Source organism: Scomber scombrus, chromosome 15 (assembly GCF_963691925.1).
Source record: "Scomber scombrus chromosome 15, fScoSco1.1, whole genome shotgun sequence".
Lineage (NCBI taxonomy): Eukaryota > Metazoa > Chordata > Actinopteri > Scombriformes > Scombridae > Scomber > Scomber scombrus.
Genome location: NC_084984.1, coordinates 21,973,289 through 22,251,831, shown reverse-complemented (window position 1 = coordinate 22,251,831; position 278,543 = coordinate 21,973,289). Strand labels below are relative to the sequence as shown.

The 278,543-nt window shown below is 38.7% G+C and overlaps 6 protein-coding genes across 9 annotated transcripts; 4 read left to right on the top strand and 2 right to left on the bottom strand.

Annotated features, from left to right (window-relative positions):
- Positions 1–53,154: 53,154 nt before the first annotated feature.
- On the top strand, positions 53,155–138,434 carry mmp17a (matrix metallopeptidase 17a). The gene is made up of 10 exons (XM_062434797.1): positions 53,155–53,202; positions 97,297–97,429; positions 99,157–99,292; positions 116,225–116,511; positions 124,748–124,924; positions 125,467–125,569; positions 127,078–127,160; positions 129,732–129,884; positions 130,118–130,375; positions 138,109–138,434. The coding sequence occupies exons 1-10, from the start codon at positions 53,194–53,196 to the stop codon at positions 138,432–138,434; spliced, it is 1,665 nt and encodes a 554-aa protein (XP_062290781.1). The 5' UTR covers positions 53,155–53,193.
- A 9,353-nt stretch (positions 138,435–147,787) lies between these two features.
- ulk1b (unc-51 like autophagy activating kinase 1) lies at positions 147,788–174,379 on the top strand. 3 transcript variants are annotated; one of them, XM_062434490.1, is made up of 28 exons: positions 147,788–148,407; positions 149,525–149,617; positions 150,048–150,089; positions 152,989–153,021; positions 154,866–154,902; positions 156,772–156,945; positions 159,026–159,099; positions 160,731–160,832; positions 162,170–162,228; positions 162,831–162,913; positions 163,175–163,225; positions 163,664–163,755; positions 163,956–164,121; positions 164,238–164,292; positions 164,502–164,588; positions 165,097–165,240; positions 165,346–165,494; positions 166,624–166,886; positions 167,061–167,266; positions 167,689–167,810; positions 168,102–168,227; positions 168,785–168,969; positions 169,249–169,433; positions 169,951–170,069; positions 170,190–170,347; positions 170,935–171,070; positions 171,315–171,405; positions 171,493–171,503. In XM_062434490.1, the coding sequence occupies exons 1-27, from the start codon at positions 148,318–148,320 to the stop codon at positions 171,368–171,370; spliced, it is 3,087 nt and encodes a 1,028-aa protein (XP_062290474.1). In that variant the 5' UTR covers positions 147,788–148,317; the 3' UTR covers positions 171,371–171,405; positions 171,493–171,503. The 3 variants fall into 3 exon arrangements, with proteins under 3 accessions (XP_062290474.1, XP_062290475.1, XP_062290473.1); XM_062434491.1 differs by having other exon boundaries at positions 164,241–164,292; positions 171,315–174,379; XM_062434489.1 differs by having other exon boundaries at positions 171,315–174,379.
- A 1,259-nt stretch (positions 174,380–175,638) lies between these two features.
- si:ch211-222n4.2 (uncharacterized protein LOC101885505 homolog) lies at positions 175,639–178,645 on the top strand. The gene is made up of 7 exons (XM_062434188.1): positions 175,639–175,930; positions 176,678–176,725; positions 177,097–177,214; positions 177,710–177,905; positions 178,024–178,124; positions 178,231–178,290; positions 178,499–178,645. The coding sequence occupies exons 1-7, from the start codon at positions 175,639–175,641 to the stop codon at positions 178,623–178,625; spliced, it is 942 nt and encodes a 313-aa protein (XP_062290172.1). The 3' UTR covers positions 178,626–178,645.
- Positions 178,646–182,995: 4,350 nt separating this feature from the next.
- Positions 182,996–195,267, top strand: crkl (v-crk avian sarcoma virus CT10 oncogene homolog-like). Of its 2 annotated transcripts, XM_062434724.1 has the most exons (4): positions 182,996–183,688; positions 183,928–184,240; positions 185,018–185,492; positions 192,873–195,267. In XM_062434724.1, exons 2-4 carry the CDS (start codon positions 183,930–183,932, stop codon positions 193,005–193,007), a joined length of 921 nt encoding a protein of 306 aa, XP_062290708.1. In that variant the 5' UTR covers positions 182,996–183,688; positions 183,928–183,929; the 3' UTR covers positions 193,008–195,267. The 2 variants fall into 2 exon arrangements, with proteins under 2 accessions (XP_062290708.1, XP_062290707.1); XM_062434723.1 differs by having other exon boundaries at positions 182,996–184,240.
- Positions 195,268–199,366: 4,099 nt separating this feature from the next.
- On the bottom strand, positions 199,367–202,385 carry LOC133994943 (T-box-containing protein TBX6L-like). The gene is made up of 9 exons (XM_062434187.1): positions 202,370–202,385; positions 201,918–202,065; positions 201,567–201,669; positions 200,851–201,015; positions 200,601–200,747; positions 200,378–200,454; positions 200,188–200,261; positions 199,780–199,993; positions 199,367–199,562 (listed from the first exon to the last, which is right to left on the bottom strand). Exons 1-9 carry the CDS (start codon positions 202,383–202,385, stop codon positions 199,367–199,369), a joined length of 1,140 nt encoding a protein of 379 aa, XP_062290171.1.
- A 10,955-nt stretch (positions 202,386–213,340) lies between these two features.
- Positions 213,341–277,211, bottom strand: LOC133995416 (matrix metalloproteinase-17-like). The gene is made up of 10 exons (XM_062434806.1): positions 277,077–277,211; positions 252,436–252,568; positions 252,152–252,287; positions 237,199–237,485; positions 225,881–226,057; positions 224,982–225,084; positions 222,939–223,021; positions 222,168–222,320; positions 221,462–221,719; positions 213,341–213,666 (listed from the first exon to the last, which is right to left on the bottom strand). The coding sequence occupies exons 1-10, from the start codon at positions 277,209–277,211 to the stop codon at positions 213,341–213,343; spliced, it is 1,791 nt and encodes a 596-aa protein (XP_062290790.1).
- Between the last annotated feature and the right edge of the window lie 1,332 nt (positions 277,212–278,543).

Below are 278,543 nucleotides of genomic sequence, written 5' to 3'. Positions count from 1 at the left end.
TTATCTGTCTGAACAGCTGCACTGGCTTTGATAAGGCAGGCGAGTGATGCCTTATGCAGCATTTTTCAAATGGGTAATTGTGCGCTACCACTGAGGAATAGATAAGTGTGAGTCAAACAGAGCCTAGTGAGGAAGATTTATATGCGGGATGAGCCCATATCCCTTTATTACCAAAGAGATACTCTAATACTCTCTCTAAGCATCTATGAAGTTTGTATAACATTCAGCACTTTTGGCCCATATTCCAGATGTCAAAAGGAAGCAAGAGAAAGGTCGTTAGTGCAGTGGATTGGTGTATGCCCCAGCATGTCATTACCTTACTCGTTTACTCATTTGACATCTTTAGCATCACTGTTGGCAAATAACACGGTACTGATTATTCTGTTGTAGCTGTCACTACAAATCAGGGGGTAATGGCCTACAAGGTTAAGGCATGCTTGAGTTAATTGCAGTATGCTGGCAAAAGACTGTAGAAACTGAAGAGAGTAGGCACAAACAAGGTCAGCCTGACCTGTTCTCCCTTTTAAGACATTTAATATCATTTTAGGTCTTTTTAGCACTTCTAATTCAAGCGTTCAACAGAGATGAAAGAATTTAATGCTTTGTTTCTGTCTAAAATGAGGTAGCTGAAGATGATTGTTTGGCTTTGTTGCTGCATGAGTTGAGCAGCATGCTGCAGGTAATGCAAAGTAGTGGTAAGACCAGGGGAACAGATGAACAATGGTGCTGGATGGAAAAGAGAGCAGGTCACAGCATCCCAGGTGAAGCTACCCATCATGCTAATTGGTCTGGAAGGGATGATGTAAAGTTGAATTTCTTCAGAGAATGATGTGGAAAGCTTTCTGATATAATAGCTCTTTGTAAGACAAGTGGAACTTGATAGGCGAGGATGACGGCCGGATGAGCGAGCCTCGGCTTTCAGATAAAACTGCCTATCAAGACAGTGGGGCCATGCAAAGTACTTTAGACTAAGCAGATACAGTGTAGACATTAGCTTGGGTCAAATATTGATTATCTGCTCTTTGCTTGAACAAGAGCGGGATTCAAAGGCAGTAAGCAGTTGCTCATGCTCTAAAACCCCACTAAATGTGACATGACCAGCACCAAATGGCAGAAAGACAAATTCCGTTACTAGCTGGCGAACATATGAAGCATTTAGCCACTAAAGAGTCAGTCATGTCCCTCATGAGGATGCAGCCACCAAAATAGAGCTATAAGGTGATTGAATATTGGACTTACATTCATCAGGTAGCCAAAAAAATAACTCCTGATGAATGCTTAAGTTGCCTGTTGGATGTGTAATAAGAAATAAGAAATATAATAAGAAATAATTTTTAATCTTTATAATATATAAAGATCTTTAAAGATTTCAGACTCACAATAGTGTAAATACTATACACTTATTACCCTGACACATTATGGCAGTAATCCATCAAACAAACAGATAAGTCACATGAATAGGTAACCCGTCTTGCCTGTTCATTCCCCCCATGAGTGGTGACTATAACCACAAGGCCCCAGCTGAACATTAAATCAAAATTGTATATGTAATCAAATCAAGCTCATCACATCTGCACTGATTGATTCTAGACTAAATTGCTGCCTGGCATTTGCAATTTCATTAACTCATACTGGCAGAGAGAGATTGTGTGTGCGTGTGAGTAAGACAGTGAAAGCATAACGGAAGAGCGGGCAGCGCACGGGAAAGTGACTCAGGAAAGTAGTTAGAGAGAAGCACGGGGGCAAGGGGGGTGATTTGTTTGTTTTACGGGACCTGAATGCATCATAATTCAGTGCGACAGCAGAGGAGATGGCAGTGGGAATAAAAGAAGTTCACAGTGAAGAAGAAAAGGTCCCATTGCAAAGTGCATTCACTGTTTATTAAATATATTAATACTCTATATTTATGACTTCATAGCCAAACATTATGATGATTCAAACCTCAGTCTAATCTTTTTCTGGGCAACTACTGAGCTTATACTGCTGATTTAATTTAAATGACACAACCATGATAGGATCCGACATGACGCTGATCTACCATATGATTTCCACTGCATGGCTATTTGATGTTTCATTTCAAAGACATATTGCTGTACCGTAGTGTAATCATGGTTCACGGCTCCAACATATTTCAAGGGTTGCTGAAGTGGCTTTAACAGATGTGGTCTGACCGCCAACCGGAGCAGCTACCGCACATGGAGTGAGGACTCAGGGCACCTTGGCCACAGACCCAGACAGAGACACAGTGGTCTAATTAAGACATATGGCAAGAAGAAAGAGAGGAGACTGGCAAAAGTCCCAGTAGTAAACTGGGTCTAGGGTGATTCTATCTATCTATCTATCTATCTATCTATCTATCTATCTATCTATCTATCTATCTATCTATCTATCTATCTATCTATCTATCTATCTATCTATCTATCTATCTATCTATCTATCTATCTATCTATCTATCTATCTATCTATCTATCTATCTATCTATCTATCTATCTATCTATCTATCTAGCTATCTATCTAGCTATCTATCTCATAAACACTGCTCTGCGTGATCCTACGCTCTGTTTACTACAGTCTTGCCCATGCAACTTCTTTTAGATTCCCCTCTGCCTTATTGCCAGTGGTCTTAATTAAACTACTATCTCTTTGCCTGGGACAAAGGTTCCCCTCAGTCTTCACTTCATGTTGCTGCTATAGTTGGTAGCTGCTTAGTCTGTCCAACTCACTCTGAAAGGAGGAGACGATCTGCTTCATGGCCCCCGTCAGACCCAGTTAATGTGATTACTGCCCTTAATGCTTTCCCTGCATTCATCACTGCGCCCTGGATATTCTTCTGCATGATAGGTTGAGCTGAAAGGGCCGCTTTATTTTAATATGCATTGACCTGCTGCATGGTGTCAATGTTCTGTCATCATAAAGGTTTATTAAAACTCCACCCGACCTTTGCTGAAATCACATTGGCCATTTGAAAAAAAATAGTGTAAAGAAGTCAGAGGTGTCTGGTACTCTTCAGAGAGTCTGAATTTTGATAAATGTTTTCATAATTTGTCTTTTGATACCAAGAAGAATTTATTTTTGTCTGTTTTTTTTAATGTTTTTTGCTTGCACAAGGTAATAGAAGCACGGAACATACTGGTCTTCTCTCTCTCTCACTCTTTATTTCCTTATTATCCTTTTTTGTTTTTTTAGCTTTGCAGTCTCCAACCTACATGGTTTAAGATTGATAGGGTGGCACAGCTGACAGCATGTCAAAGCACACCCGGTGAGGCAGAGCAATTTTGGCATCTGTTTTGGCAAGAAATTTCATGTTTCACACCATATTCTTTATGCTTGCAGAGCACGTCTTGCTTCACTTTGGCATCAGTGTCACCAATGATATTTGTCACTCTTTGCTAGAGGTTTGGTGGCTGGCATTCCTCAGCCCGCCACTTTCTTTCCGTTTAGGTTCAGCTTTTGTTTGTTTGCTCACCTTTTTATTCTTTCTAGCTCTCTATTTTTCTTCTCTTCATTTTTCAACCTGTTAGCAGTGCCAAAACAAGCACGTTTTTTAACAAGCGTGTGGACCTGAAAATAAACTGCATCTACCCAAGTATTTCAGTCATTCCTGTCTACTGCTTGTTACCTGTCTGAATTTTTTTTTTCAGTGTTGATTTTGATGCCTAGCTTACCTGCTGATACTCTGAGTTTGAAAAAGATTCTACGTTTAAATCTCAATTCGAAACATGTCCCGCAAGGCGTCAGCTCATCATTCAATATTACACCTTCACAACAGGTGACTGCTACCAGGACTACACCTCTGTGGGAGCTATTGAAAGAGAAGGGCTCAAGAGTAAATGGTGTATTGTTGTGATGGATAGGGTGTGCATTTTGCTTTCCCCAGTCAGATTTTCTGGCCCACTGCTACTACTAGAGTTTAGCTTTGCTTTGGGACTTAAAAGAAAATAGGCCTATCTTCGGTCTGAACCGTAGATTGTGGCACTTGTGGGCTATTTCTGTTTCTGTGAAAGTTATTGGACAAAAAAAATATTTATAAATGTAAATATTGTTGTCTGATAATCATATATGCAGGAAATGTGTCAAATACACTTTAAATTTGGATGATCAAGCTAACATGCAAAACTCTGCATTGACCACTTTGTACTGTATTTGTCGGAAATACTGTATTTTAAACTGAAATATTTTAAACATTTGTTAGAAATCAAAGATGTGTGCAGACACTGACCTTTGTGCAGATTATGTATTTCACACATTGGCATAGTGACAGACAGTTGAACACACCCACCTACACACACACACACCTGTTGTTATTCCATGTATATTTAGTCACATCACATCCCTGTCTCCCGGGATAATAGCCTATGGGATCTGAAAGTCAACAGATCTTTTCCTTTCCCTTTTTTCAGTTGGAAGAGCCTGAAAAATATAGAGGAAACCACAATGTAGAAAAAAAGAGTGTGTGCCAAGAATCTCAGTCAAAACTATTCTTATCTTTGAATAGGGGATTTGGAGGACTGTCATCACTGACATACTTGATTGTGCATGGTAATTACTTTAACTTGAGTCGTGTCGTGAATCCTGTGATCTAATCTTGGCTCCATTGATGCTGTACAGTTAGCAGCTATTGTCAGCTGTGACAACTGTTATCATTACAACTCACTTGTCTGTTTTGTCAATGGACTGAATGCAAACTGGAGCTGTACCCAAAAACAAGTCATCAACCAGTTTTATGCTGGTAGCTCAAATGATTATTTACTGGTTTTATTTCATCTGTGTCAAGGTAAATAGGTGACTAGTATTATGATAGATGTTACAGATAGATACTGTATACACAATGTAAATGAAGATAAATACTGTTCATCCTCTATTTTCTTTATTTGTCTAATTTATTTGCCTGATGATATTCTAAATGAAAACTGCAAGCAGCAATGAATGGGTTTCAGGCTTCACAAATGTTAGCAACGTCACTTCAGCTAGTTTAATTCTGTTTAAAGAATGAGTGACACCAATCACACACCTGTTTCATCATAATGAAGCCTGCAACATTTCAATAATTGTGCACTCAACGTTTAGCTGTTTACAAATTGTTTTGGTTGACCTACTCCCAAACAAGGACTAAAGATATGTACCAAGATTTATTCTAATTGGACAAATGGTTAATGAGTTAAATAGTAAATGGACTGTACTTATATGGCGCTTTTCTAGTCTTTTTGACCACTCAAAGCATTTTTACACTAGATGTCACACACACACACATTCATACACTGATGACAGGATCTACAACACAGGGTGCCAACCTGCTCATCAGATGGAAGCTAACCATTCAAACACATTCATTCACCATTGGCGCAGCCGTCGGAAGCAATTTGGCTGTCCTTGGGCAAGTATCCTTATCAAGGACACATAAATATGTGGACTGGAGGAGCCGGGAATGGAACCGCCAATCTTCCAATTAGCGGATGACCGCTCTACCTCCCGAGCCAAAGCCGCCCCTATGGCCAATATTCCCTAAACCCCCTTTGCAAAGATATTTTGGTTGATAGCGGCCATGTTTTTCGGTGGATCTTGCTCATTAATAGTAGAATTGTGTATCTCCAGTGCCCGGAGGCTGTATACCAAACTTGATGTTGATCGAGTCAAAATCCAAAAAGGAGATCTCACATTACTGTTTTCACATTATGCAAATTATGGTCAAAGAGACTTTTTTGTTGAGCACAATGACCTGGACTTGTGCCTGAAATTGCAAGTCATTCAGGCTTAGGGGTGTGAGGGGTGTGGCCTTTCCAAAACTGAATATTTAGGCCTTAATTACAATACCACAATCTGGCCGATTGGGCTTTTATTTCTTCGGAAGCAAATGCACATGATTCCCAATTAATAGGCCAAGTTTCAGGCGCGCAGGTGGTCGAGTGGTTAGAGCACATGCCATATTCGCAGCCGACCCCGGTTCGAATCCCGGCCAGAGGTCCTTTGCTGCATGTCACACCCCCCCCCCTCTCTTTCCTGTTTTATTGTCTGTCTGCTGTTAAATAAAGGCGTCTGTGCTGAGAAAAGTTTAGCTCATTACAGCTAAAGGCAATTTGAGCCATGGTAAAATAAAACAAATAATATTCACTTCAAACTTTTATTAGGGTTAAAACCCTAAAGGAAAGCATTCAAATCAAAAGCCAGTTTAGTCAGTTTATGTTCAAAGAAAATATTTCCAGCTGCTCACAGATTAAAAACATTTTTTTTGCATACATTTATCATATAGTGACATATTTCTTTTTATATCAGTGTTCTGATATTAATTGAATTCATTTCAACATTCATCCCGTGTTTGACCTATTCACACCAGACTGCTGTAACAGGCTGATTAACAGAGGTCAACATTAAAGGAACAACTTGACATTTCAAGACATTGATTGTTTTGTCTCATACTGTGTCCAAGGTCAAAAATGAACTTTAAATCTGTCTCTGAAAAATGAAAACTGAAACATGTCTGACAACTGTAAAGAAACTCAATTTGCTGAGGAAGATTGTGTGCTACAAATGATATTGCCAGAACAGTTTCTATTGAGTTTTTAGTTACCCAAAATCCCCAGTCATAATCTGCAGTTATAAGAGAAACATCTGTTGTACATTTCATACCAAAGTAGAGTAGATCTGTATAAAATCACAGCTGGTAGGAGCATGAAAAGAACTGTGGTCTGGGTCATTCTGTGAGTCTTAATGACAGAAGAGAGTAATGAAAAATGTGACTTTTAGTCAACTGAATTTTCGAAATGACCTAGACTGACCGTCTTTTGTTTTCAGGGCCAAATTTACATCTCAATGGGTTTGGCAGAGGTCCTAGTTTCAGAAAGGTGAGACAGTGTTCAGAGTTGATGAGCAGAAGGCACACTGGAGATTAGCCTTTTCTTGTTTTCGCCTACATTTTATTGACAGTGAGCAAGAAACCAATTGCAGGATTCATTTTGTTACCACTGTTTGACCTTTTTGTGATTTGATTGAAGTTGGCAAAGATGTATCATCGTCAGATACAATTCCCTGTCTAGGTCTCTATATGTGAGACAATTCAAATATACAAAGCAAACAGTTCCTCTCTACTGACTGACACTCACGCCCCACCTGCCACAGAAAAATCTTTTAAAAAAATACCATGCAACTGGAAGAGAGAACTTCAGTCCCACTTATTGCTGAAAGACGCTGGCATAGAAGTCAAAGAGAATAGTACTGTAGTGTTTACCATGGAGAATATTTGATGTTTGTAATGTTGCTTGTAGCAAGAAGATGAAGGGAACTCTTGTCTATCCTTCATTGCTGAGAGCTGCTGTTGTTTAAAGCTGTCAATGAATATATAGTAGCCTCCTATTTGGAAGCTGAGGATAGCACAATAAAGGAACGTTTGAAGTTGGCCGGTTTCTTATTTTCTAGCTGTTACTTTCTGGAATTACTATATAGATTTTTGTCATGAAATACCATCATTTTTTGTCAGTGCTTTCTTTGAAAGTCAGTGCAAGTATTGACAATAAGATTACCATCAAATAGACTCACATTCTTCCATTCCTTTTGAACTGTCCTCTGATTTAGGTCAAGACAACACTCTAATGTGGATAGAGTTCAAAACACCATTGTCAAAGGTTTTCCAGCCCCACCAGATATTTCAGACTGTTTCTACTCTGTCTACATGTAAAAGCCCAAACTAATACCACCCAGCACCATCTGCTATGGAGTTGATTGACAGACCCTTTTGAAAACAATGCTGATTACTGTATGTACTTGGTCTGTGTATGACAGCATTTTCAAAAAAGGTTCATTTTCCACATCAGTGTTGCATGGAGTTTGCACACTTGAGGCTCAGTTTTCTACTGTATTGTGATATCAAAAATATGTAGGAATAATGCTATAAATATTCTGTAATATTTATAATTTATTTACATTGTGTACATGTTTTTTCTTACTTACAGATTTCACACAACAGTACGCTGATATTACACAGTATGTCTGGTAGCACATATTTTGTGTATTAAGGTCATAATATTGTATGTTGGAGGGTTATTTTGAACTGTTGTTTACTTATATATACGTATATAAGATTAATTAGTAGTCTGAAATGTGCATGTGTGACCAACACCACATAAAGCAAACATATGTGCTGCATGTTCACATATAACATGTACAACATACATGTTTGTTTTTTGCAATTTCTTCAAATGAACTGAACGATAATGTTGCTATTCCAACAGATAGACACAGTGGACACAAGTCAATTCCACTAAACAAACACAGTCACTTAATACAGGCTTGTGTGTCTACAAAGTTTCTCAGTAACCCAGGTCTTCTCAGTAAACATTATTCCTAAGGTAGAAATATCTAATATAATCTGTACATCCCATCTTTCTCAGTCCCTCATGCAGACACATATGCACATTCTGATGCATACTATGTGCAGACAACAATCATTTTAAACAAGATTGAGTAGGCAATTGAGTAAGCAGCATCCCAGTGCCAATTTTAGCCCTGATTTCAGAAAGGTCCACTGAGAATGCATAGCATTGTGTTTTGGCCTTGATTTTCCTCATCAGCAAAGACAGAGAAAAAGAATAGAAATAATAGGAGAAAGTACAGAAGTAATAAGGGAGGGGGCATAAAGACAATATATATCTCATCAATGCTACATTAAGCTTATACGCATTAGTCAGAATCATCGTAATGCCCAGCAGGTATAATACGAATAGGAGTTTTTCATTTTGATGTCACCAGTGCCGTTATACCAACCATAATGCCAGTGCTGCAATAGGCTGTCAGGGAGAAAAATCAGGGCCATATAGTATATAGCCTACAGAAATAACATGAACACCTTATAATATAATGTGATCCAAAAAAGCAACATTACAAATTACAGCCTCAAAAATGACCAGAATAAACTTCTCTCTGACAAGTAAATACTGTGAGTTTCAGTTTTTATTGCATTACATGGACATATAATCTACTACTACCTACAGTAGTACTTACATACATATTTAAAGTCCAATTGAAACCACATTCAATCATCCCATTTGCAGTAACAAATTATGTCAACATGCTTTAAAAATGTATTGTTAACAGTTTTATATTATAGAATGAAGAAAAACGTGATGTGCTTGTCCAATGAGGATTCTCATGATGTCATGATAACATGATGTCACAAATCAGCTACCTTGCAAGATAAGACAGTGATAGATAGTGATAGACAGATGGTTCATCCAATCACCTACCTGGTATTTTTTTTAAAGTGCCTGCCTTTTTCAAAAAGTTTCCCAGTATGACTTCTGAGATGGTTCTGTTTAACCAACCATCTGGCTTGCTGGGTTAAAGCTTACCAGCTGTTGGCTCATGTACAGCATACAGATATGACAGTGGTGTTGATCTACCTACCCAATGCTTGACAAGCAAATTAGCACATTTTCCAATAAGACATATTATTACTTAAAGAAATTACCAATGTTTACCTTTTCTTTACAAGTCACTTAGGCAGCTGTGAATATACTGACTGTCCTTTCTAGCTGTAAAGTTGTAAAGGAGGAAGTAGCTTCATGTTGTTATACTGCTTAAACCCCCTTTTGGGCAGTAACAGCTGGGCTTACAAAGTGTGACTTACAGAAGTGTGAAACACAATAGATTACAATTGTGTTCTGTTTTCTATGTATAGCCCATATGGGTATCTTTTAACCATGAAGGTAATCTTTTCCTGTCATTACACAAATCATGTAATTTACATGCTCTTTCCAATGAGTCATTTTTGGAAAGGTCACCTGTTTTGTTTTTGTTTTTTTTTGTTTTTTTTCAGAAGGCAACAACAGAGAAGTATTTTGTTGGTTGGTTGTTAGTACATTTCGGATATATCCTTGTTCAAACTGTCTCTGGCAGTTTTAAACTAAGGAGATGTGTACAGCTGCCAGGACATCTGCATCTCCTGCTTTTCTCTTTGACTACACTTTTGCCAAGGCTTGACATCTTTACCTGCCCCCCATCTGAAACACCTTGGCTCACTTCCCACTCTTGGACACTTTGCCAAATATTTACCACTGAGAAATCCCAGCTAACATATTGACGTCAGAAAAGTGTTGACACAGCTGCCAGCAGAAAAAAATAGACTTCTGTGTAATTATACTATTAAAATCAGTTTTAAATCAGTTTAGAGTTTTGTGTCTACTCTAAATATTTATCCCAATATGTTTTAATATTACTTTTAAAAACTGTGTAATCATGTTTTGAAATATTGTTCAGGCCTTGTCTGGCTTTTGGCTGATTCCTGCTGTTCACTGCGTATCAAATCTTTGTGGGTAAAATGCACTGCAAACACTCATACACTGAGATGCTGTCATCAAATGTACTAAACATAGATACACACACTCACTCTGCTGCACATCTGGACCCTGATACACGTATTCATGTAAGCACAGCTAGTGCTGAGCTTTATTGTCTTTTTTGTTTTTTACTTTGCCTTTCTATTTCTTCAGTATCATTTTTACAGCCAGCCTGAACATGTCTGAGTGCCTTTAAGTGTATGCTTCAATTGTTTGATTCCTCTTAGTGGTGCAACACAGCAGAGAGATGTCTTTGCTGGTGCTTTTAAAACCTCTTACCAACTCGTGCACTCTACACATGAGTATAGAACTTTGATAGCCATTAGTTTTAGTCAGTATTTAGTTCATATAGCTCTCATTATGAATGAACGTCTCTGTCTTATCATCTTTTGTTTTCTTTTATTGGTTTCTTTTTGTCTGTCTCATTATTTGTTCCTCTGTGGCACTTTTACTTCCTTATTTTCTCTTGTCAGTCACTCTATGTGTCTGTCTGTCTCTCTTTACTCCTTTTGTATTCCAAAGGAAGATGCAGCCCAATCCATCTATGTGATTCTCTTTAGCTGCAGTGTTTGTTTGTTTGCTGACAGCAGTCTCAGCTAGATGTTATCCTGCTATGTATCCCCTTTTTGGAGGACTGTTTTTCCCCATCTCTTTTTTTTTTTTCCATGGTGCATATGAGACGGCCAATCAGACTATGGGAGATCACAAGGGGAACACTTTGGCTTTTGCCTGAGTGACAGAACAACAGCAGCAGCAGCAACAACAGCGGCGGTGATGTTCCTGTTTTTAGCCCACTTCTATCCTCTCCTAGTGTCTGTTGCTGTCTCTTGGCCCGTTCTCACAGACAAAAAGCCCTGCTTCTCTGGACCCCACTCAGTGTAGGACAGCCATTGTTACTATAAAAACATAAACTCCTTCATATCCATTCTCTCAGGCACCAAACTCTGGAACATGGGCAGAGTTTTTTAAACAATGGCCCCTGAACAACCGTGACGCTGGAAATGCAGACAGCTCGACTGTAATTGGAAAAGACCTCTAATGAGTGAGGCTGAATGCTTGACTGTGGGCCACCAAGCCTGAAGCCTGGGAGTTTGCATTGTCTTTGGGTGGGACCATCTGCAGGCAAGCAGACCATGCCTGCTTGCATGTGAGGATTTTCTGTGAGAATATTAATTTGGGAGAGCAGGTCATTCCCACACTGCACATCCTATCCTTTGGTCTTGCCTGATTTGCATTCACACTAAAGGCTATACTCCTATTCAATGATCTGATCACTGGTTTCTATGTGAATCCTAACTTCCTTGCTAATCCTTAAAAAAAAAAAAACATTTTATCAAAGACTTTTTATTTTCCCCGTTCGCGAATAGATGTGGTTAAGGACAGCTTGCTGAGGTAATGCTGTTTTTTTGATAATGAGCTTCCAGTCAGCAGAACAGCCCAGTCACATCTAATATCTCCTCATGAAAGGTGAGTGGTTGGTTCCCTCTGCAGCGAGTGCTATTCAGCTCAAACTTGTTGCAGTGGTGGGAGAGGAATGCCTGTTAATTAGGGGCATTATTGCTCCAGGGGGAACACTAATTAGCCTACGGGGTAATGTCCATGTTTCCTGTTGACCTCTGACCCTTAATATTGTATTATCCCATAGATTTTTGATTGGCTGCCAAAGGATTACGGTGAGACACCAATCTGTTCTCCTCCTTGAAACAGAATTTCATCGTCTAACTTTGTCCAAGCTTCTTTCTTTCACAGCGGAGTAGCAGTGGTGTCCTGCTTGCGTCGATATTACACGCCAGCCTCTTCACATTCAACAAAGAGTGAGGTCACAACCTTTCAGAGCCTCATTCTGACTGGCAGGCGTGATGGCCCCACTGGGCTTCGTCTTAATAGTAGTAGCGTGCATTTAATCTGGCTTTTGACCAACCAGCCATGTGTGTATCTATAACAACATAACCCCTACCACCTACATAGCAGCAAAGCAATAACAGAGCTGTGACATTGAACCCCTTGGTGTTTTCTGCAGAGAGTAAGTATTTTGTGTTTTTCTTGTCAATGTGATGACAGCAGTATATTGACCTGTTCTTTCACTGCTCTACCCTTATATTATTATTGTATAAATATCTCATGTTGTCCACTGTAAAAGATTGTAATAGCTTGTTTTGTTACAAATCCTCAGCAAGTGAAATTAACTAAAATCAGAGCAAGAGAAATCTTTCTGCGACCAGCTGTGGTCTCCGGCAGGCAGGGCCACTGAGAGTTAAACAGCCGTGTCAGTGCTTAATTAGAGAGCCAGACCAAAGGAAACAGCTCATGTTCCTTGTTAAACATGCTGGAGGCCATAAGCTCAGTGCTCAGACTGTCTGGGGGTCAGTGGGTCAGACTGGGATGATGAAGTTTCCTGTACGTTTTTCCTGAGTTCGACTGAGGTAAGAGTCTGTAGAATGTGTTATTATTCACTGAGTGAGATTACTGTATGTCTGCATAAAATGTGTTGAGGATCAGTGAGAAAAAATCATCATGACCACTTGAGTTGTACCTTTGGCGGTTCAGTCGACCACTTTGGTCCAGGCTGGAATAATTACAATACAATAGAATTATTCTTTGGTTTGAAATGAAATGTACTGACATTACCGGTTTCAGTTATCGCTGGACTTTTCCTGTAGGGCCATCAGCATATCCTGAGATTTATTGTAACATCTCTCAGATAGATTGATACAAAACTGGTACAGATATTCATGCCCCCCTCAGGATGAACTGTGATCACTGTAGTTATCCTGTTTTGCCTAAAACACATTTGTATGGATGGATGGATATATGAATAATTACAGAAAATTCATATAAATAAGTGCAAGTCATTAAAATTAAAACCAATCATTATTGTTATTGCCTACTTTTCCCCACATTTTTGGGCTTTTGGCAAGGTGCTTGATATTTAAATATTATTATTCTTGAGGTAAAAGTACAAAATATACTCATGGTTTCAATTTAACTTTGTATACAATTTGGAATACATGGAAATACTTACAGCATACTTATTTATACGTTTGTTTGTTTGTTTGTTTTTTACCTTCATATACGCTTAATATAAGTGCTCACACTCAATGATATATTTTTAACTTCAAATCAATATATCAGACAGGTTTTAATGTATACTTTTTATGTGTATCTAATGTTAGCTTAAAGGTTTTTGAACTATATATGCCAATTTTATCTGCATAAAGCATTTGTAAGTTTGGTTGAAGTTTCATTATTTATTCAAAGCCACAGGATTAAGTTTAGCAAGACATCAGGGTTATAAATAATACAAGTGTCTGTATTGAATATGTAGTGACTATAAGACTGTCATGGTTAGTGTCAAAGGCAAAGTGCTTGTATCCAGTGTGCCGACTTCTATGCACTTACTTTTCACTGTTTTATATGAACATCAAACTACTTTTTATGGTGCCACAAAACAAGGATAAACTAGCTCACAATGTGTGTTTACAAAGGCCATTTATGCACGAGAAACATTCATATTTCAGTTTCAACTGCATTTAGTTAGCAGCACAGTTTGAACCAAGAGTACAGTTCATGCAGAGTTCATTAAGTTTGGGCAATGACAAAGAAACATGTGCCAACAGGCGATTATAATGCACATATTTTGCTAAAAAAGTAACCACGCTTCACACACTGCCACGAACTCATTTACCTTTTCAATAACACTCCCCCATTGAAGCTCCATGGCCCACGAGACAATTGTTGTGTGTAATGACCCGCTGTTCTGTTACTCTTGGCTGATCCCTTTTTACCATCCCTGGGGTGTTTTATTTTGCCAGCCTGATCAAGCCTGTGCAGTCACTTGGATCCACCAGACAAACCCAGACAAAGAATCATAAAACTTGGATGAATTGTCATCTTGATTATTTCCCAAAACCATTTTTCAAGTTGGTGTGGATAAATTATATTCAATTCTTAAACAAAGAAAGGTTTTGAAATTATGTCACATCTATCTATCTATCTATCTATCTATCTATCTATCTATCTATCTATCTATCTATCTATCTATCTATCTATCTATCTATCTATCTATCTATCTATCTATCTATCTATCTATCTATCTATCTATCTATCTATCTATCTATCTATCTATCTATCTATCTATCTATCTATCTATCTAGATTGTCTTTTAGTATAATCAGTGTCAGTTCTGCCCTAAAATTTGATGTTCCTAATTTGTTTCGAACTCACAAGGGACATTTTATCTGCTAAAAATTCCCTTAATTACTTAATTCCCAAATGACAAATTACCTAAATCACATTCCTCATAGGATTTAGCGCAAATACTCTCCAAACAATAATGATGGATGGCTCTTAGCTGTTTTAATTCATTTTGGGTTCTTGATGGACAGGTGGGCATTTCAAAATGTAATTGCTGTGCAGCTGTGCTGCAGACTACACATGCACTACATACTCGTAAAGTATACATTTGCATATCTTTAGCATCCAGGAAATTCTATTTGCTAAAGCAAATTTAAATGACTGAAACAATAGAATAGGCTAAAACTGATAGAATACCAGTTTCAGTTCACAATCATAGAATGATCATCTTCAGTGTAAATCAATTATAGAGCAAAGTTGATGGAAGTTTTACAGCAATTAGATTTAAATTGATTCTGTAGCTAAAGAGGTATGCATTGACTCTAATGAAAAATGTTTTCAGTTTATAAAAAAACATGAGGAATGTATGTGTTGTGAATAGAGTGAAAAGGTCACTTTTCTAGTGGTGAGTCAGGAGGGAGAACAACCACGGTCAACTGATCAGTTCATCGCAGGGAAAGAACAGTCAAGAGACTGAAAACAGCACAGTGTTGCTTTTTGAAGACTCTGCAGTAGCTTGGAGTTTTGGGAATGAACTTGACACATAGGCAGACAGTGGGGAGGGGGTGTAGTCGTAATACATATGGGAGGGTACAAGAGGCTGACACGCTGCTGTGTTCGTGAGGAATGGAAGGGGCTGATAGGAGTTCAAGAAGTCAGCTAGGAGAGGGTTTTCAGTACAAATGGGAGATTACTCAATGAGGCATCACCCCCCCTGAGTAAGGATGTTATTTAATCTGTGGCACAGAGTGCAAATGCACAGTAATGGATCAGATTGTAGCTGAAATATGGGGCTGACGTTATGCTTCAACTTCTGGAATCATACTGAGAGGATATTTAGGGGGTTTTGAGATTGAATATGGGATCTTTACTTTTGTTATTGTCAACAAATCCCATGAATGTACCAAAACCAACAATGCATTAGTCCATCTTTTAAAACTGCCATTCCCTGTCTATGGCACTCGGCCCTAAGCCCATTTGTTCCACTGAAATCTGTAAATCTTTAAAATGGGTTGCAAACTTATAACTCCAACTAAAACAGCTTATCACCAGCACATAATATCACCAGCCTTATCTTGTACAGCAATATACCACTGACATAATGAAAGCACAAAGTTTAGATGAGAATGGTTAGTGTAGTTCCCTAACTCAAGGTGTACATACAGCAGTAAAGAAAAGGCTTGACATACGCACACATTTACATGAAAGCACAGGTATCTACTGTATAGCACTGCACTGTATTGTATAAATGAGTAATACTGGTCTAGAAATTGGTCAAAAATTTGGGGAAATCTGCTCGATTGGCGTCGCAACACCTACGGCAGATTTAAAATAGAAAGATGTAGAACCTCAAATAAATCTGAGTAACTGAACTGAATGTATATCATAATTTTTATATTTTGAACAGGTTTTCTTACATGATTTTCTCATAACTTTATTCCAGTGCCGAGTTCAGGGTGAGGTAAAACCAGGTAATAGACATTTGAGAGATGATACATCTTTATAGTAAGCTGAATGTTGGATTTACAAAACTGCCACACAATAAATGGTTCTTTTTTGTGTGGTTTGTGAGGTAGAGGGGAGAGTGCAGCGTGGAGGAGTTGTGTCTTAAAATAATAATTTTTCATCAAGTCAAGTGAGTCAAGTTTGTTATAGAACATGATTCCTGATATTAATGGTACAAAGATGCCTGAATCAAAATGTTATATCCATACAACTGTACTACTGCTCACCATAACTTTACTCAACCTGTGTGAAAGGGATAAAGAAAAACATCATTTATCGTAAGTGTATTAGAAATACATAAATACATTTGAGACATCATGTAAAGTTATTGTATTTTTATCATGGTCTGACAGGATGAAGAAGATTGTCATTATCAGTTGGTTGCAACCTGCAACCTCACCACTAGGCTGCCACTAAATCTTATATACTGGTCCTTTAAAAACTTGTCAACGATTTCAAGCATTAATTTTTAAAATTTCACTTCATAAAATGTGGGGTTAATCCTTTTACATATCAGCCATACATACTTACATATCAAATCTCCCATTTTCCACTCTTTATTATGTTTCTATCCTAAAACTAAATTGTCTTCTTTTCATGCCCCTTTTCTTTTATCCTTCCCCGCCTCCCCACTCTTGTTCTCCTTGTGCAGGAGCCTAAGGTGACCCTGATGGAATTTTAAGACTCATAAGATGGTGTTCCCCTTGGGATCCTTGATCCTTTTTATAACGGTTCAAGCCACTGACTTCCATACTCCACAGCCATCTCAGTAAATGACTGAGCAAGCATTTCCTATCTGAATAGTGGTCTTTGTAAATCAACAGATCTAAGATTTTCCAGCCAAGCTAGTGGCTTTGTACTGCTGTATTAGCTGTGCTTTGAGCTAAATGCTAATGTTAGCATGACATTGTTTTGGCATTGTCATAATGTTTATCATGTTATCTTATTATAGCATGTTAGCATGCTAATATTTGTTAGTACTTATGATTAATCTTGGAGATATTTGGTCTATATTTGGTCTAAACCAAAGTTTTAAACAAATTATGATGATGACGCCAATTAAGTGAGTGGCCAATATTACTAATTCTAAATCTATAAAGTCAAGGGCTCACCAAAGTAATAAGACACATACATCGTCAGTGAAACGTGAATATCTCCACAAAATTTGGTGCCAATCCATTTGGTATATGTAGAGATATTTCACTTGATATGTGAAAATGTTAGATGAAAAGTAAAGGGATCAAAGTAATCAGGATTCATCCTCTGTGGATCAGGAATGGCTTTACAAAATGGCATCAATCCAAGGGTTGTTGAGATATTTCAGTTTTTACACTTATGGAAATACTTATGTTTGTCCCACTTAACCATCCTGTAACTAAACATGTACTGTCTATCTCATTTGATGTCCTCATTCAAACAAAAAGAACAAAACGTTTGGTACAGAAACTGAAAGTGCATTACCAGTATCCAAGGAACAGTCTGCATTATGTTGCTTGGCTTGAGGGAACTACCCCAGATCTGGCTTTTGTTGTGGCTGCTGGCAGGCAAGAGGGTATAATCATTTTTAACTCTAAATGGAAATGTAATCAAAAGATAATGAAAGCATCACAAGTCTTTGTATGAATCAATCTGCATTTCTATCCTGCATTCATGGTGCAGTGGTTTAACAGCACACTGAGAATAAAAAAAATGTTGTTTTTGTAATTCAACTTGACTTATAAACAGGTTTTTATGAGAACAGGAAGCTTTTGCCCTAAGAACTGTGCCTCAATTAAAGCATTCTGAGTCTCTTAAATAGTTGTTTCAGAATGTTAAGTGCAAAGCCTAGGGCAGAGATGAATACCTTGGTTTTAATGCTGACAGATAAGTGCATCTTTACACAGGGTAGCCCTTGAAATGTCCTTGCAGATGCATGAGACCAAGGACTAGCCTTTACCACAATGGCTCTTATCTGCTATGTGAAACAGGGCTGCATGCAGAAGTTGGCTGCTTCAAGAACATCCCAAATGAACGGAGGGAAGGGAGAAGAGCCGTCAAATCCTCTCCTCTGATCCCATTGATGTCTGAGCTTAACTCTAATTGAAGAGGTGCTCACTTGACAGAGCATGAGTCCCTCCTAAATTACTCACTTAAGCAGCTCTCCTTGAGCTGGAAAAGATGTCCTTTACTCCCTGGTGTCTCGCAGTTAACTTTTAAAAGATCAATTGTAATTTGGGCTGAATAACCTCAATGATTTCTGATGGATTGCTCACATGGGCTCATGGGGATCAAGGAATCAATACATTTTACAAAATGAAATAGGTGAATGAGTGTTCTATGTTTATTGGGCTACTATCAGAGTGAAACACATACTCTATTTAGCTAGATCCCTACTGAGGCTGGCTTTCAGTTACAGACGAATGAGTTCACTAATAACATGTTGGTGTAGCAGCACGACTGTCTGATGTGGGGCAGTGGGAGTTTGTGGTGCTATTTTTTTGATTTGGAGGAGCTGTTTGTTGACATTCATGTTGATTTGGTTTAGTCGGTAGCAGAGCAGTAGAGTGTGTGGAGACTGACAAGAGTTTTGTTGCTGTTTTGAGTTTTCTAATGCTTGTATGTTTAAATTTATGATGGATTGATGCCTAGCTGAATAGAGCAAGAAAGATGTTTTTCCATGTAAAAGGCTTGTGAGACTGGACAAAATGATTGGTTAAACAGATGGGCTGACTCATAGCAAAAGATTCAAGACTGTGTACGTGAAGGTTCTATTAATAATTCTCCATTGGCCTATACCATGAGTTATACATATCACAAACAACAACCAACACTGGTTTTGTTTGACAATGACCATTGACAGTTGTAAACACAACAATGACAATATCACCAATGGTAAAGGCATACTATGCAGGATTTGTCAGTTGGTGTTTCTACACAACAGCACACAGCATTCAAAGTTGCCCCCTCCTCCCCAGCTCAATGAGATAAAGAAAGAGACCAGCAGTAGTTGAGCGAGTGAATGAAGGGAGCAGCGCTGGCAAGAACAAAGCCAATCAGAGAAATAAGGTTATTTTGTTATTGTTTCATGGTGGTTATGCTCTAAAGCACAAATGAACATGCCCACACCTCTGCAAAATCCTGCAGGAAGGCTCTGCCATATTCTGTGTGAATGTAATCGAAGCGCAGCTTCATCCTGTAAGCTGTGGTGTCTCTGCTCTGCGAGTGTGTGTGTGTGTGTGTGTGTGTGTGTGTGTGTGTGTGTGTGTGTGTGTGTGTGTGTGTGTGAGTGTGTGTGTGTGTGTGTGTGTGTGTGTGTGTGTGTGTGTGGCTCAACCCCACTCTCGGCCAAGCAGACACACAGACTTGCAGGTCTTTATGACAGTGATGTAACCTGGTCACTACACCTCCTGACCTACGAGTTCTGACCTCACAACCTGTGTGCTGCTGTTGACTCGGGGCTATAGAACCACTGCCCACCGCTCAGAAACATCCTAAACCAGCAAACTAATAAGAGAGTAAGAAAATACAGGCAGAGTCTGGTTTGGCTGGTATGACATGGGTTGAGAGACCCTTTTCAGTGTAGCCAGGTTCCTCCTGATATGAAGAGAGATAGACAGAGAGAGACAGAGGGGGAGAGTAGGAGAGAATAAATATATTTAACACCTTTAATTAAGAATGCATCATATATTGTTTCTCTTTTGTAAAGCCAGACCATGGTAGCTAAATAATATTAATTTATTTATAAATTATAATAGTTAATTTGTCTTTAAGTTTTAATAAAATCTTTACCACTATGACTACAATATTAGTAGAGCAGTCACATTTATTAAGTAGGTTAGAATACATTCCACCATTATGATTTAAATGGTGGACAGTAAAACTTCTGTTCTAGCTTCAGCAAACATTCTGGCATAAGTTTTACTGTTTCTACTCTGTGGACAAAAACAGCAGGGTTTAAAATCTGGGTTCAAGGGTTGATGATGTGTAGAGGTTGTTCTTTTTTTACTGCACAGAAGAGAATATATCTTTTTAAGATTTGGACTGATGCTGTGTCTGATGTCTCTGAGCAGCACTGTATCACCAGTGTTGTTTTCTGTGTTGTGCGACAGCTGTGCGAGCAGCGGTGCTATGAGTGAAAGAGTGGTATTCTTTTCCTCAGACATCACAATGGTTGCCACCATAGACTGTAAAAAAAAAAGAAGAAAAAAAAAGATGATACTGCCTATTGCTTTGTGGACTCCCATTTTGAAGGCTCAAGTTTGCATTTTGACTGTCGCCATCTTGGATCTTTGGAGCCAGAAGTGTATTTGGTATTTGGATGATAGTCACTAGTACTTTGTAACATTGCTTTGAACAGTGTTATATTACGGAAGCATATTGCTGCCACGTCACAAAAAGAAAAAAGAAATTAGCATCAGTTATAATATGAAAAATGTCACATTATAAAAACAGGCTTAAAACCATGAAAACAAAATATAATTACAGGAAAAACTGAAGATAGAAGGTATTTCAGTACAACCAAATGCTGAAAAAGACCTTTTTAGGACACTGAAATGTTACAATTAACTTTGATGAACTGAAAACAAACTGAAAAAGCGACAGCTATGGCTATGTCTATACTGAATCTGGAGTTGCGCCATGGTTGGACAACATGGACAACAGCGCTGCAAAAATGGCAGGCTGTTGTTCAAGGAACTGCTGGGGTATTTGTTAAGCACTGTTCCATCTCGTGCTGGTATTAGTCTCGAGCTGTAACCTTTTTCTGTTTCTTCTCACACATTTTCACACTATCCCCATGAGCCTGGCTACTGCTGGCAGATTTAGCCCCCGTTGTGAGGCCGGATTTAACGTGTGAGCAAAACACTTCACACACAGGTAGCTCGCTAACTGATAGTTTGTGGTTATATGGGTCATTAAGGAATGAGGACCTGTTCCCACATACATATTTTATTTAGAGACCCATTCTGGTTCAAATAATATTACAAAGCCAGGCCCAGTCAAAATTATCTGAACTTGTAATTATTTCTTGTCATTTCATTACCTTTATACTACTCAACATGACACCAAATGCCTGGCAAATAGATACAACCAAAATAAAAAGAATAAAAATTGTCTAGACAAATCAGTGTGTCAGCTCTAAACAGGAGAACATTTCAACAACTTTTTCACGCATACTTTGAAAAATGACACATTGACAAAACAACCGACAGTTGGAGCATCCCTCTGTTCACTCATTTGAACGTGAATGTGTGCAACACAAGAACACTTAATTCGCCCCACATGAGCCAGTTATTACAAAGAAATGTATTTTGCTCAACAGGTACATAATAGAGCGAGCTTCATTTAACAACTTCTTACCGGTAAGGGATTTTCATTGTTGCCTTCAGCTGGAGAAAGAACTCTTGTACACAGTGTACAAAAAGACACTTAATCACGGGGACTAGATTAGTGGATATGGAGTGACTGTGTGTGCTGCCAGTAGAGCCAGCAATGGGAAAATGGGATAAAGGATGATGTATTCCTCTTACACCCTGTGAGCAAGTGATCTTTCCACGAAGAAAGTACAGATGCAATCATGAGTTTGCTTATTTCCAGATAAAGTCACAGTTATAGGCTACACATGCACTCAAACACAACATGACACATGCTACAAATGAATGAGCTTGTACAGTGAACCAGACTACAACTCATCTCAGGATTAAGGGATTAAGGGATCAAAAGTTGTGTGTGCACATGTGAGATAGCATGATCTCTGTACGTCTCTACACACTATGTCTATGTGGCAGCGTCACACTTCTCAAACCTGACTTAATATTTCACCACCACAGAATAAGAGCAAATAAGAGCAGACTCTTCCTCTCCAGTTTAACTCTCTGAACATGCACCATATAGTTATTATTGTATATCTGATCTATTCAATCCATGGCCACTGATGCTAGACTAGTGGTGGAGCCACCAGCCCATCACATCTATTATTCAAAAAACCATGTGTTAGCAGCTGTTTCCAGCCTCATTAGACAGAGATCATACCGAGACTGATGATACAATTTTAGTTGTGATCTGACTTTTGCTTTCTGTCAGGCTGTAAGGATTTCACAGAGCTCATCAATGACACCATAAAACAGGGACTGAGAGGGAAGGATATAAACAGATGTAGCCATTTGCAGACATTGTCACATGCCAGAATAATCATATTCAATTGTGAGAGGGATTGTTCATGAAACCCCTTTGTTGTTTTTTCATCAAGGAAACATTTTAATTTAAAATCATCTCATGAATGAAGGATGATCAGCATCTGCAGTATTTGCACAATGAAAGTTTTATTTGTTGCATTCTGGCTTACGATTCAATTCAGAGGTGAGGTAGCACTACAGGAGTATAAGACTTTTGTTGCAAGTTATTTTGTGAATTTGGAGTGCAGTGCCTGAGAGCCGCTACTATAATTTCACACCATCATTAATATCAATGGGCTTCTAATGATTTTCACTCACACACTGTGTAAGCACAATAACATCTGAGTCAAAGGTACTGTTACAAGAGTAGCCCTGCTCCGTTAAGGAACTAGGCAGTGCATAATGTGTGTACGTAGCAAGTGTTTGGTTAAGCAAGCATGAAAGGGTGAAAGACTGAAATGTGATCAGCACAGAGGAAAAGGTAGGCAGTAAATGATTAATCTAGCAGTAAATGTACATTACAGACTACAGTGTGTCAATTAATAAATGCTGCAACCTCTCAAGATCAAGAAAAGTCTTGTTTCATGTTTCCCCACTGCAGTGGGTTATGATATATAAGATTATCCTTTGTTTTTCTTTGTAGTTTTATAATAAAACCATGGCATGCATGATCTCACATGAGGATGTTAGAGGATATTCAGATTTAAATCTACCACAAATATTTATTATTGTCATGTAAGCATATACAGTAAATGTTTTCAGGCCTTAGTTTGCTTAGCTGCCATTTTATTAATGCTTACCTAAACTTAAACTCTCCTGGCTGGATGAAGCTGTATAAAGTTAAAGGGGAAGTATCCTGCACATTTCCAGGTCTATGTTTATATTCGGGGGCGGTACAGGAATATCTTTGCGTGATCTACAGTTCTCAATATTAAAAGCTCAATATTTGTCTTATACTGCCTCTTTATGTCAGCCTCTGTCTGAAACTGGCCGTTTTATCATCCATCTCCTTAAAGGATAAGTTCACAGTTTTTCAATTCTGTCTTCTAACAAAAGTCCCATGCTCATATTAACACCTTTTCATACTGGCTATTAAAAGATCCCCTTCAAATGCACTTTCAATGTGAGGGTGGTGGGGGGTAAATTTACACACCATTCATTTTGTGCAAAAATGCATTCAAAAGTTTATCTGCAGCCCATATGAGGCTCCAGCAGTCTGAGTTAGTTGAGTTGAAATCTGCCCCATTTACAGCATCAAATGTTGTCTTTGTCTTTCCTCGGACAGTGTTTCCCTTTGGAGCTGCAGTGGAAGGATTGTTACACAAATAGGGACTCTGGCACTAAAAAGACTGTAATGTCATATTAATTTAAACTTTTAAAAACTTTTCAATAACTTTGTGCACAGAAAGAAGTTTGTGGATTTCAACCCCCATCACTTAGAGTGTAAGTGCTTTATGAAGGGATCTTCTAACAGTCAGCATGAACAGGAGGAAAAAGGAATAAAAAAACAATAGTTGTAGGATTTTTAGACGGACATGTCGGGGCGCAAATCAAATCCAAGACATGCAAGCGTACAACATGAACACTCCATGAAACCACTCTAACAACAAAGGAAAATGTGGACATTTTCTTTGAATATTTAAAGCTGGATCCATCACACAGAGAAGCAATGATTTATGTTTCCAGACAAAGACTGAGACATTCATCTGAAAAAATCTGCCCTGCTGGTGTTACTGAGTCAGAATTCCTGTGCAATGTCTCCAGAATATTGTTGAATTGAAGCCTCACAGAAGGTAAAATAGGGTCTTATCATGGATATCTCTGACTGCTCAACCAGTGAGATATTTATCTACCTTGTGATGCATTATGTGCCACAAACTAATTCAATTATCACAAAATATAAATAAAAACTAACAAAAATATTTTTTTGTTGTCAACCAAAAAATTGGTTGACATCCTGGGTGAGGATCCCCTTGGGGTACTCTGAAAGCCTCAAAATCAAGTTTGAGGATTTAAATTCTATAAAGGTATAGCGTGGCATGGTGCTAATTTTTTCATGTTTGTTTTACTTTCTGTGACTGTGGGCAGGGTTATGAAGAGGCTTCCCACACATCACACTCAGGTTCTTTTATTGATTTGAATAACAAACAACATCCAGATGTCAAAGTTGAAGCCTCTGGATGTTTGGCTGTGAATATTCAAGACATCTAGGTTGCATATTTAATGTTGTTTCAACAGAATTCCACTAAAATGATGAAGCTAATAATATACTGTATGAAACCTTGCCCATATCTTGTATGAAGTTGTTATTTTATGCATAAATATTTTACTGAAAAACCTACTGCTCATAAAATTTAATGCATTGAATAGATAGAACACTCACAGACTATGTTCTTGTACAAAGTCCTTTTACTTTTCATATTGAATAATACTTAACTAATAATACTTGTGTACTTGTACTTAGAATAACATTTTGAATTCAGAATTTTTGTAATTTATTTCAAAAAGTGTTTTTTCTACTTTCACTCACCCACTTCTAGTTAAATAAGGCAAAATGTGGCCTTCTTCCATATGTCGAAATTACATGTGTAAGCTAGACTTTCACTCTTCTGCCAAATATAGTTTTAACGAAAATCAATAAGAGAATGCTTTCATGTTAGAAAACCCATGCTCACTGTGTGTTGAGCTTTTCTGGGGCATCCTGCAGTATTTTCAATCCAGCATTCTGGCAGACACAGCGTCTTCCCTGGAGGGAAGGGCCTCTGCTAACTGTGGGTGGTTGGACAGTGGGGAAGACTCAGTCCCAACCCAAAACTAGAAGGTCGATGGTGCTGCTGTGTGGAGGTAAGCCAGTGTGACATTCCTCTGGAGCTTTAGTAGCTGCTGATGGCTGAGTGTGATGTTGACAAGCCAGTCTCTGTGCCTCTAGGAAGCAAACTCACCTGCTCCACTTCACCTCTGCATATTTGAAAAGCTTTATTTGTGTTTTTAAGTCCAATAATCATAAATGAGTCCATATGCAAAATGAAAAGTCTTAAATAAAATCCTAAGATGGGTCTTATAGTTTTAAATAATTAATGATGGTAGTTAATTATGTGCTTAAAGTAAGCATGATTTTGTAGAGGTCTGAGTGTATGCTTTTACTGGAGTTCTAAGCAGAAGGAAACACAAGTGACCATAACCTATGGAAAACATGGAGGCTGCTTCTGCCTCTGCAACCTGTGCTGAAGGGTCAGTATTGTTTGGTCATTTATTTCCCCAGCCATTATTCACACCTGCACTCCTTGATTACAGGTCAGGTCAGGTATTACACATTATTACTGTAATGGGTCAAATCAGGTTCATACTAGAGTTCTTGACGTGTATGGAACAGACTGAGGTTAGAAAACTGGACCTGTGCAGAGATCTGGTCAGATGAAAAAAACACATGCTTGAACTCTGAAAGTGTTATATGACATATATGATGGATAATAGTGTGTTAGATTCTTGAAGTGTATGGCTGATGCAAGTATATATAGTCTGAAAGTACCACACAGGAAACATCATGCCATCAAGTGATTTTCCTTCTATCTATCTATTGGCAGGGTTGGGAAGGTTACTTTGAAAATGTAACAGGTTACAGATTACTAGTTACCCTATTTAAAATCGTATATGTAATGTAACTATTCCAATTGCTTAATCAGAGTACTGTGACTTATTACATTTGATTACTTTTTGATTACTTTTCTAAATTTCTAATTGAGTTCAGCTGTTTTTTTATGGGTACTGACATGATGTACAAGGGAGATCATTTCTTATAAAGCAAGATTTTTCTCTCATTTGAAAATGTATTCATTAGTTCATTTAGATTTTTGGAATATAAAATAAAGATATTTTATGAAAAAAAGTCTGGCATGAGCTTAATTGGCATGAGCTTAATTGGTACTGTGACATCATTTAAGCCCATGTGTACTTCAAATAAGCCCACGTCATGATTTATTTATAAAATATTTTTAAAAATATTGATTTCAAAGAATTAATAACAGAAATATATGTATTCAGTAACATGTTAAATTTTAAAAAATTAGGAAAAAACCCTCCTGAGCAAAATCTTAAAGGTCTGACTTCAGATGTAACCCTCTTTGTAATCAACTAAATTTGCATAAGTAACTGTAATTTAATGACACATTTCTTCCTCAGTTACTGTAACGGATTACAGTTACATTTATTTTGTAATTAAATTACGTAATGCCTTTACATGTAACTAGTTACTCCCCAACTATGTCTATTGGTAGGGAGGGGGGGTCTCTTCCCTACTTTTTTTTCTCTCAGTCACGCTCTGAGCAGTCCTGTAGGACCTTGGTTTTTTCCTCATTTACCCAAAAATGATTGCTGTAGGCACATTCATTGCAAGTTTGTAGTGGCTCACATTGAATGAAAAACAGGAGAAATAAAATGAAAGACTCAAATAGGCTTAGGCACATTATAAAATAAATTCTTTTCATTTTGAACTGTGTTAAGGCACAGAAGCATCTGTTACACAGCTGAGAGATACAAAAGCTGCAGAAAAGATACAAATGATGAATAAATCCTTTGGTTGCTTGCTTGCTTGCTTGGGTTGTGTGGGTTATGGACTTTATTACACATGCTCTTTGATGCACCTCCTGTCTCCTCAGACGCCAGAGTTTGTGGGATAATTAAGGGAAAAGCCCTAACCCCCCCACTAGTCCTGGTACGCTCCGCCCTGCCACTTACTTGTATCCAACTACTAATTAATGAAGTGTTATGAAAGGGTTACCCAATCAAATCAGTAGACAAATAAATCAAGGACTTTTTCTTCTCCAGCAGTATCATCAGAGCTACTATTTAGTGAAGAGATAAATAATGTTGAATGTGTACTCGTGTGTTTGAATGTTTCTGGAAGTGTGCATTCATACAAGAATATTTTGATTTGCTGAGCATGCATGTATATGGTAGTGCAAAGGTGTAGGTTTGTGCATGTTTTTGTTTGCAAGGCGGTACATACACATCTTCGTGGCAATTGCTCTGCTCTGTTGCACAAAGTCTGGGTCCATTAACCAGATTAATTTGAGAAATTGGATGAATGTGAAAGGATGGATGAAGGGAGAGGGGACAGAAACAATGACAGCAAAGAGGGAGAGGGAGAGGGAGGATGAGACAGGAAAGAGAGAATGATAGACAGCTGTGTGGGACAGCAAAGAGGCCCAAGAGGAAGTGACAATCAGAAAAAGAGAAAAATAAAGAGAGATGGAGAGGAACGGCAAGAGAAGAGGGCACGTTTGATGGGAGAAGGAGACAGGAAAGAGAGAGCAAAATCGAGAAGGTGGCAGAGTGAGATTAAAAAGTGAGACAAATGGAAGGAAGCGGATATGGATGTGGGATCTTCTTGTGGAGGATAATGGCTCCCCTCTCCTCTCTCCTCTATTGCTCACTGAAGGGCACATAAGTGTCTGTGGGCAAATGTGTATCAGAGTCTGGGTAGCTTAGGCAATTTCATGGAGCTAAAGAAGATGATGATAATCCAGTTAAATTGAAAAATGAGAATGTCTATGGATCCTCGTTCATCCTGTAATTAATCCTTTCTTACATTCATACACCCTGATAGTTTATATGATTAGGATTGACTGGAGATAATACCTCCCTTAGTGCTGCCCTGCTCAAATACTCCTCACTGCCCTGTGATGTACAAGTGGACATTTATTTCAAGCTGGTCATTTAACAATATAAGCCTGTATTTGTATAGCAGGGTTTTAAGCGTGCTTCAGTGATGCTATGTCCATAAATAAATCACTACATTTTGTAGACCCTCTAGTGTTTAATGGAATAGTTAAATGGAGTGTCACTGGGTCTGACAGGAGAGTACTGATGTTTCACCTTTGTGTGTGTGTGTGTGTGTGTGTGTGTGTGTGTGTGTGTGTGTGTGTGTGTGTGTGTGTGTGTGTGTGTGTGTGTGTGTGTGTGTGTGTGTGTGTGTGTGTGTGTGTGTGTGTGTGTGTGTGTATTTTGTCTGTTCTGGGTCATATTTAGGAACCAATGTTGCACCCTAAACCAGTTGACAGGGGGAAGTATAATTAGGGAGTAAAACCATTTTGCTTCCACTTACTTGTATTCAGCATACAGTCAGCTAAAATGCTTTGTGTCTTCACTGAGGTAAAGATAAGGTAAAGAGAAATGCAAAAGTAGCCAAAGTAAAAGTGCTTGTAGTTAATATGCTGTCATCCGAGCTTAACGGGGTAAACAAATGTCCCACGCTTCATTTGTAACCTTGTGGGAATTGATTATTAGCAATTTTACCTTTTTGCTTGTTGACTTCTCCCTTTGTCTCACACACACATACACTAACATTATCATTGCGCTCTCTTCTAGTCAACCATTCTTTTTCTTTTGAAATGCCTGTGATAATAACAAATAAAGTACTACTACTATATAATTATATACAGACCTTCAACCCCGTCAAATAAGGAAGTCGATTTAAAGAAACATTTTGAGAAATATGCTTAAAAGCCTCCCTAAATTTCCAGCACTTAACACTTTCACGATTCCTGTTGTTTGCAGTTTTTACCCTGTAAAGCACCTTGTAAACCATGTTTTGGAAAGGTATTTATAACTATTTCAATCAGGAGAGACAAGCAAATGGAGCAAAAACTAAGGAAAAAGTTTAATATACAGATGATATTGATGATTAAGTGTTGTCACATGTGTTTGGCGCGTAGACTCCACAGGGAGATTTTGTAATTGAAGGATATCAGTCCTGAGCACCAGCATGATAAATCCCCCCATGGAGTCTAGACACTGGTGGTGGTGGCTGATGACTTCTGCTGAGGGTGATGAGGCTGATGTGGTTGATGAAGTGATGCACTGATGAATCTGCAAAGACCGGGTAGTAATGGGGAGGTGGTGGGGCGCGCAAAATGGCACCATGAAAGGCAGAGAGGGAGAAAACATATTTAACAGTAGTGAACAGCTGATGTCTTAATTGATGCCCAGGGGAATGACAGCGAGGAAAATATGAGTGGGCATGCGTGAAGGATGGGAACGACAGATGGTTTGAGAAATAAAACTACAAACCTGAGCATGCAAAAGATGGTCTTCCTGACTGCACTTTCACTAAAGCGTCTTTCATTTATTATTATTTTACAAGACAGCGATTTGAAAAGTCTATTCTCATGTGCCTTTGAGATGAGTTTTCTAATTTAAGCATTCAGGTTTGTGGTTTATTCGATTTGGTTTGCTAGCTTCTGTTGTAAGCTTGCGTTCAGGATGAATGTGTAGCAAAGTTTAGGGGTGGTGGTGCTAGCAAAAGGAAAACTTTGGATCTCAAAAGCTGCTAGTTTATAAAGCAGCGGGAGGTTGAGGCAAGACATGTTTTAAACAAAAATTTGGGCCAATCCCAAACCTGTAGGAATCAAATTTATTAAAACCCACACAAAAGAGAATAACAGAGCACATCTGGAGGAAATAATTCCGGATGGGAGTGTTTACAGAGATACGTCTGTCAGTATTATGATAACTAGGGCTTAACTACATATTAGCTGTAATTAGCTAGGGCCAGGGTCTTTGGCTTTTCGTGGCGTATAAACATGAACCATGAAAGCTCTCCAAGGTTCAAATTCCCACCGATAAATTCTACTTTTAATGTGAATGTAAATTCAAGAATAAATGTAATATGCATGTTTTCAACTTTATTAATGTACAGATCTTCTTTCTTGGCAATGCTGGCATAGAGACCTGACAGCATAATGGATTTCCCAAATAAACAAACACAAAAAAGGCTGATAAGCATTATATAAAGTCTTATGGGTTATCTTCATGAATGGGCTGATTCATCATCTCAAGAGGAAAAATACTATTTAATGTTCTTTAAAAGCCCAGACCCTGTAAATGATGTATTCACCATTAAGGCAGCTCCCTTTCAGTGGTGTTTCAGCAAAAGTACCTGAAGGTGATGAGCTAAACAGAAACTTTTGCCTTAGTCTGGCTACACTCATTTGTGCCTCAAAGAAAGGACAGAGGACATTTTCTAGATTTATGAGGGACAACGACTTCTTAGAGAAACAGCTTAAAGTTTGCCAGTGGGTTATGCTTTACTAAATCTAACTGACATTTTGAAGGTCTGACCCTTTTGAAGTGTACATTTATCTTTACAAGAACATCAGATGCTATTGTGGGGTCACTCTGCCTTCAAACAATAATAATTGGAGTCCCTTGAAATTTTATGTGTTTCAGACCCAAAAAAAAAGGCCATTCAATTTGAGTGATTTATAATTTATACTGTATATAGCGACCCCAGATACCACCCAGAATTTACAAACAGTAAAAGTTCTCAGGAGCAAAGCAGACTTGATTATTGTAATTGTATTAATCATGGAACAAGTGTGAAACCAACACTTTGCCAGAGCTGGCTGTGTGGCTCCAACAAGAAGAGTGCTGGTCAGAGAAGAACTCAGCAGTCTAACAGGGCATCAGGGTCCGTCGGAAACACTGCAACAATCAAGAAATTGTGCTACAGTGGCAAGGCTTTGACTTTAAATGGCAACTGAGAGCACAACTGGGATTTGTAAGGCACTTCAGGATTTGAAGCATGAGCAAAATGATTTCTGGCTTGAATGCAAGGTTCTACGTGTGGGGAATGTCACGGACCATGCATCATTGAATTTTACAATCCCTATGGTGGATGTACTGTAACATCATGTAGCAGAAGTGGGCGGTTACATGTTATGGATGATCCAGAGTCTGCTGGTTTGACTTCATTTGAGCAAAATCAACAGAAATGAGTACCTTCACAGTCAATCAGCACGTGGAGTGCCTTTTATTGCTACAACAACAGCACTGGAGTGGCTATGATAGTCGTTGAGTGAGACTGTTAAAGTCTGGACTCTATAGCCCCTCTGAGAAAGGCTAAGCGGAGCCAAAAAGAATGGGAAACTACCATATAGTTACAAAGTTGTTTGAGGCAGACTGGTGGAGTGTTTCAGTTGCTGTAACATTGTTGCTGATTGTACTTACTGAATTAGCAGATAAAATATTATAAAAACAACATTTCATTATTGAAGGTTTTTTTTAAATGCACAAAAAGCACAAAATCACTATTTTAGTTTATTTCCTGTTTTCCAAGAACATTGTGTTGTTTGAAGGATTTTAAAAACATCTGTGTAAACACAACACGATACAGAAAAAGGTAAAAGGATCGGAATGTTTTCAGAAGCTGCTGTGGATGTGCTTGATGCACAAAGCAGTTTTTTCTAGGCTCCAGGATAATTTCTCTCTTGCGACAATTGACTGAAACAGCTAAAATATTACTTTTTTACTCTTCATTTATTCCCCTGAGCAGCCTGAAACAAATACCTGCATCTATTGAACATGCATACAAACACATAAACAAGCAGAATTTATAAGCTGGACTGGAGAGAGACGAGGATGGGGCGAGGAATAACATTATTTATTTATCAAGCCGAATGGAAATTCAAAATGAGGAGCTGAGTGGATGACTGGTCAGTACTCCCTATGTCGAAAAATCAAATGAAATCATAAACTCACATCAAATAAAGTTAGTTCTTTTGCTTAAAAACACCCTGGACAGTAAGATGATGGATAAACAGCAGAAATAATGGGAACAGAGCCATGTTCACTTGAGCATCACAGAAACGCTGCACTCTGTTTATTTGCACTCTGATGATTCCATTAATGTTAATTTAAAGGAGGAATCAAAAGAGGAAATGGAATATTTAAGAAAGCCCAGTGCTGGGCACATTTATCTGAACTGTGTTCATATGAATACATAATCAGGGAAAAGGTTACGACAGGTTATTATTGTGTGCATGGGATGAATGTCTAACAACAGAATGACATAGTTTGAAACTATCATATCAATGACAGGAACCACTGTTGTTGGGAGAGTGTCTTGGATGTCCAATGAGAACGCCTTTTTATAAATATGTGTAACTTTACTTTTTCTTATAAATAAGCAAGAAGGAACAAGGTTAAAACAAGATTTTAATTCATTCATGGGCTGCCTCTCAAACTCCAGTTTGACATACTGAATAATGATCATTGTGCAGATTCTGACAACCTATCTAAATCCCATTGCTGACAGACAAATCTATAAAAGATGTTATTGTGCAGAATAATGTTCAACTTATTTTCTATGAACAAGTAATTATTAATACAATTGTTAAATAATAAAGTAAATATATTATTTAAGGTGGCATTAAGTACAGCTACCAGTGAGCAAGGAACTACACAATTTTCTGACTCAAATGAGCTTCTAAATCAAAAGCAGGGTGTAATTACGTGCATAATGAATTCATTTTCTGAAGTTCGAATGTTTCTTCTCACGCCTGCATGGGTTCTCTCCGGGGGCTCTGGCTTCCTCTTACAGATCAACAACATGCGTATGATTGTGAATGGTTGTCTGTCTCTATGTGTCAGCCCTGTGAATGACTGGTAACCGGTCAAGAGTCCACCTCTCACCCAATGTCAACGGAGATTGGCTCCAGCTCTCCCAGTGATTCTAAACTGGGACGGTAGATCCCCCCCAGTGGGTGTTCAGGGAACATCGGGGGGAAGTGGAAGTCTGGCAGTAGTGGGGGGGGGGGGGATGCTAATGGTGGATGCTGGCAAGCGTAGGTGTTTTTTTTAAGCTGTTTCATTCCTGTGAATGCCCACTTACTGTGCCTAAAAAAATAATGGCACAGTTGAAGAAAAAGTGATGCCAGTACAATGTGGATTATCTTCGATTCGCTAATCTGAAGTTAACATCCCTCTGTCCATCCATAAAGAAATTAGCAGCAAATCACCAGGCACATGGCTCCCAGTAATGTGCCTACACACTGAACACTCTCCTCTGGATAATATTAATCCTGGCAGGCATTGATTTGCCCTTTTTTAAGTATTCATTTTGAGTGTTATATTTGTCCAAAATGCTGATTTTCATTGTATGTATGTATGTTTTTTTCTGAAAGAATGTTACTTATTTATATTACTTGTTAATTGATGTTTAAGGTTGAAAAAATATATTTCAAAGCTACTCTTCACAGTTGTCTATGTGATTTTTACAGTGCAGGTTTTTGATGTAATAACATGTACATTATTTGGCAATGATTGCTCCTCATAACAAATGGTAATCGGATTAAATGACGGCCTTAGTGGCAGAAAACATATAGCTTGTGTGAGTGGAAGTGGGGGAGGAGATGGCAAGAGGGGGCTTTCACCAAAAATAGGCTGAGAACCACTGCTATACAGGATAAGAGGTATAGTAAATAGATGGATGGATTCATTCATTTTCTTATTTTCAAAATGGGAGATTTAACCTAGCTAACTAAAACAGTGTCCAAATAGAATATTGTGTAGATAATATATCACATTGTTGCCGACCAGTGGCTCCAGCATTTCAGACCATGCTTTATTACGGGGGTTTTTTGCGCCACATTGTCTAGAAGTTAAGGGAGAATGTTGTGCAAAAAAACCAAACTATACAATGAGAAATACTGTAGATGCACTAATTTTCATTTACATACCGTTAATTAACACTAATTTTGTTTCCTGCCTGGATTATGGTCATTGAAAATTTTGTAGAAAGCGTTACATTTTTGTAGCACTTGCAAAGTCGGGGTGGAGGATGGACATAAAAAGCTCAGGACTTTAAAACCAGAGACTGGGGTTTGAATCCTGAATCCTGCTTTTGGTTAAGATTAGGTAACAAAACCACTTTGGTTATGATTTGGAATTAATTGTGGTTTTAGTTAAATGTTAGTAAAGTAACATTCAGCATCAACATTTTTTCAGTTTGCCAGATACATCCATTAAGAATGTTTAATGAATTTATTGACGCTGATAAAAAAAAAGGTGATATATCAATTTTCAATAATTATATGAATCACAATCATATTGTGTATTCCAGTTAATATCAATTAAACTGAAGTTGGGTTGTTTGATTAAGTAAAATTACCTATGCAACTTACAAAATTAGACTATTGAATTTTTCGTAACTGTAAAGTTTCATTGGCAAAAGCAGATATTTAGTTTAACTCAGTCCTCAGTGTAACTCAGTTATCAATTTCAGCCTCACTCAGACTGTCAGCATGGTCTTTACCTTGAATGATTCATCATCAACCTACTCTTGACATCAACACAGTTATGTAACTGACCTTAGGAGACTTGGCTAAATGCCCAAAAGAGCACCCAGGTGAGCATGTCTCCTCTCTGTTTAACTTGCCTCAGATAAGGACCTTTAGGTAAAATGTGTATGTTTGGGACTCCACTATCAACAATCTGCCACTGTGTCGCAGGTGCCTTGTTTCCCTGAGGATCGTTTTGTTCCCCTTTCTAAATTCCATTATTGTTAATAACAATTCATTAGTGAGCCTTTAGCAGTTTTCACTGCTTGTGTTAACCTCTTCTTTTCATTTCAGGCAGCTTAATTTGTTGCAGCTTGCAGCTTTGGGTAAGTGCTGTTTGTCTTATACTGATTGTTGCATGCAGTTTTTCCCTCATAAGTAAATGAAGAAAAAGTTTGGGCATAATCACAAAGTAATCTCTTAATATATTAGTTGGAGCTAGGTTCACTTATTCTCACCATTTATTTGCTATTTTCGGGGGATTTTTTTGGGTTATCCTAACCTGCATTCAGACACAGTAAGTGGGGAATGTGCGTTTTGATAAACTGTTCTTTTATATTTGATTCCCTCTTCCAAATTTCCCTTATTACCTCTGTGAACAGCAGGTGGGATTGTTTACTTTCTTCTCCCTGTACATAAAACACATTGGGATGTAAATTGGTTATTATTATTTTTGTTGCCCCTGTACACAGTAGGTGGGCTTATGATTGCTTCCCTCTATACCATTACATGCATAGAGTGGATGATTTTAGAATTACATTTATTTCACCTTTTATTTTATTGTAAGTGATTGTGGCCAGCTGTGTAAGTGGGCTGATTATTGGTTCCCCTTTTCAGCTATCCATAGCTGTTTGGCACTGCTATTTATTTTCAGTTCACATAAAAATGTTTTTGTAAAAATTACAAACACAAAAAAGGCCTCACAGTGGTGTAATTTTGATGGGGTGTCTTGTACCTCCATAATAGCCACAGTGTACACCCTTCTTGTTTGGGCATGGCACATTTATTAGAGGATACTGAGAACCCATGTGGTGCAGCAGTTGAACTGCCTGTGACCAAGCACATTTGAAGACCCAGGTGGGTGGAGCAGTCTATTTGTGCTGGGGCAGTGCAGCCTCCAGCCAACCAGCTAAGCAAAGGGGGACACATTTCTAAGAAACATTCACAAAAATCTAGACTTGAATACACTCCTGATCATAGGCAGGGGTGGGGACCAGGAAAAAAAAAATATGCGCCTCAATCTTGACATAGACTGGCTGGTGGTCTGGGAGACCAGGGTCAGCAAGATGAATCTCAATTACAAATCCTAACTGCCATACGTGGTCTTTCAGAGAGATTTGGTAGAGTTGAGGCCTAGTGTCCTGCTACAAGAACCAGGTCAGATCCTAAAATACTTGGAGGTATCCTCCTCTGACAGGTTACCCTCTTATCAGGAAGGGACTATTGATCAAACAGATGTTCTCTATCCTGTGATGGACTGCGATTATACAAAGGCCCTATCATTTACAACAGACAGGTCCTATTTTCAAACCCAACACCAACACCACCCAAATGGTAACATAAAAACCTTGAGATACTACCATAAAGACCGACTAGCATACAGAAACTCACAACACAGAACACACACTCAAATGACATACACCGCTATAATCACTGCACTCGTTGAAGTATGCCAACAACGATTTAACACAACCTGAGAGCAGCAGAGTGCTAGGTGCCACAACATGACGCTCCACTAAAGGCACATTCAGCACAAATGTATAGTAGGTGTGGCATTTAGGCACTGTACATAAAAATACAAAAGTTCCACCAAAACATCAAAAGAGCAATAAAAAGCCACACAATGTAATAATAAATAATTGTGTCTCACTTTCATGTAGTTAATGAAGGACTTTGCTTTTGTCTACAACCATATCAATCATATTGTCAGATTCCAGCTTCATTAGGATTCATTTCTCATTTGCCGTAATCATGAGGGCCTCCAACGTGTCCTGTGACATTTTTCTCCTGAGGCGATGCTTTGTAAAATTGAATGTGGAGAAACTTCTTTCACATGCCACTTGTGTGCAGGAGAGAGTAAACAAGAATTTGTTGGGCAAGCCTATTATGTGATACGCATGAGTTAACAAGTTCAGCTGCTACAGGAGCAAATAGCAGCACAGTGCAGTTTGTGCACATTGCACATCTTTTGCTCACCAGATCAATTTCTTCTTGATCTATCTCCATCTGACTTTCCTCATCATCCATTTCTGAGGCAACAAGCTGTGACAACCCGACTGTGTTGTATTCAATCAGTAGATACTTTTTCAGAGGGTCCTGCTGTGTGGTGAAGTTTGACAACTCGGACTGTAATTTCTGAAGTGTGGGTGAAACTTTTCACAAACAATTCCAGTGCATTGGAATGTGGGCCCCTGAAAAAATTGTATTGAGCATCCCTTGAAGCCATGCTTGGACCTGCTACTCCACATCTCCCTCCCCCTATTTGGTTGTTTGGTAAATTTCATACCCGCTCAAATTCCAGTTTCTGCTCTCACATGACATTTGCATTTGCTACATTGAGAGGGTCCAAAATTATTAATAATTATTGTTGTTTTTTTATTAATATTAGTTTATCAATGACCAATTCTGAGTGGCCTTAGTGACCGATAGTTCGCCCTTCTGGCACTTACCCAATTCCCAGATGGCCAACTCGTCACTGTCTCTCTCTCTCTCTATGTAAAAATTCCCCTCTTGGAAAAGATTAGCAATCTGATGGCGCTGCTGGGTCAGAACAGCTCAAATCCTTGCAATTTCAATGGGCGCCCAACCTTAGCCACACAGGTGACAGTGAGCCTTCACCCATGGACATCATGTCAAATGTTATAAGTGCAGCAAAATTGTGGGGCTCAATGTTCCAATTGAGGCTCCTGTCCCAGCGGATGGAATTTGCGCAGGCATCTCTCAGTGCGAGCAATCAAGTTCTGTTCCTGTGGCTGGAGATTATTTGCTGATGCTCAAGAAGGTGTGGAATGTCACTACAGGGATGCCTCAATTCAATGAAGGCTGCTGGAGACTGACTGAGGTCCAGTATGCTGCTGTTACTTGAGTGACGAATATGCCTCCAGTTGAGCGGGAGATGGCAACCTTAACATCTCGGGGTTCAGAGCATGCGACGGTTAATCTCTGCTGTCCTCTGAAAGTGCGATAAAATGGGCTGACTGGTATGTCGGACTCACAATTCTGCCACATGAGCAGCCTGGTCAGGCAATGCACTTGCCATTTTATTGGCAGCTCTCAGAAGAATGGCCAATCCAGAGGACCAGGACGCCATGACCGTAATAGAGCCCTTGTCAAGATACAGCTATGTCATCTGCCATGATGTCACGAAGGCTGATTTGGTAAACTGAGACATCTTTGCCCAAAAATATTAGGAAAGAGCTTAACCACATGCTGATTGTGCCAGCACAAGTGTTTCTCTCTGACTCCAAGGGTGTGTTGGATAAGGCTGAACAGTCTCAGCATAGAAGAGATTCTGTTCAGTACACATTCAGCAGGGCCACGGTTGCTGGGTATACCTTCTCTGGACCTTATCTCCCAAGCAGAGGGTCAGATATGGCACCCCAAACCGGCCGTTCTGCAGCTCTAGGCTTGGCCCCTATCTCAGTCCGTCTCTCAAGGGTTAGATGAGGCTGTGGTGAATATCGTAAGCAATGCCAGGGCTCCCTCCACTCGTGCTTAGTAAGATCACAAGGGGAGGGTGATCTCTGCAAGGTGTCACAATAGGCAAGAAGATCCAGTCACTTGCCCCATCCAGCTGGAGCTTCGCTTTCTTTAGTCACTCTTGGACTCAGACTCAGGTGACTACCACTTAGGTGTACACTCCCTCTATATCTTTATTCCCCTATGAGTGGGGTTTGTTACAGCAGAAAGACATCTCTTTGTGTCTCAGTTCATTAAAGGAGCATACCAGGCAGGGCTCTCAGAGGTTGTGGGATCTTTCTCCACTGTGGGTGCTAAGATCCCTGACTCAAGCTCCTTATGAACCTACACAAGACTCCAATCTTGTGTTTCTGTCTCACAGCACAGTTTTCCCTGAGGCTGTTGGTTCTACTAAGAGAGTGAGTGAGTTACATGCTCTGTCTGTAAGTGAGGAATGTTAAAGATGAAATGCTGATAACACAGGCATGTGTCTTTGGATGAATCCCTCATTTTTCCCTAAAGTGGTAAATCCTCAAAAAGTAAACTAAGTGGTTAAGATCAATGCATTTCAACCCAATCCAGCTCTTTCACAGGGGGAATTAGGCATGCATACTTTGTGGTCAGTGAGGACACTGAGGGCTTATATTGAATACACTCTGTCTCTGAGATGTTCACACTCTCATCTACTTGTTTCAATGGTGAAACTATTTTAGAGGCCTATTCTGGGCAGAACCTCCCAGTCCTCCAGAAGTGTGGCCACTTCCTATTGCAGTTTTTAGTATATCACCATATTCAGTGTTTAACAGTTTAGTGTTTCACAATTGTATTACTCCAGTGTTTAACATATCAGTACTTTCTGGATTCATTATAACTCAGTTTTTCTTCACTTCTTTTTATGCCCTGAAGATAACATCACACGCTACAGTTTCATCCAAATTATCCATATTAAAGATGACTCTGAGCCCATGTTAAACTGAAATGTACTTTCAAACAGCCCATCTATGGCTGAAAATAGTTGATGCCACATTGCATCACCTGGCCTGAATACTGTGTGATGATTTGCTTAATGGATTTATCAGGATCTGTTCAAGAAGAGCACTGTATTTAACATTCTCTGCTCTAAAACCTGAACTTGCAATGCATTAACAATGGACAATATTGTTGTTTTCTTGACAAACATATTGAGGGTTCAGTGTGTGCTATTTGTCAAGAATAATTCACAACAGTTCGTTAATTTTTTTTAAAGGATGGCATTTGTCCATTTTTGTCAATTAACTTTTCATTCACAGTTGCAAATGACGTCAAGCTCTAGGAGACAAGGTTGATGCGCAACAGTGGTGAGTATAAAGTCATATCTGAATGCATAACTCAATGAAATTTGAGGTGGATATGCTGCATCAGGAAGAAAAACTACACCCCACTCTTGGCAGCTAAAAACCTTGTCTAAAAATGTCACATTTTTTAGGTTTAGAATATGGTATGAACAACATGAATCCATCTAGCTTTGTGATGGTGTGGCAGGGTTTCTTGGAATAAGGGAGTCTTTAACACCTGGTGAGGATCATTTGAATGCCACAGCTTACCTCAGCATTGTAGACCAGGTTTATCCCTCCGTGGTCACAGTGTTTCTTTTGAATGCTTCTAGCTGAGTGATGCACCATGTCGCATTCATCATTTCAAGGTGTTGCACATTTCATCTCAGCCCAGTATGTATGCCAGTTTGTAAACATTACTTCATAGAATGTCTCGAGCTTTTCTCCGATATTTTGTGATTAAAGCCAAGAAATCTTATCATGCAAATGTTTAATTGTGATGACCATATTGTGAATCAATGGCTGTCTTTCAGTTAATAATTAGCTGATATTCAGGTAGGGGCACGTAACAGCACATGTAATATTCATTAGCTTTGTTTAAGATTTCACTGTACTCCAAATAACGTCAAATGACCTTAAAACTTAGAAGAGATACATAAATGTGTATTCTCAGTGAATGCTTTTAATCTTTATTCAGTTAAATTATATAACATAACTGTAAACTAATTGGAGGGGTGTGGGCTGATTAATTGTTTCCCTGTTTAATAAATACTCAGGGGTCCTGCCTGTGATTTAATTAATTAACACAAGGTGTCATGGGTGTTTTATACACTTATGATTTTTGTGGTTGATCTCTCTGTGTTTATATGCCTAAAATAATAAGCTAGCCAGGGTAATACCATGGGTTGGTTGTGGCTCAGGAGGTAGGTTAGGTAGGAGCAGGTTGTCCACTAATCAGAGAGCTGTTGGTTTGATGTCTGGTTCCTCCCATTCACATGTGAAAGTGCCCTTGGGCAAGATACCGAACCCTAAATTGCTCCTGAAGGCTGACCCATCGGTGTGTGTGTGTGAATGGTTGAATGAGCATTAGAAACATTGTAAAGCGCTTTGGATTTTTTTTTAAAACATGCTATTTTGCTCCTGATGAGCAGGTTGGGACCTTTAATGGCAACCTCTTCCATCAATGTATGAATGTGTGTGTGTGTGTGTGTGTGTGTGTGTGTGTGTGAATGAGTGAATGTTGGAACATGTTGTAAAGGTAAGACTAGAAAAGAGCTATATAAATGCAGATGCAGTCCAACTGTGTATCCAAATGCAGTCCATGAAATCAAGAGGTAATGACTGCAACACAAAATACCCTTTCTTGAGACTTTTTTAAATATTCATTTTATCATTCTTCAAGGATGTCACTTCCAGATTTGGATGAAGACACATACAATAGCAAAGCACCTGCAATGTGTTGAAGTCAGAACTTCTTGCTGTCTTTTCCCTTGTCAGCATTTGCAAAGCTGCCAAAGGACATATCAAGCCTTTAATGCAGCTTGCAAAATTGTCAAATCCAAACATTTGGCATTGTAAACTCCTTCAAGTAAATAATGGGAAATGCCTTATGGGCACTCTTTAAAACTTTCCCTCTCCATTTAGTATTTCACTCCCTTTTCCTATTGTGTCCAATTGTCTCCCTTCTATTCTCCATAACTAAAAGGTAGTTATTAAACTGTTTTGAGAGGATATTTTTAAATATTAAATCAAATGTATCTCCTGCACTCTTTGCCAAGAGATAATATTTAATAGAATGGAAGGTCTTTCAGCTCACTACAGTGCAAACTTGGGCTCTGTAGGACTCATGCAGGAGGCTGCAGGCTGGTAATTAAGCTGGATAACTAAATAGCTATTAACCCCACTGTTTTTACTGTTACATGCTAATATTAGAGCCTTTAATTGGACTCCTAAGGGTGTTTCCATGCCCTAATTCCGTCTGTTCCATAGAAAGTGAGAGGGCACTTTATTGTAGGGAGCCATGTACCAAGCTAACATAATAAATTATAAGCAAGCTTTTTAGGGGACCATATATTTAGTTCTCTGCTTATCATCATAATAATAATAATCTCATTAAAACTGTGTTTTATATTCCTTTTGATATATTTTTTCTGTGGCTTAGAGATTCTTTTAAGTGGTTACTCCTGTACCAATGTCACCTAGAGAAATACCCAATAATTATTTTTGTTTCTTATTCCTGTACTTTTCAGGGCAGCAGAACTTCTATGGTTATAGAATAGCATGTAACCTTGTAGCACTTAGGCACTGCCTCACATACAAAGGCTATGCAAATGAGTTAGGATTGATCTTTTCTTTGAACTGCTCTACTCGCTAAATACTAGTTGCTGATGTTTTTTTATTGTCTGGCAGGCGAGACGCAGCGGTCCCTCAAAGGCAAGCTGCTCACACAGACAAATACAAATTATGGGAATGACATGGGCGATGGAAGAGCGGGATGTGTGAGGCGCAGATGAAAGGGGAATATAGAGAAGAGGAAGGAGGGCAGGGTGACTAGACCGTTGCCTCCATGATGCATTGCTTTGGCGCATCCCCTATGGTGAGGCTGTTTGTTATCTGTCAGAGTCGCAGCACTGCCGAACTGAGGGAGCACAAGCAATGCTAACTAGCCCTCCATGTGTTGACACTTATTAACACTAAAGAAAAGAAACTAAATAGACCACCTAACACATCAATATATTCACAGGGAGACAATCGATATTAACTGCTACAGTATATAGGCCTTAAACATAGTTTCCTACAATTTGGGAGGGGGTCCTGGAAAACATTAAAAGCTGCTTGTGAAATAAATTTGAAACACTAAGAAAAACCTAGTGCCAAAGCCTCATAAGTCTTTAAAAGTTATGGAAACTCTCCAGCCTCAAGTTGCTTCCTGTAATGGAAAACCAAACAAGAATCTCCTGAGTGGTCCAAACATATTGATTTGTAGCCAAATACTAACTAGAATCAATTTGTCCACTATGGTGGTGTGTCAACTTGAAAATAACTATCACAGAGCCTCTGGGCATGAGTACCCATTGGGACTATACTTGAGTCTGATTAACATGGAAAGATAAGTGATGAATATCTACAGCTTGCAGGTCTACAACCTCTGGTAGATGGAAATGGTAGACGTGAAACGATGGATATTCCTCTTTTCTTTTTTACAACGCCAGTGTCTGCATGCAGGCCTCTGTCAGCCAGAATGTCCCATTCCATTAGGCTGTGACTGGGCTTTAGCCACAGATTTAATCAAGCTTGTAATCATACTATTGCCACTAATGACAAATGGAATTACGTTCTGAGATCAATATGCATGTCATGAAAGCAAAAATAATGTAGGCACATTGTCACACTGGTTTTTATGATCACCTTCTAACCAGCCCTCATAAGGCTTGGCCACTCACCTCTTTATCTCTGCACTGTGAACAAATCTCTCTTAGCAAGTTGAACAGCATAGGACCTAAATAGAGGGGTCCAGAGAGGTCCAGATGTTCAGAGAACTAGAGTTTCACTATATGACTTGTGTGCTTTTTAGGCTTGGAGGGGAAACACTGGTACCTGTTTCCTCTGCAGCTAAACTAGATCCCATCGTTTAATCGCAACACTACTGTATGTGACCTGAGCTGCCACATCCCAGTTATCCTTGCTGTCACACAAAATGTGGTGGAGCTCACTTAGAGTCTGTGTACATTAGATCTATCTCAAATCCTATCTTTAAGCGGAAATAGGAAAGCAGATAATTAAAAAGGTATTGTTCTTTAAAAACATTGTGCTTTCCAGAGCAATGCAGATATAGTACATGTGCATCACACACCCTAGGAAAGCTGGAAATATATTCACAGATTCAAACTTCCTGGGTCAATAACGAATAACTGAAATGATGCCTCTTTCATACTGTAGACAATGAGCTGCAACCTAATTTTCACCCAAACAAGCCATCCTCCAAGATGGACTAATAAAATTGGTCTCTATGTACTGTGAGACCAGTGCACAGGGACTTGTTTTCCTGTTGTATAGCTCAGTAGTTTGATATATAGGCGGCTGTCTTTGTAGAGTTCATAAACTTTTATGACTTTTCTCCTGTTATATGTGACTAATTGTACAGTTTAGCTTTTCTTATTTGTATTTATTTATTTATTTTAACAATAATGGCAACATTGGTAATGAAAATATAATTCTGCAGTTAACTTATTAACTTATTAACTTATTACTCATAATTATTCTTTATTCATTTTATTGTTATTATTATTAGTTGGGTTTTTTTTTTTGCCGATTCTACAGTAAGTTCTATAATATATACTTTGATTTTATAGTTCTGGTTTTCTTATTTGTTACAATGATAATGAAAATAAAAGAAGACTTCCAAATATTTCTAGTCTCTGGTGCTGAGCACACACCACAAAGCAATTACACTCTTAGGGCACCCAATTGGCCAGCAGCGACTCTGCTCTTGGAAACATCCCAAACATTTCCATGGTTTATAGCGAAAGCACTTCTTGCTGTCTTCAGCACTTCTCTCTCTCTTTTCATGAAATACAAACAGGAACAGGACATGTTTCTATGAAGATCTTGGGTCATGGAAGAGGATGAATGTTGACATTTAATGAAGCTAGCATACTCCCACTCCTTCATAACTGGTCTGCATTTAAAATATATTACAGTTTTTATAAAATGTCAACTATTAAATAGACAAAAAATTGCCCATAGGTGCCAAATAGTATGTGGAATCTGACAAGAATCTAACCAGTCCTCATTATCAAAAGAAAATTCCTTTTAATTATCAGCTCATTAAATCCAATTCTCTCACCACAATAGTTTGTCAAGCAGAGAGTATGATTTATACAATGATGTTACACATTGTTAGGGAAGCACAGAAAGTGTGAAGGACTGTTGCCTGGAGTGCCACTGTATGGAAAAAAAGGAGGCGAACTGATCGTGTTTCAGTGATGAATAATTGTGCCAGCACACCTGCGGATCCTGCTGAGGAGCAAGGAGAGTGCTGTTGATCTAAATCATTGATGGCTCTCGGTGATGGCTCACGCTGAGGTCCTACCGATGAGACGAACAAGTTCTTAACACAGAGCACGTTTTCTATTAGAGCAGTCACTGTAGCAAGGTGGGAGCAGGTGCAGGGCTCTTTTTGTTGCTTCGCCTGGCTGTAACACTGACAGTTACAGACACCATCTTTAGAGGACAAGCAGAGAAACATATTCCGGGGACACAAGAGTTGTTTCTCACACCTCCCATATTTCCTCTTCCATGGCTAAACATCATGCTTGCACACCAAATTATTATTTATTTATTTTGTACTGTAATCATGTGTGGCATGCCTTGAAGTTCTCCCTTTGCAGTGAAGCGTAATTGTCAGTATGTCTGGATTCTAATGGAAGTATAAACTGGTAAGCTGTAAACACAACGGCATTCACCTATATCACCTTTTCTGTTGATATGGTGAACTTGTTGGCAAACATCTGTAAGATACTGTATGAAGCAACACTAACATTCATTTGTTTTTATGTTTTTGGCCACCTGATTATTGTAAGTCCACTAGTCACTCTCATTTTAGCTTTAATTTAGCTTTCCACTAACCCCTGAGGAAAATATCTGCCTATTTAGCTTTTAAATACTCCACAATATTCACCAGCTAGTCGTTAACTTTATTAGTGTGCTGTTTGGTTCCGGGCTCAGAAATTAGCTCCCTGCTGCGACCAAAAATTACGCTGATGAAAGCCGTGAGAGTGAGCCAAAACAGAAAGTTGTGTGCCAGAAAAGCAAAATAATGAGTTGAGAGATGTCATAAAGCACTTTAGAGATGAACTGCACAGCCCGTAAGTTCAGTGTGATTCATTCTTGATATAAAAATATTGGTAACAGCCGCTTTAAACAAAGAGTTTGATGTTTTAGGAAACGTATTTGCATTCTTGTTGAGAGATAGATGACAGGATCGATACTGCTATTAGGTCTTTACATTAAATTATCAAACTACTGCCAGCAGCCAGTTAGCTTAACTTACCATTAAGAGTGGAAACAGGGGGAAACAGCTAAAGGTGACAAGATCCCAGCATGTCACAAATACCTCTTTCAGACAGCAGATGCACATATGATGGAGGACTCATCGACAGTGTACCTCCATACAATCCATTGATAAACAACAAACCTACACTGAATTACTGTACATCGAATAATTGCCAGATAACATTTACATTTCAGTTTCACCTCTGTGCACATCTGCACATTCTCTCTGTCTGATTGCCCACTGAGATATGCATTTTCTATTTCCTTCTCTCTGGGTCGTTAAGATTATGTTTAAACGTCGGCATTATTGAATTAATTTCCATTTCTGAAAGCAGCATTAGTTCATCAAAGCTGGGCAGCATCCAACCCGTGTCCAACCCTGTTCAGAAGCAGGCCAGCTAACTGCCTCCTGTCTGTAGCACAGACATGACAGTGGTATTGAATCTTCTTGTCTAACTCTCTGCAAGTGAGTGAGTGTATTTCCTTTAATGACAAATTATTCCTTGAATTTAACTAAGCTCCAACATGTTTATTTGATAAAGGGAATCTGTAGAAAAGCAAAGCAGAGTCTGACATTGACTCTGACTTCAGTTTGGTCTTTTCTTTGTCTTAGGAAAAGCAGCAGGTATTAATGAAAGCATCTTTGTTTTACTATCGTTTTTCCTCCTTTTAATGTAAAGTTTATTGATCCCACAAGGGACTATTTTGAAAATGATCCTCATGTAGGCCTTAAATGGATCTTAGTATTTGCAGGGCACAATAATATAGATGTAGAGATAACTATTTGTCTTTTATATAAATGCCATTTATATTGGCGCGGAATAAGGATGAAGTTTCATCATTGTGGTAATGGTTCTACAGCAGCTACAGAAGTTAAATGTAGCTTGAATGTTATTGTTGGAAACTACACAAACACACTCTCTCTGTGTAAAACAATATTGTGGTGGAGCACTAGAGCGGCTATTAAAATGAGGCCCCAGTGGTAAGAGCAGTACAGTACTCCACATACTGAAGAGGCACTTCTCGAGCCCTGCATAATTTCAGCTTTTCTGTCTCAAAAGGGTCGCAGGGTTTTTTTCTTTTTTTCCCTGAATACCAACAACAAGCACTGACCTTTGAAGTTGTACAATCAAAGATTCTTTTAGCCACTAGATGCTGATTTCCTGTCTGGTTTTGTACCATGTAACATTTATCACTTATCTATTGCTACCATTGATTCTGAAGCACTTTAGACTGAGGGTAAAAAGTAAAATCCAACATTTCTTACAGAATGCATTTGCAGAATGGCAGACTTCGAAAAATTCTTTCACATTCAAACTTCCCCCAGGGTAATAGATGTTGGATTTGCATTTATCAAAACTGAATTCCTCTTGACCCACAATAGACTGGTGACCTCTCAGTAGTGTTCACTTGAATTCTGCCAAATACATGCTGGGAAGAATAGATGGAATTATTTTTTTTCGAATGCCCCGTGCTCTCTCTGTAGAGGACAGAAGAAAAAATGTATTTTTTCAAGACTCTTTTGTATAAGGACAACCTGTATAATTCTTTGCTGCTGCTGCTGCACCTAAATGACTGACAATGGAGCAGTAGAGTCAGTGTGGAAGAAGCATTTTAACATATTCAAATCTGGTTGATTGTGGATTGCCATGGGAATTTCCTGAATCACATTTTTCACAACATACCTTACCAGTATGTGTACATACACATTGTGTTGAATTGTAGTGTATTGCTCTGTATTCTTTCTTCATACAAGATCTTTATTTACAGTTGGATGATCATGGCCTTGAATCAGTTGTATGTTTATTTGAAAAAATATTTCTACAGCAAGTTGAGGTGTGTCTGTGCTACTGTAGAATGAACTACTGTACAATCACCCATACATAGATATTCAAAGCTCGAGACACTCACTGAGACACACAATGCATGTTCTTCAAAAGCCAATACACTCTTTCAGGAAAACTTGTTTTAGGTATTCAAAGATGAGGCCTTATAAACGTCAGCTAGCTGTGCTTATAGCAAACTGAAAACCTTGTACCAACAAAAGACCAAAGAAAATGTCTGGTGTTTTTTTTGATTGTTTTAATTACCACCTTTAACAATGGTACTGTTATCATTTTACATCTGCCAATAATACAGTGTAGTTAGAGCCCATAATCCTTGGAACAGTCTGCATTTCTTACAGCTAAATCTAAGATATCAGAACCAAATCAGCTTTTACTCATAAATCCCATTTAGAAACCATCCTTTGGGAGCACAGGTGGCACAGGGGTAAAGTTCTCATCCATCACCACAGAGACTTTGGGTATAAATCCTGGTACCTTCAACTGTGGCTGTGCAAAAACAAGTTCTTATAGACATAAATATCCTTCCACCTTTTTACTGCTTACTGAATTATTTTGTGTATATTCTTTTGTTTTATCGTAATTAAAACTATCAGGATTATTAATATTAGAAACTCACCTAACACGCCAGATGGTTTGTTACACAGAACCATCTGAGACGTCGTTTGGAAACTGTTTGGAAGACACTGTTTGCAGGCACCTTTAAAATATACTTGGCAGGTGATTGGATGAACCATCTGCCCGTCACCGTCTATTGCCGTCTTACTTTGCGAGACAGCTGGAACATCTGACGAGATGGATTCCTGTGTGATCTCGTGATATTGAGGTAAATTTGAAAAACCACAGACACAACTTACAGATGCTATTTGATGAAAAGAAACATGATTTGCATATTTCAAGGGATTGTTTCATCATTCAAATTATTGATTATGTTGATCAGACATGTTTTTTCATCATCAAAGTCATTATATTGGATGTTTTGCCATCTAGAGTGAACATCATCTCACCATTAACCTCTACCTCTAATAAAACGAGGCAAGTTATGGATTTCAACTTCGATAATTCCATTTTTGAAAAATATGAAATCTAAAACCAAAAAGAAACCACCCACCCACACACACACGAACACACACACACACACACACACACACACACACACACACACACACACACACACACACACACACACACACACACACACACACACACACACACACACACACACACACACACACACACACACAGAGATAAGACAAAGAGATTAATGAATGCCATAGTGTTTTTAACATTATAATGTTAACTGATGCGAAAGCCCATTAAGTAAAGCTGACAGTGTGAATGCAGAATAAATTAGGTATGAATTATGTTATTAACAGATACGATCAAACACTCTCTCCACAATCAAACACATCACTCATCTTTGACAGTACATGACACGATGTGACAGATATATCTGATATTGATTCATTCTAAACATTTTAATCTCAGCAGCACGAGAGGTCTGAAACCACACTTGGTGCAACGAGCTACAACAAATATTAAATATATGTATTACAGAAGCAATCATCAAACTCAATTTAGTAAACGTCCACACTGGGTGATGGCTTTTCCCATAATTATACATTCTGACCAAAGACAATAAGCTACAATTGTCTGCTGAATAGTCTGAAGATGGTGAAAAAGTTGTTGAAGTTGAAGTTGAAATGTGCACAGCAGACTGAGAAGAGAAATGGGTGTGTTAACTTTCTGTTAATATGAATCTGAACGACTTAAGCTTTTTCATGCCTGCAGATATGCTGTGAGACACAATATTCAGATGCTTCAATTATCATAGTGTTGTGGTGACAACATGTCTGACTGGGACTGGTAGCTGTGAAGTTAGGAAGTTTTAAGCCTTCAGCACTAAGACAGCAGAGCCTCATTCTACTTCAGTCTGGAGGAAAAAACATATTTTATTATATTAATGCCTTTTTCATCTGGACCAGTGGGGAGCGACTGCTGTAATGGACCTGAAAAAGAAATAGGACACACAGAGACAGTATGCATGTATGTATGGCCTTTTTGTAGAATGACTGTGTAAATGGTTCATTGTTTGTCAAATGTTCCAGGATCAGCTGGTGACTGTTGGTAATTATTAACATAGAATATATAAATAAGTACATTTGTCTCTTGTCAGAGGAAGCAAAGGGAGGGCTTATGGAGTTTGTTTTAACTGCCAGTGTGTGCATTGCAGTGTTTTCAAGTAGATTATCTTTGCAGTTCAGCAAATGTTGTGCATTCGTGTGATGTTTTCTCAGAAATGGTGAAAATGGTAAGTGTAATGAGGGGTACAAAATAATTTCAGAGGTATACTGTAAGCACTTTCTTCACGTGAAGAAGCAAGCTTCTGTTGATATGTGTATTTAATTGGGTGTCAATTCATCCCTAAGTGTTTCCCAGTACATTTTGGGACTCCTGGACTTTAATGACACAAACAGCCACATCATGTAGTGCCAGTTGTCAAGACCTGCTGGTGGGGAAATAATGATAAAAATATTAGATATCAGATAGACACGTATTTAAAATGTAAATGTAATAGTCACAAAAGTATATCAACTGGATAACCCTAATTTGTGTATGTGGGGGCTCGTGTCCATGCACTCATTACACATTACTTTGCAGTCGAGTCATGAGGCTGTGGTACAATAAAGAAGAGCTGTGAATCATTAGTGACAGTGCAGTGAGGTTAAGGAGACTGTCTATCAAAGTAGACGTAGAATAACTAAGATGCCTGTATGTGTGTGCCTGCATGTGGGTGGGCACAGAGGTGTGTGCGTGCATCTGCATTATGATTCAAGCTTTAAATGGATAATTCACCTTGATGTTGTGGAGGCGGTAAACGGTGATTCTCGACGTCACGAACAATGTTTCACAGTTTAAAATTCCTACTGGAAAATGTTCTTTTTTACGTGCACCCTCCAGACAGAAAGGTCTGAGAGCAGTGGTGCAAGGTCATCTTCAGGTCGGCACAGCTAGAATTAATAAGGATTCAGAGTCTGGCTCGGGGACATTTGAGGAGGGTGGATAATTGCCATATTGGGGGCTTGAACTTGGTTCCTCCAGTTGAAGGAGCATGCTTGTCATTAAGCTACCATGGTGTCCTAAATTTCAAAGAGAATGAATTGTAATTGCTTGTTGTTCAAGTACTTCCAGCTATAGACGTTTAATTGGCATCAGGCTTGCTTTGACTTTATTTATTTTAAATGAGGATTTTATGATGTTAACCTTGGGCGTGGCAATCATCTTTGTCATTGAGTCATAACCATGGAACAAAACTCCACTAAAACTACTTTGCCAAACTATGTGGCTCTGGAGAAAGTGGTAATAGTAGTAATTAATATAATACGCCTAACAACCTATTATTATTCAGCACTGTCATCTATTTTCTAGCATCATCTTACATTAAATGATTAGTGTAACAACATGACCATCTTACTTACTTTAGGACATTAACTGTTTCATCTTTTTGATGAATCATGATTAAAGGCCAAAGAGATTCAATGAAAGGCATCTCAAGCCTAATTCAAATTCTCTCACAGCTGTTTAAATAAAGTCAACAAAAAAAACCTCAATACCTTACCGGACGTTGTAAAACTACACTTCAAAATAAGAGCACAAGCTAAAATATGCAGTTGGACTGGAGTGTGATGTAAATATTTTGTGTGACAATATGAAAATGTGGCTGGCTGTCACTTTTTTTCTCTGTTTCTTTTACATCATGTAGTAGAACATGATCAAAACAATGTGGTCTGTATAAATGTATGTGTGGGCCATATATAAAACAGCAGCCTTAAAGGACCAACATTTAGAATTTAGTGGCATCCAGCAGAACAGATGTTACATAATTGGAATACAATATTCATAAGTATGTTTTAATTAGTGTATTATCACCTGAAAATAAGAATTGTGTTTTGGTTACCTCAGAATGAGCCCTTTAACACTACATAGGGAGCGTGTCTTCTTCCATGGAGCCTACCATGTTGCACCGCCTTGTTTCTACAGTAGCCCAGAATGGACACACCGAACACTCACTCAAGAGAGTTTCTTGGCTACTGTAGGCTTTCCCACATGCTTGGAAGTAGAGGATGAGAGGAAGGTTATTCAGCTGGTTTCAATCTGCAATCTCACTGCTAAATGCCACTAAATCATACACACTAATCCTTTAAAGTCCAATTGCAACAACTTATTACTTTCATTATCTCATTAATATATCTATTTTTTAAATTAAATGTATCTTTTAAACAATTCAAATTATTTGATATAATTTAACTGATTGATTACAGTGATCACATAACAGCAGTATTGGCCTCTCTCCACTGGCTTCTTGTTCGTTTCAAGATTGATTTTATGATTTTATTGCTGCTTTTTTATAAGGTTTTAAATGGGCTGGCCGCCACCTTATCTAGCAGAGCCCCTGCATCATCATACTCTAGTTAAAGCATTGAGGTCGACAAACTAGATGCCAACTAGATCTTGGATGTTCCAAGATCCAGGCACAACAATGGAGTCGTCTGAGCCTTTGTGGTGGCTGCCCCCAAATCTCTGGAACAGTTTACCTATTCATATAAGAACTGTTCAGACCTGAGAAATGTTTAAGTCACTGCTGAAGACCCAGCCCTTCTAATTGAGATTAAATCAGAGTTGAGCTTGACACCTTGACTTCATATTCTATTGTGCCACAATTCTAATTTTATAGTTTTTTTTGTGTTTGTGTTTTGTGTCTTTTATTTGTTAATTACTTTTATAATTATTTATTGTGGTATTTGTCTGTCCAGCACTTTGGTCAAAATGTGCCATATAAATAAATGTTGACTTGATTAATGTAATCAATAGGTCTATCAAATGTCAAAAGCTGCCTTAGGCCTATGTCCTTTGAAGTTATTATAAATTGTGATCCAATTGATCATACTGTGACTCATGAAAACCTGCAGTAGGCCTATTTAGCTTACAGTGATATGACATGAAGAAAGCCATAAAGCCACCATTGTAGTCTACCTACTGTAATCTAAATATTTTGCTATAAATATGATTTTCATAGATTCAACAGGTTATTTTTCATCAGTCATTTCAGTGCTGTTACTTTCAGTAATATTACTATGGTTAAAACATGTCATAGTCGGAGCATCCCACGCCATATAATCATACTTGGAAGCTTTATCCATATATTTTTGGACGTAGGAATTTAAGCTCTAAAAGGTGAAATGCAATTACAGACATTCAGTGTCATTGTTAAGTCCAACAATTTACTTTGAGGATTTTGTCCGGAAGTGAAATAGGTGATTGCGTCTGGCTTGAAGCTGATCTCTGCTCCTCGCGACACAGCCGCACGCAGCTGGTTTCATCTTCCAGTGCTCGAGACGCAACGACCGAGAAGGGAGCTCGCGCCTCTTGCTCTAGGGATATTACCTCTGACGGACTTGATACAACATTAGAATATGCAGTTTATCTCTTACTATGAGCACTTGGGTGTTAGTTGCAAGTGCAGTTTTGTTGGAAACAAACTGCTCTGATGCTCTTAAATCTTTTCAGCAGCGTCGGTTTTAATGTGTTTTATGTGTTTGCGCTCAACAGTGAGGTAGACTTATCTGGGTACATTTTACAGTAGGGTCGGTGTGTGAATTACCCCGTGGATGCGGCTGTCGGGGTCGGTGTCTGAGCCCTGCAGGATCAGCCTGGCATAGGGCATCATGCTTTTCCCGGTTCTTCACAAGTGGATGAGGACTATTTCTCCGGTGATGCTGCTGCTGGTGCCGGTATTGTGGTTTTTACCTCTGACAGGAGCGGCTCCTTCCCTGACTACCGAGCAGCTGGATATGGGGGTGGTAAGTTTTTCTACCTTTTCTACCTACTTAGGGTCGAGGGGTGGTCGTAAGTTTTTCCACCTGCTGGCACCAGTGGGTTTTTTGTTTGTTTGTGGCATGCCCTACCACACTGTGGGACACTGTTATGGCATGCTGCCTATCCTCTCCCACTTGGGCTACTCTTGAACGTCCAGGGAAGAGCAAGTGCTGTCTTCTTCTACTTGATCTGAATTTTAACAGAGCTCTGCAGTCCAATGGTCGGGTCAGAGTGGCTGCACAGGCTGTGTGATAATGACAAATAAAAACGTGTATATGGAGCTTATTCTCCAAAGCAGGAGTCACCTCATTCAAAGGGAGAGGGAAAAAGGATTTTCCTCAAGTTCTAAAAGAAATATATCTGAAGGGTGCATTGGGTTAATATCAACCTCTTCTACAGTAGCCTATGTATGCTGACATTGTACATATCCTGTGCTAACAAGAAGACTGGAACTCACTAAACCCATGAGGCATTATACAGTAGGTTGTTTTATCAAGGCTTTACCTCTGAAAGACCCAATGAGAAGTCAGACAATTGCTTTTTCCAACTAGAGGACAGGGAACTTCACCATTTGAAGGATATAAACGAATCGATTTGAACTGTGACAGCTTATGACAAGAAATATCTTTTCTTTTCTTATGTGGCAAGTCTAATCCATTACTGATAGCCTTGGGATTTAAAAAAAATTAGATTTTAGGAGGTTTTCAGCTTATTAATTGCCACTGTCACCACAAAACATTTCACAAACAGCTTGCTTAGATATATTTCCTCACTTCTGCTGTGCACATGAGTGATGAAGGAAGCCTTTTTAAACCTGCACAGACTGTAAAGTAGGCAGTGTCTGTACATCATCATCACAGACCTCACAGCATTTGTGGCATACAGTACAGTCAAGACTGGGGTTAAAGGAGCAAAACACCTGCAAAAAGCCAAGAGCTGTCGTGCGTAAGCATGTCCTGTGTGTGTGTTCATAATGTATCCATTTGTCCAGATAAATGGATAATACACTTTACTGTACGTATTGAGTATGAGCTTATTATAGCTTTTGTATTTTCATCTCTATTAAAGCTGCATTTTTCCTACAATTTCACTGCTCAGGGCAACATTAGTTCATGTTGCAGCTCTGTCTTTTTTCTTTCAACACTCAAAGTCCTCTTTCTTAAACCTACTCTTGGGGATTATGTTCTCAATTAAGAGCAGAACAAAAGCTCTAAAATAGATCAGTTTGTGTTTGTTTACTAATTTTTTGATTTAAGTTATTCTTCTACCTTTTTGTGTCATTCTTTTTTGCCTCGCTATGTTCTGGCACGTCTACCACTTTGTATGTGAGGTCGCATTGACCATCATTTTTAATTTTTCCAAGGCAGCATGTGTGCAAGACAAAGAGGGTTTAATAAAAGTAAGTAGACTACCTAAATTTCAATTGAAGTTCTAAGAAATTGTTCTAAAGAGATGGTAGCACACACATAGTGCCCAGTAATCATACGTTATCCACATTTTTCATCTGTGTGAATCAGTGCTGAGGTAGATACCAACAGCCCTGACATCAAGACACGGTCTGGTGGACCTCAGCTTCGCATCAATGTTTTTCTGGTTTTCCAAAAGGTCAGTTCAGCCACATCTGACAGGGTGTTCATCAGGTCCTGTAGAGGCTTATTCTGGGCTGTGTAGCTCTGGCCAAAAACAACCAAAGCATTGAAACAGGCTATTACATTAGTAGAACAGCCCTGCTAACCTCAGACTTCAACTTCTAGTCTTGTTTCATTTTCTGAGTTACGACATAAAAAGCTGCTGTTTCTTCTAAGCATTAGCCCTGTTTTCCAGGTTCATCTGACCATTTGGGAATGGATAAGAGAGAAATATTGATTTTCAGCCCATGGAAATACTTTTTCATCTTTGGTATACTATCTCTCACTTCTTTTTCTTTCTTTCTTTCTTTCTTTTTCATAGCTTACACATGAATTTAAAACAGTCAGTGAGATGTTCAGTGGAAAAATAGCAAAACAGAAGTGATGGTGCTCCAGTTGCAAGGCAGATGGGAAACACTCAGGAATCTCATTATGTGAAAATGAGAAAATCTGTCTGTTTTTCTTTTACTCTGCACAGTCAGACTTGTGACTGACAATCAGTGTCTCAGTGCCTTACCCTTCCTAAACATTTATATATTTCTCATTAATTGACAAATTGTTGTTACTGCACTTTTACTGACTTACTGTTTACACATAATGATAGATATTTTACTGATTGAAGTTATAGTTACTTGGACTACACATAGGACTTTTTCCACAAAGAATGGACTGCATCCGCTATTAGTACTGAGAATTGCGCAGCATTTACGCCCGCAATGTGCCCTGTTCTAAGGGCCTATTGACAAAAGCTTGTGTGCTAATGATATGCTGGCACAAACACGCCCATAAGGTTTTGCAACTGAGTGCAATTTGGCTGTTTTGCATCTGATTAAGTGGAACCGTCTCCAGTATTTCAACACTGGAAAAGGTTTGCTGTAAATGTTACAGTAACTTACTTGCAGCTAGATACCAGTAAGTTATTATTATATTACACTGTATTTTCATTTACAGTATTGTTACTGCCTTTTCTTTTACAGTATGTTTACTGTACTTTCATTTACTCTATTAGTGCTGCTTTTCAATTTTAAAATTACAATAACTTTTTTTTTCAACTAAGGTTTAGTTTCATTTACTTTCAACAAAATTCCCAATTTTACCTGTAAAATACAATCCAATTGCACTACAGCCCTCTAAACAATAATTTGTGTGCATTTTTGGCAACATACTATCTAGTAAAAGTGAATGAGTCATCTTTACTTTACAGAATATAAAGTAGCAAAAAAAAATAGTAAGTGACAGAATTGCTGCAGTAAACGCTTTACTGTATTAGCAACATGAAGTTGATGCCACAGTTCAATGAAAAATGTATGTATGTACAGCCTTTGGTTCCAAATGTGTAAAAATAAATAAACAATTACAGTAAAAAAAAAAACACACAAACATGCACAGTCCCGTTCCAATGTATGCAGTCTTCAGCATATGCCCACATGTTCTCATCCAGATCACATCTTATGTCATCTCCGGCTCCGGCTATGCACTTTGAATAGAAACACTTGGCATGCATACCCCTGGCAGTCTTCAGCTGAGACATCTCTGCAGCCAGCTCCATTGCATCCAGGAGGGACATTTGGTCATGTAGCTGATCATCATACTCTTTCCACCTCCAGGCAGAAAAAAAAAAACCTCACCCATATCCAGATATTATTTCTCTCTCTTTGTCCCTCTGTGTTGTTCTGTATCCACACTGAACAAAACCAATTGAAAAAACAAAAACCTTTTTTTTTTCTCTAAATTTTGTTTGTCCATGTAATTGACAAAACTTCAACACCTAGTCATGTCTGACTGAGATTGGAATGAGCTCTTGATGGTCTGTTTTACACAATTTAAATCAGCAGTTTGTCGATGTTTCAATAATCTGTTCATTCAAAAATGCAGTTTATATTGAGCTGCTGTAGTTGCAGAAGTAGAGGCTTATACTATATTTAAGGATAGAACATTAGATTTTCATTGTTGGCATGCTGTGTGCAAGCATTTGTACATTTTGGTTTTGGGTAAGCTTGTATGTAAAGAAGGTATTAGCATTTTTTAGAAACATGTTAATTGACTGCATATTCTGTGAACACAACATGAATTGTGTTAAAGGTATGGCCCACAGATGGATGTTCTGCTAATTGTGTTTATAGTTTTGAAAATATGACCACAGATTGGACAAAAGGATGTTAGCAATTGTAAAAAAACAACAACCCAAAAAACCCCCAAAATGAAACAAACAAACAAACAAACAAAAAACAGGTGTGCGGACACTAGAGCTCTCCACTACCATCATCAAACCAATTTTCATGTATTTGCACTTCTCCAATTATTTACATCTATAACAAAATCTATTGAAATTTACATCAAAATACAGCTATTAACATGACTCAGGCCGGTCTGAGAAATGGTTCACACACATATACACATGCTCAGATGAACCACTCTGATCCAACACTAAAATTCACACACAACAGGCCAAGCCTATTCACACGTAAACATACAAAGGCAAACAACAAACATCCACTCCACGACCAAAACACATTTTAGTCAAAATCAACATTGTAAATTATAATCACAGCGAGTCAGCACTCAGGAGATAAATACCTCCAACACACACTTGAGACAAGTGCAGTGAAACACAATAGCTATACCATTGAAAATGACTATGACAGTAATATTTTGTTTATATATATATATATATATATATATATATATATATATATATATAAAAATGTTTTGTGTTCTGCTACACACTTACAGGTCAGCTGTTTTCAGGTTTATATGGTGGAATTGTTTGTAATAAAGCAGCCCCCCTTTACTGTATGGATGAACCCTGAGCTCAATCAGCGCTGCTATTTTCATTTTTAAATCTGAGATAAGCCCACAACCCCACTTGACCCCCCCCCCCCCATGTCTGATTGTAGATTTGGCCCTTAATATCATTCAGGAACAATTCAATATTATTCAAGCCTCACAAGCTTTAAGATTTGAAGAGAGAGAGAGAGAGTGAGTGTGCGCGCAGTTAACACCAGCTATCTGAAGAAACTAATGACTCCACCCTAATTGTGTGTGGCAATTAGCGCTGCTCTTTGTGAATTGGACTGTTTTTTTTGCATGGAGGCTCATTTGCATGGACACATAAATGCAAATAGCACAGGCGCACCATGGCGCTATTTGCTTGGCAGCACAGTTTGCGGTGCCTTTTTACCCTTTGTGATTCACACGCTGTTTTTTTGTCTTATTTGTACAGGTTTAGCGTTCATAAAAGCTCCCCAATCCTTTTGTGTATTTGGCCCTCTTTTTTTCCTTTCTTTCTTTTTCTTTTCATTAGGTGAACCATGACACTACAAACAATGTGATGTCACCAGATAAAAAGCTGTGGTAATAGCAGTGATTTTCCTTCATTTGCCGTGGTAAAGAAAATACTACTCAGAATAGAAGCTTTCTGCATTTCTAGATAGAGCTGTGTGATACGCTCAGCCAGAGGCAGTACAGCATTGTAGCCTCTGTACACCCTGTATCTGAGGGGCCATTACTCTTTTTTTGATACCTGAGATACCTTGCCCCACTTCATTTGCCAGTAAATGCAAAAATTCTGCCATTTGTTCCGTGGACTTGCATTTAACATTCTTCTTGGTGGAGGTAAAGACAGTTACTGCAATGAAAGTTACCATTGCCTCAATTTTTACTCTTTTTCTTGCTTATTTTTGATGAGAAACCATTCCAAGTGATAGTTTCACTCCACCTACAAGTCTAAGAATGACTTGCTTGAAGCATCGATGTAAATTATTTTAGAAACTGTGCCAATGAACAAAAAATATTGAATCTTTAGTACATCTATATTTACAAGTGTTTTTTCCAGTTTCAATAGTCTAAAAGTCTTTTAAATACTCCAATCAGATTCCATAATCTTGAAGTAATACCAAAACCAAAATCTATCTTTTGAGTATAAAGCACTCACACTCTATAGGCTGACATGGTGGTTGTATTCTCTTTGTAGTTTCCTTCCTCTAGAAGAAAAGCAGCTGCAATGACACATTTTCACTATATAAAAAAATGATAAAAGGATCCATAGAAATGTTTCAAACCTCCCTCATAGCATATTCCATTTCTCTGCTGTCCCTTGGTATATTGAGTAAGATACATTCCTTGTTTCATGGAAATGTGGCTTAATACACTGCTTCTGACAGAGTTTATAGGACAAAAATTACATGCATTCCCACCACAGCGTATATATATATATATATATATCAGTTTGTCTACACACTTTGAAAACGGATTAACTGAAAAGAAACTTGCTGTACTCTTAAGGTCCACCCTAAAAGGCAAAATGTAGGATCTTCCTGTGCCAAGAAACCACAAAGACATGAAAGTGCCTTTCAAGTTTATCGGTTTGAACCAGTCACACAGCTTGACCAGTTCTTATGAGTAAGCATGTGGATGGATCTTTGGACAGTGCCTGCAGGACAGGATAGTTCTCATGCTTTCATTTTTTTTGTGGGGGTCAGATACACATTCTTTTCTCTGTCGCCTAAAGAAGGCACAGAAATATATTTGTTTTGTTGAAGTTATTGAACTTCCAAGGGCCTGCTTCAGAAGCAATGTGCAACTCTCACAGCAAGTTGCAAAAAGTAAGTTCATAGTTTGAACTATTTCACTACAGTAAGTCAGCATACCACTGCAAGAAATATCCTTGAGGCATTTTGACCAGAAGACGATTGGTAACCCTGTATCATTGATGTGTTGATTTTGAAGAGGATACACCTTATTAAGTTGAGAAAAAGTTAACTTAAAAGTATACTATTCTCATTTTTGTGCTTGTAAAAACAGAGATTCTCATGTTTGAATTTGGAGACAATATCTACACAACCTAATCTAACACAGAGAGAGCAATGCTGAGCAGTTGGCCAATGACTGCTTGTTACTGAGGGACAGCAGGGAGCCAGAGTACACACAGAGACCATCATTCTAAGACTGTAAAGAACAGATATGATCAGATGACTGTAAACAATATTATTTTACACAGTATGTGTGTGTATGTGTGGGTGGTGTGTTTGTCAACATGAGTCAAATCATAACTGCTATTCACTAAGGATTTTGAACACCAAGACTGCCATTTAACTACAAAACAATCCTCTGATCTGTATTATTGATCCCATCCCATCCCATTCTATCTTATCCCATACAGTACTATCATATTTTATCCTATCCTATCCTATCCTATCCCATCTTATCCTATCCTATCCTATCCCATCTTATCCTATCCTATCCTATCCTATCCTATCCCATCCCATCCCATCCCATCCCATCCCATCCTATCCTATCCTATCTTATCCTATTCCATCTTATCCTATCCTATCTTATCCTATCCTATCCTATCTTATCCTATCCTATCCTATCCCATCTTATCCTATCCAATCCTATCCTATCCTATCCTATCCTATCCTATCCCATCTTATCCTATCCAATCCTATCCTATCCTATCCTATCCTATCCTATCCTATCCCATCCTATCCCATCTTATCCCATCTTATCCCATCTTATCCCATCTTATCCCATCTTATCCCATCTTATCCCATCCTATCCTATCCTATCCTATCCTATCCTATCCTATCCTATCCTATCGGTCCCATTACACTTCACCGCTGTGATGCTCGATCACTTGGCATTTAGTTGAGGTAGTGAATCTTACATATGGCGTTTGTCCTCATAACAACCACACACTAAGTCCTTAAGTAACCGGACCGTACACTCAAGCACAGATCAGAGGTATTCATTTTATAGCCATGCCGCTATCGTGCTTGATATATCACTGCACAGCACCGATTTGCAATTTCAGCACTTGAGGGAACTGAGTCATAACAACTGAGATGTAATACGCTCCATGTTTTCTACTCATCATATAATGTTCCTCGTGAGGGGTATTTTCTCCACTGAAACAAATCTGCCAGGCTTCCCGAAGGAGTCGTTTACCTGAGCACACAGGGCTTTCCCTTTTGATCAGCAAGAGTGAGCTGACCAGATTAGCAGTTGATAAATTAGATAAATGACTGTATATTCAGCCACCTGTTGAGTTTTAATCATTAAAGGAACACAGACATTACATATTTGAGTTATGAATCTAAAATCCTACGACTACGTAAGTAAGTGTGCCTGGGAGAAAAAAAAAACCATACACCCCGCCAGCCCATTTCTCACTCTCATTTTTGCTGTTTAATTTCTTCAGTGAGATCACGATCTGACCTCAATTCTTCTGGAGCGGTTCGGGCCCCCATCTGCTCCTAAACCTCCACCACTCCCCCCCACTGCCCCCTCCCAGCTAGTAATCACAATGATGAATTCTTATCAGGTCTTAAAAAGGAGCAACAACAAAAACAGTTTTTGTCTGTAATATTAAGTCCCACCAGGACCTTTTTTTGTGATTATGACAACCTAACATTCCTTGACTTGTGGCTTTTACTGATAAATTCAGAAGCACTTTGCAATCCTTTTGGGTTATTTTGCAATGAATTGTATTCATAGGTGATCATTTCCATTTTACTTGTGAAAAAAATAGGCTTCACTAATACTTGTAAAAGTAAGTAATCAGGTGAAAAATGTAACCAGCAAATGTTCCTAAGAGAATCATAATGATTTGAAAGAAAGTCTCAGAAAAACAAATATGCAAATAACAATGGTTTAATTTTTAAACTCAAAGAGCTTTCAGCACCAAATTTAAAGCTGAGCTTCAAACTTTGAATCCTAACTAATTTTCCTCAAGCACCATTAGTCTAACAATGGTTGAATAGTTAAGTAACTTTTAGTATTGAGCTGGAGGGCAAGATGGAAAATGTTCATTTTAATGATTCGGTTTTTGTTCAGAGGGGAATAATAGGGAAATCATTTCATTCCCGAGCTTTGTTTCTCATACAGCCAGCTTGGCTGTACCACCGCCCTCATTAGAAGCTTTTTTCCCTGGAATTTGTGTACATTTCACCAGCATCATATACAGCATTATAGTCCCGTCACTCTCTCAGTCTCTCTCCCTCCATTATCGTCCTGCTCCTCACGTAGGTGGCTTTCTTCTACCAGCACATCAAGGTTTTTCTGATTACACCCAGAGGCCTATAGGAAGAGAGGGGACTCAAAAAGAAAACTGGGTAAGGTGACAGTCAAAGGGGTGGGGCTGCACTGAAATACAAAGGTTTGAGAGAAGAAGGTATATGCCAAAAAAAGAGGAAATTCTGCCAAGAAATGGCAAATGTGAAATAAGAAATATTTCTGATTAGATAGATATTCTACATATGAGATATTTATTGATTAGTTGATTGCATGGATGATGAGGTTTGTAGGAATATTAAACCAAACAAGAAAAGCTCTGGATGCTAGTTCCATGTGAATTTGTTATAACACTCTCAACCTGGATCATTAGGATACTTTTAGCACCGCTGTCCCACTTCCATCAAACTGTGTGACCTTCTGTCTGTAGAAATACACCATGGGACTCATATTCAGGGCGAGGAGATTATTTCAGGAACAATGTCATGTGGGAGAGAACTCAAATATTGGAGAGAGTATATTTCTCCATAAAGATTGAATGTCTAGCATGTAATTTATAGCACATTCTCAGCTTCTCAGGAAGAGGGAAACCAGTCCTTCAATCTGCTCCCTATCCAACCTCTACCTCAGCCAGATGTAGTCAGTGCATATCCGCACATAAAATAGTATTAACCGAAGAAGAGCATGGCGTCAGAATTTGTGGAGGCATACTTCAGGTCATGGGTATGCACAGTTGCAAAATATTTTGAAAGGCAGTGTCTAATATTCAAAGTAATTCTCTGAGGCTGTCCATTAGTCAGTTTCACTGACTGTTTAGGCCTATGAGTATTCATCTAGTCATTTGACCTATACTAGTTAAAGGCAAATTATAACATTTATTCTTAGGGATGTGGTACACTCACATCATTACCTTTTCAATGTTGGGTGACCTTGACGACAGTTGATGATGTTGATAATGATACAGTATTTCCAGCAGTGATGACATGACATGGCATGGTCAGGAGAATTTATGGCTCTATAGGTGCCAGTGATGTACTGGCATAGTGCACATGGGCCCAGTTTCACCATGAGTGAGATTTATAAAACAGAACAATGCATACACACATTTTAATGTGCATATACAGTTATCTTCTGCACAGATTTTTAGTTTAACCAAATGCACGATCAGGTGAGTATTTAGTAGTTATGGATACAACTGTGTAAGCAGGAATAACTTTGTTCTGCTGCAAATGATCCTCCTAGCCTCCCATTGACTCATACTTGTTTCATGACTTACTGTATATGTGGGTTGGAAGCAAACTGCTTCACTGTCAGGCTCCCCACGCAGCAAACCCCAAATCAACTCCATGTGGTTGTCCTATTTTAACCAAGGCATCCCATCCCTTCCAGTCATATACCAGGTCAAGGCTTTTGGTTGCCAATGCTACTCAAAGGATTGACTTCATCTTGTAATTATGGTGGTTTCTGGAGTTATGTCGCTTGCATGTTAATGTTTAAATAAACCAAAGACTCACCAACTGAACTGGAGGAAACCCCAAAGTATCGACTAAGCTCCTCTGAAGTTTTCCCTTTGAAACTGGCAGGATCGTAATAAATACAGTATGTATGCATGTTTGCGTGTGTGCAAGGATAAGGAAAAAGGCTGTTGCTCTACGGAGCAAGATGCATACTGATTTTCATCTCTGACATTGGCACAGTATTGATGGGCAGTTCTGGCTTCTAGTTTATGTCTTGCCAAATTGAAGGATAGTCGCCTCCCCACCACCCCCCCCACACACACACACACACACACACACACACACACACACACACACACACACACCCTTGCCAAAAAAAGGGGGTAAGGGAAGGAAACCATTTCTGAGGGAGCGTTTGATGCTTGTTTTGTACTTAACTTTCAGTGTATGCTCTCAAAATGAGGGCACATTTGTACTATCTTAAGTGAAATGAAGAAAGAGAGAGACAGACAGACTGAGACAGATTGCACATTTGGGATACACTGAATGTTTGCCTATTAGTTCAGCAATTATTCACTGGCGAATTAGGTATTTGCAGTCCTTTTTTTTCTCTCTTCAGCCCATGGCAGACAAACAAAAAGAGTTATTTCTCAGTCGGCCTTTCCCTAAGTGACAATTAAACTAATTACATTTCCTCCACAAAAGAAGCAAGTAATTTAATGATCAGACTTTTTTTCCTAATACTGTAGACTCTACTTGAATTACATAGAAATGATATCAAAGTTCAGAATCATGACTGAAGAACAGAAGTTGCCTGGTGCAGGTAGCCAGTATTTACACAACTTGCATATAAAGATACACTGAGTATAAGAGATTGCTTTTGACCTTGATCAGTTTTTAATACATTGATTATTGCATTTGAATAAAGAAGGCAAAAGTGGAAGGGATCTAACAGTCTTCTTATGAGATCAAGCCTTGACGAGAGATCTTCAGGGGTCCTGGATTTTTGACCCACGTCTGAATCTGATAGGTAGCAATGTGATACTCCACCAATTAAGCAACACCAGTGGTTGAAAAGAAAAGTAGTGCAGGTCATCTTCCCTTCTATTTACAGTTAACACTCCATCTCACATCAAAAAACTAACTTTATCTCCGTTGCTGATTATTACACACCATATGATCAGAGCTGATAGTATCCATTCAGGTATTGTATGAGACCCCACTCCAATATAACACTGTACACAATCCAATTAGATTCACTTGGATAATTTGGATCCGGCCAACCTTGGGGTCTAGGTTGGGTCTCGGACACTGGGAACGCACCAGCACTGCTCAAAGTTGCATATTTTTAGTGGCAAAAAAAAAAATGGATTCCTGAATCATTGTGATTCTATCTTGATCGATTGGTGCATCGATGCAGAAAACTCTTCAATCTGAATTCAAAGAGCTCCCCAAGCACTTCCTGTCGGCTAAACGGCCAACCACTCACCTCAACCTGTTTTTTCATCGTAATACACCATGATAAAGTCATGTTTTGAGGGAGGAGAAGAGATTCTAATAAGGTAACTGATTAACTGATGGTGATGAATATAATATTAATAAGCGACAGCCATTCTGCTTCTTGATCTTGCTTAACCAGGTTTAATTAAGTCATCCCGATAAGCACCTCTTGTTCAAAAGGCTTTTCCCTCACTGGAAAAAACGTCGCCCATTACACAAAAGGAAGTGAATACCTATTATTGTGGTCTGATTCAGCTAGCGGTATTAACTATCTAGATAATTTAACACTTAATTGTTCATTCTTTTGCTGTCATTTTGACAAAACCTATTGAGTCTCACAAAGACTGTCGCTGCAGCTCCTTTTTTTCCCTTTTTTCTTACACTGATGACATTTGAATGAATGAATGTTTTTTAAATGAAAGCCAACTCTGGAAAAGAGTCAGCTGTTACTTTCTGGCTGAGACTGATCTGTCCTTTTGGATTTTTCATCAGTTCAAATGGGCACATTTCAGATTTTTATAAATTGGAGGGAGAAAGAGAGCTGGATAAGAGCCATACTGTAGGGAAACTGGGTCATGGAAGGATCAAATATTTCAGCAATACAACTAACATTGACATTACACATTTCCACCTGGAGTTGGAGGAGTTGTCGATGCCAAGCAGAGAGGTCTTGAGCAACTGTCAAAGAAGCACACATGTTTTTTTCTTAAATACGTACATTGTCAATGGATATGCTGACTTTCTCACACATGTAACCTTATCCACAAAATACAAGCAGGCATATTGCATGCAGAAATAAACACTGTTGTTCACAGTCTGAACATTTAACACACACTGTGACTGTGTATTGATTTTATTTCAGATGCTGGCATTTATTTAACTTAGAGGTGCAAAACAAATCCTCAGTTCTGACAGCGTGCCTTCAAATCCACGGTGGCTTTGAGGCTCATGTTTAATAATGTGGGCGCAGAATTGAAGCTACGCTCGGTGAATAAACGGCACGCAAATGTTCAGGTCTGTGTCATGCCTCAGCAGTGATGTAGGCATATATGTAGGAGCATTGTTTCCTGGGAAGGCAATCACCATTAAGGCCTAACGTACACATACACACACACACACACACATTCTTTTTGAGTGAAGCCTGACAGAAACTACAGTATTTGTGATTTTACAGATTTTTACATTTTTTCATATTCATCAGCCAAAAAAATACGTGTGTTGATTTTGATTGGTAGACTTTGCAGGCAGCTCTGCAAGATCATGAAGGTATGCTAAGCAGGAGCTGTTTGATCACACTGACTGACCAGATCTAACTCAGTTAAAGCCAACTAGGGCTGCAAACTAATGATTGTCTCATTCATCAATTAAATCTATTAATTTTTCATCTATCTTAAATGATTAATTATTCATTCTATGATTTGTCAAGGACAAGGACAAATCGTCATTGTGGGTTCCTGAAGCCTGAGGTGTTTTACTTCTTTTGTTTGAACAAAATTTTAAAAACTCTAAGTTTTTTTTTTTTTCTAAGATAAAGAAAATATGGAAATACTTTAATTGGAGAGACTGGAATCTATACAAGTTGAGGATTTTTTATAATAATCTACTAAAGTGATTGATTATTAAAACAGTTCATTTTGCTTCAGTCGACTAATTGCTTAATCAGCCAATGATTTTAACATGAAAGGCACCATTATGCATCTTGTGTTTCTGTGCATGCTGGAAGCTCTTGTCTGTATCAAAGAGATTTTTGGAGTGCCTTGTGAGTTTTAATGCATTTGTATCGAATATGAAATGAAGGTGCATTTTTACATCACTTTGCAGAACTAACTGTGTACTCATTATAACTGTGCTCACTTAAAGCTGCTCCATTGTTTGAAGTACTGCTGAGGTACATGAAAACACAGGAGCTGTACATACTAAGCTATACTTCTTAGACTTCTGCGTTTCTCCAAACTCTTATCTAGAGGTCTTATCAGATTTTTTCAGCATGATACAAAACATATTCATTATTTTCCAGGACTGTAGGGCTTTCTCTATCCTTTATCTGGCTTTCTCTATTTATATTCCTTGAACACAAGCTTAAATCTTCTACTTTTTTTTCTCCCCTGAGCAGATGTCAAGCAGATTTGGATAGATAAGGAGTTTCTGCCTGAGGTGACAACAGCAAACTCTTCTGTAGTTTCTATGCATACAGTACATGTTTATGTACTTGCTTAAACATTCATTTACATACAATGTGTGCTCTCTTGTGATTGTTGATTGGTTGTTTAGTCGTTTTTGTTGTCACTCATTTGCTTTGGTTAATTTGGCGTTTGTGGATTTATTGTAGTGTGGCAGCCTTTTAATATGGCAACCGGTTTTATTGTGCCATCTTTAGCATCCTCCATTATCCTGTCAATTAGTGGCCTTCCCACAACTCACAAGAATCAGCAGGGATCCTACAAGTTAATGGATTATTAATGTGCCAATATTAATATGTATTATCGTATGAATAAGTAATACAGTTATATATATTATTGCAGTACTATATTAGGATTGTCTTTTGGGATTTCTGATTATGATACTGGACTCAATCAATACAGACTATAAGTAGATGTTTTGTATCTAGTTTTGTATTTGTGTTTGTATCTTTTAAAGTTTGTGTATATTGTGCTTATAGGTAAAGTTTTCATAGTTTCATATTTAATTGGTGCCTGGAAGGGAGCATAATGTAAGAATATCATTGTACAGTGCAACTGACTGTTCTCTGTGTATATGGTGGTAAAGATTTGATTTGATTGATTTGATGTTGAATACATGGAACAGAGTAGCACTTGCATGTTGGTTACTGATGTAGTGATTTTGCAGTGACTGTGAAATATGAAATAGTGGCAGAACTTTGATTTAACCAGGACAGGTGCTGCATAAAGTTAGATCTACGTTGTTGTATCGTCTCCTCTATTATTATTTTCTGTTTGCTTCCTGTGCACCACCCGGGTAAACAACATTATAAAAACAGAATAGATGTTTCCCCCCCCCCATCTCTATTTCCTACTATACTCTGGCTGTCACGAGTGTAACATGAGCTCCACTTGGATCTTACTCTGACTCCTGACTAAAATTCTCTGGGTATACAGTTTCACTCTTAGCTATGCAGCCGGGCTGTGCAATGTTAGACAAGCATCCTATTACCATATAGCATCACAGCTTTATCCACAGGAGGTGAGCTGAAAACACACACACACACACCACTCCCATGACATTCAGCAATGGAGAGAGCAATGCACCGGAATGAAGATGTAAAAGGGTATCAGATAGGCCACAATATAAACTGGTTCATACTCATGCCTGCGCACGCACACATGGACAAGCTGCTTGTGTCAGTCTAGAGGTGTGACTATGTGAGACTCACAACACCCTGTTTCAGTCCCAGACCAGATGTACTGCTGAAGTTTGAACTTTGACCCTATTTCCCAGACTACAGCAGTGTCAGATAGCAAAGCAAGAACACTCCCTCTGCACCTCATTTTGTCCAATTCAACTGTCCACTCTTCAGCCTTAGTTAGACTTTCTTGTTGTATGAACTCACTGCAGCAAGTTTCTGTGTCTGGTTGTGAAAGAATCAGCTGATTCACGGCAGAGCTGTTGTTTGTGGTTTTATAGCTGAAGGTCCAGTACAGCTCCTCTCAGCTTCTCTTACTAATGAAACAGCACATATCCAGACAGCTCGTGTCTTACTGCAGGTGCAGCATTCACACACACACAAACACACACACACACACACATACACACTAGCATCCCACCTGTTCTTCCCTTCTGGTACGGCTCCTCTTTTCTCAGATAACCCCTCAGTGGTGTCACAATAATTGCTCATCACCTAGTGCTTTGTGTTGTACTTTTCACAGCTGAGAGCTGTGGGGGTTTCTAAATAAAACCTTGACTTCTTTTCTTTGTTTGATGGCATTTTTGGGAACACTATAGCAGGTGATGAAGTTTTTGTGTGCTGGAGGGTGAAACAGTTTGTGTGTGAAAATGAACTAACTAAAGTTTGAAGCCTTGAAGGAATGGGAAGCTTGTCTGACAGGTAAGGAGGGGTTTTGCTTTTGTTGTCAGACTAGTACGCATGAGGTATCACACATGCACATAGACAGGCAGCACACACACACATGTAGCCTGTAAGGCTGCATTCAGAGTGACATTAAAAAAATAAAATCATCTGGTTAAAATGTAACTTTTGTCTGTTCACCATTACTGGGCAGCATGCGGTATTTGCAATTCAAATACATGCAAGAGCACATTTCAGGTTTACTTAATGGCATGTACCAGGATTGTGCTAATTCTATTGTTTGCAAGGCAAGCTTTGGGACGGATCAGCAAATTATTGCTGCCATTGTAACTTTCCAGAATGGCAAAATCTTGCCTTATGGGAATCTATCCCTGCATTCACACCAAAGGAAAAAGTGTGATATTGCACAACACAAGGTCGACAGTTTCGATGAAAAGGGGGGCTACGCTCTCCTGAGCTGCTGTGTGAACATACTGTAGATGCGTACTCATCTAGTTTCGACTCGGCTTTGTGGTCAAAGTTGAACCAAACAGAGCAAAGTTCAACAAAATTTCATAGATTTATGGTGCAGAAGTTAGTTATGTAAGTGTTTGATCCTACCAGCACTTCAGAGTAGAGCTGCAACGACTAATAATTAGTTGATTAATCAATTGGCTAACTATTTTTATAACTGCTTCAATTGTTTTGAGTCATTGAAGAAAGGACTTAATTTTCTGATTCCAGCTTCTCAAATGTGAGTATTTTGTGGTTTATTTTGTCCATAGTAAACTAAATATCTTTGTGTTATGGACAAAACAAGATTTTCGAGGACATCACCTTGAACAGTGATCATCATTTTTTGTAATTTCCATACATTTTATAGAGAACATCTTGATTATTAGGGAAAATAAAGTAACAAATGAATAGAAAAGAATCTTAAGTTGTTGTTTTGCAGAACTGAAGTTATTCTAAGAACTACCTCACAAGATTGCAAGATTTACTTTCAGTAATTTGGTGCCTGTCACATTTGGTCTGAACACTTTATGGTAATGTAAATCCAGCATCAGAAGAGGTGTGCGTCTGTGTGTCTAAGACCAGTTGCCATCAGTTTTCAGTGTGTGTTGTCATTCACTGGCTGCATGGCTAAACCCCCCTGGCCTATAAATTACATACAAGATCCATAAATACACCCATATTCTTAAAACTTGTTTGAACTTGAGGCAGACAGACATAGCGTCTCTCATAACTTCACACGAACACAAAACGAGCCAATATAATTCTAAACTAGATAGAAAAAAAACACATCTGTCTTAATTCAAAGGATCTATTTTGGCTGATGTATCAAACTTTGTGCATACCAAAATCAGAAATTCACTCTGTCTGACACACATAAGAGTTAAGGATTATATCTGAGAGAGGATTGCATATGGGACCGCCGAGTAGATCTGTCACGCAATCAAGAGCATGTGTGCAAGTATGCATGCGTACGTCCATTTGCATGCATATCTGTAGGTGTGCGTGTGTGTGACTTTGCATATTTCTTCTTTATTGTGGCATATGGGATGAATACCACAGCAGGGACACTGGGAAGGCGTTATTCACTCCTTGTGTTTGTGGGCTTTGGCTGGATGCCATGCCACATTACCGCCCACAGAGAGAGGAACTTCAAAGACGGTTTGGGGGCTTTTTCCCCCTAAGTGGAGCCACTGAATCTTCTGCCTGTTAAAATAAACTCCAGTTACAGGGACATGTCCTAATTGGCTCCAATAGCCATCAGTTTGTTTATCTTTAAACCTAGGCTGACTTATTTTTACTGTGTGCAATCTCTGTGAATCCCCTCTGGAGCTAACATAAAAAATGCCATTTGGTGGATCATTTTGTCCAATATTCCTCAGAAGTCCACACTCTGACAGCTGTTGAAAAACACCTTTGTAGTGTTCGCGCAGGTCTCTACACTTTGACAAGAACAATTCATGAACCCACATATAGCTGAGACACATAAAACAATGAATTTAAGTTTGCTAGTTTGTAGGTTGCATTAAAGTGATATACATTTACGTTTAATTTTGCAAGTAGTAAAGAAATATATTCTTTTCATTATGGTAACTGCACATTTTATTTTTAAATGACTTCACAGTAACATTGACCACCTCTAAAAAGCAAGTGACGTCACAGAGGGAAAAGAGCGACTTCCTATTTTGCCACATGAACAAACAGAATTCATGGAAATGCGGTTTTGAATGTTAGAAATAGAAATCTACATTTTAGGGTTTGTTTTACTGAATGTTCATTGTTAAAGTGGCATCAGTCCAGACCTCAAGTTTCCCAATAAAATCAGACTTTAAACTACTGCCTCGTGGAAACATGTGGCTGCGGTCTTGGCCTGCAGCGGGAAGCGCTTTATGGCAGTTTACAGAACAGTTACAGTACACATTTGGTACCATTTACAACTGGCATCAACACATTAATTGTAATGCAATGGTGCTTTTTATAACCTAGATCGCATTTATGATTGATTATGTTAATGGCGCTGCCACATGACACTGCCTAGCCAAGCTTCTCTTTCTCTTTGTTGCATATCATCACTGGATTTTAGCTCTTTTCATATATGTATCATGTTTTTCACAACTCAGAAAGACTAATGCTTTAAGTTTAGCTGGAGTAACAACCTTAGACACAGAGGGGTCAACCGCTCTCACCCTTCTGTTCACATCAGAAACACCAGTGAAGGGTGGATATAAACTCCATAAAGCTGGTGACAGGGGTGGCTGTAGGCAGCTGTTGCTCAGGTGGAAGGTCAGAATGTCCTTGAGCAAAACGCTGAGTGCCAGATTGCAGAACGGGTTAGCGCCTTGCAAGGCAGCTCCGCCACCATTAGTGTATGTGTGAGAGTGTGTGTAAAAGGTGCTGAGAAGCGGCTTATCCTGCTCACCTTGAACAAAAGCTATTTCTGTACAGACCATTTACATGAGTATGATTACCATTATGGAAGTAGGTCTTAAAACCAGTAAAATGTGCAACAGAACCAATATGCGTCAATGGATATATGCAGCATTGTGCACCTCTTTTAGTCACAGGAGCTTGTCTGTAGCCACTAGGTCACTCTGCCCTGCCTGCAGAGCTTGCGAGTCATTACATGTATTACATTACATCGGTGTCTCTCTCAGTTACGTCCAGCACTGCAGCCTTTCAGATCAATTTCCTCCATTACCAACTCCCCCTCAATCCCTCCATCCTTCCCTCTTCCACTGCTCCATATTTAACAGGATTGAACAAATGGCAGCCTCCATTAACCGAATGTGTCTAGGTCACTTAGCGTTGAGGATCAAGGAGAACAGAGGTACCTTTTCTTTTAAAAAAAAAAATGTCTTCCTCCTTCTCCTTCACTCTCTGTCTCTCTCCTCTCTCTTGTTCTCTCCTCCACTGCTTCAGTCAACAGACAGGAGTTGCATCTCAGCTCTGTGTAGAACCAGCTGTCTCTAAGCCAGGGATTAAATGATTCACTTACCAGCCGCATTTTAATCCTTGCTGTCACACTCTTGCTCTCACACAGACATACACACACACACTTTGTTGCTTCACGTGGGTCCACTAAATTGAATTATATTTAAATTATATTCGAGAGTTAGATATATGTAATTAAACATTGACATTCGGCTCCGAGTGGAAACTGGGTGTTAAAACAAGCACATCCAGCAGAATGTATCCTTACAACAAATCAGCCATGTGTTCCATTATAAGCACATTAGATGGAAGTAGTTGTCTAATGAGGTGATTGAGTGCTTCGGCAGGCTGGGGTGTGTGCCATCTGCTTGCAGCATAGTGGCTTTCAATCCAGTAGATGACTATTATTGTACATCACTCCTTGTCTGTCTTTATCACTTCAGTCCATGGCCTGCACAAAAGTGAAGTGCAAAACTGATTTTATATATTTGGGAGAAGTTTGAAGAGTCTGGGAAAGTGTGACATTGTACAGACCAAATGCTAATCTGATTTATCTAATAATTGATAGATCACTTATTAAATGAGACATACTATCCTTATTCCCAGGTCTACATTTAAATCAGGAGCTCTACTAGAATATCTTTACATGATTTACGACTCAAAACTTTCTCATTTGTTTTTATACTATCCCTATATGCAGCCCCTCAGTTCAGTCTCTGTCTGAAACAGGCCATTTTAGCACCTGTGTCTTTGAGTCCTTCATCTGGATGAGCCTGCTCTGTTCTGATTGGTCACCTTTCCTGAAGCTGTCCCCCGGCACACAGCCATATAAAGGCATGTGCAACTATCTAACAGCTTGTCAGAAAGGAGATACAAATTTGACAAGATTTGTAGGGAGTATTTCCATATATGTTGACATCAAATGGAACTTTCACAATATTTAACATCACATATAAACAGTATATACTGTAAATAACAGAAAACCAGAAAAAGCATACTGTCCTCTTAAAATAATTGTTAGTTGCATCCTTAAAGCCAAACAGTAAAATAATAGGAATGCAGTATAGAGTTTTCACTTGGCTTCTCTGAAAAAAAAAAATATTCTTGGTATAGAGGAAGATAAACCTTCAATCATTGATGCACAGTGATTCTGGTGCCAGCCTTGGCTCCCAGTGTTTTGGGGCTCCTGCTTATTCATCGTTTCCTTCTATGTGTGTTTTAACTCTCTGCCATGTGCTTTATGCTCATTCAATATGAGCTTCTGAATGTGCCAGCTTGCATGGCTCTTGATTCTCTCTATTCTATCCCAAGGATATTATATGACTAAACCCATCATTTGGTGAGGTGGAATATAAGGCAGGAAAAAAGAGAAGAAAGAATGCTCTTCACCGCTGGAGGAAAGACAGATTTCATGTGGTCTTTTATGTGGCATCAGAACAAGATGCCACATAAAGCAGCAGCCAGCCCTGCTACACCACAGGGTACTCTACTGATTGTACTGTACATCAAGTCTGGTACAGTTTGTAAGATGACACGACCCTATTGGCCCTCCAGATGTGGGTTTGCCCACTTGGTGATGCAGTGCTCTTAAAAAAAACAGTACAGCTCAGCGTACTTATAACACTTGAGCTGAGGATTGACTTATGTAAAAACCTCTCACCTCTTCCCCTGTTAATCAACATCACAGCTGTGAATGTGGTGGATTCATTCTTATCCCTGGATACCAACATTTCCAGCTAACATCCACAGGAGGAAACCAAGCTGTCATTGTAAGAAAAACCACTCAGGACACACTGCAACATGTACTGATACATGAGATAAAGAGGCTAACCGGCCACCAGTTTCTCTCCACTGAGAATCTGCATGAGAACCTAGCCAAGAAATAAGCAAGAAAACACTTGCCTGATCCTTCCTACCCAGGAAACCATCTGTTTTTAAGCCCCCCTTAGGAACATGATAGTAATATCAATATCTACCACATCAACAGCTCCTTGTCCAATTTAGTCTCTTAGCTGAGAAAGCCAAGCAAGATGAAATGAAATCATATCAACTGAAATGCAGTCATGTTAACTATTATAGCCTATTAGATGCAACACTTCAAATAAAACAGAGCACTTGAAACTGCAACAGTATTACTATGAGCTGTTTAATCCTGCATGAATTGCATATTTGTAACATTATGTACATTTGTGTCCAGCTTACTTCAATATACTCAGTTTAGGATAAGTGAAAGAACCATAGTTACCAAAATTGTAGATGATGTAGTTTCATATCACATTATCAATAATTAATATACAGTATAAGTTATATAAAATCTCTTTTTCAGTGGGTTAGTAGATGGTCTTCTCATGACGCTGTAGCACCACACACACACACACACACACACACACACACACACACACACACACACACACACACACACACACACACACACACACACACACACACACACAGATGATTGCATCCCTCCTCCATTCTCCATATTGTTCACTGGAATGCACAGGAGGTGCAGTTTCCTGCAGTGCTGTCACTGATTATTTGCTCTCTGGTGTCCACTTGTAAAGGGGGACATAAGAGCTTATATGTATCATCTCTGATGCCTACATTTTATTAGATAATGATGGCAATATATCACATTTGGACTGTGAGAGCACTATGGCCAGTGAAAGCACATACTGTAAAGTGTGTGTGTGTGTGTGTGTGTGTGTGCTTACAATGAGCACATTCACCCCAATGGACTGGTTGCTTCATGTGGGTAAGTGCACTTATAATAAAAAGTTTAAAGTGCACAATATCCTCTCTACATGCATTGCTTTTACGCATTGCGTTCCAGCAAACACATCACTGGTATAGCTATGAATTCAGAAAATAATATGCTGAAAGGGTTGTAGTACACCTAGACAGGAGGGTTTGTTTGTTTATTTGTTTGTTTTTTTCACAATGATGGACATTTTACTGATATGAACAGTATCAAAATGGCAGAAAAACAGACTTGGTCCTCATGCATTCACATGACACCAAAAGGAAAAATGGAAAAATTACAAGACACCAAAACATGTGCAAGTCCCCCTCAAGGACCAAAACTCTGTACTTCATCTGCAATTCATCATCATCTGAAAGTGTGCTGAACAATTTGCAATTAGCCCCAGTAATCACACTGGTAAACCCAAATAATAGCAGCAGATGTTAGTGTCATTGTGAACAGCAACAAACCTGAGGAGCAAGAGAGAGACAAAAAGCAGACCACTGTTTCTGCAACAGGGTGTCCCCTTAGTAAAATGAATAAGTAAAAACATTGCTTCACTAGAGACGGTGATTAAATCATTGCAAGGGTCACAGTGGTATTAAAGCTGCAGATAAGCACAAACCATGGAAAGACATCCCCTCGCAGTTAATGCTGCATCAGCTGGAAACTACACAAAGAAATGAACTGATGAATAAAGAAACGGTTTGATTTACAATTTTATATGTCTCATAACCAAGAGGACAGGATAAGGTCAACATAGTGGGAATTCGTACAATGCGTATTCAGAGCGGTTGCATTGATGGGTGTGCACTCCAGTTGCCCTCTTGAATTTATCGCATCGCACAATAAATAGACTGCGCAATGTTGAAAAAATGATGAAGGCACTTGAAGTGATAGCAAGACGCAGCCCAAACTTTGAAGCCTAAGAGTAGAATTTGGCTCATTTGCCCACTTGTTTTACACTTTACATGCCCTCTTTCATATGAGTTTATTATATCATACTGGGAGAAGATGAGCATTGTTGATAAAGTTCAGGGAGTCAAACTTCTGGCTCCAATTTGGCATCTATATTAAAAACGGTCTTGTTCTTTTGTAATGTAAAAAAGGGTTTAAAAAAACAACTTCGCTTACAAATACCATGGCATGGATTGAGTTATGCTAATTGAAAGCAGTGTACTTTTCTTCTTTAAATGTAGTTCTTACCTATGAACAAATGAAAAAAGATAATGATGATAAATGTTATTTGTTCTCTTACTACACAGCATGAATATAATCCAAACTGATTCAAATATCTCATTCTTGGGAAGATTGTTGAGCTCTGCATGGTGCTGATACTGTCTCCTTTATGAACCATTTTTCTTACCACATCTCCACCCGATTTCATCTCCAAATAAAAACTCAAAAATGTGTGAAGTCTCTATTGTATTCAAGAATGTTGGTCTCTAAGGACGATTATTATCACACATTATAAATGGATTTAAAGTTTATGTGAAATGAAGATGGTATTGAAATCAGGCAAGATTTAAATCCATTTCTGAATGAGTGCCTGACACTGCAGTCAGTTACTCATAAATCCTCCATTGTGTTTGTCCCTTTTAGAAGCAGAAGTGCCTGGCCTTCCCTCAATCTGTGTCCCACAGACTGTGTCACTTCTTTGTATTCCTTTTCTTTCCTTGTACACCATATAAAACTATTTCTTATTTTTTTTTATCTACTTGCATATATTGGTTTTGCCAATACTGCATTTCCTGTATTTCAAATGACTCTCCGTGCCTTTCTTTTCTTTTTTTTTTGTAGCAAATAATAGACTCAAGAAGTAACTTTGGTTATTTGTAATACTACATCAGATGTTAAAGTCAGCACGACTTTTCAAGAGCTTCCTTTACTCTGGTGACACTGTTCTTGGAAATAAAAGTAAGACGAATTTGAGAAACAGTTTGGTCCATCAGAATCAGTGTGTGTAATCATGTCAAATGCAAATCCATCAGAGGTGCATGTGGGCTTTGCATCTGTCTGTTCTTACTGACAGAAATCGTGAAGTGAAAGAGCTTTAACAAAACGTCTTGCAAAAGAAATGCTTTTAGGTTCTAATGTTTCCCATTATACTGTAGGTCTGTAAGTGTGTGAGCTGTAAAATGTTACCTTTGACGGCAACTTGATAACACCCTGTATGATAGAATGGCTTTGTGATAAAAAATACAATCAAGTGCTCAACGATTGGCGAGGACAAAATGCATCACTATAATTCCTGTGATGATAGTAACTTGGGAGATGGATGGATGGATGGATGGATGGCAGGCTGGATGGATGGATGTCAGACTACTCCCTTGTCATCAGTAACTATCAGTGCTTTGTTAAAAGTGTTCCTTATTCTATTTTAATCTAGCACATCAGTCACACCTTCTTCAAATGGATCTGTGAGACATCAAGGGAGAGAAACTCAAATCATCCGACACAGGAATGATGGAAAGGTGCAAAAAAGACAGATTGTGTCTAGACGGGCATTAACACTTTTTGTTGCCTGTTCCAATTCTATGTGGAGTTTGAACGTGTAACCAAGGCAACAATCACATGACCTTTTTAGGCATCAGAAATCAACAATTCCCCAGTACTATTCCAATAAGATCAATGTGTCGATGGGTGACATGGATTGACAGAGTGAAGCGCACAGAAATAATGCGTCATACTCTTTGAAAAAAAGTTAAGAATGCAATACCTTTACCAGTTGGATTTATGCTATCAAAACATTTCAGCACCACAATTTAAAGTACATGGCCACAACACCTCAAATGCTTTAAGCTAAGGTTTCAATAATATGTCAATCTGCCTGTTTACATGGCATATTAGAAGTGTACTCACCTCACATAACATATGTGTAAAGTGTATGTGTACTTTGCTAACCTGTGAGTAGCAGCATGTGAGTCTTATGTATTATATTAAACCGGCTGTGGCTCAGGAGGTAGAGCGACCGTCCTCCAATTGGAAGATTGGTGGTTCGATTCCTGGCTCCTCCAGTCCACATGTCGATGTGTCCTTGGGCAAGACACTTAACCCCAAATTAATCCCGTTGCTGCGCCAACGGTCTTCATTCTCCCTTGTAAGTCGCTTTGCATAAAAGCGTCTGCTAAATGGATACAGCAGCCAAAATACACGAGGTTTTAGTTTGAAAAGTTGAATTGTAAGCTACAGCGATACAATTGTGTGACATGCATTATAGGAGATGTGTTTTTCAAGGCATACGACCATATTTCCTCCAGCTACTTTAAACCTGCAGGTCAGACATTTTGTCTCCCTCTTCTGGCAGTGTAAATAAATGGTAGTTACCAGTCCAGGCATTGATTGACCAGGCATTAGGTTTTATGGGCAGGCCCAATCCCCCTACAGTCCACCCGTATAAACCTGCACACCAAACATCTTAATTTGCATATAAAGAATCAACAATCACTCATGACGGCAGTTTATTTTGTAACTGCCGCAGCACCAAATAATGTATAAGCCCATAGGGAAGCAAACATTATACAGAAATTGTGTCACCAAACTACCAAAGTCCGTTCCTACCTTTAAAAAGCCTTCCTCCTGGTTTACTTCTGGAAAAGTCCAGGGCTCTAACAATGTCACTTTTTAATACCGTCAACGTTAAGTCAAACAAAATATTTTAATTTAATTGTTTTGATCATTAACAGGTTTCGGTTTAACAAGTGACCGTATTAGCTGGCAGCTTTCACCAACTGGCAACTTAAAAACTCTAGTATACTGTGAAATACAGAGAGATTTACCTGGCAGTGAAAGGCTTAATCAGCATTGTGTGAACCTGTTTGTCAAGGCCTTGAATGTAACAGACTTTCATTTATATATAGTCCCACACGCGCCAATACCTGGCTTCAGTCAATATATTATCTCTGTAACTGTATTGATTTTTGCTACAGTAAATTAAATGAGGGCTAATGTTATTTTTTACCGTGAGACAAAATGTTAGAAGATCAACTGACAATCAAAATAAAGTAAAAGTGGCAAGTTATTTTTATTGTATACAATGAGCAATATAAAAGTAAACAATTAGCGGTATTATATACAGTCTATCTTTGCTACCACACTCTGTGAAGAAAATGTTCAAATAAAAGAAATAAATTGGATAGTTTAACTTTTATCTGAGAGAGAGAAAGTGTTCATATAACTACATGTCATCACTTTTGGTTTTCAGACTGTTTGTAGACTTGGAAACCTTTGATCTTGGCCAGAGAGAAGAAGTAGCTTGTTCGGTCTGTGACCTACAGAAACTAGGTGGATTTTTTTTTTTAAAAGAGGATGAAACAGAATGCTAAGGATAAAACTGGGGTATTTTATTCATAGCTCTCTATTCTTCTGCCTTCTAACACCTGTTGAAAATTGCCATTTCAGGAGTGGAGTCTGTTATATCCACTTGGAGTCTTTTTTTCTGAAGCAAATAAAACCATATAGCCAATATTCCCATCGTGTCCTGATCAAAGCAGAGAGCCCATCCATCTTGCTTCAGTGTTTGTCCCTATGTATAATCCCCAAGACAATAGATGGAGGGTAAGGTTTAAATCATCTGTCGCTCCTTCTTACCTTCACGTGTCCTACTCCATCTCACTGTTCACTCATTTTGAGCCCTGAGACAGAGGGGAAGTGGAGGGTGGGGGGGTTGCAGTGTGAGGACAACAGGTAGAAAGATAGCAAAATAAGTGTAGTGGAAGTATTAAACATAAATAGAAATGCTGAATGTACACAATGGTTCAAGTTGTAGTAATTGATTTTTTTGATATTTTTTTTTTTGGCAGAAGAAACTAACCCTCCACAAAGATCTGGAAAACACACAGCCCTAACATATTAGCAAATAGAACAAACAGTTGCCTGTTTACACATCCAGCAGACACAGAGCTACATTTTAGCATTCATTTGAAGTTGTGATATCTAGCCACCTGATAAATGTTAATCACATATTCAGTCCATTTGCTCAGTATTCTTCCACTAAGTCCTGAGAGTTGTTGTGTTAGTTCACTAGGTGCTTCACATTGATTATTAGCTCGTTGCAAACATTATTTAAGGGCCTTGTGAGTTTCATGTTGAGGAAAACCCAAACAGAATTGAGATATGGTAATAAAAATTGACTGTATTAACAGTAAAATGTGGAATATGGCAGAATTTGCCAAAATGTGGACGCAATTTATAAAATGCCACAGATTACATAGGTCCCTGCATCATTCTTATATTGTTGAGTGTCAGACATAAATCTATTTTTTTTATTTTCTGGAAACAGTTCACTGCTGCTACCAGAAACATGGCTGATGAACAGTGAGTTTGAGGACTGTAAAATGTGAACAATACTGTAAAAGATGCTGAAACACTGTGTAGAGCTTGGGGGGGAACTGCAGAGTTGGATGAAAGGATGTTCATGTCCAGTGTTGATGTAGAAATGAATGAATCAAAATAATAGTTGATGTGGGAAAAATACAGGGGAATAGTTATTTGTATTAGAAATTAATACAAGAGCCCCAGTATTACACATGCAGAAGTTCAAAGATATGAGCCGCAGCTACAATCTATGCAATGCAGTCCCTGCAACCATCCTCACTTATTCTCTTTGTGCAAGACCCCTAACCTCTAAAGCACACATATCATTTGATTAGAAACGATACTACTCTCTCCAAGGTTCCATTCAAATATGTCCTTCTTACCCCTCTCTGACATCATACTTTCAAGTGTGAATGTTGCACACACACACAAACACACACACACAGGCGCACAGTGCAGGAACATCTCGGATTAAGCATGACCTAGGGGGTCAACATATGCTGTGAGTGTAGTGCACACATGGCACTACTGTTTCAGCTTCTCACTCAACACACTAACCAGCTACGCACAAGGCATCCAGGAGTCTTGTTTTTACTTTGATATTAAAGATGTTGACACTATAGATGGATCAGATGACTTTAAAGATATGTATTTTAATGGATAAAAACACAGTATGTACTTTTGCTCTACAGTTAAATACATAAAGGCCTTTGTGAGTTGTTGACCTTTACTTGCTCGAGACTTGGCCATAAGTAAAATGATTTCAATTTTAAACAAAGAAAGACGGGCCTTTAAGTTCAAGCACTTTATTACCATTTGTACTGCAAGTATTGCTATGATTTTCAACCCAGTTAAAACAACTTGATCCTCTCAAAGACAACATATATAATGCAACAAGAGTTTTGCACAGTTTCGAGACTATGCACAGCAATAGTAAATGGAGTCACTATATGCAGTAGGCCATAGACACCAGGTACACAAACATTCAGTCTATCTCATGTCTAAGTGCTGGAAGTAATACCATATATAAAGTGGTGGTTAAAAATAAACAACATATAGTAGATAAAAATAGTAATGTAGTAGACCACAGCAGACATAGAGGAGAGTCACAAGGTCACAAATATGAGTCACTACTAGAGTGACTCAAATCTGTGACCCTGTTGCTATCATCACATCCTACTGCCTATGAATGAGTGCTAAAAGCTCAAATGTGTGTATTTTGCCCTAAATGATCATTTTGGTAATGTAAATAAAGGATGGCCTATGTTAATGTGATTTCTACAACCTCTTGATGCAGCAGAAAACATATATACATGGAAGCTATCAAGTATTCTGAAAGTCAGGGCAATAGTTTTGGTGAGATACTTCATTCATTCATTATTTAAACATATGGATGAATAAAATGTGTTTTTCCAGGTTTTTATCCTGTGTTCTTGAGCTAATTACTCAGTTATCTCCTGGTATCTTGTCAAATATATCTACAAGACTATGAGTCAATAGCCACGCTAGTAGTTCTGAAGGTATACTTAGGCATGGGTTGCTTTGATGTAAAACAAAGCTCACAAAGTAACTGAATTAATTCTGAGCAGAACATGAATGTGTGTACCACATTTCATGGCAATTCATCATGGTGGCACTACAGGAGAAGTCAGGGCATCACAAAAGCCACTAGGCATCATCCTCTGGGAACCAGAAATGTCTTTACAAAGTTCCGTGGCAATCCATTAGCTATAGTACATGTTGAGCTATTTCTCAGGGTAGATGATAATGTGACATTGTGGTGGCACTACAAAAAAAGTCAGGGGATCACCCGAGTCATTAGGATTAATGTGGGTTCAATTAATATCTGTACAACATTTCATGGCAATAGTTCTTTAGATATTTCAGTCTGGATGAAAGTGGTGGAGTGACTGACAGACTGACATTGCCATCCTTAGAGCCATACAGCTAGTATGACTTCAAAAAACTCATGTTGGGGTGTTTATATATCAAAATTAGGGCTAAATCAAATATGTCAATATGTATGACTAAATGCTTTTATATTGATATTGCAATAATATTGTAGGGTTGACTATTGTGTTTCACATATTTACCCAATGAGATTTTAAATAAATAATCAACATTAATGTGGATATAATTATAAGGCAAATATTAGAACAGCTAGAACAGTCTAGAACTCCAGAAAATTACATCACTTTACTGTAATGCGACCTTTAAAACCAGGAAGTGACAGCATTTATGTCATATCATGATATTAAAATATAATATCAACATATTGCCTAGTCTTAATCAAAGTATTTCTCTCTCTAATTTTCCAGACTCATCCCGCATTTGGGTAGTCTGACATTGTCAGACCAATTCGCAAATTCAAATTAGTCTGGAACCTTTTCAGCATTTTCGATTTTCAAGGAGTGTTATCAACAGGCGGAGACCAAAATGCCTCTAGATGCAATAAGCTAGACCTACAACCAATCAGAGCAACAAAATGCGCGATGTAGCACTCAGTGATGGAGAAATGTAAATAGACTACATTGTGTAGAGATGAGCTGTGATGGTGTAGCATTGATATGTCTGTTAAGGAGTGTTGAATTTGATATTTGTTATGAGTTACTTCAACAGACTGTTCCACATCAGCAGCAGCCATCATGGTTGAAAATACCTCAACAGTCATTTTATCAAACCGGCCCTATGAAGGGGTGTGATTGGCCCAACCTGGACCAGGTCATCTGGAAATCTGCCTGAACAGGAAGTGGACCAGATGCATCTGCCTGAGCAAATCAAACATGAGCCCGCAGATTCATGTTGTTTCCTGGCTAGCACCTGGGGGGCATATACACATAAATCCATCCAAACAAAGATGATTTGAGGCGACCAGCTAACCCTTCCCATCATAGAAAACTGCACTTGACTTTGTTAGTTCCTGGTACACCCCTGTGCAAGACTGCTTTTGTAATCCCTCCCCACTGGACTTCTGACCATTATGGGATTAGCATCCTGCGGGACCCCAATCCCAATGCAGTCCTAGCTAGTAGAGCAGTATGGGTGGCTCTAACTGCTATTTCACTGTCCCTTTAAGATAATGAATGACATGTCATATCATTCCTTAATAAAATGATATGTTGAGCCTTTTCTTATATGCAGTTAAGTAAATAAAATGTAGGAGGTACTCTCAGCTGCACATAGAAAATTACTACAATTCAGGTGACCTTCTTGTACTGATCTTTAAGTTTTTCAGACATTGAGAAAGAGTTTATTTTAACACCACATAGATAAGTCCTTCACTCTGCCATGTAAGCATTCTCATCCATGTTGTAGATCAGACCAATCACCTGGAGGCTCTAAAGCTCTCTCAATCACTGGCTCTTAAATTGGCAGTCAGTATAGTTAATCTTTCTTCAACTAGGCAGTCTGGCTCCCCAGTCAGAAAAAAAGTCCTATTTGTTTGTGAGAAGTGAGGCAACAGGTGAGAGACATGCATCACAGAAAGAGGATAATATCAAGGCTCAGTTTAATTCTCACTTTTGCTGCCTGGCAATCTGGCAGCAATCTTTTGTTTTTGTGTGTGATCAAACATGTTTCTAAGGCTGTGCAACCATCCCTGCATGTCAACCACAATTTCTTCAATTTCTCTCTCCCGCTGTTTCTTATATCCCGTGTCTTTACCCACATGTTTGCACAGGTGAGACTAAATCCTTGATTTCTTCAGGAAATAGTATTCGCTTTAAAACCGTTGGTTTCGGTTTACGAGCACCTTACTCTAACACACAAGCTGTCATTGCTTACCTGTTATATCATCCCAGTGTAATGCTTTAAGTAAACGATTTTGCCGAATGAGCTGGTGATATGAAATGGAATGCTGCTCCAACTGCTTTGGAGAATGATAGCATCGCTGCTGCTATTGCATATATTCTCTGGGTGTTACGGAGAGAAACGGTTTAGAGAAATCTCCTTGGCTGAGAGCAGAGACTGCATCAAAGTCGATCTTTTATGGCTGAGACTCTATACATACGTTGTTTAGAGTCCACATTTTCAAACTGTCATAAGAAACTTTTAACGTAAGTAAGAGATATCTAAATATGATAAGAACAAAACGTATTTATCAGCACCAGAGTTGGTTTGTGTCCAAACAGGAAGTGGTTACATACACCTTCAGAGACATTATACAATGACTGGAATTATGGCATTCGTTACAATGAACAAAACAATCATCTGAACAGTGCAGTTTTACCGGTTGCAGCTGCTGCTTCCTCGTATGCTGTTAGCTCCAGATACTCTTTGAATAGGATGTTACACCTCTATCTTTCTCAAGGGCGGAAAAAGCAAGGATAAAGCTGGCTTTGATTTCATTTGCAATCTCTCTCCACACGTCCTTTTATTCTGCACTTGTCACCATGGCAGTACATTCTCATTATAATACATCTCCTCAATCGGCAGCAAACCTTTCCTCCAGTTCGTCCTCCATTTAGATTTTATGCTTGTTCTTTCTCAGGTATACTTATTGCATTGCACCCACAGATACAGTGAAGAAGATGAGGAAGAAGAATACAGAGCTTGTAGGTGTTATATGTTAGTATTAAAAAGGCCATTAAACAAACGTACAATGAATTCTGCAGCTGTCAAGCACAATTTAATATAAAGCAGTTTCTGTCAAGTGCTCCTCAACATGAACCCTTTTCTGTCTGCTTTATATTAGCGCCATACTGCTTCTAACCTTTTAACAGCCAGGATGTAAAGTGCTGGCCTTGTCCCTGAGGCATTAAAGAACAATGTCAACACCGAAGTGGCTACTGCTACTTCATTGAACTTTGAGAGACAGTGAGGTCGAAGGGGTTAAACATCTCCTGGTAACTCATTTCTTGTCAATAAGGCCGAGGGTGAAAGGACCCAGCAGCTGTTCATCAGGGAAAAACAGAGGGAGGTTTTGTTAGATGGAGGAGCTCACAAGCAGGAGGGACCAAACAGATTGAGCTTTATATAGAGGCTGAGGGAATGGCAGGGTGAACTTTGACCTGTAGGGGAACTGGGAGGAGAATTTTGTCCCGTCTGACAGGATGTGTTGTATGATGTTGGAATGACTTTAATCTGTAACAGGAGGACGAAGGAATGTAGCTGAGTTAAATACAGAATGGTCTGTTGAAGGGCTGTATATAAGCTGTGCTTAGTCTTTCTGTCTCACTATCCACACTCTTTCAAATTTTTTTTCTCATTTTTACAGGGTGTATCGCTCTTATTTCTCATCAGCACATGCCAGTATACATGAAGCATCGCTCAAACACGCAAGTATGGTGTGAGTCCATAGAGAGAAACAGAAGTGAAAATTAGATAACAGAGTCAGAGAAAGAAAGAGGAAGTAAAAGAAGAGAAGAGAAAGATCAAACAGAACAAGAAATATGTTTACATGCTGTATTCCTTACTGTTTAATAGGATTACAGTGACCAGGGTGTGGGATATCAGAGAAAACTATTTTTATACACAGATAATGTAGCACAAAATAGAGCAAACAAAATCTTTGGTTATTCAATACCTACACTAATACCCATTGACAATTTGTATGATTATTGTGAGAGAGGCTGAAAAACATAGAGAGTGTGGGTCTGTGTATTTGTTAACTATCCCATTATAACTGGACAAACCTGAGAAATACTGTATGGATGTATTTTCATTTCCTATTATAGAGAACTGTGCATAAACCTGGATTTGTTGTTTGCTGGAACGGAGAGTATTGGCACTGTATCAACGACTTCAGAATTGTTTGTTGGCCTTTTCTGGGGATGTTCAAATGGGTGAGACCTGGACTGATGATTAGATTTGTTTCAATAATGTTTTGAAGTGGATAGCTAAAGTGGTAATATCCTGTTGTTTGTTGTATGTTTCTCTGCCTTTTTGAATGTTCACACTAAAGCAACACTCTACTTACAGCCCTAAGTTCATACCTTTATGAATGGGTTAGGATTTCTTTTCTGTTGATAATCATCCTGTGACTGCTCAAATTTATTTTGCAAGCTTGAGAGAGAATTCCTGAATAGTCTAAATAGTTGAAGTAGTGAATATTGCAAAAAACATTTAAAACATTATGGATGAGACTTGCACGTTTTGCATAAAAGTTTTCGTCAAGGTGTTCAAGTGCAAACATTCCTTAAAGCAAATTTACACTTCTGCGTTGAGGGGATACACTATATTATCGCTGCAGCTAACAATCATTTTCATGATCAATTCAAGTCTTTTAAATGTCAGAAAAGGGTAAAAGAAAATGTCAATTACTGCTTCTAAAGCCCAAGATGAAACATAACATGTCTTGTTTTGTCTTGACCAATAGTCCATAATCCAAATATATTCCATTCATATCATAGAGGACTAAAGAAACCAACAAATATTAACATTTTAGAAGCTTTAACAAGAGAATTGTATTATTTTTTAAATAATGATTAAAACAATATATCAGTTAACTAAATAGTTGGTAATTAATAACAGTCAACTAATTGATTCATTTTTGCAGCTCTACACTGTATGTATGGCAGCTATTTGTAGCTCCAAGGTTTCCTTGATGTGATATCAGTTCCTTGAGTGTCAAGTATGTGAAGCTCACTGTTACTCTGTATCACAACACATTTACTGTTAGGAATATAATTAAAGTGCAATGCAATTTAATACAATACATGTATTTAGTGACATAGGTTGAAAGAAATCTATTGCTAGTAGCTAAGTATAAATCAAAACCTAAACATGTCACCATGCCAAAGGCACTCTTCTTCTCCACAGAGTCCCCTTAAACTTTTCAGTAAAATTAAAGTTTTGACAGATCAAACAGGTTTCTGGCGGACTGGTCCTTGGCTGGTATAGTCTTGTATATGTTTACAGGGGTAAGTGTTAGTGAGTGTAATTTCCTATTTGTGTGGAAGATGTTGCGCCCAAAAGACAGAAGTACTAAAAATGTAGTCAACCATCCTCTCAAAAACACATTTCTTCAGAGCGTGATAAATAAGCAATTACATGCTGTACAGCCATGACTTCAGTCGTCTGGGCTTTTGCATAATGTGCAGTATGTTTGCTCAGTGAGCCTGTGCTGTCTACAGTATAATGTATACAGTCTAACTCTCTGCTGCAGAACATCGCACAACACAGAGTGTACCTGTTTTAAAGCCACTCAGTGAAAAGCAACATATAATTAAAAGTATACCATCTTGGTGGTGCAGTGAACTGTTTACTTAGAGATGGGAAATATAATAATGTTACCTAATCACTATTATTATCAGTGGACACTTTGCTACTTGCAGTCAGGACCACTTTAGTCAAAAGAAAACTTTAATTGCCATTTGAAGCAGTTATATTTGGCAGCATGGCTCTGTTGTTGGAGCTCCATGCCCTTCCATGTGCTTACATGGAAAGCCTAAGGCAGGGAGAGCAGCTGCAAAGACCCCAGGTACAGAACAGAGCAGGCAACAATGACAATAGCGATGACATTGTTTAAGTCAGATACAGCATGACCAACTGAATATGTAGAAATGGATCAGCTGAGCCGACAGCCAATTTGGGCTTTGAGATCAGCTGATGAAGGCTGGGTTTGTGAGCTGAGTTTAACTTTGTGGCCTATCGGAATTAAGGGGTCTCCTCTTTTTCTTTTGTTGTTGTCACAAATCATGCTTGTATATGTGCACAGCTGTGACTGAGATTTAAAGTGAGCTTAGTTCAGCAGATATATATAAAAACATCAACTGCACATACATCATTCTGTACAGTGGAGCTCAAACATTCAAGTAAGAATAGGCAAAACACATTTTTGAGTTGAGGGGATGTGTGTGTGGGGGGGGGGGCTTTAAAGATGTGTTTAATACATTGATTCTGTGTGAATTTATGCTCTGCACATGCTTTCATTTTTACCCTGCTGTTGCATAAGTTGCTCAGTTCATTTCTAAATTAAAACAACAGTGGGAGATCAAAGTGTCTCGTTAAGAGGCAAATCCCACGAAAAGAAGAAATGTCAGACAACCACACATTCACACAATGCACAATGAATGCAGAGTGATTTGCACAACAGTTCCAAAGGTAAATATTAAGTGGCTGATTCTACAAATAAATAACATTTAAAATATTTTTTTAAATGATTACTTTGGTTGCAAACATCATTCAACCTATTTGCTGTTATTCTAATTCAGTCAACTTCCATATACTCTCACTGCAGGGAATGCTCCTCTCCAGTCCAATGTATATGATTGGTCCCTGTGTCTGCTATCTATACATCACGCCACACTCTTTGTCTGACAGTCATTCGCTGTCTTTGTTCATCTCTAAGATCTACTCTCCCTTATGTCCATCTGCCACCTTGACCTGGGCGCGATAAGAGGAACCAGCTGACAAGCTCAGCTTTGTGATTCCATCTCTCTCTATCACCGCTCTTGCTAACTTGCCACTCTAATCTATTTAATCTACCCTTTTTTACACCCTGTTTCATTTCTCTTTCCCCTGTGCCTCTGTTTTGTTGGAGAGCGATTCAAATCATGTTCACTAACTGACCTCATGGCAAGATGTGCTGGAGCAACACTGAGTCGGTGTTGGAGATAGAGAGATGGGATGTGAGAAGGAGCTGAGGTTGAAATACACTGATGGCTGAGGTAGAATTAGAGAGATGCGTTATCTCTGTAATTAATATTTGAGCAATATAGTACATTACGTTTTTCAGCCCAGTAATAATGAGCATAAAACTGGAAGAAAAGTAAAATAAATGCAGCAGAATCAAATTGTATGACTTAAAAATGACTAATGTATACAAGAGATAAAACTACCACATCCAAAATATAATCATACATTAATGAAATGTTTATTTTCCATATGCTTTTCTACTGTTGGAATCTGTTTAAAGTCACTTAATTTTATGTTTGCATAAAGCAATAATACATTTACAGTCCTGCACAGTCAGCAGTTTTTTATTTCTTAAATGGATTTGTTACTACTACTGCTGCTACTATTAGTACTACTAATAATCATAATAATAACTTCACTAGCATCTTTCATACAAATATGTTCAGCTCAAGGTCCTTTACAACAAAAGAAATTGCATGCACCAAGTGCTTCACATGAAAATAAAACATTAAAAAAATGCAAAAAACAAAAAATCATTAATGAAACATAAGATGAACCCATAAATAAAAGAGATTAAGAGATAAAACCCACTTGATAGCATAAATAGAAATAAGATTTTCTTTAAAAGGTGAGAGTGCAATATATAGAACTTGTCCTTCAGCGGTTGTAATTTGAGATTTAATAAGCCAAAAAGGATTTTGCCCTGTGTACACAATCCATAAATCGGTGCCTTTGTCTCTGAAGCCATAAGCAAACAGAACCTCCTGTTTCCCAACAGACACAGACTCCCCACCTGTCTTGATAAACCAAAATAAGCATCTTTTAGCTTACCTCAGGTCATCTCTCCATTGGTTTAACCTCACTGTAGGTTCTATCTTTGTCGGATGATCTCAACATAGGTATTACTTTCAGTTAAGTCCTCAGCCAGCAGGTGGGCTGTCATGCTTTCCTTTTGCATGACGACAATTTATATCTGCGTCATTCGTCAAGGTCTCCATCCATCACTCGAAATCCTGTTCAAATTATTTTGTCCCTTCATGCTACCCAAGACTCTTTTCCTCACATGTAAAGAGGTCAATGTTAATTGGCACACTCGCATTAAAAGGGACAGGTTAAAATTATTGATCAATACCCATTATTCTGCCAGCACCTCATTCAACTCTCTGAGATCAATCTTAAATACGTTTAGTGTTTATCAAACATCAGAATTAACTGGTAATAGATTTTTTTTACCAAATCACCTTATCATGAATCTAAATATTCCAGTTATTACTCCTTATTCCACATTGTTCTCATTAGATTTAAGATATAATAATCTATATTTTTAGTAAAATACTCATCTGTTGAAGTCATAAAAGTGGCTATTGTAAAGTTGGTGGTTTTGTCCTTCAGAGAGAACAGCAGTTGTGGTCAGCCTAAATTCATGTCAGTTAAACTGCACTCCAATGTTTTTACAATGGAAAAAAGTAATGAAATGCCCACAGAAACTTATATAACCAGACAGCTGCTAAACAGACTACCCACACCACTCCACATTTTTTAATTAAGCTAAAAAGGAAATGCGGCTGCTTGCCACATACTGACCTGCTGTCCATCCTTGTTCTGAAAGACCACACGTCCATCTTTAGGAGAGTAAGCTGCAGTAGAGCCTTTATGTGTGTTTACTGTATGTGTTTTTTTCCCCCTTTTTTTTGTGGTCGATGTTATTCATGCAGCTCGTGTGTGACTCACATTTACACACAGTCTCTCTTGTGGCGTGTGAAATCTTAGTCAGTGGTTTGGTTTGATGTTTACAAGGCTGTACAACAGAAGGCTCTCTTGAGAATGAGTAGATCTTAAGACTCAAGAAGTCCTTCTCATCAGAGGTCTCTCTCTGTCTCTCCCTTAGCCTTTCCTTGAACTACTTTGTTCCCCCTATTTTTCTCTCTCCTGTCTTCTCTCACCTTTCTCGTGTCTATCCTGAGTGAGGTGGTTCGTAGGGTTAAGTTCTGACTTTATTTTGCTTTCGCACACATTTACTCACAGTCACCTTCCCCAACAGTAGGCAGTCCTGACAGTTAGATAGATGACGGAGCGTGGGATTCTTGACAGCGCAGAACAACAACCTTGCTCTGTGGTCACAAACACACAACACAATGACTTTCTAATAAACAAACCCAGGGCCAGATAGAAAGTTGACATTGGAAGATTCTGAAAAAGTCCAGATTATGTTCAATGACAAAGTACTTTAACATTACGTGCCAACATGTTTTATTCCATTCACTTTCAACCTCCACACTCTTATTTCCTGGCCTTAAAGGTTACTATATTGGCACTTAACGCTGGCAATGGACTGAAAGACTGCACTATCTCAATAACTATTAGATGAATTGCCATGAAATTTTGTTCCCTAGAAGATGAAGCCTACTGACTTCGATGATCCCCAGACTTTTCCTCTAGCGCCACCATGAGGCTGACATTTGTAGTTTTGGGTGAAATGTCTTAGAAACTGTTGAGCTGCCCAACAGCCTCAGCAGTACTCTTTGGGCCTGATTTACTAAAGGTTTGCGTGTGTAGAAACGTGTGCAAACATCACCTGCAGAAAATGTGCAAGCTGATCTACTAACGCAGCGCACTGAGGTTTGCTTCTTTCAACTGTGCAAGATAGTGTGCAAAATACAGGGAGGAGAAAATGCAAATATGTTATTTAGCACACGCATTGTGATTTAACAAACCTGAAGGTATTATTTCTGACGCTAACTGCGTCTATAAATAATACCTTTGAAGGGCAGGTACTGTATTAACTGGCTGCTCACTGCGCACAGATGACTTGTCACTGTGGAGAGGAGGAGACGGAGGCATAATGACAGGATAAGCACAGGACGGAGTTTTTCCACCTGTGTTAATAATTTCGGAGTGGAATATTTTTGGTTTTACTAACAGCATTGACTTTGTCACTCTTGCATATGTCGGGTTTTCTGGTAACATTTGTTTTTGTTATAACTCAATATATTTGTTAACCTCTTCCACTAGAACCTGATCACATTTCATTTTGTTCTTGCAGCTTTCTGCTCGTCCAAACTCTCCATAAGGAGAAAAAACCCTCATTTAAATTCTGCTGTCTCCACCCCGTTGCACCTGTTTTCATTTACGCAATTATTCTTCGTAGATCACCCGCAAAAAGCACGCAAACGGCACGTGCAATCTATTGCACTGTGCACGCAATTTAGTACACACTATTTTGGATCTTAGTAAATCAGGCCCTTTGTATAGTGATAATTAACAAATGGCTAACATGCTAAACTAAGAGGATGATTACAGTAAACATGAACTTGCTACACATCAACATAACAACAGCATGTTAGCATGCTTACATTAACATTTGACTCAAAGGACTCCGAGAGGTGCTAGCATGGTTGTTGACTCTTAATCTTTCATTCATCTAATGAATCCATTGCAGGGCATCAGGGCCAAAGTAAGTTTATTAATCTTAACTTGGGATATAAAGATATAGAGATAATTTTATTCAAACATACTGAATGCACACCTGCTAGTCTGAAGGGCAGGAGGAGAAGATCAATAACCAAGTGAGGCATTACTTTTTTTAAATAATTGTATTGGCACTTCTGCCTTAATTTAACTGGAAATAGCGTAGAACATTAATACACTTTTTTCTTGCTTAATTTAGGAGAAAAGAAGAATAGGCAGTTTTTGAAAACTGTTTGTACCAAAGATAATTTCTCCAATAAATGTGACACAAAACCTCTAAGTTAGTGAGCGAGTTGTTGTTTACTTGTTCATCGACTCATTTCTTTTTTGGTTCTGCTCTACAACTCTTGGACAAGAAATGTAAAGAATCTACACATTTTTATGCCGACACAGCACAGCAAGTGAAACTCGACAGCGCACTACAAAAGGAGATTTGATTGTTCAGACAACGCGTTCAGTTGCAGCACAGTCTTTATGTGTGTGTACTGTATGCGTTTTTTTCCTCTTTTTTTTTCTTCTTTTTTCTCAATACACGCTGCTCTTTTTGAGGTACAAGAATATGGGAATAGTGGAGTGTTAGACATAATTTTGTGCCCTCATGTCTGTGTCTGTGTGTCTTAATAATGCATGATTAAAGAAGACTGGGAGTCGCAGCCATCTGCGTCAGCCTCCTCATGCTGCAGTTAATCACAGATTTAGAGAGAGTAAACTCATACAGGCGGCTCCACTTCTTTCATTATACACTGCCATTTCTGCAGGAGAGCGAGGCGTTTGCCATCTCTTCACACTACCTTTCTCTTTTATCCTTTTTCTTTTGGAATTTATGTAATCTAATGTGGCCTTCAGTGTCATTCATTTTACTGTTCAACATTTTTTCCAAGGCACTGTGAGCATCAGCTGTACCTGACAGTGCCTAACACTTAGTCTGTGACTTAACAGATTCAGTGGTTTACACAAGCTGCCAATTGTTGCAATATAGTTTCTTACATATATGTTGTACATACCTCTGCATTTTTTGGTGTGTGTCTACCAATACATATACGGTACAAGTTACTACTATATAACAAAAACTGCCTTTTATTAGTCTTTCATTTTGAATTTCTGTGCTTTTATTAGAAGTTTGCGATCATCTTTAGTTTAATAGCTGCTGCAGAATAACTGCATTGAGTTCCTTATCTTTTATTGTTTTCTGTTTCTATTTTATTTTATTTAATCTCTACTTACTTAAGCTGATTATGTTCCTCCCATGTCTGAAAATACTCTAATGCATGTATTGTATGTGATTTATGTAAAGCACTGAATTGACTCAGTGTTTAAAAGGTGCACAACATATTGCTTTGCCTTTTGCTGCTTTAAGCAGAAACATGATGGTGATCTCTCTTGGAGATTTCTGCAACAACTGGTGTGTAGAACTTGATCAGTTATAGTCTGAAGGACCAGCACATCGTCATATTAGCTCATGCAACATTCTTTTTTTTTGCTGGACCATATTCAGAAAAAATAACAATAATAATAATAATTTGTCTATAGCAGCAGCAGGGCGGTGAAGTGAAATCGTCCATCTACCAAAGGGACTCAGTTCAAGTGTTAGTAAACTGGTCCTTGAGCATGAATCTATAGCAACTGCAGATATGTTATTCTGTAGCTGACCCTGTGTTCTGACTTCCCTGTGGACAAGGAGAAACTGACATGGAAATTTTACAACAGGGATCAATATTGCTTTATGTCATTGTTTCTTTTCTGTATATCTTGCCAAAACGTTCAGTTTGCTGACATATCATTCAGTTACTGGAAAGTGGACCGGGTGACTTTTGAACCTTAAAGTGCTTAGCTAGCTCAGCAATACCAGCCCCAGGACTACTGTACATGCCAACTGTATAAGACACTGTTAGACATCTCTCAGTTTTCATCAGTTTCTTACAACTAACACATTTTCCACTATTTCCTAATTTGTCCATCATTGTTTTTATATTCCATATATTTCTTTATTTGGCTGTCCTGAAACCCTTTTTAAGCCAGGTTATGACCACCTGGCTTGGATATTGAAACTAAAAGCACATCACTGATAGATAGTTTTATTAGTAAATGAAAAGTGGCTTGTCTTCCTCACGTTTATTAGGATATTAAAATATAAGGCAGTGTGTATAAATATAGGGAGTCTGTCCTAATGCAATAATGATGTGTCATTATGTGCGTGGCTTGTATATCTATCGTTTCCCCAGAACGTTACTTAAATACATTCTTGGAGGCGCATGTACAGTTGTTTACTGAACTGGTTTATTACTCACATGTTACAGTGCGAATCACATAAGATGTATTCATTTACACTAACCCCATGTCAAGTGTTGTCAGCTCCACTGATGATGACATAACCATGTTCAGACATTTTGTCACAGCCCCTCTTCAGTCAAAGTTGAAACAGATTCTTAGAAAAAAATATTTATGTATAAAACAAGACAAACAACAAAATAATCCAGCTATCAAATCTGCAAAGAGCAAGAAAATCTCAAAGAAAAAATCACTTTGGGCAACCAGAATGTAGGGAACTTATCATTTAAATCTTCTCTTAAACACTTTGGGATTTAAACCCAGATTTAAACAAATCTGTCTATGTCTATGAGTGGAGCAAACATATTAACACAAAGCAAAAACTCATACGGATTACAGATGCAATGCTGTAACTTTAAAAATCTGTTTCATTACTCATGGAAACAGCTTGGCCGATTTTATACTTGGGTTTCATTTTTATACATAGTCTGCAGTCATAGTTTGTCTCCTGCTGTAAGACACAGGCTTCCAGTAGAAAGTCAAGACAAAAATAGGAAGAGAACACAAATGGGATTTTATTGATTTTATTGACTTTTCATCATATATTCAGCCATTCTTAATTATTAAAACAAATGTGCCATTTTATTACTGTTATTTATTATTTAGATTTTTCTTAAACTGAAAATTATAAACCTCATTCAGTGAAGTTGTTATTCTGACAGGTTGCCCTCTGTGTGTCATACCTACATTTTCAAACTCCATTAATTGTTGTTCTTTCTCATCATCCCAGATGACACTTGAGGTCATCTGTATTCTGTGAACTTTCCCTGTTTGTTAAGCAAAACCAATGACAAGGGGGCAAATATCAGTCAAGAGTCAACTCTGTTCGAGCTAAAGTCAATTATTTAGTTAATGGAATTTTCCCAGTGTTGTCAATAGAGAACGGTTGCCTTGCTATCGATCTGTGTCCGTCATCTCTGATGAGTGCTGATCAAAAACCCATTAAAAGTCAGTGTTGTCTGGATGGCTATCAGATTATGGAGGGGCATAGCAGAGATAGATTGAGGACAGAGGGCACAAATGACAGAAAAAGCAGCAAGAGAAAAAGAGAGATATAAAGGGAAACAGCTAGAATCAATTAGAGCAAAGAAGAGGGCATAGTTGGCTGTAATTAAAGCTGATGATAATTGGCTCAAAATAAAACACATTTCCAGGAAACTAATGGATTTCATTATCAAATTGACACCGCTTCTATGAATAAAATACCCCATACAGTTACTATCTTTAGTATTACTAACAGAATAAATGATAGTACACAAGTTCCAAAACCCTTTTTTTTTTTTTTTTTAAACAAAAACTACTGTTTATGTTTATATTGAACAACCATTCAAAATGCAAAAGCCTATTGATTGCAATTTAACCAAGACAAAGTATGCAAGTCAATCCAGCAGTAATTACAATATGGAGATGAAACAGATGAGTATGCCCCTTTGACAGAACACATTTTAAAATGTCACAGTAGGAAAAATACAAGTGTAAATAATAGAATGAATGATGGTTGAGTGGAGACATTGATGTAATTCATAACATCAGTGCTTTCCCTACTATGACAGGTCAAAATATCTGCTATAAAAAAGGCTTATGGAGAGACAATATTTTAGATTCCTGTGTGCAGTCACACAGACCATGGGCTCTTTTTTCTTGACAAAAGAATTCAAGCATTGACACAAATCGGGCACAGTTTGGTGTAACATGGAAGAGGGATTGAATACTTTATTAGTAGGATGAATACAGAATCAGCCGGGCTTCAGTAATGACCAATCACATGAGCTCTTCTGATGCCCTTTAAAAGCTGCTTCAGGTAGAAGAGAGAGAGAGAGAGAGAGAGAGAGAGAGAGAGAGAGAGAGAGAGAGAGAGAGAGAGAGAGAGAGAGAGAGAGAGAGAGAGAGAGAGAGAGAGAGAGAGAGAGAGAGAGAGAGAGAGAGAGAGAGAGAGAGAGAGAGAGAGAGAGAGAGAGGAGAGAGAGAGAGAGAGAGAGAGAGAGAGGGGCTCACCACTGAGAGGCACCTGACACACAGCACCCCAAATATTAATCAAAACTTGCTTGCTGTCAATGGTTGACTGAACAGGCAGCATGCAGATAATGTTTTGATACATACCTGCAGTAGATGGAAAAAAAAATGCAAATTGAAACAGGCAAAACTTAATATGTATGAAAGTTGATTTGTAGTTTTGCTTTGGTTTGAATTGGTTTAAGTTTGTTTGTGTGCACCTCTCTCAACGAAAACCACAAAATTACCCTGCGTTTGTGATAAGAGGTGGTCTGAGCAGGGTTTTAAGGCAAACCCAATTTCATGCCAAAATGAGCACCAAAATAGCACTGCACAGACTAATCTAATTGAGTTTTTTGTTGTGTGTACAGTAATAGTGCCAGTTTAGGAAGTATGTGTACAAACTGTTGCATATAAACACAAAGATTTCACAGAACCTAAATACACAAACTCTATGTGTTTAACTACACAGTATCCACAGACAGCAAACATGAAACAGGTGTCAGATCTTCTCAGCAGCGTTGGGATACTTGGAGTCTTGAAATGCCTGGGATGACTCTTGAACTCTGTGTCTACTCTCTCCCCTCCAGGACTGGCTGAGCAAATTCGGCTACCTCCCACCCCCTGACCCGGTGACTGGCCAGCTTCAGACCAAGGAGGCCCTGACCAAGGCCATCAAAGCCATGCAGAAGTTTGGAGGGCTGAAGGAAACCGGAGTGTTAGGTATGTGGCTGTGTGCAATTGTGTTGAAAGGAAGGTATTATATGTGAGAGTGCATGCTTTAAACTGATGGATGGATGAATGAATGTGTGTGTGTGTGTGCATAAGTACAGTACGTGAGAGAGGGAGCTGTATTTTAATGTATCTAATGATTGAAGTCTGTGAAAAAGTAATTTTTAAATTCAATGATTTAGAAAAATTGTGTACTATATACAATTAGGTTTCATAATTGTGAAAAAAAAAAAAAAACAGCATTCTCTGCTCTGAAACGCTGAGCGCATGTCTGCTGAAGGTACTGAAAACACAGCCCAACTGAACACCCTCTTAGATAACATCGCTTATACCAAACTCCAACCACAAATAAAAACATGGACTATATTTTAAAAATAAAGTTAGGAGCCACTGTTTAATTCTGCATATATTTTTCACGCAAATGTGGCCTTGTAAATGTAACTTAAATGACTAGTTAACAAGCAATCCATCACCGATCATGTTACGCAGACAGTGGTCGGTGTCAGCCAGTGTCGGCCGCTGTCAGCACCGCATCCGTTCACTCTCCTTCCAGCCAAACAGCTGGTGCTGAAGCCGAAGCCGCTGGCGGCTCCACCCGTCAACAGATGCTTCAGCTGGGTTTAAAATAACTCCTTGAGTTCTAATGTTGACTGAAAACAGACCCATTCACCAGTAATAGCAGATTATCCAAAGTGAATCCCAGTTGTTCCTGATGAAAGTTTCTAAAACTACCCAGTGTAAAAATAGTAAGTATGAGTACATGCACTCTAGTGTTTATATAGTGGGGAAGGGGTCATGCTAGTAACCCCTCTAACTCATCGAACCTCAACTCCTCAATTCAGTACAATGTAGTTCACAGTCTTACTACATGTTTTCAGCAATTCTTTTCTAACATGTATAATGCGTTCAAACAGACACAGATTTAAATGTATTTATTGAGTGGCCCTGAGGGACAAAAGGTTATTAAACCTTACAATATAATGCAACATTATGTAATCCAAAACAACAAACACACAAACTATGGCATTAGAATTTGTCATTTAGTGGAATGGAACATAATTCTGAGTCTCAAGTCCAACCATTGACCATTTGAAAGAGAGCACTTCTATTGTATTTAATTGCCTTCAATTGCACAGATTACACATATCTGTACACACCATGAGATGCTTTATGAGGATGAATCACTGCTCTAGCACTCCATATGTGAGTGACAATGGTGGCATGTGTATTGAATAGTATACATTCTACTTTCTCTCTCATATACAGTATAATGTCATTACACACACTCACTCACACATGCACTCTGCGATGCTCTTCTACAAATAATCTTATTTTTTTTCATACTCACCACTTTTCCATCTCACATGACTATAGAGGTTAGAAAGTGTGCTTCTATGATTGCTGATGATATCTTAGAGAGCATGTATGATTAATGGCCTGAATGCCCTCCCATAATCTGCTGTATGCATATATGAGTAGTACAGTATGACTTACCGACGCTACTATTTTCATACAAATGTTGAACCATGGTGATGTTGGATCAGCTGTCATATATACTTTATGCAGTTTGTTTTATTGTTGAACAAAATCATTATCAATTCATTGTTAACTTACTTTGTTTTCCAGGTGTCAAAAAAATAAAGCATTAAAGTCATAATAATGTTGTTTATTGTGAAAACTCCCTCTTCTCCTCTTCTCTCCTCTCCTTTCCTCTGCAGACCAAGCCACGCTGAGCCTAATGAAAACACCCAGATGTTCTCTGCCAGATGTGTCTGAGGCTGAGGTAACAATGGGCCGCAGAAAACGAGGCCTGACTCCTCCGAACAAATGGAATAAGAGGCATCTGTCCTGGAGGTAGGGGACTGTGTTGAAAATGAAATGATCATTAGTTCAGATATGATCGGGGTTCCTGCTACGGTGCTTGGCAATGTTTATTGACAATGTGAAAATTACACACTGAATTTTTGATCAGTCATCCATCACATCTATAATAATGCTGAATGCTGTGACACACAGATTATGGACAATGGACTCGGAATGCGTTCCGATCCTGATTACATTGGTGTGTTTTTGGCAGTGAGAGGCATCTTGCTGTTGTTTGGCAACCACATAATGAGCTATGATTGTATGTACTAGCAGCTGCTGTACAGGCAGCTGCAAACACTGACACAAATACACTCCAGCAGCACTTTTAGTATAAAGAACAACATTATTGTGAGACCAAACTACTGCTTGTGGCCTTCATCAAGGTCAGAAGCATACTGGCTTCACTTTGAAGTTGTTCTTTAATATACCTATATCTTTATATATACTTTAAGTGTTGCTGGAGTTTTGTCTTTGCTTAATATTGCTACAATTTTACCCCCATATTTTAACCCCCAACACTGAACAATCTGAGATCAATAAATTGATTCCCCAAGTCATCAAAAAGTAATCTTTCCTTTCCTTTAGACTTAACTTTTCTTGAAAGTATTTTCAAGCTTTGATTTTAACATTTTTCAACTTTTTTGTTGCCCAAAAACAATTAAAACTAGATCCTTATATGTCGATATATCAGGCAGCAGATATTATCCCCGAATACTGGCCTATCAGAGATATATCAGCTTCAGCATATAAATTGATAAAAAGATGTGTGTGTGTGTGTGTGTGTGTGTGTGTGTGTGTGTGTGTGTGTGTGTGTGTGTGTGTGTGTGTGTGTGTGTGTGTGTGTGTGTGTGTGTGTGTGTGTGTGTGTGTGTGTGTTTTTATATTTATAGCTATTTATAATTATTAAATTCCCAGTTAAGCTTACCATGTCAGTGCACTAATGTCATCTGCAACTGCAAAATATACTGCCTTCATTACATATTACATATCTTTATATATATATATAGTATGTATATATCTCAATATATCAATATATTGACACAAAAAATCTAGTATCAGTCAGGCTCTAATTAAAATCCATAAAATCCTTCCTACCACTATGCTACAAACCACTACAATTCATAATACAATAAAGGCCTAATTCAGTCCAATACAGCCTGACTCAGCTCAGTTCGACTCAGTACATTACATCAGTGCAATATAATAAGTAAGAAGTCATAAATAGTCACATTTTACAGTTTTTTTCCCCTCCATCTCTGCATTCTTTGATAGATTCAATTAGATGACTCTTCCTCAAAGTGGAAATCTTCTGGTTTCTAGATCAATTTTTTGCTCAGAGGAAGAGCATTTTTTAAAAGTGGCATGCTGATTAGAGTAACCTTCAATAAAAACAAGCACTTCCGTCCTCTCAAATGAAATGCTGTACAAAAAAACAGCACATTTGGTGACTGTTTATAAAAAGTGGTATAAATGAAAATACTTTGGGACATTCAGTTAGAGTAATGTATGGAAGACGGAGGATCGTCCACATGTAAAGATCACCAGGTCTATGTAATTCTACTCAGAGTTATTTGTATTATTCCTAAAGAGCAAACAGTAATTCTGCAGTTTATACATGATAAAATAATATGGTCGCATTAAGTGCAGCTGGTCCATCTGTCAAGGATACAGCTTAGTGTGAGACAGCAGAGGAGGAGGCAGTGAAACATATGGTTGGCCTTTGCTGATTCACACACGCTACCAGGGGTGATTCAACAAGGAGATGATCTAAGCTAGTGTGTCGGACAGAATGTGGATATGTGTGTGTAACCATGCGACAACAACCTACACATTATTAAAGTAGAAACACAGGCACGCACAAGCGCATGCAAACCCACAGAAAAAGACAGTGCATACAGTATGCACACATGCACACACAGTAACAGTGGTTTCCTGTCTCTGTTCTCTCTCTCTCTCTGCTGGTAAGAGGTGTTTGTAAAGGGTCAGTGCTTCTCAGTCAGCCAACTATCAGACACAAGTCATGACAGGCCTACCATAACTTTGATAAAACTTCTCTCTTTGATGGGCGGTGATCTCTCCCAAATTTCAGCCAGCAGTCCTGATGCTGATGAGAGGGTTTGAACTGCTCAATGGCGTGCCTGACCATTTATTGCATTATTCATCGTGGCTTGAATGGACCCCATGTCTTTTTAATTTTTGTCTGTTGCATTGTGGTGATGCAACTGACCAATCACAGCTTGACTTTAAACAAAACCTTGTGTTGCTATTAGCCAAACTAGTGGCTTGATATATGTTGACAACTATTAGATGGATATAATCAGTTCAATACAATTTTATACAGACAGTCACACAGACTCATCTTATTGACATCTGTGATCCCCTGACTTTTTCTCTTGTGCCACAGTCAGGTTGACATGCATAGTTCTTAGTGAAATGGCTTTTATTAAAATTCAGTGACAGTTAACTTGTGATTTTCAGTGCAGTTCAGTCACAAACATCTTCACAATCACCTGCTCCTTGATAATTTATTCCAACACCACGTGCAGCTCTATCAGCTTGTAGTGAGTGTTGATTGCTCTGCTGGTGTTACAGTGTTTCATATAAGTTCTGGAGTTTATTTACGCGTGAAAAAAAGCTGCTAAATATTGTTATAAAACATAACACGGCAAACAGCTACAGAATCATTTAAAATTAGGCATGCTAATGAGACATTTCGGCATATCGAAAAAGGCCATGAAAAGACAAGAAAAGACAGGGTGTTTACAGTTAACAGGTCAGCTCCGCATCTGAGTTTAGCAGGGTTTTGCTTTGCTATGGGCTGCAGTGTGTACCTGACAGCAGGAACATGCTGCAGTAGACAGGTAAGTTGTGAAAAGCTTGGCTATGCTCTCTGAATGTGTGACGCTGAGATGGTGTTTATAAAGAAAGTAAGCTTAGTTTGTGAAGCTTACACACAGCGCTTCTGCTGCTACTGTAAAGTAACAACATGACAAGCTGCTTTTGTGGGTAAGGTTTGCTTTTGTCTGGTTCTCTAAGATGAGTGACCAACTAGTTTGTTATATCCAGACACATGAACCTAATTAATAAAGCTACAGGACAGGATCAAAAGCTGTTGAGGTGGGTTTGCCATTTTGTTGCTAAAAGGTGTTGCCAACTTGCTTTAACGGACTCACACCCTCTTTTGACTGAAGGTGCCTTCTGTCACATTTATGGTAATGCGACATGACAGCAGGCCATTCAATAATACAGAATTTTGGAGATGAGAGCAAGATTCTTAGCCTTTCTTAGCAGCTGTCAGACAGAAAGCTGAAGAGAAGAAGTACTTTTCCGCCTCCTCTCCGCACAATTAGGGCAGGAAATGAACAATCTGAACCTGCTGCAGTTATTTAAAAAATCTAGAATATGCATAGTCAGAACCATCAGTAAGTTGCAGTATGTACTTTGAAGCATCTTAGAAAAATCAAAGGTGGCAGTTATCTGTTTAGCGGACGAGTGCTGATTAAACAACCTTAAGTCAGTCTTGGGTCTCAGTTGAGGACAGTTGTGCACACGGGCCAGATGGGAACAAGCAAGCAGAAGAATAATAAACCAAGCAGGCAAATAGATCTAAGATAGACCAGAGGGAGAGCAAAATGAAACAAGGTGTGATGGGAAAACAGGACATCAGGGCATTGGAGCATTGGAGAAACAGGTCGATAAGCAGGAACTCTCAGCTGATGTAAAGATCTGCAGGGGCTGTGGTAGTTAAAAGAAGAACAGAAAAGAAAAGAAAGCATGGACTGAGAGAAGATGGTAAAGATGGTGAAGCAGTGGGATGAAGGTGAGTAGTGTCATGTTGAGTTCAGTTCCTTTCGATCACACCACAGCGCTGAGTCTGCTCTTGTTAAGGTCCTCAGTGACATCCACTTAAACACAGACAGTGGCAGAATTTCAGTCTCAAAATTATTGATCTCAGTGCTGCATTCAACATATTACTAGACTGACTGGAAAACTGGATGGGACTTTCTGGCAGAGTAGTAAACTGGTTTGAATCCTACCTAAATAACTATTTTGTGTCTATAGGGAAGTACACATCTGAGTGGATAAAAATGACAATCGGAGTTCCCCAGGGCTCCATTCTAGGGTGTCTTCTCTTCTCTTCCTCTACATGCTCCCACTGGCGCAGATTATGGAAACAACAAAATATGTTACTATAATTATGCAGACAACACACACAAATTTATGTAATCATATCCCAAGGGGACCATGGTCCGGTACAAACACTGAGTAAGTGCATTGAACAAATCACTGATTGGATGTGCCAGAATTTTCCTCAAAAAAGAAAAGAAAAAACTAATTTAATTGTTTTTGGAGTCAAGGAAGAATGATTAAGGATCAGTACTCAGCTTCAATTGGTATTGTTAAAAACCACAAACCAAGCCAGAAATCTTGGTGTAGTCATAGACTCAGACATGAATTTCAACAGCCACATTAAGACGATCACAAAGTCAGCCTACTGTCACTTTAATAATATATCAAGAGTTAAAGGACTTCTTTATCTCAGCAGGATTTGGAAAAACTTGTCCATGTGTTTATTTTCAGTAGACTCAACTACTGTAACGGTGTCTTTACAGTTCTTCCTAGAAAATCAATCAGACAGCTACAGCTCAGAACTCTGCTGCTCGAGTCCTCACTAAGACCAAGAAAGTGATATTTACACTGGCTTCCTGTCTGTCAAAGAATTGATTTCACAATAGTACTACTGGTATATAAACCTGAATGATTTAGGGCCAAAATACATTTCTTATCTGCTGCTTAGTTGTGAACCAACCTCTCAGGTCATCTGGGATAGGTCTGCTTTCTGTTTCAAACTAAATATGGAGAAGCAGCATTCAGTTTTATGCACCAAATCCAGTTTGAAAAGCACAGTGCCTTATTATTTACACTCACTGGCCACTTTGTTAGGTACACCTGCACAATCTAATGCAATCCAATACAACAGCTTTGTCATAAATTCTGCTTTTATGAGGCTTATACATTTGCTGTTTTTTTTTTCTTTTTGATACGGTTAGTAAGTGATCATTTTTACTTTATATTATTGATGGTGGTAGTGAATATTGGTGTTGTACTGGACATATCTTCACCTTTTAAGTAGTGAACCTCCAGCAGGTATAAAGCAACATTTGCATTGATTTGGAGTCCTTTTTCTGGCCACTTGGAAAATGGAAGTCCATTATTCACTCTGTTTTGGCTCTGTTTTTCATTTCTTTCAACTCCTTAGGGAAATATCTGGCTCTTTACTGGCTTGATGCTCCACTGTGTTCATCAGCTAGTTGGTAACTGTGTCTGTTTTCCATTTGGTGCTGAGCAGGTACTGTACATCAGATTTGTAGAGCTTTTCTAATTAAGCTATGGTCCAAGGACAATGATGCAACCAGAATACTTGGTTATGCTTCAACATGTACAAAACATTTAAAGTTACCCTAACTTTCCACCTCACTGCATAAAAAGCACATTACTTCCTACATTGGCACTGAATGTTGCCACTATCCATTAGATGCAGCGTTTTTTTTTTTTTTTTAAATGAAATCATCTTTCAGGACTGTTCACACAGCCAGGATCAACTGTGGAGAGAACGCTTCTTCATCAAAGGGATTTGAGTTTTCTGCTCCACACTGGTTTGCGGCCACAAAAGTAACTGCTCAGACTGCAAGAAGGATGAATCACTTGTCACTGCGAGCAAAGTGGTTATGGCTTATTGATAACAAGTTACCTGGTGACTTTTGTCCCTGCAGTACAAACCCCCTCATCCCACCACTGGAGGTTTCCAGTGAGAAATACAGATGATTTCTTGGTGTTGGGGGGGGGGGGGGCTCTCTCAGCTAGAATTGCAGTGAGGTCTCAACTGACCTGGAAAACCAGGTGGCAGCAATCCAGCATCACACTGCACAGAAAGTGTTGTGCGGAATCAACATCTGCTTCAGGGAACCAGCATGTACACCTCTGTGAAAACCTGCTGTTTTATGACTCGAACATTTTGCTTTTTCTCATCACTCGCTCTCTCTTTCTCCCTCGTTCTCTCCATCCCACCACTGCCAACCTACTACTGCCAATCACATGCCTTACAGTGCCTTCAGCTTGGCCCCACTCGGCTCTGCATGTCTTTTCAGTCCAGTGGAGCTACCTCTCTACTCTCAGAATTCACATTTGTATAAGCAGCCAAGTTTTACTGGAAATTGAGATATACGGACCTCATGGGTTTTTTTGGGTTTGTTTTTTTTAGATTTGTTTTGCCTGGAGCTCATGTAAAGAAGCAGATGAGAAATTCATTGTACTTTTATTATATATACTTGTGGATGATTTGTTTATTTTAGATTCAGTTTCTATATGTGGTTTGTTAATAAAGCAATATAGGAAAGCATTAATATTCTATACATAACCACCTTCTCAAAAGTGTTTTTTATGCAAAAAAAAAAAAAACCCAAACAAACATCCATGTATGCTAGTTTGTGTGTTCATTTATTGACTTGCTAACTTGCTTCTTTATTACATTTAAATGTTTTGCTTAATTTATTTCTGATGTGCTCAAACACTCAGAAATGTACCCTGTACACACACACACACACACACACACACACACACACACACACACACACACACACACACACACACACACACAGCCTTACACCTTTGGCTTATTTCTATTGATTCCCGCAGTTATTCAGCTACAAGGTTCCCATATTGTTGATGCCAGGCAGAGAACATTTATATTCATTTACAGTAAATGAAGTGGAGAGCTACTGAATTGTGAATGTGTCTCAAATAATAAAATCTGTATGTTTTATGGAGGGCTGTTGAAGCAGCATCCCAATGTAAAAGAGAAATATATTAGAATTAAACTACTGTTTTGGCAAAATGGCATTCCTCATTACATATTTATAACTTTGTTTGGCTAAAGACATTGCAAGGAATTTTTTACACATGTTCACTGAAATATCTCTCAGGTGTAAAACTTCCTTGAAAGCATGGCCACTCTACAGCTGTGATAAAGATCCCAGATCCCTCCCACAGCCATTTTATTATCAGGATAACTAAAGGGTTTATTGCGTTAACTTCAAATAATAGAGTTATACTTGCTATGCTCCTGTCATTATATTCATTATCTTGACGGTGGGAAATCTGTCTCAATTTATGGTGTCTGTTACATTGCCATACAAATGCAGCTTACTGAATAGATATATTGTGTTATTATACATGTGTATTTCAGGCTGATTTGCCTGCTTCTCCATGAACTATTGCCTATGCATCATTACTTTTCTTGCTGGAGGGATAGGAGTTGTGTGTTGATTGGGTTAGGCTTAACCTGTCCATATAATACATTGCATATTAAGTACATTGTAAAACCACACTTCCTCTTATTGATTTGAAGGTAAAACGATTTGAGATGTCTCCGAATCCAAAATATTTCCTTACAACTGGGTGAATTAAAGATTTCTCTTTTAGGCAAGGGAAATTAAGAGAGACTCACTAATTCAAAAATCCAATTTCTCAGAAATAAGCATACACTGCTTTAAGACAAGTCTAGTAGTGTGTTACTTTCTCATTAAATGTGGGATTTTATCCACATTTTGCACCATTGGCATGTTAATTGTGCTAAAAAAAAGATTTTTAGTATCAGTCGAAAATTGGTTATTTTACGTGTATTAAGACATTTATGATTTATATTCGATTAACCCAACATTATTTTACTAATGTTTTTTCAATCACCTCTCTAGTATGTTAAAGTAGTGTGTAAAGTTGTAAACCTTTTTGGGTATAGAAACATGTATAGAATTAGCCTCACTCAAATGCAATAACTAGAATAGTTAATTGTTGCATTAATTAAAACAAATGACATATAATTACATTATTGCATTGCATTGCATGGCATGATTACAAATATTAATTTCAGTGGATTTTGACTATCATTGACATTGTTGGGTTTAAATTGACTGCGACAAATTTTAATGAATGTAGGAAGATGTGTAGAATCATCATGAATACTGTGACTTTTCATCTCTTTGCTTGTTTACTCACTCCCATCCCTCCCTCATTCCCATCAGCCTGTAAAAGTTGCCTCCCTCTCTTTCCTGCCTTTTTTTCTTCATGCCGTTTTCTCCTCTCCCATCCTCTGTTAAGCACCATAGCGAAAGATTCATATTCTGTCCAGGATTGCCTGCTCAGTAGTGTCGGGGTGTTCTTTGATGTAAGCAGTTCTTTATGTAGGTATTATATTTGATTGATGTGGAAAGGTCTGACAGTACACTCTGTTCTCAGATATTTATTCGTGAGTCAATGATGCACACTCAGGAGCTCTGTTGCTGCTAAACAGCCCTTCAGCCACTGAGCTGCTGATGATTCCTGCTTTATACTGCAGCTCAAAACACTTACATCTGCACTTTTTTTTGCTACAAACTCTGCTGGCTCATGCACTTATCACTTGCTAAGTGCTTGTCAGTCATGGTCATATTTTCAGAAAATAAACATTATTTTGTGATCATGCATCTTGATCACCCAGTAGGTTCACTGTTTTAGAGCTGAGCTTAAAAAAATATTTGACTATCAGGGTTTTTTTTTGTTTTCAATTTGCTAGCCAAAAAAGTTACTTGTGTAAAAATATTTAAGTATAGTTCAGTCAGCAAGTGGAATGCATTAATGTTTGACGTCTAGGTGTTGATCTTGTCACTCCCCAGTGGGAAAACGACAAGCTCAGCTAATCACTTCCCTCAGGAAGGCACACACTCTAAGCCTTCAGGTGGATGCCAGGGTGGAGGTGGAGCTTATGAAATAAACAGACAGCAAAAGCGTTGGCAGCACTAAATTCAGAATCAGATTTATTTCTAATTCTAATGTAAGTTTTCACACACAAGGAATTTGTGTTGGTGCAGTACTGCATAACTATTAAGAAAATAGAAGGTAAGAGAAAAAAACAAATATCTAAGTGAGAAAAAAAACAACAATCACAAAAAGCAGATAGTATGAATATATAAATACATTTTATGATAAAGAATAAGTTTAAAAAATAAGTTCCAAGTGAGGCGAGCTGCAACGTTTAAAAAATATAAAGTACAAGATGTTGAATGGCAATGTGCAATGTTCACAGTATAAACAACAATACAAAGATGTGTTAGATGTAATGAGTTCACAGATTTGCAATGTATGATTAGGGAGTTCACATTAATATGTCTTGTATTGATTATGAGTGAGATAGAGTCCTTGTCAGTCTGGCTCCGGGGCCTTGTTGATCAGGCTAGCTGAAGAAACTCCTTTTGTGGCATAAGGTTTTGGTCAAGATAGACCTCAGCTTCTTTCCAGATAGTATTTGAAAATGATATTTCATGCTCACCTCAGTGTCTTGGAGGCGTGCAGGTCCTGGAGGGACAGCAGATTGCAGCCAATCACCCTCTTTGCAGAGCAAATAATACACTGCACTCTGTCCTTGTCCTTGGCAGTGGCAGCAGTGTACCAGATGGTGATGAAGGGGGTGAGGATCGACTGAATGATGGTAGTCTAGAAGTGCACCATCACTGTCTTTGGAAGATTGAAATTCTTCAGCTGTTGCAGGAAGTACATCCTCTGCTGTGCCTTCTTGGTTAGGGAGCTGATGTTCTGCTACCTTTTAAGGTCCTAGGTGATGATGGTTCCCAGGAAGCAGAAGGATTCTACAGTGTTGACTGGGAAGTCACACAGTGACTGGTGCAGGTCAGGCTGGATTCTTTCTGAATTCCACAGCCATCTCCACTGTCTTCAGAGCATTGATGCCAAGTCCTTTTGGTCACTCAAGGATACCTGATGGATCAATCTTTCACCAGTAGGAGGACTTGTTCTTGTTGCACAGAGGACAACCAACGTACTGTCATGCATTTGATACTTATCAATTTGGTCCCGTTTTCTTTCCCAGCCTAAAAGGAACCACACCAGGGTTTACTTGGAATCAAACTGAGACCCACATTTTCAAGCTGACCAGGGTTCACTTGTTTGGTCTGCACCAGAGTTTGAATGAGCTTTCATACAATCCCAAGCGAACCAGACTGTCTGAGGAAAGGAACCAGGGCTTGTTTAAAGCAGACCAAATGGCTCTGATGTGAAAGGAAACCAAGGCATCATTATTTTCATTAAATTTGTTGAATTTCCATTTCTGTCTCAAACACATTTACACAAACAATGTTGTTGTGCACAATACGCTGCTGTTATGATAACTGGCAGAGGCCATGCAATCCGCACCTGCAGTGAAGTTGGCTCCTGCAATGGACTGGTACCTCATTAAAAAAAACTCCAACTGTTATCCAAGAAAGCAACACAAATCCTGGGATGTGACCAACACCAGCCAGTAAATAAGACAGCAAAGAAAATTGCTGCCTCTACAATGGAAAAATTGAAAATAGACTGGATTGATGTTGAAGTGCATAAGATGACACTCCTCTTCTCTTCTCTTTTTCTCTCTCTCCTCTTCGTAAAGCGTTAAACAGCATAAAATTAATCACAATTTTGTTAAAGGAAGCAAACAGGTTAAAAAGTATTCTGCTTGCTTATGATAAGTAACATTAACGCTAACACTAGACTTTAAATTTTGCTTAGTCTGGCGCATTAGCTTAGTGTTAGCAAGTTGTCTAGATCACATTAACATTTACATTAAAAACAGACAGAGGCCAATCTGTTTACTGATAATTGCTGTTTAAGCTTCTCAGAGTACAGTCACTTAACATCTCTCACCACCTTGGTAAATCTGTGTTTAGACTATTTTAACTAGTCCTTGTCATCACTCCTAAATCCTTCCTCCTTTTCCAACCTAATCTGAGTGAGTTTAGCTGTAATTCAGGGTTTGTCATTTTTGTAACCCTGGTGTTTGATAGGGCTGGGTTAAAAAAAAACAATAACGTTGTTACAATTCAAATTAGTCTTCATTTGAATGGTCCAATATCGATTTGTAAAATCCCAAAGGCTATCTCTTAAAGAACACCTTTTCCCATGGATGTGTGAAGCTTCAATCCTGTTAGCAACGAGATCTCGTTCCAAGATCTGTCCATGTGAGATCTCATTTAATCTCAGTTTGATTAGAAATCATGGTGGGAGGTGCTCCACTGAAAGCACTGCATAGCCTCAAAATATTTGCTGCATTTCAGATTTAAAAATTATGAAGACAGAGAAGAGCTGGACAAAAACAAAGCTATATTTACGCTATACAAAATGGAAGTGAAATATTGTGTCAATACGTACCGCATAGGCTGTACTAGCTATATACTAGATTGCACTATATTGTGTTGACTGTTGACATTAATATTTTAATAATGCACCAGATTAGATGGTTCCTTGTACAATTTACAGTATTATGTGTTTGAGAATCTCTTTAATATCCAAACAAAATTGGTATTGTGACTGAAATATAGTGTATCTATACATTTTATGACATTAATTCACTAACCAAATTAGTTAATGATTTAGTATATGTCAAGTGAAAAATACATAACACACTGGGATGTTGTAACAAACAACAGGTTTGTTGCAGAACAATTTTTTAAATTTAATTTTCAGAAGTGGAAAAATGAATTTTGATATTGTCATGGATGACAAGATTTCTTTATAGTCTTGTGGAGACATGAGGAACACTACAACATAAAAACTATACTTGCGTAGATTTAATGAGGACAAGCTGATTAAAAAATGCATCAAAGCTGACAGCGGTTGGGGGCTTGATTAAAAAATAATCAATATGGTTGTTAAAATTAAGGTGTAAGATTGACAAACTGACAAGATCCCTTCCATGGTAGGTAATGTTAATGAAATTTAAAGGAGGCACCACAGGGAAATAGCACCTGGTTCATTCTTCATGCATCTATAGTCTCCTTATGTAAATACAAGCAGGTCCCTGGGACTCCTCAGTTCATCTGGGATGCGGGGCAGGACTGCTCTGACCTTGGTGGACTTACCTACAATTATGTACACACACACACACACACACACACACACACACAAAAGCCAACACTCACAATTTGGATGCACATTTGTATTTACACACTGACAAAACTATGCACTCTGCCTCTCAATCTTTCTCTATCATCAACATTCTCTCTCTCTCTCTCTCTCTCTCTCTGTCTCTCTCCCTCTCTCTCTCAGTCCCCCTCTCTCTCTCTCTCTCTCTCTCTCTCTCTCTCTCTCTCTCTCTCTCTCTCTCTCTCTCTCTCTCTCTCTCTCTCTCTCTCTCTCTCTCTCTCTCTCTCTCTCTCTCTCTCTCTCTCTCACTCTCTCTCACTCACACACACACACACACACACACACACAATCACCCGCCCTCGTTTGTCTGAGTTAGGACTAATAAGCAGGTGAATTGTCTGTGGAGGTTGAGCCATTTGCAGTGACCTTGGCTAACTGTGATTAGCAGTCAGGGTCACACACTCAGGCAGAATGTGGACTGTGTAGACGCATGTTTGTGAGAAAATCAATGCAAGAAAATATTAGGCTTACTGTACAGCTACAGTATAGATGACCTGATTGCCTTGTGAAGTGAGTTGCTGCACACATTTGCATATTAATGAGGTAAAAACTCATTTTCAAACTACTACCTCCTTATTGCTTTAAATTAGATTTGCTAATACCACCCATGTGCTTTGTGACAACATGTTGATGTAGATTTGCTAATTATATACATTCATTACTTACACTAGTGAATGTATTCCCAGAGCTGGGTGTTTTAAAGACAATGTGATAACAGCAGAACAACAGACAGCTCAAGTCTAGAGCAGGAGAAAACAATATCAGCTATTGTAAGCCAAGCTTTAATAAATATTAACATTTATTAAACTTTATTGAAAAGACATGATGTGAGAGATGGTGGTTCAAACAATAATGCTCATCTCCAATACTGTTTTTAATAACTTTTTATATGTTGACCACTTTGGGGGAGCAGAAACAAGCTGTAAAAACAACACTGACATATAAGCAGCTTTTAAGTTGACACAGCAATCTTGTTAGCCAGCAGTTCCTTATCTCAATTCAGTCTCATGGCACTTTGTGAAATAGTCGCGAAATTTAAATTTAATCTATAGATACATGTACATGGACACAAATGTTCGAATTTTTTCATTACACTCAGCATGACTTTCAAACTAATGTGTTGCTACGTGTGACAGACGCAATCTATGATGTCTCTATAAGGTACAAATTTCCATGTTTGGAGATGGCGGGTTGGGTGGACGGCTAGATAGACAGGTGGACTGTTGTTTGCTTCCCATTACTAGCCACAAGTGTTATGTTTCAAACTAAAAGTCGAGAGATTTTTTTGTCATGGTGTTTATGTTGCCTTGACAATGAAGGTTGCATAACTTTAAGAAAGTAACGTTTATAACTTTATAATTTAAGTGATCATTTTAACCCAAACTATAACTCTAATTGAAATACATTAGTTTGAAAGTGTCATTTAAAAAAAGGATTTGTGTCCATGTATCTATAGAATACATTTTGTGACACCCATCAGTCCTGATTCAGCAGTGTTAATTTTCACCTTATTTTGATTTTGTTTTAGTTTTTTGATGAAAATGTACATTAGACTTAGTCAAGTTTTAATCATTTAATTGTATGTAATATGTAATATATTATAGTACATTTTTTGTGATGCTACAACTAACACTGTCTTTGCTGTGCACAGTTACCATGGTTACATGTGTTGTGTATAAGGACGTGTATAAGAAAATGCTTTGCAGAACAAATAAAACAAAAGAGTGAAAACAAATACAAAGAAGAATGGACACAAATATGCAGTTATGAATGAGAATATAACTGAAACTGAGATAAAAGAAATAAAATAAAAAAGACAAATCAGAACTTACACTTCACTACAAGTGTTCTTTGAGAAGTGATTTAACAGATTAAAGAGATCACGCCTGTGTGAGCCCCTCTGGCAGGTGTTCCGAAGTTTGACTTCTGAACACAGTAAAGGTCTGGTCACCCTCAATTACAGGCTGAGACGTCGGAGCAGCTGCTCCTCTGGCTCATGTGGGGATGAAAGGTCTTGTGAAATGTATTGTGGCGAAAGTTGTGGCTCAGAAGCTACCTTTTATATCCTGTGCTGTAGAAGACATCAGCAGGTCAACAGGATAACAAAGGCTGTAAGGATGGATGGATGAACGAGGACTAAAAAACAAGTTGAAACAAGGTTGGACAGGTTTAAAATACTTTCTTTTTCTTGTCAGTTGAGCTAAATTGTTTTTTTCTTCATTAATTTCAAGTGAAGTTAATTTCTGCTCAATGTAACTTCCGACCTGGAAATGTTTCATCAAAAGTAGGTAGGCTTGTCTGCTTAACAGGGCATGCAAACAAAACATGGTTTGTTGGTCAGGTTGGCAGCTATTAACTGTGATATGTTAGAGTGGAATGGCCCCCCTCGTCTGGGGGGGATGTGCAACACAAAAAAAATCTATCAGTCTGTAAAACTACTGAACTTGTGGGGGTCATGGTTTCATTATTGGATGCTACCTGTGGTGTGTCATCTGTAACCATCCATATCTACGAAGATCTGCAATAGCAATAGTTATTTAACCCAAAAGAAAATAAATACTGCGGTAAAATGCCAATATGCAAGTGGTATTCAAGAATCTCCATTGCTATGGCAACAAATGACATATAAAGCTTGCAGTGCTGTTTGTAATAAAGACACTGGAAATCCAGAGAGGTCCTTGAGTTTCTTCCTGACTCTGGCACAGATTATCCATGACATTAGGTATGTAATGTTCTCAGCTGTGTTTTCATTGTGTAATGTGTAATAATCAGTGGTGGGCAAGTTACTTTCAAAATGTAATATATTTCATATTACTAGTTACTCGCATTTGAAAGTAATGCGTGTCTTTACAATATTACCTTCTGTGTAGAGTAATACGTTACTTATTACTTTTCAGTTACTTTCACCAAAATAAACATTTAGGACAAGGCATTAAAAAAAATGAAGGCACGCAATATTTGTGTCTGTGCACTCTCTCCAGCCGTAGACAGTTCCCTCGGCCTCCCACCAGCACATAAAGTGCACCTTACTGTGAGGTTCTTATCCTTTTCTGTGACAAATTCAAAATAGTGCGAGTATAACCACTTAGAAAACGTTGAATTATCAGTTGTTGCCATCTCCAAACCAAACCACCTTCTTCTTATTCTGTTGATTTAAAACTGTCTTCTTCTTCTTCTTCTTCTGTTGATTTAAAACCTTCTTCTTCTTCTTGTTCTTCTTGTTCTTCTTCTTCTTCTTCTTCTTCTTCTTCTTCTTCTTCTTCTTCTTCTTCTTCTTCTTCTTCTTCTTCTTCTTCTTCTTCTTCTTCTTCTTCTTCTTCTTCTTCTTCTTCTTCTTCTTCTTCTTCTTCTTCTTCTTCTTCTTCTTCTTCTTCTTCTTCTTCTTCTTCTTCTTCTTCTTCTTCTTCTTCTTCTTCTTCTTCTTCTTCTTCTTCTTCTTCTTCTTCTTCTTCTTCTTCTTCTTCTTCTCCTCCTCCTCCTTCTTCTTCTTCTTCTTCTTCTTCTTCTCCTTGTTCTTCTGCTGTTGATTTAAAACCGTCTTCTTCTCCTCTTTATTTACGAATGACAATTTTTGTTTTTTCGAAACCTGGGTTGTTTTTTTTCGCCTGTGCGACAGCTCAGATTGTAACGCGTTACAGGACTCAGTAACTGTAATAATATTACCAAAATATAGTTAGTAACGTGTTATATTACTCCGTTACTGCCTAAACGTAATATATTACTGTAACGCGTTACCCCAACACTGGCAATAATAATAATAAATAAATAAAAAATAATAATAAAATGATAAGTCAGTAACAGATGAGTCTCTCCTGTTTTGTTCCCCTTTAGATGATAAAGCAAAGAGCAAAATAGCTGTAGGTGTTCAAGTGATTTTCATTTTCAGCTGAAAGAATTTCTTTGAAACACATACTCTAAGAACTGAAGGAAACTGAAACTTTTCTTCCCAAGCACCAAAGAAAAAGTTCAACTTGGAAGGTGCAATTTTTCTTCAATTAAAAGCTGCATCAGTGAGCCTGAGTCAGTGCTCTAGACTGTAATCACCTACATCAAATGCTGCACGTACATCAAGAAAAATCTTAAAGAGTCACCTTTATCAGTTATAATTCATGAAAGATATTTTTTGAATGTATTTTGGTGGCTTGGCTAATAATGGCAGTTCAAAGATCAAGTGGTAGGATTCTGATTGCTTTTATTCATTTATTACATTTTATTTTTCCCGGTAAAGTTTGAACAATGTCAGCTCGTCTTCACAAGAAAAAGAAGACAGTGCAGGTCTAAAATTCACTAAAAAAATGAACTAAAAAATGCTAGAGAAAATGCAATATAATCATCTCTCCTCACAGGTCTTAAATTGTGATGCATATATTTGGTACTATGTTGAAACTGTGACCTGATGTACAGTATAAGTGAAGCAAACCCTGTAGACATGGCACACTGCCCTCTTCATTTGCATACAATCTGAAGAAAAAGAGAGAGGTTACAAATACGGTGAAATGATTTGGTACATCTTATTTTCCTACTCATTGACTGGGGGGTTCATTTTTAACAAGACTTTTCACTTTTTCACCTTTTTACTGCCTGTTTTCTGCAGTATGGGTAAAGTCTCCAGGAGGATAAAAAATGTGTACAGCCTACTGATAGGATTTTCCATAATTTGACCACACAGGCATACAAATACATAGACACACACATACACAATTTTGTATTTTGTGCCCGTTGCGCCAAAAATAACTTTTAACTCAAATCCTTTATTTTTTACAATCACGTCAAAACACTCTAAGATAATAAGGGCAAAAGATGACAAAGGTAGCCTTTCTGCTGAGAAAAACACAACGCATCTGAGAATATTCACTACTACTTTTCTTTGTTTCTTCTATATATTCTCTTCCTACCTTTCTTTTCTCTCAGAGTGAGAACATTTCCGAAGGATTCAGCCTTACTGGGCAGGGACACTGTTCGAGCCCTGATGTACTACGCCTTGAAGGTCTGGAGTGACATTGCACCACTTAATTTCCATGAGGTGGCAGGAAGTGACGCAGACATTCAGATCGACTTCACTAAGGCTGACCACAATGATGGATATCCCTTTGATGGACCAGGGGGCACTGTGGCACATGCATTTTTCCCCGGCGAGAGGTTCACAGCTGGGGATACACACTTTGATGATGATGAGGCCTGGACCTTCAGGTCGCCAGGTGGGGAACCTTTCTTGTGTTAGTGCTGTACATTGGTGGTTTGTGTACACATGCACTTGAATATGAATGTATTTTTCATAGGTGTCCTACATTAACTACTGAAAGATAGTGTGTCTAAATCAAATGAAGAGTAGAAGATGGAAGGATGATGAGGGAGCATGGAGAGGGATTGATGTTCTAGGAAACTTTTCACCAATGCATTTCTTGGGGACTCCCAGAGTACTATAAAATGTAGACTGAAACAATCTGTGACAAGAAAACATAAAGAAAATGAAAAAGAGGCATATAACTGTCCTGAACTTGCATGCTTGTCAAAGCGTGTATATCCAAAACTGGAACACTGATTGTATTCTGGATCCAAGCTGTGCTTCTATTCTTTGTTCACGTTCCAGATTCTATAATTAATATTTAATTTGTTAGAAGTACGAATATAATATACAATGGGCTCAGATACAGGACTCCGTAGAAGATACTAAAGCAGTGGTGATTGTTATCACCAGCTTATTAAGAGATATAAAAAGCATCCTTTCATTTCCTCCAATTGTCATAAACACACAATCCACTGTTATACACCAATGAAATGTAATTAGTTATTTTTGAAATACTAAAAGTCATTTTATGTTTACTGTTGACTTATTGATCTCATTTGATTGTTAAATGAAGCCACAAAGTTTTCTCAATAACTGAGTCTTTTAGAGTTGTGAATAGATGAATGATTGAGAAAGGAAAAAAAGAGAGAAGCACTGTGTTTAGAATGATTACAGCAGCAAAATATTTTCTTCAAGCTAAAAGGATACCCCATATCAATCTCTACAATACCCCATATCAGCACTAGGATCTGTGATGTCAACTGACAGCTGCCCCAGTGACAATCGATAAAAGAGTGATTTGCTCACAATGACACAGTGATGAGATTTCCAGGGCTATGAACACTGTTTTGTGCAGAAATACCAGTCTGTCTTTGTAGTGAGGGACTGTGGTGGAAAGTTCATTTACTTCAAGGGGACCTGTAATGCTTTTCCTTATTTTCTGTCATATAGAATGTTACAATGTCAGATTTTCATAATAAATGTGGCCAAATGTTCAAGTAATGAGGTAAAAATATGTAGAAGTAATAATCCCTTAATACTTAAATTCTGCTACATTTTAAAAGGAAATATTGTAATTTTACTCTACTACTATTAATTACTTAAATATGATGCATTTTCAAATTTAACTACCCAACATCATCTGTAATAATTAAAACGGTTGCGACTTCAAGCAGATACAATGGTAAAATGCCAGTCATTAATATGTTAATAATAATAATGATATAATATAATGTCATACTTAATATAATACATTCTGTATAACAATACCTTTACTTCACAAGTAAATGTTGCTGGTAATACTTTTAACTTTACTTTAATTAAGTTAATGTTTAAATGCATGTATTCTTACTTGTGGAATAAGTTATGCATACGTACATAAATAATATTTCTTCCACCTCTAGTGATATGTTACTATGTAGTGGGTCAGATAACATACTTATTTATGTGGTCACCATATCAGTAAATATTGTGGTCATGTGCTAATACTGTAATAATCACTTGATTTTAGACAGATTAAGACACATATGCATGGCACCTAGTCAGGCTCACAGGCTCACTATGCCATCCTGCTCAGCTTGTTGTGTAGATGTAAATGAGGTTGACTGTCCCATCTGGTTAGTCCATTATGAATCCAGGACTTGTGTTCATCTCCATCTTTTGCTTTTTCCCTGTTAAAGCTGTGAACCATATGTTATAGGACAGCAGCTCAATGTGCTCCAATTAGACTTTGCAGCAGGCCAGGGCAGGCAGAGGATGCTGTAGTAGTTGACAGCATCATCTGCATGGACAAAGCTTTGGATTTAGGGAATAGGGCAATGAGGAAGGAAAGGGACAAAGGTGTGATTTTGTCTTTTATGACCAAAATCTGTTCCTTTCTTAAATTCAGAAATCAATTAGCAGCAGTAGTTATTTAACCCCAAGAGAAAAAAGGTAGATGCATTAGACCTATGTCTGTGTTAAATCGCCTATATGCAACTGATGAGGGAGTCTCTGTTGCTATGGCAACAAATATATGAAGCTTACAACACTTTTTGTCATAAAGAAACTAGGAGTTCAAAGTATTGAGTATCTGCCTTGACTCTGATGCAGATTATCTATCAATAGTAGGTCTGTAATGTTCTCAGCTTTGTTTGCATTGTATAATGTGAATAATAATTAGTCAGTATATAACAGATGAGACTCTGCTGTGAAAGTAAACAAATAAGATATATTACCTAGATCTTACTTTTTGAGGTGGAGGGAACATGTTGTCCCTGATAAATAAATGAATAAAGTAAATTTGTACCCCTTTAAATGAGAGTAAAATAACTATCATGCAATTTTAAACTGAATGAATTTCTTTCAAACATGTACTCTAAAAGCTGAAGGATTAAGAACTTTTTCTTCCTAACACAAAAGAGATTTCAGTTAAAAGTGTGTCAGTGAGCCTGAGTCAGTGTTTCAGGCAATGTGTTGTCATCACCTTCAACAAAAGCTGCACTTACATCAAGTCAAATCACTCTTAAAGACTCCTCTTTATCAGTTATAAATCATGAAAGATATTATTTAAAAGTATTGTGGTGGCTTGGCTGAAAATGGCAGTTTAAAGAGGGCCGGACTGGCAATGGATACTATAGTAGTTTACAGCATCATCTGCATAGACAAAAGCTTGGTTAATGGGAACAGGGCAGTGAGGAACGAAGGGGACAGAGATTTGATCTTGTCTCGACCCCAATCTGTTCCTCTCTTAAACTCAGAAATTAAACAAAAATGTCAAAGAATTGTTTCCAACCATAAATTAGTTGTTTGTGATGTTGACATAGCCTTCACTGTGAGATTGTGTGGAAAGATAAATTGTACTTGCTATGAATCATCTCACCTAGGTGTTCTTGCTTTCAAGGTTATTTTGTTCACCCCCAGCACAACACGAGACTTTTCTGTTTGTAAATCAGGCATCTTTTTCTTGCTTCTTCCCATGACTGTGAAAGCACTAAAGCCTGGCCAATCAATGCCAGTAAAAACAATCTGGTGCTGTTTACTGCTGCCTTGCATCATTCTTTTATCACAGAATTAAGGTTTGTGTGATTTTAGTTATAAACAGTATACTAGAGACAACATTATTTCTATGCTATAGAAAGATATTTATCTTGTCCCTAAAAGTTCTACCTCTGTCTTTGCACAGGCAAAATACCTTTGAATTTTGAGACTGTCTACTAAAATGCCTTTAGCAATTTGGGACTTACCTCAAAGCCAATATACTTGCTAATTATAGAATTTAAAATATTCCCTTTCTTTCAAATGCACTAATAGGATAAGGAGGATAAGGATAATAGCTACCCAATTAACTATGTATCTCTAAAGCAATGTGATATTCAAATGTTTCAGACTGACATTTAGGTGATTGCACAGTACTAAGAATGCACTTCTCTTAGTAAAAGTAATAAAAAACATTCTGAACACAGGACCTGAAATTCTGCCTCTTAGTTTTAGTTATATTCAGTTTAGTTGCAGCCTTTGGCACTGTCATAATATAATTCTATTTTGCATTTTTTTTTCTTAAAAGAGAAATATGTAACACTGACAGCAAAAATACAATGGATACTGAAATCTAAATTCAAAATATTGGAGAGAGTTCTGTCTCCTCATCTCCTCCCCCCCAGACTCAAAGCTCAGGGTTTTTTAGGTCAGGTGGAATCTGCCTCAGTTGATCCAGTTTGTTTGCTTGCTGTTTGTGTGCCAGTGTTTCATATCTGGCAACCTGGGGTGTCGAAATGGGCGTCAACCTGATCTCACAGAAATACGTGAAATGATGACAACCTCAATATTCCATTATGTTTTGGTGCCAGCATCATGATCAGGTTGAATGCGCTGTGGGCGGAATCCATAATAAAAAACAGTCACTTACACCAGAATGGAAATTTCAAGAAGAACATGCTTACTGTAGTATTGTAGTCGGAGAAGCCAATATTTCAACTTAGCATGTTTTTTTTTTTAATCTTTTATAACATATCATGGTCATTTTATGAGTTCATCCAGTAAATATATTACATATCGTTCATTTAAACCTGCATTAACTGACTTTTTGGCCATTTAGGGGCAGCACAGAAATAAAATGTAAGCACAATTCTATACATTCTACATATTCATATATCTTATAAAGTTGATGTAACAGATTCTTATTTACACATCCAGTAGAGACATTAATTATCATTTGCATTCATCTGGAGTTGTGTTCACTAGTCACTAACTTTTATATGCTTGACTTTTTACGCTGATCAGGTAGTGTACAGTGGATTTTTAGAGATTGTTTGCTGTAAGCAGCTGCCTGCTGCAACTGAAAATGATAATCATGAGTATCGTTACTCTCAGTGAGAGGGAACCAAAACAGTAAAGTTGCAGACAGAACATCCAAAACAATCAGCCCTTTAGAGCTAAGATGAACTGCAGATTGGGTGATACATTTCTGTTGGTTCGTCACTACGAGCAATCCCTTTAAAATAGAAACAGTCATGGGGCCCATTGTTAATATCAAAATATTGATTATAGTAGCTTTAAAGAGACAGTTTAACTTGTTATATATCTGGAATTTTTCAGTTTTGGGTATTTTAGTCATTTTTATTTTGTTTTAATATGAAACACAATTAATATTCAATTCTAAACAATGCTAGAAACAAAAGCAACATTTTTCATTAGCATTGTGCCTTCCTTTTATGTGTTGGCTGTAGCTTTGCTCTGAATCAGAATATACTTAACGTTACAAGCAGGTGTTCTGTTTGTCAGGAAAAGCAACACATTGCATCCTTTCTTTTTCCTCCATTACCACTGATGGCGCTGAGCCAGCTGCGCTTAAATGTTCTTTCTTGCTCACTGAAAATGTCTTGATTAAATTTGGACCACTGATGTGACAGTCCCACATCTCCTGATTTGAACAGCAGCCATCTAGTCTGTCTAGTAGCTCAAAGGATCATTTTTTTTAAAGCTGCCTAATTTAACTCGCTATATATTCACAAAAGGAGCCGATGCAGATTTCCATTCCTCTCAATTAATTTTTGACATGGCACAATAGCTTTTTGTATCCACTGTACCTAAAAATCACAGAGGGGAGTTGTCTCTAAATACATTCAAACTAGCTACACAAAAGGAAAAATTACATTTAATAACTTTAAATAACATCTATTGGAGTACAATTAGTTGGGCGATATTAGCAGCTAATTTAGTTTATTTAGTTTAAGGTATTGGTATCAGCATATATGCCTCTGGAAAAGACCTAAGAAATTGCAGAGCAGAAAGGCCAAAGACATTTTATTCATGAGAAGTGTTGCCCTTAAATTGTTTATCCACCAGAGAGCACTGACAAATGTCCCACTGAGTACATAAGGTCAAAAATCTTTGATTTCCACATTTGAGGTACCACTCCACTTGTGCATATGATGTGAGCTCATCTGATGAAGTTTCACTTCTTGGAGCCTAAATAGAGCTCAATAAACTCTGATAAATATTTCAAAGTACACAAGCCTTATTTTCATTTCTCTAGACACCCTTTTCATATATTCCTAAGGATTCAAGACTTTCTTTCCACAGGAACATTAATATCGTGATCAGCCTTCCCATTTGAGTTTTAGTGAGTAGGGGTTAGACTCTGAGCTGCACAGGAGCATGGAATAAAATCATGGCTTCACTGTACTTTCCAATAATGTAGTATATATGAGTAATGGCACCTTCACTCTGAGTTTAAAAATGAAGAAACCAGATATGTGGGTCAGCTGTGGCTGCAGATATGGCCATAGTGTATTTTTAGGGACCTCATTAAATTATTTCAGTCTCGCAAGAAAAAAGATCAACTCATACAGCAATTGTTCTACATGAATTTCCATAAAAATTGAGGCTCCTCAATGTTTATTCTTGTTCATTCCCACTACACTAAAGAATTAGTGTTTTCTTAGATTGAATTCATTATATTGACTGCCTGAGCTCCTGTTTGAGCTGCCACCTCATATCATTGCGAAATGGGAAGTGCACAATACTTGACTTCTCCATGATTGTGTTTGCAAACAGCTTTACTCATATTAGGCTTTGCTTCATCTCTTAAATTATGAAATCCAACATATTTCCAGACCTTTGATTTCAACTGAACGGGGGCTGCTGGAATTGCTGTGTCATCATCTTCTGTGTTTGCTTTTCATCTTCTAATTTCACCCACATGCTCACGAACAAAAGAAGTAAATGTGTTGTTTCATCCTAGCGCTTTTAACATGATTTTGCCTCCTTTAGACATCATAAAAAACAATGTTACACCTCAAATATCCTGATACAAATACAGATGCTAGAGTCATTGGCACAAGGTATTGCAAGGTGACAATGTTACAATGATTCACATCAAATAAAAAGGATAGCCCTCGGCTAGTTGGGCTCCTGCTTCTTTCTATCCAATATATGATGCACCAACCTTATTAAACTTTTAACCAAGCGCTGCAGGCTATCTTTTGTAGCATTCTGGATACGTAATGCTGCATCTAAGGTAGAAGCACCCCTTAATATATTGTATTTATTTTGCTTCAGAGTAATGAGGTTTTTTTAATATAGTATCTTTCGATACCCCGAAAACAGTTCCATTAGTTTGGCGTATGTTACTGATCCTGCCCTCTATGATGCAGTAATAGCATTCTGCTTGTCACTGTTTACTCAAAACCTTTCTTTCTTCCTTCCTCTCTCTCTTCTCTGCTCCATTTCTCTCTTCCGTGGGTTTCTTTCTCAATGACTCTTGTTCATCCATCCAAATCTCTCCACTCTGACTTTGTCCGCAGGTATAAGGTATTTTCTGTCAACCTCAGATGTACTGTAAATACGATGACATGGTACCTACTTTGTTCTGAATCCCTGTTCTCTCCTCCTCGATCCCTCCTTTTATCCACCTTTCCCTCTGCACCGTGTGCTGTTGTAGATTAGAGTTGGCATTTGGTTTCTGAGTATCCCAGGTGGTGTAAGCACAATTGCATGTCTCCAATTGTCCTTTGTCTTTTGACAGAGTGCAACACTGAGTTGTTCCCAAGTCGAGACCAATATAAGGTTCACAGAATGGGTCTATTCGAGCCACCAAGGAACTCTAAGCTAGCTTGGCTCGACGCGCTGGCACTCACATTTTTGCAAATCTAAATCTCTAAACCCCTGGTTTTGTCTTGCTTAGCAGAGCCAGACAAGGAGTTTTTGGAGGCTTTGCCTTTTCTTTTTAGTTGAACATCGAGGGAAATGTGCTTTAATAGCCTGCAGCCTCTTTAGGTGTCTTTCCGCACTCAGGTTTTGATTGGCAGCCCAGGGGCTCAGGCAGTATTACCATAGTTATCTCACTACACCACACGCCTAACAGCACTCACAGCCACCAGAGCTGCTTGTCACGCCTCTTAACTGACAACCTATAGAGTTCACTCATAAAAGGGTTAAACATGTAAACATGGGTTGTGTTGATTTTACAAAAGTGACACACTTTAAGCAGCAAGATGATCTCTGTGAAAACTGACGCAGAGATTGTAGAAGTAAATCTAAACATAATTCATGATTTATAAAGGATAATAATGCTTTATTATTATGTCTAATTATGGCTCCTTTAAAAGTATCTGCATCTCTTGCATCTCTGTCCATTGTGTCTGTTTTCTCTTACCGCCATTATAGGATGCAGGTTTGCTTCAAAATGTTGAGAGCAGGGAAGAGATTTTAAATGTGCAATTTCCCTGTCAAGTAATTTACTCCGATGCTGGACAGCAACGACTGTAGAGAAGATATATATGCTTTGTGCAGCATTCTGTAGCTGCTTGTTTGATTGGATTGACTGCTCTTCTAAATAACTGTGCAAATTTTGCAGTTTTTTTGCAGGGTATGTGCCGTCCTGTTTCACTCCAGTTTCAAGTCCAAGTTCAAATGAGCATTGTCACAAAATACATAACACAACATATTTTGATTAATGTTTATTTTAATAAAGATTATTACTAGCTGTCCCATTTACATTTACTCATAGATGAACAGGAAAACAAATACAAAACAGAAACCCGTGATACAATAAAGAAAATACAATAAATTCTAATTAAGGGCACACAATTACTAGTCAATAGAATATGAATAAAAACATGTTAAAAAGCATAATAATAAATTATTTCTCCTTCTGTCTTCTTCAGACTCTCATGGGATGGACCTGTTTGCGGTTGCAGTTCATGAGTTTGGTCACGCTATCGGCCTGGGCCATACCTCAGCCATGGAGTCCATCATGAGACCATACTACCAGGGTCCTGTAGGAGACCCTCTGAAATACGACTTACCCTATGAAGACAAGGTTCGCGTCTGGCAGCTTTACGGTGAGGAAACAACCACCCCCTGCTTTTTGTGTGGCTGTGTTTATGTGGAACAGAGAAGGAGAAAGCAATTGATGAGCTCTGTAGAGCAAGGTTATTGATTAATGAAAACATGGATAGAGTTAATTGGACCTCTTTATGGCATATGACCTTATCACACCATTTGCTGATATAAAGATTAGCAGTGCATGGGGGGAGAATAATGATCATGAAGGCGAAGATGAAGTGCAGGGAAGAATAGTGAAGGACAGGACACTTAGACAGCAGGTTTGCCAAGGAGGTTAAAAAAGGAAAAAAGAGAAATTGAGGTAACAATTCTAAAATGAGTTAACAATCAATTATTTTTTCTATTAATTAAATAAAAGTTTATAGAATGGCAAACAATTGTATTAAGTATCCAGTTGACCATTATATAATAAACTATATAAAACAAAAGCAGAAAACCTTCGTAGTTGAGAGGGAATCATCAATCACATCAACCAATTGATTCAGAACTTTAATATGTTCATTTGATTCACTGTGACTTAAACATATATGCTGTCCAGGTGTCAGAGACTCAGTGTCTCACACCATTCGACCAGGCAACCCCTCACAGACGGCTGAACCTCCTGTCCTGCTGGACCTTCCTGAAAACAGATCCACTGTCCTGTAAGTAGATGATCCAGCGTCCTTTTAGTACAGCACAAAGAACTCAACCCTTCTGGTTGTCAAACACATGAAATTATCCACCTCAACCCTTTCATCAATAATGCTTCTTCCTCTATTTTTCTTTCTTGGATTTTCTTGCTCTCTAAAACACACAACCTACTCCTGGCTTATTCTATTCCAAGTTCCCTCAGGCCCTTGTTGTCACTGTCTACTACCTTAGTAAAGATGTTGGAGCAGAGGCTGAGATAAATGCCCCCTGTAGATAAACACTGAAAGGCAAAGTTTAAAGTCTCACTAAATGCTGCAGCGTGGAGCCTCTTGGAGATCTAAAATGGAAAGTTTAGCTTAAGGGTGGTATACATAGCACTAGTTGAAGGGCTCTTCATCTTAAAAGCATGAATGTGGTCAGTGTCATGGCAATGTGCTACTGCTAAAGACCAGCACAGTAGATTTTATCCTCTGGCCATGTTGACTACAAATTTCATGCATTATGTGATCATTTGGCATTAAAGAGACATAATGCAATAGTCAATGAGCAGGGCAAAATAGAATAATCAAATCCCATCCAGCACAGTCCACTTTGATCATTTATGCACTAAACAACAACTCTTTTGTATTTTTGTTTACTTGCCATAGTTCTAAGAGTATAGATTTTGATATGTAAATTATTAACTAATATAAGCAGAGACTGTTGAATTAACTCTACTCTGATGTCTCTTGAATTAATGGGATCAATAGAGGGCATCTTACTTAGGGAGTAATCAAACTGTAGCTGTTCATTGCCAACAACACCCGATGCGTGCTAACCTCCATGAATACACACAAACATGAATATACCAAACACCCACTTTTCCTCACCACTATTCGCCTTTCACTGCTGTCATTACTCGTTTTTCACCTCCTCCATCAGGACATGATGCGTGCAAACACTGGATTATGCTTGACAAGGGTCACAAATGCTGACCACTATTCAGCAGTGCTGTGTTACTAGAGCTCTGAATGGAGATCTTTGTTGATAATACGAGGGCTGGTGGCCTCCCACTCACAGTGGCAGCCCTGTGGGGCTAATGGCTTCATCATTGACAGGCCAACCACGTCAGTGCTTTAAATCACTTATTAGCCCCTGGGATAAATGCACTGGGGGACCTCAGCATGGCAGCGTGATAGCATTTCACCTAATGTTTGGCCTATTTAATTGAAGGAACACATGCACTTGCGTGCACTCATTCAGACTCTCTCAGTGGGTGACTGCAATTATCAGAGTTGTTTTTGGGGTATGCAAATTGGATTTACTGGGTTGGACCAAATTTAGTTCAGTTGATATACCTTGCAATAAGTGATGCATTATTTTATGTCAGAACTTTTTACACCCTAACTTTTGTCCTGTTTTCTTGGGTTTTTGATGGAAGAAAACATTTTTTTTCTCCTGTCTACATTGTCCTGATCTTTTATAAAATCTTCTGTCCTCCTTCCTCCAACTTTCCCCTCGGCTCATCTATCTCTTTCAGGCTGGCGCGAGATGCTCCAGACAGATGCACCAGCCACTTTGATGCAGTGGCCCAAATACGAGGGGAAGCCTTCTTTTTCAAAGGTATTCAAGCCTAAAAGGAGAAAGTGAACAAGAGAGACAGACGGACAGACAGATGGATAGAGTGATAGTGAGAGAGAAGAGAGAAAAAGAGGTGAATGGAGAAGAGATAAATTGAAAGAGTAAGGGATAGGGTGGCTGGGCATGGGGAGGACAGGTGGCTCGGGCGATCAATAGAAAGCCAAGTCATGTGTGGCTCCCAGGGCTCTACTCCCAGGCTTACACACACATCACATCACATAATCTTCAGTCTAAATGAAATGTTCCTATAGGGCTCAGACTATCTTGCTGTTATCTGCTTAACTTGAAATAGATCTTTTTGGCTCATTAGTCATTTCTGACTTATACATTTCCAAAGTAAGATAACTTTGTTGTTTAATAAAGTCATATGGACAATTATTTTTTAAAACCTAATAATGTATCATATGTATTGACTTATTGATAAACATTTACATCTGTGCTCCAAACCACAAGTCAACTTGCCACTCATATGGTGTCTCATTAAACATTCCTGGTTCATAAATTCAGACATCTGTCGTCAAGTTCTTACAGAACACCCTACAGCAGGCCAGTTTCCATTTAACCAGTTGCAAGTGGTTTTTACATGGTCCTTCATGCTAGTGCCTACTGCAGTGCAAGATGTCAACCCCTGAGGAAACAGAAGCAGAACTCAACATGCGAGTCAAGAGGCAGACAGCACTCCCTGTGCACCTTCAGGATTACGACCTCAACTTGAGATCGTCACCACCAACAGCAGCATGTGTTACGGATGAGAAACAGGACAACTGTCATGGCCAGCACTGACTTCCCTCGCCTTGTCAGGAGGTGCAACTGCATCATAAAGTAGATAAGCTGCGACAGCAGAACAGGGACCTGATGCAAAAACACAATTTCCTCCTACAGGCTCACTACCCCCACCGTATCACCCTGGTGGAACCTGTGCGGCTTGGTGTGCCTGGTGGGCCTGGGTCCTACCCAAGAACTGAAGCATTGGTCCATTGCACCACAATGCTATTTCGCCTCCACATGGGCTCCTCCAGAAGAATTGTCATGCTGAATGGCTTTGGCAGATGAATGTCTTTTGGAGCAACGCAAAGGCCAGTACAAGGTCACATCAGGACAAGCAGGCAATAGACCTAACAGAGGCTAAGACAGTGAGACCAAGGGTGGGCAAAATATCATATCACAATTTTTTTCAGGCAGGATCATGATCCACAAACACCATAAAAACATACACCCATGAATGACACAAAGACATAGAATTACAAACTATTCCATAAATATATAGAGCATGTACGTAAAAGCTGTTCAAAAAAGTTGTGGCAGTCTATTTGGCTTTGTTTAAAATGGATATTGCTGTGGGAAACCAAACTAACAGTACAACCAAACTAATTCAACACTCGAAAAGTAAACCTTTGATGTCATGTGTTAGTGTGTCTTTTCGGATAATTAGCAGAATACACACCAAATAAAAAAACTGAGCCGACATCACGCTAACTTGTTATAAGTTGCTACCAGTTGGCATGCAAGCTAACCTGCTAAATGGTGGTGTATACCTGCAGCCCAGCTGACAGTTTAACATTATGTAGATCAGGTAAGCTCCCTAGTAAGACATTCAAACTGCTGTACATTTCACCAGCAGTTCAGCAGAGATATGGAAGGGCACTTGCCATCGTGTTGCCATTACACATTACCCTCTTGCTAGCAGACTGCGCTTTGTCATGGAGCTAAATTGATACTACGTAGCACAATACTAACAATCTCAAAGGCATATTGTGGATACATTTTAATCATAAACAATCTATTATTTTCATATTGCACATTTAACAGTGTTAACATCAAAGGAGTCAACCACTACACAAGCCTGCTGGTGTGGATCGCCACCACGCCCAGATCTGTGAACCCAAGGAGTCAGTACTTCCACAGCTGCAGAGCACTTCAAAAAGGCTAGCCAATTCATCGCAGGGGGCTGCTATACATAGCCAAGATGAAGAGACTTGAGACATCAGGTTATGTTGTCAAACTGGAACCCGGAGCAGAGTCCAGACCTACTAGTTACATACCGCACCAAACTCAACAGCAAGAACAGAGTTGTGTTCAACTGCTCTTTTCAATTTCAAGGCCATAACCTCAATGAGCAATGATTGTGCCTACTGTGGGGCCCTCCCGTCTTGCTATGATGGTGCACAGCCTGTGGCTTGAAACACCTGACCTATCAGTGCATTAGGCCCTCTCGCTTGTCACTTGTGCTAAGCTGAAAAGGTGAATGAATGAATGCACCTTTACTGTCTTTTACCGTCTTATTGCCTTGTTCTTGAAGTTATCTGTGTAACCCAATCAACCACATATAACTTCCTACTCAACTTCACACTGATCTGGTATCTAATTGAACATTCCTGGATTGTAAAGTCAGACATGTCTTGTTGAGTTTTTACCAGACACCCTGCAGCGCACCAGTTCCAGTTATAAGTACTTTTTTTACACACTAAAGAAGTAATCATGGTTGTTCTTGTAATAGACACCTAGAATATATTGTGAAAACTTCCACGTCAATCGTATTCCTCTTTTTCATAGGAAAGTACTTTTGGCGACTAACAAGAGAAAAGCACTTGGTGTCTCTGCGTCCGGCTGAGATCCATCGCTTCTGGAGGGGCCTTCCACCCAATCTGGACAGCGTGGATGCTGTGTATGAGAGGCCTGGGGACCACAAAATAGTCTTTTTCAAAGGTGAAGGGTGAAGTGTCTCAATGCGATTTCAAGATTCTGTAGCATCTACCTTTCATTTTTATATGTGGATTTAGTTGACTGTCTTTTGGTATGTATTAGCTGCCTTGCTTCTCCATATCAGACATAGTTGACATTAATATGGTTTATGTGTTTCTTTTATAACTGGATACATTCCAAACTATACAAGTTTATTTTTTCCTTTCAATTATTTCCTCTTTGTCCTCCTTCTTCAGGTCTAAAGTACTGGATATTTAAAGACAATAACGTGGAAGAAGGTTATCCACGTCCAATCACTGACTTTGGCCTCCCCTTGGATGGTGTGGATGCAGCCTTTGTTTGGCTACACAATGACAAAACCTACTTCTTCAAGGACAGTCACTACTGGCGCTACGATGACCACCTGAGACGTATGGATCTGGGTTACCCTAAAGACAGTACACTTTGGAAGGGGTTGCCAACACAACTGGATGATGCCATGAGGTGGTCTGATGGTGAGTAGTTACTTCAACTAACTATTAAAGACTGTGTAAAGTGAATTCTTCTAAACACATTAAATAGGTCATAAATGTATTTCTAAAAAAGGTGTAAAAAGCAATTCAACCATTTAGATTTTAATTGTGGAGCTAGGCTTCACAAACTGTGTTTCAAGATTTCTGTGTTCAGGATTTAGTGGGCGGGTCTGAAAATCACTGCCGCGTTACCCGCCCCTGCTGCAGTAGAGGTATAAATACATTCAGCGCACACTACTACTACAACAGTCTACAGTTAGCCAGTTAGCTGAGTTAGCCGCCGAGCTAGGAGCCGAGTTAGCCGCCGAGCTAGCTGCTGAGTTAGCCACCAAGCTAGCCGCCGAGTTAGCCGCCAAGCTAGCAGGTGAGTTAGCAGCAGAAAGCTCTTAGAGGTAGCGTCCATGTTTCTGGTAGAGGTGGTGACTTTGATTGACAGGTGACACTTGGTAGGGGGCGGGGTTTCAGCGAACTCGGCGGGCACTCCCACAGCGTTTGGGAGCAGAGAAAGAGGTTGATTTCTAACTTTGAAGCCTAATTTCATATATTTGGCGATTTTTTTAATCATTCAAATTTGGCAGGGTGGTTAACAACACACCTTTCTGTTGCATGTCAAACTCAGAACACATATGTAGTCTTACTTTACACAGACTTTAAATTGCTATGAACCTGATATCTCTGAATATCACAAAGAGATTAAAAAAACGTTTTAATCTTAATGCCCTTTAGCAACACAGAGACATTGGTAATAAAATAAATACCATAATCTAAACAGAGCCACAAACAGAAATTTACTCATCACTGGAAAAGTACTCAAAATATGATGTTCATGAAACTTTATGTGGCCCTAAAGGGAACTGTGAAAAGTCAGGGAAAATTGCTTTACTTGATAAACCTGACTTGAAATTGGAGGCCAAAAACTTGATATGAAAAACTGCAACCACAACATACTCACACACATAAATCCATACAGATGTGTAGGCCTTTTTGTAAATAATAACAAATAATCAGTGACCCATAAAAATTGAGGTGTGGTTATGTAAAATTAACTGTTTGCCTGGGGACCTTTTGCATGCAAGCCGCTCAAGTTTTACAGACAACAAACTTTTTAGATTACAGACACTGTCATTCTACAAAAAGTGGTTGTAAGACTGGCATCTTGGCTCGCCAACAACAGCCTTGACCTTTATACTGCAAACAAGGAGCTGTGTTGGGTGTTATAAATCCACAAGCTGGTCTCCCCTTATTAATCTACGCTGCCACTGTGAGCTCAGTGGAGTCAGTCAGGTTCATGGGGAGTACTGTTTGAAAAACACTAAAATGAAATGGCACCTAACCTAACATAATCAAGAAGGTCCAAAAGAGAATGTTCCTCATGCATTAATCTTAGCAGAATCAATGTCTCACAATCAGTCCTAGTCTGGTTCTACAGAGCCATCATATGATACGAGCTGATGTTTTTTTCATGTGAAAATGACACATTAGCATTTCTATGTTCTGTTTGTAGACCTTTGCCCAAACATCTAAATCTTTCTTTCTTCTTTTTCTCTTTGCTTCTTTTTCTGTTGGCAAACTGCATCATAACCAATATCTGGTAAAGAGTACAACAGTACTCTCCACTCAATCAATATTTTAAAATAATGATCACAGAGAAAGTTAGAGATGACATAAAGTCCTTTTTAACCTTAATGCCAAACAGTCCTTCACTGGGCAGCTTGTGTCATCGTTTTGCAAAACCTCAGTTTTCCCCTTACACACTGAAACACCAAGCTGGCGTTTCAGTGTGAGCTTTACAGACTCTGGAGACTGTTTTTGAAAAGCTTAGTTTTTGGGAGGGAAAACACAGTTTTAGTTTGGATAGAGGGTTAAAATGGAGAGAAAAACCGGCTTAGTGTGGATGTACTCTCGGTTTTATCTCAGCCTCCCACAGTAAGCTAGTTAAATTTGCTGAGTAACCGTCTGTGGCTTTAGCTGCCCAGTTACAGTCAACTGTGTAGAGGTAAAGTTATTTCCCCAAAATCTCTCATTTTCAATGTTGATATAGCAAATTACACATGTTTTGTGTCATTAACCTGTATTTATGTCATTTCTTTCAACCATATAATAATGATTTTGTCAGCTGGGCTGTGTGTTCTAACTACTTATCAGATGTTGGCTATGAAAGACTGAAAAAAACAAAGAAGACATTTAGCTTTTGCAATTTGGCCAGAGGTTTTTAGGAAAACAACCTGGAAACACTACAGAAAAGCTATTTTAAAATTTGGCCTAAAGTAAATTTAATCTGAAGTTTTATATTTGAACAATTGACCAGTCAGCCAGTTTACAATTGTCCTCCATAAAAGACCTGAATGACTCCAAAGCAAGAAAAAAGGCATTGAAAGCAACTGCTGAGTTTGTCTCTTTTGGGCAACCATGCATTTTACTGAATGCTTCAGTGCATCAGACCTCACAGTATCTGTCTCAGCATCAGTTTCATCCCTACAGCAATCAACTTCCTCAGCTAGCTCACAGTGGCTTTCTTTTATACATATAAACACACCAGTATACACACCATGGGCACCACAGTGCATTGACAGAACCTTGCAAAATGTATACTAATATGAGCTGTGCAGACTAGAGATGTCAGTTCTTTTTATGTCAGTCTTGGTTTTTATTATTAGTGTAGTTGTACTTTTAACATTTTGATTCACATCTCAATCTACTTTTAGGTCGAGTCTGGACTGTGTTTTTTCCAATTTTTCAATGTAAGATGTTCATATTAAAAGTTGCCCAAGTGTCAAATAATGAAGTTAACATATATGTAGAAGTAATCCCTGCTAGCAAAAAGCACTGAGCATCAGACCGCTCTGCTCTGGATGCTCAGTTTCCAACAGTTTTTCTACTTTCAGCCCGAGTTGACATCAACCCATGACAGATTTCTTTATATGGTCATCTTCTCCTTGTACAGGGTGTGAGTTCACTGCTCCGTTTAGCTAGCATTATGGTGTTTTTCAGTTGTTTTGGGGGTAGTCACGCCAAGCCATGACTCGAGTCAAGCTTGCATGTTGGCTCAGCACGGAAAGTAACATGAGTTGTTGATCTGTTACCAGCTCTTTATCAAACATCATCATCACTGTTGCTGTTTCTGAATGTACTAGTCCTCACCGCATTATTTCGAACTGATCCGCTCAAGAAACAGCTCCAAATATCTCCATATCTTACTCTGTCAACCGCATTTTATTTCCTGTAAATTCTTCACAATAAAAGTCCTCCCATTATTAGTCATTTAAAATATTTTAATTTGAAGCAGTAAAGAGGAAAATGCTGGGTTTGTATTGGCGGTAACTTAACCCGACTGTGATACGGCTGCCCCTCAGTAGGCTTCCAGAAAGCTGGCCAATCAGAGCAAAGTGGGCTCGCCGGGAGGGGGGCCTTAAAGAGATAGGAGCTAAAACTTTTTGTTAATAAACAGAGGCCAAAATGAGGGGCTGCATAAATGGCTAGTATAAGATCATTTCAACTGTGTATCATGCAAGTTACTCTAGTAGAGTCCCAGAATAAAAACTATGGAGCTGGAATTGAGAATAATACTTCCCTTTTAAGTATGGATCAAAAGTAAATATAATAATAATAATAATGATACATTTTATTTGTATAGTGCTTTTTTGAAACTCAAAGACGCTTTACAGAAGCACGGGTAAAATACAGTAATAATACAGCATCTTAAACTAAAGTTTCATAAAATCACTGTGTTCAACTCTTTTATCTTCACTGTGCTGCTCTCAGCTTGGCCACAGCAGCCATGTTGGGAATAACAGGTATTTTATTTCACCCAAGTTGTCTTTGCTCATCTTCGCTCATGACCTGACTCGTGTGTCATACTTCTATGTGAGAGTCCAGCCCACACACAGACAGCAGACGGCATTATTTCAGATGATTGTGGCCTTCGGTGACCACTGCCAAATGATTTTTTTGAGAGGGTCCTACTTAACTGTTGCCACTGAACAAGAAAAGTGTGTCTATATGACAGCATGGGCACAACCTTCGGTTCATATACCACTGAACTGGTTCTAAAATATAATTTGTGTGAAATTTCTGAACACGAGGGGGAGAAGTGTCAGAGATTTCACAAGTTGCGAGTATTGTTGCTGCACATTGGCTGATACTTTTTATGTTGTATGGTCAACATCCACTGTGTGACATACAATAAGCAATACAGTTACAGATCTAGATGGTTTTCCCATGCTGAAGATAACTGTCACACACAGACTAGTATGATATTTATATCAGGTCTACGGGCTATGACACATGCTTTACCTGCCCTTGTTGAAACTTTCTAATTAATAAGCTGATGTGGTTGGAAGGAAGCACATTAATCTAGTACTAGAAAAAATATGTACAATGATTGCCATAATGGTTACATTCACAACAGAAGATATTTGAAGTACTGAACACATTTTTTTATTAATTTTCTTTTTTTTTTTAAATGTACTTGACATTTAAAATTTGCGTTTGTAAATTCATCCATGTACAAATAATGCCATCAGGCATTTACTAGTGTCCAACTCACTAAATTAGTTTTAAAAATATAAACTGGACCAATCATTAATGAGAGCCTGAGGTGATATTCACATGTAATGATTTTAACCAGTAAGACATCAGTTTAAATCCATATTTAATTTATATTATTCAATTAGTGTGTGTGCTGATGCGTTTGTGCTCCTCTCTTCCTATCTTACACCGTCACGACCCTTTCAAATTTTTTCCTACTCCTCACTCTCTGAACTGCTCCGGGTTTATATTAGGAGTTGGGGTAATGCAATCATTATTGAAGCATGTCACGGCTGAATCTGCCATGTCGGTAATCTTTACGGACTACAGCATAGTGCCTGTAAAACATTATTGTCTTTTACCTTCTATAAAGTGTCTAGTGCCTCTTATAAAACCCACATAAGTAAGCATGAAACTGTATATGTGTAGATAATTCACACCTGGCCCAGTGTAATAATGTGTGGCATTAGAATTACATTAACTATTAAAAGAGTCATTATAAGTGTGTGTGGCGATAACACACAAAAAATCATAAAGCACCAGCAGCGTACTTGTTATGCCGTTTCTCTCACAGTTAGTACTTGCACAAAATAAATTGGTCATGTCAATTTGACGTGTTGGAGGCTGTGAGAATTGTGGCCAATCATATTGGGTCATTTCATCCCCGCTCTCCCCGACAGTTTGTGAATCCTGTTGAGAGTTTTCCTCACAGAAAACCTGAAAAGTTTTGAAGTGTAAAAAGTTTCAAATATGAATACAGTAGTTTAAATATGCTGCCAAGTGCAGATGATGTCTATTTTAAATTGAATTCACTTTTCTGGAGGTGCACTTATGAATAAAGATTGCAGTACAACTTTGGACTGAGGTTGCCACACCCTTAACTGCACCTCCCCTTCCCCTGTGGCACACAGCAAGTCACCAAGATACCGAACTGGCTGTGTTGAGGAAATAACCTTTGCACTGGCATGGAAATAAAGCCCAGAGGCTTCAGATGCTGAATCGGTGCTCTGAATTAGCTCCTCCTCTTGTACTTGTCCTGACGCATGGTCTATAGTCATGTTGCATGAACACCTGGCATGATTGCAACCAGTCAGGTCAACTGGCATGTCACTGACCTGCTGTGACACAGTTGGATCTGACAGGGGGTCAATGATACAAACGTGAACTGGTTTGATCAGGAGGAAAGTCATAAATTCTGACCTTTGACTCAGTTTAATTGGACATTGGGGTTTGACGTATGACCAATATTTGCCTAAGTGGCAGGTCTGTTGGCCTCAAACTTTGCAGCATTGCAGCTTTAAAGCAGTACTGAAAAATTAAACTAAAAAAAAACTGCAGCTTCAAAGCAGTGCTGCTTTTAGTCACGCCAGCCGGTAAGTCTTCCTCTTGACAGCAACTTGGATTGTGGTGCCACGACAGTTATGTTTAGTTTGATTAAACATAATACTAGATATAACCACCACCATGTGCCCATGACATGTGGCCCATACATTAACAATGTCCTACAAATACAAAATTTAGACAAAACAGTTAGATAACACGCAGAAACATTTAGTTGATCATTCTTACAAAAAATATTCCCTCTTCCTTGAAGGGAGTAATCTGCAATAAAATATGTTCGTATTTAACAATACATAAACATACATCCAATTAGTATATAAAATGTATTTTTTGCAAAAAATAAAATAACATTAAAATAAGTGTTTTGTTCATAAAATATTGACTAATAAAATATGTAGCATACAAAGATATCTAACAAAATTATGGTTATTTTTGACCCATGTTGTGCTTTTTGACAAATTTAGAGTTCTCATGAATGCATTTTGTAACAAAATATTTCTACCTAATCCACCATAAATTAATGTAATTATTCAGATCTTCATTTTCATATTGTCCCGGATATTCTGAGGAAGGAAGTGTTTGAAACTAATAAGAGACTTTGAGAGGTGCATGGAAATATGACAAAAGTAGGGTTTTTGGCCTGGGATTGAAGAGATTTAAAAGACATGATATAAATCTTAGTGTAAACATTTACATATCCTAAATTGTGATACTTTAAGAAAATCACACTGTAGAACTATTATATTTTGTGCCTGTTTTTGACATTTCCTTTGACTAGACAACAGCCTCAGATCTGGAGTTGGTCCCCCTGGTCCTGGACAAAGGTTGCCTGCTGTTCCCTAAATCAAACACTGAGGACATACTGTATCATAGGGATTAATAATGTTTATTTGAAATTACATTGTTTTGGTAGCCTTTGCCAAGCCAATGCCCTTTACGTCCCCTATTTATGAATGCTTCTCCAGTTGGCTGTCCGGATTAGGCTTTGATAAAGCACTTGTAGATGTTCAAAACTGGCACAGAAACAACTAATTAGCAGGAGGTACTCAGTCTTTATTTCAGGGCATTCTCATTGAGAGCAAGCAACATCACTTCTCTCCCCACCAGAAAGCCCCAGCTGAATGTATGGAAGCTCTTTCCCCAGATGTCAGGTGTTTAGAGGTCTGTGTTGTGTCTGAGCTTTGGCCAGCTTTGGAGGTCTTTCTCCAAGCTCTTTGATGTGTTTGTGTGGGAAAAGGCCAAGTGCAAAAGAGTGGAGGGATATTCCTAGAAAAAAACACCTAATTCCATCAAAAGACGCATAGAAATACATAAATTTATATAAACCAAAACACACATATACAGAGACCTTGGGGCCAGGGTACTGGAGGCACATCAAAGAATTTACTGCCTTTAGTCTACTTCCACAAGCCCAGGATGAAGAGAGAGCAGTGAGATAGAGAGATGAGAGAGAAAGGAAGAAAATGTGATGACCTCATATGATGAACAGTGAGTGAGAGAGGTGCAGAAATAAGACATGGAGAAATCACAGGTGTAAGAGATAAATAAAAAAGGAGATGAGAAAATAGGAACAGCGTGATGACAACTTGCTGGAAGAAAAAGCAAAAAAAAAACAATTATGAAGTAGCATACAGGCATTTTAGTAATACATTTGTCTTTCTCAGTAATCCTGCTTATATATTTGTCTTTGCTGTATTTTTGTATCCATGTTGTACAACGTCTGCATTAAGGGCAAATACATCTCCACCTGATTTTAAGTTTAGTTTAGTTTCTGTTTTAGTTTATCACTGTCTCTACCTAAAAAACATATTGAGACTGTACCCTCTTTTTTCCCTCTCCCTGTGAAGGCTCGTCCTATTTCTTCAAAGGGAAGGAATACTGGCGAGTGCCGGGCAGTGACATGGAGGTGGAGGCAGGATACCCCCGCCTCATTGCTAAAGACTGGCTGCTGTGCACTGAGATGCAGTCGGACTCTCCAGACACAGAGTCCAAAAGCACAGAGACGAGAGTCAACGTGCACCCTCACCCAGACCACGCAGAGAATGGATACGAGGTGTGCTCCTGCACCTCTGACACTGCCTCACCTTTAGGTGCCCGCCTCTCCCCATCTCCCATCTGGCTGCTGCCACCTGTCTGGACGCTCTCATTGGCCCTCCGCTCTGAACTGCTATGATGCCAAAGCATGGGACAAAGTTCTCAAGCTGGGTGCATGAAAGAGACTCACTGGTGGAGGGCCAGAGGACACTCAGTCAAAATACAAACTGGAAAATTTTGTTCATATAAATATCAATTGGTATGTTTTTGCTCTTATTTTTGTGTTATTTATTTCACATGCCATTTGATGGTCATTTAAAGAGCCTCGCGATGTGGGTAGAACATACAGTTATTCATCATATTATCATACTAGGGTATGCCTAGTAGGCATCAGTCTACTGGCCATGGCAATTCTAGTACTGTGCTCTACAAATTGAGTTACATAAAACCACAAGTCCTATTTCTTAGTTTCTTCTTGAGTGGCTAAACTGTCTCATCTCTGCAAGGAATTAATGAGTGGACTGCAGTATTCTATAACTGCTTATATTCATTACTTTTTCATATACAAGCTTACAGCAATAATGAAGGGCAGATAAACAGGTGAATGGCATCTTTCAATGTACATTTTCAACAGTTAGGTAGAGAGGTAAATAGGTATATGGGTATATTTTTTACCTTAAATGAATTGTTACACACCTTGAGAAATAAGCTTATAATGCTTTCTTGGCAAGAATTACATGAAATGATTGATGCTACTCATATAAGGCTACAGCTAGCAACTGGTTAGCTTAGTTTAGCATAAAGACGGAAAACAGGAGGAAACAACTAACTGTCTGTCTAAGGGTATTCAAATCCTCTGCCAGTATCTCTAAATCTAACTAAATAACATGTTATATCTTATTTGTTCTATCCGTACCAAAACTTAGTGTCAAAATGACTTGTGTTTTACAACATATTATTTCCCACTAGGCAGATTTTTTTTACTTTGTAGAGAACCAGGCTTGCTGCTCTCTCATGTTTCCAGTCTTTATTCAAAGCTAACCAACTCCTGGCTTCAGCTGTATATTTACCGGACAGATCTGAGAATGGTATCAATCTTCTCCTCCAACTATCAGCATGAAAGAAAAATTAATTTCCCAAAATATCAAACTGTTGTAGAACTTTCTGCCAGGTTGCTTAACTCCTTCCAGCGTCCTCCACCAATCAAACAATTAGGTTTATGTTGGTTACAGTTAAGGTTATGGTGATTGGGGTGGTTACTGTGGTTGGGGTCTTGGTCCCCCAATCCTAGAGAAAGAAACAGTTTTTTTCTGAACCTGACAGGAAAAGCTTCCTGAAAGACTCAACCAAGGCAAAGAATAAAACACTGATATATAGATGCCACAGTTAGACAAGTGACTGACACCCTATCATATATCTACGCCGACCAGTGAATGGTACCCTGGGATATACTGTAGATAGTCAGGTTTACAGATGAATGATCCCCAGGAATGTTGACAGGAAGACGCATGAATGACATGCTAGGATGTCGACAGGTGGATGAATGGCATCTTAGTCTATAGACAGGTGAATATCATCCAGTACAGCTAAAGAAAAGGTTGCCCTGGTATGAAGGAAGTGAGACAAATAAGTGACTTAATTTGCCATTTGGAAAGTTAAAATCCAAGATTATCTCAATGTTGCTTAATGCCATTATTCTCATTTAAACCTGCACATTTCTGCTCATGTATCTCCATGAATTCATCACTTTTACCATTGGTACAGAAGCATTCCCTGTCCTTATCAGAGGCAGTATTGGTTTTGTTGTATTTTTTTTAAATGAATATGGATAGGTTGTGACTCCATATTGCTTTGATCAGATTAGAGTCCACTGAGCCTTTTTCCTCACCGCCTGACAGTTTCCTTCATCAATCCAAGCTCTTTCTGATGATGTCCGTAGTCGACCTCACAAGATAGCATCTGGATTTATTCTTGCTCATATATTTACCTTTAAATATAGACACAGATATATTTGAGTTGAAATGTTGCAAGTGGACTGTATATTTCAAGGTGTGTTTTCTAATGTAAAATATTTTTGTAGAAAAATAAAAGAATCCGAATTACTTTATTGGCCAAGTGTGGTCACATGAATTTGTATTGAGATATTATATTTTGAGTCTTGCGGCTGTGGGGGCTGAGTGTGTAATTATTTAATGTCATTGAAAAGGAGCCCGAGCTTGAAGACAGATGAAGGTATCAACACAGCTTGCAGACAGTGACTGGGGAGCAGCTCTCCATCTCTTTGATGTTGTTTAAGCATGTTTTCTCTTGTGATGGTCACTGCTGTTCATCATGAACCACGCCAATCTCACCACACTGTCTTCATAAGCAAATTTGATGCTAGAAGAGTACCCACAATTCCATAGGAAAGTACAACGGAGGTAATGTCACCTGAAAATATTCAGATACCCATAAATCAGAGATTAAAGGGAACAGTTGGTGGCAAAGACAAGTGCCTGGGCACATTGCAGTACAATGTCTGTCACAGACTTCACCCTCGCTTCAAAATTATGTGAATTATATTAACTCAGAGGCTATAGATAACCTCCATCAAAATATGCACCAAACTTCATTCTTTTTTGAGGTAAAATAAGACTACTGCTTCATTATGAGCTCCCCATTTGCTCTGTGTATAATTGCATTTTTATTGTGCCCTGAGATTACATGCACAAACACAATTACGATATTGTTTTGTTGTAATACTTCTGTTGTGCTGTTCATTTTTCCCCCTAAATTCTTGTAATTTATTATCATGTTAGTTTAAAATGGTTTCATTGTTATTCTCCCTGCGTCTCCCCTTTGTCACGCCTTGTGGGCCAGGGTGTGACACCACTAAGAGCAGCAATTTTTCTTCCCTCCTCCTGACACACTTGAGTGGTGTTAATTAACTGGTGTGGCTCGGCGGCCACCAGGAGAGCGGACCTACTCTCAGGGGCAAATGCAGCACGATAGGGTCACTTTCCAGCAGTTTGTCCAACCAATCCTATTTGAGCAGTAATTTTAGTCAAACTTAATGTTAAAAGGAAAACTGTGATGGTATACTGTAGGTATTTTATCAAGGAAATGTAATAAGGGCACAGTATGTTCAAATAGTATGTTTTAACTGTAAAATTTAGATTTTAAGCTTTTTATCATCGGTTCCACATTCATTGTATTTAATTAATACATCTAAACCTGACTTGGTCTTGATTAGCACTTCACTCTAACAACTTTATGAAATATTTCCGATTAGCCAAAGTGCACCTACAGTGTGTGTTAAACACTGTGTATGTATGTGTGTGTGTACCACTGTTCCATTAGTCACAGCACTGCGGATAGTTGATGCTTTCGAGAGCCCATCCCTCAATTGATGCATGGCAGTAAGGTTGAAAGGAGGGTCTGCAGGAGGTGGTTCAAGCTTGAATCGTTTGGCAGACTTGGCAAACTGGACTCTGCTCTGGCAACCCTCTGCAGCCACATTCCACAAAAGGTCACTGAATTCAACTCTTGCCCACACAAGCCGAGGGAGACAACTAGGAGAGTGGAGGAAGGAAGGATGCAGCCCTACGTTTCAGTTCAAAGTTTGAGCAAAAGTATGGCCTACACTGTGAGGTCTAAGTCTGTTTTGACAAAGTGACAGTGTAGGACATGGGGAATTTCACATTGACAGTGTTGCAAAAAAAAAAAAAGGCATGGAGTACAGGGATGAAGCTGCAATGTCATGTGGGCACATGTAGAAATCTCAAAAAATTCATCATTATTCTGCCACAGTTACACCTAAGAGGAGAGCACAGAGGGTACTCAAGTTGATGGTATTATGACACATAAGCAGAGTGAGCATCAGAATTAAAAAAGCCCAGCACAGGGCAGTGAGTCAGAGAAGAGATACTCCTGATCTCTCTGGACCAACAGTTTGGCCTCTTCCTGGCAAACAAACTGACACATTTTATCAAGTGATGACTGTGAAATGCCCATCAGGCCCTCAATACAGAGCTAAAATGGCAGCACATTCCTTTTTGAGGGCTTATTATTTTCATTCATCATCCAACAGGTAACAAGTCAAAACAAACAGGGTGTGCTGCTTTGCATGAAAACATGAGGTGTGCAAGCATGTAGATACCATAACTACTACAAATGTGATGGAGATGATAAGCCCTTAAACTGAATTTCATGTTGTACCTCCAAGAAAGGACCTAGTTCCTGTCTTCCTCAAATAGCAGGATGTTGATAAAACATTTACATGAATGAAAAGAGTCACCTGTTTCTCTGAGATTAAGTGTGTTGGAGTATGATCAACAGCCATGAAAGTATTTATGAGGGTGTCTCTTCACGCAGCTAATGTAATATTTCGCTAATCTGTAATGTGACACTGCTCAAGTCTGTGCAGTTAATGACGGGTATTTCCATCAGCAGGACTTGGAGGTTTTGATAGTTTAGAAGAACTTCATATCCAGTCTAAGATATACCAAAGTCTCCCTTGAGTCCAGGGCTCCCTCAGTTGTAATAGAGTGTATTGAATTTCCCTCAGCTTCTCAGTTTAATTATCTGGCATGACCTACTGGCGGGGATCACACGCTTGAGCATAGCAATGCGGTATGCAGACAAAACTATTATGCTGATCAAGTCTTAAAAGTTCATCTCAGCACAGAGATAGGTTTGAAAAAGCAGTGACCTTCACGCCAAGATTTGCAGCTATCTATCCACATGAAAAAGTTGGCCACCATTCAGCTGTGCAACCTTTTCAGCAAGAGGGTAGTACAGTGTGTGAGGCTTGACACTAGAGTGTGGAGATGGACAAGGTGCCCTGCCTCACTGCCACACCCATTGATGGTAGCTAATATAAGTGAAGAGTGGCTGTAAATGGGGTGGCTACCCTCTAGCCCTCATTCAATGGGGTAAAGTCCTTCATAATAATAGTAATGAATAATAATAAGAAATAAGATTCATGATGTACGAGGTATGTAGCTCAAAGTGGTTCATAATGAAGACAAAACAAGTACTCGCAATCACCAAGCACTTTATTAGGAACACCTGTGCAATCTAATGCAATCCAATACAACAGCTAAAGTAGGTGATAATTCAACTTTATGTTAGTGGGTAGTGATTGCATGGGGATTGCATTATATTGAAACGTGTTGATGTATCATGTATGTTAATGGGGTGAAGAAAACATTAGAATCCATTTTCATCACCCACTACAACCTCAATAGCCACATAAACATATAGTAGAATTATCAACTTTTTGACAATGTGAACAACTGGAAATACATAAGCTTCATAAAAAAGAATAATTTATGGTAGAGCTGTTGTACTGGATTGAGTTAGATTGCACAAGTAATTCTAATAAAGTGCTCGTTGAATGTATATAAAAAAGAAATTATAAAACATATTAAAATAAACATATTTTTGTATTTGTTCAATTGTAAAAGCAAAAGCAAAATTCCATTAATTCATTTATGACAGCACTGACTACATGAAAATTCTAAACTTAACTTAAAAAGTCCTGAATTGTTACCTCACTATGTGGGGACCAGGTTTTGTCCCCAGACTGGAGGTGAGTCCCCACAAAGCATTTATACACGAACGAACACAAGAACCCTTCATTCATTTTATTCAATATAGAGTACAGTGATCAAGGGTCAAGGAATGCTGGACTTTTGTAAGTGAAAAAACAACAACAAACAAATATGTATAATAAATCAAATTTTATTACAATAATATAAGTCTGTGACTAAAGTTATGTGCTTTTTAACATAGCTGTCCTTGGGTGATCATTACCACTGCTAAAATGCATTACACAAAAGAGGCCAACATGTCCTTGCATGGATGTGATGAGTAGAAATACCTCTGTGTGTGTGTGTGTGTGTGTGTGTGTGTGTGTGTGTGTGTGTGTGTGTGTGTGTGTGTGTGTGTGTGTGTGTGTGTGTGTGTGTGTGTGTGTGTGTGTTTGTCGGTGTGTGAGAGAGAGGGGGAAAGAGAGTGAGGAGAGAGAGAGAGAGAGAGAGAGAGAGAGAGAGAGAGAGAGAGAGAGAGAGAGAGAGAGAGAGAAAGAGAGAGAGTAACAGTGTCAATGGAGCTCTGTTATATTCAGTTCAAAGAGAAACTTAGCAGATGAGTTCCATTAAGTTTGTATGTTGCGACAGTATATTGGATAACTGCAGGCTGTGGAGTCTGTTCTCTAACCAGAGTGAACACCTGAAGGCCGCTGCACCAACTGCCACCAGCCGAGACTTAATGTGGGCCACTAAGAACCAATCAATCATTCTGAGAGAACCACAGAACAGCTAAAATATTCAGAACCAGAACAAGCCCCTGCAGAGTGGACACCTGTAATGGTGACTGGCAAAATACACCAACTGTCCTGTATAGTCAAACTTTCCGACACAATGAAAAGAAGAAAAGTGAAAACTGACTTAACTTTTTTAAAAAAGATATATAAATGCATCACTGCATCATCCTAGATGTAGCCTGTTGTCAGCAGTGCATCATTATACAGACCTGCGCTGTACTGTGAATGTAGCCAGATTCTTGGCTCAGGAAAACCACCACCATGACTAATTCATGATAGCATATATCGGTGTTATTTGACTACACTGAGCCAGTGTCATACACTAGCCGGCGGCTATCTCCCTTCACATCAGCTAAGGTACATTAGGTCTTTGATATCAGATTGCCAGTTGGACTGAGAATAGCATGTTTCAAGGTAATCTCACAGGTCCTTCAACTGTGTGCCAAAACATCAGAAAAATGAATAAACAACACTGTCTTTCTTTAAATAATTGATATGTAGCAATAGTGTGATAATGTTTCCATCACTACTCAAATTTTCAACTTCTTGACATTTTTTATTTCATATTGTCACTAATTACATGTTATTTCATCAGTAAATGTCATAGATTATGTCATGTCTTATGAATAATTCTTATCATATTTTAGTATGAGATCAAATTAAAGCTTTTTGTAGTGTTTAGCTTTATCCTAAATTTTAACTGCGCTTAAAAACAGTGAACAATGTGACCATAAACTGTAATATCTTTTGCAGTCCTCCACTGCCCTCCTCTGGTACGGAATGTGCTAAATGCTTATCCATTAACTCACTGTTGAACTGCCTCAAATGAGAAGAATCTGTCAAGTCCACTAAGATAATTTATTTTATTTCATAGTCATGTTTTTATAAAATGTATAACATGACACAATGAGGTGTCCTTTCTGCAATGTATCTACTGTACAATCTACCACCCAGCTGAACTGTACAGTATGTGTCTATTAAATGCTGGTATTTTGTGTTATGAATTCAGATCACAGACTCTTTGCTGTGCTTGTAATGCTAATTATATGCACATTAATCATCTGCACCTGACTGTGAAAAGGCTTTCCTCTTAAGGACAAAAATCAATCTTATATGATAATTACTGTCTTTGACAGAAATGCATCAACTCATCCAACCAAACAAAAACAAAAAAAAACAACTTACTTTAGATTTAGCATCTTATTACATTTTGCACATTTAACACTTGAGTTTTGTGCTTGAGACTGGATTGAAGGATGGTGAGGTGGGTGGTCTCTGTGGTTTATAATGCATAATAAACATCAAGAGAGAAATGCATAATGCAGGCATGTTTATAAGTAATCGTGTCCCTCAAAATTCACCAGATATCGTAAATGTATGGGGGGGGGGTTGTACACATACACACATTCATCTTGGCTTAGTATATAAATGAATAAATAAATTACTGTTAGTCTATTTTTGTGCAATTTTCCTCAAATGCATCTGGCATGTTTTTAATAGCTACAGTAATCTTCATAATTAACCACACAATCTGTCTCTTCATAAAGACAGATTATAAAGATCCCATCATTAAGGTTCTTTAGACAGCCATCAATTCTCATGTGAGCCTGAAACCTGCACATCTCCTCATTGGCAACCCTCTTCTTCCATTTTTCTTTGGTTATTGAATGCTCACCCAGATGTCCTCCACCCTTACAAAGAGCCTTTGGAGTGTTGCCTCAGAAAAAAATTCAAAGTTAATCAAATACTCATTACACAGCTTACATAATGTTGGACCATGACACACACTAAAATTATTGGAAAAATGTGAATATATTTCACAAATAATGTAGTTTGTGGCTCCTATCCTTTCATAAAAGCCCTCTATATCTTGCTGTCATCATCTTCCTATAGTTTTTTTTGTCCATTTATTTGTTGTTCTTCCATCTGCAACTGATCCATATGTCTCTGTTTTTATTCCATGTTTTTCATCATCTCCCCCCTCTAGGCTCCAGTCTCAGCCTCTTTCCTCTACTTTTTCTCCATTTGAACATTAAACAGCCCTCCCTCTCCTCATTACCTTTCACTTTTCTCCCCATTTGCCCTCATTCTCCGTATTTTCTCTTACTATCCTATTTATTTTTCTCCACACATCTTTTTTTTTGTTGGATCTCTGTCTCTCTCTCATCAGAGGTGGGTTTCAAAGTGCAGTGCAGTTTTTATTCTACCCCCTATTCTCCTTTGTAGCTTGCTGGTGCTTTAATTCACAAGGAGCAAAACGGTTTGCAAATTTGACATTTTCATGAACAACAAATAAAACTGATTCTCACCTTTTCCATACAGACTACCCTCTACAGCCCAGGATAATGACACTGATAGAGATAATGATGGTGTGATGATGATGATGATGATGATGATGATGATGATGATGATGATGATCTTTCTCTCCACCTAGTGGTAATTTAATGGTGGTCACCAATGAAAAAATTAATAAGGGGGAATTTATTTCTATCCCACTCCAAAAGAAGTGATTAATTTAGTTATTTATATTATTATTTATATTTTTTATTTTATATGATAAAAAAAAAAAAAAATTCAATTAGCTTAGCATTTGACTGGATAACGTAAATTGCAACAAGAAATGTTAATACAAAGTTGAGTGGTCTACTATAGTGTATAATAATAATGGTTAAGAATAAATAATCACAGATTTCTACAGAGAGGACCCTAATATAGTTAATGAACCCTGAGGCAAATGCAATATTAATGACAAAACTATCCAAAGTACATTAAAGCTGGTAAAATACAACAATTTGAACCTGTAGCATAATTGTTTGTCCCATCTCTAACAGTGATGCTCACAAAATAGTTAAAGCTGCAAAATATTTTTTAGGAAAAAAAATGCAATCATTATTTATTTATTTTTAGGAGTGCTGATATCAAATTTAGGGGTGCTTGAGCTCCCACGTTAGTTCATTTCTCGACCTTACATCATTTAGCCTACATATAGGCACATTAAGCTCGCATTAACGTATAAAGCCCCCTGCTTTCCTAAGTTAGTTTAATCAAACCTTCTAACACTTTCGCTTTATGACAGGGGGCCACTGAGGACCATCTGACGTCAAACCTACAGCTGTAATTGCCCTGCGCATGCGCATGCGCTTTGTTGCTCAGACTACACCGTCTGCTTTGTTGGGACCATCGATGCTGCTGTGACTTTCAGCTAGTCAGCCTGTAATTGCAGGAGATTACGGGGAACATTCACGGCTTTTGCTAGTTTTTAGACATTTTAAACTTGATTTAAGTTGGCAACGACCGCTTGTTTCGCCGTGTGGACGCTTCAGACGACAGGAGTCAGATTGCCTTGTATATAAACAAAACGCAGCGAGCTGCTTTTTAAGGTGGCCCGTCGTCATCCAAGACAGCTGTAATAACAAGACACCCGTTTGACAAGTTAGCTAACTTGTGTTGGCTGTGCTGTCAAAGATGGAAATCTCCGCACAGTTTTGTTAGGAGTAAAACTCCAAAACTTATGCGCGCTAACATGAGAGAAGAGGACAGTTTGTTGTCAGGAAGGCAGCCCATGGCAAGTGAAAGAGGGGGTGAACATCCCTGCTGCTGCTGCTGCCCCTACTTGACAGAGGAGAAAGGAGCACTTGCTAACGAGAAGGGTGAGCTGAGCCCTCCTGGTTGTTTGTCCAGGTCAAAGTAGTATAAAACCAGACTTTGTCTCGATATGGAGACGGTGGGGAAATTTGAGTTCAGTCGAAAGGACTTGATAGGACATGGCGCATTTGCTGTTGTCTTCAAAGGCAGACATCGAGAGGTGAGTGTTGTCCTTGTCAACTCTTTATATTGCTTTTTAAAACAATACATAATGTGCCGGTGCAAAAAAATAACCGAAATGAAGCGTCATTTTTATAGTTTGGGTGTGAGTCGCCTTTCATCAGCCGTCCGGTGAATTTGTTTTCATTGTACGGCCTTAAGAGGCCTAGGAGCTCATACAGGATGTTGCTTGAAATAACAGCCAGCTAGTAGATAAAATAGTTACACCCCCCTTTTTTAAGACATGGTCAGTTATCTTGTTTTGGGTGATGATTTTGATGCATTTCCATAATTGTACCAAGTTTAAAGGCTCAACAGGAAATTCCTTTGTAAAGTTCAACACTGATGCCATTAATGGACATGTTAAAACATGCCTTATGCCTGGAGTGAAAGTGTATAAATTACGACATTATAATTGTTAACAGAATGGTAATACAGGATCTGCTGAGACAAACACCATAAGATGTTTGAAGAGGAAATGTAGGCCTGCAGAATCTGTGTTGATTTCTATGGCACACAGATAATTTTCATTGACTACAGAGGGAAATGGCATCCCATAATACAATACATATTTCAAATATGCTGAATCTGTGTCAGCCTCATCTGATTTTGTGTCTTATTGAACTGATAAGGGCACTGCATTGGATATTAGGACATATATTATCTAAATAAATATTCACAAATACTATCTCAGAGTAACCAAACCTCCTGACTGATTACAGTCACAGCTAGTGATACTGTAAGTAATCAGCACCAAATTCTCCTATTCAGTTGGTCAGCTGTGATTGTTTTAAATGTGCTGTACAAATACATTTTGACTTGACCTCTAACGAACAGCATGAAGAAGTGAAGCATATAAACCAACAGTAAACAGTAGTCAACAAATACTTGCTCTAGTGTGACACCTTAAATATCCAAATATGATACATGTGATAGAATCAGTCATTTCAACAAGCTGGCAATGCAGATACATGTTGTATTTACTTTGATTTACATTACTGACACAAATATTAATCTTCGTTTAAAAAGCAAAGACATTGTGTAATATACACTGTGCTTTGCATTTGTTTCATCCAACACCCCAAAATAATAATTTTTCATGTAATATGTCCTTCTAGAAACATGACTGGGAGGTGGCAGTAAAATGCATAAACAAGAAGAACCTGGCCAAATCCCAGACACTGTTGGGGAAAGAGATCAAAATACTAAAGGTAAGTCAGAACTTCTCAGAAAGTATCACATGTGTAATAAGGTATGTAAACAAATATTTGTTTTATTGAGACCAAATGGGAATGGTAACCAAGTGTAAAAACATCCCTTTCTGTCAACACCAGCAGTGGTAAACTTAAGAATGACTGCTGTTCCAAATTTGCCACCTTGATAATTCCGAGACCTTCAGACACATTTTGTTGTACTGGCTGCAGCTGCCTTTTAGCTGGAGACAAAAGGTTAGAGCAAAGCAACAATGATCATGAACATGGAGATGTCATAGTGAAAATAAATGTTCTCAAGTTTCCGACAGACTGCAGGGGGATAAAATGTATGGTGAAAGTCATGTTGGACATCTCTTTAAAGTTAAATATGTAGAAAATCCAGGTTATACTAAATACCAAATAATCATTAATGGTATCATCTCTGCAGGAACTGAAGCATGAAAACATTGTTGCATTACTGGACTTTCAGGTATGGAATGCCACACTCACAAACATACAGCTTGTTGATCATGTCAGGGTTACGCTGACTAAACAGTTCCAAGGCTTCTCTTTACATACATAATTATTGCACCTCTTATTGTCCCAGTTTCCCCGTCAGTCTGTGCACACAAAGTAGAGCAGATGTGTTGTTGAATGTCTGTTCCTGATGACCTACTTCTGCCTCATGCAGCTTGAACAGTTGTGTTTCCCTGCTTGTTAAATGAGGTTTTGCTACATTTATTTGCTCTAAAAAGTTTAATTCTGATCCTGTTCAGGCATGTTATTCTCGGCTCCTCCATGTACTGCAAAGCCATGTAAAGTTTCATTTAATACTTGGTGTGTTTGTGCCCTGCTGAATTCAGGAATTGCTTGTGTTTACAGTCTGTCTGCAGTCACGTGGCCTGTTCTTACTGCCTTCTTAATGATTGCTTTGAGGGAAATGTACTGCTTTAACTTTTTATTTACTTCAATATCTCTGCTCAGGATTTTGTGTGACCTTTTCTAGGTAGAAGTAGATTGCTGTTATGCTCACACATGAACTGTGCATGTGCAGGTATAAATACAAGGAGTAACATCTTACCTCAGCAGCACATTACAAAGGTGTTGCATTAGAGGGTGATTATGTATATGACACCACAGTCCCAGAGAAATTCTTGCTTGTATCCTAGTAACCAATCTGAAGCTCAGTGTAACAACATCTGCCAGATAGTTTAGACAGCAAGACCCTCCGCCCCCACACACATTTGTATCTTCACTCACCAGGTGTTTCTTTTGTCTCTTTGATTCATGACTAACACGTTTCCATCTGGGAAGAACAAAAAAGAAAAGAGAAAGCTTATGCTAACTGTGTAAACATGACAAGAGTCATATTTTGCAAAATGAGAGTAGATCAATACCAGATATGAGATGTTTTGCTTTTGCAAAAACTTGTATAATTCATAAGGATGAAGTGTCTTTGCTTAAGCTTTAAAATATTTAAATAATGGAAGTGTTGCAGGAATGTTTACACACTCTTATGCTGTATGACTACTGTGTCTTATCATTCTTTGAAATGTGTTGGGTCTCGTTTTTCTGTCCAGATGATTTTTTCAATTAAGCTGACCTTTCACCCTCTGCCTTTATCTTCTTTCGACAAAAAGCTTTATCATCATGCAAAGAAGGTTACAGAAAAGTCATGACCAATGACACTGAGCACTGCTATCTGCTGCCTGTTCAAACATCCCACTGCAGTCAATTTGTTTGTATCAGTGGCCACTGCAGCTTCACTTAAACAAATATAGATTTAACTGCTTTGCCCTAACGCTCTTCATCAGTACCCTGAGAAGAAGCATTTGTAAACGGTTCTACCCATGCAGAACTCAAAAATACTCCAATCGCTTATCTTTAATCTGACTCACAGTCTCACGGTCTCATTGAGGATAGTCTGAGCGGGGCTCTAAGATTACAGGTTTGTTGTTGCACTGCAGATAGTGTAGGTGTTCTTAGCAGGGGATCTTACCAGCCAGCTATCTAATTGGGTCAGGATGAAACTGAAACCAAACCAAACACTGGACACCAGAGGATTGCATTCACCTTGCATTTTACGTTTGATCAGATTTTCTTATCCAAAGAGAGTTAAAACTGGTTTGAGAGTTGAAAAATCTTACTAGCCTGTGATTGCAACAAACACTAGTTATCTAGTCTTATTATATATCTTAACAGGATGTGAGCAAGAGCAAATAGCATGTAGATACATTTCCCCAGAGAGATGATAATATGTAATGTTTTATTTAGAGGCACATTTTCACTCATAGGGAAACACATACATGTACAGGAGTCTCTACCCTTTGGACCAGGAAATAGTTGCCACTGCAAATGTGATCTGTTGTTCACTCTGTAACTTTGCAACGTTTTTTTCATGGGTAATTTGAATTTTTGTTGCACACCTGCCCACCTGCTCTGGGCTCAGTATTTTATATTATTGCAAGTCATTCTACTATTAATTTGTCAATCATATCTTTGTCACCCTTTATGTAACTGTGGTGCATCACTGCATTATTTTAAGATAAATACAACATAGAGAACTTGTTGGTGATTGGATGGTTGAGTCTCTAGTTGAAACTGACTGACTGGCCGGTTGGTTGCTGTCCATCTTCAACAAAGCCAAAAAACAACTACTTTCAGAGACCCCGAGTCAGCTGAACTATAGAAAACAGTCTGGCCTCTGACTGGTGGGTTCAACAAGATACTGAATGAGGTCACAGTGAGAGACCGCAGTCATCTGTTGCCATGTGATAAGAAACTTATTTTTCAAGTAGGCCTGCACTATGTTAGATGACATTAGAGGAAAGTAACAGATATGAAAAAAGTTGCTGCAATATCAAATCCTCCAAATGTGCAATATCAATATGTATTCAAGTTTTTAGTAAGTTAATAAGGATTTTTTTTATTGTTTGTTGGTGTTTGAATAAACTACTTCTCGCAGTCTCTCACAGCAATTCGCTCGTTGTTTTGATAATGGTGCTGACTGCAGAGCCAACTGATTCCCTAAATGTTTTTGCATGGTATTAATATAGCACAGTAGATTGTTTTCATTATTTCTGACTGACTAGTGCATGCAACACTAAAAGTTCTTTTAAAACCCCAGTGATGTAGGAGTCTGCAATGGATCAACTTGTACAAAATGTATATTTTTAATCACATGATCAACCACCACTAATGTGCAAAACCTGTTGCTTTTTTGAACTAAAATAGAATTTCTGTACCACTCTAGCATGTTGTATATTTCTCCAATCTGAATCACCAGTTTATCTTGAATGTGATTGGTGAGCACAAGTGCCACCTGTTCCTTTCTTTGTCTGTCACTGACTTGTGTTTGTTTACCCCCACTCTTACCCCCCTCTCTTTAGGAAACTGCCAGCTCAGTGTACCTGGTAATGGAGGTAAGCTTGCTGGGATGTTTGGCTTTGTTTGCTGTGTGCTGTATTGTCTCAGCTTTTGCATGCAGCTCTGACAGGACTCGGGCTATAATTAGCTGTGTGCTCTGGCATCAAGGGGGGTTGGGGGGGTAAATGGCTGCCAGTCAACATCCAAATGCTGCTAGGTTTTTGCAGTGGTTTCATACCATTTACTTGATGAAAAGCCAGGTGGATGTGTTTGAATCTTCAAACTACTTTTGTCTTTGACCTAAAATGTTTTTGTAACAGGAAACCAAAAACAATGTTAACAAGCATGCTATATTGTGCATCTGTCAGCCAAGCAGACACAACTTTATGATAAAAGTTAGCATGCTGAAATGGCTGACTATGGGATGACATGGAGGTGACTTGCAAGGTTATAATCAGTGAAGGCTGGAGACATCAGTTCCCTAAATGAACTGCAGGAAGTCTGAAAATGGATGGAATATGACTATAAACGCATAATTTCAGTTGCCCTTTAGCTTTCAGCAATTAAAAATCAGGCTATCAGTGGAATGGCAGTATCATGACATTTACTTGGTAAACACTGGGTGTGTTTGAAGGATATTTGCCTCTATAAATACATATAACATTCACTCTTCATATAATTTCCACAGTAACCATGACAAAATGTTCAAGCTGTTAATATTTTTCAGAAGACAGTCTGGAAGCAAATGAAAAATGCTGCTGCTTGTTGCTGTTTAAAAGCAACATCACAGTAGAATCAAAAACAGATGTTAAATATGGCCGCAAGTGCCAATTGGCAGGTTCATGCATTTTTGCGCTCAATGGAGGGAAGCAGCTCAATCAACCAAAATTAAAACTGCAAGGAACAATGATCAGGTTTCAGGCTTCGCAAAGGTGAGCAAAGTCACAAGCTTAATTCTGTTTAAGGAAGGAGTTAGACCAGTCAGACACTTGTTTCATCATCATAAAGCCTGCAGCTTTTCATTAATTGCACACTCAAAGTTGCGCCATTCATCCCCCTTTCATCAGATTTTAACAAAACTCTGTGTGAATGTTCAGGGGGTAGTATAAGATGTCTCCACTGAGTTTATCAGGATTACTCATAGGCATCTTGAGTTATGAGGCCATGCCCACTTGCACAGAACAATATGGGACTCCAGAATCCCAAAAGTAAATGTCGCATTACTGTTTAGGACATTATGCAAATTAGCAAAAAAATCCATCCCGGTGGACTTTTATGATCCAAGACCCCTTTTGTAGAGCATATTGAACAGTGTTAGGGAATAGGCCTTCCCAACATAGAGGTTTTGGGATTTGGGCTCATATTTCTTGGAAGCACATACACATCATTTCCAGTTATTGGGTTTCATGTTTTTCGCTCTTTCCTGCTCATGGCAATTTGAGCTGATGTAGCAGAAAACAAATAATAATAATAAAAAATATACTATCATAAACTGGCACAAACATAGATTCATTCATTAGCTTGAAAGGGGCAGCAGATACATTTCTCTCACCCGCCCCCTTCATTAATTCATGGTTATCTCTGTATCTAAGAAAAGGAAATGACTTGTGAGGCGGCCTTTCATAGCTCTACCTGTCATACAGACTCTGTCCTTTCATGGGTTCATTCATATTAATGCTGGGAACGAGAGCAAGGGTATAAATCTGTAACCACATCACTCTTAGCAAATCACTGCTCTGATCTCTTTTGCTCTCTAGTCGCTTCAGAGACCAAATTATGTCAGACACTTATTCACTATGGTTACACACAGCCATGTTATCTGTGTTTCCTAATGTTATTCCTTTTCATCTCTCCTTCTTCCCCTCCCTTTCCTGTCTCTCCTGTTTCCTGTCTTTCCCAGTACTGCAATGGTGGTGACCTTGCTGACTACTTACACTGTAAGTGGAACCTTTTAATTTTCTAAAAGCTCCAGGTGCTTCTCAGTAGAACAATCAATACAGTTGGAAGTGAAATGTCATCTTTGTTGCTTGATGACAAGAAAGTGATTGTCCTTGCTCTATGAAAGACTGTCCGTCATACTTTCAAGCAAAGAAGGTGAACATTAGACATTTTAAATAGGAGTCCATTTAGGCGACAAGATCCAAATTTCACAGTTAATTTTAAGCTTCAAGATGGCACGATAGTACTTTTTATAATGGTGTTTTGGCCTTTCAAATTCAGAAGTGCAGCATAGATTATAGCTTCTACATCTTTTTTGGGTTCATTTTCTTAAAGTAATATACAGTGAATCCACAATGTGTAAAGGTACATTTTCTAGATTTAAAATGCCAGAAGCAACCAACGAAAGGCATATAAGTCACAAAACCAACCCTCAAAAAATTGGCAAATCTTCCTTGGTTGCTAGAATAATGAATAATCTGTGTAAGGAAAATGATTGTTCAGACATTAAGTAGCAGAGGAGGAAGAAATATTTTTCTGTTATGTTAGATCTACCTAAAAGATTGTGAGTACGAAACAAATAAGAACTTTTCTTCACAATATATGTGTATACCTCAAGGCAGCCATTCAGGTCACAACTCTCCCTGTTTGACTGAAGAAAGCAGCCTTTCATTTGGGACAGATGACACAGAAACAGATTTAGTGCTTGAGTAACAGTGCAACAGTGCCGGGAACTTTGTAGGACCTAGGGCTTAAGATAGACTTTGACATACAGTGTAATAAAATCACAGAGAATCCTCCCTGCAATATTCCTCTGTCTTTATTCATCATGCATGCAGTATGTGAGACATGCATAACATCACCTCTTGCAAATATGATTCTAAGTCAACACTTGGCTAACAAGTTGGGAGAATATCTTATCCAGGTTTGCCACATCTCATAAATTGCAGGTTCTCTGAATAGCCAGTACAATAAACTCGTCTGAGGTGGGCCTTTGCCTGTCACTGTGGACAGGGTGGGAAAATAGACATCAGCCACAAGCTGTTTGCTGACAAATTATTGCTGTAGATGCTAACTTTGTCAGTCAGCTACCAGAGTCAAAATAGAGGCACTATTCTAATTATAGTCTTTGCTTGTCTGTTTGAAAAACGTTTCAGGAGTGTTTTTGAATCCACTCCCTCCTGTGGTCAATGATCTAAACTTTTTTTTTTCCTGGCTAAAGTTAAACCTGAGCCTGGCTTTAAAAAATGTGTTGGGAGGGTATGTGGAGCCAGCTCTCACATAGAGCCATACTTCACCACCTTGTGATGAACAAGATGATTGGAGGGGAGAAAGAGAGAGAGCAGGAGGTGGCAGTGGGGTGATGTGAGACAACAGAGGGGGAAAACATATCTCGCAGATATTTTTAGAGGTAAAATGAGGTGGTGTGTTTTGTGAAAGATGACCTGACAAGACTCCAGGATGTTTTAGGAAAACTAGAAGCCTCACTGTCTCACTGTCCAAAGAAAACTTTTTTAGATAAACTGAAATAATGAAATTTCATTTGTGGATGAAAATAGAATTGTTCTTTATTGGTTTTAGATAATTCTCTGTTTCTTAAACAAAAAAAGATTGTTTACCCACTAAGATGGCTGAAGATTTCTTTGTCACAAAGCTAAAAGCATGGCTGTTTTCCTGAATTCATGAAAAGTTGACATTTTGGAGATACTGGTTTCCATCACATATCTGAGGATCTAGGAAAGAGGTCTACTATACCCCAACTTTGTGTCCTACATCAGTTGTTGTCACTGTCACACTGTACACCTTGTATACTTAGCCTAATTTGTAGTCAACTAACCTTTATTAATTTACCTCTTGTTTCTCTACAGCCAAAGGCACATTGAGTGAGGACACAATTCGGGTTTTCCTGCAGCAGATTGCAGGGGCCATGAGAGTCCTACAGGCCAAAGGCATAATCCATAGAGACCTCAAACCCCAGAACATTCTGCTCTCCAACCCACCAGGTCGCAAGTCTCACTCCAACAACACCTGCATCAAGATTGGTAGGATTGACTGTGTGACAGTCTACTGTACAAATGTGACAGCATGTGCACATTTTTACACACTGTATGTATAACATCCATTTTCTACTGTTGCCTTTTAATGAAAGGTGTTTCCCACAAAGTTTGAAAGACTGACAATGAAAGTAGCAAAACTTACTCAGTAATGACCTTTTTTGGAGGTACCAGTTAAAAAGGTTGTTTTTTTTTAAAGAAAAAAAGATGAATAAATGAGAAAAAAAAAGCAAGAACAAATAGTCAATGATTATCTCCAGTTAGCCAACTCTGGACATATACAAATAAATAAAGAGGTAAACAAGTACAGTTCATAGTACATAGTTAAAATTTGACATTATTATTTTAGATAACTGTTACAGATGTTTAATATTAATCACATATTAAGATTTAGCACTGCTTGCTCTAAACCTGTATTATCTATTGATTGATAAAGGCAAAGGGTATATGAAGACAGTCAAAAATAAAAAGAGACAAAATACTAGCTTTTCAGACGTGAGACCAAACCTTACACGTGTGCAATTGAATTAAATAGGAAATCCTCTGGACCTATACATGAGCAAAAACAAATTTAATCTCATAAAGCACCAAATGGATGTCCCTGCTGTAACATCAACCTCTTTACAAGCAGTTTATTTTTAATTTTTTGCAACAGGACCTAATAATGATTTCACCAAGGTAATTGATTTCACTAAGGCTGTAAAACTAAACTCGTTACAGGACGTTGACTAGATAATATGTATAGAATTTCACATTTTCCTTCAGCAGCATTTATAGTCTTCCTGTGATAGAGCACATTGTTGAATATCAATAAAAAGAGAACTCATTCACAGTCAGTATTTAAAGATTTAAAGAGATGGTGTTGGTGTAACAAGAAATCACCATAATGAAAAGTGTCAGGACCAAGTACAGAGAGTGAGTGTGTTGCTCAGCTGTTTGGAAACTCTGTTAATCCTTAAGCCTATTTATTCTTTTTTTTTCCCCTCTGAAGAAAATTGATTGCCCTGTGGGACAGAAGTCTGAGGCGTGTGTCAGTCCCAGTCACAGCAGAATGTTATAATCCACATGACTCTGGGAAAACCGCCTCAGTCACACACACATAATCAGACTGTTCACATGTTGTATCCACACAGATGGAGGCACAGACACACAGGCACATCAACAAAAATTGTGTTGACTACTTGATGTTTAAAATTGGAATAAATCAAATAACATGAGTACAGTCAGCTTAATATTATGACTGATCAATACATTTTCTGTATGTTCAAATCAAAATAAGAACCAGAATTTTCTGAAATGCAAACTCTTTTGATAACTGTCTTTTGTCCAGACTGAAATATCTCAATAACTGCTGGACAGATTGTGATAAACATTTTGTGTAGATATTCATGGTTCCTAGAGGATGAATCCTGCTGATGATTTGATGATTCCCTTACCTTTCCTCTGGTGCCACGAGAAAGTTCACATTTTTGGCTCAGAGTTGAGAAGTCTAGACAGGCTTTCATGGTTACCAGATGATGAATCCTACTGACTTCCTGACTTTTTTCTCTAGTGCTCCCATGAGTTTGACATTTTTACTGTGTTTGTTTTGCAATTCTTCATGGCCACCGGAGGGTGATTCATAATAATATTGATAACAGGACCTTTAATAAAGCTCCAAAATAAGTATGACCAAATACCTTAAAACTAATGGCATCCCCAGCTGTACTTTGGTAAACATTAGTGAAGCAGGGTGTCAGAGAGACTCTAATCTCTGTAGAGAAAACGTTTGTCATTATAAAGTCGTAGCTGCCAAGAGGTTGAACTATATTGTGATCATTTTTCCATTGTTATCAATCTTGTAAAAGTGAAGGTCTTCTTCTCATCTATTTTTGCGAGAGTACAATGTTCATTCTTTTTGTTTTTTAAAATAAATAGTATTCAACTGGGAACCTGAAGCAGACAAAATTCTTCAGAGCACTATGGCTGCATTCCCCTCTTGCATCAAATGTGAATTTATCCTCTCTTGCTTCTTTTTGTTCTTTATTCCCCCTTCTTTCTTTCCCTCCATAAATTTCGCCCCTCACAGCGGACTTTGGCTTTGCCAGATACCTTCAGAACAACATGATGGCAGCAACTCTCTGTGGGTCTCCAATGTACATGGTGAGCACTATTTGTAGGTTTTTTATAGATATAACGCAAAATAATTTAATTAATTAAATGTTACTGCTTGAGGTTAAACACAAGAAACTTTAGACTCTATGACGTTTGTGTTTTCACTTGAACCAGCATTTAAAGGGTTCCTTGCAGGTAGAAAATGTTTTGTAATGTTTAGCTTAACCCTTAGATGCATAAGTGGGGTCAAAAATGACCCCAGCGGTTGTTTTTTTGCAATATCTTTGTAATTTTAAATTTTTATCATTTAATCTTCCATGTATTCCTCAAATAGGTTGTCTTTGACACGAGGCCATTTGGATTTGTATCTAATTGTTATATTTTTTAAGTAATTGCATTTTTTGTATCAGTACCACACTCTTCCATACGTGGGGTCAAAAATGACCCCAATCATTTTCTATGGAATTTCAAGGGTTAACCCTAAGAACCTTTGATTTTTATCAACTGTGACTGTCAGGTATATATTTACTGTCGATCCACACATCTAATGTCAGCAGTCTCACCACCCCTAAAGATTATTTTTTCACAGCAACATACATGTATTATTAGTACAAGTATTATCATCATTTTTATACCTCAGAATATATATGCTGTTATAAAATATGAACTTAATTTCCACATACATGATTTTTGTGTGATATAGTGTTGTGTTATCATCATCAAATTGTAAAGTGTCCTTGGATATGTGAAAGGTGCTATATAAATCACAACTATTTTTATTATTATTATTATTATTCTTATTATCAAATTACTTTTTAGTTAGCTAACACTAGCTAACTAAGATAGCTAACATTACTGCATTTGTTGTGTAGAGAAGCAGACTCTCACTATGATGGTTAGGGTTAGGGTTATGACAGGGCCAACAGAAGAGAAAGAGGTGTAAGATGTGTGCAAAGCCACCAATAGTTGCTGGAAATGCAGTGACCCTGTGTGCAGTGCTCACAGCCAGAAACAAGTAGTTTGTAACAGCTGCTCACAGTGAGAAGAAAGAAGACGCGTGTGTGTACATGCATAGACAGACAGACGGATACACAAACAATGAATGTTGAAGTTGTGATAGCATGGAAAACATGAAGTCATTCTTGTGTTATAATATTGCATTAAATGCATTGATTCTAATTGGGATACTTTTTGGATGTTAACCGTTTTTGACCTTTTTAAAAGCTGTTTTGGGATAAAAATGTTATAAAAAAGTGATAAATGAGCTTGTCAAACATGAAATAATTCTTTTGTTGACCAAAATATAATAAAAATCATCATCTTTAACCAAAATTAAATACATTTCTTAAGTTTACAGCATAAAACGCATTCATTCTTATTGGGGTCATTTTTGACCCCACTCATGGAAGAGTGTAGGTATCGGTAGGTCATGCATCTAAGGGTTAAAAAAAGGTAATTTCAAAAAACAGCATTCTTTCAGCATCAGTCCAACACAGCTTGATGATTTCTCAATTGATTCTGTCATAATTTTTTCATGTGAAACAGCAGAGCTTTTGTTCTTGGTCTTTTAATTGTACAGTACAGTAGTATGATCACTACTTTATCAGCTCATTAATTGTCCATTAACGAGTTCCAAAGAGGTTTCATACTGAAAATGATCTTTCTTTCCCCCTCACAAGGCTCCTGAGGTCATCATGTCCCAAAACTATGATGCCAAGGCTGACTTGTGGAGTATAGGAACCATCTTGTTTCAGTGTCTGACTGGGAAGGCTCCCTTTCAGGTAAATACACTACAGTCATTGGTCGTACGCAGATTGATTTCAAGCAACATTACAGAGCTTGCAGGGTTTTGGTTGAGTTTTTTTGCAACGTGACCTGCTGAAAGATATTTACATTCAGGGATGGGCAAACCAGTATTACTCCAATGTCAAGATCTGTTGTTAAAAGACAACATGAAAAACAACCCATATGTTATGCAGGGTTTGTTATCACTGGCCAACATACTGTAAGTATGTGTACAGAAATCTATACATTTTATATATCAAGATAATGTATACAGTAAATTATTATTTTCATTCCAAAGTTTAGTATTTTAAATTCTTCCACTGTGACTTTTCTTAAGATTTTTTTTTGTTTTATCTGAGAAGCAAGTAGATTTTTTTTTTAAAAAGTCTTCAAAGGTCATTTGCTTGAAAACTGTAACACAACAGAACTGTACTGTGTCTCACAACAGCAGTGCAGACCAGCAGGGAGCAAAACGCAACAAGTCATCCACCTTGGCCAGTACAATTCTGCCACTTTCTCTCTGCCAGCTACTTTACTGCACTACTTCCTCTTCACAAGGTTCCTCATCCCTGTCTTGACTTTTCTTTAAAAAAACAACAACAAAAAAAACAGCATTTCAACATTCACAGTTTTACAACTCACTATGTGACATTACTCTGGAAATTGGGATATTTTGAAACTGGCTGCTTAATCTGGATTTTCTTTGTTGTTTGCATGATATATGTTTAGTCTGATTAATTTGATCCATAATTAATGTAATGTTAAAAGCATTCTTGTCATTTTGTGCAAGATGGCATCATTCAATGTGAGTACAGTAATGGATAAGTCATATACAGTGGTTTAAAATAATAAGAACACATTAATACAAGACTTTGCTAAATGTTTCATTAACATGTTTTCATCCTTGTCCTGAAACCTCAGTTCAGGCGGTTTCTTAGAAGTAATCAAACAGGCTGTCTCTTCACTCCCAATCATGTGAGAGATGAGCAGGAACTTGAACAGCAGGCTATTTGTCTTGACTGACTTGATTGATCCTGTGAAGGCTGAAACTTACATTGCCTACAGCATTTCTGAAACTACTTGAGTAGCTTCATTCTTTGATAGGCATGTTAAAACATGTGTCACTGAACTTGATTAGATTAATTGGATTATGCCATTCACAGTCACTGGCTTGGGGTTCAAGCCATGCAAGGACAACATACTGTACATTCCATAAAAATGTATGCACCGATAGTATGAAATGGTGCATTGGCTATCAGTGTACAAACACACACTTAAATTTGCAGACAGATGCATGGTTTCAACTTTCTTTCTTGCCTTTTGTCATCTTTAGGCTAGTAGTCCCCAGGACCTCCGGATGTTCTATGAGAAAAACAAGAATCTCAGCCCCAAGTAAGAATTTACAATGAGATGACAGCATGCCTATTTGTTATGTAATTAACAGATGTTATGTTAAAAGACTGATAAGCACGGTGAGGATCATCAGCTCTTCCTGCAAATGTTAGATGTTATGTGGATGTTTAGATGTTTAGACTCAGACTTAAAAAATGTGTTTGGCACCAAAAGTACAATTTGTAAATGTCTCTTCTAGAGAGATGCTATCATGCAAGCTGGGCTGTTTTAACAGTTGAACAGCAGTTCCTTTACAACATTGTTAAAGATGACAAACACCCAACTGACTACTTTCTTTTTTACAGCACAATGTCTGTACAAGTTTTATGTTTCAGTTTATCCCTACTGTACAGTAAAAGCCTGCCTGGAAATCAGATAAGCTTTCACAGGAATGTTAACAATCAACCAACTGTGAAACATAGCATAAGTTGTCATGAATTAAGGGTATAGAGATAGATGTCCATCGAAATGGTCTGGTAAAAAATAATAATGATAATGAAATCACATGCAGCTGACAGTGTTTCTGTATCAGTTTTCTGTAGAATTTGACCTTCAAAAACTGAAGTGCTGCACAGACTGATCGTGTTATAATTTGTTTGCAGCATCCCCAGAGAGACTTCAAGCCATTTGAGGCACTTGCTGCTGGGTCTGCTGCAGCGCAACCACAAAGACCGCATGGACTATGGTAAGTTAAAAAAAAATCAAACACAGTAAAATTAAATGAAAAAGCTGACGCAGACCAACACTCAAGATAATTATTTAGTCACATCAAACAGTTATTGTAACAGATATCCTTATTTCTGTTAAGATTCTGATTATGCACATCTGTGTTTGTTTACTCATCGTATTTGTATATTCTTCTGATGAATACTGTAGATGCTGAATATAGGAAATGTTGCTCTGTTTCACCACCTCCTACTAATTCAGTTTCTTTTTGGTTTGTTAGATGAGTTTTTTTGTCACCCTTTCTTGGAGGCTAGCTCATCCGTGAAAAAGAGTAAGTAAGAACAAACAATACACTTCATAATAGAACTTGTATGAATAATTGGCCATAATACATAAATGAAGGACTATTTGTATTGTACCTTTTTAAGCATGCATTAATGTGTGAATATACAAGGTCATCTGTGCCTGTGAGCCATACCACATTTTATTAAAACAGTGCAGAACCTCAAATCTCCTCAAAAACATTATGTAATCCTCAGTTTAATACTGACTCATGAGGACTGAATCTTTAATACAAATGATACATTCGTCCAACTGTAGAACTAAATTTAGTAGTATACCAGCCACACAGTGAAGATGATTAAAATATTTTGCACTGACAAAGTAATAGATGAGTGTAAAGATTAGTATGGTTTAGTTTTTACCATTGTTTCAGTACAAAGCTAATTTTATATTTTCAATGTGTGCTTGTGTGTATTTTCTGTTTCAGTAACTCCTACTGTGACCATGACCTGCTTCCCAAGCTCAGCATCCGCCAGCTCCTGCAGCAGTTCCTCCACCTCACACCTCGCCTCACCGCCGGTTTGTCTTTATTATTTTTGTGTTTGTTGTTTTTACAGTCTGTGCATGAGTAACAAGGTTTTGTGATTATGTGTAGCCAGTCAAAGAGGCCAACCAAATCAACACTTACTTGGCTCTCCTTCACTGTTTGTTCTTTTATTCTTTCTCCTGTGATTTCTTTGTTTGTTTATATGCTGCTCTCCGTCTCCCTGTCTCTGCAGCAGTCTCTTGCTGAAGGTCAGCATTTGCGTGCCAAAGCTCTGGCCTCCCCTACACAAGAGGCCACTGGTTTTCTCCTCAAGGACTCATCTGGAGGCGGCGGTAGCAGCAAGAACTCCTCCTCCTGTGACACAGATGACTTTGTCATGGTGCCAGCTCATTTCATCAGTGAGAAATTATTTTTGCATCGGATCCTTACCTAAATGTGTTTTTAAAGGTTATTACTCATGTGATATTGACTCTTCTTTAATTTGACTGTTCTTTTGATTATCGTTGTTTTTCAGCAGGTGAGCTGACATGTGAGAGTAAAGTTCTGCAGGACAGCTTGATGAACAGTGGGTAAGAACCAAGCATTTTTTCTTTAATTGCTATTAATTGCGTTGCACTAATTTAATGTGGTTGTGTGACAGTGTTACTAAAGAAAGGAAGATAAATGACTATCAGCAATTCAATTTACATTGAAAATAAGAATATATGGTGTAGTACTCTTTTAAGATAATACCGTAATGAATTTTTAATGAAGTGTTTCCCCTCTCCTCTTTAATCAGCTCTCTTCTGGCTTCTGCTGGTCTCTGTATCCAAACCAAAACACCACCACACTCCCCCTCCTACAGTGGCTCTCCAAGTCCTGTCAGGTAACAGTACAAAGCTGAATGTTTGGTTGTGGCAATACTTGTGATGTTGTGTAGCTCAGAGGGCTGGACACTAAAAGACATGGAAATGGTCAATGAATTAAATGATTTGTGGGGAGTTAAATATCCACTATGTTGAAATAGGAATCGATGCCAGTGTTTCATTTGCATTACCATGAAAGCTGAAGTAAGAATCCCAGTTTTTAATTACCTCAGATCCTGTCATGTCACTGTTTATGTGCAATGTAATATTTGTACATTATACATTTGTTTGGTAGTATTGTCAGTTACACAGAATATCTCATCTCCAAAATGTTTGGTGTACTCATTAATGTGGAAAGTGTTAAACTTGTCTCTCACACACAGACACACACACACACACACACACACACACACACACACACACACACACACACACACACACACACACACACACACACACACACACACACTCTCCTCTTGTCTAACTGTTTTCTTGGGCACTCTCTGTTCTTCTCACTGTTGTTGGCAGGCCCATTGAGTTCTCGGGAAGTAATTATGGTGGTAACTATGGAAACCATGGTCAGTCATTGCCTATCCCAGTCCCCACTCAGGTCCAGAACTACCAGCGCATGGAGCAGAACCTCCATTCTACCAAACAGGATGGCTCACCACGGTCTGTATCCACAAACACAAATCCCACGATTGCAAATGTAAATGACTAATTAGCATTACCATGTTTTCATCAGAATGCAGTGACTTATGAGCTTTACGTTATTAGGCTGTCGACACCGGTGCGTCGTTGCAGCAGTGGAAGCTTGTTGGGCTTTGCTCGGACCGGGCCTTCACCACCCTTCGGGCAGGGAGCAGTGACCACCACCCGCAGGCTTTCCCTGGGAGGCGCCAGAACTTTCCAGCTCTCTCCTCAAGGTAGCTCAGATGTTTTACTTTCAAGTCTTCACTTAGTAAACCACTTTCACAGATGCGCATCACAGCTTTCTCTGTGCAGTATCTACATACAGAATTGTAATTTGAACAGCGTAACGTGATCAAAGACCTACTTGGAACTAAATGGTTGTAGTTGTGTAAGGTAAGGTAAGAAGAGTGTAATGCTGAAACAATTGCTCAGCTAAATAAGTTAATTGGTTTTCTGCCTTTTTGGCTTGTGACCCCATAAAATCAAGCAGATTCTACTTCTGAACCCTTATCACAGATTAATTAACATGAGTTGAGAGCAGGTCAACCAAAGAGAAACTTTTCTATCTTAGATATTTTATTTGAAGGACAGTAATATGAAAAAACATATTTTCTTTCTTTCTTAGCTTATTAATCATAAATCTTTAATCATCTTGTGATGATTGAAGTTTTGTCTTCAGATGTCTCTTCTGACCTTTCAGATTAGTTAATTGAACAACTGATTTATGACATCAGTTAATCCTTTTAGACCTTAATCAAATGGCAATACTAAGCAGTCTCTGGTTCCAGCTCCTTTCTTCTGTTTTAAATAACTGTAAATTGACTATCTCTGCATTTTGGGCTCTTGGTTGAACAAAACAAGAAATCTGAAGATATCATCTTGGCCTTATATTAGTTGCAGCCCCAGAAAGGTGATTGGCTTGTGCTATGTGTTGTTTCCCAAACTTTCAACTGCAGAAAAATATATACAGTACCAGTCAAAAGTTTAGACATGCCTTCCCATTCTCTTGAATGAGAAAAGTGTGTCCACTGGTACTGTACATTATGATTGTGTTTAACATTTGTCAGTTTTTGGGTCAGCCTGGTCTGTAGTTTTAAAAGTTATTAAAATGAATCAACCTCTTATGTACACAAATACTCTTTTTCTCACCACCATTTGCTCCTCTGACCCTCATGCTGGCACAGTCCCTTAGCATTCTAAGCACGCTTGCCAGTTGGGCAGCAGGGGAGTTAGCCAGGACTTGTCCATCTCTTAATAGATTTATTGTCTGTGCTGTCCTCTTTGACATTTTATATTGCTATGCCACCTGCTGTCTCAAAGCAGAAGTATTATGACCTTCTTCTGCCACACTTTCCCTTCCAGCTCCTCAACCTACTGAGCCCCAGCCGACTTCTCAGCAACAACACCTACAAGCAACAGGACTGGGCACACGGCTCCACAGTGCCCCCTGTCTGTTGGAGTGTGCCAGTGGTAGCGGCAGGCAAAAGATCAGGAAGCAGCACTCAGACCCGGTGGTGGCCCCCTCGGCAGGCCTGATGACTATCCGCCACCTACACTCTTCGCCCAGACTCAGTGAGCTGCTGCAGCGTAACCCCCTTCCCACCATCTTGGGCTCCCCTTCCAGGGTGAGTCAACTGTGTGTGTGTGCGTGTGTGTGTGTGTGTGAGAGAGAGAGTGTCAGAGAGAGAGCGAGGGAAGAATGTGTGTTTAAAGATACACAGAACAAGAATAGACTACCAAACAGTTTTTTTTTAAACTCTGGTACCTTTCTCCTTTCTCCCTCTGGTCTCTCTCGTCAGACCATCCCTCCATTTGAATTCCCCAAGCCTCCCAGCTCTCCGAACCTTATGACCTTCCTGACACAGCAGGGTTTGGTCATCGGCTCCCCTTGCAGCAGGACTGTCCCAGCAGAGCTCAGAGACGCAGGACAACAAACACCTACACAGGTCACCCAGCCTGCCCACTGCATCCACAGAATGAGTGATGATACCAAGGGATTTGGAAAGTAAGAGCTTGAATATCATAGCATAATATTTTCTTTGCTGTTGCTTTCTATTTGATATGATTGTCACACTGATGCTGTATAGCCTGGAAGAATTATTTGCCCTACAAATGTAGGATAGACATTTTGACAAAAAATACATTACATTACATTATAGAAGCTGGGGATCAGTAGTATGTGGATTGCCCTTTTCATTAATTCCTCTCATGAATGGAAAGAAAATTTCATGTTAGAGTAACCTAATAGAGTGGATAGAAGGGCAGTTAAATATAGCTAGCAGGGAAAAGGTAAGTAAATCAGTGAAGAAAATAGGAGGGTAGTCAACAAGGCTAATTCATCTCTCTCTCTCTCTCTCTCTCTCTCTCTCTCTCTCTCTCTCTCTCTCTCTCTCTCTCTCTCTCGCTCTCTCTCTCTCTGTGGTGCAGGTCTCAGAGCACCGGCCGTCTGTCTGACATGCTGCTGATGGCTGCATTTGGACCAGGTGGACCCATGGCTGACCGAGGCAGCACAGAAAACCTCAGCTCTGAAAAAGCCATAGATATAACAGGTAGATGTTTGTTGATTGAGGTTTGCTAAAATGTGTATGCATATTTGTTTTTGCTTTTTGAGTGGCTCAGTCCGACTGGCACACTGCAGTATTAGACATAAATTCAAGGCTGTAAAAATGACCTCATGATAGTTTTCAATGAATATATTTAATACAGTTAAAATTGTTATTTACTGTATGTATACATATGAAAAATGTATATTCATAAAAGCTATTACCATCATAAAATGGTTAGATTATCAGGAATGCTCACTTTACTATCTTGAATCATTGTTATTCTCTGTTCTTTAGTGCCCCCATGTGGAGGGGGAGGAACTGCACCCGCCTCCGGCAGCCCAGCACAGGTGGTTTTCACCGTTGGCTCTCCTCCAAGCGGCAGCACCCCACCTCATACAACAAAACAGAGGAAATACTCCGGTAGTTCATACACATCCTAACACAATTATCTGTCTCCACATCCCTTCTGTTGTGTATATTTTTTAATAGGTGGAAGAAAATACTACCAACACAGAAGCATTACTTCTATGCTTTGCACATCATACAACACAGTTGCTATTTTCATTTTCCATGATGTGGAAATTGAAGTAAATGTCATGAAAGTTAGCATAAAAGGTTGACTTTCCACTGGTCAAGTGATTTGAATGAAAGCCAGCTGTGGAGAGATGTATTTCCCTTTTTAAGGGTAATAACCTAAATAATGTGTTTATGAACACACAGTTTTCCAATTGGTAACAGACTATGTAGTTGTTGGCAGTTATTGATCATTAACTGGGACACATTTCCTCTCAATACAGTGGTCAGTAAATGTTAATTCCAAAAACAAAAAGCAGCCCAGTTGGTAAAAATGAAATCTTCACACTGTTATTCCAATTAATTTATTGTTGTTCATGAAAATTTTCCTTGATATTTATAGTAATGAAATGTCCGTTGCATTAGATGAAATACATTTTACCATGTCTTTTTGACTCCTGTAGGCTCGTGCACTTCAATCAGTCCTGCAGGGTCTTTCACCAGCCGCCACCCCCAGACAGGCACCTATCTGGAGGGCTTTGAGGCTCCTTCTAGCCCTCGTTATAGCTTTTTTGATCCTATCACAGCCAACATGGGCGGTCCTGTAACCTTCGAGGCTCCTGAGCTGCCTGAGGAGACCCTGATGGAGGTGAGAAGCCGGTTTCCCGCACAACTCTGGAAAGTAATGAAAAAGGAATAATGTGTTTGATCCTGTGTATTTTGCTATTACTGTCAATCAGAGGTTCATTCTCACACAAAGTTGAAGTAAAAAATACTTAGCATTCCTCCTAAAAAAACTGGACTGTGTGAAAAATAGGTGACGAAGTGTTGTTGAAATGTCTTAGTGTCCGAGAATGGTATAATAAAATTAACTGAATGACATGCTTCCTGTTAATTCCATAATTTTTCCATCTCCTTTGGACTGCAGCAAGAACATACAGATACTGTGCAAAGCCTGCGTTTCACATTGGATTTCGCCCGTTGCCTGATGGAGGTGGCTGGAGCCCGTGGGGTTGCATTGGTGGAGGAGCAAGAGGACGCCTCGCATCCCTCCCTCCTTCAGCAGCAGAGCCTAGTAGCAGATCAGATAAGCTCACTGAGCCGAGAGTGGAGGTAAGGTCATAGAGTATCAACCATGGCTGTGTGTTGTTGTTGTTGTTGTTGATGGCAATGATACTGTTTATCCAATTTGGATGGAATTTTTTTCCAAGGTGGATCTCCTGGCTTTGCACCATGTTTGGTTTTTAAGTGAAAAACTGAGAAGTAACCAAAAACAGCTGTTTTAAAATTGTGCAATTTAGCAAACGGATCCGTCAAGTCAGACTTTAATGTTGCAGTTAGCAGATTTACTGGCTGAAATAAGTCCAAATGAATGGGGCAAAACCTGCAGATGAGTTTGATTATGGCAAGCGAGTTGTGCAATGGGAATCCAACACCCAGCAGACAGTGGTTACATCCATGTTTTCTCACTTGAGATTCTTTGTGACTGTTATGATACATCATTTTGTCTTCCCTAAACATTTAAATGACTTTCCTATGTTCAAATGTTGTATTGTTTGTATTGCACACTCAAATTGTCAATTCATATGTGGGTAACAATCTCTGTGTGTTTGTGTTATTGTCTCCTCAGTCATGCAGAACAGCTGGTTCTCTACCTGAAGACTGCAGAACTCTTGTCCACTGCCTTACACACAGCCATGGATCGAGTTAAACAGGGCAAACTCTACCCATCTTCTACAGTTAAACAAGGTATGAGCCATTTCATTTTGTGAGGGAGAGGGTCTCATTATGATGTCAAATTTTTATATTAGCCAGAATTGGTGGCATATCAAGCTTCATTTTTTCTAATGTTTTAATGTCCATTCACAGTCGTGAGGAGACTAAATGAGCTGTACAAGTCCAGTGTGGCTTCCTGCCGCTCACTCAACACCCGTCTGGAGCGCTTCTTTTCCAGGAAGCACCGTCTAATGGACCAAATCACCTCTATCACAGCTGAGCGGCTGCTGTTTAGCCACACTGTGCAGATGGTAAGCCAGAGGAAAGAACTGACAGCTGGAAAGCAGAATGGGAGATGAGGGTTATTGACCAGCAGGCCACAGCAAACCATCCATACCATAGCTGTTAATAGCTGATTAGCCCTAGTATTTGTCACCTACTGAAGTGCATGCATGGCACTTCTATATCTCTTTATTTATTTTATGCTCTAAACATTTTCTCTCAAAATATTGATTTATGGTCACAAGATTATTGTAAGGCCACTATTGTAATTAGGTGCTCATAAAGTGTTATTTAAAATGTAATGTCATTTATATATTTCATATATATATTTCTACATATATATATATATATATATATATATATATATATATATATATATATATATATATATATATTTCTATTTGTACATTCACTTCAGGAAAGCAGAGGTTAGTAAATTGAGCACTACTGTTTTCTTGAGCAGGGAATGTTGCACATACACAAACTGTTAGCCCAAAAATTATGTGTATTTTCCTTGAGACTAATCACATATCCCAGCAGCACTGTGTTGATATTTTAATCTCGACTAAAATCAAATTTACAGTACATTAATTTTGGCCTCCTGGTGTCGTGTTAGGTTCAAACTGCTGCGCTGGATGAAATGTTCCACCAGGGGGAAGCATCAGTTCTGCGCTATCATAAAGCTCTCCTGCTGATGGAGGGCCTGTCTCTGCTGCTAACTGAACAGGATGATATCCTTAGTGTTAGCAAATGTAAGTATGTCTGTCAGCTTGTCTTGCCAAAAGTAGGGATGTCTTAGTAATTTATACTGTGATTTTGAAATTATTATTTCAGTCTGGGCAGGTAGCCAGTTAATCACAAACTAATGCACTTGCTAATCTTAACTAACCTGCACGTGTTTATACTGAAAACTGGAGCACCTGGAGAACACCCAAGTTTACACAGCATGGACACGACTTATGTTCTTTTTTTCCCCCTTTCTCTTTCTATTGGCAGGTAAGGAGTGCATCGAGCGTCGCCTCACAGCCTTGCAGTCAGGACTCTGTGCTTGATTGACCCATGCTGCATCTTGGAGTGTGGTTATGATGTCAGTCATTTGCACCCTGCACATTACCATAAACAAACTCTCCACCCCCACTTCATGGTGTTCACATAGAAATGCTTTTGTTTTCAGAAGAAACCCACAAGGCTTCGGTTTCCACCAAACCACCAACATATGTACTCACTGAGTGGCTTGCCATGCATCTTAAGTTTTGGACAGTTGCAGTGACTTCTCCAACACTAAACCTGGACCGGTGTTGGACATGAAGCACTTGTGCTGTGAACGAATGTCTGCTTTGTCGCCCATTGAGAGGACTCATCTCCTGGCACTGAAAATGTTATTCTTTGCCAAGGTGAAGATTCCCCTCATGAGGCGTTACCACATGCAGGAGCATTTATTGCCAAACAGTCACATACCCTCATACAGTACTTAAACAGATAGTGTTTTAAGGACATATGTACAGTACATGCTACGAATTTGCAGTCGGCATCTCTACAAACAAAATGATCAGTAGCTGGAGGGAAAGTACAGTGTACTGCTGTGCACTTACATACAGTATGGACGTGTGCTGAAGAAGACTGGGAATGGCCAGGTATCATTCTCATCAAATGTGTTTGTCTTATACACCTTATTTGCTTTACAGTGTTTATTTTTAGTTTTGAATCTTGTTACTTGCTTGCTGCAGAGAAGTAGAAGTATATATAAATAATTGCTACAGGTGGTGACTGGAAACTCATATAAGCACTAAAACAAAACTGTTGCCAAAATTACAAAAAAAGGAGTTATAATTTTGTGTTACATTTTATTTTAGATTCACTGCAGATAACTATGCTGGGTTGGACAAAAACCCTGTGTTTGACACTTTACTGATTCTATACTTGGTTAATGTCAAAGACCATGTCCCTTGATTGAAACATTGATTTAACAGGACTTTGTTTTCTATACCTACATGGTGGCAGGTGTTGAGGCAACTAGCTGGAAATAGGTCCATAAAACATTCATTATCCCAATGGTACATGTAAAATATAGCTTTTAAACCAAGTGATAGTGAAACTAGCATCCCTGATCACAATCATGTTAAAGATGCTGCAATAATATGGGATGTATTATTCAGGTATACAGATGCTTAGATGCTGCTGTTGCTAGTAATCTCTTCACAAGATTCCATATTCTGTCTTTTCATATTTTATCTTTCAATCACGTTGGAGCTAAGCAAGTATAATCAAATTTGAATGTAAGGGTTAGAAGAGAATCAATGTTAGATAACTAACATTGAGGCTGATCCGGGGGGCTAATATCTGAATGTTTTTGCACTGTTGAAGTACTGTACAGAGTGATTTTGAGTGGAACATGCGAAAAAAATTATCTTTTTTTGTTGTTTTTTTGTTTTTTAGAGGTACCTTGACAGATTTGCTTATTTAGATATTGACTTCCGTATTTTTAGTACTGTTTTAGTTGTATTATACTTACTGTCAAAAGGTAATGTATGTTAAATGTAAGAATGTTGACAAAGAGATGGTATAAGCTATGAAACCTTTGGAAAGATTTATTTAAGAAGAAAAAAAAAAGGAAAAAAATCTTTACACTGAAAAAAGTTGTGCATTAAGTGTGTCAGTAGGGGAAGATTGTGTCTGATTTTGAAAAGTGTTGATTTGGAGTGCTAGTTGAAAATGTGTATTTTACCTGAAATATTTGTGTATTGTCGATATTGACCTTAGCCATAACTCCCCAACAGGATCCTGTAACTCCCCTAAATTCTGGGCCGATTGGGAAGGGTCAACTTCTATTTGTTTGTTGCTTTAAAAAAGAAATGTGTGCATGCATGCATGTATGAAGTAGTGTTGTTTGAGGTATTACTGGACAGTGGGATTTGTCCAGTACAGAACTAATGACATAGCTTGATGACTTGATGATTTTTGACTCCATAGATATGATTGACTCCACTGAAAATCAAGTGGTTCCTCTGGTAACCCACTACCAGGCCCAGTAGTACCTTCTTCTACTTGAGGTGTATTTCCCCTGCCTTTTTAAGTTATAAAGATGGTGAATAAGTTCACATTTTAGAAGAAAGGCGTAGATGTGTGGTTAGGGCTGAAGAAAGTTTACACAGAGATTAAGAAGCCAGTATAGTAGCAGTGTCAGCTGAACAGAGTGGAGGAAAGGTTTTTCTCTAAATATACATTACGTGTATTTGCTTTGTGGCCTTTTGTCTTTTTTCAGAAAACTTAACCTGAAATGTTTGTAGATGTTACTTTACTGAGAGCACTCTGCGTGTGTATAATGTCTGCTTAAGTGTACATTCCTTATGTCTTTCACCCCTTATATTTTTTGTTCAGTCAGGATATAGTGGCAATGTCTCAAAAGATACAGGTAGCAGAAAGTGAGGACCTCTTTTGTAAAACTGATGCATGTGTCACTTTTTATTGTTTTCTGCAATCATTGCTGTTGGCCACCCTAATGATTAATATCTTTGGTAGGAATCAAAAACACCATGAAGATGATTTGTGCAGCAGTTGAAATAAGTAAAGAGTACAGTGACATGCACATGCCCACTCTGCTGAAGTGGCCTTGAACAAGATACTGACTCTCAATCAGCTCCAGGGCTGCTCTTAAGATATAATGAAGTGTAACCATCACAAAGATTCAGTTTGAGCTATGTGCACTCCAGATCTGTCATTGATCTTCATTTTTTATTTTTATATGTTTCCTAAGACCATGCCTGAATGTTTTCATTTTGTGTTTTCACCTTTCTCATTCTGTATCACCTGTAAATATTGTAAATTAAGTTATTGCTGTCACTGTATATATGAATCTGCAGGCATGGAGAAAACAGTACCATACCACCCACACATTTCCAAAGAGTACGCCTTCTGCTGATCTTCCATATTGTCTCTTACAGTTTCAAAGGCATTTTAATGTTGTCATATATCTATGACAGACACACTATCTTGGTGTCCCTGTGCGTAATGTAACCTTTACTGTTTGAGTTGCAACTTGAATAAAGTGAGAGGAAAAGTAATTGGACTTTCAATGTGCATGTTTGTGGGGTTCATCTTCTGCTGTGTCACCTCAGTTATGGCGATTGTCATGTTTTCCTTGAACTGGAGCTTTACATGTGCTTTTAGTATGTGTGCTGCTTTTAAAACTGACAGATTTTATGATCCACTAAACCAGGTGAACTTTACCATTATTGGTCTTGGATGAATCCAGATAACAATTTAGTAACAATAAATCTTAGTCCATGGAGTATGGGAAAGGCTGGCAAGGCAGGTAGAGCTACTATCCTGCCACTAACTTGTTAGGGCTTGTCCAATTAACTGAATATCAGGGACTTTAAATTAACCCTACTTAAAGGAACATACTTGTGCTTCGGCATGGTTTTGACAATTAATGATTCACCAGTACTTAATGTCACTCAGTGGTCATCTTACAAACTCAGTTTTGTTTCACAGTTTTTCAAAATGTTTCCTTACATTTGAAGAAGCCAATTATCTTCATCAAATTCAGTGCCCTGTTAAATTGTCAGTGAATATGTACGTTTTGCTCTCTTTAATTATTGCAAAACATAGTCAAGTCAAGATTTATTTGTAAAGCACATTTAAAAACAACCTCAGTTGACCAAAGTGCTGTACAGTTATTAAAATACAATAGAACCATGCACACATGTAATAATACATTTAAAATCAATTTAAAAACAAAAACAAAATTAGAATAAAAGAGAAAGTAAAAGAGTACATACATATAAGAAATACCAGAACATATTATAGGACCTTCAATAATGAAAATAAGTGAGGATTTTGTGTGGCCATCAACACCTATGGCTGCTGGGGGCTATCTCTTCCTCTGTACCTCCAATACATCAATTGACCCTGAAACTGAGCACCGCCCCCAAGAAGCTCTACCAATCAAACGATTATATTTAAACGTGCAGCCGCCTGTGATTGGTTGGCCATCCTACCCAGTAGGCGGGGCTTAGAAGCAGTCTGCCCTGAGAGGAAAGGCTGTTGTCACGGCAACGTTGTGTACAAATGGGGCGCATGTCAAGTGAGTGCAAAAGTAATTTAAGGCTCTTAAGCTGTTTACAAACGACAGACTTTAACTAACAAGTAGTTTTTGTCGAATAACAACCTGTGCACACTGGAATACAATGGTGAGAGGAAACACAGTTAACCAACGGTGCTAGTTTGGTTGCTAACTTAGTTCGTGTGGAAACAAGTAGTCGCTGCCTTGATAGCAAAAAAAAAAGAGGCTCGAATGGCTCGTTAGCCAGACAAAGCGATGTCAAGTAAGAATCTTCCACCTGTGCGCCATTTGCCACAATGGAGCCGAGTTGGGCGTCTCGGGAAGCCTTGTTCTCCGCGACGTTTATCGGAGAACCAGCTGCAGCCACTGCCTGCTGTCTCTGCGGCGGACAGAAGAGTGGTGAGAGAGCCGGAGTTGTCCTGTCACGGACAATCGGACCCCCGCGTCGCATCGTTGCAGAGGAATATCCAGTTCCTGCAGCAGCAACACAAGGACACTCTTGAAAAGCTCCATGCAGAAATAGAGTATCTCAGGCGGGAGAATAAAGGTGAAAAAAGCAGTGTTGGATAGGAAAATGATAGCTGATGTAATGTAATCATTTTGGAAAACTAACATAAATGATATATATATAATTGTTAATGATTGAACTAGTGGCCAGTAAAATATTTCATGCTGGTTTGCTACTAAATTATGCCTTGAGATTAGTTTATTCTTATTAATTACAATGCACATTATTACAGAAGGGAGAAAATACAAAAGAGGAAATAAAAGGATAGAGGGCTTCGGTGGCAAGTTTTTGCTTAGTAATCATCAATGATTCGACTCATTTATAGGCAAGTGACACCTGGAAAGGAGAACCCCTTGATTGTAAGCATTATTTTCCATATATAAGGTGTGAACTCAGTAACCCGTTATGTAATGAATTTAAGTTATTGACTGCACCTGACTGACTCCTGATAAGGTGCTGAAAATAAAGACATACAATCTAGGTAAGGTGGTTGCATAGCAACTCCAGTGTTTTTGAGTGGGGAAAATGAAAGGTGAGTGGTTTTTGTCAGTAGGAGGTGGACAGATCTGGTGTCACTTTACAGAACAGGCCACATGCTGTTCCATATAACCACACATCATTATCCTCCAAAGAGACTCTCTTGTCATCTGTCCTCACACTGTCACAGCAGTCAGGCCTCTATGGATACATGGGCTGTTTGCCGGGACTGTGTTGCAAGATTGTGCATCTTGTGTGCCTCTCTAATGTGTATCATACACTAAAATTATCTTAATATGGATATTGCAGATTTGCAATATAAGCTGATAATGGAGGCTCCCAGGTCAAGTAGAAAAGGTAAGATGTAGTCCTGATTTAATGCTGTTTGTACGCCCTGCTATGCATGATTTGATCTTTCTTATGATATTTTCTAAATCTAATATTACCTTAAAGCATTGCTAGCAACATCCAGTAATTAAAGGGATGCTGCTTTGGTAGAAACAGTATTTCAAAGTTTTGACAGTTGACAAATTACTGTTACCTCACAATGGGCACATTGTCATATAACCTTTGTTTAGAAGCATCCCCAGAATAGATAGTCTGTGTTTTAGATATAAGTGGCTCATGCTAGGTTAATTTTAAGCTGGAAGGTAGCCTACCAGATAACACTTCAAGCACAGCATTAAACAAATTCTTTATATCTTTGTTTTGGGTGCTCTTTATTCTAGGGCCGATACACAGTCGACCAAGCATAAGACCACCCACTCAGGGAAGTGAAGAGCGTACAGGAATCTACCTGGAGGAACAGCTGCAGGACACACGACCCTTACAGGACCAGACACTAAGGTGAATGTCCACCCAGAAAAACTGCTTCCTACCGCAATACTGATATAGTGTGCTCATATTTTTTGAATGATTATGGCGCTTTTTCTCAGATGATGTTCACAGTCAAGGAAATAGTGAGAGACAAAATTATTAGGAATATAGATATGATGACAAAAAAAGGTAGAGGCTTTTTTTGTCAATGCTACTGTAATAGGATCATTCAGTGAGCTCAGATGTTTGTGCCACTGAGCTGTAATGCGGCCAGGATTACTTTAAAGTTATCTTCGTTTAAAAATGAGGAATTGTTGTTTAAGTCACATGTTTAGACACAATGAAGAAGTGTCTCTTAAGTCCACCATCTGGTCTTGTCACACAAACAAAGCCTTTGAATACATCTGAGTCTCAGTCTGTCTCAAACTTGTAGGTGCAGCAACCAGTCGTTTATAACTGAAACTGCCTCTAACAGTTTGTATGTTAGTTTTAATTGATATTATCTCACTGGCCACTGGGGAGAAGCATTGGAGAGTGCAGCGAAATTCTTGGATCTTCCAAGCAGGACCATGGCTCAGAACCAAAGGGGGGCCTCATCACCTCATTACAGCCTCTACGAATTCACAGCAGTGCGTTCCATCCACCGCGTGCTCCCACACTGCAGGAGTGTGAGGTCATCATCCGACAGCTCTACAATGCTAACAGTTTGCAGTCTCAGGAAGTAAGTACCTGTCATCAAACAATACTTGTCAAAATATATTTATTTTCCAGTCTTAAGAATACAGCATTTCTGTGGAAATTAATATTTTATAACTTTGCGACAACTGTGTGTGATCTAGATTATACGTGTGAAGGCATTGCTGAGAGACATTGTGCTGAGCAAGAAAATCACCCCAGAAAACTATATTCTGACCAAGACCTACCTTGTTGATGGAACCCGGTAAAGTTACAGAGAACATGATAATTTCTTTCATCACCAATATATAGTATCCATATAAAACACAAGCACAGTTGTGTTGAAGTTTTTTCTACTTTCTACTTTTCAGCAAATCTTCAGAAGAAAAGAAATTTCCAAAACTTGGTCTGCAAACACTCCCAGAAAAACCGTATGTAAATCTGTTACTTTGTAATTTTATTATTCTATCCACTTACCTGCATGTGTATTTTAACCCTGAATAATTTAGCTTGGTTGGTTTCAGTGTAATAAGTTGCACAACTACAACTTTAAACCGTGATAGAAATGTTTCATGATGCCACTCATCTCAGAAAGCCATCTCGGACCCTTCTGCTTAAATCCTTTATTTCTTTTCCCAGGCCTGGACACTCTCACTCTGGGGTGATCTTCCCAGCACTGAAACAGAGCTTAGGTCCCAACATTGCAGAGAGACAGAGGAGGACTCGGGCTGTGCAGAGAGACCGTTTCAAAAGGACGGTGCGGTGACAGGATCAAAACTACCACAGTGTCAGCTACTGTACATCCACCTCAGGACTGGGTCTTTTCACTGTTGTTCTGAAAACCCTTAGTCACAAATGAATATAAATTCTCAGTAACAGATATCCATTTGAAGTCTTGGGAAGATCTTGAATAGTGAAAGGTTCTCAAATGAACAAATCATATTTATTAAAAGGTATAAAACAAAGATGATGGTGCGTAGACTTCAAAGTGTTCAGTTTCCTACACAAAGAGACAAGGACAGGACAGAGTGTCTCAAATCTAGCCCAGGAATGGTAAAAACAATTTATATTTGTTGCACACTCGGAGACCGCTGCATCTCCAAGTTAATTATCTCTCTGGCACTTTTTACAATACATTGTTATATTGTATGGAACAGTTTCATGCTTTAACTGGCTGAGTGTCATTAGCCACACACCTACAACTCAGCAGGGCACACACAACACAAAAAAATCGAATAAATTGCCTAAACACACAATTGTACCGTCCTTGAGTTGTTTTTTTTCTTCTCATTTTCTTACACAATATAAGTTGGCAAAAAACAAGCATCTGATAATAAAAATGTTGAAGTTTATCTGTGCCAACAGAGCTTATACCTCAACGGAGTGATAAGTTCTGCAATATATTATTATAGTAAGAGCTTTTAACCTTTAATAAGGTTCACCAACCAATAAACTATGTTATCATCACAGCACTTCAATAACAGTATGTTCCAGATCCAGTTTTATCGTCATTCATTTTAAATGTTGTGTTACTTATTCAGGATGAAGAAAGGAAAATATCTTTCACTTGTTGTTTCAACATTACAGACATCCCAGACCAAGCAATATACAACTGTGATTATTACAGCAGAGTTTCCTTCATTAACAAATCAAAAGTGTTCTTTGTGTTGTTTATTTGGACAAATACATTTGAAGAAACCTCTCTGTTTACTAAAGTCTGATTATGATCCTGCTACAGTATGGCTTGCGTGTCAGCATTTCCTCCTTCATGAGCTCCATTTTCTGTATTCACTCTCGTTGAAGAAGTCAGATTCAGTGTAATAATGTGCGTAATGCACAAATACAATATGCATATAGTGCAAACGCTGCATACTTGCATAGTAACTTATCTGTGAACCATAAAACTCCCATATTAAATATAAGTTGAGTACGGACCCAACTGCCATCATTTTTCTTTCTTGAATCAACTGCACTTCTTGTGAATGTTTAATGAAAAACTGAAGTAAACGAGGACAACACAGGGAAGTGGCAGCTCTGTGGTTCAGAGCCTTTGCTACACTGACTTGCAACATTGTCCCACTGTATCTGTATGAACTTTCCACCAGCTGTGTGTGTGAAAATCTCCTACAATGTTATGCATGTTAAGTGGAGCAGAGAAGGACTTGCACACAGAGAACAGAAAAAGCATTCAGAATAGAGTCTGAATTTGTCACATTACATTATAGGCCAGCGCAGACAGTGAATAAAATGTGCAGAAGTGAATAGAGTGCAAATGTTTCAGCGAATGTTGGACTCAATGCAAAATGAGGCATGAATTATGGGTCACCTTATATATGGGTTACTCTACGGATGCACCTGATCAATGATCCAGGGCTTGATTGAACACCCTTGAAGCCCATTACCAGCAGATCAGGTCATTACAAACACATTAGGATAATATAATTTGATAGCATAAATATATTATCATACCCATACTGATATAAATATACTCACAAATGTTCACTTTTACAAAGGGAATGGGACCATCTGATACAGAAAGACACAGAGCCACATGGGAGGCCTGCTATTTAATTTTCACACAAATCAATTAAAAATCATAATAATGGGGCTTCCAGGCTTCATTTTAACAGTTCTTTTATTAACACTCCTCAGTGAAGGTTAACATATTAAGAACGAGATACAGTTAATAAATAAACCATCATCCTGTACACAATATTCCTGTTGACTTAAATTCCCCCAATAAAACTATGCTCAGTCATGTAAACATGTATCAGTGAGATGGCGCAGAGCAATGTGGAAGTCAGTACATTTAAACTCATCTGGCCTGGCTTCCTAATATGACTCAAAACTTAGCTTGTAGTTGTGCAACAAAGTAGGGCAGGTTAAGAACTGCAGGCAGCCAGGTGGGGCAGACAAACCCCCACCTTTCCCTGCCTTGTTATGATCATGATTATTCATTTGTGCCATGGAAATTCTGAAGAAATTATTTGCCAACATAAATGTGTTTGATTAGATAATAGATATGATGTTTAACAAAATCCACTGCAATTGCAATGAGTGTCCATGTCTTTTCTATTTGCAATTTGAACCAATCACAGTGCAGTTCCCTCATATAGCCCAGGCCATGAGGCACATTCTTAAAGCAGTAGTAATAGCCTTACAGGGATTAATGGTTACTAAAGTAATCCTGAGCTTGAGGGACACTACTTTCACTCCCAGAAGTAAAATCAGAGGAGTGGCCAGGATACCCTCTTAACCCTTAGCAGGAATTGTCATCATTGCATGCTTTTTTTCTGTATGCAGACAGCTTATGGTTACAGTTGTGCTACACAGCTCCTGTGTCTTTCAAATTGTTATTACATCTCTTGCAACAGTCTACAATGAAACATGTGCAAAACTGTAGCTTAAAGTTCAAATAAAAATGAAACAGTTGCACCCACCAGATGGTGGTATTTCTGGGGGGAAAAACTCTTCACTGAGCATCCTGTCAATCTAAGCCTACAAATTGTTTACAGTGGTCACACATTGGCATGCTATAAGGTCATAACCAGAGCTTCATTTCCAAAACCTTATAGAAAAACTTTATAATGTCACTTTCAGCATGGAATAAGCGCATTTGGGATGGTCACAAACCCATTTATCTAAATGCTACAGATAACCACCTTAAAGAATGGTTGTAGTCATTTATGGTAACTAAATCTGAATATATTGTTAAATCAAAGGTGTAAATCTATTGTGAAGCAAAAGCCTTTTGTCAAACAATATGAGTCCCTAAATATCATCACTTTTTACCTATACTTATGAGTAGGGAGAAGCCCTGTTTGACTTTTTTTTCTTCCTTTCTTTCTTTCTTTTCAATTTGTTGCATCGCTGCGCCTTTGTGGAAATGTGGGAATTGGCAGGCATTAGCCAGTAAGACCCAGTGGGTGCACATCTATTAACATTCAGACAGTGTTGCAGTGATGAGAGCTGCTCTGTGACAGCTGCAGCCTCATGAGGCATGGGCAGTGAAACCTCAACAACCAGAGGAACAGAGCTACCTTTTTATATATTTTACTTTCATCAATGAGCAGAAGTACACCCGCCACATTGGAAGGCTTTTCATGCTCAGTCGCTGCTTTCCTCCACTACCCCACCGCCTCCCGTTTGTATGACTACTTATTAAGTCTTCTTTGGACGCACTGCCCCCTGCATTTAAATTCACTCTCACCCTTTCAGCATATTGTGCTGTGGGGTGGATAGATTGGGGAGCTCCAAATCGATGTGTCACAGTTCTGTGCCAGATAATACTTATTATGAGATTGAATTGAGGGGAAGTTGGAGAACAACAGGAATTGAAAATAGGGAAATATGTAAAGCTTTTCACTTGTGGCATGAAAAAGCTGTTGCAGAATATAGACTACTGTACGTCTGAACAGTAGGTAGGCTATGCAAAATGCACAAACATATACCTACACATTACATATATTTATTGTTGTCTAAAATACAAAATGTGAAATACATTTCACTCACTACTGTATATCTGAACAGGCTATACAAAACCACCCACTATGTATAATGTAACATATTTTTATCATTCAATCTAAGCACTATTTACTTATTTGCACTGTTTATATCCTGTTTAAGGTTCACAGAAATAGTTTTACCTGTATACAGTCATTTCTTGTGAATATTTCTGAAGATTGTTGTGTTGTTATTCTGTGTAAGTACATTGAGAGCCACTAACATAAAGCTACATGGCCAATACTTATTTTTTTAGATAATATTGTGTAAAATTAGATTTTTAATGCAGTTTTTTTTATTTTGGAGTGTTTTTACATTGTGGTATTGGGTTTTTTCCTTCTTTTTAACTTATTGTACTTTTTCATTGCATAAGCTTATCCAGGACTTAAGTGCAAAAACAAAGGCTCCTGCTGTTGTTATAAATAGACCCTAACCCATGTATTTTAACCCATAATCTCTCTAGCTGTGTCATGGAAACATGATTGACACCTTGCTCGACATGGGGGTGGGGAGCTGTACGTCCTCGTCAACCGCCTCCCCCTCTCACCCCCGCCCCCCTCCCTTCCAGGCGTCAATGACGTGCAGATAGAAAGCGGGACCTGCCCTCCCGTCGCCATTTTTCGGTCTCGTACTTGCACTTCTACTGGCTCGGGTGAGGGGGGGACGAGCAGAAATAAGGGAAAGTATTCCAAAAAAGATAAGAGTCGTAAAAGCCCGGGATACCTCGTGAGCAGTTTACGGGATGCACGCGGGAGCTACAGTTAGCACCTGAGATGCACGCGCAGGAGACAAGCCGCTGCTGTGAAATCATTTTTTGTGTGAAGACGTGTTGCGGGCCGCCATCTTTTTTTGCTCAAAAAGTCTGCTCCGAGTCGAGAGAGGGGATTCAAAAACGCATTTCCATGACGTGTGCCTTACCGTAACACCAAGAAGATACAAATTAATCACTTGGTTTGATTACCCGCGGGCTTGTGGCGACCCTTTTTTTTTTTTTTTTTTTTTTTTTTAACAGACATGAGGATTTATCAGATGAAAAAGTGAGGCCACCTTTTCCGCTCTTAACTGACACTGACTGTGGAGGAGATACATTATTATTAGCGAAGCTCGGGTGTATTTTCTCGGAAGGCGGAACGAAAAGGGGAAGCTTCATTGATCATATTGTTGCTTCTTCGGCCTCCGTCGATGTTTGTCTGTCGGGTTAACTTTGAATGTTTTCTATTTTGGCCGCTCCAACAATCACTCAGCCTTTGACTGTTGGGCGCAGGAACCACATTATGCTTCAAAGTTGGGTCCAGCCAGTCGCAGCCTGCCTCTGAAAAACGTCAGGTTGTTTGTTGTATTTTTATTAATATTATTACTATTTTATTATTATTATTATTATTATTATTTTATAAGAGGTCTTTGGAGCCTGCAGCGTCTTTGCAGAAATCTCAGAAAAGAAGAAAAAAACTCTGCTCTGCATCTCCCCATTGGAAACACGCTTACACGTTTTAACTTATTGTCTAGTCCTGTTTAGTGATTTTTTTTTCTCATTTGTAGACTGATATTAACTTATTTTTGAACAGAAATGTCAACTGCTCGGTTTGAGTCAGCCGATCGGTCCGCCTGGTATTTTGGACCCGTGTCGCGACAGGAGGCACAGAATAGGTTACAAGGACAGAGACATGGCATGTTTCTTGTTCGAGACTCGTCGACCTGCCCGGGCGACTACGTGTTGTCAGTATCTGAAAACTCCAAAGTGTCTCACTATATCATCAACTCTTTGCCCAGTAAGAGGTTTAAGATAGGCGACCAAGAATTTGACCACCTCCCTGCCCTCTTGGAGTTCTACAAAATCCACTACCTGGATACGACCACGCTGATAGAGCCAGCCCCCAGGTAGGAAAGTCACTCAGTACCCCTCCACTAGCTACCATAGCTGTAAGCATGATGCTATATGTAAACATCTGGGCCTCACAGAGGTGTTGTACTATAAAATTATTTAGTGATCCGGATTGGCTATTTTTATCAGAAGTAACCTACTTTGACTCAGACTGCAGTATCCTGCGGTTATGCCACGCAGCGTCCGTTTTTTCCCCCAAATTTGAAACTGTTGGACACACCAGTACCATCAGCACACATCCATGTCTCTTTTTAGTAAGGCCCTGTGGTGTCCTAAGACCCCAGGTTGTAAAAATAAATATTCAACAGCTAAGATGCTGGTAAAGTCTGTGGCTTGTAAGTTTGTTTTCTGTTAGCAATGTTTGCTTACATAGAGCCACAACTCTTAACTACACATTACATTTTGCTACTGCAGCACTAATTGTTCCTTGCAGTGTTTCTTTATGCTGAATTTTTAGTATTTTGCACCAAAGCAGTTGACTGCTGAAGATGAGTGTTAAGATTTAAGAAATGAATCAAACCATTTTGTAAACAATTTGTATACACTATATTAGTAAACATTCACATGCATGTGTTCCTTTTAATACACACTAATGTAAGATGGGCCCTTTAACCTATTCAACAAAAATATCTGATGCTTGAGGGAAATCTGTCCCTGATATCATTAGTCCCACCATTTCTGAGTTTTCATATTCTCCACTTGACAGTAACCTTCTTTTTATGGTAACCACATTATGTCTTCTTCCTTTTACCTCATTATTATGATCTCCCAAGGTACCCAAGCACAGTGACAGGTCCCATCCAGCCCATGGGTGGTTTAGACGAGAACCTGGAGTATGTGCGGACTCTATATGACTTCCCAGGCAACGATGCAGAGGACCTTCCTTTCAAGAAGGGGGAGATCCTCATCATCTTGGAAAAACCGGAGGAGCAGTGGTGGAGCGCCAAGAGTAAAGAGGGACGTATTGGGATGATCCCTGTGCCCTATGTGGAGAAATTGGTACGACCCTCACCCCACCCTGGCCAGTCTACCCACGGATCTCGCAACTCCAACAGCTACGGCATCCCAGAGCCCTCCCATGCCCTCGTCCATGCCTACGCCCAGCCACAAACACCTACGCCACTGCCCCCTGGCACGCCTGGGGCAGTTATCACCCCTCTACCGTCCATGCAGAATGGCCCTGTCATGGCAAAGGCCATCCAGAAGCGAGTGCCGTGCGCCTATGACAAAACAGCTCTTTCTCTGGAGGTATTGTAAAAGACTGTTTGTTGTCCTGTCTCTTTCTCTGCAGTCTCTTTTCCCCTGCCCTGCCTTTCTAGGGATCACATTGACGTCACTTGCTGTTTAAAATTATGCTGTAATGGATTGCTGCTTTTGTTTGGGATGAGCTGCATTGTTTAACCTAAGACATTTGGATCCAGCTAAGCCTTGCCTACACAATTAATTATATATGTGTCAATGCCCCAGTTTTCAGTTTTGTGAAGATATTGTGGAGTTTTGCAGGATTTAATTATTTAATTTTAGTGAGAACATCTGCTGCAGATGACAGTATTTCAGAGGCTGATAGAAGATTTAAGGGTTTTCTCCTCACATCATCACAACTTGTCAGGGACAAGTTTTGGGGCGGGTGATGGCAGTGGCGGTGATGGTGCTAAACCAACGAATGTAGTTGACATGTTATCGTCTCCAACTATTGTCTCTCCCCTGTGTGTGTGTGTGTGTATATCTCAGTCACTGAATAGAGTAACAGCGCTTATCAGAATTTACAGATTTGATTGGCAGAGTAGTAGCACATGAGATGGTTTACAATGCGTGTAATTGGTCTGTGAACTTCCTGGGCTGCTAAGCCAGTGCTGTAAAGGCTAGAAAAGCTGCGCCACTTAAAATAGAAACACTCTGTCAAAATGTAAAAATCCTCAATCATTTATCGGTTAATAGGTCTGGGTCCGGATAGGATTTCGTCTGGGTCCGAACCCTGACCACTGTCTGCCTATTAGTGAACTCAGCACTAGTCAATGGCTCAAAACAATTCCACAATAACATCAGTGTTATTGTGCTCACACAGTGTACGAGTGAAAATCATGAGTAGCCCATTGATATTAATGATAGTGGGAAGTTCTAGCATTGGCGCTTACTATGCTAAATGAATATAGGGGAAACACTGCTGTGAGCAATGTTGATGGTCCTCAGCAGTATGCATTTGCTTGCACCAAACTCACCAGTCACAGCAGATAATGGAGTTTTTCAACATACATACAGTACCAGTCAAGGGTTTGGACACACTTTCCCATTCACATCAATGAGAAAGTGTGTCCAAACTTTTGACTGGTACTGTGTATATATATTTTTCAAATTTGGACACATTAAAAGTTCAGTATAAGTTAAATAATTACAGGATATAAATACATTTCACACCTTGAGCAACATCCTTCTAGCACTGTAGTGTTTCCTGTAAAGTTAAACAGCACTTGGCTGTAAAATTGCAGCAGTGTTATGCTACCAATGAGAAAAGGGGAAAACACCAGTGCTGCCTGCAGAGTTACTTCAGCAATCTTGCACGAGATGTGTGAAAGTGTCTTGAGATGGTTTTCGGCTCTTCTCAAATTCTCTGATGTATCAAACTATGTTCTTGTTGTATGGTCACATCAAAAGATTGACAACCAAACAGCAGCTACTCTGTTTGCTTGCTGCCTACTAGCACTACTTGTTGCCAGGGATGTGGTGTGAAGCAATTTTTGAGGTAAAGTTTGCCTGTACCTAGTGATTTAACATATTATTAGTGTTAATTCTTCTGTGGTTTTAAATGCATTAGGAGATTTTTAGATGAGGAGAAAATTGCCTATCTGCAGGTCATTCATATAATATTTCCATTAACAACATGCTGCTCTGGACACTGGTATCATACAGTGTGTTGATGCTTTCATTCATTCATGAAAAGGAATTGGCCAGCATTAATTGAAATGAATGGATGTATTTTGGACAGTGTTTTTTTTTTTCTTTTTTTTTTTCCTGGGGAGTGGATGAGGACTCTATAAAGAGACTGACCACAGTTTTGTGGTTCAGAGTCCAGTAATGAGCATTGGAGCCCAAAATCAGTTGTCTCTGCCTCCCAGTGGCTCATCTTCCAGAAAGCCTCCAAACGGGCAGCGGCTCTGTTGCACTTCACAGCTCTGTTTCATTTCTCAACAGTGCACTCTGGCTAATACAGATCTGCTCTGACTGTGGCAACATGTTGAAGCATGTGATGTAATGCTTAATGTGCACTTCACACATTCGCTGGGGCTCCAGAAAGCTGCGCTCTGATAGCATACTGAGCAGTGAGGCCCCCAGGGGAGGGATAAAAATGAAAGGTATCTCAGCCCATCTCGGCTGCCATTTACCGACATCAGTGTGTGTCGGAAGTAAACTAGGCAGTCCCTATGACTCTTGCATGGAAATAAGGGGGAAAATTAGACAATGAACAATCCTGGTGAATGGTTTTCACGCTAAAGGTTACACAGCTCCCTGTTACAGCTTTGGTCCTGTCTCCTCTGCTCTCCCCTCCTCTGTCCTGTTTTTAAATATCAACATCACCTCAGGAAATGCCTAACACCTTATTCAGGCTAACACTGTGACGTGAGTTGCATAGGTCAACATGACACATCAGCCAGGGTCTGCACCCTCTGCTGCCTGTCACTGCCTATCTGTTGTCAACAGCTGTATGGAGCAGAGATGGAGACTTTCATTCAATAATTATGATAATTAAGTGTTTGTTTAACTCACACTGCAAAGAAAGAGAGATAGAGAGGGCGGTCAAGAATGTGGAGCGTGCATGACTAGGCAAGCACAGGAAGTATTGGAGAAGTGAAACTAAACTTTGCTTCAGTGTCAATGTTATGCAATTCTATAAAATCATCATTTTCTTGTCTCTGAAGGAGTAACGAGAGATGAACCTGTAACTGCAGTCCCATGCTGTATAAATAGGTCAAACATACTTTGAATATGTGTTAAGTATGTTACATGTCAGGCTTGTTTCACTCTGTTAAAAAAATGGTGTAAGCATGTTGACAAGCATTCTCTTTTTCCAATGCAACTTGAATTCAATTCAGTTTCACAATTATTAATGGAATAGATTACAACTGAAAATTGCAAAATAATGAATGAATGTATTATTGTAACAGCAAGTACTCATCATGATAGTTATTCTAGTGTTTCCCTAAGTTATTAGCTGTGCTTCATAAAAGTTAACGATAGATGGTCTAAAAGGTCTGTATTTGAGCTATTTTACATGAACAATTATTACCCATATTAAGCCCATTTAATTCCAAATCTATCTGTATTGTTGCCATTACACGCTGGCCAACATGGCTGCCAAAAAATGTCCACTGATCTCTTTTCAAAAAACTAGAAACTGTTTTTAACATATGAGCAAAATGCAAAGTGTCAATTCATGTGTTCACTCTGATAGTGTGCATTAGTGACCAGAGCTGCTATGGGATTAAGTCAGTCAGTCATGTTGCCTCTGCAGCAACATTTTGCAGGCATATATTACCACACCTTGAATGTGCTACCATTGTGAAAACTATCTAAACTTCCATTATGTGTTATTCCTGATGACAAAGAGAGCCTGTTCAAATCTGTGCCAGTGCATCCTTTTCTCACTTATACTGTTCCATCCACAAGCACAACAGGAAAGACAATAACCGACAAAGTGAAGGAAAACGTTGATGCAGACTTCATAGTGCTTCCTTGCACTTTAAAGCATAGATGGATTCATTTTTAATTGTAGTCCAATTTTAATCTTGAGTTGAACTAAAGAATGTTTTAGACATAATGCATAATGTAAAGTAGAAAAGTGGAATAGGTATATTAAAAGTATGTTAAACATGATAATAAAATCATTCATGTGTCAGTAATAGGCTACATGTACAAGTTTAGTGTGAACATACTGTAGGTCTGAGTAAGATCGTCCACCGGATGTGTCTTAATCTTTGTTAGGTTTCTTGATGCCAACATTATCAAATGGATTTTGGAAATTACCGGAAATTGTGGCTCAGTGCTAGTGTCAAGTTTTGAATGGGCACAAGTCATTCAGTCATCCAAGTAGATATTTTTTGGGCTTTCTTTCCTAGAAAGGGTACAGGAGTTGTGTGTATGTTCTTGAACCTTCTTTCTTCTATCTACTGTACAGCTCAAAGATGAGCACAACTCCTACAGAGAGGAGTTGATGCTGCGGAAGCTTCATTTAAATAAATGAAACTTATTGCTTGAGAACAGCATCTGATGCTATGACTGGAGGCATGTTTTCAGGTTCACCATCCGATAAGAATTTGGTGGTTAAAGGTGTAGGTCAGTGTTACCTCACAAAACATGTTTTTGGTCATAACTCAAGAATTCACATGCTAATAATGACCAAGTTTCACACAGATGTCTAATAAGATAAAATGATGAAGTGATGACTTTTTATATCCAAAAGGTCAAAGGTCAACTTCACTATGACATCACAATTTTCTGCAAAAACACTTTTCTGGCCATTCTTCAACACCATAGCTCAGGAACTGGAAGGACAGATCGTGAACATATTTCACATTTGGTCGGATGCTAGCTTGGTGACACTAATCTTGAAACTGTGGTGGTTGTACAGATCTTCTGTGGTGCCAGGTTAATGACGTGTGTGACGCATCCATGTTAGCTTCTTTGCAGCAACATGCATATCTGCAGTATCGTCTACGGTCACAGCTACAACTTTGTGTTTTATCAGAATCAGCTTTATTGGCCAAACATGTGAACACACACAAGGAAAACACACTTAATACCTTTTTATTACATTCCCTCAAAGTCTTCACTACAAATATTATTTGAGTCTAGACAGACGTGGGTGTAAGTTGCAACTCGACTTGTTGATGGAGGCATATGAGGATACTCTTGTCATGGAAAGTGATGTTTGTTTGTGGTCTCCTGAGCATTAGTAAATAGTTAATGAAGACATCTGTAGGGTTTCTGAATGCAGTTGTACTGAAGTACAGTGAAGGTACAAGTGCTGCTTTTCTGGCCTAAAACAGGAGTATTTGGGAAAACCCTTAACAGGCGCATATTCATTGAACTATTGCTTTGGATTACTATAAATCCATTGCCTTTCAGCAATAAATTCTACATTTTTATGCACTAATATTTCTCAATATTTTCATTGATCTTGTACTACCATTGCACTTTTAATATTGTTTAATAAAATTCTCTATTAGTTTTGTTAACGAACTAGAAACCATACTTTTTAATACATGAGGCCTAAGTAGATTGTTTTGATACTAGGCATAAGGTTGACATTTTTTCAGTGACTACAATTAAGCAATACCAAGTAATCATGGTTCACGATCATAATTATTTAAAATGAGAGAAGGAAGCCGCCGTGGTACATCTGACTGACTGCTCTAAAAACTCGTACCGTATCTGTCTCCTCTACTCTATCTGTGTCTGTGTCTGTGTCTGTGTCTTTCTCAGAATAAGTCATGGCTTACAGCAAAAAAGCTTTCTGTTATGTACTGTGGCTATTTTGGAGCCTTGGGGGTTCAAGCGGCAGAAGCTATGAGTCATTATTTATTCACTTCAGAGACAGGCAGTCCCCAACAACTGAAATCAGGTTATGTTCCTCAATGTTTTAGGGTTTGACATTTAGGCTACTTGGTTTATTTTGATAGCATATTATTATTATTATTATTATTATTCAACTTTTTTATGACTACTTTTCAACAAATCTTAGAATGAAGTTTTATGCTTATTTACCCTTTTAAGTGTAATGAGATGCATTTCAACACTTAAAAATTTAAATTATGTGGAAATTAAGAAGTGAAAATGTCTAAGAGGCGGCTATTTTTCCACCTTTTTTAAAAGTCTTTCTTTGAACGTAAGTGATAGTGATCTAATTCAAGTGCATTGTTACAGGATAATTCAGTGGGAGTTTTTTTTAAATTTTTTATATTACCATGGAAACTTTTTATGACTAAGTAGCGTTCTTGTCATTCCAGTGCAGCGTTAAGGATTATTGTTACAGATAATGCTTAGGATGAGATGTCCTTGAAGTCTCATTCTGAAGATAAAGCTACAAATAGTGTCCCCTTACATTCTCGTTTCAATCATGGTTTTCATGATGGAGATTTTTCCCTTCTAATCCTGATGAAGAACATATGGCTTAAACAGATTGGGGTCACATTCAATGTCACAGACCCATCTGAGCGACTGTCATCGGTTTAAACCACAGTGTACCATGAGGAGATCTGACAGACAGGTTTTTTTCTAAAACGTTGACAAATCAGTTGTGCTGATATGGTTTGGAGAAGGTTTTAAAATAAACACTGGCCATTTGACAAAACACATTTTGTTTTTACCTTGGGCTATGAAAAATGTTGAGTTTTTTTCTTTTTTGTAAATAATTTAAATTGGCATTTAATCAGCAGTACATTGTGTGAAAAATACTCTTAAGTGTATTTTCATTCACATGTCTATGTGCCCACTTTCAATTTGGCTCATATAAAACCCCAAGAGGAAATGTCAGAAAAGTGAAGAAAAAAAAAGTCTAAATATAGCATAGCATACACATTTTCACGCTCGGCTGAGGTGGAAAGGTTGGTATGACAAAATGTGACACAGTGCAATGGAAACAGACTTCCCTATAAATGATGATGGACATGAAGCATGTGACATAAATGTCAGTCCAGCTTCAGCTCCATTGAAAAGATGAAAAATGGCATCTCGTATCAGATCTATATGGAGCGATGAGGAGACATGTTCCTCAACTTGATACATACATTTTATATTTCCGTCTTGTTCTCCAATTGGTTTTCCATCCACTGAGTTTTGACTGGCACTTAAACATGATTTTTTAATTAGATTGTGTTTGTTTTTACATGCAGCTGCACTGGGTACTGAGTTATGTGTACAGTGTGTTTGAATGATGATAAAACCTTGAAATCTTGAATCTTGCTGTTTTTGTGTTTTGCTTTCTGCTTTCATTTAACATCATCCAACTGGACAATGAGTGCCACCAAGCATTTATAAAACACACAACAGCAGATGGAAACGCACACTAATTTCCATTATTTTTAGCTGATTTTCCAAAAGTTTTCAGGAAAAAATTGCACTACATTTGAACTGTAAATTGACTTATTAAATTGTTTCTCTACGGTATGTGTTTAGGCGTCAGGATGTTTTTAGGGAGTTGTCATGTTGCAGATAAGCTGTGAAGTGGGCTGGGGTTAGTCACATCGTGACCACATCAACAAAGTGTATTTCGCACTTAAGATAAATGTTGCCACTAAATGTTGCAGTCCCATTGTCGTGTGATTAAATAAACTCAAACATTTTTCTTCCAGAAATTAAAGACTGAATTTTTTAATGTTGTCATCCAGTAGAGTATGTTGAGACACCATGACTGAAGTTGAAAATATGGTTATAGTTGGGGTTATTTTATTTGTATGTGTGTAACATGCATACAACAATGTAAGACTGTGTAGTATTTACAACATTGTGTTCATATTTTCATCAAATAGTCTTTGATGTGATATTGTCTACCCGTACTGAAACCTTGTATGTCATATAATATATTCAGAAGTCCTGCCCCTCCTGTAACTCAGCCTTATGTCATTCTTTCCTCAGGTCGGTGACATCGTCAAGGTTACACGGATGAACATCAGCGGTCAGTGGGAGGGAGAGGTGAACGGACGGCGGGGTCTCTTCCCATTCACCCACGTCAAAATCCTAGACCCCCAGAATCCAGACGAGAGTGACTGACCTAAGCGTTTGACTGGGCCCTCTTGCCAGTGTCGACCCCGCTGTCGAATCCGCTGGCTGTCTCCACCTTTCCCGCCAGTGTCACCACGGTTACGTGCTTGCCTGCTTGGGGCTGTACCATGATAGCGACCCCTCTGTTGTTGCCAACCGTTGCAAGGCTTTCGGACTGTTTACAGCTTTGGACGTTGGATCCAAACTTTAAAAAAAACCTGACCCCACCCCTTTTCTTCCACGGTTCCCTTTCTCATGTCTCTGTTCTAGGCTGGGCAGTGTTTGTTTTTGTTTTTTTTTTGTTGTTGTTTTTTTTTTTGCATTAGTTTCCTTTCCAGATCACTGGGCATCAGTGTGAGAGTGTATGTGTGTGTGTGTGTGTGTGTATGTATGTATGTATGTACAAGTGCATGTGTGTGTTCACCATGGATGGATATTTACCACATCATGTCCTTTTTTTAAAAGATTTCTCCGAATATTTGTTATGTTTGAAGTCTTTGGGACTTTAGAAAGTGTTGGTGTGTATGTTTTGTTGATGTGCAGACATTTGTACGAAGTAGGGTGGAGCAATACCCCTATGGACTCGGGAGAGCACTGAGGCAACAAGGATAACCAGCCAGTCAAACGTTATTTCTCCAAACAATCAAGTCACTGTTGTACCTTAACCATTATACAAGCACACACATGTGAATACACACACACTTATTGGCCACGAGTTGTTCAGGTTAACAGGTTTTTGATGTGTATGTGTGTGATTTTTGTCAGGTGGTGGAAGCAGAAATGATGGGTTTGCGGAGGATCCTGGCACAAGTCTGACTGACTGGGCTATTTATCTTATGTTAACAAGTCATGACTCTGCCATATGTGATTTATCATCTTTTTACCTAATATTTGTGCCACATGATCAACCATAGTGTTTGTTTTTTTGTTTTTTAAAATTTTGTTTGTGACATGGACAAGTTGTATGTTTAGAGGGGTGACTTTGCATGTCCTCTGGGTGACCTCTCTCTACTGTCCTTTACATTATTTTCAACTAAAAGGACATTGCTTAGAGATTAGCAGGTTTTTTCTTTTCCTTTTTTCAGTGCACCAAGCACTAGAAAATACATTTCAACATTTTTGCATAGGAGTGCCAAGTTTTGAACAGGTCAAATGGCAACAACAGCAGTAGCCCTGGACAGCACTTAAGCATCCGACTACAAAGCTTGCTAAAATCACATTGTCACGGTGTGGGCACGAGGACAGAAGGCCCTCCATTGAGGTGAGAATTCCCTCTTTTTTTTGGTGGCATAGATCGGAGAAGGAAGAAATGTCGCAGCAAGCCAATGAGATCCCATTAAATGCCTTTTTCAGAGAGCAAGATAAATGCATATTTTAGCGCATTCAGTCCCCTCTCTAACCTTATGTTTTTAATGTGCTGTTATTCCTCTCATTTAGGATTTTTCTACTAGCTTTATTCCTTAAATATTTGGTCTGTGCACAATTTTTGATCCCTTTTTATGCAAGCAGACTCTTATCAAGAGTAGCGGAAAGCATCTGTGCATCTGTGTGCTGCAACCAATTCTATTTGATCAATAGGAGCCGTGGATGAAACAGATGAGCAAACAGTGCTGACCCCTAGATTTCTGCTGTAAAAATGAACTCTCTCTCCCCCCCCTTCTTTCTCCTCTTAGTGCTTTTCGTCAAATCATGGCTCAGCCGGAGTAATATTGCGCAGCTTTCGTTGTATCGCAATTTTTTTCTCTGTCTCTGAATTTGTAGTCAGCTGTTAAATCAAGCATTTTTTGAGTCAAATGAGTAATGTTATTAAACAAAAAGTACCTAAGGTGGACATTTACAAAAGGGAAAAAAAGCCTGCTGGTTGCCTCTGTGCATGACCTCTTGGCCAAGGAGATGGTTCAACTTGGCCAAATGCTGCTTAATGTCGTTTATTTCCTTATTAAAGAAAAGTTTCTTGTTTTAAATGCCGGCTGGTCTGAATTCAAACCAGTGTGGATTTTTTCTCATCAGACTTAATGACTTCTACTAATTAAGCAATACGCCCTGATTCTTTTCTTTCTAGAGGTGAACTTGCTTTTCTCATGCTTCTGAGTTTTTGTTAATGGCATTAACAGTATTACTGTGCTCTCTTCTCATACTCTAGGAAAGCCTGTCTTTTACTTAATAATTGAAAATTGTGCCTTTTATTTTCTTAAACCATTTACACCTGTGCTGGTATTGACCCTTTATGTACAGAACAAGTAAATAAAATTTACGTCTACTTCTTTAAGCTGCTCCGTCTGGTATTTTTATCCTCATGTCGTCTTTTTTTTAACGCTGGCGTATGGCTGCTTTTGCAGCAGCCAGGCATCACAGGTTGTGTATCTAGAGCACAAGATAGTTGCTCTCGCTCTAATTTTTGACAGTTCCAGTTTAGATTCTGGCTGTGCCCAAGAGAAAGGAAGCAATTAATGAATTTTAATGAAGTGCTAATAAAAGCTGACCTAGAGATGGGGACTGGAAAAACTTTTCAAGGGCAATGTTTCAGATGGGCACATTCAGTGTCTGTTCATTGTATATATTATGGGCCCCAAATGCTTCTGGTGATTGACAGGCGACATTTATGACGAGTTAGATGTGTATGGAGAATGTTCGTTTAGCTAATTCAGGGACTCTTCAGTAGAATTTTATGAAAGCAGATATGAATATGCTGGATTATGCAACTGTTCCCATTTGTTATACCCTTGGGCATATAGTACATACTTCTATAGTACATGTACTGTGACTATGGAATGCCACTGTTCAACACAGCTCGCGTCTTCATGCCATAAAGCATATATGTGTGTAGTGCTAACATACTGATTATACAGGAGCCTAGAAATAATTGCTGCATCATATTATCATAACCCACAAAAATAGTTAGTGATTTTGTCTGTGTGTGACAGGCACAAACTTAAGTTTAAATCACAACTAAACATCACCTGATGAGATCCTATGCAAGGTATTATTTCATAAAATGTCAAGTAAATGATCTACTCATACTGTATCTATAGTAACCTCAGTAATAACAGCAGTTTGGTTTTTCTGTGACTTCCTTAATCCTCCTCTGGTTGTGAAGAGGAAGAGGTTTGTACAATTTAGTCTACCTGTTGCCAAGTATAACATCCAGCATCTCCCTCACTAAAGGTTAAAACTAAATGAAACCTTTCAGGTAATACGTTTTTTGACTGGTGTGTCAATTGTGATATGTTTTATGTTCCTTAATTGGAGCATAAGGTTTTGAAATTATGATCCTCACATCTATCCCACCTTTGAGAGAACTGTGTATGTAGTTCTGGCTCTGCCTTTATCACTGGATGCCCTTTGCTGGCTGTGTATGTGCCTGGTTAAATTGCCATTAAAAGCAGTCGATGTACTCCTCTGGAATGCGATAGACGGTGGCTGCAGCGAGAATGACCATAATAAATCAAACTTAGCTGAATCTGACCTCTCCTCGAGGCACTGTGTGTGTGTGTGTGTGTGTACGTGTGTATGTTTGTGTGTGGGTAAATGGATGTGTGGTCCGGTCGATGCAGACCTTCCTACAGTCCATTACCACCACCGCCCTCAAGCTAGCTGTGATGGCAGCTGCCATACTGTACAGGCTTTGGCCCACAGAGGTGAATGCACAGTGTATATTTGCTGTTTAAAAAGATGAAGAAAAATGAGATGGAAGGTTCATAATTTATATCTTAAGGTAAATCAAATAATTTTGTCACTGATGAAATAATGAATGTAACTGAGTCATTAAATTATTAATATAATATAGATGTGCTCACCATAATGTAGCACTTAAAACACTGTCCAATGGAGCAGCATGGAGTATGTGTGCTGGTAATATCTTATTCAGTTGAACTTCAGTGCAGGAAAATGTCTCTTTGTACAAGACAGGCAGAATTTTAACACAAAATCTCTCTGTTTAAGCCTGCTTCTGAACCTGCAGAGCTACCTATCAGTGATTTTAGAACAGCAGAGTGAACCGGAGTTCAGGTTGATAACAAGTCATAATGTTCATCAAAAATAATTAACATTTTCACTCTTTGTCAGTCTGCATTTTAAGTTTACGTCAATTTAGTGTGAATGTGTTCCAGAGACCTCAGTGTCTTATCATGCAGTTGTAAGTAATCGAACATGATGAAAAAGATGTAAGCTCATATATTAATCAGCACTGCAACTGGCACAGTCAGGCTTGTATGTCACCGTCATACTTTACTCCAGGAACTGCCGGGTTATCTCAGTCTGTCTGTTTAAATAAGCCTTTTTGAGCCTTTAGATATTCACTTCCTACAGCAGATGATAGGACTAAATGTTCCAAATACCCCAAACAAGCAGTAATATATATATTTTTTAATTAAATGAACACACACACACACAACATTTTATCAAGTTGCTCACTGAGATCTTTTGCATATTCTATTTTTTTCATTTTTCATCTTGTATAAAACGCATCTTACAATGATAGGTTGACTATGGTAAATGCCTACACTAAATACCTTGAATTATAAAATCAAGCACACTAATTGACCCCATCTGTTTTCTATAATTCATTTTATAGCGAGGTTAGAAGAATCCAGGATGAGCTATGTGGGTAACCCAGATGACCCAGGGTACCTCAGAAAGAGCTGGAGGCTCAAGCGGCCATCATGTTAATCAGAATGTCACAGTTTCAAATTCCTTCACACCGAACATATCTGACATTAATGAAGCGTGCTTTAGAACCATACCATACCATGCCTACTCCTGGTATGGTACGATACATAACTTCTCTCTTGTAAAAGGAACACATCTAATACATTTTTTACCGCAATTTTAAAACTGTTACTCAAAATATGTCACTTGATGTGCTTCAGAAAATTCCTTTGCCGTGTCTGCTCCCTGAAGCTTTATACATGTCCCAGATATGGCTTTCCTCGCTCTCTCTCGTAAAACATTTACAGCACAGACGTTCCTGCCTTCTGCTGGGGAAACTATGCCAGACTATGATGGTAATTCCACACTAGCTGTCTGTCATGGCTTTATCAGGTCAGACTCCCCGCTCTAGGACAGTCTGTCACCACTCCATCGTTCTCGCCCCGAAGTTCACTGTTGTGTAATATTTGTGCTCAAATGATTCAGATACAGTTGATGCCGACATACTTGGTGTTCCTGTTACATTTAACAGCCGAACTCTCCGTTAGCTGTTGTAAAGCAACATATTACCAGAGCAGCAGGGTCATGATCTCACAGTTTTTTGGGTTTTTTTTTTAACAAGTATTGGAGGGATTGACATTAAACTTTGAAGACACTTTTCATCTAGTACCAGTGGGTTAAAACTTGGAAATATCCAGTGAAATACCTCAACATCTACACAATTCTTAATCCTGTTTCATGATCCTCGGATAAAACTCTAATGACTTTGGTAATCACCTGACCATAACGCCACCATGAGGTTTAGCTTTTTGTTTTTTTATGTAATATGCCAAAAACTATCAGATGGTTTGACATTAAATTTGGTTGATACATTCACTCAGGATGACTGGTCCTGTGACCCCTCTAGTGCTGTTTTTTCAGTACTTTGCTCTGTACTTTGTTTAGTGCTAATTAGCATTTGTTAGCATGCTAACACACTAAACTTAGATGGTGAACCTATCATCCCATAATGAATTAGATGTCCATATAGTCTTAATTCCAATCAAAATACTTAAAGCAGTTTGTTTATCTGTGTTTTATTGTGATATTTATTTCCGCTGCATCTTAACACCATTCTGTATTTATTCAGACTTAATATGACTTTTTGGATATGACACCGAAACTACATATTCTTTACAGTTTGTTGTTCAAAGTACATTTTGTAAGGCATGTCATTTTTACACTATAGTGTAAGATGAGCAGTAAATTATTATAAGAGGAGAACCTTTTGAAGCTTTTCAAAATACCTTTCATACCTCAATATGATACATCTTATTAAAGGTCTGTTATAATACAAATGGGTATTTTTTCATCATATCTGCAGATTCAATTTCCAATTTATTTCCCAGCTGACCTGAAACAGGGCAATATACTGTGCACATAATGTCTCAAAACACATACTGTACCTATTTTAGCACAAGCACAGGCTGAACTTGTGTGATTGGGAATATAAAAAGTCAGGAAAACATGGATCTCCACTTTAGATGAATAGGATTTTTGTCCAAGATACGCCCCACAAACATAACATGCTCCTGGAAATACATGAAACTTTATACACATTTATACACTTTTAACACAGACTGCTGAAAATGCCAGTCAGTTGCTTGTCCACTCATAATAACAGCATTCCTTCAAGGTCTTAGTGGTTTTAACGTCCTCCAATCATTGCAAAGGGTCAAAGTTCACCAACAGGAGTATGAGAAAAGCGGGTACTGGCTCCAATCTGCTGTGTTGCTGTGGTGGTGGTGTTGGTGCTGGTAACCGTGTTGTTGGGCGCTGTGTTCAGCTGTGGCAAGTGGGTGAGGGACAGGGTGGAGATGGGTGTGCGCTGCATCAATGTCACTGGAGGGGAATGGAAATCTGGTGTAATCCACAGATCTGGAGAAAAGAAAATAATGTTGCAGTTAATTTTCATGTATCATTATGCTTATTGTCCATGTATCTTAAACCAGTGAAGGGGTCTCATTCCTGCTTCAATCACTACATTCAGATTAATTTATTTAATTTATATGTGATATCACTGTTTATATATTTTATTTTCCTTTACTAAAGCCCACTGGTTTGTATATGTCATGCTGAATATCTTAAATCAGACCTGTAGGGCTGGTATGCCACGGATGCAGGCACCATCTGTTCTTCACAGCTGTAGTCATACTCTTGCAGCTCCAAGGGCTCAGCATGCAGACTCTCAGATGGGTCCTGCTCAAGAGCCCAGGCTGATAGATGACCCCCCTTCAGTGACTGCTCTGTGGAGGCCTGATTCTTCCCTGCGTCCGCTGACTGGGTGGTGGAGGGCATCCTCTGCAGGCCTAAAAGGGAAATACAGTGTTTAAGAGGATGCAGTGTGAGGACACTGATCTAAGGGAATACATATTCACATTATCAAGTGCTGTCTTTAAAAGAAAATGATGCTTCAATATGGGAATGAAACATGTTTGTGATTAAATTAGTTTAACATGCAGACACTGACATTAATCAACAATCAACAATTACCGAAACTTGCCTGAAGGACTCTTGCAAAGAGCTATTTTGTCCAGTGTGGCTTTCTTTGCAGGGGGACTTCTACTTGAACGACACCTATCGAAGAAAAATAGAAAACAGCATAAAGCATAACATTTTATGCTTTAGCTACATATGTGCTTACAAGGAGCTCAGAACCTCCCAGCAACAAACCTTCCTTAATAAAAACGTACCTTTTACTGTGGGAATGGGTGCCACCCTCCCTGAATCCTTTAGCGAAGGGGTTGTGGTCAATCTTCAATTTGGTGATCTAAAAAGAAAAAAGATAAAGAAAGGTTAGTTGTTAAGAGAGTTATAGATTTAATCATTCAACATCTGTTATACCTAGTTTGGGTATGCATGTGTTATCATACTAATGTTATCTTTTACTTTTGATTATTATTTATCTGTTTGTACCTTTGGGTTTTGGTAAGCAGTCACCGCAGTGAAGGTTGTCTCTGGGAAGGAGAAAGTCTCAAAGGGGCCCCAGCGGACAGTGTAAGGACTGTCTGCCTGGATGACTTGAAATCTGGGGTAGTAGCGATGCATGGAGTGCAGGATGATCTGATGAATGAAAAGAACACAATAAGCAAAATGCATTGTCCAGTAAGGTAAAGGGTAAAATAGTGTGTTATAATCTCTGTAAGAAAATAGGCTAGTGTCTTACATGACCATGCTGGTCCAAGGTGTTGTTGGTGAGCTTCACCTTGAGAAAAGACAATGACTGCTTCATCCAGTGACTTCCTGTGGCAGGGGAATCCGGGTGCATGTATGTCCGACGTGGGGGCATGGGCTCTGCCTTTGTTGCGACCTCCCACTGCTCCTTTTTCCACTACAGAGGGGAAAAAAAGCAGGGGGTTGCTAAGTGTGAGACTTCAGGACATGTCTAATTAATCAGAACTCTTCATGAATTATTGAAATGCTGTTTTTTATAATGACTGATAAAATGAAAGTTTGTTGGTAGGATTTCAAGATTTCAACAAACTGACCACCAAAACAAATCAGTCTTACAAAGTGCTCTCCTTTCATTTTGTTTTCAAGTGTGTGCTAAAAGCAATATCTGTGAACAAATGGGCCAGAGCAGTTGATGTAAGAGCTGCTGAATGTATGAATGACTCACTGCTCCTCATTCACTAGTGAATGGGATGCTAATTGATTGGGCCTCCAGCCGAGTGTACACAAACAGGAAGCTTTGAAAGGCTTTGATATGCAGCGGTGAACGGCCCAGAGTAGGAAGGCCAATGTCTGGCTGCAGACTGTCTGCATTTTACATACTGCAGTCTGTTGGTTTTAATTCAATTTTCTTTGTCAGTAAACAAAACAAAATGTGGACCACTGTCAAAATCACAACTCCAAAGACATCTATGCTGCATATGACCATACCTTATATTTGGAGTGCTCTGCGGGACACATGTCCATCATGATGACATAATTGGCAAAAGGCTGGAGCCCAGATAGACTCACACTGCAGTGTGGAAACATTCTCCTGAAACAGGCACACAAAACTAATTAGTTATGGATTTTTTTACACATTTTTGCAAAATCAAACCCTGTTATCTTTGAAAAACGACTATGCTATATGTGTGGTAAACTTAGCATATTGGCAATTTCTTGTACTTTTTTGTTGATAAATGATACAAATTACTGCTGATATTTTCAGAAAGCAGGGAAATACATTGGTAACTGGATTAAATCTTAAATCAGAAGCCAACTAAACTGCACCAGCGCTGTTACCTTCCATGCTTTGTTATGATCATCTCTGTTCCGATACTGTGAAAAGACTTCCAGAGATCAGAGTTCTCCAGTGTCATCCTGATGCAGCCCTGCTGGTATGAGTCAGCTGCTGAGGGGGACCGGGGCATGCTTAGATTAGATTTGGAGTCTGAAGAGAAAAAGACAAATACACACATAAACATGAAAAATCAGATCTATGTGATTCCAATAAGACAGCAGTACATGAGACAATATATGTCTTAATTCTACTTAAATGTTTTATTCTAGAGATAAAGGGTAGGCATTATATTGCACATGCTTATTTTGATCTCAGTTTTCATTCTTCATATTGGTAAAATATACACGACAATTTGATAGCACAGTTTTTCATGCAATGGAATAAATAAAAATGCATGTTTTTCTCTTTTAACCTTAGTCCATGTGCACAAGCATGCTCATAAGATAAAACTTACCAGACATGTGCTGCATATTTCTGTATCCTCTGATCATCAGTGCCAGCAGCAACCAGTAGATACTTGATGCAGAAGTTTGTTGTGTTGCTTTGAGATGTTCAAACACCGAAGTCAAATACATCAGGCATCTCTACCCTTGAAAGGCCGGAGCCTTGAGCTTGATTGGTTATCCCAGAAAGGGTGGAGTCTTAACAGCCAAGAGGGTGTAGTTGGAGCAGACCGAGGGGGCAGGTGAGAACATTACCTGATGTGTTAAGCCTTTGTTGTGAACTCAATGCAGTGGGACTATACTATGGGACTGTATGGAGATATTAGTTTCTTATTGTTTCATTGCTCATACATGGGCCATCACAATACTGGTATGCTGTGATGAATGTTTTGTTGTTGTTTTCCTGCATATAAAACTGCAAAGTTACTAATCTTGGACATTTTGGTATTTAGAGACAAGATGTTTATCTATTAAATAGGAACGCAGTTTTACATCCATAATTTCTCTAGTTTGAATGACATCCAAACAGACTTTTACAGACTCCAAACAGTAATAAATTAACCAAAACAATCATGTATGATTAGTCTACACAGATACGTGAGACCTGATTGTGATAAATCCAGTAGTGTTGCAACTATATGCAGACAGACACTATAAAACAGGACTGAAATAGTTACTATGTCCAAGGTGAAGGATAGTAAGCAGAATTTCAAAGAGGGTCTGGGGGGATGGAAGAACAGACAAACAGTTCCCTTCCTGGTAGCTTTGGTTGTGTATTGAGAACAAGTCTAGAGATTACAGAGAGTGGAGTTGGGGTCTACCCTTGACAATGGCGAACAATGCTGCTAATCCTATGAGGCCATTTGCCTCCTACGCTCAAACCCCCCCACCCCACCCCACCCACCCACACACACACACTTTGTATTTACTACAAGAGTGGGTGTGTGTGCCGGTGATACAAAGACATACAGTCCAACAGTTTTATCTTTGGTCATGGTGATCATGAGGTAAACAGCTGAATACAGCATTCACGTTGTGTGCTTGCATGTACAATATGGGACTGGCCACGGCAACGTGACGTCAAGTTGCGTTTTCAGCTAAATCTCCTCAGACTCTTCAGACCTCTCCCCTCAAAACCCTCATGCAGGTATTATCACCACTGTTCGCTTCTTGTTTCCAACCATGAGTATTACCCCAGACAGAAAAATTAATTTGGCCCATACTTGGACCACATGTTTGCATTTCTTCCGGCCCAGTATATGCCAGTTCCTCAGCCCGAATCTGGCCCATATACAACATAATTATCAAATTAAACATAAATGGGCCTGATCTGACCCAGTGTGTTTAACACAATAATAAAAGGCTGTGGTCCAGTTCTGGTTCATAACATTATAAATTAAATAATTTGGCCCAGCTCTGGCCCATACAGTACTGATATCAAACAGAAAATGTGCTGCAGACCTAGGTCTGGCTTATGTACTGCATGAAGGGTATCCTTGTTGCCATGGAGATGCAAAGTCCCATCCCACTTCAGTGCTAATAAATAGTAGATGTCCTGGTATCATTTTTCAGCTTTTGAGAGAGACAGATTAAACTATGCAAAATATACATTTAGGAACAAATCTAATACTGCCACACTAACATACTCATAATGACAATGCGAACATGCTGATGTGCAGCAGGTATAATGTTTACCATGTTCACCATCTTAATTGTTAGCGTGCTAACGTTTACTAATTAGGACTAAACACAAAGTACAGCTGAGGCTAAAAGGGAAAGTCATTAATTTTGCAGATAGTTGGTCATAAACCAAAGTACTGTATGAAGAAGGCCTCCTCAGCATGAGGCGTGGTATGTTCATCCACCACTCAGAGGCCCATTAGCTGTGTCCCTTACTGTATGTCCACCAGATAACACAGGAAGGTCTTGTTGCAGCCAGGGGAATACTCCACATCTTTCAACTACTACAAAAGGATCAATCTGGACCCTAAATTCAACGATCAACAATACACCTACTACATCTTCAAACCTGACCCAGTGCTTTCCAGTCTTGAAATTCAACTCAGGGTGCTTCAGATATTCTGGCTCTCTGTCTTCTGCCCCCTTCTCTATCCACTGCCAGCTGTGACCATGGTCTACCATCAGATGATGTGATCAGTTCTGGCCCAGCAACAGCATGTGCACATTAGACCTAGTTGGATTCAGTCAACATTGTCGACCAAAACGATCTCAGCTAACAATGGCAGAAGACAGCCAGAATTGTACTGTAATCATGTAATCATGTTTCAAGTGATTGTTTTAACCCAAGCCATGATCTTTGCCTAACTGTGACCAAGTGTTTTTTGTGCTCAAACCAGACCTTTAACATCACAGCTTTGTAACACCATAAAACATAATTATTAGTTGTAGTTGTTTGGGGCTTTGCTGATCCACTTCAGTGTGCCCCACAAGCTTGAAGCATGGCCAAGAAATAAGTAGCAACCAGGAAGTGCAACAGTGCTCTTGCCTTGCAAAGGTCAGAACAAACATTTAAATCAGGCCTTAGATCTAATATGAGTGACGATTCAGCGACTGGGTTGCTTTTTTCTTGCATCAGGTTTGTTCAGACACAGATTTTGGTGGATTGCTTAAGTGTCTCTGGAAGGCCTCGGGAGGGAGACCTGCAGTTTGGTCCTTCTCCAGACAGACACTGTGTTTTTTTGCTGAGCCCTATGTGATGCCCACAGTGTAAATGCACTGCCACCATTAAAATTAATGGGAGGACTGCTGTTTTTCATGCATTGCCAGACTTGGTGTGAATACAGCTGGCTGCATTTGTGACAATATCTCAGCCCAATATCTGAGTGCAGCCTGAAACAGACTTCAATCAAAAAAACTCAAGATTGTCTGGCTAAAAATTGAACTATGTCTGTTCACCATCACTGGATAGAGTGCTACATTCGCTAATCACATACATGCAAGAGCAAATTTCATTCCACTTAGTGGCATGTACTATGTAGGATTATGCTAATTCTAAGTGTCCTGGGAGGAGAGCAGGCTCCCTGATGGAGTCAGCAGTTAGCAGCCCGTTCACATGAAAGACTGATGGGAGGCAGGAAAGAGCAGCAGATCAGACTTTAGAGGACAGTATTCAAGGATTAAAGCCCAGTGAATTTAAGCCTACATGTATTTCATTCTGGAGGTGTTTTTAATATCAATAGATAATTTAAATACGTGACCTGCCCTTGTTGTGCAGCAAACTCACAGAACTTAATTTCAGATAGGCTAGTTTTGGAGATCCCAAAATTCACAAAATGAAGAAATATGTCAGGGATGCTTTCGGAAATATGTGTCTAAAATACCGCACAAGAAACCCAGAATTGGAATTTGAAAAACATTGTATATACATTACATACTAAACTAAATTAAAAACCTTGTATTATGAATAACAAACTAATGGCTGATTTAATATGTTTTTAAGACAGAATACAACATGAAATCTGGAAATCAGGGTCCCAAAGACACCAAACCATACGCCCAGTCAGTATGGTACAAAAACCCCTGCTGAGGTCTAATCTCTGTGGGTTGAAAATATTTAAATAGATATATATAAGGTTACAGCATTTGAGCAGAATGGAAAAATGTCCCCATGGTCAAAGACCAGAAGATGTTCAGAAAGAGATATTTTTTAAAATTGGATAGTCCAGAGGTTTCACAGATAATTCAGAAATATTCTGAAGGGTTACTCTGAGATCAGGCATTGAGATTTGAATGCTTCATCAGCCTTAGGCGAGAGTTGGAAGAGTCCAGACCAGCTATTACTTGCTTTCGCCCTTTGCTGCTCTGTGATGCGCTCTGTGTCAAGAGGAACTGAAACAAACCTAACATGATCCTCTAAGTCATAAGTTTGATTTATGGTATTGTTTTCTTTTTTTCTTTTATTTACTTTTGTTTCCTTATCTTTCACTGCTTACAACCCAATCTTGCACCTTCTATTAATGTTTGTTTTAAACTAAATTGTGCAAGGCGTATCTGAGAAATACAAAGTGATAAGTTTCAAATGAAAATGTGAAAGGGTATTGAAGCTGTGTTCAGGGTTGTGTTTGAGGATGTGCATACTGTACAATATTGTCATAATGTTTAAGTTGGTAGAATGAGTCACTTCTCCTTTACAGTATTGTTGAAAGGGATTGCCTGCTGCCTCTGTGAGGCCTTGCTGCTCTGACTGCAGGCATGTTGAAACATTTCTTCTTTGCTTAAATCAACTTCAGACTTGGAGATGGAATTCAGTCGGCTCCTGCCTGAGGCATGTGTCACCTCTGCAATTATTCTACAGTTAAAGTCTACTTCTGCTGATTGGATTTTAGCAGGGTGTCAACACTTTATGTTACATTATGAGCAAACTGCAGATTGCAAATGATACTGCAAAGGGGAAAACCACTATGCTGTGTTTTTACAAGAAGGTGCCAGCAGGGTTTCTCTGGCTTTAGATCTGTTTTGTGTCTTTGTGCTTCTGTAATGCATCAGTTCTGCTGCAGTAAAAATATCTTAAGGCACAGGAAATGTGGTTTCGACAGTTTCAACATGTTAGTTTAAAAGCTGCGGAAACTGAAAGATGCAGTGCCTGACCACAGTGGTGTTAGTTTGGAGATATTGCTCTGTGATCTGATCACAGGTACAATGACATGAGACGGTGAGTGCCATCGAGTAGGTGGGATGAATAATCCTTTCTCCTGGTTACAAAAATGCAAGGTGCCCACAAGCATGACATTTCCTTCCTGCTGGGAAAGTGTGCGTGTGTGTGGTTGGGGGAGGGGGAGGGGAGAGTTCATAGTATGGTTCCTCTTTCAAAAACCACCTTCTGTAGAATCATGAGAGCTGCCAGAACCGCAGTGACAACCTCAGACACAAAACTTGTGAGCCAAATATCAAGACTGAATCATGAAGCTGCATGGTAACATTAAAGCTAAATTGTTCCAATATTTAAATGTAATACTGATTCCCAAGACAGATACATTATGTATCTTATATTTCACTATTTTTCTGTTTTAAATAACACAAACATCCGGGGCAGACTAACTTCACAGAAAAAGAAAAAAAAGTTTTACTCTGGCTCCTCTTTAGCAATACTGCCACCTACAGGACCTACCCTGTTTTAACATATAATTGCCTAATGTTGTCATCTTGTCTCTTACACATATGTCGTGCTAATCAGTAGTCCCCACAATTCAGTTAAAAAAATGATAATTACATGATAATAAATATAACTTCATAATTTGAAGATTTTCAGCGTATACACATTTAATCTTGAACAACATAGCTAATGATACAGATTATAAGCCTACAGGGAATCATGTAATGCCCTCAAAAGAAAGTATTTCTTGGACCAATTCTACTGGTCGTCTGAGCACGCTGACACTTACAGTTGGGAAAATTAGGTTTTGTGCGCCTAATATAATAAGTACTCTTTCTGAAGGAACTTAACAACATGTAATTCTGTTTTCTACTGGGGCAAAATCATATTAGGAGGACAGTTATGTGACTGCAAATGAAATACTGACAAAGAATGAATACAAAGAATGCATTTCTAAATAAATAGATTTGTTCAGTTTCTTCCTTGCTTTCTTTTTATAGAGTGCAGGTATTTTGTCATGACATCCATTTATCCCTGAATAATAATATACAAATTCAAGAGGGTTGGTAAATTACTCTATTTATTCTCACTTTCGTTTCATTACAGGCTAAAGTGCATGTTTGTATATGCAATTTGACAGACAAACAACATTAAGCTCTATGTAATAGCTTCTTAGGATATCTCCTGTGCTATTGTACTGCAGTGATAACACTATATCATTACTATATATTATTATTGTTGTGTTTACCTTCTCTTTCATTCAAGTTAATAGCATTCCTGACACTACACAGCATTTAAAACATCAGTGTGATTCCTGCTCAAACTCCCATAAACATTTGGGTGCAATATGAAAAAATTAGTACTTATAGTTGTAGCCAAGGGTGATGTCAGCAGACAAGAGTGGAGGTTAGTGACGACAGGAGAAAGAAAATTAAAAATCAAAGGTACACAAAATAATAAAAGTGGAGACAGTAAATATGTTGTGAGTGCTGTAAAGGTCTGGTCTGATTGAAAGAGAGCTGTTAAAGATTTAAAAAAGAACCTGAAATATGATGGCCATTTTTTCCATCTGAGAAAAAGACAAAATAATAAGGGACGAAATCTTAGTTTAGTTTATTTCCAAAACTTACTAAGTATATATTAATTAAGAATAAAATATATATAAAAAGGATTTGACTTGTCAGAAACCCAAGTGCCTGTAGCTCTAATAAAAACTGCCTAATGCTCAGAAGGGCAGTGTTTAGTCAAAGCCTCTGAGAAGAATAACGAGACTCCTGAAGAGATCAGAGCTGAGACCCCCGCAGAACTTCTGGTACCAGACCTGCATTCAGCTTTCTCAGGAGGGATGCTGAGAGAAACAGTGAAAGGGTTTTAACTCACTTGAATCAAAGGCAATTTTTTTGTATTTAGTTTCTCTATGACCATATTTTCACACGTGGAATATGACTTTTTGGAATATGTTTTTTGGACAACTTTAAACACAGATAAAGAAACATCAAGAAAACACCAAAAAGAAAAACATACAATACACAAGTTCTTCCTTCAAGTCCATTAGATAAAAAGAATCATGATTGATCTGTCCTCACAGACTCTGTATGCACTTCTATGAAGATAATTTCATAGAAGGTTTGGCAACTCATGCCAAAATGTTATAGTCTACCAGCAGAGTGCAGCAAAGCACAAACAAATGGCAGCTACAAATATTGTATGTGTGTAATACATTAGGTTTCACTTTCCTGCACATTTACATTTAGACCATTGAAACAGAAAAAGACAACTGAAATGAATAATCTTACCCATTACAATTATTCAACTTTAAAACAACAATGAATAAAGATTAACTTCTTAAAATCTAGGGGATGGAATAATAACAGCATGAGGGGAAGCACCAGCAAGAAACTCACACAAACACCCACACGAAAACAACTAAAGCTAGGATCTAAACCCAAGACCCTCTGGTGGTGAGCAATTGAAATGTCTTTATCTGCACAACTCATTAAAACTGTGGTTGCCATAACCATAATATATTTAGGAAGTGTTTAGGATGCAATGCCACGCAGTTTGCCACCACAGCAAGTGGAACATCTCACAGTTAACATGCTCTCTAAACCATCCCACCAAGTTTTGCAGGCAACCACTCCACCAGTGAATATTTGCACTTCGGTGTGGTTCACTTCAGACTGATTGATTGGCTCTGCTCGGCCCACAGGAACTCTACCATTGGTAATAGGTACAAAGGCCTTCAAGTGTCATTTCTTGTTAAAGAAAAGGCTTTGTGACCAGCAGCATTTCACACATTTAAATACATTTACATACTGTAAATTTAACACATCTGCAGGTACCATGACTGAATACACTCGTGTCTGACATGGTTTTAGTCAAGCTCTCAGTGTGACAAAGAGAGTTAGATTCATAGCTCATGAATCGTCCATCTGCATTTATACCTGGATTTTACAGCACAGGATTTCCTAGAGTTGGACTTTTGCCAGTTCATATGCAAAAATATTTTGTGGGTTTTCACTGTGGTCCAGAACAACTACCCTGGCAGCCTGTCTCCTTGCAGCATGTCCCACGGCTCGAGCGCTTTTCAATGTCAGGTGTTTAGTTGTCTGGGTTGTGTACTCTGCACCTGTGCCAGCTTCACGGGTCCTACTCTGAGCTTTTTGATGTGTGTGAGGATGGGTGAAATGCAAAAAAATGGACAGCCACAACAACAGCTGCTCTTCTCCCTCATGACCACCACTCCCCTGGTCTGTATGGGGCTATCCTGAAAGCCAAAAATCCACACACACACACACACACACATACACACAAAGACTGACATAATGATATGCATGTGTTTGCGTGGGGTTAGCCAAACTACCAGCGGTACAAAGAGAGTGTGAGAGTGTTTTGATAGAAAGCATGGTTCAGAATGCATATCACTGCAGAGCATTAACCTCCCTTGTCTGACACAAGCTCTCTCTCTCTCTCTCTCTCTCTCTCTCTCTCTCTCTCTCTCTCTCTCTCTCTCTCTCTCTCTCTCTCTCTCTCTCTCTCTCTCTCACACACACACACATATATTATATCTCACATTCTATCTTTCTATGTTTCTTTCATGATTTTGTCTCTATCAGTTCTTCAGTTTCAGGTTTGTTTGTTTATCTGTTTCTAATACCTGCATCCGTGTATATATGTGTCACTAACCGGTCATTTCTCCTCTTACTGTACGATCTCTTCCTGTAAACCACCCGGTGCAAGTGCTCAGCTTTGCAAGCAGCTCCTCCAGTCTTGCATATTTTAGTTACAGAGTGATTGATTGGTTCTGCCTGGCCCATCTGGAGACTCGAGCATTGAGAGTGTGTCAACTACAGAAGAGGCTCCATGTGTGATGGTGCTATTTTAGCATATTCAGTGAACTTGTTATTTTGTAAAATGACAACTTTGTGCTTCCAGGAAACATCCTAGATTTGAAAAAAAGAACACATATAATTGGTCTGTTAATGGTATCTTTCAAAACAGGATGTAGCAGCTAGAAAGTGACCCATTCTGCTGCATTTGCCTGTGGCATCAGGTGCTGTGGTAGCTGCTGAGCCACACCAGTTAATTAATACCATTCGAGTGTGTCAAGAGGGAAGGAAGGAAAACTGCTGCTGTTAGCAGAAATAGCAATTGGGTGGCTTTTTCAACTTTTACACTTTATTTTACCTCAAAACAGAAAGAAGTTTTGGGTCTGCAGTATTTTGGTGGGGGTTCATCCGCAGCCTTTGGGTAGAGTAAATAAACAAACATCCACACAAACACCTACACAGACATGCACATGTTTGCGACTGCGCACAACTATGACATTAGTTAAGTGTTTATGGCTGAGGTTGTAACTAAGGAGTCAATTTGTGGCGCTCACTGTGTGTACTTGTGTACGTGTGTACTTGTGTACGTGTGCGAGTCTACAGGGCTTGACAGGCCTGACATCCTATTAACTTTGATCTCTGAATTAGCAGTATCTGAGCTGGTGAATATTTTTGGATTAGGTAACATTACTGCTCTGATTTGCCTTCCTTAAGAAACACGGGTGTTAACTGTATAATCGCCTGCCAGCAAATCAAAGTGTGAGCTTGTGGCGCGTGATGGACGTGATGCCGTTTACATTCATGATGAACAGCAGTGACCATCACAAGAGAAAAAACATGCTTAAGAACATCAGAGAGATCGAGAGCCTCTCCTCAGTTGGTGTCTGCAAGCTGTCATATTACCTTCATCTGTCTTTCTTTCAGTGACACTGAATAATTACATACTCAGCCCACACAGCCGCAAGACTCAAAATAAAATGTCTCAATACAGATGCATAACACCACACTTACCCAATAAAGTGATTTTTTTTTATTTTTGTACAAAAATATTTTACATTAGAAAACACAGTTTAAAATATACACAGTCCACATGGTTTTGCAATACCCGCAGAAACATCTGAACTCAAATATATCAGTCTATAGGTAAATATATCTTTACAGCAAGAATAAATCCAGGAGCCATGTTGTGAATCTTGTCTTCAGAAGGAGTTTGGCGGAGGGGGGGCTGAAGGAAACTGTCCAACAAGTCACAAAAAGGCTCTGTGAACTCTATGACCTGATCAAAGCAATGTCAAATAAACAGGAATATATTTTTATCTGAAGTTGATACAAAAGATACGACTAAACCAAGAGTCAGGAATGCTTGTGAGACAGAGGTGAAAATGAAAAACGTGTGGAGATGCATACATGAGCAGCAGTTTCTCGCTTTGGAGAGCAGTTAAGGGATTCAGGCAAAGGAACTGGTACTGACAGAGTCCATCCACCTTCTTATCCATCCATCACTGCAGCTCTCACATTAGGAGTTCGCAAACTGCCTGCAAGATATTCATGCTTATCACAAGTACTTTAGTCGCGCTAGTTCAGACTGTGGAGTGATATGTGTGTCTGTGTGTTCACAATTCACAAAAATCTCACATTCCTCTGGTGATATCCTACTGTGCAAAGAATTTTGGCATTGTTTTTCCAGTTTTTCAGAAATCCGATACAATGGAGGTGAATGGAAATTGAAAAATGACAAGTTCAACACTAATGTGCTTTTTTCCTCATTTGTATTGTGTCCCCATTTCTCTGGATCATTTTCCAGACCTTGTTGTTAACGGTTTACATTAGAGCTACTTCTTTTCACAATAGAAATAGTCAATTTCAGTTGTGGATTATCCAGAGAGTCATTTTTTTGCAGAATGTCATTTTTCAATGCGTCGAACAGCTCAAACTAAATCCCATTCACCTTCACTGTATTAGGGTGGATATGAATCTGAGAGTGATCTCTTAACATACAATCAAACTATCAGCACAGATACACTACTAGAAAAAAATATGTTTTTTCTGTTTTGTAAATCTAGTGAGACAAGCCTGTAATGAAGCACCTGCTGTAATTTCATAAAATAGGCAACAGTCTGTATGTGTGTGTGTATGTGTGTGTTTGTGTGTATGTGTATGTGTGTGTGTGGGTCTGTGTGTGTGTGCTGTTCACCTGCCTACAATCCAGGATGCCTTCTACTTTACTGTATGTGAAACATTGCTGCTGTAAACATGCTGCTCATGAAAACAAATATTCACTGTTGGTGTTCTGTTCGTTTACCTTTTTCCCTTCAGAAATTAGGTAGTTTGACCAAAAACACTGTACAGCATTGTAAGTGGATTGATGCCTATAAGAATGACTACTTTAGATGTCAAAGCCTACCAAAAGGCTTGTGAAATAAATAACAGCAAAAAGGATAGCAAATTTAAGAATAAGAACAAAATTTTCCAGTTCATGGTTTGATTGAGTGTCCAACTGCCCTCCAATCAGCTCAGGAACTTTGTCCCATGCTTTGGCATCATAGCAGTTCAGAGCGGAGGGCCAGTAAGAACGTCCAAAAAGGTGGCAACAGCCAGATGGGAGATGGGGAGAGGCGGGCACCCAAAGGTGAGGCAGTGTCAGAGGTACAGGAGCACACCTCGTATCCATTCTCTGCGTGGTCTGGGTGATGGTGCACGTTGACTCTCGTCTCTGTGCTTTTGGACTCTGTGTCTGGAGAGTCCGACTGCATCTCAGTGCACAGCAGCCAGTCTTTAGCAATGAGGCGGGGGTATCCTGCCTCCACTTCCATGTCACTGCCCGGCACTCGCCAGTATTCCTTCCCTTTGAAGAAATAGGACGAGCCTTTGGGGAGAGAGGGCAGAGAGGTAGTATTAGTGTGTGTGCATGACATAGAACAGAATATAATATAAGAATATATATTTTATTATTCACACAAGGTCCAAAAGTGACTTTAGTCTCATTTGGAATATGCAACAAGCACTCCACACATAAAACAAAAAAGGGGCTTAATTTCATGAATCAGTGATCCAGGGTGCAAAGTGTTTATGTTTAGTACTTTCACAGTATTATTACCTTACCCCACAGCACACTTTATATTAGAGATGTGGTTGGATTAATATGAAACACGATTGGATTATAAAACATACATGAAGGTGTTCAATGATATCATAATAATACTATTTCATTTGAATTGACAGCATTTCTTGCTAGTGAGTTTATCCACTTTTGGAGAGTCCACATCAGTTCACAAACATTAATTCTTTGTATTAAAGGATGGGTTTTCCCTTCCTAAAACCATCTGAATGTACCATCTATTTCAGCAAGGAAAATATTTCAGCAAGCAAGTTGTTTGGATATAATGAAATAGTAATACAAAGATGTTCACTGATGTATTACCAAGGTCACTCAAGTTTCAGTTATCCCTTGTGACACTTTCCTTATTGTGCCTCCACTGCTATCAAAACACCAAACCCGTGCAGGCGAGGAAAAGGCTTGCTGCAAAACAAAGTCGCTTCAAATAAGGCCCTTGGTTTAATTTTGACGCATGAAAAGACTTTCACACTGCTTTTGTAATAGTTAATGTGCTTGCTGTTTGGTTGGTTGACTCAACTCAGTTCATATAACAACAGGAGTTTAACTGGTGCACATAAGTGTTATTGTGCACCGTGTGTTGACAGTGTAAGCTTTTATTTTTAGGCATGTTAGTAACGTGGATCTAGAGTTGCCATTGTCCGTCTGTCAGTTGGTTGGTACTTTGGTCCAGACTTAAATATTTTAACAGTTACTGGATGGATCGTCATGAAATTTTGTGATGATTTTATGATTCCCAGAGGATTAATACCAGAGACTTTAGGGATCCCCTGACTTTTCATCTCAAAGGGTTAAAATTTTACACTCTCCAATTCTCTGATTTACCTGAAAATTATAATGATATTCCTATGAGCCAGCTATATGACATAATAAACATGACACCTACTCAACATCCACATTGTGGGCATGTTAGCATGCTGATATTAGCATTTAGCTTGAAGTACCACTGTGTCAAGGCTGTGTTTGGTTGCTGTTAGGTGGTGTGGGGACAGTGATGTAAAAAAGGCCATTTGACGATCTGACTAAGAGACTGATGATTCAACGGGGGAGTCTCTGACAGACGATTGAACCAAATTCAAAGTGGCAGACGCATCCTGCATACAGTAAACTTGACAGTAGACTGGACCAGATAGAAGGTGTATTTAGTTTTATTATATAAATTACATATAATTACACATACTGTATGGCCTGCTTTACCAATGAATGAGTTACTATTCACAATTACATGGATAAAAGGGTTTCTGTGTGTGTATGTGTGTTGTCCAGCAAAGAACACAGCTACGCCTTGTGGGCAGTCTTGACACCATAATTGAACTGTGACACTTGATTGTTGGTGACACGCCCCCTACTGCGCCTGTCCTTTCACTTCAGGGCACTTAAGTTAATTAGAGTTGCCAAAATACCAAATAGGCACTGACAGAATGTGCTTCTGATGAAAAAAAACACTTTGTAGGAACATAGCTTCAATAATGCAGCATATGCCATTGTAAAAAGTGTTGTTACTATACAAATATTGAGGCCATTACCTTTTGTGGCACAGTCTTTTTGCTCTCATATATGATTTATGATTTGAATATAAAAATCTACTGTGTGCACGTTGCATGTTTACCTACATGTTCATGATAAACAGAATTTCATATTCAGTTTATCAACTCAAATTCAGTTTCTGATAATTCGTCATCTGGAAGGCAATCACCTCCTCCACGGCTGTCAACACTATTAACTTAACCAACCACAATATATATGGGACTGTTGTCTAATTTGTTTTCTTCATTAACTGGTGTCTGAGACAAACAAGAGGAGAGGAATAAACATGCAATAGTATTGTGGCTCATTCATTTTCTAAATTGGCGACTGAGATTAATAAGAGGCGAGAGATAAACAATTGAAGGAGCTTGAGTGCCGTGAAGAATGGCCTTGGAGAATGCCATTCAGTCCGGGTAAACATTTTTTGTGTTGTAGTGCTTGTCTCACACAAGCTGAATCTATAGAAAATGGGTGATTCTTATTCTGTCACATCATACAGGTTTGAGCCTTGCATATAGCCAAGTATTGGAGCAAGTAAGACGAGTAAGTAATGAGAGAAAATTAAAATAACAGATATGTTTTCCTACAGTCAAGAGCCTGTACCCACAGAGGAAACAATATGGGTTCTAATTATAACAAACAATATTATAATCTTAATGGAGAGTTATTTTTAAAGCAACATTATTATTAGCATTATAATGTGTTGCCTGTATGACTCTTTAAGCTATATTAAGAAGAGACAATTTGCTAATTTGTAGAAGCAGCTGTTTGCCTTAGATTTCTATTTCTACTTGTTGGCCTTCATAAGAAATGCCAAACATATGTCAAACATAATCTCTAAACTTCTAAAAGAAATGTCTAAAAGAAAGTGTATGGCTTCATTTAAAATTGTCGAAAACCCAGTATCGAACCCCCAACAAGAACCCTGAGGGCAAACATATTTTTACAAGAAATCCTAATTTCCTTTAGACTAACAATTAAAATGCCTAAAATATAAAACAAATAGGTAAAAAGGGAATGTTGTTGGTCTAGGCAGTTTTCTGGTAAGTGGGCGAGGGCTCAAAACACCACATTGATCCATTTCCTGTGATAATTATGTGACAATATTCAAGCCTGGCTGCAGCTTGTTGGAATAAAAAAGAAAAGTATGATCCTATAGTGTGCAGAGACACATCTGTACATCTGAGGACCGGCAGTGACACAATGCACCTCTATCAGCCCGACTATAACCCTAAAACCAAGTCCAAATCTTCAAACAGCTCTCTGGAGAACTTTGAAGAAGTGAGGACTGACAATAATGTCCTCACTTTCCAAAAATGCCCTCCCTCTCTAAGTCGAAAATTTCAACCTGATTCTCATAAGGATAGAAGTGCAAAAGCTCACATACTCACAAAGTCTCCTTATCCATATATCACTATTATTGGAAAACCAAGCCCATACTGTAGGGTTGAATGCCATTTTGTCTTCTTCAAATGATTCTTTCTTTTCCTCAAAGACTAAAAGTCCCAGATCTGTCATAGTTGGTGAAAACATGTGAGATCTCACAGACTACTGGTAGATTTCTCCTAAAACCGGAATGAGAATACAGTTCTTTAGATTTATGTTTATGTTTCACTTAACAATTTAAATTTGTATGACCTTTCTTTTTTCTTCTTTATTAATAGAGGTTTCATAGAAATTTTTACTATAAATGTGTACTTATTTTGCAATTATTTCAAGACCCGAAACATAGCTTGCTTGAAAAGTGATTAGATTACCTTTATGCTAATATCTGTTCTCGATACATTTCCCTCTGACTACACTCTTACAGCATTGGGCTAGCTTATGTGACCTTTTTCTACAGATTAAACTGTATTATTTATGCCTGACAAGTTTAATTTCCCTTATCCTTTTCAAACTTTTCTCACTATGACTGAAAGGCTAAACTGTTTCTGGGTGCCACATTGAAGTCAGAAATTACGATTATTATCATCATCAAAGTTACATTAATGCCATTTATGCCACCTTTTTCCCTTCACAACAATCCTTACATGCTTTTATCCTGTCTTTCTATGATTTCTCTATCTCTATCTTTTGTCTGAGTCAAGCCATCAATCTTTCTAATATCTGTTCTTACTTCTTCATTGTTTTCACTATCTCTCTGTCTATTTCATCCTCAAGTGTCCACGTATCTTCTCTTGTCTGGATTCCCCCTCTTTCCCCTTTTCTACATATCGCTCCCGGTCGTTCTGTTCTATTTTCATAACAAGGTATCTTCTCGCAACCGTATCACTCTTTTCTCTCCCTGTCTGTCTCTATCTCTATTCTCTCTATATACACCCTGAGAAACAAGCAGAGGACAGGCTTTGATGTGGCTCCAGTTCTCAGACCCCATGGTCCGTCTATGTGCATTTGTGTGTGCAGGTTTCCAAGTTTACCCTTACCGGCTTTGTGGCGATAATGGCCGGGGGTGAAGCAGAGTTGGGACTGTGAGACTGGCCTATTCTTTCTCCTCTCTCTCTCTCTCTCTCTCTCTCTCTCTCTCTCTCTCTCTCTCTCGCTTTCTCTCTCACACACATATACACGCACGTGCACACACACATCAAAGAGTTTGAAGCAAGACTTCTGAGTATATACGGCTCAGAAGACAGAAGACAGACAACCAAACACCTGATAGGGAAATAGCTTCCTTGTATTCACATGCTGCAGGGGAGATTAGGGACATCCAGACTTCCATTGAGACTGGCCTCAAGTTTCAGGATTAAGTTGCTGGTTTTTGGGGCGTATTTTTGAAATGTAAAAAAAGCCCTTGCGTCACCCAGAGACGAATACACACATCAACCAACATAACAGAAAAGATCAATTTCACAAAGTTTCTAAAAAACTGGTGCTGCACTGTTTCACACCTCTCATTAACATGCATATTTGATCAAATGATAACTATGATGCTTTGATGGAAGCAAGCATTGTGACCTTGACAACCAGCTGCTACAGTGTAGCTGCTCACTGTGATTACACTGGGCGAGCTCCAAGGTTTGAATGTGTTTAACTGTGTGAATGTGAAGCGGAGTGTTGGCCAAAAAAAAGACCATGTCTGCTACGTCAAAATAACAGATAAAGGTTAAAAAATATATTTTCACACATGAAAAAACAATTAAATGCAAATGTGCCTCTAATCTGTACACTGCAGCTATGCCAATGCAAAATTGTGCATGGGTGCAAGCAGAGAGACTGTCAAAACAAACTAAACTAAACTACAAATAAATGTTATGACAGAATGTACTATATGAATGATAACAAACTTTAAAATATGGAATATATTTTCTTTAGTGGAATTTATCATCCATGAGGGATACAAGTTGAAGTTTTCGACTAATAAAGAAAATTATTTAAACTGCTTTCAGACTTTATTTCCTTTGGAAAAAGAAAAATATTACCCCCCCCTCCCCCACCCCCCTTGAAAAAAGAAAAATAATTCAAAAGAATTAAAATGCACCGTAATTCAATTCAATACACTCAAGGTTTTGCTGCAACAGCCTTGCTTGTTTGAGCAGTGGCTTATGATAGCTAACTCATTCACGTATAACTCGGGTCATTGGCATTGAAGCTATTATATAAGGGTGGTATAAGCCCCAAAAATTAAAAAAAAAAGATTATTTATTATAAGGCAGATTTCTTTTTTTTTTAAAGATTTTTTTCGGCATAGACACCTTTATTCAACAGTAGACAGACAGGAAACATGGGAGAGAGAGAGAGGGGGGTGTGCTGCGTACGTGGCATGCGCTCTAACCACTTGACCATAGCATGCACATACATACACAATACACATACATACGGTTGCTGCTGACGCTAGCTTGTCATTGATGCTCAGACGCCAGGTAGCTGAGTTAAGGTGGGTCACACATTGTCATAACAAAATGTTCAGGAAACTTGGCATTTAATTAAATGCTTCTATTCTGTTCACCTGTTGCGTGATAAGTTGGGGAGGGGGGCTAGTTTTCATTCAATTGTTACTGTAGAGTAGACTGGTCTATTTTTTGCTCCCCCAGACAACATGGACATATGGAGATTATTTTCAACAAAGAGGAAAGTATGTCATCACTGTACTGTAATCAGGTTACTTTAACTAGCTCCCTGTTTTGACAAATAAAAGCCTGGCTGGCCCATGTATAACTTGAGTCACATACTTGAATAATATTCTACTTTTTGAGGAGCAATTTTTGTCCCACTGCTTGGTCTTTGGACTGGGTAAATTTCCAGTGTCACAGAGTCCTACTTTAGATTCAGTTGCAATTACATTCAGTTTAACTATACAGTTTTGCTATACTTATACATGTCAAAGAATACTGCTCATGAAATAATCATCACTACCACCTCTCTTGACATCTAGGTGCTTGACAGTGAGTGAGTCAGAGGCTGAGGCACAGATGCAGGGACAGTGGAGACATCTCCATTGCTGATGAAAGGGATTTTTCATCATTTTAATTTGGATATACCCATAATTTTTATGCACGCTAGAAAAACCTCATGGTGGTATTATAACAATAGTAAGCGGATATGGGAACAAGAATGTCTACACAACATTTTGTGTCAATCCATTGCATAGATGTTGGTCAAGACAGAAAAGTAAAAAATGTCGACCTCATTGTGACATCGGAGGAAAAAGTCTGGGGGATATCAAAATGTTTAAGAGTCATCCTCTGGGGACTACAAATTTAACTGAATGGCGATCCATCACTTGTTGCGATTATTGATATCCTTTTTAGCCATGCTGCTAACATGCATTCCAGTGATTCCAACAATTTTAATGCTTTACTGCACTTAGGAAGATGGCTCAGAATTGTAATTTGATAGTAAAACTTCATCCAAGATTTGGCAGCTGCATTTTTGCTAATTTGCATAATTGTTCCATCCTTGTCTCATTTTTCTCTCAGAGTTCATCCACTCAGAGGATTTCCCCTGAGAAGGATATTGCATGGTCTTGCCTTTAGGCACCAGCAATGCCAGAGCTACCAGTGGAGTGACGCTCTGATGGAGTGTTGCAACTCTATTTTTCTCAGAGAAAGGTGATAATTTGTAGCTTGAAGAAACAGACAACGGTGATCCATCATTCATACATTGAATGTGATAAATTAGAATGTCTTTTTAATCAATTTTTAATCAAGACAAAGGAAGTCAAATATGTCACTGGCTTCTTTCTGTATACCTTTCTACTCTGGGTGATAGATTACTTTACCGTTTTGATCATTTATGTTGTGGAATATTGAAAAAATAGCAATACAGCTTTATTATCGCTCCTGCATATTACATAAAGTTTCTCAGAGAGGATGCCACCTTTTTGAAACAGTGAAGGTTTTTAACCTCACTTTTGAATTAGATTTTATAAGAACACTGGCTGCAGCTATGGAAGCAGTGTAACAGACAGTTTTGGGAAAGAGTAAAGGCGTTAGTAAATGCCAAACAAACTGCTGGCATAATGAGTCATGCAACTGGGTGTAAAGACAAAAGACAAACCCTGTTTATTTTCACACATCCACATCCATGGTCAATAAATGCATAAAGCAGGCAGGGCTTTTGGCTTGTCTGGTTGGGAAAATTTCTGTTCTTGCTGGAAGGGCAGTTTTAGATGCCATTAGATGATCAGACGAGTACCTTATTTGAAGTGTACTGATGCCTTACACCCCCAAACAAACCTTTCCATATACCCTCATTTCATCTGTCACCTTTAATCTCAAACAATGACAGAAAGAATGAGATCTTGGATCCTGTGGACATGGGGTCAAAATGAAATTTCTCTGCAGAATGACAGGCTTTACTCTCTGTGACAGTATGACAAGGTCAAAAAATTCAACCATTGCCTCTCTTTGAGTTGTCTTTTGCCACACTAGGAGAGTTCAGACACTGAAAAACACCAGAGGGACTAAACCTCCCACATGCCTGGGAGTGCCTGGAGATTCCCTGGGAGGAGGCAAATCCCACTGTGTTTTGAGTTCATATAACAACAGGAAGAAGTGAGCTTCATTTTTTTACGTCTACCTACCATCAGACCACCTCATGGCATCGTCCAGTTCTGTAGGCAGCCCTTTCCAAAGTGTACTGTCTTTAGGGTAACCCAGATCCATACGTCTCAGGTGGTCATCGTAGCGCCAGTAGTGGTTGCCCTTGAAGAAGTAGGTTTTGTCATTGTGTAGCCAAACAAATGCTGCATCCACACCTTCTGAGGGTAGGCCAAAGTCACTGATGGGACGTGGGTAACCCTCCTCCATGATGTTGTCTTTGAAAATCCAATATTTTAGACCTGAAGAGGGCCGACAAAGAGGTGTCTGAGAAATTACAGTTTTATAAATCACACATCGCGGTAATGACATGAATTTGAGATGATACATTTGGAAAGATGAAAAACCTAAAAGATATGAAAGTTACACACAAAATAAATAAATGAGATATAAATTAGGCAGTTTTTTTTGCCATGCAGACAATGAAGAATATTCTCTCCCAGGAAAGGTGTTTTACATTTTAAATCAAATATGCAACTCGCCCTTGTTTCAGCAACTCTGTCTTTTAATTAAATTCATAACGCTCCTGTACTCTCACATATAGAAAAAGGAAGTCACACAGTTTCTATCTGTCCCAGCCACATTGTAAGAAAGGTGTGAACTGTCTTTTTTCATCCAGCACCATTATAGTGTAAATAAATCACATTTTTAAAAGTCGGCAGGTCATCAGGGACTTTGTTGGGACTGTACCTTTGAAAAAGACTATTTTGTGGTCCCCAGGCCTTTCATACACGGCATCCACGCTGTCAAGATTGGCTGGTAGGCCCCTCCAGAAACGATGGAGCTGAGCAGGACGCAGAGACACCAGGTGCTTCTCTCGAGTTAGGCGCCAAAAGTACTTTCCTATAAAGCATAGGACAAAGGAGGATCACTAACATTCAAGATGCTGATTTGTATATGACTGTGGTGATCATTAATTAGTTGTTATTTTTATGCATTCCTGAAGGGCGGAACTCTCGAACTTGCAAATGTAAATGATTGTGATGAGGAATGAGGAAATAGAGGGTTCATATTTCTGTTGCCATATTTGTTTAAATACATTCAAAAGGTCATCTCATCATGTCATCTCTCGTGTTATATAATACATTGAACAGGTTAAAAATGATTTATGAAAAGGCCAGTTAAAGTTCACCATACTTTTCTAACACTGCTGCTGCTGACGGTATGTGAGTCTGTTTCTTGTTTCTGTTGTCCGTGGGAGGCTTAGGGTCATTCCTCCAGAGGGCAAACATGAAAGCCTGATGTAATTTTTGGACTGCAGTCTCTCAGCAGGGCTGAACTGGCTCAGTTGGGTGTCTACATCTACCCCGTCTCTCCTCTCCATCCTCGTTCCTTTTCTCTCTGCTTCTTTAATTTGCTCTTCCTCCTCTAACTTCAGCTCATTTAGCTAATTTCCTTTCTAGTTTCCCCTACACAGCTCTGAAGCTTTGCATCTGTCTTTCTCCCTTTGTGCTTCTGTACCTTTGAAAAAGAAGGCCTCCCCTCGTATCTGGGCCACTGCATCAAAGTGACTGGTGCATCTGTCTGGGGCATCTCGCGCCAGCCTGAGAGAGATGTGAAGAAAAAACCAGTAGAGAAGATTTTAACAATTGTGAAAAAAGAACCTCTTATGTAAAACTGGACATTTAAGACACTATAAATGTTTAAACATCACAGACTATGTTGTTTTGTATTCTGATGAGTAACCCATCATCAACAAATGATAAATGATAACATATAGAATTATACAAGTGAAGGAAAGTTTTTTTTATGGCAAAATCTGTTAATACTTGTTCCCTTTAAATCAGATAATCTATTTCAAGATCTTTTTATGCATCCAAATTTTGTTCAGGTTTTTCCTGTCATCCACTGCGACTGGGTTCATGAGTCTGTGAAACCTGGCTAAACAAAAGAGGAGATGCTATCAGGCTGACATGGTGAGGTCCCTCGGTGCATTTATCCCTCGGGTTTATAAGTGATATAAAGCATCGACGTGGTCAGCCTGCTAATGATGAGGCCATTAGCATCACAGGACTAAGAGAGGGATCCCGCCAGGCCTTATATTACCAACAAAGGTCCCTATTCATAGCTCTGTTACACCACTGCCTAGTGGTCAGTATTGGCTCCCTTGTCAAGCCTAATCCAGCTTTTTCCCGCATTTTGACCTGACTGACTCGTTGGGAAATGATTAATGAAGCCAGGCGAAATTTGAAACTGGGGAGCATGGTTAAATATCCCACCAAGGCTAAGCTGTAGCTCAGATGTCAGATGTACTTCTCAGTACTGCCTTGTTGTTTACTGTTGTGTGTGCGTACTTGTGTGCGTTTTGTGAAACTAATTTGAATTGCAGACCGTCAGAATGAAGACATTTTTGTGTTTGGTTGTATCTCTTGGGGGCTACTCCAATGTTAGAGCTTGGTGGTTTGGGGGTGTGTGTGATACTTAAATGGACAAAATTAAGTCTAATTATCCTTGATAATCTGAAAAAATAAGGCTGATAGCTGCTCAACGTGCTTTAGGGAATCATTTAATTAGATGGGCTGGCTCCAAAGCTCACTCTCGGCCTCTCGGCTAATTTGCTATGTTGGCACCTCATGACTTCATATCAAGTTCCAGAAAACTTGTTTTACATTCAGCAAATGCTAAGTATTCCTGCATGGATTCATTACATTCTTTCTTGGCAGATGTGGAAAAAAAGTTAGCAAATTAAAAAACAATCACAACACATTTACAAATTCTGATGTACATAGAGTCATCAGAAAAATAGAATGAGATCCAATGTGGTAAATCTGCAATAAATACTACTTTTGTGAAGCCTATTAAGAGCATGATGTTCTTTTGGATGTCTCATTTACTGCCTTAACCTCACCCTAGCCAATTTTATGGCTGTGTAAACATGCCTAGTAAAAGGATTTATATCATCTTAAAACATGAGTGTAGCACAGATTTAAAAGGTTTGTGTGATTTAAAAGGAGTTTATATGTGTGAGCACCTTTGCCGAACTGAAGCCATGAGTTCTAATAAGATGTGTCCTGAGTCAGTTGTAGTGCAGACATCATTTTTGAAACCAAAATTGCAAAGGTGCTACCTGGTTCTCACATCTCAGCTGCAATCCTCTGGACATTACAGCCCAAGCAGTGTTATGTTGACTAGGATTACAGAATGAGTGAAGCCTGGAAAACATCCTCTGTCACCAAACAAAACTACAACTTTGGTGTTGCAAGGTCACTGCATTTGATCTTGGTACAAAAGTAGAGGTCTGTATGTTTGAGAAGCAGAAACCGAAAGCAACAGAGACTTAGGGACTGTTGAAAGACGACTAATTATTTCTATGCTGTATAGAACTGGTTGACAGTAGCAAGTGCTTGCTCATGGGGGAATGTTGGATCTCTGTAAAATAAAGAGTATAGTCTAGATCTGCTTTATGTGAAAAGTGCCCTGAGATATAATCTGTTGTGGTTTGGCACTATATAAATAAAATGTAATTGAATGGATAGCACTATATCTTGGGAATCTTCTACTTACAGAAGAGTAGATCTGTTTTCAGGGAGGTCCAGCAGGACAGGTGGTTCAGCCGTCTGGGAGGGGTTGCCTGGTCGATTTGTATGGGACACAGAGTCTCGGACACCTGGGATGAGGTCACAGGTCAACTCAAATTGATGTACATTATATCATTCTGCTTATCCTTAATTGTTTGCAATTTTCTTTATTATTCTTTATTTTACATTGTGTATCGATTTTAATGTTAATTCTCACACTTCACTTGACTTTACTCCACTTCGGTTCACTTCAGTTTGATTAAATTAATATCCCCCACTTCATTGTCCTGTTCTCATCTTCATGTGTATCACTCTCTGCTCTCACATTGCCATTTCCTATATCGGAGAGTGGTGTGATAAGGTCGCATGCCATAACAAAGTCCAATTAACTCCACCCATGTTTTCATTAAATCAATAACCTTGCTCTACAGAGCTCATCAGTTGCTGCTTCCTGTATGATAAGGCCTTTGCACTTCAATCTGCTAGGTTGACACCAGCAAACTGGGGTTTCCAACACTGCACCTGCGCCATGTTCATTATGTTCTAATAAAAGGTTTTAATTTGCATTAACAGACTGCAGGTGCATGTGCAGTGTAGAAAACTGGAGAACAATCACTTTGGAAATACATGGAAAGCTGACTGTAAAATATTTTTCAACAATGGCCTCCTATAAATGTCATGCATGCTGTCACTTCCTGCTGTTTTTTAACAGCATCTTCCCCAGCCTTAACCAACTACTGAAATACCATATTTAATCATCATCACTTTTGTAACACTCGAGGAAGATTTTTTAAAGGGTACTGTGATGGAAATGATTGTACTCTGCCTTCCCATTCTCTTTCACACAACAGACACATAGAAAGTTGACAACATGTTTCCTTATACCATAGAGCTGCCAGACGCGGACTTTGTCTTCATAGGGTAGATCATATTTCAGAGGGTCTCCTACAGGACCCTGGTAGTATGGTCTCATGATGGACTCCATGGCTGAGGTATGGACCAGGCCGATAGCATGACCAAACTCATGAACTGCAACAGCAAACAGGTCCATCCCATGAGAGTCTGAAGAAGTCAGAGAGAAAAAAAGATAATTACATAAAATTAAAGTTGACAGACTACATTATGGTGATAAACCTGGGTGCTGTCTCCACAACCTTGGTCACAATCCCGGGTTAATGTGCACGCTGCTCAGTGTTCGTGTTATAGGTGAACATCAGTTACTTTTTTGCGTGAGGCTACAATAGAGTAACTATAGTGGTTATTACACCCATAATTTAGTAGATAACAGAGCTAACTTGTAGACCTCTAAGCTAAATGATTTGCTTTTCTTGATTCAAAAGATCACATGGTTTAGACAGTTTTAGTGTGAGGTGTTAGTTTTTGTAACTAAACAATGAATTTAAAATAGTAATGATACACTGAATTTACCAAACAACATCTCTGAGTATGAATTTCTAGAAACTATATCTTCTATAGTTTTTTCGAAATGCGATAAACATCTTTAGGACACACCATCACCAACGTGACTTTTCTGCTATACTGTGAGTCTCTGTCCTAAATTGACCCACTCAAACCCCTGTTCAGGTATCCTTTTTCCGACTCATCTGCTTACGGTGCAAATTAAGAGGCATGACAGACAGCTCAGGAGGCTTTGAGGGCTGTTAGGAGTGTGGTGTAGTGAGATAACTATGGTAATACTGCCTGAGTCCCTGGGTTGCCAATCAAAACCTGAGTGCAGAAAGTAACCTAAAGAGGCTGCAGGCTATTAAAGCACCTTTCCCTCAATGTTCAGCAAAAAAAAAAAAAAAAGAAAGAGAAGAAAAAGCCTCGAAAACTCCTTCTCTGGCTCTGCGAAGCAAGACAAAACCTGGGGCTTGGAGATTTAGATTTGTAAAAATATGGAGAGCTAGCGTGTCAAGCAAAGCTAGCTTAGAGTCCCTTGGTGGCTAGGCTCAAATCTGCATTTGGTTAACCTTAGGTTGGCCTCGGCTTGGGACATGCACTTGTGCTTACAGTACCCACCTGGGGTATACAGAAGGCAAATGCCAACTCTAATCTACAGGAGCACAGGGTGCAGAGAGGAAAGGTGAACAAAAGGAAGGATAGAGGGAGAGAATAGGGACTCAGAACAGAGTATGTACCATGTCATCATATTTATGGTCCATGTGAGGCTGACAGAAAAGACCTTATGCCTGTGGATAACGTTGGGGTGGAGAGAATTGGGTAAGTGAACCAGATTCATTTAGGAAGGCAGAAATAGATAGAGAGACAGAGAGGACTCTACAGGCTATTGAATTCTAATCTATATTTAGGGGTTGAATCTTTGTTCTGTTGAATTCACCAGTGAGTCATTAAGTAGCCCTTTATTAACCTAATGCTTTAATTTTCTGATGCTGAGGATGAGAATTAAGAACTACATTCACTAGACCTTTAAAATATTCCTGTGTGCCTTTTTTTCCAGTCAATCCTCAATCCTCACTTGGAACTTGTGCAAAATTACATAGGCACAGTGTTCTCTACACAAAAGTTTATATAGTCTGTAATAAAATGAGCAAAACTGCTAATCTCACCAATTGCACACCCATAGTTGCACATGGAGATTAGAGATTAGTGTACAAAAGAACACAAAAAAACAGAAAGGAGGCCAGAGCTGCAGTAACAGGCTGCTACTCATGCAGTGCTGGAAGTAAAGGTCAGTGAAATTGTTTCTCTTTTGCTAACCCATCAATGGTCAGATAGCAAGTTTATAAGCATGATAATGTAGTAATTATAAACCAACTTTGCTTCTTATTGTATTTCTTATTAGGGTTTCTTCTCTATCACAGAGTTCCAATCCTCACAGGGACATTAACCATGGAGCCAAGCATGCATGCACACCGCAGAAGAACACACACACACAGAGAGCTGAATGCAATGAAAATTTCACCTGCTTAATGACGCTTTTGTTTCTGTCAGGGTAATCAGTATGCAGAATGCTGGTGGAGTGATAATTAACAGAAGCAATCTACTGCCTGTCAAAGCAAAAACAGCACTTCCAGACCTCCACTTATTTGATCACACCGAGATTCTGCCTCTTGTGACTTGCTGCTAATGGATGCCAGAACTATCAATCACACAGCAGGGGTGAACTGGTCTGCTAAATGTGTTGCTTAATATTCTACTATTCCACATCATCATACACATTAGGAGATGGCCTTAGTGGACCCAGATTCAGGGTCCCGCTGAGAACAATGCACCAGGAGATGGGGGAAGGGAATTAGCAAAGGCAATTACTGAGTATAGGATTTGTCTGATAAGGTAATTTTAATAAAGACGATTACAGAGCTCTACAATCTGCTAAAGCAACAGCATTTCCTTTTTACCTTCTGGGCTGACCTTACAAGTTTGCATTTTCTCAAGGGATTAGCATGCTTTTGAAAAAGTTGCTAAGAACAACAATTTGTGAATCTGATACCTTTGTGGGAGCAGAGCTACACCAGGCAGGGCTTAACATCTGCTGTCTTACAAGCAAAACGACATGCAGAGACAGAGATACTGAAATCAGCTAAACAATGCCTTTGAGACAAGCTGATGATGTTGGAGGAGGATGTTGTGAGATAGCGGTGGGGTGAGACTGGCAGAGTGTGGCTTTAAGAAATGGAGAGTTGTTTAATTAACTTTATTTCTTCTGCCTGAGTGCGTGAGTCTATATCAGCCTCGGTGTGGTATAAACGGCAAACTCAACAGCCAAATAAAGCAGTAGGTTAGTCGAACTTTATGACCACACCACAGGAGAAGAGAGACATCTACCTGGTCTGTGGCTAGGAGTATCTTCAGGGAGCTGATTAGTCAAGTAAAACCCTTCTTAAGACATTTGAGATGAGTTTCTTCTTCAGAAGATTTAACGGTTAAAAATAGATGTCTGTGTGCTTGCTTTACAGATGAAAAGGTTTGATGCACTGGATGCGAATTTCACCCTTGAGGGGATTCACCACAGTGGAGGAAAGAAGTATCCTTGAAAACAGGAATGTCTAACAAGGTATGATGATTCACAGAATCTGGCCATATTTTAACCTTCTTCCACATTGAAGGCCACTTCACTGTACTAACACAACGGATGCCATCACCCTTGAGTTAGACTACTTTTATGATATAATATTAATTAAGTGCACTTAGACTTTTTACACGTCTCAAGGACTTCTGATTTGTTATTGTCTGCTGTTTTGTATGTATTATTGTATTGTTTGCTTTTTCTTTTGCAGCTTGACTCCTGAGAGGAATTACATTGCATTCACTTGTATATAAATGAATAACAGTAAACTGGAATGTGAAAGGTAAAAACTACTTAGATTAACTTTCTATTGGAAAGCTCTCTGATGAAAAAAAACAACTATTATGACAAAGACAGAATACAGTCGTATGGACACCTCTAACCTCTTCCTCCTTTACTGCCCTGCTCCCATTAACCAAATATACATTTATGCAGCTGTTGTTGCCGGCCCCCCATTGTCCCACACACACTTTCAAACAGACACACACACACACACACACTCAGGCTATGAAAGTGTTGTCTGCTTGTCCTGCCACTGCTGCGGCCTGCTGGGAGGTCTAATTGGAGCAGATTGAGTTGCTGTCCTGTGACATATGGTTCACAGCCCTGACAGCGCAAAACAAAGGAGGGAGACCCACGCAGGTCCTGGCCCCATCACAGACTCACCAGCTGTGGTAGTCAGCTTCACACACACTCACTACAAGCTCCATCCCTCAGATTGAAGTTCAGTCCAAAATGCAGTCAATAGGGCACTATATCTTTCCATAGACCCCTCAAGTGGACCACAGCTCAACAAAATGAATCTGTTAACCGACCATTAAAGAAAGTCTTCAAATCTGTGATATTTACAATTGAGATTTAGTTTTTTGATCTGCAAAATATTTACTGTTGTATATTTTCTTAATGAGGAAAACTAATTTCATGAAAATGTAGTTTTGTTATGGAGAAGGTAGAGCTTAATCAAATTCATCCTCAAGATCTGCAATATCAGAAGACAAAGACTTTGGTTTCACAAAATATTTACTCTTTGCTGTTTTACGTTTACATTTTGTAATTTGGCTGATGCTTTTATCCAAAGTCACTTATAAGTGAATTAGAGGACAGTGACTCAGAAAGAGCCATGGTACAAATTCTGATGTAGCTGACTAGGTACAAGTGCAAAGAGAAAGAGTACTACACAGAAGTCTTTTTTAAAGAAAAAATAAATAAAGTATGAAACAACTAGAAGTAAACAAGCGTGTAAGAAATACCGTCATACAATACATCAACAACAGGAAAGTAGTGTAGCAATCATAAAAATGCTAAAAGAGGTTAAGGTAAAATGTGAGAGTTTGTGTGTCAAACATGTGTGTCATGACAAGAAAATAACCACATGTCTATAAAATGACAAGTTCAACTGGTGAAACAGTTCTGAGCTCAACATATTATAGAGATCAGAAGGGAGACTGGAACTTTCTAAAAGAAAACCTTACTGAAAATCTGACATTAGTAATAACGCAATAAATTTAAAGTCCATCCTCAAGCATAGGATGTAATCAAAAGTGTGTCATGTGATTCACTATATTAAAAACAAGTTAATTAAAACATTTCTTAAATTGTCTTTAATGAACATCAGTAAAACGTTATGGCTCAACAGAGAAGTTAACTCCATGGGCGATATGCTCACAAAGTAATTATTGCTTAACTTCCTAAAAATCATCAAGTTTTCCATTTAGTTCCCTCAAGTTAGTGCTGTCGTGAATACCAATTTGTCTTCAAATATGGGTAGTGAACCTCATAAACAGTCTTTAGTTTCTTTCAAAAAGGCAGATGAAAGAACTGTTCAGTGAGAAATTGCATTCAGTTACAGGAGCTAGTGGAAAAGAGGCTAACCTGGATCTGATATATCTATTAGCAAAACCTGAACAGGATGCAAAATGAGCGTGATAGTGATATTGCAACAACTAATCACATTACAACAAAAGAAGAATAATGATGGCCTTTTTGCTGTGTAAAATTAATTGTAAGTAACATTACTTAAAAGTACAACTGCTATTTTGTATTTGCTACTTGTCTACATAAGTGTTTATTTCCATTATTATTAGTATTTATACAACCATAATACATTTATTGTAACACATATAGCTAATACTTTTGGTTGACACAGTAAACAAATGACATCCTAACACTTGCACCTAGTTGACTAAAGCAAAATTGCAAGATTATATTGATTATATATTATAATGAAATGCACAGAAAGTGCTACAATGTAGGAATGGACACAAATATGATTTATATAAATTGATAATCTGCTTGGATGCTTGTTCGTGGAATTCACCCTGGGAATGGCCCATAAGTGGCAATTTTTTCAGAATGAGGCAACATCAAATAAAGCGTTTGTATACGTGTACACTAACTGAGATCTGTTCTATACAGGGCATTGCACAAGATAATGCACACATAACCCTGTAAATCACACAGTGTATAGGCCTGCTGTCACCGTGCCTGTGTGGCAAAATCACTCATCTTGTCAGTGCAGCTGCTTCATTACATGCTGCTTGCTTACAGATTTCTCTCTCTGTTTTGCTTCCAGCTTTAGAAAACGTATTCATGTCAGGTTTTGTCATGAATTCATCTTTCATCCAGGAATTACTGTATTTGGTATGTCTGAGCTGAGGTGAGAAAGGGGTTTAGTTAGAAATAGGTATAGGCTGCCAAGGGGTGCAATGCAATGTTTCTCCTGGAAGGAAAAAGGCTTCACTTGGAATCAGAAGAGAAATAATGGCATCCTCATATATCACAAACTTTTGGCACCACTTCACTTCTAGGCTTCAGGGACTTCTCAGCAAATTATGGTATACAGAATGGCAATAACAATCACCCTTGCACTGGTTAGGTTGTTGCAATTTTATAGAAACCAAGACAAAATACAGACATTATTACCCACAAGAAACACATAATTTAAAAAAGTCTTTTTTTTTAGCAACATTTCACTGGAACAATGGATGCAGCACATGAGCCCACGAAAACAGATTTGTGATTAAGACTGAACCTTTGGCTTCACCACAAAATGTGTGCAGGTTTCTGCCATGGAATCCACTTTTTAAAACTTCATTCTTATAAAAAATGAAAACCTTCTCCACAAAGGTCAATGTTATGTTGTGTCCGAATTCCTTCCAAGAAAATGCTTATTTTACCTGACTGAGAATGTCACTTACAGTATGATTATATTTGGGAGAATTTAGTGAAAATAACCAGCAATAAGGCTTCGGTATGCTTCAAACTAAGTGGTTGTCTAATTGTTTAATGGTGCCTTAAACCCCCATTCTCTGCAGCTTTCCAACGCCAGACTTATGGGCACCACGTTAGACAATTTCCGAAACTGACAATTCGTCATGCACTACCACTTCACTCAGCAATTAGCTAGAAGGGCTCTGGTGACAAAGTAGGCAGGATGTCAAGCCGCCTTTTCTCATTCTTCACACAACTGAATGCCTTTGAGGAGAAAATGACCAAATGTGTCTGTTTTCCTCATTTTTAGTCAAGAGTGCAGGGACACGCAAAAGACATAATTCTTGGAAAGAGATGAGTAAGGCAGTGTGACGAAGCCAAGAGGAGGCTCTGAAGGCAGGCTTTTCACCACAACTTTGAGTATGATCTTCCCACAGTTATAGACTTTGCTTTTAGATGGAGTTGGCCAACATTTTACATTACCTAGTTCATCTCAAGCATGTGTAATCCTCTCTTTCCCCTGTAGGGAGATAAAGCCACAATGAGCTCCCTCCATCCTCAGCACCATGTTAAACCCTCCCCCAAGTCAGGTTTATCTTAGCTACCTTGTCAGTCACAGCTCTGTGCCAGGTCATTTTTGGTCTTCCACGGGTCTTTTTGCCTTGAGGATTCCATCTCAATGCAACCCTTAGGACAATTCAAGCATACTGAATCCTACAGTGCATCTACCTACCTGCAACTGAACTCATATAGCAGATGATAGTAAAACATTTTTGTGATGCTTTATATAACACACTTTATATACATGTCTCTGATCAACTTTGTTTTGGCTGTATGTGCCTGTGCATGTCCTGAACAGTGTTCAGTTCATTTAGAGCCACAAGAAACCTAGTCAAATTCCTTGTGTGCTGTTGTTATGAGCTGACCTGAGCTGAACTAGATAAAACAACAGTCAGTTAAGTAAATATTCAAACAAAGAACAAATAATGTGGTGGGAGAAGACTCTGCTACTGCAGAGTTGGCTGGCTGAGAAAGAGGGAGAGGTGGTGAGAAAAAAAGGCTTTTTTATAGTTGCCACTGATTAGACAGGACAAATGATTTGTCTCAGCGCCCTGAAGCAAAGGACAGGTACACAGAATACACACGACCACCCTCCACCACCCACCCTACCCCGCAGCTTGCCCCTGCAGTATATATTACCATGCCTTGTCACACTTTAGGCACAGTTTTCCAGTCCTGAAGTTGACTTACGACACTAATAACACACCTTAACAGTGCAACTACACACAAAAGTGTCAAATGAAATTAATGTTCAAATACGTGAAGCGATAAAGTACAATGCTTTCTCCATTAAACTTCAGCTTAGCCAAGGGTCAAAACTGAAGTTACAAAGTCAGTGCTAAACACAAAATGTAGCACACAAAAAGATTTCCATAAAAAAAAACTCATCCTAAAAAATGGTAACCTAGCTACAATACAAAGCTCATACACAACTTAAGTATGAACTATAGCACTAAACACAGCCACTAAATCATGAACTGTTGAGTTTGGGACACCCAGCGCAACAGCTAAAGCCAGCTCCTGTCTCCCCTGACAACACAAAGCACAGATAAAGCTGTCATGTGTTAAAAAGTCACAAATTGTTCTCTAGAAGACCCCAGTCCCTAACTATCCAAAATACTACCTTATATGTCTTATTTGAGGGATGCAGGGCTTAAGGCAACTTTAAACATTGCAATGCATAATCAGCTAGAATAGGGCAAAAGCACAATGGAGCATACCTCCAACAGAAACTTGTCTCCACCCAGGGTTACCTCAAAAAAAAAGAAAAAGGGAAATAATGAATTAGTGAGGTGACAGAAGAACTGAGAAATCAGTTCAGCAGGTTCACTTGGCATCTAATTTACCAGTGTTTACTTCTAATCTGAAAAGCAACTTGTACAGGCTACTTACCACCACACCATACTTGGAGAACAAACAAAGCAAAAACTACCAAAACCTAGCGAAAAAAGAATTGACTGGATGACTATGTACAGGAGGAACACCATCCAAACCAAACCAAACTACTGCTCCTGATCCTATCCTAGACGAGCCCCCATTTCAATCAGGAGAGATATAGTGCGTGAAATGAAGATAATTGTTTATTATAACATGATATAATGATAAGTAAACCTTGTCAAGAAAGTATTTGGCGCTTAGAATCTACAGGGAGAGTTTTTAATGAAGGGAAATCAGCCCTGAGCAACGGCATAATAAATCCCCCCAGGGAGTCCAGACACTGGTGGTGGTTGTGGCTGATGACTTCTATTGAGTCTGATGAGGCTGATTAAGTTGACAAAGTGATGAAACTAATAAATCTGCAAAGACTAGGTGATAATGGGGATGTGGAGGGGTGCATATACCAGTAGCATGAATGTGTTAAAGGCAGAGAGAAACTTTTAAAGACACAGTAGCAAGATGATAGTCTAACAATGGAGGTGTGTCACTGCACAATTGGAAAGATGTGAAGAGCAGATAGCTCCATTGAAAGCCTTACACAATGACAGCAAAGGAAATTATTATTATTATTATTATTATTATTATTATTTTTAGGTTGCTTAGCTGCCACTGATTGGACAGGACCAATGATTTGTCTCAGCTCCTTGAAATAAAGGCCAGGTACACGGAATACACACATGACACAGGATGTAACATATGCATAGATACTTGGCTAATGATTCTGATGCAATTTTTTAAATATCTGGGATTCTTGGAACAATTTATATCAGCTTCTGTTTATAATTAAGGGTGCAATCTTTTGTTTGATAACAAATTTTACATCCTTTGTAACCTGTATGGCAGTGTCACATCATGATTTATAGTTATTGTTGTAGTGTAATGTTGTAATTCATTAAGTCAACAAGTTTTTGTCAGAGAGTTGACCTTGAGCTGGGATTGTTTCATCAAACTACAGTTTCCAAACCATCCATAACTTTCATGCTTTACTTCACTCATGTTTTCAACTGGAAACCTGAGAGAGATGTTTTAGCCAAATATTTCTCACGTCATCTCTTCTTATCACTGTTCCCTCTTTCATCATGTCCATCCATCTTTTAAAAAAGAAGGGATGAATGGAGGTATTGAGCAGAGAGAGGAAGGTCATTTTAAGCGTAGTCATCCAGAAGAAAGGAAGAATAAAGAAAGCAACTCAGAGAAAAGGAGAGTTAATGGTTTAAACTGTCATTTGTGTGACCACGCTGAAACATCCTCTGCCTGACGATGCATTCAGTGCAACTAGATCACTCCATCTGCTCATTTCATCCAGATGAGTGGATATATAATGCTCCCCCGCCCTTTCTTGCTTGCCACCTACCTCCAGTTCTTTTTGGCTGGACCGTAACAGCGGGGCCAGCCCTATAAACATGAATGTCCCTGACTGACTGACTGAGTGACTGAATGGTCAAATTGTTGCCCAAATGCCACAAACTCCTGTATTCACCCTCTCACGGTTTGTACACATTCCAACCATAAACTAGGTTCTGACCTAATCTTGTTTATAAAGAGCACAGGACAGCGGAGAGAAAATGAAGCTGATTATAAATGACAAAACCTCTGGTTTCCAGAACATGACCAGTTGGTCACATTTTGAATGCAACCGATAATTGTTTTTGCACCACAGTGAACAAGAAAGCCAGCAAACAGTTCACAGTTATTCATAAGAAAACAAGGACACGCATAGTTTAGCAGATGTTCGAAGAGGAGGCAAATGACTGATGATGTCTGCAGAGAGGATGGATATCATAGTACTGTGAGGGACTCAGTGTTCTGTATGAAAGAGTGAAAAAATGAATCCGTGAACGTGAGTGAGTTACTATCTGAGCCCTAAACAGGAAAGGACTGCGTTGTGTTTTCCATAGCTGTCTAAGAATGAGGGATAATTCTAATATAAGCTCATCTATTTCTGATCAGCAGAGCTGATTGAATTCCATTTAGAGCCGCTGTCATCCTGTCCTCTTTTCAAACTCGTAGATCTCCCTCAGCGGGCAATCAGGCTCTTTGAAAACTGTTTGATGAAAGAAATTTGGCCAGATCACTCAGGATAACATTGCATAAACCAATCTATTAGCCCACACAGCTCAAAGCAAAACACACTGTGTGAATGTGTTTCATTGAAATGGGCCATCACAGCATGTAATAAAGACAGACTTAATAATGATACAGTACAGATAATAATTAATCTAGCTCAGGTTAATAATCCATCTTGATAGTATTACCAATACAGATAATTTTAATTTATTTAATGGGGTTAATGAGATCTCCACAACTGACTTCTGGCTTCGTGAAATGGAGGTTAATGGAATGTCATGTGTGGTGCATAAAATATATTTTTTAAATCTCAACAGTTGGGCTAATGAATATTGATTAATCTATCAATTATGTTTTTCAATCATTAATTTCCATCAATTGCACAGTCCAAAACCCAAAGAAAAACATCCTCACATTTTAGAAACTAGAACCAGGCAATGTTGGTTGTTTTTGATTGAACTTGATTGAACTCGATCATCAGTTAGTCAGTTGACTAATTCGTCAATTCTAATAATTTCATCATAACACAACTGCAACTTTGCTTTACAAAAACAACAGTGCACACATCTTGTTAGAACTTTTTTTTTCACTATTATGTCGACATTATAGGAAGTCAGTCGGCTCACAGCATTGCAATTAGTTGAATCTCAGAGGTCTAAAGCAATTAAGGGCTGTTCTTTCTACAATATTACCCAGGATAACCCCTGTTTTAAAACAGACCTAAATAACTTTAGACTGTGATAAATTAATTAATAGCAAATTAAATCATTTTTAGAGAATATAGACATAGCTGGAAAATAAAATATGTGTAAATCATAGCTGCTGGCACCTTATGGATACACATTCAAACAAACACACAGGGACTTGTGGTTAATAAGCAGATTGCAACTTTCCTCACCTGGTGACCTGAAGGTCCAGGCTTCGTCATCATCAAAGTGTGTATCCCCAGCTGTGAACCTCTCGCCAGGGAAAAATGCATGTGCCACAGTGCCCCCTGGTCCATCAAAGGGATATCCATCATTGTGGTCAGCCTTAGTGAAGTCGATCTGAATGTCTGCGTCACTTCCTGCCACCTCATGGAAATTAAGTGGTGCAATGTCACTCCAGACCTTCAAGGCGTAGTACATCAGGGCTCGAACAGTGTCCCTGCCCAGTAAGGCTGAATCTTTAGGAAAGGTTCTTACTCTGAGGGAGAGGAAGAAGAGAAATAATTCATTAAATGCAAGAAGGAGAAAGAACATGGGTGAGTTGAGAGGACAAGATAGGAGATGAGAGAAGAGGTGGCTGATGAGAGGGAGCTGGATGGGAGACTTGACAGAAGAACAAAGTAAAAGTTGAAGACAAGAGACCAGAGCTGGGCAAGAACAGAGGAGACAGAGGACAACATACAAGATGAGAAGAAAAGGAAAATTAAAAGGAAAGGGTAAAAGAGGTAAAATCTGTAGGAGGAGACAAGAAAAGAGGAGGATGTCAAGTGTAAGGTGACAAATCAAAGACGAACATGAAGATCGACAAGAGACATACAAGGTAAAAGTGTGGGGAAGAAGGGAGGGGTTGGTACACAGCAAATGCTGTAGAGGAACAGGATGGAAAGATAATTTTAAATTGCACAAAAGCATAAAGGCCAGATACACAATGTTTACCACTGTTCCAATATTGAATGAAATTTGTTTTTTGTTTATTTTAGTCCATCAGTTTTTGAATTTCATGGTTAGATGCACCTGCTTCTCATAGATTGATAATAAGTTGAGAATACAATGTGCAATGAAGAGATTATGTCATAGTTTTTTTAAGAATCACCTCACCAGCTTTCCACTGTGTTTCCCTGTCTGCCTTCTTATTTTTACCATCTGTAGCCACAGTAGAAGCAGGACATGAAAAAACAGAAAACTGTTCAGACGTCATACCCTTCTCCTTCCTCACTCTGTTGTTCTCTGTCTCATTCCCTTTCTTTTCTCTTCACCTGCCTCAGTCTCTGCCTCCTCCTCCTTCTCTGCTTCTATATGATACCCTAGCCTTCTTTCTCCTCAGGAGCACTTTGTCTAAATACAAGAGGGGAACTGGCTATTACTGACTGCTGCGGGACACAAGAAAGATGAAGAAATCTGAAATCTAATCAGTAGGAAACATGGCTCTTAGCCAAGAGTACAACCCAGTCATACCACCACAACCAGCTTAGCAACTGGCTAAAAATGAACTAAATGGCAAACTGAATGAGCATCAACAATCCATGTCTAACAAGACACAGTCACTACACGGCAATATTGTTTTACTGATGGCTTCAATACATGAATAAATACTGAAGGTACTTTCAAATGATGTCCTTCCACTAACATTCCATACATTGTATCTTTGACATAATGTCAGTGTTCAGTGTTGTGTATATGGCTATGGTGCACTGCATGTATCCTTATAGCCATCTCTATCTCTCATTCATGCAAGCCCTGCGTAAGAGACTCATAGCTAAAGGCAGCATCAAGCAGCTGGATTTTATTGACAGTTTTGATCTCTTTTTTAGGTGCTGTGAATTGCATCGATGAAAAGAGACTGTATCATAATCAAAAAAGGGGCACAAATATGGACAGTGATTCAGATTTCTTTCTGAAGGACTGTAGTTCAAGCCTACAAGGCCTGATGTCCCACACATAACAACTGATTTCCACAAGCAAGACATGTGGTGTCTGAAACTAAAACTGAAGGACAATGGTAAACAAGTGATATTGCAATTTACCTGGAAGAGGCAATGAAACTGTGAAAAAAGGATGAAATGGTGAAAGGATGCAAGCAAATGATGTAAGCAAAAAGGACAGTAAACTCAGTTGGAAGAGTTGAAAGTGACCGCACTTAAGAATGAGGTGAAACTCAGCTGAGCTGTGACTTTTCAGTAAATCCTGGATAAAGTGGTTTAAAATTAATTCTGTCAAGGCACACCATATTGTTTGGTTTAGTTTGTGTTTTAATCCGGGTTTTCTTTTAATATTATTCATCAGCACACATCTGTTAACTCGGTTTAAGCCTTTATACGATAAACTGGAGTGGAAAGCAGGATATCATAATCATTTAATGTTACAAAGTGTGACATTTTCAGATTGTCAACAGAACATGAGTCAGACTAGAACAGTCCAACTTGGCCTAAATCCAGTGGTTCTCCAACTTGGTGGCAAGCCCCCCATAGTGGGCACAAAACCATTGTAGGGGGTGTAATGTGATTAAAGATAGAAATAGTTTGAGAACCACTAATGAGTATTAATATTTTAATCTTGTGGACTTTCATGGGTTACACTTTTTTCCAGCAATGACCATTTACATTCTGTAGTTGTTTTTCAGTGTTTTACAGTTTCACAGCAAACGATGCGTAACGGTTTGTACTTTTGTATCATTCATATTAGCCTCAAAAACACTGAAGTGGTGAAACACTGGGTTGCACTCATTGTAAAACAGTCACCGGAAAAGCAATGTATTTGTCATCGAGCTTAGAACTGTGATCATACAAAACAATAATCATATTTTTGCATGCTGCAGGCTGCATACCTCCAACTCCAACATGACCAACTACTTTAACTGAAACACCATGGGTTTGTTTGGCTGTACTGTAAACAGACACACCAGTTCCTCTTCTGTCATATTTCTGGCAAAGTAGCTGCTTCAGTTGAGTTTGCAACCCCAGAATGCTGGATCTTTTGTATTAATCCAGTTACCACCAAAAGAATCACATCTTAAGAATTATGACATTATCAAAATATCCAAATCAAAATTAAAATACTTGCACTCCTCTACCCTCTATTGTACATATAAAGATCTCACTCCACAAAAATAGCACCAAAGCCATATCCTTTCATCAGTTTAGACAAGCTGCACCACCTATGGGACTGTCAAACGCAGACTGTGCCAATCATGGTAAACATTTAGGTCACAAATAAGTTCAGAGACTGAAGTTCTGTCACTACAAACAGTCGTCTTAATAATAAAAAAAAGCTCTGTGTCATTCAGATTCCTCTTTTGTTAAATTTGGCATCTTGAAAGCCGAGTTTCTGTCAAACAAATCATTTGTTTGACATTTGTTTCAATTCACACTCAAATTCTTTATGATTAAGGACCTCTTGCTGAGCGTTGGTGAGTCATCCCTGTGAATGAAGCTTCTCCCCCACAGGTTTTTGCTCTTTTATCAGACTAGGATCTCTGGTCATGGTGATGGTGTATCAGCGGTTCATTAAAGGTTAGCTATCTTTCTTTTTTCTATTTCCTGATGGATGATGAGCTTGCGGGGCTCTTTCTTCTGGATTTAAGACCACTGGCATTGTTGATAAAAGATATAAAAACGATTTTTAAAAAAAAGGTCTCACATCTACTTTCTTTAATCACAACCTTTAGCTAGAGAGTATTGATACTGGATGATTCTTTGAAAAAAACAAAAAACAGATTTATTTCAATAGCATGCCATTTAAACAACTTTGATAATATTGATCATTTTAAAAGTTTTTATCGATCTCACCAAGTAATTTTTACAATAGAAATGTTTTCTCAATAATGATCCCTATGCAACTGCAATTTTGTTATTGTTAAGGCCTGACAATGTAAACTACCTTTTTAGGTATGGCTAAAGATCCCCTCCAGACATGTTTTAAGATAAAAGACTCCACTTTGAATAATAATTTGTGTCCAATATGTTATTTTTTCCACAATCTCACAATTCCATAATTATCTTGTTAAAATCCTTAAAATGACACCTCCTCCTTCTCCCTCATAAAAATACATACTACACACCATTTCACCTTTCTACATGGCCTACTTTGACACTTAAATGTACCACTGGACATAACTCATGTGCCACAGATTCATCCAATTTATTTGACCTTGCCATGCTGTGTAATGGAAAAGCACTGGCAGCGTGCCAGCTCGACTTGAGTGCTCCCAAGGTGGCTTTGCACGACAACCCCACCCCCCCCCAAAAAAAACAAAAAAAAAAAACAATGGGAAAATGCCACAATAAAATCAGAATTTCTATGGATACTGCTCATAACATTTATATGACATAATCTTAGCACTTACAAATTTCAACATTTATGTCAATTTCAAGCATTTCCCACTGTGATGGAGACTGAATTTGTTAATGACAGTACAAAAGACCACACAGTGTAAGGTGTAGATCAAAATAATTGTTTGTTCAGTACTCTGATCACTGAGACTGGCTCTGTGTACTTGTGCCAACCTTGACAGCTCATCACAGGGATTTGAAAGTAAATGCTTCCTCCACAAATGACTCAAACATTAATAGGTTGTATATTAGATGAGCAAGACTGGATGGCTGTGTTTATGTGTACATTATGTATACAGTACATTAGTTATATGTGCTTCCAAATGTTTGTGAATGTGAGAGACTCAACATTGGACTATATTGTTAATATTATTTTTCATTAATTCCCCAGTTTACACTGCATATCCAATCTGCAGAGTAAAAAAAGCTGGGAATGAACAGGATGTAGGCAAGAAGTAGATAATGAAGGAGAAAAGAGCGATAAAATTAGTTAGAAAACAGAGAGCTAATGTGAGGGAGGGAGAGCAAAAGAGGAAGTAAAAAGCAGAAGCACAGACACTCTCCTAATGCAGCAATATTTCTGACAACTCCCTATGGCTTCATTTCTAACTTTAGTCGAGTTTGTTCTCCTTAAGTTTCAGCGTTTCTCCAGGCTACTACACTCAGAGGGAACAGTGATCATACAGACACATTTCCATCTCTGACAGGGTATCTGATGTCTCCTTTTCCTTACCCGCCAAAAATGTTCCTCATTACAAAATGCAGACTTCCATTGCAGACTTGTATAGCACAGGAGTACGAGTATGAAAGAGAGGGGGAGACGGAGAGAGAGACAGACAGAGAGAGAGAGAGAGAGAGAGAGAGAGAGAGAGAGAGGAGAGAAGAGAGAGAGAGACAGAGAGAGAGAGAGAGAGAGAGAGAGAGAGAGAGAGAGAGAGAGAGAGAGAGAGAGAGAGAGACAGAGAGAGAGAGAGAGAGAGAGAGAGAGAGAGAGAGAGAGAGAGAGAGAGGAGAGAGAGAGAGAGAGAGAGTATCCCAATGATACACAAGCCTATTTGGGGTAGGAAAAAAAACCTTTTCCTCCATATGCGGTTACATATATCGACTATAACGTGACAAAATTAATAATTGTGCCTTCCATGATAGTGATAAGGATAATGTATTCTCATAGTCTCACTAAGTTATTGTTGAGGGTAAGATCAAAGTCTTGATTAAATATTAAAATTAAAACTCCACACTGACATTAAGTGCAAAACGCAACATGTTTATTAACACTTCACCAAAACCACAATCTTTCCCAAACTTAAATCTTTGTTACCTAAAGCAAACCATACCAGATACTTGGGGTAAAGATCTGGTGCTCCTGAGGATATATGGATATATGGCACTGTTATTTATTTTTTCTAGCACCTATGCCCCAGAGAAATACTTGTTCATTCTGGTCATATGTGAATGTATGGTTCGAATAACAAGAAACTTGAGCATTATAGTAGAATTCACTTTATGTGGGGAGGATAAAACGGGCATATTTAGAAGTAAGAAGGGGCATTTCCAGTGAAATTCATGACCTTGCATACTGTATGGCCATGAAACACATAACCCTGCACACAACCACGTCCAGAGTATGGTGTTTATGGGGACCAGTCAGAAAATAAGTCTTCAACCTGTCATGCTTCCTGCACCAAAGATTAGGAAAAAGTGATTTAACAGACTTTGAAATTAGTCGGACAGACAGGAGGCTGATTAAGTCAAACTTCATTTTCTCAACCTCTCTAATTCCTTTGAACGATTTCCACCTTCATTTGACAAATGAGTAAGAGCAAACTAGGCTTAGGTAAATGTGTGTGTTTTGCATACACACACACACTCTCTCCTATTCCATTTCACCTGTTTGACTTTTAATTTCCATGTGCTTCTTACAGACCTTTCCACACGTGTACTGGAGAGTGATGATTAAGTTGAAGAGAGGAAGCAAGGAAAGGAGATGGCGGGGGGGTGGGGGGTGGGGGGGGTGTGTGGAGATGTGAACAAAAAGAAGGAGAGAAAAAAGATGAAGAAAAACTCTAAGACTCTTTTGCTGTCCCCCGCCTTCAGCCTCGCAGCATGCTCTTACCTCCTGTGGCTCTGCTGCTCCACGGAGACATGAGCCGACATCAAATGTGACGCTAAAAAGTACACGCGCATGCAAAACACATTTGCACGTACACTCACGCACAAATAATATTCACCTCCTGTGCTCTGCTACCCTTCGTAGACATAAGCTGATTAACCTGAAAATTCAAAGCTCACATGCCGATGGTGATTCATGTATTTTGTAGATGCACGCATGTAGCATCACAGAGCCACATACATGAAGATATTTCACTGCCAGAGAAACAGACTCATGCTGCGTATTACCAAAAAATCCACATACTTCAATACACACAAGCACATACACGCACACGTCATGTCATTCAGGCTGAAGATGAAAGGCACTAAATTAAAAGGCTGTGCATGAATCTTCCCTCTCTCCACAAATCTTTCTCTCCCCTTTTTCAGTTGGCGTCTCACTCTTCCCTCTTCACCGTTTCTCTGCCTACCCTGACTATTGCAGTCACCAGCTCTGCAATGGTGTTGTGAAATCTAGAGAAAAATATGATGGGTCCCTATAAGATAACACTCAATAACTGCAATATAGTTATTCTTAAGGTTCCGCCAAGCAATTTCACAGGTTGATGGCCTCGAATAGCAGCAGGGAGATGAAGGCTAAGGGCTGCAATACCCTGGAATTATGTAGTATGATGTCAATAAACTCCTCTGTGTGGCAGAATCGCTTTGTGATTGCTTCTCATACATATGTGGGGAAACTCTGGGTACATGCTTCCCTGGCTAGAAGGATTTCAGCCACTGATTAGTAAAGTTAGCTGATCCAGTTGAGTTCAGCAGTGATGTGATTATGGGTTTGTTTAAACTGCTTTATTTAAATGTGTCACGGCATAACATCAGGTTTCTTGTATAAATTCAACGTCCATAAATGTATACCAGTATGGACTACTCGCCAATATATATCCAGGTATGACTTACGGAGACATCTAAAAGAAAACTGAACTGAACTGCGATTGTGGTGTATGTGGAGGGGGCTGCAGGTGATTATGGACTAGAAATCTAAACCCAGTGTGGCTACCAACACGTCTGCTCCTCTCCTGGACTGTACGTTTTACGCCTGCTTTAAAGCTCACAACGAGGACCCAGTGACAGCAGAACAGTGCCCACTCAATGGAGTCGATCTATAGCTGACAGAGGTTGATATGAGTAAAACTTAAAAGTGTTAAAGCTCGTAAAGCTGCTGGGCTCAGGGTTTTACTGACATCCTCCTCATTATCATAACTGAATATTGATTGAATAACAATTCTTTATTTTCTGAGGATCACAACTGTGTTTTTATTTGATTTATCATTTAAACTGGATTCCTAACCTTGCCAACCACCTCTCTACCAGAAAGTTTTCTGCCACTTCCCATTTTAACTTTGATGTGCACAGTGATGTTGGCTACTTGGTGCAATCTTTTAATGAACACCGCCTTTCAGCATTGGATAAAGTGGCCCCTGTTAGAACTAGATCGGCTCCTTTGATCAAGTCCTCCCCTTTGATAAATGACAACATTTGCTCTCTAAAGAGAGACTCTAGGAACGCCTATGGAAATCCACCCGACTACATGTCCACTATATTTAAAAGAACTTTTGATATATTTCAATAATGTGGTAAAGATGTCAGAGCTAACTTCTTCTTTAATCTTATATCTAAGAATTGGTGTAATACTTAAGTTTTATTTCACACTATTAGCAATATTTTACTCCTGCATCATCTGCTGTTTTCTGTTTATTGAGTTAATTTTTACTATGTTTTATATCTGTATGTATGTTTATTTGCGACATCTCTGCTCTTAAAAGGTACTATGTGAATAAAATTACTTACTTACATTTTTAACCTGTCATTGTGTGTTGTTCTACTGTGTTTTAAGAAAACCATCATTGTGTCTGTAGCTAGGACAACACTGGTTTCATGCCTTAATGATTATCAACTTGCTGCATTGACCTGTGTTATTATGAAGTGTCTGGACAGTATTGTTTTATCACATATCAAATGTAACATTCATTACAGTCTCCTGCTGTTCCACTAGATCTGTAGATGACACTATCTCACTTGCTGTGCATACTGCTTTAGTACACTTTGAAAAGAAAAATACATGTCAGAATGTTGTTTATTGATTGCAGCTCTGCTTTCAATACAATTGTACCATCAAAACTGGTGTTGAAAGTCCGAGTTCTGGGCAACTCTATCTGTAATTGGTTATTTGATTTCCTGACAGGCAGGCCCCAGACTGTGAGAAACATACTCATCTACATTAGTTTTTCTAGAACTGGCACAGCCTCAGGGCTGCTGTCACTGTCCCCTATTGTACAGCCTGTTTACACACAACTGTGTTGCAAAATATGACAACAACATCATTATAACATTTGCAGATGACACCACAGTCATTGGACTACTAAGTGACAGTGATGACAGGGCATGTAGGAGGGAAGTGGAAGATTTAACCATATGGTCCCATAAAACCTCTCTCTAAATGCTAATAAGACAAAATAAATCATTTGACTTCAGAATGATCAGAGAAAATCACATTCCTATTTCCATCAGTGGGTTATCTATTGAAATTCTTGATAGTTTTGTTGTTGTTGTTTTAGTATACACATCTCAGACACCCTCACATGGTCTCTCAACACCAATTGCATCCTCAAAAAAGCACAGCAGAGACTGTACTTTCTGAGACATCTCAAGAGATTTGGTATGAGTACAAAAGCCTTCGTGAACTCTTATCACTGTACCATTGAGACTGTCCTGAAAGGCTTTATGTGGTTTGACAACCTGACTGCTCAGGACTGCAGACTGCTACAAAGGACAGCAGCAAAAGTCATCGGCACTATCACAACTTCATAACATTTACACAACATATACACAACTTGCTGCAAAAGGAAATCCCAAAACATCATTAAGGACACCATGTAAAAAACATTACTGGAGCATAAAATCACACACTACCTGTTTCAGTAACAGTTTCTTTCAGCAGACAGTCAGGTTGCTGAACAGCTGATGCACCCACATGCACCTCACATTGTTGGATATAGTAAGTAGTGTTATTACAGATTGTATGTACCTATAAATGCATCATTTACATAATCTATGTAGCTTGGTAGTGTTTTTTTTAATGTTTGTGTTTTCTTTTGTATTTTTGGGACGGTGTGTCCTTTGTGTTACGGCAGAGAGAGTATTTCATTGAATTTTCATACTGTACATTATTATTACTTTTTTTTACTGAGGAGTATACAGCTGCAGGACTTTCTCACAAAAACAATGTAATACCAAGAGTACTTGTTATTATCATTTTAAGAGATGTGCAGACTAACATCGTGTCCATGAGTGGAATCAACAAACTGATACTTAACTTCTAATGATGCACTTGAGCAAGAACAAAATATTGTCGACAATAAAGATGAGTCAAAATATTGACGAGAAGGCTTACATTTTAGACTGGTTATTATTAACAGCCACTTAAAATCCACTGAACAGTTAAATTGTGCCACATTGTTAAATCCAGTAAAAACAGCAGTGATGCAATACTATTAGTAGAAGCATTTTATACTAGGATTTTTTGCAATGCTGGTCTGTCCTCAATGAGTAATGGAAGGCTCCAAATGAAATTTTGTAAAAATACTGATGCATCCTAATGACTTTGGTGATTCCCTGACTTTTCCTCTAGCACCATTGGTAGGTGGACATGTTTGAGTCTAAGTCTAAGCTGTGTGATGTACTGCTACATAGCTACATACGGATGAACCGTAATAATTTTGGCGATCCTCTGACTTTTCATCTGTTGTCATCACCAGGTAAACACTGTAATTTGTCTTTTGGTTTATGACTACACCCCAAAACTAATGATATTCCCATTAGCCTCAGCTGTAGTGCATTTAGTACTAATTGGCAAATGTCAGGGGAATTGGTCTGAGATAAGCACTGATTAATACTGAACAATATATATTTTATAGGTGCTAAAGGAACAAGAGAGAAAAACGTCTTCCATGCTGTGGTACAGTTGGTCATTACTGCTAGTGGTTTCACGTTATTACTTCTTCTTATAGCCCCAGGGCTACTTCTAAGACTATAACATGCCGGTGCCCTTGGATACAGCTGTGGCATTTCTTAAGTCTCACTAACAACTGTGAGCTATGGCTATAATTAGTACTTTGATGGACCCCTGCTGCTGAGTTATGACTATGGCTACACTGAATGCTCTCATTACTAACCGCCTTCGACTTTGAATATGGCTCTTCTGTTTTTAAATAACTCTCGCTGGGTTTGAAGTGCTTGACTATGCCATACAGGTCTCACAAAACAATGTCTTTAAGCTTTGGGGTATGTTGATGCAATAATAATACACTCCCAAATGTATAGAGCATGACGCCACTGCAGCCCTACATCTATGATGGATTTTAATGGTCATTCAGTGTATGTTTATGGGTCTACATTGTTCATGCTTGTACACTGTTCATTTACTTCATTAGAAAGATGACAGTGCAAGACTAAAGAGACGGATGAGAGCATATAGTAGGTAAAACCCACCTACTGTATTGAGACTAAACAGGTGTAGAAACAAAAGATACAATCTTCCTCCCCATGACATTTTCATCTTGTTTTTTTTCTTTCCTCTTTGTTATCCTCATCCTCCTTTTCTTTTCTCTCCTCCACTCAGTTCACTACATCAATCTGTTTGAGTTATCAGTTGGGCTGCTAATGACTGCCAGGCTGTCTGCTGTGATAATGGGCTAACAATATGAGATAATGAGCTAACAGTGGGCTGTTACACAACACGACTGTTACTGTCTGCAACGCACTTGGCTGTGTGCAGCGTGGTGTTTTCAGCATGTGTGTAAGAGAAAAAGAAAACTAAGGTAAGCAGAGGTTAAATTGGGATTAAGAGCTCAGCAGTGACACAAAGAGTCCTAAACATCATAACAAAAATAAATTACTTATATTGCTATTGTGGAAAAATATATTACCTGAATCCCTAGAAGTCCCCACAATGAAAAACAACTCAGCCTAGCACCATATCTTTTTTTCCCTGCTTCTAGTATGAAAGGACTGACATTCACCACTCACCACCTACTCTGCATGTTTTCAGAGGATAATGATGTGATTGATGTGTGTGTGAAAAAGCCGGGGATAATGTGACAGACATTGTCAATCGTGCTGAGGTGAGCTAAATTGAGAATAAGTGGGCGAGTCCTCGATCCTGACTGTAGTCTCATATACTAATTAAACAATATTTACATAGCCATCATTTACAGGCCGTGCTAGATCAGGGTCTCCCATAACAACCACATTTGAAACAGGAAGTAAATGCCTTATCTGTATCACTTGATGAGTAACATTACAAGCATACATGACTAAAAACGAATTGACTAAATGAAGCGGTTAAAGAAGGCGTGTGTCCAGGAGCTTATACAGTTTAGCATTAAGATTATACACCATAACACACAGAGTTGAATAATTAGCTAAAGACTAACATTAATGTTCCGGTTAGCATCTGTGTTTGTGCCAGCTTCAAGCCTTTGTGAAAAGTCCTTATTGTGAGAATGATCAGATGTGCAGCAAAGCCTCTGAATACTGTTGCAGATAAACTTAAAGACATAGGACTACAGAAATTGCAGTTTAAACTTGATTAATACATAGAGCCAAGTTATATCTATGTGCCATTTTCTTTCCCTTTATACCCTCTGTGTGTTTAGCATGATGTAAAAAACCCCACATTGCCCTCTTGGCAATGACTATGAAGAAATAAAACTGATATATTGATGTAATATGTATGTGCCATAAATGATAGGTGATGTGAATAGTTATTTCTTTTATGTGGCTGATGTGGTGGATCAGCATTAGAACATTTAATATGCCTGTCAGGTCTCCATTCTGTCAGCCTTTTATTCACCCATATAACCTAATGAAGCAGAAATATCATGAAATATAAGATGATAAAAATGCATCTCTGAACCAAGCAGTGAGAGAAGTGGTACAACATCAGCTGAAAAAAAAAGAAAAACAGAAGCATAAAGCAGTCCCAGAGAATTACAGTGGAGGCCAATCTATGCAGGATATCAATGCTTTGTTACGGTGCTTTACTGAGAATCTGCACTATATGGAAATCTCTCTATATCTGAAGCCAGCAGATAATCCACCACTGTTCCTATGCTACATGCTACTGTTCTACAAATCTGAGTGCTGTGAATACAAAAGTGCTTCGCTGGACTGAAGACAAGTCTGTATTACTTCAATGTGGAGTGAGCTGACAGGACCATGGCATATGATTGGCAGCGGCACAAAGAAGGGAAGGAAAGTTAAAGCCCACCAGGAGAAAGACAATGCATACAGGCCGGTGTGTATGTGCAGATATGTGTGTGTGAGTGTGTTTATGAGCAGTTCTGTTGCCTCTCCTGACTCCTCAGTTCATGCATGTATTGACATTCTGCACACACACACACACACACTGGCCCACACACAAGCTTATGGCTCATTGTGGAGTCGGCCCTGATAGTGTGTGTGAATCAGCGCAGACCAACCATATGTTTCACTGCCTCCTCCACTGCTGTCTAACACTAGAGCATGGTTTCTCAGATGGTCACACACGATCGTACTACTCATCAAATCAAATCTAGCCTCTATCAAATACTTACCACCTATACTTAAAAGGTGGCTCTGAAAAGTTTGTAGTTTGCTTCTTGGAATGTACGGAGCTCATGGATGAATAACGGAGAATTGGATGAAGCTCCAATGGTTTTTACAATATTTCATACTTGCAGTGACTCTGGGTCACCATTGTAATTAAGAAACAGATTTAAGATGAACTAGAGATAAAACATAGATGTGATTTTCAAGGTAGTATTCATTTGATTACAGTAGAACTGCTTAGGTTATCTAATGTCCTGTTAGTGGATCTAAATAATGTTTGTAAAACTCAGATAATGCAGCAAAAAGATGTTTTAATCGCTTTTATTCATGATTGTGTACCAAGGAATTTATGTCCTGAGGAATCTTTGTTCATCCTCAGACAGAACAGATGTGTTTGTTGTTTATAAAAGGTTTCTCTAATCAGCTTGCCACTTTTACAAAATGCCCTTCCTTTGGGCCAGTATTGATCTGCAGAGCAAAAGATTTCCGGCTCGAGGAAGGGTCCTCTAATCTAATCAAAAGAAGCACAGATGGAGCTGACTGGACTGCACTGATGTAATGTACTGGACTGAGCTGAACTAAGCTATACTGGACTGAATCTGAGTGTACAAAACTGCATTAGGCACAGAAGTGATCTCATTTGAAGCAAATAAATCAGAACCTTTCAAGTTAACTGAATATTTCTCCTTTAGATAGTTAATGCTAAACTTAAAAGTAGATATTTATGAAAATATTTACTGACCCTAACTTTAGCCTAATGCTACCCTAATCCTATTTGTAACAGTGCCCTTAGGCCTAAGATTGGTACTGGGACAACCACAGAATATCAAAACTTTTCAAACATTTAAAGGGGACATATTATGCTTTTTGTGAGTTTCTGTTATTTTTCTATGTTATGATGCCAGATGTCTATAATAAACATGGTCAAAGTTAGAACATTTTAGGTGGATATACTTAAACATGCCACTGTCAGGTCAATAGCCAGAGCTTCAGTCTGCTCCTAAGAATTTGGTTGCATTCGAAACCACCAACTATACTAGCAGCATGCACTGATCTGGCCAAAATGTAGCATGTAGTATGTATGCAAACCGAAGCAAAATCTGCAGTATGTCAAAAATTGAGCACAACATTATTTTAGGCACACCACAAAGTCAAACTCAGCTCACTAACCCAGCTATGTCAGCTGAAAGCAGCTGATCTAAAAGCCAGTCCACATCAGCTGGCTCAGCTGATTCCCTTCAATGCATTTGGTTTGCACATCTCATACAGGGCGCCTTATTTAAAGCTGCATCAGTCTGCCTACACTTGCTGCCTCCTCTGCTAGCCACTTGCAACCTGCCTCCATCCAGCTCCTCCATACATGCTATGTCTGACCTAAGCAATGTCATTTCTGTTGTCATTGTTACCTGCTCTTTCCTGTACCTGGGGTCTTTACTGCTGCTCTTTCTTTCCTATCTCTATGGAAACCTTACATAGAGATTGCATGGCAACTCGCCGCAGGCCTCTTTTCGCCACTCTTTGGTGTGTTCCCGTCGTTAGGGTTTCTATGTAGGTATATGGAAGGGCAGGGAAGTCCAAGGGAGGGGTTTTCTGCTGCTTTCCCTGCTATAGGCTTTCCATGTAGGCACATGAAGGGCAGGGAGGTCCCTAGGGGTCTTTGCTGCTGATTTCCCCGCCTTTGGATTTCCATGTTTGGACATTGAAGGGCATTGAGCTCCCAGAACAGAGCCATATGGCCAGATATATGTACTGCAAATGGCAATTAAAGTATTCTTTTCACTAAAGTAGTCCTGACTGAAATAGCTGGATGTCATACTAATTTGGAAAAAATCTCCTGTATGCATCTAACTGGTTTAGCTCATCTACTGTGTGTTATAACTCTAGCGAGTGCATGCTGTAGACTGTCTGGGTGCTGCTCTGCCCCAGACAGTCTACAAAAAGTATGACTGTGCTCTCTTTTCTATGGACATACTGGTCTGATTTTCATGTATTAATATGTGTAATAGTAAAATAGTGAAATCAGCAGAGTGTCTTGCTGACCTCATATTTCATTGTTCCCTACCTCCAGGATAGATGTCTCTTATTCCATTTGTTTGGAGGAGTCAAGCTTCGTTTCCTGCGACCCACTGTCACTTCAGCCTCAGACACATCTGGTAGAGAACATCTGGGTGTTTTCATTAGGCCCAGTGTGGCTTGGTCTGGACAGGAGAGGAGTTGATCATGTCAAAGAGGTGCTGATTTAACACTATTGAAATTTATGAGGCTGGGTTTCTCATATTTTGCCTCCATCCAGCCAAAAGTACCAACGACATGTTTCCCTCCCCCCAAAAAAACACAGCCACATACCAAAGACTCCGGTTTCCTTCAGCCCTCCAAACTTCTGCATGGCTTTGATGGCCTTGGTCAGGGCCTCCTTGGTCTGAAGCTGGCCAGTCACCGGGTCAGGGGGTGGGAGGTAGCCGAATTTGCTCAGCCAGTCCTGGAGGGGAGAGAGTAGACACAGAGTTCAAGAGTCATCCCAGGCATTTCATCACTCCAAGTATCCCAGAGCTGTTAAGATGGTCTGACACCTGTTCATGTGTACAGTCTGTGGATACTGTGCAAGGTTTTATATTGCAGTCTCTGTGTGTGTGTGTGTGTGTGTGTGTGTGTGTGTGTGTGTGTGTGTGTGTGTGTGTGTGTGTGTGTGTGTGTGTGTGTGTGTGTATGTATGTGTACAACAAGCACATAAATTAACAAAAAGAAAGATAATATGACAGTAGTTTCTAATTAGACACAAAAAATACATTGACCTTCCTTTAAACCACCACAATCATTCACATACACATTTGTCTTTGTCATTTGTGAGGACACTGTTTTGATATAGGCTTACTTTATGTTAACCAGAAACAAAGTCTTTACCCTAAAATGTAATGATTTACCTTGTGAGAGGCAGCTTTCTTACTCCAGATGGGAGGTGAATCTCCACTGTGTGACTTCTTGAATAAAATGTTGTTAAATTAAGATGATCTAAATGTCCTTTGTGTACACTGGAATTTCTATGATTATTTTCCCACAGTATTCCCTCTCCACCTCAGCATCTGCACATGAGCTCATAGCTGTGCACAAGATTATCATCTATTGTTTATTTGATGATTATGAGTTTAAACACACACGCACGCACGCACTACAATTGTTGAACTATTGCTTCACTTTCTTTCTAGAGAGTGAGACCCTATCCGTAATTGTTTTTTTTATTCCTCACACACTTTCTGTGAGACATTTCTCCATCTGTGTTGCTGATGGTATTGTTAAGCTCCATCAACTGATTGAACACAAGAGAAAAATATTGACATTTAGGGGCTGCACCTAATGATTATTTTCATTATCAATTAAGTTCTAGATAATTTTATTGAGCAACCGATGAGTTGTTTGGTTTATAAAATGCCAGAAAATGGTGAAAAATGTTGATCACTGTTTCCCAAAGCCCTGAGATGAGAACAACAGTCCACAGCTCAACGATAATCAGTTCACTACCACCATAACAAAGAAATTATTCACTTCTAAGTGGCTGCTACTAGATAATCTTAGAATGACGTATTCAATCAATCAACTTAATTGTAACAGCTCTATTGACATCCATTTAATGATTTTTTCATAATCTAATCTTCATTTAAACTTTGTGTCATGTATTACTGTCATGCCTGTGATGAAGGTAATATAGATTTTTTACTTGTGTATGACATCTGTTCAAAGAATAATATTGCTGGCAGGTTCACAGAGGAAACACAATCCAGCAAAAGTAGAGGCCATGCATATATAAAGAGTAATATTCCAACTCAGTTTCCATCTGAAATCTCTGAAGTTGCTGCCAATCAATGCAGTCTAGCGGACTGTGAAGTTGCTGCCAATCAAAGTAGCCCAGTGGACGGCACTGATTGATTTAGGAACGTATAAGATCCGACTGATGGATGCATCAGACCCAGTGTTTCCTTTTTCTTTCTCTCTTGCTGTTCTTCCCGTGAGGTATTTCTTCTACTTGTTTGTCTCTTTCTCTCTTCCCTTCATCCGTCTCACCTCCACTAAACCCTCCTCCTCCTCCTCCCTCCCCTTAATGTGAATGCCAATAATATTTTAAATAGGTTTTTGATCAGCGCTCATCAGAGGTGAGTGACACAGATCAATAGCATGGCATCTCTTTTGTATTGACTGTGCTGGGAAAATCCCATTAACTGAATTACTTAACTTTAGTGAAGCTTTCAACTGGCTGATATTTGCCTCCTCATCCTTTGCCATCCCTCCAGAGAGCTTGGGAGAAGTTTACAGGGGAAATGAATTGACCCTTAATACCGTCCAGGAGGATGAAAAACAACAACAATTTTCTGAAAGAGTTTCAAACTGTAATGTCAGGGGTAAGTGAATGAATACAAAGAATGTAAAAGGTAGTAGGGCATTTATGCAATATTGCTTTCTGAAAGAATCCAGTGGAATTACAAGCTTGGTCACAGATAGATTGCTGCATGAGTAAAGTGGCGTATTTCTTTGGCCCTGGACTCATATGGGGCCCTTTGCCTTGAGGATTTTTTTAAGAGGTTATAAATATGTGTAAAAATGTTATATAATTATAAACAGGTGTTCTGTAAAGTAGAGAATTCAATCAATTACTGACTGAAAGAGTGTCAACAGTCATTTCAACAGGGAAAGTTATTCCCAGTGCTCTGAAAAGAGTAAACTTACAGACAGAGAAGTTACAGTTGCAAGCTGAAGATTGAATCAGTCAGTGTTGTAACTGACATAGTGAACCCTTGTTGTGCAATTTTCATTGCACTTTATGGCCAAAAGGTTCCTCCATCAGAGCTGTACAAAAAAAAAGGCACTGGACTGCTCATTACAATTAATATTTCCTGACGTGCACTGCCTTAAGACAGTATCTGACGCCTCCCTTTCCAGAAACTGAGGGGAACACAAAACAGACCTAAAATAGTTAATTGTCATATACCAACACCCTAAAAATAACTGCTCCATAATACTGCTGTGTATGGGTGACTTAACTGTGTGTAGTGGGCACAGCAGACTGGGCAAGAAACACAAGCGGTCAGGCAATAATTCAAGTTCTAAACAAACCCTCAAGTTAGTTAAACAGATTTGGAAGCAAAAACATAGGAATATCCACAGTTGCATTTCCTGATGTAGTCTGATTGTTTGTGCACTCAGATGTTTAGATGGGTTGTAAACAAGCAAATGTTTCTTTGCCTTTCTGACACATAGAAAGCAAAATATTCCTTTGTATCAAAACAAATTTAGCGAATCCTATCCTTTCTGTATGCATATCTGTGCGTGTGCAACCATACAGAGAGGAAGAGGGTATAACAGTCTTATTCTCTCTAAGCTTCCACCGTGTGGAAGTGATGGATTACATTCTGTGGTGTCTAGAAAACCACAACTCCCTGTTTTCACACACTCCTCATAAACTCACTACATCAAACTTTTTTGTGGAGCCAGCAACTAATTTAAACACTGATGTTGTAGCTCATGTGGAGGGGGGAAAAATGCTGTGAGACGCGTCAATGAGTTCAGTAACATGCTGAATAGTGCTAAATTATATACAGGGGTATCACTGCGTTTAGGCGAGATTGGGTTTTAAAAGGCTGTACACATGTCCAAACTGAGAAAGAGAAAAATATCAAAGACTATGGGATATGGAGATGAAGAAACAAAGCCACATTTACAGTAAAATAGCAACAATTCACTCTCTCCCAGATAATAAACAATGACAGCTCAAATATAAACGATAATTATAAGATGACAGGAGTAAGAAATAGAAATGTTTACATAATTTACACGCATCTCAGATTTAATAAACTCCAAAATAATGGTGCCTTTCTCCACGGGTCTTCATCCTTGAAATACAGATAAGACACATAAATGAGCATCAAATGAGAAAGAAAAAAAAGAGATCCTGGCCCATACAACAAATTTACTCTCTCTAAATTTCTGATTAACCAGAAGAGGAGCAACACAGATGACTGACTTCTTTTTAATCGTTCAGTAAAATACACAGTTAACCACAGACTGAAACATCCCCACTGGTCCACTTGCCAGCAGATCACAATTTTACTGGCCCCTTGTATGTTTTCATTGGCCCAGTAGCCAAAAAAAATTAAAATAATTATTTTTTCCTGTAATTATGGTGATTTATTCATTGTATACAACAGTAAAAGTTCCTTGTAGATTTGGTTGTTTTCCTTTAGTTATGGATATGCATATATGGTATATTACCCACATATATAAAATATACAATTAGGCACATATTGGATCAGTAAATGAATCATGTATGATTGTAGGTTTTTCCATATACAGTATAAATGTTGGTTATTCTGTAAAGTAATTTTATGATAATACATTTTCAGTGAGTATAGATGACTGATAATAAACTTTCTGCATCAAGAACCGAGACGATGCTGAGAGATCTTCAGAAATGTACTCGTTAAGATGGAACGGTGAAAGAAAGAATATAATGGCGTCTGCTTGTGTGCGGGTGTTCAGTCCAAACTCCTTCTGTCTGCTTTCACAAGCCACCTGTCCACTACAGACATGGAGTTGGAATGTAATGAATGGATGGGGAGAAATTCAGAGGAGTAAGATGAAACAAAAATAAAGCGTGTCTGTCACCGCAGTAAATAATCTGTCAAGCATTTGATGGTTATTTATTTTTGCTTTAGAACTCAACTGCCGGGAAACAATCAAGAAATAACGTTTTATTTCTCTCATTCACTGCTTTGTACTTTCTACTGCCACTCATTCTCCTCACTCGACCACTGCATCTCTCTCTCTCTCTCTGTCTTGTCTTTTTTAAATGAGTTGGGAAACCAACAGCAAAGTCTAACTTTACTTTTAATGTTATCAAACGAAGACAAATATCATGCTGTCTAAACTGTATACTCATGACTCTGATTGGCCAATCAACTTGCCCTACTGGCCTCGGGCCATAAGTTGTGTCGGACCCTGAAGTTTTTTGGCTCGCAGCAGTGTTTTGACTGCTGTGTTTTGTTCTGCTTGAAACAATAGTGCAGATTCTTATGGTCATTTGAAGAAAACTACAAGGGAGATTAAAACATTCTCTTCAAATCTAATGACCTTTTTGTCTTGAGTAACACTAATTTCAAATGTAACTCCGAGTCTGGTTTTCATGTGTCATTAGTTTTGATGGCAATTCAAGTCTGGACAATGAAGGCATCAAAATGACAAATCGGCTGAAAGAAAATATTTTGATAGCTTTCAGGAAATTTGCACTCTGTCTTTCATTCAGTTTGCATTTGCAGTCAATATGAAATTAGTATCTGATGTAATAAAGCAACAACATTTTTTATTATTACAAGATCAACAGCAAGGAGACGGCATTCTGCCAGTGCAGGAGAGCTCAGAACAAAAGAGATGTGCCTTTCTGAATTAGAAATGACATTGAAAAACTCTATGGCTGAAAAGTTATTTGGCATCCGTTTTTCAATTAAATAAATGATTTTCTGTCTTTATAAAACATGTAACACTAACACAATAGGACTAATCAATTAAACAAACTATTCTGAGACAGACGGAAATCCAGATGAACATCGCAATCAAGCTCAGGTTTAATAAGCACACATCCTCTCTCTTGTATAATAAAATGGTCTGCTTGTACATTCATTATCAAATTGCCTTCAAGTTTTAACACAATGCTTCCATAAATTCATGGAAATACAAAAGAGAGACACAGTTCAGTGAATGTAAATGCATTTCACGTGACATGTAAATGGAACAAGCAGGGCAATAATGTTCTATTTGTAATGTAAAAAAACATATATGACCTACAGAAGAAACAACCACACAAGCTTCCAAATACAAGCCAACAAAACTGTACCCTTTTATGTCAGAGGACAGGCTCAGCTGCAGTCCAGCAGCCCTGAATCTGGTGTTCAGTGACTTCAGCGAGGCAAATGCTTGCTGATGTGGGGGCTTGACCCCGTGTTCAAACTAAGGTCCAGGGGGTCCTCACCATTTAGCTGACTTGCTGCTTAAATTACCTGTCCGGTCTTGGTGTGTTATCACTCAGTTTTGATTGGCATGTTCAAGCCTTTGATGAAAACAAAAGAAAATGCTCCAATAGAATAAAATGAAACTGATATGAGGAGGTTGTGTGTAATTTTGTCTGAAAGCTACCTCTAACAAAACAACACTGTATGTACAATTATCCACATACAGAACTCATAATAATGAAAAGAAGCACAAATTCATCTACTCCAACACATAATACTAAGGTATTCATGGTTATTTATTCTTATGTTTAGTCAAATGAGAAACATTTGGTTAAGGCACAACAAAAGCATATTTGTGAATTCTGAATTCAGTTATGTGCTTGGCTATTTCGTGGTCGACATTGTTAACTTCCTAGAGTATCTGTTGGTCAAAAGTCAACACGTAACTCACCATAAAAACAATTAGTCATTTTTGCTCTTTGATTTTTGTATGACAAATCTCAAACAGTATTTATTTGGTGATTACTTCTTGTTAGTCATATTTGCGAAAAATGTCATCAGAAGCCCCCGAATGTTCTCCAAAACCACACAACCCACTTTTCTTTCCTCTTTAGCTGTGCCATTTGAATACTAGCAGCTGTGCAACATTTAATCAGATTGAACACTGTTCATCATTGTCAATAAGCTAACATTTATCATTTGTATACTTCGTAGGAGAGAAGGCTGCACTGATGCACTTACTTCACAGTCATAACAATCAGTCAGCCTCCTAAACCAACCGCGTCTGTTGATGGACCACCAACTGCAGCAGCAGTCAATTCTTCTCAGCATGTTACTCCGACAGATTCGGCTTTCTGTGTGCCTCATGACTCACAATCTACCTACCTATCTTTTTCTTTTGTGACTGTTCAGATTTTTATTTGTATTTTTTTGTAGCTTTTGAAATCTGTGATTTGTGACATAAGATACTTTTCTCTCCTGTTTAGACATGCTTCTAATCAAAACATTGGCCAGGTTGTTCTCTCCTGTAAGGGCTCATTGGACACTCATAGAGGAATTTGGCTCACAGATGGTATTTTAAAACCACAACTTAGAGGGTGGGCATCCTTCCTCTTTAAACATTTAATTAAAATACGATTTTAAGCCAATATAAGCTTTGGTCTAAAAGTTAGACTGTCACCATTTGAAACAGAATAGCCCAAATGTTTAATGTCCCAGCAAAAAAAAAAAAGAAAAAAGAAAAGAAAGAAAGATCTCCTCCCTCATTCCACTTAAATGCCACTACGAGTGAATGTCTGCTATTTCCTCCTCTGGTTTCCCCACACTGTCAAAATCCCTTCGTTTACAATCCTGAAGTCACCATAACTAACCAACATACTTGTGTTCCTCAAGCCAATCAGTCCCTAGATGTTTTTAAATATCACTGCTATTCAACCATTCTCCTATCTTCATGTGAGCATGCACTTTTTATGAAGATTCTTCACATCAAAGCAGTCTAATCACCAGAAAAAAACCCCAAAACAAATCTTTCTTTCCCTAGGATCAGTGAATATTGTTATAAACTTCTGATGCTATAAACTGATCTCTCTTTATTGAACTGCATGTTGCTACATTTTAAATGCTAAAGAAAAAGAATGTTTATGCTTTATTTTTGCAGCCTTGCTACAAAATTAAATGTTCACTGCAAATTTGATATATGATATGAAAAATCAATTTGCAAGATGAGTGTAACAACAAACATGTGGGAAGGCCTTGTGCAAACATCTTGCGAGCCAGATCTGTGAGCCACTATGAGAACCCTGCTGTGTATTACCTACTCTCTTCCAAAGATGCATAACCCTGCAATATCTTGACATAACATATGGAAGGAAACTGTATACTGTGACACTTCAAGAAAACAATAAATGCTCATGTAAGGACCCAGGAGCTCACACATACATATTACACAACACGCATTCAAATATTTTATTTATATCCACAATGAAACAATAATTCACCAAGGATATAACACATGCTGCACACTTACAGTCTGCTTTTCACTTTCTCACACATACATAATTGAGGCATGGAGTGGATATTGCAGGGTTTGACATACTCTCAGTCTGTGCTACAGTATCTGGATGTGAAGGATAATTTATCTCTGTAATCCTTTAACACAGCAAGGCCTGGAGTAGAAAAGAAGCTACAAATTCATAAAATATATTGAGAGTGAAAGAAAAGGGGGCCTATAAATATGCCAAGCTGAGAATTTAGTACGAGAACAAGTAGGCCTAAATCTTTCTTCACCTCATTAGAGTTTGTGGTATTTATACTATGGTACAATATTTATAATGTATTGTGGTATGTATTCATGTAAAGACCTTGTCTGACATAGAAACTTACCCACGGTGAGTCTAATTAAGTAATCTTTTAAATTACCTGTTTCTTAATAGTGTAAAAGTGTAGCTGTAGGCAGAGCAGAGAGAGTGATGGAACTGCTCACTGCTTTTCTGCAACAAAGCTGCTTGCTCAAGCCAGGGAAAAAATAGATTTGAGGTAGAAAACCAAGCTTCATGTGTGTGAGACATTGATTAATGTGGGCGCAGATTTGAAGCGTTGCTGAATTGCCGATGCATCAGTTATCAGTGTAGCGTTTGAAAATGGGAGACAGGGAGGCAGTGTGTGTGGGTGAGTGAGTTTGAGGACAGATAGGACGTCGAGCAAGTGAATTTCACTGCAAAGATAAAATCTGTTTGGTTACATATGGTTTGATACATTTTGCTTGTATGTGTTTTGTTTAAACCTTTAAATGTCTGTGCTCAAGTTTCACATCACATCCACCAGAACCAGCTGGTAGGAATGAGGCCCCCAAAGTGTTAATCAGAACCAAGAGTCTACAGCCATGCCATCTGTGAGGCTGCAGAGGAGTTGTGCTTTGAATTAAATGTTATGTGGGCATGCTAACATGTTTACTACAGCAATGTTAACATGTTGATGTTTAACAGATGTAGCATGTGCCATGGGCTTAATTTTGCCTATTTACATGCTAACATTTAATTTGCATCATACATCACAGGTTTGACTGTTTTACATGCAAACATAATTGCAGACAAAGGAAATAGTTGCTGTTTAATTGTCATATTGTAACATAACCTGGCATTAAAACTGCTAATTCAATATCAAATGAATTAAGAGTTTTTTAACACAACTTTCTCTCTCTCTCTCTCTCTCTCTCTCTCTCTCTCTCTCTCTCTCTCTCTCTCTCTCTCTCTCTCTCTCTCTCTCTCTCTCTCTCTCTCTCTCTCTCTCTCTCTCTCTCTCTCTCTACATATATATATATATACACATCACACAAAATTCTGGTCATCACACCATGGATACTTGTATAATAATTAAAAATGTGGAGCTCCAGGCAACACTTTGGCCAGACTTTTAAAACGATGATGTGCACAGTTGTCGCCCACGGTTACCCGCTGTTTTTGGATGGAGACAGCTGGAGATGATAGGTGGGAATGCACGTTCATGAAAGAGTTCTTAGCAGGGAGGGGAGATTAATTGACCTACAATTTTTCATGGAATGTAAACCGAATGTGTCAGTATCCAACAAGCCTTGTGATTTCAGTGGCACTAAAAAACGGTGCACATTAGCGCACATAAGCACAAATGTCTGGAGTTGGTTGCACAAAATGTAACTAGCAGCTGTGCAAAATTGTGGTTTTATAGAGCACAAAATTATTTGTTACGTATTTCTTTATTCCCTGTGACGGAATGGTGACATAGGAAATAATAATCACATCCTTTTTTGGTCCTTTAATGTAAGGCTTTCAGCTGGTTCAGGCACATACATAAGCACACACACACACACACACACACACACACACACACACACACACACACACACACACACACACACACACACACACACACAATGAGTTCTGTGACCATGGTATCACCACAGCAACATCTCTCAAAAGCAGAATCTGTTTTGCCCCCATGCATGTGACCTCTGTCCCACAATACCTCCCTGTTTAGCCCTGTTGAACAGCTGCTGATTCCCTTCATCTTCAGCCTCACTCACAGGAAATGAGTCACTGGGAGACATTTAACCTTGCGACCTTGCTGACTCTCAAAAGGTCAAGAAGTTGCACAGTCCATTATAGTGTTTACATTGTTCCTTACTACCTTGAGGATGAGGTCAGATCAGTAGCTGACCTCCTGAACTTTTTTTAAAGGTTAGGGGGCTGCACTAAGTCTGAAAGGGTGAATTTATTTGAAAAGTGAGTGCTACATTAAAAGTTTTGAGATGCCATCATGTGTGCCTTTATGCCAAATGAGAATGAAGATTACCCCTGGCTCTTAGGTGCTTTTAGTCAAAAACAAAAAATGCAGACTTTATTCTTTGCTCATGGTAGAAAGAAGGGAAGACATTCAGAGCAGAAAATGCAACATGTCATGCACACATTGCAAGCATAAAGAGTCATAAAGAACACAAAAAGGCACAAAAATACTGAGGTTGCAAGCCTGGCAATGGCAATTTTAATTTAGAGCAATATGAAGACATATTTGACAGCAGTAGAATTAAAGGGGTGGATAAGTTGTCAAAAGTCCAGGACTATGAATACTAAACCCAAGCTTGTTCAAAGATTGGTTGTGCAAAGCAGACAGTCAGGATTTTAGCACATTATTTTCCAGACACGTCACGTATGTCCTTTTGAGTTCAAGCCGCTTCTAAAGAGCAGTGTATCATTGTGGTGGGAAGCAAGTTAGGGGAAGAGCAACAACAAATTGAGTAGCTAAATCTCATAAAAAATGCCATGTATCAGAGATAATTGATAACTAGTTGGCCAGCAAGTTGGCAACAGCTGACACGCTAAAATATTTGGTAACAGTACTTATGAAATTAGCATCTGTATCCAAGTTTACTATTAGAACGTGGCATATAGTCAACATTTTTTTTCTGAAAGCACCCTGTGCAACTCAAACCCTCAGCTTATTAAAGTTCTGTCACAGAGTTTACTGTAACCCTGTCGACAGGTTTTATATGAGGCAAGTACAGAATCTGACTTTTAATATATGCTGACTTAATTGACTGGAAAGCTATAAAAACATATTGTACGTGCCCCTCTGTTCAAGAGGTTTGGGACTGAGTATCCAACACTTTGTCTCAATTTACAGGCAAGGTCATACCACACAAACTAACCCTGCTACCATTCAGTGATTTAGAAGTAAATGAAAGACAATGCTTCAAGTTATTTCTGTTTTTTTTTAAAGCCACCCAAAAACCACTTAGTCCAAAGGTGGCTGCTGCCTCACAATCTGAGCTCCAGAAAATGGCTGACATTGTTCCAAGACATTGAAAAGATGTAAGGCAAAATCCTAAATTGTGTTGATATATGGTCACATTGCAGCAATACAAATAAAAAACAAACTCTGTGGGTTATTCTGCTAAAACGCTTTTGTTTTGTTTAAAGCAACTCAGAATTTCCCCCATTATAGAACCACAAAATGTTCCAGTAAAACTTTCCATAAACAGTTCAAGTCAACACATGACAAATACTTTGATGCCCATGTCCATTGTTCTCATGTTCACAAAAACATTCCCAGTTTCACTACTGACAGGGAAAAACATAGTATCACAGTGTGGATGGTAAGATATCAGGATGCAGATAAAGATCAGACAAAACTGAAACACAAAGACCCTAAAATGAATTAATGCCTTATTAAAAAATAGCTTTGACAACACATTCAGATAGTAGAGATCTTCTTCTTTTGAGTTATACTATAAAGAAAACTGCCAACTAAAATACATATAAGCCAGTACAGACATATCACAAAAATGTAAATGCCTCACATCAAGAAATCTTGCTTCTTATCTTGCTCTCCACTGAGATTTCTCACAACCAAATTTTGTCAGAACATCCATCGCTGTTTGCAAGCATGCTATCATTATTCAAAGCAGTTGGAGCAGCTTCCCATTTTATATCACCAGCTTATTCAGAGAGATGGTTTACTTAAAGTATTACACCAGGATGACGTGGGATACAAGGAATGAAAGATAGCTTGAGTGTATTTGACTGAGACGCTTCTGAAACCGTTCCAATGACCTATCTTGAGCGTAAACACAATTTACTGAAGAAATGAAGGATTTAGTCTCATTTGTGCAAACAGATCAGATCAAAGAGAGAAGGGGAGGAGGGGGATATAGGAGATAGAGAGAGGGGGGAATTGGGGGTGACATGCAACCTCAATGACATGTTTAATCGAATAGAAAATTGAAGCTAGATTGCCAGGCTGTACGGCTGAGTGTGAGGAGTAGGTGCCTAGAAATTATGCATCTATTCCTCCTCACATTTCCTCTCACTGCCTTAAGTATAACATGACCTCTCTACTTTGTTATGTTTCAATTAATGTATGTGTTCAGGGTTTACACAACTCATAAAGAAGCATTTTTACTCTCCTGCCTGATTTAAGTTTTCATTAGCTTTTATATCTGGCCAATAACTATAAATAATGAAATCTGGCCAGAAAATACTTTATTAGTCTGTGTTTAGGTTTTGCTTTTGAATTAAAGTAAGTATGTATTAATTTGGATTGGTCCTTTGTGTTAATGAGTATAAGGAAATTCAATTTAATTTGTGTAAAAATATGAATACCAAAGATGTGGATTGTTTTGAGAGATAGAAATAGCTAGAGGATTGCCATTAGTGAAGAAACTGTATAACATACAGGAGAAAAGCAGCAAACCACAGAAGCACTATGTATAGTTTTTCAGAGGACTTCATGTATAAAAAGCTACACTCAAGTCAACATGCAGGACCACTGAAACTAAATCGAAACCAGACATGAGTAGATCATTGACCAATTTTGTAAGTGTTTTTTTGGTGAAAATAACCAAAACCTGAGCTTAAAAAAAGATAGGGAGAAATATCTGGAAAGTCTCACATACTGTTATTCTTAACAATCTTTGATTTCCACAGCAACAGTAGCAACAGGTGTTTCAGCTCTTAGTCTTCATCATTAGCCCACAGTAGGAGCAACACATTTAGAGTGTTAGCCAAGTACAGAGGAAATATATCATGATCAGTTAAGAGAATTACAATCAACCTGGTAAGTTATGTCATATCACAATTGATGTCTGAGTTGCCTCTTTTCATAAATCTAACATTGAAGTGTTGCTAAAGTATATCCCTCAACTCTACTGCTAATGTTTCTTTTATGATTTGATTTTCTGGTTCGAGTTATCTGCTTGACTTCTCTACATAGCAAAGACTGCATGAGAATCTCCACAGATACACATGTTACCAATGTTTACCACTTTTGTTGAGTAGAAAATGATTCACAATATGTTGACTGAATGGATATTTCACCTAACAGATGGTGTTTGAAATGTTCCTGTCTGTTTTCATTTTGCTACAATAAAAGTTGCTCCAACACAGTCTACTACAGCCTGTGGACTGCCCACATCGCTTAGACAGCTACATGATTTTGGCAGCAGTGGACCTGCACTTATGTTTCCATTATTGATTTTGTATGCTGTCTTCTGCTTCAGTTACTTATTGAGATAATATCAAATGATTTTCGAGTGATTAACTCGAAAATTATGACTTCATTCTGCTAAGTAAAACTAAGAGAAAATCTGTCAGTTTGATAAATATGGAGAGAATCAGACAATTTTCTCTAATTTTTCTCTTCATTTTCCATTACCAGAGGCATATGTTGAACTGTCCTCTCTGCAAAAAGAACTCTAACTAATTGATGTTTTGTTGCAGAAGGTAATCTAACTTTTGGATGCATGGGAACATAAAATACAGTTGAATCTGGTTTAAAATACTCACTTCTACTGATATCAGGGTCACTGAAACTAAGAATGAAACAAAACAAAAAAAAAAGAACCCTGAAGTTATAGAATGGACCTAGATCCACACCAAGAGTTTCTTTAAATACATCAAATGATATGCCCCCTATTTGTGCCCATGTTGTATAATTTCTTCTGTGGATCTACAATGGACTAGGCACAAGGGACCGCTTCTGCTTAGGAGATACAGTATGTGACAAAGCCTCCATAACAAGTAGGCGTCAGGGAAAGCAGTATATAGCTCTTACACCAAAGAACAAATAATCACCAACAAATCGAAAGAATGAACACTTTTCATGCTATCCAGTGACCGAAATGGAAAGCTCTGATACGGCTGCACCTGTGTGTATGGATCACTGCACTTCCTGCAGTTAGTTCCAGTGAGGTAAATGAGATTACTGGTGTCAGTTAGTCATTTTATTTATAACGTCTCAACAGTGTTTCTTAACTTTATGGCTTTAGCTCTTCATATATAAAAATACATTTTATCATCTAAAATATAAAGTCCAAATCCTAACTGGAAATTAAATGCCATTTTTCCTGACAAAGAAGACATAAGAAGGCTTTACTTTCAATTAGAATGAGTAATAAGTCCTTAAATTGTATGCAATGAACTGAAAAGACAGACGATGCAGACAGGGACGTTGACAATATAAGTCATCACTCAGATTCCAGCCCACTATGTTACAAGCAGATGGTGCACACGGCACCCTGCTGAAGCATTCAATCACTTCACTCCAGAAAGTATTTTACTCTACTGCAGATACAATGTGCATTATAATAGAACATAAGCCAAGGGTGCCGGAAGCAGGGGGTAGAAGGGGAAATTGCCTGCTTGCTGTTATTCAGCTAGAGAGGTGTAGGATGGTAGTCCTGTAAACTTTAGAGCAAATGAACAAAAAGCTTGCATCTAATGCCAGAAGTCTGACTTGTTAAAAGGATACAAAACATTCTGATAGATAGCACTTATCTTGACACCCAGTTTCAATTCAGTTTGAGGTGTGACTGTCATTTACTAGACACTTAGGAGGAAAATCTGTTCTAATTTGCATGTTTGTGTATGTGTGTGTGAGTGTGTGTGAGCATGACAACAAGGATTAAAATGCGACTAAGTGAATCATTTAATCCCTGGTTTAGGAACAGCTGGTTGTACAGAGAGCCAAGACATAACTTCTGTCTGTTCCTAGAGGCAGCAAGGATGAAGGTGGAGAGACAGAGATGTTAAGAAAAGGAGGTAGAAGGACAGCAAAAAGATAAGTACATAAAGAGGAAATAAGAGAAAGAAAGAAGAGAGACATGGCCAGTTAAAAATGACATTGAATGCTGGTTTCTTTTAATTATTTTCCAACCCATGTGACTGTGTTGGTCTGAATGGGGTTATAAACACAGACAGGGAGACAGGAAGAGAGGAACAGAAATAGAAGAAAAAACAGATAAAGTTGGGGAAACAAAACAATGTGGAAAGTAGAACTGGGAATATAGGGACATACATTAAAGGATTCAGTTGGTGATTTTCTGTATTTCTCTTATTGTCAACCAAAAAATCAATCATACTCACAAGTATTATGTGTGTATCAAAGCCTGCCATATCTTATTCTTCTGTGATGTAGACCTCCATTGTTGCCCAAAACCTATTAAAATCATGTCAATGATCCACATTGTTGCACCAGGTGGCATATTCCTTCACCACAATGAGTTTGGGTACATTAGTTTGTTTAGAAATGGCTCCAAAGACTAATAGCAGCGATCACATTTTCAATCTCCAGAGAGTAGTTCTGTGTAAGGGAGACGGCTGTTGTGCATACATATCAAATTCTTAGTAGTCTGTGTCTTTGGAGCCATTTCTAAACAAATTGCCGTGCCCATACTCTTTGTGGCAAAGGAATATGTCACCCAGCCGATGTTTTGTTTCATGAAGGTCTACATCACGGAGGAATATGTTATATATCAGGCTTTGAAAACACACACTCTACACATGAGATTTGTTGAAAATAAGAAAATATTGAAAATCACCAACCATATCCTTCAAGGGAAAGAGAGATATAGATACGCACAACAGACCAGGTTATTGGGAGAAATCAGGGTGAAACAGAACAACAGAAAATGACTTAGTGCACAGGAGCAATGTATCAAAGTTTTATGTGTAAACTTCACACAGAAACCTTGAAAATTCAGTGCCTACTTTCCGTTAAGTAAAATCACAAAAGGCACACCCACGTTGTTTGGAATGATGCAAACAATGGCTGACCTTTCCTTGCTTGACAATTTGACAAATGTTCTTTTAGGGACTGCAGGAACCTCTCTGCTCTGCTCAGACTGTTGATCACTGGCTCATCAGAGGATTTTGTTTGCCAAGGGCAATTTTGCTCCATCTGCGCCAGCAGCAATTCACCCTCTCTTTCAAGAGGCCAACAAGATGTACCAAAGTCATCCCTGTCCACATTCAAGTTATACCAGCTCTGCATTTTTAAGACATGTCAGTTAGAAATTGTAACAAATATTTAAAGAAATTGTACATTATAATGGTACAAAGCTATGCAGTACAAAACCTAACCCGTGTATCAGTGTCTCACACACACAACCCTGCATTTAATGTAAGAACAAACACATTCATCTATTAGAGATAAAATACTGCAATATCCAACCTTTTATATATCAGATGATTATTAATGTCTGAACAGAAGTATGGATGGATGGATATAATTTTATGACTGAATGGGAGAATAAGAACCTAAAAAATGTTTTCCAAAGATAAAAGATAAACAAACTGATGGAGCCAATTAGAACATCTTCCTATAACTGGAGCTTAATTTAACAAGCACAAGTTTCAGTGGCTCCACTGAGAGAAAAAGCCCCCAAATCTTCTTTGAACTTCTTCTCTCTGTGGGCGGTAATGTGGCATGGCACCCAGCCAAAATCCATAGACAACAAGGATTGAATAAAGCTTGCCCAGTGTCCCTTGATAGGGTGGATAAGGGAGACGGGTGTACATTTACTAACTATTAGATACACAAACAAACACTCACCTGGTGGCTTGACAGAACTTCTTAATTATCACAGTCAGTCTTCTTTTGGCATAATCTTGTTTCTGTTTCTTAGTTTCCAGTCTGTCTTTACCCAATTGTACAACTGCATATATCAGATTATCTACTGTGTTCATTTAAGAATGAACAAATGTGACTGAATGTAAATACTGGTATGAATTTCAGAATCAAGAATTAACACAACGTTTTTGTAAAATATGTTATATAAACAAATGTTTCTTAATTGCCAGAGAGGGATTTTATTAACCCCATTCCCAGTTAAAGAATAAATTCAGGATCAAGTACATGCACATGCAAAGTAGAACCTGTCCATGCCAGACTCTGACAATCTAGAAATGTCCTAAGAAGCTGGAACCCCAACGCAACAACAAAAGAATTTCAGCTCTCCACATAGTAAGAAAACCTGTGCAACATGTAACAGACTATGTGAGGGATTATAATGTGTAAGCCTCTTCCAGCTGCAACAGTCAATGAAACCTACAGTGTGTATCTTGTCATTATGTTCTTGCAATTAGAAAACTTGCAGGCCCAAACAATTTTTTCCCATCAACTACTACTTTTTAAACACGAACACACGCTAAGCTATCTGTAGCCTCACAAGAAAAAAACCCAAAATGCAAATTGCCCCAGATGTAGATCCCTATGCACTTGGTCATGATGGCTGTTCCATGTGGCTAGTTTTTGTGTTAACTCCATTTAGACTCAGAATCAAACGTTTGAAATGATTAAATGATTAAATGTAAAAATCATGTTTATTTGGACAGCTCCAAGAGGCTTGTAGGCTACAGCTTGCCCTCTATAACCAAGCTGTGAGTGCAAAATTAGCATGACCCCTAGAGCCAAAGTGGCCACATTTACAGGAAATCAAGTTAAAGTAAAACAGAATTATCCTTCAAGGCAGGGTTTCTGCAGTATGCTAAAGATGAGTTGGAGATGTATGGGGTTGAAACTCTGAATGCAACTTGTCTTTTTGCTCTTTTTCTCTGCAATATCTTTGAGAAATCTCCAACTGGATCACAACGAAAGGTCACTTGCTATTTCATAATTTTCTGTCAAAAACCATTTTAATCAATATCACATGTATATTGTTTTTTAATCTCTGTGACATTTAAAGAAATGAAAAAAATGTCAGCCAACCCCTCTTGAAAGAACAGGGACTGTATACATAATACGGTTATTTGTTATTGAGCATTCTATCAAAGTGTAATTAATAATATTAATAATAGTGTGGAACTTTTGTTATGAACATGAGCATGTATTAATAGACTGTCCTTGTATGCAGTTCATAAAGCCCACACAAAAGCCATGAAATAGCTTCCATGTGTTACTATTGTGATCCCCACCATGAAAACATCTCTTGTGTAGTGTTGGCTGAGGAATGTTGCCAACTGTCACGTCCACAGTATGTATGCATGTGCAAAAATACATACATGTACACATGTGTTTGACTTTATTTTTAAACTGAAGCCCAACATACTGTAATGCTATTCTTAACATGAACTCAACTGCTAGATAAAGCCTAGTCTAGACTACAATTGACAATCTTATAAACTGCAATTGACACAATCATGAGTACCACTTGAAATTCTGCAGACTGTTAGTGGCTCATTATATTCACTTGATCGGAAGTTGAGTGTCAACACTGGACAAAAGAAAGTAGCCCTAATTGCCAGCAATAGTTGGATGGAGACGTAGCTTATCTCTTCCACCCACTCAATCTCTCTTGGTCTTCCTCCTGTCTTACTCTCTTCATTTCACTCGGACATTCAGAGAAATGGGATCATGAAATCATAACAGTTTTGAAGTTGACTCCACAGATGAGCAATCATCCTCATCCACTCCCTTTTCTTTTTGTTTCCCCCCCCCCATCATCTGCTCCGATGTGGAATGACAAATGCTAATGAGAGACAAACAATGAGATCACCATGTGGCAATGCGTCACACACATATACACTATAATGCATAGCCACATTTTATATCAACACACAAACACTTGCACTCACACAAACCACATTTATTATAATTCTGCCAATTTCTGCAAGCAATTTCAGAGTAGCTTTGTTGTTGCTTTCGGGTTTTCTTGATCATGCTATTAAAGCAGTCTATTGGCAGTTGGCAAAGCTATAGATTATTTTAGGCTTCAGTATGCAAGCCAGCACAACACCAGAAACCACTGTAATTACAAGATCTGGTCGGTCCTTTGAATAGCAATGGCAAACCAAAACCTTGATCTGGTCAAAGACAAGAAGGAGGGGCGGGACTCCTCAGTTTAAAATAGAACTGCCCACATGGAGTTGATTTGAGGTTTTCTATATGGGAAGCCCGGTAGTGAGCCAACTCCAGTAATGAAGTCAGCGTACGCCAATGGAAAAGGACTATTGCGTGTAGCTCTGTTCTTCACTCACTTACCCACAATATTAAATCTGTCACCACTGTAAAATCAAACAAAAATAGCCGGGATAGAACTACTCTGTGTGACTACAATTGGACATTTGGATTTCTTTTGAAATGAAAAGCTTTCTTGAGTCACAGCAGTATCATTCCAGAGCAGTTCAATCATTGTAGTATAAACACAGCAGTGAAAGAGTGAATTGGTTTCTTTGCACATTCATCTAAAATGCACATGCAATACATTTCCTCAGAGCACCAGGTCAGCCACATTCAGACAGGGATTTACCATTTAGGTCAAGGATAAAACAAGAGACACATGCAGTGTTTATAAATCTATGACCTGCTAGTAATCCACAAGCTTTAACTAAACTTTAAATCATCCAAATTGATTTGGAATTGTCATTGACTTAAAAAACGTCATGCGAAAATGTTGCAGCTGCCTCACATCAGTCCAATACTGCCATGCTATGATGGCGGCCAATAAAGTTTCAGGGCCCTTAAGATCCTTGTTGAATGAATTGGGCTCTAATGATATTATAAATTAGGGCAATCTACCCAGAAACTTGCAAGTGCACAGATAACTTTACACTTTGCAAAAGTTGCGATGACAGATTGTGGATTGGAGGACTGGTTGGTTTCCGCAGTATCTCCCTCTTCCTGAGAAGCTGAGAATGTGCTATATTACTTACTGAACTGTCTCTTGTGCTCTATGTCAATCATTACACAATGATATACTCTCTCTTACTGTGAAGTTCTCTCCCACTTAAAAAAAAGAAACAAGTGCTCTTGCCCTGGATATATGAGCCCCATGATACAATACTACAGACAGAAAGGTCACACCACTTGATGGAAGTGGGACAGCAGTGCTAAAAGTATCCTAATAGTCCAGCATGGCACTGCAACAAATGGGAAATACAGATTAACTAGCAATGCGTGTGCTTTTCCAGTGTGCTTTCATTATCTGCAGTCAAGCCACAGCTATTGAGGACAATTAAGTAAAAATATCTTACAGGTATCACATCCAAAAGTGAAATCTCTTCTTGAATCATTACACTGACTCCTCTTGCCACTCGTTAGACGAAGTATCCTCTTCCTTTTCATTTCATATGTGCTTTCTTCTCTTGACCCTGTCTGGTTGATTACTTTCAGTGCAGCAATCCCTCTATTGTACTTTCCCCTGACTGTCTCTGCATCCAGTTTTCTCTTTGAGCTCCCTCTATCCCTAGGCCCCTGGGCGTAATCAGAAGAACTATGATGTGCTGGTAGAAGAAAGCCTCCTATCTGGATTGGAAGAAGACAAGTGAAGGAAAAAGAGTGAGACACTGAGGGGAAAGAATATGATACTGGTGAAATGGGCACTCATAAGAGGCAAAGAGCGACCTAATGAGGGGTACTGGTGCCGGGAAGACTAGTTGCATAGTATTATGAGGTCTAGCAGGGAGGGAGAGGGAGCAGTGGTGGAAGTTGGCGGAGGGGGGTAGCGTCTACCAGGCTTTTCTTCTTTTCTTCTTTTTACCCCCCTCCTTCTCAGTGGACACGAGACCAGATGGTACTCTCATTGAAAAAATTATATCGCAAAATGAGAATTGGAAGCAGACAGGCAGGGTGTGGTTGTCCCATCAGGCGTACAGCACACACCCGTTTGGTTTCATTTCTTACAACGCATAAACGACAGAAATTACATTTTCCTCAATGAAAGAGATTACATACTACACACAGAAATTCTTCAAGGTCAGTTTCTACAAGATTAAATAGTAATTAAGGTACTTTTATCAGCTGCTGATCTGGTCACCTCACTCTATTCTACAACAGCTGCTAAAGCAAGTACAATATCGCTTCAGGAGGAAAATAGTCCCCAAAGGAGCTCAGGTATTCTTTGCTAGTGCAGAAAATAGCCATCAGGTGTAAATTGATATGATGAGCTGAAAATATAGCACCGAATACATTTTAGCCCTCATGTAGTTCCCTCAAATGCTGAAATTGCAAATTGGTGTTCTGCAGTGATGTATTGGGCTGAATAACAGCAAAGCAGGAAACTGGATGCCTTTTAAAAACAAAAAAAACTGGATGCCTCAGAGCTGTTGTTAAGTTTGTGGTTCAGTTAATTACGGCCACAGAATACAGTAGTTACAAAAAGAGACACATACATTCAAAGCAAAAGCTCAACTAAAAGCCAAGTGATGCAGCACAATAGCTCTGAAGTGTAATGGGACTGGAGAGCAGCAGAGCCAGATATCAGGACACGGTTCTGTGAGTAGGTGGTTGTTTTTGTGGACCAATTCCCAAATGTATAGCAGTTATGAACACAACTGGCCTGAGATGGGAGAACCCACTTAAACCCTCAACAACCAATTATCCACTGGCTCTCAACAGCTGAGTGCAATCACATCAAAGCAGGAGATGTCTTATGTAAAAGTCAGTCAGCCAGTCACAGGGGAGGAGGGTGTCTGTGGACAGCTGCTCATCTGTATGTCTGTCCAACACCCTTGGTCATCCTATAAACTGACAACCTGAGAAATAAATCTGTCTTTGTCTGAGAATGGGTCAACACTAGTCAGGTGTCCGATCCCATCCACTCCAAGGATGAAAACAGGTCACTGTACATTAGTTTTAATCCCAACACACTCACACACTCTACACTATGAAGCTATAGGGTTATTCTGAAGTCATGCCTTCTATTTATTCCACTCTTCTCCACTGCAAAGAGGCTTGGGCATATCCTGTTATGTTGTTGCTTTAACTTTACATGAGGTTACTAACCCAGATTTGTAGGTCAAACAACAAAGTCCACCTGAAATTAAACTGCCATTTTTTGGTCTGCTGCAACCGACATTTACTTTATTTCACCATTTGCTCATTTAGCTGGATTTATTATTTCAATACAGCAACTCAAATCTTACATAAAGCAGTAACATGACATTCAATCATAGGTGGGACACAAAGTCTCACTAAGCCTGATAGCATCCTGCTACACAACACAGCAGTCATAGACTCTGGACAACAACCCACATTAGCCTTCCACAGTCTCCTTCTTATCTAACTTACAAACATGAACACATCTTGTTCTACACCTTAGCTTGCTGACTGAGCCACCAAACATGCATTCAGCAGACAACTGTGCACTGCTAATGCCAGTTAATTAGCTGCCCAGCTGCAGCACATTAAACAGCATGTAAACACACCTGAAAATGTCACTTTGGTCTGGTTAGATGCAACCATTTGCTAATTTCAACCAATACAAAACTATTAACAATACATTTAAAAAATGTGATCACATTCATTTTACTGCAAAGACGGGTTGAATGTGATTTCAGTTGGACTTTAAGCTTAAAACATGCACACAACTACTGCTGATACCTGTACTTCCACTTCCTGCTGGTGCTTGATAATAAATGCATGTTAATGTGAAAGCAACGTTACACCTTTTCTGTGAAACTGGGAATGCTGACACTGGTTTTCCATGTTTAATGCTAAATTTGCAAAAGTTGACTCCATAGTTTTCACACCGTACATATAGACTAGAGGGTTTTGATTTAACATTGTGCATGAACTAAATACACTTTTTCACATGATTAACTAAGCTTGAAAAAGAAGGACAGCTCTGAAAGCAGGGACATTAACAACGACCTTATAGTAACTGCAGTAAAAAGAAAAAGTTGTCTAGCGGTTTGGTGAAGACATGTGGAACCATGTAATTGCATGGGAAGCTTTTTTGGTTTGGCTACACAAAGGACAATCAGTGCAACATCAGCTCTGATCATCATGAATCACAAAAGCTCATCACTGTTTGTAGTGTCTGAATATCTGTTCACAACATCAGTAATTCTACAGTAGGAGCAGTGTGCGAACAAGAATATGGTACCCTGAGTTTGTGTACGGAAATCAATATCTGAGGAGGAAATATTGGATCAGTGTGTCCGTAATTAACACTAAATCAAATGATTCCCAATAATGTGAAAGGTTTGCTTGTGCTGTCAATCTCGCTTTGGTTTATAGGTGAGCTCCACAATTTCATACAAGCTCATACAATACAGTTGTGGTTACTGAAGTAAAACCATGGCTGATGAGGAGAGTTGAATGTCTAGTAAGCAAAAAACCCAAGATAGCTTTCTCAGGAGTTGATACAGGAGAAAAACAAAAGTGAATTTTGGACTTATATGAATATTTGGTGAGAAATGGAACTCCAGTGATGCTCTTGATGCTCTATTTTTAATTGATATGTAAGAAGCTCACACATTCAAGAAAGCGTTAAAGATTTTTTCACCAAACACCAGATCATCCACATCTAACCAATATGGAAATTCCAGTGTAAAACAAGAATAAAGCAACCACTTTGAGAGCATATAACAACCCTATTTACCAGTCATGTAGATCTACAGCTGTGGATCCAGGTCTTGATTGCGTGACAACTTTATATTTGACTAATAATCAGGTATGATAGTCAAATGAAGGCTGAAACCCCCCATTGATGTATCCTCTCACCTTCCACACATCGTAAACTGATCCTTAAATGACATTTGTAGTCAACTTACTCAAGTCATACACAAAACCACATGGGACAATTCATGTTTGCAACTAATTGTATCTAATCAAGGAGACAAGTGTATGTCTTCAGGCAGCACATATACGCAGAGTCAGTGGAAGTGGTTCAGCAATAGAAATACCTCAGTTTCTGATAAAAGAGTTCATCAACTGAGAGAGACATGAATTAGCAGCAGCATAGCTTTGAGGAGTGAGTTTGTTTTGGAAAAACTCTATATTAAATGCAGGCATAACAATAAAACTGCAAACAGATGACAAATTTATGTCGATTTCTATCATGGCCTTAATTCAAACAGTTAATTAGATGTTGCCTAGACCTACTAATGAGCAGACCCTTGTTTTATCTGCAGGGGCTCTATTCCTTAATATGTAAAGTTGAAGGATACTGTTGGTCTAATCAAATGATGAATATAGACAATAATTAGCTCAGTTTGCTGGAAGGCCAGGTTCACTATGGAAGAGCATCCATATACACAACAAATTACTTTAAATTAATATACATGTAAGAGACTTATTGATGTACATGGTACTGTATATCATTCTCATTTGACATTTCTAATCAAAATCAAGTGAAATTCCCTCTTTAATTTAGTTGGTTGACCAAGATATGCTGCTTTATAAGATCATAATTTCAAACAACTATTTGAAACCCAGCATTCATTTGAACGTCATATCAGATGACATATAGCTTTAAAAAAAAAAGGCCCTGTCATAATAAACCTATAGAGGCTTGACTGAGCAAAGGAAATAGCCAATAACCTCTTATAACTTGATCTGTCACTGTGCTGGAGGAGAGCCCTCTTTTCAATTGATTATAGGATATATAGCCTACAGTGTCAGCATGCTGTGGAAGAGGTCGATATTCTGCCAAGGCAAATACATTTACATTTACTTATTGCAAGCCATTACACTGATCCTAATCCCTGGTTTGGAGAGCAGGCTCCTATTTTATTTTCCATCACATCCAGCCTGCAATGCCGAGCTGCTGCGAGGTGTTAAAATTCAGATCAAGTAAACAGGATTTGCCACCGACATCCAAAAGTATGCAAACTGCCTATGTTCAAGAGTGAGAGTATGTCCACGGGTGGTATCAAGTGGGAAAACTTCTCATCTTCAACCCATGTCCAAAAGTGGTAATAAGTAGGAAAACTTCTCATCCCTATATAGAAAAGGTAGAAAACTTACCACCCCCATATCCAGCTGCTCGGTAGTCAGGGAAGGAGCCGCTCCTGTCAGAGGTAAAAACCACAATACCGGCACCAGCAGCAGCATCACCGGAGAAATAGTCCTCATCCACTTGTGAAGAACCGGGAAAAGCATGATGCCCTATGCCAGGCTGATCCTGCAGGGCTCAGACACCGACCCCAACAGCCGCATCCACGGGGTAATTCACACACCGACCCTCCTGTAAAATGTACCCAGATAAGTCTACCTCACTGTTGAGCGCAAACACATAAAACACATTAAAACCGGTAGCAGTATAGGCGTTTAACATTTACAAGTTTTTCCCCCCTCAAAACGGCACTTGTAACTATCACCTAAGTGGTCATAATCAGATTGAAAGGCGGGGGGAGTGTGTCTTATTGTCTTATATTAAGTCCATCAGCAGTAATATCCCTGCAGCAAGACGCGCGAGCTCCCCTCCTGATCGTGCAGTCTCTAGCACTGGAAAATGAAAGCAGCTGCGTGCGGTTTTGTCCCAAGCAGCAGAGATCGCTCGTTGACGCACACGCCGAGAGTGGATGAGTATTTGGCCCGAAGGATTCAAGGAAAGGGGGGTAGGGGGTTCAGCGCCTTCGCCGCCCATTTGGTCACTACTGAATTCATGACGCGCGTCGTGCGTAATTTGAGAGTCTCAAGGGTTAAGACCACATACATAAAGCACAATATGCCATTGCCCTGTTATGGTTATAGGAGAGATATGTCAGTGTTTTAAGTTATATTTATCTTAATGAACTGGCCTTACAAGAATTGTTTTTTAAATCCATCCCAAAAATCAGCTTTTCTAACTGTTACTTATGCTTTTGCCAAAGTCTAGATGTGTGTCTCCGTGCAATAGCCTATAGACCTAAATCTAAGTTGACCTGATCTTGATTTTAATCACCATCATCATTGCTCCCACTTTTCAGGTTTTGCCCAATCTGTGATTTTAGTGCCAGTAGAAACTCAAAGATGTGAGTGAACTTTACCTTGCGGATTGCAGCCACAAAATAGATGTAAGCCCTTATTAACACCCTCTCAAACCACCTCTCTGTGCATTGTGCATGCATTCTTTGATCTTGAACTAGACAAATTAATTTAATAAAATTTGCACCATGAAAATATTCAAACTAGCGTTTTACTTTGGCTCATCCAGCAGACATGGCCGTAATAATGCAGGGTGCGTGGGTTTGTCTGCCAATATGAACTTTATGAGTATATCCAGTCTAGACAGGATTCAGAAAAAGGAAGGGCAATGGATGAAAGTGGGAGTAAGTAAATGTTTAGTCTTGAAACTCTTCATCACAGACTGTAAAAATCGTTACAGGTCTGACAAAGAGTGCAAATGGTTTTTATACATTTTGCTTATATGTGTGTGTGTTGAGTTGCACAGAAGACTATAAAGCTGATGTCTCATTCAACTATATGTGTAAAATCATGTGTGGTTGAGTG

Excerpts from the sequence above, each read along its gene's own strand:
- si:ch211-222n4.2 (XM_062434188.1), top strand. The coding sequence starts at position 175,639 with ATGTCAAGTAAGAATCTTCCACCTGTGCGCCATTTGCCACAATGGAGC. Across the intron at positions 175,931-176,677 it reads TCTCAGGCGGGAGAATAAAG|ATTTGCAATATAAGCTGATA; the intron begins GTGAAAAAAGCA and ends TGGATATTGCAG. Across the intron at positions 176,726-177,096 it reads TCCCAGGTCAAGTAGAAAAG|GGCCGATACACAGTCGACCA; the intron begins GTAAGATGTAGT and ends TCTTTATTCTAG.
- LOC133994943 (XM_062434187.1), bottom strand. Across the intron at positions 201,016-201,566 it reads CAGAGCACTCCAAATATAAG|TGGAAAAAGGAGCAGTGGGA; the intron begins GTATGGTCATAT and ends TCCCCTCTGTAG. Across the intron at positions 199,563-199,779 it reads GTGGCATACCAGCCCTACAG|ATCTGTGGATTACACCAGAT; the intron begins GTCTGATTTAAG and ends TCTTTTCTCCAG.
- ulk1b (XM_062434489.1), top strand. The coding sequence starts at position 148,318 with ATGGAGACGGTGGGGAAATTTGAGTTCAGTCGAAAGGACTTGATAGGA. Across the intron at positions 166,887-167,060 it reads TCTTGGGCTCCCCTTCCAGG|ACCATCCCTCCATTTGAATT; the intron begins GTGAGTCAACTG and ends CTCTCTCGTCAG. Across the intron at positions 171,071-171,314 it reads TATCCTTAGTGTTAGCAAAT|GTAAGGAGTGCATCGAGCGT; the intron begins GTAAGTATGTCT and ends TTCTATTGGCAG.
- mmp17a (XM_062434797.1), top strand. Across the intron at positions 129,885-130,117 it reads CAAAATAGTCTTTTTCAAAG|GTCTAAAGTACTGGATATTT; the intron begins GTGAAGGGTGAA and ends CTCCTTCTTCAG. Across the intron at positions 130,376-138,108 it reads TGCCATGAGGTGGTCTGATG|GCTCGTCCTATTTCTTCAAA; the intron begins GTGAGTAGTTAC and ends CTCCCTGTGAAG.
- LOC133995416 (XM_062434806.1), bottom strand. The coding sequence starts at position 277,211 with ATGCTTTTCCCGGTTCTTCACAAGTGGATGAGGACTATTTCTCCGGTG. Across the intron at positions 252,288-252,435 it reads GAAGGAAACCGGAGTCTTTG|ACCAAGCCACACTGGGCCTA; the intron begins GTATGTGGCTGT and ends TCTCCTGTCCAG. Across the intron at positions 222,321-222,938 it reads GGAGGCCTTCTTTTTCAAAG|GAAAGTACTTTTGGCGCCTA; the intron begins GTACAGAAGCAC and ends TATGCTTTATAG.
- crkl (XM_062434724.1), top strand. The coding sequence starts at position 183,930 with ATGTCAACTGCTCGGTTTGAGTCAGCCGATCGGTCCGCCTGGTATTTT. Across the intron at positions 184,241-185,017 it reads CTGATAGAGCCAGCCCCCAG|GTACCCAAGCACAGTGACAG; the intron begins GTAGGAAAGTCA and ends TGATCTCCCAAG. Across the intron at positions 185,493-192,872 it reads AAACAGCTCTTTCTCTGGAG|GTCGGTGACATCGTCAAGGT; the intron begins GTATTGTAAAAG and ends TTCTTTCCTCAG.